This window comes from Bemisia tabaci, chromosome 6 (genome assembly GCF_918797505.1).
Source record: "Bemisia tabaci chromosome 6, PGI_BMITA_v3".
NCBI lineage: Eukaryota > Metazoa > Arthropoda > Insecta > Hemiptera > Aleyrodidae > Bemisia > Bemisia tabaci.
Window position 1 is genome coordinate 11,431,859 of NC_092798.1, and position 206,387 is coordinate 11,638,245.

At 38.2% G+C, this 206,387-nt stretch overlaps 12 protein-coding genes and 1 long non-coding RNA gene across 17 annotated transcripts; 7 read left to right on the forward strand and 6 right to left on the reverse strand.

Annotated features, from left to right (window-relative positions):
• Positions 1–3,242: 3,242 nt before the first annotated feature.
• On the reverse strand, positions 3,243–24,478 carry LOC109038662 (extracellular matrix protein f-spondin). The gene is made up of 13 exons (XM_019053805.2): positions 24,154–24,478; positions 22,920–23,163; positions 14,044–14,182; positions 12,474–12,680; positions 11,502–11,625; positions 10,890–11,020; positions 9,816–10,044; positions 8,577–8,748; positions 7,477–7,681; positions 6,637–6,838; positions 5,308–5,478; positions 3,982–4,130; positions 3,243–3,645 (listed from the first exon to the last, which is right to left on the reverse strand). Exons 1-13 carry the CDS (start codon positions 24,335–24,337, stop codon positions 3,565–3,567), a joined length of 2,238 nt encoding a protein of 745 aa, XP_018909350.2. The 5' UTR covers positions 24,338–24,478; the 3' UTR covers positions 3,243–3,564.
• Positions 24,479–26,142: 1,664 nt separating this feature from the next.
• On the reverse strand, positions 26,143–42,350 carry LOC109038664 (uncharacterized protein KIAA0930 homolog). 2 transcript variants are annotated; one of them, XM_019053807.2, is made up of 11 exons: positions 41,947–42,349; positions 40,626–40,786; positions 39,154–39,333; positions 36,612–36,713; positions 35,842–35,982; positions 34,321–34,456; positions 32,856–32,962; positions 31,983–32,142; positions 29,885–30,508; positions 27,834–27,983; positions 26,143–26,920 (listed from the first exon to the last, which is right to left on the reverse strand). In XM_019053807.2, the coding sequence occupies exons 1-11, from the start codon at positions 42,053–42,055 to the stop codon at positions 26,880–26,882; spliced, it is 1,911 nt and encodes a 636-aa protein (XP_018909352.2). In that variant the 5' UTR covers positions 42,056–42,349; the 3' UTR covers positions 26,143–26,879. The 2 variants fall into 2 exon arrangements, with proteins under 2 accessions (XP_018909352.2, XP_018909353.1); XM_019053808.2 differs by lacking the exon at positions 29,885–30,508 and having other exon boundaries at positions 41,947–42,350.
• A 1,700-nt stretch (positions 42,351–44,050) lies between these two features.
• On the reverse strand, positions 44,051–49,257 carry LOC109038640 (uncharacterized). The gene is made up of 3 exons (XM_019053764.2): positions 48,641–49,257; positions 47,283–47,397; positions 44,051–45,211 (listed from the first exon to the last, which is right to left on the reverse strand). Exons 1-3 carry the CDS (start codon positions 49,117–49,119, stop codon positions 44,945–44,947), a joined length of 861 nt encoding a protein of 286 aa, XP_018909309.2. The 5' UTR covers positions 49,120–49,257; the 3' UTR covers positions 44,051–44,944.
• Positions 49,258–49,379: 122 nt separating this feature from the next.
• On the forward strand, positions 49,380–61,776 carry Smyd5 (SET and MYND domain containing, class 5). Its single transcript, XM_019053763.2, has 9 exons — positions 49,380–49,698; positions 50,672–50,799; positions 51,503–51,623; positions 52,034–52,140; positions 53,024–53,132; positions 54,930–55,058; positions 56,954–57,131; positions 57,733–57,955; positions 58,566–61,776. Exons 1-9 carry the CDS (start codon positions 49,660–49,662, stop codon positions 58,696–58,698), a joined length of 1,167 nt encoding a protein of 388 aa, XP_018909308.2. The 5' UTR covers positions 49,380–49,659; the 3' UTR covers positions 58,699–61,776.
• Positions 61,777–62,957: 1,181 nt separating this feature from the next.
• Positions 62,958–124,145, reverse strand: spn-E (spindle E). 3 transcript variants are annotated; one of them, XM_019053706.2, is made up of 20 exons: positions 123,989–124,145; positions 119,728–119,911; positions 119,042–119,254; positions 118,431–118,652; positions 117,839–118,042; positions 116,102–116,278; positions 113,629–113,834; positions 103,682–103,836; positions 102,140–102,306; positions 101,049–101,379; positions 99,531–99,658; positions 98,109–98,336; positions 96,524–96,753; positions 95,813–95,974; positions 94,006–94,156; positions 92,288–92,524; positions 90,776–91,021; positions 89,917–90,060; positions 88,293–88,436; positions 62,958–69,059 (listed from the first exon to the last, which is right to left on the reverse strand). In XM_019053706.2, exons 2-20 carry the CDS (start codon positions 119,905–119,907, stop codon positions 68,451–68,453), a joined length of 4,134 nt encoding a protein of 1,377 aa, XP_018909251.2. In that variant the 5' UTR covers positions 119,908–119,911; positions 123,989–124,145; the 3' UTR covers positions 62,958–68,450. The 3 variants fall into 3 exon arrangements, with proteins under 3 accessions (XP_018909251.2, XP_072157818.1, XP_072157819.1); XM_072301717.1 differs by lacking the exon at positions 62,958–69,059 and adding an exon at positions 73,008–76,186; XM_072301718.1 differs by lacking the exons at positions 62,958–69,059; positions 123,989–124,145 and adding exons at positions 73,008–76,186; positions 120,020–120,384.
• Positions 79,684–84,493, forward strand: LOC109038643 (uncharacterized). The gene is made up of 2 exons (XR_002009614.2): positions 79,684–81,335; positions 84,318–84,493. It is a non-coding gene; the product is annotated as an uncharacterized lncRNA (long non-coding RNA).
• A 136-nt stretch (positions 124,146–124,281) lies between the features above and the next one.
• LOC109038641 (metalloendopeptidase OMA1, mitochondrial) lies at positions 124,282–133,950 on the forward strand. The gene is made up of 9 exons (XM_019053765.2): positions 124,282–124,514; positions 125,174–125,300; positions 126,022–126,568; positions 127,669–127,811; positions 129,105–129,278; positions 129,896–130,003; positions 130,846–131,046; positions 132,329–132,508; positions 133,726–133,950. The coding sequence occupies exons 3-9, from the start codon at positions 126,082–126,084 to the stop codon at positions 133,798–133,800; spliced, it is 1,368 nt and encodes a 455-aa protein (XP_018909310.2). The 5' UTR covers positions 124,282–124,514; positions 125,174–125,300; positions 126,022–126,081; the 3' UTR covers positions 133,801–133,950.
• A 673-nt stretch (positions 133,951–134,623) lies between these two features.
• RpL26 (ribosomal protein L26) lies at positions 134,624–139,509 on the forward strand. Of its 2 annotated transcripts, none has more exons than XM_019053876.2 (4): positions 134,624–134,761; positions 136,087–136,266; positions 138,523–138,663; positions 139,328–139,509. In XM_019053876.2, the coding sequence occupies exons 2-4, from the start codon at positions 136,099–136,101 to the stop codon at positions 139,469–139,471; spliced, it is 453 nt and encodes a 150-aa protein (XP_018909421.1). In that variant the 5' UTR covers positions 134,624–134,761; positions 136,087–136,098; the 3' UTR covers positions 139,472–139,509. The 2 variants fall into 2 exon arrangements, with proteins under 2 accessions (XP_018909421.1, XP_018909422.1); XM_019053877.2 differs by lacking the exon at positions 134,624–134,761 and adding an exon at positions 134,771–134,921.
• Positions 139,510–141,619: 2,110 nt separating this feature from the next.
• On the reverse strand, positions 141,620–148,821 carry LOC109038696 (ribonuclease H2 subunit A). The gene is made up of 6 exons (XM_019053863.2): positions 148,463–148,821; positions 146,777–146,975; positions 145,659–145,785; positions 144,041–144,224; positions 142,884–143,007; positions 141,620–142,245 (listed from the first exon to the last, which is right to left on the reverse strand). The coding sequence occupies exons 1-6, from the start codon at positions 148,623–148,625 to the stop codon at positions 142,092–142,094; spliced, it is 951 nt and encodes a 316-aa protein (XP_018909408.2). The 5' UTR covers positions 148,626–148,821; the 3' UTR covers positions 141,620–142,091.
• A 103-nt stretch (positions 148,822–148,924) lies between these two features.
• Positions 148,925–152,965, forward strand: kin17 (kin17 DNA and RNA binding protein). The gene is made up of 2 exons (XM_019053861.2): positions 148,925–149,080; positions 150,482–152,965. Exon 2 carries the CDS (start codon positions 150,498–150,500, stop codon positions 151,656–151,658), a length of 1,161 nt encoding a protein of 386 aa, XP_018909406.2. The 5' UTR covers positions 148,925–149,080; positions 150,482–150,497; the 3' UTR covers positions 151,659–152,965.
• Positions 152,966–154,512: 1,547 nt separating this feature from the next.
• Nasp (Nuclear autoantigenic sperm protein) lies at positions 154,513–205,361 on the reverse strand. Its single transcript, XM_019053838.2, has 3 exons — positions 205,160–205,361; positions 189,643–189,691; positions 154,513–157,586 (listed from the first exon to the last, which is right to left on the reverse strand). The coding sequence occupies exon 3, from the start codon at positions 157,578–157,580 to the stop codon at positions 156,063–156,065; it is 1,518 nt and encodes a 505-aa protein (XP_018909383.1). The 5' UTR covers positions 157,581–157,586; positions 189,643–189,691; positions 205,160–205,361; the 3' UTR covers positions 154,513–156,062.
• LOC109038688 (uncharacterized) lies at positions 158,681–200,029 on the forward strand. Its single transcript, XM_019053840.2, has 5 exons — positions 158,681–158,937; positions 166,116–167,702; positions 180,860–180,970; positions 197,298–197,435; positions 198,421–200,029. The coding sequence occupies exons 2-5, from the start codon at positions 167,342–167,344 to the stop codon at positions 198,753–198,755; spliced, it is 945 nt and encodes a 314-aa protein (XP_018909385.2). The 5' UTR covers positions 158,681–158,937; positions 166,116–167,341; the 3' UTR covers positions 198,756–200,029.
• LOC109038687 (enhancer of mRNA-decapping protein 3) lies at positions 201,612–203,078 on the forward strand. Its single transcript, XM_019053839.2, has one exon. It carries the CDS (start codon positions 201,612–201,614, stop codon positions 203,076–203,078), a length of 1,467 nt encoding a protein of 488 aa, XP_018909384.2.
• Positions 205,362–206,387: the final 1,026 nt, after the last annotated feature.

Here is a 206,387-nt window from a genome sequence, read left to right on the forward strand (position 1 = left end):
GAGTCACCCGCACCCCGCACACACGAGATTGAGGCATGCTCGATGGTCAGCAGCGCGCGAGTGGGTTCGGACCCCGACTAAAAACCTCCACACCCCCCCAGTCACTGGGACTGGTGGTTCTCCCAGCGAGATATCCCGACCAGGCGAGGCAGGCCCGATCGTTCCTCTCGCGGGTGTGGAAAGGCGTCTGTGAACATACTGCCCGAAAAACCCCTGGCTGCCAGGAAATTGAGCATCAAGGGCGCTTCGAGTTTGGACGCAAATCTAAATTTTCATACAAATCATATTTATTCTGTTTTTATTCTTCAAAAATTTCGGTATCAGTTCATTTTGGTTTTAAAAGTACATTATCTACTGTAAATCTCAAGTAGCTTTTCTCAACGTAAAAATCGCTATAAATTGCGATTTTATCGGCGATAAAATCGCCTGGATCATCAACATCTCAGCGATTATCCTCAATCTTATCGCAATAAAAGCGCGCTTTTATCGCGATATTTTCGAAATAAAAATTGCGATAGGTGGCGATTTAATCTCGATTTTATCAACGAAAACTGATTACGATTTTATCAAAACAAAAATTGCGATATGTAGCAATTTAATCGCCATTTATCACAATTTTTAATGTGATAATATCTCGATATATTGCCACCAATATAATCGCGATAACCAACCGATAAAATAGCTATTTATCGCAATCACTGCTCCTGCTAATCCGATCACTGCTAATGGTGTACAGAAACTTGCCTATTAGACAAATTATGTAAATTTCAGCTGAACTACAAAACTCAACCTTTAGAACTTATCATGCAACTGGGCCATTCTGTACATTATCTCACCCTCTTTTTGTGTTTAGATCATGGGCAAGATTTTCTTGCATTTTCAAAGGTAAAACAGATGTGACGTTGTGAGATAATGCGAGTCAAGAGTTGGTTAAGACTCTGCCACCGTCATTTCTTGAGTCCAGTTGAATTAAAGTTTACGATTGGTGATGTTATAGGTTAGATTCAAAGCCTCACCAATATGGCAAAAAAGGATTGATACATACTCATGAGCAAAGATTAGAGAGCGCTGTTTTTGAAAAAGGTAAAAAATGAGGTAGGTGAAAACGTATCTTACATAGAAAACCGAGGGGCCACACATCCTCCCTGCTTGGTGAGACTTACTGAGAAGAATGGGCAAGAGCAGAAACACTTGGCGAAAATCTCTCATCTCCATCCATCAATCGCTGCTACTCGAAAAATCATGGGAAACACAGTTTCAAGGGAAGGCATGTGAATGCTGTTTATGTTTGTTGACAGCATGCTGATTATTTCCATGGCAACGCGAAAGTGATAACAGGCTCGTGGTAACCGAAGGTGATTGGCTGGCTGGGTCTGGGCGGGAGCGCGCCAACCGGAAGCGGTGATTGGTTGATTAAGTCTGCGAGCGCGCGCGCGCCAACCTTGCTCACAACATGAAAAACCCCGCGAAAGTTTGAATTGACGCGTGGTACACTCCTTTGCCGCTTCAGACTCGCTGGTTACTTGGTGCATATACACAGTGATTTACACCATCCGTACCGCGGGAGGATTAATGGAGAATCGACCCCAAGGTATCTGAATTTCTTGAGCACCCGGTCATTCTTACGGGAGATGGGGAGAGGGGGGAGGGGGGGGGGGGGTGGGGGGTGTCCCATCTCGAAAACCGAGAGATTGCCAAAGAATTTGTAAGCACATCAAAATAGGAAAATTAAAAAATGCCACCCAAAATTGACATCCATGAGCCAAAAGTTCTCTGCCAAACAATGTTCCCTTAAAATTAAAAGAAGATGTGTGCCACCTCCACAACATACAGCTTAATATGAAAATTGACGTTTAGTCTCAGGAAAAAGGTTCTCCACCTAATCTACCCCAAAGGCTCGGAAATGTATCGTTTCGAGCTTTTCGAGGCTCCGTTGACCTCCCTTTAAGAGGTGAGGTGGGGTGTGGCGTGTGGGGAAGATTTAAAAGGGTAAGAGGGTTGTAATCTCCAAAACTCAGATTTTCTGCAAAAAATTTGCAATGGTCTGATCAAAATAAAAATAGAAAAAATCGCCAAATTTTACAAATAATTTAACCTGACACCAAACAGACCAAATCACTTCATTCTATGCATCATGAGACCTTAGGAAGAAAAGGGGATGGTGCACACGCCTCTATGATTGGTATTATTTCATCATTTGCTTACAATGTCAATGCAATAAAATTTCCTAGTTAAGTTAGTATGGGCATTGAGCTAAGAAAATTAAGGGTCACAGGGTCAATTGACATTGAGTGCTGTTTCTTTTCTGAAAATTCTTCGGCACTTTGTTGAAACTTTTGTGTGGAGGAAAGGTCATATCTTTGCTTTGAGAGGGAAACTTAGAAGAGAGGCATAAGCTAAATTTCAAGTTTCATTTTTTAAATTTTATTTTGATAAAAGTACATCATGTGAAAAGATCCATTATTATCACTAATTCTACCTCTATGACATACTTTTAAAAAGTTTCAAAACTAATTTTTAGGATGCATGAAAATCTCTAAAGAAATTTACAAGACGTAATTTATGCGTAAAAATAAGATTTCATTTTTCTTTAACATTTTCTCTCGGAGAGCCTCTTTGCTGAACTAGTGTCTTCCAAAATTACATCGATGCACGGCATCGCACAACATGTAAACAACCTGCACTTTGAAAGGAGTTGCAGCACCAGCAAAGGCACTGTACGCTACCGCATGAGTAGGTGCTTCTATGTCTTGTCCCGCCATGTATCATGTCAGCCCCAAGTTGATAGACTCTTGTTAGACCAAGCTACAATAATTTATGGGATCTTCTTATACCGATAGTGTTTGTCTTGAGCAGCCATAGTATGGTCACTTCCAAGACAATTATGCAAAGTCCCAGTCTGCTTGGTGAATTTGAAGACGTACCTAACTAATTAAAATACTTTAAAAACTGACTTATAAAGTTCATTGAAGTTTGACCAGCAGTGCGGATGCAATAGTTTCTTTTCTTCTTATTTTTTTTTTAATCTTCCGGAGTTGGGAGGTTGAAAAATTACGCGGCAAATTTGTGAGAATGAGGATCAATAAAGAGTTAAGAATTAAAAACTATTCAGCATAGGCAAAAATGATGAGGGCATAAATAATGCAGAACTTATTCCAATTTTTCCATAAAAATGTTGCCTTTAGCAAAAAGTTTCTTTTTGAAGTAGGTAAAAAGCAGTGGTGAAATAATAATTGGAGAAATTAGAAGAGGAAAAAAACCACCAAAAATTTATTGACACAACTCAAGATGATACGGTGATGCCAATTAAAAATCCTTCCTCATAACATATTTAGTTTCATTGGACAAGTCTAAGGAAACTAAATACACCCATATTCGGTGTTTAGAAAAAATACGAAAGAAGTTTCTGCTACACGAATATCCATTAACTTTGATCTGGATGCTCAGATTATGAATAGGTGAATCATCATTTGCTTTCAAATGAACAGCAGCTTAGTGACTCAAAACTTAAGGCTAAATTCAGCAATCAACTCGGATTTTATAAGTACAATAAATTTTCACTGATTAACAGCTCGGTGGCACCTTACATCTTTTTTGTTGCACCAGACGTTTCGGGCATTTCTTCCCTTTGCCTTGGGCATGGATCTGAAAAAGGAAAAGATTGCACAGAAAATTAGAATTTAACATTTTTAAAAAAAATTCTGAAGAGATCTGATTCTATTAATAGAAACTATGCAAGAACAATGCTAACTCTTCTGATCGGCCAATTTTAGAACACTTTTTCAAGTAAGAAATCCAACTCTATTGCACTTTGTCTTATTTTAATACCTAGGATCAACAAAATTTGAGCAATTTCATGCGACTATATTGTAGCAATATACAGATCATATCAGGTCAAAATACCTTAGATTTTCATGATTTTTCACTGATAATGTTCCCAAAAATTGTTATTGGTAATGAGTGACAATGCTATCCAATTACCGTAATTGATCGAGTTCTTTTCTGAATTCCAACGGTGTTACAGGCGCCATCTGTTTCACAGGGAGACCATTCGGACCACTTACTCACTTCACAGTTGACATTTTGAACACTAGTTTCAGGCTGTGCGTTATTGACTGCTGGTCCAGCTCCTATGAATGAGATAGCCAGAGATATACATGTTATCATGATAAAAAATGATGGGATAGATACTTCAAAAAATAAAACAAAAGTGGAATAATAACGCTGAAGAAAACAAAGAAGTCAAAGGATAAAAGATACAAGGAGAAAATTGCAAAAATTAAAAACTGAGTTTTTTTTCTATAATTTTTAAATGATGTTGATGCAGTCTTGCAAGTTGAACATCGTAAGCCAGCAGTTCTCAGCCTGTTTTGGCAGCGGACAACTTTCTCACCAAAAGGCGAGGCTACAAACCACGAACAAAAACTATATTTGCGCTTCGTGGAGCCTTTTTCTTCTTCTTCTTAATTTTTGGTTTTATATGCAATTTTATTTGACTTTTACTCTTTGTTTCATTAAAAGAGGAGTAAACTCTTAACTGCTATTCCCTAATAAGAGCGTTGAGGCTGGCTTTCTTGCACCAGATTGTCGATAGCCAGATCAATGTTGAAATATACTTTCTTCTGGTGGTGCCTCTTTTCGGACGAAAATTCGTAAATGGCAAGCCTTTGTGGACAACCACTTATCAGCCACTCAAGGCTACTTAAGGGCCGCCGTTGTAAGCAAAATTATCATCTCTGAAGAAACAACTGATCGAAAAAATCGTTGAAAAAAATTTGTCTTTAGTTGAGAACCCAGTAATTTTGAAAACTCAGTTCACTTGCATGATTGAAACGCAAAAAAATTGTTAATCGAGCCCAATTCAACAATTCATAAAATTAGCCCAAATATTTTAATAAGCACACTCCTAGGATATGTGTTTTAGACAAAATCATATGAAATTACATTATTAATTTTCAAATAAAACCAACCTTAAAATTTTTACCTAAAGTCTTCATTTCAGCTTGAAATCTAGTCTTAAAGTTGATGATAAAATGAGCTACTCGGATAAAAGGAGTAAAATTAAATTTCAAAATTTAAAACATCTAAACAAGGCGAAAAACCTCTGTGATAGAATTTATAAAAATTCAACTACAATTTTATCTTGTTATCATATCTCTTTCAAATAACAGATTACTGTTTATTTGTCTTTACTTTGAAAATTAAATTTTCAGAGCGAATATTCCACAGAAAATATTTTATTGCTCTAATTCCTGCATTTTTATGCATGGCAAGTTCAAACGCAATATAGCGTTCATTTCCTTTTACCTGCTAGTACGGAACACATGCTATTGCATTCTTCGAGGGTTTTAAAATTATTCTTGTTGCCTGCACAGCCGCCGTACATAAATGGAATACACATCCCTTTCATCGACTCAAAACGCCAGCGCTGAAGGAAAGCCCTGCAAGGCCCTGTGTCTTCTCCCATCATACAGATCGCTAACAAAACAAAAAAAGAAAAACGCTGATGAAGCTGGAGAATTGAAGGGTTTTGAAACATGTTTACAAATCAAAACTTCTTGCTGCGTCCTTTTACCTTTTTCAGAATTTCAGAAGTGTATACAAAATAAGTAAGCCCTAATATTCACCTTTAAATCCCAGAATTTTGAGTTCTGTTTGCAGGGGAAAAAATCAACTTAAGCGATAATGATAATGGTCCTGTATACAACTGAAGTTGGATTTTTCACTTTCAGTTCCTCTCAGTATGTTGCCAAACTTTGTAGTATACATGCTAGACAGCAGTGTCGAGCGTGGATACTACTCTCAAAGCCCAATTCTCTACAGAAAAACTAATGAACAGAGTCACTTCTAAATTTGGCCTACTATTTCTTTTGTCATACAGATTAATCCCTGAAATTTTCATGAAATTATGAGCAAAAGTTTTACAGAAAAAAGGAAAACAGTTTTGAGATGGCCGGCATATCATCTCAGAGTAAATGGTGCTTGTGATACTTTGGCCAGATGGTGACGATTCCAAGGTAAGGCACAAAAGAATTAGTTCAGTGCCTGGTTTGATTCAAGCAGACTTTGATTTTTGGCAAGTGGGAGGTTTGAATTTTCAAAGACGTCAATTTTTCATTGATATACTGAAATTGGAAATTTTCAATGTATTCAACGTATTAAACTTCAAATTTCAAGAAGAAAATACGAATCAACAGGTTTAGTTTTTTGACCTTGTCCATTAGTCCAACTTTAAACATACTTATTATTACTGAGAAAGATAGTTTATTGATGGAGGAAAAATGGGAGTAATTTTTGATGATGGTATAATCTAAAAGGTGAGCCAGCCTTGAATAATTACATAATTCTAACTAAATCTTTCAGAGAGTACCCAAACTATGCATCATACCTATTATACTTGAATTTGAAAATATTCTATTTGATCTTTAAAAAATTATCCATGAGGTGGTAGCTTTCACATTTTCGAGTAACTGTTCCTGTTTAAATAAAGGGCTAAATGTTGATAGCCGAGAGTCACTACGTCTCTTTGTTCTATCTAATTCGTCCAAGTTTCATTTTTTTCTCATTAACTATTTGGAAATGCTTCAAATAAATAAAGTGTTTGATCATAAGAAGTCTACAAAATGTATGACATACATTTGGCTACTGCCATATCTGTCAAACAAAATTCCTTGGCTTTGCAAGTCTTCTCAATTTGTAGGTTCACTCTGGTTGAGCATTTCTCTGTAAGCTCTGGAGAAACGATCAGCGATCTTGTCCTCACACGTACACCTTGTCCGCAAGTCACACTACACGGGCTCCATTCGCTCCATTCTGTTGTGGGACACATTGGATCTACCTGGAATAAATTATTGTTTCTCAGGTAACATTTCAACAAGTTGTTTGTGAGAGAATTAGAGTTTGTTTCCTCTTATAAATAATAGCATTCCTCAGCTATGAAATACAATTTTATCAGAGGAATAGCTTTGAGACAATGAAAAGAAAAAAAATTGTGATCAAGCACAATAATTTTTATTCAATTTAATAAACACGGAGTGTTACAGCTTTTGTATGGAAAGGATTTTGATGCCATAAAAAGCCATTTTTTTTTTTTTTGTCTGAAGGAAACAAAAAGAGGTGAGTAATGAAACTTTTTACAAAAGAATTTAAATAAGATGAACAAGGCTAAACGGCTAAACTTGAAATCCAAGGTCAATGGGCTTTGATCTAGCTCATGCAAAAGTATCCAATACCCATGTACTTTTTGTCCCTGTACACCGTCATTATTACTTTCTAGATGAAGTCACCACATTGTTAGTAGAAAGAGGAAGGTTCCTATTTTTTTTTTTCTCTTCTATTTTGCAATTTTCTCGCAAATAACAAACTTAATACTGTATTAATACTGTAATTTCGTGGTTTAACTTTGTAGTGAATGTATGATTTACTACAAATCTCAGTATAAATGTATCAAATCTGTGCAGTGTTGCCTCATCCTACCTTGTCTGTCTGATTCTGACAAAGTTTCTCGACACATGGCTCTTTCTCAACGATGGGCACATGAGGGCACTTTTTAAAGCTTGACTTCTCCACAAAATGTCTTGTTCTCATCCTGAAGCCATCTCCGCAGTCTGTTGAACAGTCTGACCACTCTCCCCAGTCAACAGTTGCACATGTGTTGTCAGGCTCATCTTCTTCTTCCCGCCTGAAAAATAAAATATCATTTAGAGTGATGAACAGGGTATCTACTAAAACAGGCTGGCCAAAAATCAGCACATTTACAGTAATATTTCAGTACATTCCTAAGAAATTTAGTACCTCCTCAATAGAAAGATTCAGTACATTTCCAATACTTCCATTTGACGAAATTCGAACAATTTCGAGAATTTGAAATTCTATTTTAGCAATAGCGGGGAAGGGTTGGGGGTAACGACCCGGCCCTCTCCCTGTGCGAAGAGTCTTTTGACCCAAAGCCTGGGTGTTCTCTCCCCTTAGCATTATTATATTATAACTGTATCAGATTACTGTATCAGATTACTGTATCAGATTACTGTATCAGAGAACTTATCAGAGAATTGTATCAGTCGCCTGATTTTTCACTTGTGTTTTTACTTTATAAGGAATGGTTATAATTCTGTATTTTGAAGCTACCAATAAATAATAGTAATAATGAAAAAAATTGAAACCCTCGCTCGAATTGTGACAAAAATGACGTAGACACAAAATTTCATTGGTGCACACTGAAAAAAAACATTCCGGGATAAATAGACATACCGTTTGTTCTGGGCTCAGAGACCGCAAGTTCCGGGTGCTGTAGCCGTAGCTTCAACTGCTCCGGGTGCTACAGCCGGAACTTTTGACCTCTGAGGCTGGAACGCGGACGCCGGACGGTTTGTCAATATAGCCTGTAAGTACGGCTTCCACAGCCGGAGTTTTTTTTCAGTGATGGCTTGAAAATTAACTGACTGCACAATCAAGATTTTGTAGGCAAATACTACTCTGAAAACTAATGCTCAAGGGATTGCATACTTTGCAGGCTTTCTTAAAAAACACACGTGGTATAAAGGAAAAATTAAATTGCTAGTCCAGAAAACACTCACAGACAAGATGGATCTGATCCTAAGCACATTTCTTTTGAGACTAATTGCCGATTACAACCAGACATCTTTGCTTTCGTAGGTTGAACATACTGCCGAGTCCTCATTCGCAGACCTTTCCCACAAACTTCAGAACAGTTACTCCACTCAGAGTAAGGCGTAACAGCACACTCCGCTTTAATGGATCATGAAAAAAAGTGAATGGGTCACATCATTTTCCTGATTTAAAATTTGGTGCATTAAAAGAAAATCTTTTAAGGCCAATGGGAGTTAAAAGGTCAAACGTCTCACGAATTGTGAGCTAAAAAGATGCTTGAATTTGAACGCTTTCAACAAAAGGCTGTTGTTATGATAAAATAATATATAACTTAGCTCTCAAATCAAAAATAATCATGAGAGAATTTTGAAACTTTGCAGCTGAGGAAGAGCCTGGTAAATCAGTTGTGTTTCCGTTTTTCTTCTGACGAAAAAACCTCACAAAAATGTTCAAATTTATCTTTGTTTTTATTACCTGCAGATTTATTGGCAGTTTTTTTTTTCATGTTCTTATACTTAAACTTACCTTGAAATCTCAACAGAAAAGGATCTTAAATGTTTCATGCAAAAATACTGTATATCAGGGGGAATTATCACTCTTCAATCGAGGAATGATTCTCTTGCTTAGGATAGAAGTGCTGAGGGCTTTATCGAACAGTAAACAGTTCAGTTCCCTCGCATACGTACTTGTCACTGTTAAATTACCTTCTTATTTGATTCAGCTACCCACGGATCAACATCCTCTCTGGCTTAGGAAGTTTTCCCTCCTTATCTTTTCATATTAATACTTACAGTTGACTATTATTCTCTTGTTGAATTGCGTACGCAACACTAGCAAGGACATAATGAATTAAAAATCCTCCACATAACCCAGTTTTACTGACTTGATGGCTGAAGTACAAAACCATGTATTTCCGTTTGCAACATTGCAAACTTCCTGTTATCCTTTTTTTTCTAAGGGGAAAATAGTTGAAGCAATTTCTTAAAAACTTCCTTGATTTTTATTCTATGCCAGCAGAATATTCTGTATTTTCGAGCAATAAAGTTGGATTATTTCTCCTCAAAAAAGTAAAATAAGAGCAGACATTTTAAAACACATGATGTAGATACATGGTTTCGAACTCAGGCTGTGGAAATGTATCTACCGTTGAAGCTGAAAACTCCAACTGAGTGGATGATGAAGGAGAGGAAATTTGAAGGACTTACGTCTGGCTGAATCCTCAGTGTTGTCTGTCTCATGAACCTCTTCCAATAAATCATCCACCGATTTTTCCGAGCAAGACTTGGGGATAACTTCTATTCGGTTAAGATATAAGCGAGCTACTGGTTTCATTTCTTTGCCAGATGGATCATAGAATGGAGCACGAGGATCTTCTGGATACATGCTTGATATTCTGTGAATTTTTTCTTGAGGAATGGATGGAGCATTCGGCGACTAAACAAATTTTAGAGCAATATGAGATGAGGGATTCCACATCTGACATTTACAAAAAAAAAAGGAAAAAAAAAAAAAAAAAAAAAAAACTTTAATGCTTTTAAATTAAAAATATGGTTAAAGCTTCACAGCTAGGCCGAATGTTTTTTTAAGCATCTTGGCACAATTAACGCCTAAAAATGTCAAACCAAACAAGAGTTACAGCATTTTGAGGAGTGCTGATTAATAATGGCAGTTTGCAGGAAAAACATCCCTGGTAGCAGGAGCTGTAAAAAATCTCTTATGTAACTTGTACAATTTAATTAAAAAACTCTTAAACTTTATGAAGAAGGAAACCTTTTTTGAGATCTTCTTCGCGTAAAATTTATGAGAGGTCAAATTTAAGTACAATAATTGTTTTAAAAAAAACTCCTAAAAAACTCTTAAAAATAATACATTTATTTTTTTAAATTTTTCCCAAAAAATTTTACTTGACAAAAATATTTTAAAAAATCACGTTTTCTTGTGGAGTTGTTTAACACTTTTTTTACTTAAATTTTGCCTCTTGTAAATATTACGTAAAAAAATCCTGAAAAAGGTTTCCTTCTTCGTAAGTTTTAACAGTTTTTTTGAGAGTTTTTAAAAAATAAATTTTAAAAATTTAAATCTGTCATTCTGACTTGACAAAAATTGCTCTTCTAATAAATTCACCTTCAGACATTTTGTCGCTCCCCTGATGTAAGGGGGTAACTTTATTTTGAGATAAGCCCTATGGTCTATGTAACCCACAAATTTGAAAGTTGATAACAAAATTTCTGAATATAAGAGCTTTTGAAAAGAGAGGAAAGAAAGGATAAAGTCAAAACCATATAAGAGATCCCGTTGTCTGTACCGGCATCGTAAGGATACAGATTAATTATCATCTCTTCTTTCCAAGAGCAGTCTTTTGTACACAAGTTCAAACCGGATACGCCAACAATCCAATCGGGAGATGGGCCTAAAATATAAAAACTCTATCTATACAAAACTATAATATCATCAATAGCTTAACATAAAGAAGTCTAAGGTTGCCATGCCGCCCAACCCCAGACCAGCATTAAACAGAGAGCCGTTTTTGTGGCAATAAAAATGGTGGGCTTATAATCCAAAAACTGGAGACTAGGGGCTCATCTAGAATTATTAAGTGCCGATAATTTAAAACTCACGGAAATCAACTTGGTAGATCTCTGCAAATAAGCACAACACTTTTGGGAGACAGAGAGCTTGTAAATTTGACTAACAAATGCTCCCTCAGAGGTCAATAGAAACTCTAAACTTGAAGATTTCATATAAACCAGAAAATGCACCTTGAAATTTCTGTAAGTATAGTGACTAAAAGTTCTATATAGTGACTAAAAATGACAAAATGACGGCCTGAAAAAAGATATGCTTAAAATTTATAGTCCCATTTACCCGAAATTCATATTAAGACATCTTACCTAACATAGAAACAACGGACAGAAGATTTTTTCTCTTATCCACACGAAACGTGGAGGAAGTATTGGTGTTGACATTTGGATACCACAGTCCTACAGCTTTGATTAGAGAGCGCAGAAATTTTTTCTGTAAAAATTGGAAACAGGTAAAATGAAGAATCACCTCCAACAGAGAATATATAGAACAAGAGTGAGCAAAACTTGAATAAAATATGAAGCAGAAAATATAATAAATGATAAATATGATAGTATCGCCTATGTGGAAGTTATCTTCAGAATATGAAATTCTGAAGTAGGAGCGACCAATACAAATTTTTGGATGAGCAGATCAAAGCAGGAGGAATTTTGGATGCATTCAGTGACAGTAGAGACATGAAAAAAATAATTAGACAGAAAAGACTTCTGGACGAAGAATCACCTTCACAAAACAGGCATAAGAAGCTTGTACTGTAACAGACAAATGACCTGGCCCAAAAATATGCACAAGGCAGAAAACAAAAATTAAAAAATGGGTTAATTAAAAAATTAAACAATAGTAAGATATTAAAACACTAGAAAGGCAGGACGTTTAGAGCCATCACAGGCTCATTTTCAAATGGAAAACAATCAAAATTAAAAGGAAATTGAGTGCCAACCTGTTCCAGTTGTTACCTAGTAGTTGCATGATAGCAACTGGGATATGGTTGCCCCTGAAATTATTATTGTTTTTTCGACTGAAAATGAGCCTGTGACGACTATGAGTTAAATTTACTCTTAGTGTTTCAATATTTTAGCATTGGAATACCCATTTTTTTAATTTTTACTCTGTAGTGAAGCTTGAACATGAGGCCTCATCTATTTTGTTATTTTTTGAGCGACTAATTTTAATTTCCTAAAAATTGTCTGCCACTATCAACCATTTAATCGTTTTCTGGTCAACCAAAGTTTTTACTTTCCTTCCTAAAATTTATGGAGGAATTTTTCATCCAGTCTTACCTTTTCCTTCAGCTCTGCCTCCAAGATTCGGACAGATCCCCATTCTGCAACATGTTTCAGTCCACTAGAGGCAAGTTGACCCTCACCCCAAAAAGAAAAGTTTGGACCATGCGTGCCACCTATGACATCACTGAAGTGTGTCAGCCAAAGAGAAAATGGGAAATCTTTTGGATGCGTTGCATTCGACCACAGTCCCTCGAAAGTCAACTGGAAAATGAGACAAAGATGCTTCATAGCTTGAACGATTATCTGGCAGTGAGGATTTGAAAACAAACTTTCTGTTGAGTTGATTCATTCCTGGTTCTTGGTATGGTCAAACTGACGAGCAATATACTGAGTGAAACATCGTGGCTAGTTTAGACTTTTTAGCCAAAAAATGACTAAATACCCTGTGTATGAGCCTAATGAATCATTTTCAACCCAAAAAAATGGCAAAAGTCAGAGAAATGAAGGCAGGATTCTTCTTAGGAAAAATGTTGCAATTGATACAGAGGTTGATAACAGTACCATGTTTTGTTACCCTGTTGTACCATGGTTTTTTCCAAGAAGAATTCTGCTTTGGTTTCCCTAAAATTTACAAATTCTTGATTGTTGGCGCTTTAGTTCTTAGGTTGGCTAAGAAGTTAAAGTCAGCTGTGATTTTAGTCTAAATTGATAAGATACATCGCTCATCAATTGGATTACGCCAAGAACCCAGGACAAGTCACCTTAAAATTTCTTGATCTGTTATTAATTTGAGATTAAGAGCAGTCCTTTCCCATTAGAGCTGCTCCAAGAGACAATAAATACTTTGGAACTTGACTCTCTCGCAGCTGGTTGGAATAAAGTAAAAATTGCATAAACATGCTTTATTTGATCCCGTTATTAATTCCCCCTTTATTTAAAAGTAAAACTACATTGTCCTTCACATCTGACTCTTTTCCTTGCGGTTGTATGTGGGTCAACTTCTAAATTAGGGGTGCTTGTCTTTACTAGATGTCCTTGTCTTTAATAGATGGTAACTAACGAGTCTCTGTCACGGGTCACTCTCTCCAAATTTCTGAGTTTTTTCCTTAAATTTTATTTTATTTTGCAAGGAAGACGTTCCTCAGCTTACATTTATGTCTGATTGACATGGAATAAATATTGCAAAACTCGACCCTTTTGCAAAGAGCTGGAATAGAATAACAATTCTATGCACATATTTTTTTGACCATGCTAGTTGTTTCCATTGTTACAATAGATAAAAATCCAAAAGAATTCTATAAGTTTCTCTAAACAGGAATACATTTTGCTCATATTGATGGCAAAAGTGTGAAACCACAATCTCCATTGCAGTGTTTCAAAATTCTGCTACTGAATCATTTTTTCGAAGATGAACAAACCCACTTCATAGCTTGAAATGTTTGCAGAATATTCTCCAAATAGATGAAAAAAATCAAGGAAGTTCTCAAGACATTACGTTAACTAGTTTTCAAAAGAAAAAATAAAGTATAACAGGAAGTCTGCAACATCGCAGACGGAGATCTGAGGTTTCCCATTTTGGCTATTGGTATGGACTATATACAAATAGGATCCTTTTTCCTATTACCTGATACTTGGCCTCATCACAAGCGCAGCAAGTCTTGTTTTCTTTTTCTGTTAAATTCTCTTTCCCTTCGGGGCAGAATCTGTAGGTGAGACCATCAGCATATTTGTACCAATGACGTCCATCCTGCGACACCATAGCTCTGTAAAATGATCACAAAAACCAATAAGAAAATAAAATTTTATTGAGTTTCAAAAATGATTGAGAATGCGACAGGTCAATATAAACAACAAGTAGCAAAAGCTACCTGCTGAGGGGGCGCCGCCCCCCCAGACCCCCCCTTTCAAATTATATATGTGAGACTTTGAGTATCATAGAAGTCGTGCGGCGACATGCCGAATGAAATGCCACAATTAAAATTATTGGATCAGATGATGAGCTGATAAAAGCCTTACCTAGTAATTTGGGAACATTTCTGACACAGTTTGGTTGCTTTAACTATCACTTTGATTTGCGAAATTCAAATCGTTTTCACTTCGTATGTAGTTAAATTTGATTTTGACTGACTTAGTTTCTGATGGATTCAAACTCATAATATACATTTAGGTTCCAGGGAAAGAAAAATGCAGATGAGCTACACTTCACATGAATATAGATTGATTAAAAATAAATAATCCGAAGAAGTGATGGAATAAATGATAATTGTTTACTAAAGTAAATACTATACCTAGGATTCATAGGAATTTTAAATAAAATCCCACCCATCACTAAAATAACCCATATGTATATACTCGTGGTGCCTGCTCTCGGCTCGATTTCGCCGAATGGAATTCTTTATCATCGCGGTTGTCCTTGTTGCGTGCAGGAGGAAATGAAGGCGCGCTCGCAGTAGCAAGAAGCAGACGCGCCAGGTTGCTTGCGACGCGTGAATGTAGCTTAACCTCCACAGATTAACAAACCGTCGAGCAGCCACGCGAAAAGTCCTATACCTACATAGAGAAAAAAAGGAGGTATTTGCATCTTGAGGTTTGTTTACCCTGTGACGTAGGTCTGTACAACCTGGCCAGCGAAATCCGAAATTCGAACTATGAAAAATTGACCATAATTTCCGATTTTCCGAGGTGTAAAATACACAACTCAGCAGGAGAAAGAAAGAAAAATTGATTCGATATTTCTGGAGATAAATGTATGGATACGGACGATATATCAACGTTGAAATATCGATACAATATTTTGGTCTAAAATATCGATAGTCTGGTGGCGCGGAGCGTCTTTGGGAGGGGAGGGGGAGGGGGGGGGGGTTGGGCGCGTAGACGATAGAATATCGCACCCGAACTGAGCCTTAAGGTTCGAAACGCTGATCAATGTTCCCACAAAAATGACGCGGCGCAACGGCTGCAGCCACGCCGGAGCGTGACTGTAAGAGGAGGAAGGGGGGAGGGAGGGCCCCCTTCGGCCCTGAGCAGACCGACGAAAGTAATAAAAAGCGAGAGTAATAAAAACAAAAAACTCAAGTTTACACGTGCAGAGCTCGAGGCATTGGAGCCAAATTGGTCTGTTTGTTATTTAGGGATAGTGTCCTAGCCTAAGTTTATTTAAAAAACAATTAAATAAGAGGAAGGATTTCAACCCTGAAAAATGTCTCCGGGACCACGACAGCCTGTGACCCCAGGGTCACAGGCTGTCGTCGTCGTCGTGTCGTGAGATCGTCAGTTTTGGTGAGCACGGTTACAGAGATGGACCATTTTTTTTAGGGAGCAAACAAATCAAAATTTTGAGCCTTAAGTTGGTCGCAACCATATCCGGAAGTCGTTACAGTGACATTTTTGTGCAACATGCTTCTGTGGAAAGTGCAATACTTAATGAATACTTTTGACAAATCGTGTTTTTTCCGGTTTGCGCTTCAAACGTGATTTATTTGTGGAGTGTAATACGTTCCTTTTTGAATTGAAAAACTCGTCAGATGCATTAGATAATCGAGTACAGCATCTCTCTCTCATTTCTTAACGCAGGGGGCGGCAAATTTTGCATTTTTTTAAAATGTAGGTTTAAAAAAAATCGGATTCAGAAAAAAAAAATTACAAACGAGAAAGCGTCTTTCGGTGACACAAGAGACAGCACCTTTAATTAGTCGAGTTAAGAGAGAAACTAAACACGCAATTTGGCATGGAGCGGTGCAGCAGTGATGATGAGGACTTGAGATAGAAAGGAGAAGCCCTCAGCGCGGCGCACGGTGAATCGAGTCAATGAGAGAGGTCGGAAAAAATTTGGGAACTTAAAACGCTCATAACTCCGTTTATACAAGAATCTAATGTTCTGCAAGCTGTTCCACTGGTTTTCTCGTGATATTTTCTTCCAGTATCACCCCTTGAACTTTAAAATGTAACGAAATAAACATCAACATTTGCAGTTCTTGTCAAAAATTTCATGTCCGACCCCTCTAATTGACTCAATCCACTGTGCGGCGGTCGGCGTGAAACGCATAGCGCCTACAAGACTGTAGGAATACTTCACGCATTGCGCCAAACACAGTGCGGTCAGCGCGGCGCGGCGGCGGAAGTTAAAATTATTAAACCACATTTATGTTTGTTCTTGCATAATTTTTACCTTCATTTCTTACAAATGGAAGGCCTTGTTCACACATATGTAGATAGGTTTACGGAACTTAACTTTCACGCAAAGTTCCGTGCGAACTTTTGCTAGAAGTGAGGGGCATAGTGTCCTTTCTTTTAATTTTTCTTGTTTTGCCGGTTGAAAATGCGGGTGTGATCCCTGCGAAACGTCCCGGGTTTCTTATTATATTTTATGTGTTTCTTTTTATTATTTGCGTCCTTAGTCCCGTTTTAAGTTGTTTCTCTGTTACTGTTTCGGGCCGATTAAGTTGTTTTTTATTGATGTTTCGAAACGAATGAGAAGGGGGCGGCAAAATACAGGTGGCCCATAGGCAGCAAGTAGGTAAATCCGGCCCATGGGCGGCAAGTAGGTGAATCCGGCCCTGTTTTTTAAATGAATTTTGAGTCAAATTTACGTGAGAAATTGATTTACCAAGATTATTTTTCTTAATTAAAATTAACTTTCTTTTTAATACAGTTTTTACGTAAATACATTTGTTCGTAATTTCCAATACTTTTTACGAAATTTTTATGTTAATTTAATTGTTATGTAAATTTGACTTCCTTTTCCGACTTTTTTCTTTTTTCGCGTTTTTCTGTGATTTTTAACAATTTTAGACTTTCTTTCCTTACTCTAGTAAGGATCTAGTCGTCAGAATCTATCCTGAACGACAACTTACATTCATGGAAAATAAAGCTTTAAATGTTTCTGACCATTTTTTACCATCCAAACTCACTAGAACACAGTGTACAGGTATATGAAAAATTTGAAGAGCATCGCTGTCAAAAGCTAAGTTCTCCTTCAATTTAGCTCTTTTTGTATGGTCTACAGGTAAGGACAAATCTAACTGTTTTTGCTAAATGCGTACTGTTTTTTATTCATAAAATTTGAAAGTCTCAATGAAAGCAAAGCTATGTCCAATCACAGCTAGGTATTTTTATTTTGAGACTGCACATCCCAACTTCTCCCACTTTTTCAGCCGAACTATTTTTTTTTTTTGGGCTAGATTTTGGTTGGTGCAGTAATGCTGATGGTTATTTTTACGAGGGCTGTCCCAAAAGAAACCGGACTTCTGTCATAGAAGGCGAACCGAGCGTCGTAATGAAGTTTTCTTGGGCTTGTTTGAAAGCTGATAAGCTACTGAAGATGCTTGTTTTTACAGAATGCAAACATTGGTCTTGGTAAGGAAACTACACGCTTTGGAATAAAGGAAAGTCAAACTCGAGTTGCGATTTTTGTCTTTATTTCAAGAAAAATTTAGATACAACTTTAAAAAAACCCAGGTTTTAAGTTAAAAACTTCGTTGCAATCTTATTCAAATGCTTAAAAATAAGGAAATCAACATTTTAAGCAGCTTACCAAGTCATCACCTATCCCCTTCAAAATACTCGCCAGCTTTGTCGATGCATTTTTGCCACCGTTTCTTCAATTGGGAGAAACACTGTTGGAAATCCTCGGGTTTGAATGATCGCAATTCCTTCAAGGTGTTCTCTTGAATTTCCGGAATGGTTTGAAAACGTCGACCTTTCAAGGTAGATTTAAGTCGTGAAGAAAAAATCACACGGAGCCAGGTCAGGTGAATAGAGGGGATGAAGGAGGACACTCATGGCATTCTTTGCACAAAATTCGCGGATTTGGAGGGATGCTTGGGCAGGTGCGTTATCATGATGCAGAAACCAGGAATTCTCTCTCCAAAGCTCGGGCCTTTTTCTGCGGACATATTCGCGTAATCGTCTCAGAACACCATTGTAATATTCTCGGTTGACGGTTTCACCTTGAAGGAATTGCGATCATTCAAACCTGCGGATTTTCAACAGTGTTTCTCCCGATTGAAGAAACGGTGGCAAAAATGCATCGACAAAGCTGGCGAATATTTTGAAGGGGATAGGTGATGACTTGGTAAGCTGCTTAAAATGTTGATTTCCTTATTTTTAAGCACTTGAATAAGAGAGCAACGAAGTTTTTAACTTAAAACCTGGTTTTTTTTTTTTAAGTTGTATCTAAATTTTTCTTGAAATAAAGACAAAAATCCAAACTCGCGTTTGACTTTCCTTTATTCCAAAGCGTGTAGTTTCCTTACCAAGACCAATGTTTGCATTCTGTAAAAACAAGCATCTTCAGTAGCTTATCAGCTGTCAAACAAGCCCAAGAAAACTTCATTACGACGCTCTGTTCGCCTTCTATGACAAAAGTCCGGTTTCTTTTGGGACAGCCCTCGTAGAAGACTATGATGGTGAAACCTAAATTTTCCAATGATATTTTATCAGCATAGTAAACTCAACCACGACTTCAATCATAAATAATTCCATTTAGCGAAATCAAGCTGAAAGGCACAAGTAAGGATTCATGAAAGTTGAAGTCATAGCTCAACATTATAGGGTAGGTTCAAGTAACTTTTAACGTGTTTTAGACTTTTTTTCTTACCGTAGACCCTGAAAAACCACTTAAATTCAAGGAAAATAAAGCCTTAAATGTTCATACCCATTTTTAAATGTCAGAACTCACTAGACCACATTATATTCATGATAAATTTGAAGAATATCGCTGTGAAAAGTTGAGTTTTCCGTAGATTTAGCACTTTCCGTATGGTCTTTAGGGTGATTTCACGATAACAGGAATAGTTAAAATGTGAAATACCTTAAAAATAAAAGTGCACCAATTTTAACAGGATTTCATTACCTCATTTTAAAGGTATTAAACTTCCCTTTTCCAGCTTTTGCACGCTCTATTTTGATTCAGTGCAAAGTTAAAGTGATTGATAAACAAGCCATTGAATCAGGTATCAGCGCTTCCCGCGGGACTGCTGGAGGTCCACGCAAACATGGCGGCCCTGCCAAATTGTGTCGGTTACGTAACAGACACAGCGTAACCGACACTTGAAAATGTGAGATTAAAGATGATACAAAAGATGAAACTTGGCAATTCTTGAGTTATGAGGTAGAATTAATGCTGCCTTAAAAGTTTTCTAAACTTTAAAGACTTCCTTTTAGTTTAATAATATTAAATTGAGGTTTTTGCGTAGTGAGGAAATAGTGCTACACACCTAAAAATCACTGGTTTTCATAATAATTAAAGTTTTCATTGTAAAAAAAACTGACTTATCAGTAATGGTTTTGTTGAGAAGACTTCAGCGAACAATGTGATGGCAGTTTTGAAACTCCTGACTCCATCTGGCGAGAGAAACACTGCACTTAATACAACTTTAAAAATTTGTTGCCAAATGTGGCGACACCTCTTTCTAATGACTTTTCTCGCTCAATAATAAACATTTCAGTTCAAACTGGCAATTTTCTTGAACATTAGTCTCTTTTCAGCAAATATTGCCAAAGAATTCATGATCAGTACTCATTTGTCATCGCAAATTGCTCTTTTGCTTCAAAATCGGGGTTGGCGACGCGTAACCGACCGGACATTTTCGGCCTTTAAAGTCTCATATTATTAAATATAATAATAATTTATCATATTTTTTAGCATGGATAGGTTCAGGGACATCATTCCTATTGATTTATTCCTTTGGTTTTTAAGTGTTTTGCCCTATGTCGTTCATAACCCACGGCGACACGACTATTCCTCTTATCGTGAAATCACCCTTTAAGGTAATGACAAAAAGTGCTAAATTGAAGGAGAACTCAACTTTTGACAGCGATATTCTTTAAATTCATCATGAATATAATGTGGTCAAGTGAGTTCCGACAGTTAAAAAATGGTTTAAAAATTGAAAACTTTTAGTTCGATGAATTGAAGTTGTCCCTTAGGGTCCATTAGCGCTAAGGAAAAAAATTCTAAAACTTGTTTGAACCAACCCTATAATATTCTCCCACAGGATTCACTTTCAGACAGTAATAATTAATCAACATAAACATCAACCATTACTGATAAATCATCAAAGATCCTATTGGGCGAAATTCAGCCAAAAAGCACCAGTTTGGAGTCTTGACATTTTGGCCACCATTGGTTGCTTATTTACGCTATTAAACTGTGACTCGATGATAAAGAATGCCATAGGGCGACATTCAGCCGAAAGGCACCTGTGTGGGTTCTTTACATTATGGTCACAGTTGATTGCTAAAAGCTACCAAACCATGGCTAAATGATCAGAAATTCCATTTGGCGACACATGTTAACACTCTTTGAACATCTGAGGTATGAGTTCTGGAAATTTTGGCTATACTTGGTTGCTAAACGCTACTTAACAGTAAATGTTCAACAGTGACTTGATGATAAAGAATGCCATAGGGCGACATTCCGCCGAAAGGCACCTGTGTGGGTTCTTTACATTATGGTCACAGTTGATTGCTAAAAGCTACCAAACCATGGCTAAATGATCAGAAATTCCATTTGGCGACACAAGTTAACACTCTTTGAACATCTGAGGTATGAGTTCTGGAAATTTTGGCTATACTTGGTTGCTAAACGCTACTTAACAGTAAATGTTCAACAGTGACTTGATGATAAAGAATGCCATAGGGCGACATTCCGCCGAAAGGCACCTGTGTGGGTTCTTTACATTATAGTCACAGTTGATTGCTAAAAGCTACCAAACCATGGCTAAATGATCAGAAATTCCATTTGGCGACACATGTTAACACTCTTTGAACATCTGAGGTATGAGTTCTGGAAATTTTGGCTATACTTGGTTGCTAAACGCTACTTAACAGTAAATGTTCAACAGTGACTTGATGATAAAGAATGCCATAGGGCGACATTCCGCCGAAAGGCACCTGTGTGGGTTCTTTACATTATGGTCACAGTTGATTGCTAAACGCTACCAAACCATAGCTAAATGATCAGAAATTCCATTTGGCGACACAAGTTAACACTCTTTGAACATCTGAGGTATGAGTTCTGAAAATTTTGGCTATACTTGGTTGCTGAACGCTATTGAACAGCGAATGTTCAACGGTGACTTGATGATAAAGAATGCCATAGGGCGACATTCCGCCGAAAGGCACCTGTGTGGGTTCTTTACATTATGGTCACAGTTGATTGCTAAACGCTACCAAACCATGGCTAAATGATCAGAAATTCCATTTGGCATAATGGAGATGTTGCATGTGTGAGGAATTTGCGATTTGACTGTTGAATCTTGTGTAAAAAGTCACGAGAAACACGATGGTGCCACTGGTTTTCTCTGAAATCATCTCCCAAGCTCAAAAAAAAGCACTCAAGTCGAGGCCAAAATGGCGGGAATATCCCACCCTACCCTGAGAGTCAAAGCCTAGATCAAGACCTATTCTCCATGCAAATATAGGGAGCTAATACTTTGACAGGGCTACCAATTTATCTGGGGACTCCAAAACTGAATACACGGCAACCCTGCTAATGTATTTGCTCCCTATCTTTGCATGGAGAGTTTGTCTTCATGTAGACGTGGACTCTCAGGGTAGGGTGGGATATCCCCTCCATTTTGGCCTCAACTTGAGAGGTTTTTTTGAGCATGGAAGATGATTTCAGAGAAAACCAGTGGCACCATTGTGTTCCTCGCGAACTTTTATATAAGAATCAACAGTCAAATTGCAAATTCCTCGCACATGTAACATCTCCATTGGGCCAAAATGCACCGATATCAATACCTCATATGTTACTGGGTTCCTCGAAAATTCTCCTCTTGGACTTAGCCTAAAAGTGTGGACACTTTTTAGCCTCCGGCGAAACCTAGAGTCTATACGGCTTCGCCGCACGACTAAAAAATCAATCACTGATATTCTTTTTCATTCTTCCTGAAGGGTAAGATATCTTACAAGAATAAAGTTGTGTTGATTTTAGTTGGAGCTGCCATTAATACGTGATTTTAGTTTGAGCTATGATTAATATGAAATTTTAGTTTGAGCTACGATCAATATCGACGGTGAAACTACCAAACCACGTATCTCGTTTGCGGTGTTTAAAAATCTAAGCTCACATTTTATTATTTTGAAGTAGACCAAATCAATATCATTCCTTGAAATTTTCACAGAATTTTCTCCGCACGAAAAGGAAAAATCACAGAAATTTTTAAGACTGGATGTTAAGTAGTTTTTCATTTAAAAAATAAAGTATGACAGGAAGTCTGCGACGTCGCAAACCGAGATACGTGGTTTGGTAGTTTCACCATCGATATGTGATTTCATGTGCTTTGAGCCACAATTAATATGTGATCTCATGCGCTTTAAGGATTAAGCTAAAATAAACTTACTAATCTGTTCCGCGATAACGCAGAGCACATCAACTTTGATATGCAATTTGGATGCTCATTCAAATTACAAAAAAGTCTGCATGGCCAGCAACCATTGAGTTTATTTTTGCTTAATTCCATCCGCATGAAAAACATGACTACACTCTCATACCTGAATAAAACACATTGATTTCCAGGATTTGGTGCTTTCCATGATACAACCGCCTCAGTTTTTGGGCTACGATCAATTTCTGCAACGGTGTTCAAGCAATCTGGGTCAAAAATTGCTTTGGTATCTCGGTGAATCTGGAACCTTCCAACATCAAGGGGCGATCCTCCATCGGTATCATTTTCCTTCAATTGCACGCTCAAGACGAACTGATTGAAAGATACATTTCTTTCATGGCGAATTGAGACTGAAATCGAACAAAACAAAAAAAAAAATAAGTTCGAGATCAGTTGCAAACTTACTAAAATGTGTGGAATATTTATTATACTTGAAAAATATTTTATCATCTAAGTTTTTGGTATTCTATTATGTAGATCTTGCAGATTGAAGAGAACAAGGAAATTAAGTAACAATTTGCTGGAATACTCTCAACACAGCTCGAGTTTATCATAATGGAAACTTTTGAGAGGTGATTCTAGGACATGTTGAAAAAAAATATAGCAATGCATTTGGTTGAATTGCTGATGTCGAGTCTCATTGACCTCATTGGTACTAAGCATTTCAGAATATTATTTTAAAAATAAAATAGGCTAAGGACTTTTGATAAAAAATTGGTGATAAAACCAGGAAATATTTCCTTAACAAATTACATCTTTCATAGAAAACCAATGTTCTAACTGAAATAGTAAAACGGTCTGATTAGTCTTGAAATTTTAGATTGACTCATTTTAGCTCCTTCTACAAAGAACTGTGCCATTCTATGAAATCAGAAGGCACTGTTCATTTCGGTAGTATTTGGTTTATTGAGTTCCTGGATAAAAATTTGAATATTAAAAAGTCTCATTAAAAAGTCTCATTAAATGCGACTGTCAAAGAGCTTGTTAGGGCTCAGTACTAGTTTTTACAACTGAACTTTGCAATAGTGCATTTCATTTGGATTTGATACCTCGCCTTCAGTCATATTGTATGGTGCCATTTTAACTGCCTGATGCATTATTTTGTGGGTGGTTGAAAAAATGTCCATGCTATCAATTCCTGGATCCTGGAATTTAATCGATTCGACTGTTAAGCCTGGGTTGATTATTGAGAAGGCAGAGCGGGAGGAACCTTTGAAGAAGCTCTTAAGTCAAGAATAATTGACTCTAATTGAAATTAATGGATTTCAATGTAAACAGGACAAAAAATTAACTCGGCAAAGTTGATTTTAAGAAGAAATGTTGATTAAAAATTCAGTTACCGGAATAGATGGAACCTGGTACATACGCAGAAGGGTTGTCTTTTATTGAAATTTTAAAACCACTGCTGATGGTAGGTCTTCCCCTGAGTCTTTGTAACTTTGAAAAACAAGTTTCTCCTTTAACAATGAGGCAAAAGTTTAAACAAACAAGAAAAAACAAGAGACACACATTTTGGGGCTTCATCGTGCTGAATTTAGACAGTCTGAAGTGACGAGAGCCACAGTGGAGTTATTTGCAGATAATCAAGCTCAAAGTTCATTGAGGCAGCGTAAAATTAAAAAGTTATCAGAGAGTTACTGAACTTTCATTCTCGTACAGTGATGCAGTGATTTTTATCAGAGATGGAGGTTATCTTGAAAAATTTACAATAAAGTAGATTGGTAAACAATGCAACTGAGTTCAGTGAGAAAATTTTCTCACACTGAAGGTGCACATCTGCAGGTCGATTTTTTAATCGTTATCAAATGACCTTGATCGATGAGTCCCTATCTTAGGATCAAGGTCATTCGATAACGATACAACAATCTAGGTGCAGTTACCGTGCAAGTTGAGAGTATTTTGAGGGCCAGAGAGAGTAAAGTTTCCTTCTTCCCATTCATTCCCATCCAAATTAAATTGTTAAACTCAGTGTGTTTTTACCTAATTTTAGCTACATTTTTTATAGTTTTCCTAATCTTGCATAAAATCATGCCTCCAATAAGAACTTAACATGGTATTCCTTTATTTTATTTACAAATTTATCATTTCAAAAATGTATTCTAGCAGCCTCGTTAATGAGGGCTAAGGTCAACTTCAAATGTTATGAATGATATAGGAGGTAGGATAATTCATTGAGACGATAAGAGGCATGGATTCATTATTTTTTTTTTTCTTCACAGTTTCAAAGTTAATCAAGTTGAAAAATGAAAATGAAATCTCTTTACTAATAGTAATGGATTAAACTACAAAAGCTATCTAAAAAATAAGTTTTTTCATTGAAAATCTTCTGAACTGAATGAGATAAAGCAAATTGGTAAAAAGATACATACTAAGCGTATTCCTTAAAACATTTCCAAGATTTTGAAAATCTGTCGTGGTCTTTTAGAGAAAAATTCAAATTTCCTAGGAGTACATACCGCATCATGTAACCTACCTCCCAGTGCACTGACAGATCATATTAAGTTTCCTAATTTTGTCCTCAAAGGAAGGCGAAGAGTGCTAAAAACAAGAAAGTTGAATTTATTTTGATCCTTTTATTCTTAACTTCAATAAGGTGTAGGTACTGATTAAATATGTTTCATCAACTAATCAAGATTAGATCGGATAAAAATTTGTGCAATGACTCGTATTGCCAACACTGTTGACCTTTAACTATGATGTCAGATTACGTACACTGCAAAGGTTTCTTCCTCTGGCAGAAAAAGTATGTTTATAGTCTTTTAAAATTGAATAAGAAATTAGTGATGGGTAAAATTTAATATTTTCAAAAAAGTTAGATGCAAAGGCATTTAAATGCACTGCTGGTGCAGATAGCTGCAAAAATTGTATTCTTTCACAGATTGGTCAGTGAAAATTTTCAAATTTGAAAATAAAGGGATCAAAATAAATTCAACAATTTTTATCTTCCAGCATTCTATGCTTTTGAGATCAAAATTGGCAAGCTTTGATGTGATCCTTTGGGGCAACAGGAGGTGGGTACGCAGCAATTGTAGGTTATCTCAATAAATTTTAGTTTCCTCAAAAAATCCTTGATGAATTTTCACAATATTGCACTTCTTGTGAAGCTGAGAGGGACGCCTGATGTAAATATTTTCACCGATTAAATTTATCTTTTACTATTTGGAAGACATAGAATAGGGAAATTTACTTTTTGGGTGACCCTCATAATTTCATTTTTTAAGAAAACAACGAAAGTTGTTCCTAGAGACAATAAATCGAAACAACTTGAATAAATCTCAGAAAAAGTCAAGTAAGAATGTTGAAACAGGAAACAGATGACATCAAAATCATTAAGAGGAAGCAAATTTATTCAGAGAATTCAGTTTTTTAGAATAAAATAACAAATTTTACGAGCATCGTTATTAAAAAATCACTAATGGTTGAAAAATTATGGAAAGAATAAAAAATACAGCAAAGCTTAAAGCCTAGTTTTCGATTCAGTTCGATTTGATAATACAAAATATCGAAGAGGTCACCGGAATGTAATAATCTAACTCCTGACTAAATTCAAGAGCAGGAACTTAATTTGTCGTTTGAACAAAAAAGAACTGCTCAAGAGTATGAACTTCTCCAACTGAAGTCATGATTGTTATAATAAAATTTCAAGGTACAAAATACGCTCACACTGACTAATCAAAAACAGCTAACAACAGATAAACATTGTGAAACACTTACAACAGCTTAATTAGAACAATTCAGAACTTTCCTTGTCCTATAAACGGAGTTTTACAGAACTGAAAAGATTGAAAAGAAAATCACTCATGACAAAAATAACTGAAATGGCAAATTGAGGTTAGATTATACAAACTGTCTTACAGTTTATAAAACCAAAATCGGAATCATTTTGTTGGAATGAAAATAAAATAACAATTAAAAATAATAAATAAATAAAAAGATTATCACAGGTAACTGAAAATCATGACTTACATATGTCCAGGTAAAAATACACACACTCACGCGCACAATTAAATATCAGAGAGAGAGAGGGAGAAGAGTTGAGTTGAAATCATCGAAGCAGTGAAAGCGTTTAAAATGTTAAGATGGGCCCTTCTCGGTGATCTAATATATCTGAAATTGAAAGGAGAATTTGACTTTAGTAAACATACCAACATTTGGGTGAGAATAATTTTTTGAACAATTTCAGTGACACATAGTTTATAAAGCAAAACAGCATTGACAGTCTCCCGTTCCCATCCAATATCCCTCATCTGGATTTTTCAGCTTTGAGCATTTCAGCGGGCTGATCGATGAAATTGATAGACAAAGCTATAGGCAAAGATGACAAAAAGGATATGGAGGAATCTTATTGGTGGAAGCGGGTGGTTGCAATGGACAAAGGAGGTAGGCCATGGATAAATGACTGTTGTCGCTGATGATGGCCAGGCAGTAACGGCCAAAGCAAGACTGTGTACGAATACAAAGTTTTATTTTAAAGCATGAGAGTGAAAATTTTTTAGGACATTTTAATTTCTTCAAGACAGAAGTTTAGGGAGGGGGGCGATTTTGAAAACTTTCATTTTCTCAAAGCCTTTGCTACCGTTGAAAGGAAAACAACCCTATCAAATTGAAATGGAATCCAATAAAAAGTAATAATTCTGACTTATCTGTGAGACTTAGAGTAAGAAGGAAATGAAGGAAAATTACTATTCGAATCCTTAGCAAGAGACTTGTGACAACTTAATCGAATATCTTAAGATCTCGCAGAAAAAATTCAGAAGAATCATTGTGAAGTGTTAGTCCATTCTAAAAAACTGATCAATTAAATAATAATGCAACAATTCTGGACATATTCATTCAGCTTTTAAAACGTTATTGCTTGATGTAATTTTACGTTCTAAGTTGGTGCACCTACGAATACTTGGTTTAATCTACAAGGAATTTATATGTTCAAAATGTTTTCTTCGAAAAATTATCTCTAAAAATGAAGGTCCGACTTATCTTTTTTGAGTTAGAGAACCTAAAGAGAGATTAAAATAGTTACCATTCACAATGCTCCACCAAGGTAAGGTAACATATGTTAAGAACACATTGAGAGGAACAGATTGGGCCCGTTTATTTTCCTTCCAGAAATGAAACGACTGAGTAAATCCACGCATTGTCCATAGTGGATTGTAGGCACCATCATCTAATTCTATAACAGAAAAGAACAACAAAACACAATTCAAAAACTTTCATCAAAAAATACGAAAAGCCTCTGAAGAGTCAACTGCTTGTGCAACACATTAATTTTCTACAGCTACCCATTATCAATAGGACGTGCAAAAGACAAAAAAACTTTTCTTTTGTGAATTCTCCACGAGCAATTTAGATCGTACTTAGTAAATAAAGAACCAAAAAAACACTCTATTAGCTGGCATAGAGAGAATGATGGCGTGTGGGACACTTCTAACTCAACCTGACTAAAGAATTTTATCTAAAGGAACAAAGGAACACAGGATTAACAATCTTGATTCTTATTTTTACTTTCAATGCTAAACTAACGAAAGCTAATCCCATGTTGCACTCTAAAAGTGCAATCAGTTATTCAGCGTTGACTCAACCAATATGTACCAAGTAAAAGAGGACAGCTCCGAACCATTTTTCATAATTATCATTGGGGTGGGAAGTGTTTCAGAAAACATGTCTCCTTAATTCTGTCTCTGACAATTGATTTTTCTCACACATTACAGAATCAAGACACAAGTTTCAATGATTGCTGATTTGGAATAATGAGAAAAAATTAAAATCCGCTTAAGTTAAATGACACTGGAAATACGGTTAATGATTACCATGGTTATTCCCACTTTGGTTTTATTAAACAGGGATTAATGAGCTTTTCATTTGTTGCGCTATAAACGCCGTATTAAAAAGGACTCTTATCTGGGTCGATTAAATCAGATCAAGGAAGAAGCTCTTTCTGACTGATGCAATCTAAGTAGGAGAAACTATAATGTGCACTAACTCGAAGGATGTACCATCCATTGGTTTTTGAGGGATAAATCTGTGATGATATTGGACACAGAAACTGAGGGTTTGGACAGCTCTAATTATCTCTGAAATTTGTCACAAGAGTCTTGAATCCAAGGAACACAAAAATGTCTGTTTAATACTGAGCGAGAAAAAAGTTATGCTGAACACCTACTATAAAAACTTACATTGGTAAACAAATATCATGACCTCCAAAGCAGAGGGACACTAGAACACTCTCTGAAAATTTCCCCTTTGCCATAAGTTTAATCCAAAGATATAAGATATAGTATGTTTAAATACTGAATAAGTTGTTCTTTGTCAGTAAATGAATCAAATAATACTACAGAGAAAAGAAATAAATGTAAGCATAATTGTTCAAGACAACTAAAGAAATTTGCAAATGAAGGATCAAAATTAAGGCATTACACGAATGAAGAAAATATATCATAAAACGGTCCTAGATCAACGATGAATAAGGATAGATGACTAAAAAAAGCAAATTATACCAAAACACATGAAAGATGAAAAGTAAGCAGCGCACCCAGGGAAGTTTCGCAATTGAATACTTCTCTCAATTCACATTTTCTAGGGAATAGGAGTATCTTATCTGTTCCTGGTAAGCTATCAAAAAAACTTTGTGCAGAGGAATCATCTGTTGTAATTTAAATAATTTAATTTAGACTTATCTACAGATACGATGCACTATTAAGATTTGATTATTCACGTTTCTGAACATTCCTTTTTCTGCATGCTGAGAAAAAATGCGGTATAAGAATCCAAAGGTTACCAAATTTCTCCCTAAGAAACACTTATTTTTGAGGTGTATGAATACTTCTCCTAGAAATTTTCAGGTACTGTAGATTATATTGCGAAAGAAATTCTCTGAAAAACTAGGAGAAAAATGAACACAAGTTCCCTTAAAAATTTGTGCATTATCAGAAAAAATTTGACCTAAAGGCTCATATGACGTTTTTCCTTAGCATGGTAGAACTCTCCTATTAGTTGGAATAATAAAGATTCTGCTAAATGATGATTTAATCCTGGATGCGCCGACATAGAGCTTACATGCAAGGCAAAACATACCTAAACTTTTGGTGCGATTTACTCTGTCTTGGGGCGGCACATCACACCAGAAGGACACGACCGTCCCGTCAGACGAAATTTTCTTGGGAGGCTGTTTACTTGCAGAACGATTGACGGTTACGAACCCAGATTTTTTAGCATAAGAAAAATTTTGGCGAGTTGAAGAGTGTGGTTCCACATCACAAGAACTAGTTTTTCCAGACTTTTTATATATATCACAGTCGGACGAGCTTCTCACAGCATTGAGATCACAGCCATAACTTGTATTTTCTACCGGAGCAAGGTCGCATAAAATTTCAGCCAAATCTTGATCCCAAGTTTCACAGTCATAAAATTCTTCACTTTCAGAACTAGCATCTTCAGCAGCGCTGTTGGTGGGATTTCTATTTGAGTGGGAATCCTTAACACAGTCTCGTTGGTCCTCGGAGTTTTTGAGGGACAACTCTGTGCTGAGATTTGATCGGTTCAGTGCACAACTACGTCTACTAACATTGCTAATTGGACTAGGTTTTGGACTTATCAATTCGGCAGTAGACTCCAGCATGCTGTCGAGACTTTGAGAGTTCGGATAGTGACAGGAGGGGGCAGATTTAGAACGTTTCAGATTAAAATCCGCCGACAAATCTACAAAAGAAGAAATAAAAACGAAAAGAAAACCCAAAATAAAAGAAACTAAACAAAACTATACGGGAAATGGGAAAGAAGAAATAAGAAGCAAGGCAACATCAAACAGCTAGCACGCAAACAGTTGTACAAAACTTTTAAAAGAATTTTAGAAAACTAGCTTTGAAGGCATACTTTGAGAAAAATCAAACTCCCTCCCACTAAGTGAAAAAATTGTCTACTTGTGGTCCAAATGTTGAGGGGGGTGAAATACTGATTAACTGGGGAAAGAGGTTAAAATGGAAACTGGGTCCAAATTTTAATGGCAGGTTTACAGTAAGCTGCATGTTGAGTCAAGAATATTACCTTGCTTATTCAAGCACTCGTTAATAGTTTGCACCTTCAAGAAACTACAGCTGGCTCCAGCCAGACTGCTGTAAAATATTCTCAAATTGCGCACAAGTTGAGTTCAGGATAAAATTTTCTCAATTTTTAGTCGATTTTAGAGACTTGAACTTGTCATTATGGTTTGAGTCTCAGAATTACTTTGTTGATGAGAGAGCGTGTGTCTAAGAGCTGCTAGTTACCTCTGATTGTCTGCAGAGATAGACATAGTTTTGGGCGCAGACCACCTGCTTGGATAATTTACTATCTTCGGAGTATGTTATGGCATTCATCTAATGGTCACAACCAGTGAATCTCAATTTAATTATCTGGAAACAGTTGATGGTTTTTGGACTATCTCATACAGTATGATCAGCAACTAGGAGTTTACTGTGGGCTAGCGTGACACCTCAAACAAATACTGTCTGAAAATGCTTCCATAAAATTCTAGGATGAGAGTTTTTGAAGATAAAAAACATTTTTCCTTGCACTTTTTAGATAATTTTTTATCAGTTCCTGGTTCTCACACAATACTACTGAGGAAACTATGATGATTAAATAGATTGTCACTCTCAAAAGGAAAAAAATACACGTGAAAAGCTAGCAGAGATTCTATAATTGCGATTGTCAATGGGAAAAGGACCTTATTCCAAGAAGCATGAACTTAAAAAATTGATACCACTATGCGGGTGTGCTTAGTAAAAATTTTCGTAAATAAATCAAAAAAAATATCAGACAAAACTAAAGTCAAGATAATTTGAGACCAGCAGTTTAAAAAACATTGTTTTAAAAAATAGGCAACAATTTGTCAATAGAACAATTTGTCATGTTCCCGATACAAAAGTACCTGAGTATGCAACTTTAGGCCCTTTGTTGGCACAAAATGAACCGCATCGTGCGTACTATCTTTTTTAGGATAATAGCAGGCGTTAGCCATCATAAACTGAAACTCTACTTTTCTCATCGAACTTGGCAAGGATCACTTGTAAAAAGTTTGCCTTTGTATGCTTTGTTCTCTTTTTCCATGGACATTTACAAATATAGGTTAAAAACATCACTGATTGCAAAAATAAAAGATTGCAGGGTAGAAAGAATCAATAACCACCCTTACCATCACGAACATCTCCAGCTTCAATTTCGGCCAGTCCACTGGCTAACGAATCAAGGCCCTCATTTTCTGACCGTGCTCGCGCTCCTGCCGAGTTTTCTTTGGGTCGCCAACTGGCTCGCATGAATGTGTCTAAATTTGCACTAGGGTCACTCAAACGTCGCTGGAAGGAAATTATTGGACATATGTTATGATTATAATGTCATTATTTGATTTGCTTTACGATAAAAATAAAAAAGAAGACAAATCTCTTATGGGAAAAGAATTGTTGCAGCTGGGATTTTCGATGTATTTATCCATTCTTAAATAAAATTTCACCCAAAAAACTGGATGAAGCCATTGACTTTCTTTAAAAGTAATTTCCAAGCGCAAAAACAGCTCATAAATAGAGGCTGTAGCGAAAAAAATAGTCTACACTTTGGAAGTGAATCCACATTTACTTTCACTATGACTTTCAATGCAGAGGTATGACTGGATACACGAGCAAAGTTGCCCTATGTACACTAAAAACTACCAACTTGACTCTTCAAAATTGCCACACAGAGTGGCAACCATGTTAATACACATATTCAGGACTATTATAATACTGGCACAATACGATTTTTCATAGCTTTTTCTTCGAAGGATTTTAAAATTGCATAAACCAAAAACCTACAATTCTGGTACAGTTTGACATTTTCCAGTCATCAATCCTTTATGCAATAAAATCAATAACTTGATTTTGAATGTTTGTAGACTACGGTTTCTATACTTGTGGACCATCACATATCCTGTTCCTGAACAGTATTCAGAGAATAATTTTAGTTCTTTTTTTCCTCTATTAAATATAAGACATATTAGCAGAAATTAGAAGGTATGAGAGATGAGTTTGCTCACTTGATATCGATACGAATGGTAATTTTCAGCATCGTCCTCCCAATCTGAGTCCCAGCCGTCGGTGATAGAATAACCTGGTTCAGAGGTAGGCGTTTCTGCTGTACATCCTGCAAAGAGCCCAATAAAAGAATATTCAAAAATAATGCTCTCACATTCCCCGATGAAATTTTTGCTATTAACAGCGAAGCAGATTTCATGAGCGAAGAATAAACTTGAGGAAAAAGTCCCACCTATACTGTGGAAGGAGTGTGACTGAAAGTTTCTTCATATAAAACTATTCTACCCCTATTTTGCAAAATTCATGAAAGGATCTCAGAGTGTCAAAATATTTCTTTGAAAAATTGCAAAAGAAAGATGCTTGCTAAAGTAGCAAAATGATGTTCTTTTACCTCCCAAGCTTTGTTACTCAGTGGTCTAGAGCATCGTGAGTCAGCTCTGTTATCAGGCTATCCATTACCAAAATTTCTCCACAAATTCAATTAAACCTCTGTAATAGTTATTTTTATTTTTCCTTGATTTTCTTTGTATTAAATATGTACTCATCTTCCTTCCAATCGGGAGCACCAGTATTTGATCATTGTTGATCAAAGTAATGAAAAATTGTCATTTATTACATGAAAACTTGGGAGACAGATGATCGCATACACAAGTAGGAAAAAGTAAGAAAAAATGAAATAGATGAATCACAAAACTGTGGAATAAATTAAAATAGAAGTTTCAGTAATTGACCCCAGACATCTCGACAAATAAGCAGAGCTCTAGAACACTGCACTACTGCCGTTCGAGAAGGTCTAAGAACTTCCAGGGCTCCTTTGCAAAAGGGATTCAATTGAAGTCCAGTTATCTAAAGTATACAGTTATCTAAAGTATACAGTTATGTACAATATACAGTTATGTACAGTATACAGTTATGTACAGTATACAGCTATGTACAGTATCCAGTTTTGTACGAAGAAACTTTCAGCCCCACTCCGATCAAAATTTAGTTGGGACATTACATTATTAAAACAATTCAAAGTGCCTCAAAAACTCTTTAATTTGGAAAAATATGTGTAATATCATTTTAATCAGCAACAAAAGGCTCTAATAATGATAGCAAAGTATGCCTTGATACAATGCTAATATTCAGTTTTCACTGAATTTGTTAATGGAATATTAAATAGAAGTAAAAGATCTGCCATCATGTTTGTTCTATTTGGATTCAAAGAGAAAATAAAATGCACAGATTTTCTGTAGTCTTTAAAAGTCAGCCGACAAATTTTACCTCTTAAACATCAAAATCTGTGACAGAAATAGGGGTCACATATGGAACAGGGATGGAAGAAATATGAGAGAAAGCCTCTGCACCTATTCTGCACCTTCTTTCGTCACAATTGATAGACTATCCGAAAAGGTATTGAATTTTTAAAAGAGGAACAATTTAAGAAATATCAATAGAAGAAAGTTGATGGAACACATAAATTACCTTTAGGTTTTGTCACAGCCATTTCTGCATGGCCTTTCCCTTCAGGTCCTTTCATGCGGACAAATTCTACTCTTTGAGAGCTACCGGTGAAAAGACCAAAGGTCATTCGTTGAGCCATTTTACTACTAAGGCTCATCTGGAAATCAAAGAGAGTTTTACTGTAAGTAAATCAGACTGTTACAATGCTACTCTCAAGATGAAATATATAAGAAAATAAAGCACTAAATATAATCCAACAAGATGACCGAACATCGCCATGTATTCTAGTGGTAAAGAACTCTTTTCCAGTGGCTCAGGTGACACATTTTCAGAACCCCAGAAATGATTCTGGCTCAAGCAACGTTGTAACCGAGTGTGCCATCACATTAGATTTTGTTGAAAGTCATGCGGAGCCTCCAAACGGCTTCTTAGAACTCAGAGGTCTCATTGATAAGTGGCTCAAATTTGAACTTGAAAAGAGGAAAGCCTCCACTAGAAGTTTTAGCTTCAGTTCAAAGCTCTTCTTAGAGGTACAATCATGCCAAGTTACAATTTTATCATTTAAATGGGCATTTTTTGACGACTGGACAATATAATAGTTTAAAAAATTGTGGCACTGAAACCAGCTTTGAACTCAAGTTAAAACACTTAAGAGAGGATGAGCTTGTCCTAGGATTTCATTTTAGCCAGGGGTCGATTCAATTCAAAGGTTCTTAGAAAAGAAACCGAAAATGCTTTTTTTCAGGAGGATCTTTCAATAGGTTAAATGGAGCATCCATCCTGCAAATACTCCTTCCAAACTCACAAAGACGAGCCTTCTCAAAGAAAAGCCAATTTCTTTTTTTATTTCAAAGGTCAGGCTTTACACCATAGTGAAAATCAATGGCTAAGGAACAATACCACCTATCAGTAAAAATCAATGGCTAAGGAACAATACCACCTATCAGTAAAAATCAATGGCTACGGAACAATACCACCTATCAGTAAAAATCAATGGCTAAGGAACAATTCCACCCATCTTGCAACGGAGATTTTATAGGATAAGAAAAAATCTTTGCCAAACTTAAGTAATTTTGAGGTATAGTTATAAAGATTATAGGGCCATTACAGCGCTCTCATGCAAAATTGGAAAAAATTAAAAACACCAACTTGCATATTTTATACTGTAGAATGCAGCAAATATGTTGACTCATTTTCGCCAAAATGTTCAGTTCGGCATTGTTCCTCAGCCATCGAAATGCATTACCAGCCAGTAATAAAGACACGGGCAAAATATGATAGAGTTTCCAGCACAAGTTAGTAAAAAAACTATGAATATTTTTGAAACTTTAGATGGGATGATATTATTTTGAAAATATCAATATTTCCCAGTTGCCGAAAGAAAGATTACTGTGGTTGAGTTTGACTTGAAAGTCAAGGAATGAGAATAGCTCCTAATAGGTATGTCTTATTTTTCAAGAGTTGTTGTTTGGTCCCCTGCATCTATTCTTTGATTAGTGGAAATTCAGATAAAATCACTGCAAAGTTTGGATAAAAGCTTACCCTAGCATCATAGACTTTTTTCAGAGCATCATATCTGATAGAGCCAAGGAATATGACACTCTGCACAGAGCCCTCATGATCAGAGGCAACAAGTTCAACACACACCATTTCTCCATCTCGGACAAAAATATCGCAGAAAACCTGCAACAGAATTCATCATTAGTCAAGATTAAAGTACCGCGAAGAGAAGCCTATGGGAGCAACAAATTGTTTTCATATTCAGATAAGAATGTCTTAGAGATTATTGCACCCAACGTTTGACAGTTGTATTCAAAGTGTATCCAGCTAATCTGCCTCAATTTGTTTAAAAATTACTAATCCTTAAATTTTCTTATAACCTTCACATGAAACTCTGAGACCATCTGTGAATTCTTAATGCTGGAAAACATTATCTTTTTGCGACAAATTCTTCCAGAAAAATAACTTTTTATGAAACGTTGATGTAGTACAAAAGTGAGAGCCATTGTAAACAGACCTTCTGGTCTTTTATTTGCGCAATAAGTTTTTAATAGATGAGTCAACAGTATAATTTCGTTTTAAGAGAAGCGTTTAGCGGGTCTTTGGAGCCCAAAAAATAAATTGAAATACATTATATTAAGAAACGGCAAATAAATTGAGTTGTAGTTTGCACAGGCTTGTCAGGTATACACCACACTTCCTAAATATCTTCAGTTTTTGAAAATCCGACGATTTTTGTGGAGATGACAAGGTGGGTGAAAAAACTAATTGAATCCCCCTTGTACCTTTTTTTAAAGCAACTTCACACTTACTTCGTTAAAATTGTCCACCATGAAACAAACATATGGGTATGTCATTTCCTCATTTTCTCCTTTAGTGTCCATTTTTCGCCTACTTGGGGAGGCAAAGACTTTCTGCAATCAGCATAAGAAGAAGGAATCACACTTTATTTTTAGATTGATCAATAAGTGAACTGATTACTTCGCAAAGACATCAGCACCAAAACTTCAAAAATGAGGTTCAGATATTTTATGGCTACGTATGCAAGTAAGAGGAACTCCTCCTAGAGGCAAGTTGTTTTTCTCTGGTTGGTCCCAAGGTCAGGAAAAAGAGGAGGGTTGTGCATAGGGCTAGCAACTCTACCACGTAAAAACACCCAGGCTGTGAAAACCAAGATGAAGCCTCGGTACCCCGACAACTTACGGATAAATCAACCTAAAGAGAATGGATCACGGAAAAAGATCTTAGAGTTATGAAAGTGACAGGATGGAAAGAAAAGACCATGGATAGAGTAGGATGGAGATGCCTCGTCTTGGAGGCCAAAGCCCACCCCGGGCTGTAGCACCCTTAGTAAGTAAGTAAGTAATGCAAGTAAGAGGAATGTTATTGAATTTTATCGGTATGATCTAATTTAAATTCTTCCAGATAGTGACACTAGATCACCATGCATAGCTTTTGCTCTTACATTTGTGTTGTGCAGTTGTTAATGACATAATTCTTTTTAAATAAATAAGGGCACCGCTCTAAACAGACTTTTTTTTTTTTTTTTTTTTTTTTTTTTTTTTTGTACAGTGCCGACAAATAATCACTTTGAAGGTAATTGGAATGAGTGTTGTGAAACGTATCCTTAAATTTTGTTAACTTTGAGATTTTTACCATATTCAGGGGTTAAGGGTCATTCAGAAAAAGAGCACATACAGGGTGTACCAAAAGTCCGTCCCACCCCTGCTAACTTTTGAACGAATTGAGCTAGGGTAATGAAACTTTGGGAATGTTCCTATCTCAATGGGGACCATCTTTTGGGGGGGTCAAAATTTTGGTCCCCCCTCAGGGGGGGCGCGGGGGGCCCCCAACTTTTTTTTTTCAAATGGCAACCCCTATCTTGTGATACATCATTCAAAAGAGCATAAAAAATTAAGAATTTTGGCGCAAACCGCAGATCAATATCTTAATTTTTGACCGAGTTATGATAGGTCAAAGGTCAAATTTGACCTATTTTCAAAAAATCATAACTCCGGTTCAAATTATCGTAAAGAAAAAAATAAAACGGGAAAATCTATCAAATTGTGTCCGCTTTTAAGTAAAAATTGCAGAAATCACTTCGCTGTAATTTTAAGGGGGGGCTCGGACCCCCAAATACGTCAATTCAAAGGTCATTCAATTTTCCCGCGAAAAGAGGCAATTTCCCCTAGATTTGCCTCCACATTATCTCAGTTAGGTCAAAATTAGTTCAACATTACGTTGGCAAGTCCCCAAATTTCGGAAAAAGTTTAAAAAAAAACGAAATTTAAGGTGATTAAATTTGACCATTTAAATTTCGTTTTTTTTTTAACTTTTCCCGAAATTGGGGGACTTGCCAACGTAATATTGAACTACTTTTGACCTTACTGAGATAATGTGGAGGCAAATCTAGGGGAAATTGCCTTTTTTCGCGGGAAAATTGAATGACCTTTGAATTAACGTATTTGGGGGTCCAAGCCCCCCCTTAAAATTACAGCGAAGTGATTTCTGCAATTTTTACTTAAAAGCGGACACAATTTGGTAGATTTTCCCGTTTTATTTTTTTCTTTACGATAATTTGAACCGGAGTTATGATTTTTTGAAAATAGGTCAAATTTGACCTTTGACCTATCATAACTCGGTCAAAAATTAAGATATTGATCTGCAGTTTGCGCCAAAATTCTTAGTTTTTTATGCTCTTTTAAATGATGTATCACAAGATAGGGGTTGCCATTTGAAAAAAAAAAAAGTTGGGGGCCCCCCGCGCCCCCCCTGAGGGGGGACCAAAATTTTGACCCCCTCAAAAGATGGTCCCCATTGAGATAGGAACATTCCCAAAGTTTCATTACCCTAGCTCAATTCGTTCAAAAGTTAGCAGGGGTGGGACGGACTTTTGGTACACCCTGTATATATTTAGTATTGTCAAGATTTTGTAACTGCCGATTTTTTAATCCAAAAAAAGTTTGCTTCACTTTGCGCAAAATATTCTGGAAAATTATTCAATGAAATTAAAAAATTTTAGAGGGCAAACATGCAAAAATGAATATTTTTGGCTGATAAAGATTTACATTGAAAGCTAAAAAATTATTAATGGAAATTGTTGAAACTGTTACTGAATTTCCTTCATGATTTTACAATACTAATAAAACGGATGCTTCAGAAAATTTAATAAATAGTTTCCATTCTAGAATACTAATTAGCAGTGAAAATTAGGAGACGTCGCAACCAAGAAATGCCCTTTCTGCACCCAATGCTTTGCTTTTTTTGAAGGATCCTTCATTTGCTCTTTGATATTTTTCCTTGAATCACAAAAAATTTTGAGTAGTGAAAAAAATAGGTGACTGAGTTAATTACTTGAGAATGTCGTTTCAGAACTTGCAATTCTTTGGGGCTGGTGCGTGTACAAACAGCTAGAGTTAAAGTGTAATCAAATTGATGAATTATCAAATTTAAATACACTGTTTCTTCCCAATCTATGTCTGGGTCTCCGACAGGTAGCCTTCGACTATCTTTTCTGAACACATCAACTTCAGTCTGAAACAAAAAAAAATATGAGATAAATTCAAAAGAGTCCTTGATGAAAATGTTTTAAAATTTAAATCCAATTTTGTTGCTTAAAATCAACAAGAATTCAATATTTTCAATGCATATGAGGCTTTGACAGTAATTTTATGGATAGTAATGTTTTTCTTTTGGGGAGAAAAAAAGTCTCTTTTCCAGAGATTGACTTTTTGTTCATTCTTTATTTTTCCAAAGAATAAAATGGGTTTGTCAGAGGGAGAAATAAAGGCTTACGGAAAATATAATTTGAAGTCTCTTCACTGCTAGCCCAAAGAGGTATATTAAGCAAGGGTCCAGATACTCCAGGTGTCAAGATGTCCTCAGGGAAATTTCGATTCGACTCCTTAGGAAGCCACTAGGAGCCACTAGACCTTGTCTAGTGCTTTACACTTTCTATTTGATAATTCCAATTTTGTTGCTTAAAATCAACAAGAATTCAATATTTTCAATGCATATGAGGCTTTGACAGTAATTTTATGGATAGTAATGTTTTTCTTTTGGGGAGAAAAAAAGTCTCTTTTCCAGAGATTGACTTTTTGTTCATTCTTTATTTTTCCAAAGAATAAAATGGGTTTGTCAGAGGGAGAAATAAAGGCTTACGGAAAATATAATTTGAAGTCTCTTCACTGCTAGCCCAAAGAGGTATATTAAGCAAGGGTCCAGATACTCCAGGTGTCAAGATGTCCTCAGGGAAATTTCGATTCGACTCCTTAGGAAGCCACTAGGAGCCACTAGACCTTGTCTAGTGCTTTACACTTTCTATTTGATAATTCCAATTTTGTTGCTTAAAATCAACAAGAATTCAATATTTTCAATGCATATGAGGCTTTGACAGTAATTTTATGGATAGTAATGTTTTTCTTTTGGGGAGAAAAAAAGTCTCTTTTCCAGAGATTGACTTTTTGTTCATTCTTTATTTTTCCAAAGAATAAAATGGGTTTGTCAGAGGGAGAAATAAAGGCTTACGGAAAATATAATTTGAAGTCTCTTCACTGCTAGCCCAAAGAGGTATATTAAGCAAGGGTCCAGATACTCCAGGTGTCAAGATGTCCTCAGGGAAATTTCGATTCGACTCCTTAGGAAGCCACTAGGAGCCACTAGACCTTGTCTAGTGCTTTACACTTTCTATTTGATGAGGAGTGGACAGTACTGTCTTTCAAGGTTCGATCTTGATGAAAACGGTAAGATTTTAAGATAGAGGTAAACAAGATTCATCGGCAGGTCATGATGCAATAGTAAGAAGGACTTAAAAATTAGGTACACACATGAAATTTTGGCAGAAACCGGGATGATCCTTTCACATGTCTTTTGCGCACAAAAAATAATAGATCATCACAGTCGATTGAGTGTTCTGCTTGAAACAGGAAATGACGAACGAACAAGTCGGTCCAATAAGATGATCCTTGCAGCATTACAAATCCAGAATCTGTAAGAAAAAAGAAAACTTAGGTACTTAGATTCATTCTCAAGGAACTTTGTAGTTTAAACTATAAAGTTCTATACAAGTACCAATCTACTTACAAGTAACAACTGTTCAGTAATATAAACAAGAGTGATTTCACAATGACAGAAATAGTCATGTCGCAATGCATTATCAACAATACACCAAGGGCAAAAAGATTGAAAGTCTAAGAAATAAATCGAAAAGACTTATAGCCCTGAACTTGTTCTTGCAGAAAAAAATTGAAAATTACCATGACTTAAAAATATGAGATTTCAAAGACTGGAAATGTCTCTTCTGTTGCCAGTCACCAACTCTGATTTTGAAGTAAAGGAATAATTTTCAGCCATAAATTATGATCGTAGATTCACCTTCAATATTCTGCGAGAGGAATTAATAACGATCACAAAAATGGCAAAAAGAGACTGAAACTTCAATTTTTATCGGCGAAAAGACATTGACAAGGTGCATTGCCACAATTGGCAACTTATTTTTGCCATGACATTTGATGCACTGTTTATCTTGCAAAGAGTTGCAAGAGCGTTATTATATAAGTCTTGTTCTCCTCCTTGAACAGAAACAATATAAAATAATAAGAATAACAGAAACATAGGGCAGAAAAGTTATTTTTTCGGCGTTTAATCACATGGTGCTTTATGAAATTGTTGCAACATCAAAGTGATATCTGAGGAGAGCTACTTCTTCCTCGAAAGCCTGTAAGATCAGATAGACGAAAAGAATCGAGGTCTGATGAATTATGTCGGTATGCGGTGCAGTATCGACACAAATCACCGTGTCCAGTGTGCAAAATTATAAGATTGATGCAACTTTGCCCTCACCCTTGACGCACGAATAAAATAAAGCGTTAGCATCATAATTACTGGAAACTAGTGAGTCTTCTATCCATGCCTTAAGGTTCGATTCTTTGATCAAACTTGAAAAATTGCTGTCCGGAATATTCAGCCTCTGAGATTAGAGGTGAGCCAAGGTCCCTACTTAATTTCCCATGAATGGTCTTTTACTTGGGTTGAAAATACTTGTGTAAACATTGCAACCCGGCAGTTTTAGTGATGTCCTTAACTTATGACTTGAAACCAAGGACATAGAAGTGAAATATTGTGATGCCGCACCAGATATGAGCTTACCATCCTTGACGACTTGTCTCATTTCCTTGACCCTCTGAAAGTTGATTTCCTCGATCAGTTGTTCCAAGACACTCGGCGACTTTTGGGTATTTAGTTTGCAAAAGGACATGATGAAGAGATTTCAATGGAGTCTGGAAACTGAGGATCATGAAGAACTAAAACTGAATGTGATAGGGTTTTCTGTTATCATTGAGGACAGTGAGTTGACAATTCCCATGACAGGCGATTGTCGTGGGACCACTCCTTGCATGAATAAGAGAATACATACGTGACTGGTGGACTGAATAAATAACTTCTGAGAATTAGATAAGAAAATCGCGGTTAAATGACTGATGATTCACAATATGGCATTGAGCCGTGACAAATATTTTTGTTTACAATAATGGCCGTCAGCGTCAATAACCTTATTATTCCCCCACCCCTCCTCGCCAACAAAGTAACTCGGCCAAAATGATGCAATATTGATGAAAATTCACTTGCACTCAACTTTGAGTCACCGTTGGTCACCGTCGAAGAATCCACCGAGTTGAGAGAAGAATAACAAGCTTATTCATTATAGGAACTTTAAATCCTTAATTACAGACATTTTAAGGAGATCAAATGTTCAATTAAGGGCAAATCGAACTAATCGAGGATTCAGTGCACTCGTAGTTCGGAAAAGCTGTTGTTGGTACCGCTGCTAGAACCCATACATTTTCCTAGAGCGCCAATTTTTGAATTGACGCATCGACAGATTGAAAAGACAAGTGTCGACTTGTCGAGTACTGAGTCAACTGGTTTTTAACGATTCCAAACTGTAATAAAATCTGGAATAACAATAACCTGAAAGATTAAAATTGCTCGAGATTTAGAAACTATCTGAACATGCACTACCATCTGCTTGCCCATATAAATTTTGTTTCCATGCTTACATTTGACTGGGAAAAGGAAGTGGCCAGCTTTCAACAATTTTCACTTGATGATTGATTCAGAAAGTTGAAAAATACGAACCAATTGTGACATTGCAAATGTCTGCTCGCGTTTATTTTATTTTATTTTCTTTTTTTTTTTGGTAGAGAAAGAGAACTAACCCTTTTTCCGGAAATTTTCTGTAAATTTTCTTCCTACATCATTCAATAATATTCATGAAACATTTCAGAGAGCTATTTGGAATAACATTTCTTCTTTAAGTAATGGAATATAATCAGAGATCTTAAAATTTGCCTTCAGTTTCTGATTACCTTTGATATAATCGGACATAAAATTGTTACCAGGCACATTTTAGATTCGACTGGAGGCTGAACTTGAAAAATTGGTCTAACGAATTATCGTTCGAATTTTCTTCCACTTTTGTCATGAAAAGTTAGATTGTGTGATACTGAAACAAGAACACAACAAACAGATGAAAAGTTGAACTAAAAGTTGGAACGAAATCTTCCTACCGATATTGGCCAAAGCTGTATCTTCACGAACCGAAAGCTGACAGAAATACCCAAATGCCGATATTACACGGCAGCGATAGTAGCATCAAGTTTTTTTGCATTCAACTTTCCATGCGCTATTGCACATTGAGAAGTTTGACCGTTTGAATTGGGGTTAAATTCTGCAATTTGATGTTCTCTGAAGGAAATTATTTGGTAGTGGAAATCGAAAATATGTACCTACATATTAACAAAATACATTTTATGCATTAAAAACAGAAAAATCGACGGTGAAAGTCGGCAATCACATAACTCGTTTGCGGTGTCTAAAAATCTCCGCCTCTGCGTCATTTTTTTGAGGGAGAACACATTGACATTATTTCTTGAAATTTTTGCAGAATTTTCTTCGCATTGAGAAGAAAAATCATGACAGTTTTAAAGAGTTGCTGTTGAGTATTTTTCCATTTAAAAAATAAAGTATGACAAGAAGTCCGCGACGTCGCAAACCGAGTTGTGTAATTGCCGACTTAGGTACACCGTCGAAATGTTAAAAAGCAGTAGTAACTGTTCTTGTAAAAAGGATTCGTGTGATGCAGTAAATGTACAATATAAAATGTTCAAATAGTGTGGTTGTCTACTATAAATCCTGGTAAAGTAATGTTAAGGGACAGATTTCAATGAAAATAGAAGAAAAAATCATGGAATGAAGTGTTTTTTGATTTATTTAATTAAAGTTATCAACAACCTTTTAACAAAAAAAAACGCAATTGACAATCTTCACAAGACTGAGGAGACCAAACGCAGATGCAATCCAACTGCAAGAAACCAGTCGATGAGAAGAATACTTTTCAATATGGCTGCAAAATTTGATATTTTATGAAAAAGAATTGGAAAACTAAGTTTCAAATTTTCGACTCATTAGTGGTCAATTCTACTGACAATGAATCCTTGGAAAAATTATACGGCGTGCTTCACTTTTCAATGGTTGTGAAAAGTGGATGCATACATTTAAAAAAAATTAAAAATGCCAATGACACATTAAAAAGCTGTCTCAATGAACAGAATTAACATTAAAGCCTTTTAATGTATGAGTTTACCTCTTCGCAAATTAATTATTCAAATTAAAAATTTTTTAAATAAGCTTTTCAATTCTAATTGAGCTAAAATGAAAAATGAAAATAAAAAATTATCACAACGAAACTAACAACTTATCACAAACTTTCTTCATACGCCAGTAAATTTAGGTGCAAAGTATTTCAGAGTCTATTTACATGCTGATAAATTTTACTTTGACTTTGCCGACATTAATTTGAAGCGGATGAAATGTTCTCAAAAATTTCCATTCAAATCTGTTTGAAAAACGTTCACAGCTGTTCTCCAAAAATTACGGAGTGAGGGATTAAAAAAGTTTGATAGTGTGAATTGGGCTTAATTTTTCCACTTAAAAAATAAAAAATAAATTAATAAGACCACTTTCAATATGCAGACAACAACCCAAAAATAATTTCACTGTTCTCCACACTAGTTTGGTTCAAAATAGAATTTTAGAATGACAACTAATGGCGACGAGGAATTTTATATTCTCTCAGGCCGAATTACTAGCTGATTTTACTCTTCTTGTGTTTCTTTTCATATTTGAGCTTGGACCAAATTCCAAGGCACATCCGAACTAGTTTGAAGTCTTTTTCTGCATTTGCAATCGCTAGCTGATATTGTTCCTTGATGATATGTTTGGCTGGTCTGAATTTTCTCTGCTGGATAAGCGATAAGGAGAAATAGAGCTTGCAGCGTGCAACAGTAAGAGGATCACCTAACCTCATAGCGTTCCTCAACTGCTGCACAGATATTTTTCCAGCAATCACAGCCTGGAACAAAAAGTAAACATTTGAATTATCAGTAGTTAGAGTCCGAAAACCTGACTTTTAAAATCATTAGGTGGTGGTGATCTCCGCATCAAGCTCTGCCGTCAATGCAATAGGAGTTGATATCGGTGAGATGATCATATCCCAGTGTAAAGGGTTTCTCAGATAAACTTTAGTGGAATGAAGAGTTGTGATTCTGATTCTGGGTTTTGGTACTGGTGTTTTTGTTTTTATTTATTTATTTACTTCTGTGGCGGCCAATCACCGCTCACCTCTGGCGACGCAGCCCATGCTCGCTCCTGATTGGCCGCCGCAGCCTCAACCACGGCTATATATGTCGTGACCTCACCACCTCTTGACACTCCGCTCCCGTCAGCCACACGGGCCACATCATCCATCTCAGCGGACATCTCGCAGCCGGCCGGCTTGCCCTTTTCAACGGCTCTTCTTAGAGCCACCAACACTTAGAGCACCACATCTGGTCTTTGGCCATATTGGTGACTCCCGCCGTGAGTGAACACGCTCAGCCTTCTGATTCACTTCTTTCATGGATCCTCAACTCAAGAACACGCTCAACCTTCTCACAAGTCAACTGTACTCAAGCACTCAAACTCAAATCTCTCACTGGAACAGTCATATTTGATCATCTTAGCATGAACATTGAAAGCTTCCAGCATCATCACCGCATCGTATCCATCTCTCTCCGTCGCGCAAATCAACACGCTCCAGCAAGTTGCCGCAGAACACAGCACGTTCCCAACTTGTTGTCCCGAGCATCAACCTCTTTGCCCGGAAAGATGATGGTCACAATTCTTCAACCGTGTGTCACCCGGGTCGAATGGCGCTCCCCGGCACGCTGACATGCACCTCTTGATTCTCACTAATCGATCAACCCTCAACTCACTCAATCAATCCTCAACTCACTCAATCAACCATCTCTCAACCCACATCATCACTCAATCAAATCCTCAAACTTCCCATCATCTCTCACTCAATCTTCAACCTTCCAACCACTTTACACACATTTTCCAAACCTGTTTTCACTCCAACACCCAATTTCATCACTCACTTCTCCAACCACCCACAGAGACTCCGTCTCAACCGCAGGGAAGTACTGTGGCGGCCAATCACCGCTCACCTCTGGCGACGCAGCCCATGCTCGCTCCTGATTGGCCGCCGCAGCCTCAACCACGGCTATATATGTCGTGACCTCACCACCTCTTGACACTCCGCTCCCGTCAGCCACACGGGCCACATCATCCATCTCAGCGGACATCTCGCAGCCGGCCGGCTTGCCCTTTTCAACGGCTCTTCTTAGAGCCACCAACACTTAGAGCACCACATCTGGTCTTTGGCCATACTTCTAATAGATTTTGAGACAATTTGCGTTCAGTTTTTAGTTAAGAGATTTTATTTTGGATTCTACTTTGTTATTAACATATATCATCGTAAATTGCTTGTTCTTTTTTGTTTGGTTGCCAGATTCTATAAAACTCGTACTGTAAAAATGATAAGGGGCTAATGCTCACAGGAAAATGTAATAAATAAATAAATAAATAAATAAATAAGGTAGTGAAATGGTGCTGGGCCCACATTATTTTGCGAACACAGTTACATGCAGTTCGGGGCACATTTTTTAAGTATTTTTTTCTTGTAAATAAATAAAAAGTACCAGACATAATGACGATAAAGACAGACCATCTCTTGGTTTTTTGTGATCTTATCTTTAATGAGAAAAAGCTTATCATCCAAGAATTTAAAGACTGACCCTGAGCTTGCATCTTTCGTGACCCACGCACGGGCTGCCTCTTCCTGTGGTTCTTCAGGCACAGTGACAGAAACCATCTTAAAAACTCATTGCAAAGAGGATAAGCACCATAGAGAGATGATACAACAGTGAAAAGAGATCCAAATTGCAGATAACTTCAAGATCTTTGATATTGAAGGATGAAAATCTGAATGCTTGGTGAATGAAGAGTGGAAACTGAGACCAGGGAAGAAGTTGTGTTTTAAAACAAACATGCGTCCACCTAAAAATGAGCTCCAATAATGATATAGTTCACTGACTACTTACACATTGCTCTTGCTTGTCACCCAAAGCAGAAAATGCACCGCCTAAGGTGGAGAGCCAGGCCATGGCTGTCTCTAACTCTTGCCGCTCGTAGCACAATCTTTCCAGACGTTGGCACCTAAATTCAACAGATCAAAATAAAGAAAAATTCAATGGAGATACAAAATGTTGTGTTGGGGGCAAAAAAAAAAAAAAAAAAATAATTCCCGAGTTGATTGCCAATGAAAGTTGAAAATATCGACATATTATACCTGTTTGAAAACCGAAAGAATGAGAATTTTTCAGCATGTGAATGAGAATCTCTAATCAATTGTACAATGGATAGACTCATATGATTTCAAGTGGTGTGTTGAACTTCATTTTTAATTTGTGATTCCAAGAGTGAGGCCTCAGAGAACGTCACACCAGGACTCCATGGATTTCAAAAGCCCAATTCACACAATCAAATTTTTCACCTGACATGATTGAACGAAAAGCTGGATGGAAAGTTCGACGCAAAAGAATTTGATTCAATGACCATTGCTGTCTGATATCGTCATCAGCCTGCACTTTTCGAAGATACAGCTTCGGCTCATGTCCGTCGGAAGATTTCGTTCCAACTTTTCATTCAAGTTTCCATTCAATTTTTCATCAAATTGTGGTTCTCTCATCAGTATCAAACTATCCAACTTTTCATTTGACAAGTTCCATCCAAGAGTTGGATGAAAAGTTTGATAGTGTGAATTAGGCTTGATTTTTTCACTTTTCTTAGGATCTGTTTGTAGATGGCCCCTTCAGTCACCGTGCAGAAATATATTTCAGGTCACTTTTGGTATATGAAAATATTTCCTGTCAAAAGAGTGACAACCAGCAATCAGTGAGTAGAATTTGAAGTTGTCATGTCACTTTCGTGATTTCAAAAACTGATGGTAACATTACTTGAAGATTTTAGAGGCAGCCACTGATTGTACTCCTCATGTAGAGTCCACGCCAAATGAGACTATGCACTTTTTGACTACGAGAGAAGATCGTTTGACATCATTTTTTTGAGGAAAGAAAATGCAAGCATCAAGATGGCAGATTTTCTGTTGCAGTCTTAAAGTGTGTAAATTTAATTGGCACGGACTCTAGCAAGGCATGCATCAGAAAAGTGCCTTGAAATAGTACTTAAACATTGGAAACTGTAAATCTCCGAACAAAGCCATGTTTCAACCATATTTGGCATTTTAGGTCGCATAAGATGTATACATCAGGCAATTAAAGAGATTGAATTAAATAGATACTTGAGGATTATTGGATGACTCCAGTAAGAGGGACATTTTTGGATCTGAAATTCATGAGCAAAATAGCTTTATTGATACTAATTTTACGTCAATGCTTACCATAGATAATCCAAAACATGGTACGAAGGTGAGCTGATCAGCAATTTTATTTTAACTTTGAGTAGAGGAGCATGATTCCTCAGCTTGATGTCTTTTCCAAAATTTTCTATGGTACTATGACGGTAACAAAATGACTGACCTAATAAATAATGAAAATATGATAGCTGGTAAAGATCCATTGTAATCGTGTTTCTAATCTTGAAAACTTTGACAGTGGTGCTGATACATTCTGAAAATTTTCTGCTTGTTCCTTTTACATCATTAGTGCTCCTACAATCGCCGCATGATAAATTTGGTTCACACACGTCCTTATTGAGAGTGTTTTCTGTTTGACCGTTTGAAATGTTATGAGTTTTGGTATCAGATACATTAGATTTGTGGGATTCGTACAATAGAACCCTGGATACTTCATCGTTACTGACTTGGATAATTTCTCGAATATCATCATTATAGAAGAGATAAAAATATAGAACTTTCATTTAATTAGACCTGAGGAAACATTAGACCAACACAACTGAAAAGCACGGAAAATTATAACTAATTGATGTTTTAAAACTGATTATCACAGCAAATCCACAAAATCCAACAAAATCACGCTAGTTTGTTTACGTTCGTTCCATTTCATAATTCCAAAATCTGAAAATTCTTGGAAAAATCTCCCTGATCCCTGATCCCAAATTCCAAAAATGAAGCGCCAACCGACGAGGAATGAAAGGTTAGGAAATTTGTAAATTTGGAAATATTGGAAATTTCGTGCACGCACGAGGGAGAAGACAGGCAACCACTCCACGTGATAATAAGGTTCTTTCAATAATATTGTGAGTCTTCTTGATCTCTTCCAAGTAACTCTTACATATCATCCTGTTTGTCTGACAGATTCAATGTGAATTCCTCCGATTGGTTTGTCCCCAACTCCCCACGTCCTAGACGGTTTTGTCTGTTTCAAATCCGCATAGCTGCTTCAATCGCATCCTGCCTCAATCTGTTTGACTGATTCTGTCCAGCCGTCCTCTTCAGCCATGAATTCCGACTATGAAATAAGAATTACCCCGTCAAAGGTAATACAGCATTTCACTCTTCCGCCTCTTATCAATTTCTAGATATATCCTTGCCATGTGGGATTTCAGTTCCTTATATCCACTCATCCAAGGAAGATGAACGTTTACCAAGTTCAGCCACAAAAATGAATTTGTCGGAAGCATAGCAACGAATTTAAGGTGATTCGATGGACGCCATATTTTGTGTCAGAACGGCATGCGATATGTCGCATCCATTGGCTCCACTATTTCAGCTACTAGTCATTTTTCTCCAATTTTGAGATCGCAATTCTGTTGTCAGGAGACTAAAGCACTCCCTTACCAATTTTAACAAAGAAATTCAACGTAATAAAGGCGTGGCTTTTTCAGAGAGAAAACATCGCTTTCGATCCAATATCGAACCTGCACTGGAATGCGATATTTTCTCTCTGAAAAAACCACGCCTTTACTTTGTTGAATTTCTTTGTTAAAATTGGTAAGTGAGTGCTTTAGTCTCTTGACAACAGAATTGCGATCTCAAAATTGGAGAATAATGACGAGGAGCTGAAAAAATGGAACCAATTGATGTGATATATCGCATTCCGTTCTGACATAAAATATGGCGTCCATCGAATCACCTTAACATTGAAAGTAACAGAAATCACTCTTTATGGGCAGTAGGCTGATTTTCATAATCATGTGTTTGTCTTGTGGACAGGACTAAACTAAAACGGAATGGAGCCATATGCTGCTGTGTTAAGCGGTAAGCACAGTGGTAAGTACAGTCTGGAATGAGCATAGAGACACTTGAGAGCATGTGCTACCTGTAGCTCATACAGAAATGCTATTGTGACTCTCTTCTGTTACACGGCCATATGATTGGGTAAGTAGCTATGTTCAGACAACTGCTAACAGTTTTGCCATATTAAACTGGTTTCCTGCTGCCTTGCCTCAACATTGTCTGTGAATTTTTTTTACTGATTAAAAGCCATTAATCTCAACCTTTCTCTTGCAGGGAAAGGCACTGTTTGCTTTGAAAACTTTCAACGAAGGAGATATCATACTGGAAGAAGAACCAGTTGTTTCTTGTCAGTTTTTGTGGAATGCTGCTTACAAATACTTAGCTTGTGATCACTGTCTCCGGTAATGACTGTTGCCATTCTGATTAATAAGTTAAAGAATTCTCCTTTTTTTTAAATCTGAATTGACCCTTCGTATCCAGAAATGAAGAAACCACCGCAAGGATAAATTCGCAAGGATACAGCATTTTAGCAGCGGAATAGTCAAATTTTTCTGGTGATAAGGGGTTTTTTTTTTTTTTAATAAATACGCTTAATAAGTCCTATCAATAAAAAACCAAAGTGAACGTCTGCTGATAATTTAGAGTTTTCTGATGAAGTGATGACCCAGTAGTTTTACTTCAGAGAAGAGTCCATGCCAAATAAGTTTACTTAGGTATGTTTAGACTACAACAGAAGATGGTTAGACGTCAGTTCAGCATTGAAAGTAAAAGCAAGAATCAAAATGGCGGATCCTCTGTTGCAGTCTCCTTAAAATTTCAAAACTTATTTTGCGTGGACTCATGGATAATGAAGAGAGAAAAATATGCAATGTGCCTAATAGTCTAAAGCTGTCCTGTTTTTCACTAAAAATTATTACGGTTGCATGTTTGCAAAAATGTGCAGTGGTTTTGAATGTTCCTAAATTTCTAAGTTTTTGCCAAGCGTCGATAATTTTTTCAGTATTTTGAATGCTGTGCTTGATACAAATATTGTCAGAGGTAATGGATTAGCAACAGAATTAATCAATTTTAATCACAATCGTTATTTTATTGTTATTGTCACAGGCCTCTTGAAACTGCAGAAGAAAATGTGCGGAGACTCACTAATAACTTGAGCATATCTTTACCTCACATGAAATGCTGTGAAACGGATAAGTCATCGCAAACTGCCTGCCTCTTCTGTGGAGTGAGTTTTTTTTTTCTTTACTCCTCTTACAAACATTATTCTGTAACTTAGATAAATAATTTTTTACCGACAATGAAGTATCTTGCTGTCTATTAGGCAACTCACATTTTTTTTATGAAATATTTGTAGATAACAAGCTGATGATGAGAGGCGCAAATAGCTGAGAAGCATCTGCCAAACTTACATTAATTCATGCACATCAGTCTTGAATAAAGTTTTCACTAAATTTTTGGAGCTGCAAACCATTCTAATTATGTACTGTTTCTTATGGAGATTTTATGAATACTAGGATTTTGCCATTGATTTTTCCTTCACTTACAAAGCGACACTCTGAGTTCTTTTCCACCGAAACTTATTTTCCACTTCTTACCAAGAAATCACCGTACAATATTTTGATATTTGCCTTTCAGGTTCTTTATTGCAGCAATCAGTGTCAAGAAACTGCTTACAGTAGGTACCATCGAATGGTGTGCCATAGTGCTGATCATCCTCTGGCACGGCTTTGTGATCTGTGGAAGTAAGTCATAGTTTGTAATCTTTAGGTTATATTTAATTTTTCCGTCTTTGTTTTATACTTTCCCCAAGAACTTTATAAGGCGGCCTTTTTTATCACAGCTACCAAAATAATATTATGAAAGGTTATTCTAGGGCCGGTTAAACTGACCTGCAATGAATTCTCTGATGCTGAACCCAATCTCAAATAATTCAACCTTTAATTGAAGAATAGGCTCTCAGTTTCGGAGCACATAACTTTCGTATTGAGAGGATTGGTCAAAGACACAGAATTACAGAATAGGACACTACCTAGACAAGATATAAATTAAAACACCATGTAAGATGTTACTAATGCAAAATTTTACTAGGATAATGAATCTCACAACAGGGATTCTGGAAATCAATTCTTAAACAAGATGAGGGTTTACAATTAACATAACTCGATTAGCAAAAATACAAATGACATCATTTGTATATTTTAATTCCCTTTGATTTGTGTTAAGAATGCTTATTACTACTTATTTTAGGGTTAGATTTCCAAACTTCCATCTGTATGATTATTTTTCTATGTAATATTTTAAAGAGGAAACATATGACTTTTTCTTCCTGTGCAGATCTTGTCTTGTCGTCTGTTACAATTGAACATGTTTTGGCAACTTTTCGATGAGTTGGCTTTCCTCCTGAAAACTCCGACTTGAAGTAGGAACAGCATCACATAAAAGTTTTCTCAAGTGAGATAAAATTACCCGACCCTCGACAATCAATCAAGTAGAGACTCCATGGTACATACCATACCTGTGTGACTCAATATTTTTTCTGCCAAAAACTTTTGCCCTAATTTTATTGATCTGCTAAGTATCTATAATTTGTACTGTCTTATTATAACTTATTTTTTTTTGTACCAGGAGTATACACTATCCCCCTGAAACAGCTAACATAATGATGATTGCACGGATAATAGCACTGATAGAGCAAGCTGAGAACAAGCAAGCTGTAGTGGATGTATTTTCGCAGGTAGATCTTTGATCATTTTTGTTCAACATTATTCAAGAATTCCGGGTGTCTACTGTGCAGAAAAAAATGGATACGTTGTAAAAGCATCAATTTTCAAACTTCCGTATGGAAGTACAGAAAATCTACAAATTTTCCCTTAAAAGGTTACATGCAATTTTCAAGATGAACGTTAAAATGATTCTATGTGACGGAGGGACAAGATCCACCACCATGCTGCGCTGCCTCACGGTTTACATTTGTAATAAGCTATAATTATCGTAATGTACAAGATAATGCAAAAAACTGATCCATAAGGTGTAGCAGCATTAATACTGAGTAGAATGACATCAAATTTGTTAAGATTCATTGTAAATTTATACCTGAAACTACGATAATGGACGTAGCCTGTTGACTCAATGTGTAAGAGAAAGATGGTGCCATGAAGACTCTCTCTTACACATTGAGTCAATGTGTGACGTCCATTATCATAGTTTCAAATATGAATTTTCATTGTCAAATCTGATGTCACTCTACTCAGTATTAATGCTGCTACACGTTATGGATAAGTTTCTTGCATTAATTTGTACTTATTGGTAATTATTGCCTCTCGAAGACGTAAACCGCATAGCAGCGCAACGTGGTGGTGGATCTTGTCTCTAAATCACATAGAATCACCTCAAGAAGAGGTATGCTATTCTTCACTGTAGTCTACTGTTTCAAGTTTCTGCTGTTTGATTTATGGTCCAAGACCATGAGTAGTGCTCCGATGGCCCTAAGAAGGACCATTGGAAAGGGCAAGCTGGCCGGCTGCACGATGATTGCAAGCAGATAAGAGGTGTGTTCTGTGTGGCTGACAGGCGCGGAGTGAGCACGGGTGAGCTGGTGTGAGCTGTTGCCTGAGAGCTGCTCTGATTGGAGGAGTAGGTGGCTTGCTGCCAGAGATTTATTATGTTTCAGCTCATTCTTGTTTATCTCTTAACTATTCATACATTTCACTTTCTGACTTCAAAGTTCTTTTTCACTGCTCTACACCAAAATTAACCTCATTCTTCGTGAACGAGTACTAAAGCTCTCATTATGTATTCATCGCTGAATATTGAAGATCATCCAGAACACTAAGAAAATAATCGATTTTAAATGTTGAAAAAATTATTTATTCTCAAGTCAGAGAAAAAAATTCCGTCGCTGTCAGAGTAAAAAATGTGTGTGAGCACTTGCGTAAGAAGCAAGAAGAAGACAACAAAGGAGAAAATATTAATTTTAGAAAACCTCTGAAAATGAAATTTTTGGAGTAGTAAGGAAAAAGGTAGAAAAAGGTAGTGGAAAGCAAAAAATTAGAATGATGAAGCACCCTGGAATCATCTCTAGTTTATTGAAGTTCGTGCTCTGTGGGCTAAAATATGCACGTAATGTATATTCCCATTTTTTTTTAAAGAAATAACCAGTTTAATATCCATCATGATTTATCAGTCAACAAGTGAATCAAGTAGCTGAGAAGGAATTCTATTTTATCTTTGTGATCATCCCTTATAGAGCTTGCATCAAATTAGTTTCGAAATTTTAGATCAAGGGAATAATTTACCATTTTTATTTTCCATCGAAGTGAGGTATACTTAATTATAGAAGATAAATTCCTACTGCTTTCCATGGTAATCTCTATAATATTTTATGTAACAAATTCTTGGAGAAAGAAGATTTATACCTGTAATGCAGTCTTCATTTCCAATTTTCTTTCTAAGGAGTTTTTTGAAGGATGTCTACAATTTCTTATCACCTCTTGCAACATTTACTAATCTAGTTTTTCTGTTTTTCTACAAGTTTTGCCAAAGGAGTGTCAATGAAAATGAACAGTTGATCATTAAACTTCTTGGAGAGGAATACATGGCAGTTTTGGAGGAAATCCGTCAGCTATTAGTCGAAGCTTTTCCATCTGATCTTTCAAAGCAGGTAAGTTTTCGAAACTTGGGCATTGATTTATTTCTTTATCATTGACCTTAACACAACTTGAGTTTAACTTGTAAAGACTTACAATGAATTTGTTGCTTGCAAGAGATACAGCCAAATAAATATACTCTTTACAGGTTAAATCACACAAAAATCATGTTGGACACTTCAAAAAAGTCTGAAATTCATTCCTTAGTGCACAATCTGCACAGTTCCTAATACGCTGTTTCAAGTTTCCCGCGTCTGTGGGCAGTTCTTCTCAGTCACCACCGACCAGGTTTGCACAGACAGGAGTCAGAAAAACTAATCCAAGTAAACAAACGATTTCACTAACTTTTTCTTTTGTATGAATTTGATCGTTTTTAAAGGTTTGTTTCCTTTTTCTTTCTTTATTTTGCAAAAACAAAAGCTTTGAATGACTTGAAATCTTGCGCAAGGATAATTCATAACAGTTCGTGAGATTGTTTGTTTATTTTGGTTAGGTCTCTCTCCAGGCAAACCTGACTGCCGGCTAACATGATTTTTGAGCAAATTTACTTGTGGAAAGTGTATTCAGTTGAGTGTATCTGTTGCGGACAACAGACCAATTTATAGTAGTTTCTCACTTTCATTGACTCTTTTTCTATCCTGCCAGTACTGTCATGATATAAGGAACGTTGGAAATCGAGAAAGTTCTGCTTTGTAATTTTAAATTCAGTTGTTGGCAGTAGCCTGTATGAAGTTATCAACAGCTGGTTGAATCATACAGGGTGATCTAAAAGTTACACTCCACTGCTGTAACCCTCCAGGGCTCTTGCCTCTTTTCAAGGTGATCCCCTTTAGATTTTGGTGGATCCCAAGAATTGTTTTTATCTAGGAGCACTTACAAAATATCTAGTTTCTATCTCAATTCTCTCATAAGTTACAGTGGTGCTGGTGATGCAAGACTTTCAGATCACCCTGGAAGCTCTCAGAAATTTTCTTTAACTAAACTTATTTTTAGCTTGTATTTTGCCGTAAGAAGATAGTACAATGGAATAATTTAGCTCTCTTTAGACAGAGAAGCTAATGCTACAACAGACCGCTCAAGCAGTCCAAATTGAACTGAGTTTGACAAATGGCTTAAAAATTTCCTGGGTACTCCAAGTTTAGAAATTGTGCGTCTTATGCTGGTAGAGTTGGTAAACCCTTGATTGAAGGCAGGAAAGAAAGCTGAAGGAATAAGATCTAAAATAATTATAACAGGGTTACCTCGGTCGGGAAATACTGGGAAGTGTTAGGGAATTCTATAAAGTCTGGGAAAAATTGGTAAGTCATTATTTGCTTTCTGGAAAGGGTTTGTCCTCCAAACAGTAAATTTTGCCTGTGAAATGTTTCAAATACTGTCTTTTTGGTCATCTCGCATACCTTCAATTGCGAGGGGATTTTACCAAAATGTGTCAGGAAAATTTCAGGAACTTTCATCTCCAAATTCTGTGGCAACTCTGTTATAAATCACCTTAAAAAAGTTGGACATCGTAGGAATCTGCAAAGCTGAATGGGTCCTTGCAGGTTGTGTGCTAAAATGGGTAGGTTCTGGCAAAGGAGGTTTTTTTTTCATGCAAAACCGTAGTTATAATTACCCAGTTTTTTTTTTTTTTTTTTTTTTTTTTTTTATTCTTTGTGCAAATTTGTGGCAATTTATAAGTACAGAGTCATAAAAATGTCATATTTTTGAAATTTTTGAGGAAAAAGGAGTTTTATAAATGAGGAGGCTAATGAAAAATGTAATAAGAAAAATGTAAAAAGCTAAGAACTTTTTGCATCCCTGATGGTTCATAAAAATAGTTAGGCAGCTAGTTTATCAAAATTCAATTAGCTCGCCCGTCTGGTCTAAGCGTTCTATGTAGGGTCTGAACTCCAAGTATTTATTTTTTTAGTGGCTAAGTCCGGAAGGATTCTTATCTCTCCTGTCGTTAATTGCAACAAATGGTCAAGGAGTTGGCTCAACAGCTTTTGGTCAGTGGGTGAAGAACGTGTCCAATATTCAAGTGGCTCCTGAAGAGAAGGCCTCTATCGACAACCTGATTCAACTCTCCTACGCCCAAATGGATGAACGTATGATACATATTTTCTCTTTCAGTTAAAACAAAACAGAGGTTTTATCCATTGTGAAAGGAATCCTCAGCCATGGATACTCTCTTAAAAATAAGGAAAAAACTTTTGTAAAATGTAAAACATCCTCCAGAAATGATGGAAGAGCATTGCATTGCTGTTTAGATTGTGTAGTCTTTTTTCTCCCTGTAATTTTGGTTTTTGATTTATTAAAAAATCCTGCCAACAATAGCAATCATATCAAACACAAATGCCAATGAATGAATGAAAAAATATATCAATGTCGAAAATTTTTAAAGTGAGGATCCTGGTAAGATCCTCAAATTGTTCAACTGCAAGTTACGTAATAAAATTCACAATCTGAAAAGCATTGCTAAACTTAAACGTCATGTCAGAAGAGAATGGCTCAATTTAAAAAAAGTAAATCTGGATACAAAATAAAAATAGTAAGTATCCTCAGGGCTCATTTTTTGGTGGGAAAAATACTTAAATAACGATGGAAAAACGTATGTTTCTGAGCATCCTGAGCAGCATGGAAGGAATTATTCAATCTTCTGTGCTATAGGAAGAAGTAATCTTTTCCTTCATTTTGGGTATTTTGCAGATGTTGGTTGTTTTTTAAATAATGAAGGATCTGCGCTCTACAGCCTGGAAAGCAGCATCAATCACAGCTGTGTTCCCAACGCAGAACCCTGTTTTTTACACAATAATTTTATGATTACTGTAAAAGCAGTGAAGAATATTTCACCAGGCGAAGAAATATGCATAAGCTATTTGGATGAGTGTGTTACCAGTAGGAGGCGTTACTTTCGGCAAAAAATTTTAAAGTAAGTGATATTGCTGTTTTCTTCTTTTTTAGAACAACAACCACTAGGTTGAGCTTCTTTTTTTCGCAATGGGTCTACAAGGTTGCCACAGTCAGGTAGTACTGGGAAAACCTGGAAAAAATCGTCAAGTCAACCTTATTTATTTGCTTTCTAGAATGGGTTTGACGTTTTGAACCACAAATTTGACCTGAAAACTATTTCTAATTATGTCTTTTCAACCATCTGGCATATCTTCAGTTGTCCGGAAATGTCACTAAAATGCGTCAGAGAAATCAAGGAATATATCTTCTAAATTCTATGGCAACCCTAGTTTAATGCATGATTGTGGCTTGTTTTGTAAGCTACATTCCTGATTATTCAACTCACCTCATTAGAAGTCACTCTTTGTAAATTTGACTCCATGCACAAAGGCCTCTTTTCCTGTCATCAGTTACAAGTAACTACTAATTCTGGCTGATCTATAAAAGAACTTATCTGTTTAGGAAAACTAATGACATGTACGTTGTTTTTGAAGTAAAATCGTAATTCCTTTCACCAAAATGTAGTCCAGTTAACATTGTTCCTATACGCAACTATATCCTTGATTTACTAATCTATTTTTTTTTCACAGAGAGAATTACCTGTTCATATGTCGATGTGAAAAGTGCGAACTTGAAGTGAATGATCCCGATGAAAGCAGCGATGAGGACAGTGAAGATGAATCAGCGATGGAAGACAGTGATCAAGAAAGTGGTTTTTCGTAAGCAGTTATTGTATAATACAAACTTAAAAGAATTTTGTGGAATAAATTCTGGCAAAAGGAGTTCTTGCGGAAACAATGTCTGCTCATTATCCATTGTCATTTTCTTTGAATGCAACCTCAGCTTAAAAATCAGCTAGATGGAAACATCTCTTAACTCACAGCCTCCATGTATTTATCCTTAGTCGGATCTTTGATCTGTAGGTGGACAGAAGGGCTCCTGCCAGAACCTTTCCGTGTTAAGGTGACTCTGTCTGCCTTTTTGGACATTTCTTTCGCGTTAGAGGTCTTAGGCTTGGTTATTTTTCTACTCATTTCATTCGAGGGAGTTTCTTTCGTTATCTCAAAGAAACGTTTTTTGGTATTTGCATTGAAGAAATACTGGGCTCTACAGGACTCTAGGGTGGCATCGGCATCATTGAGCGGAATACTTTGTTTTAGCCATCAGGTAGTTAATCTTACTGTTAGTAAGCCAAGATGGGCAGTCTGGATCAGTTGACTGGTTTACCACTCCAGTTTGTGCACGTAAAGCCGGCTACGTCACATTCCGTCTCAGTGTGCACACCCTTTTTACATCTCTGGCAAACAGGTTTGCCTCTACAGCTAAATTTGGTGTGTCTGAATCTGAAACAATTGTAGCACTGCCTGTAGAATACACAAGAGGAAGAACCGTCGTTAGAGACTTGGAACAAGTGGCAAACATTTGCATGCAAAATTACGCCAGGAGTGAAAAGCAGTGTGCGATTTAATAGACTGATGATTGATCATGCAATGCAATCCAAAAGTGATGATTACAATTGCAGTCTCTTCATTTTATTCTTTGTGCAATGCTTCCTTAAGCAAAGAGGTGATGAATTCGGAATCAGGTTAAATGCTGATGAGTATCGCAGATATGTTTCGATGACACTGTTGTATTATTCGGAGGCTCTCTATCACGTTTGCGTTGCCTGTAACAGAAATTTTAGTAAGGAAAAGCAGAATGGATAAGTGCAGTGTGATTATTGTTCTAAATGGTTCCATTTGAATGAAAAATGTCTCTCCTTAGAAGTGATCGATTTCCAGTCCATCAAAAATAAAATCGACAAAGCAGATTTCGTATGTAGCCTGTGGAGGTTAAATGCGAATCAATATGGCGAGTCTGGAAGGAGAGAAAAAATTCTATCTGTACGCAACATATATGAAAAGTACCAAGCCTGGGAGGAAACTAAAGATGAGTCTCTTTGTGGAAACCCATCGTTGAGGGTGGTAAACGCCAAGGCTTGCAAGAATACAGAATCCAAGGGATCGCCAACAAATCTTCCAGTAGAACCTCTGCCCAGTGGTAAAACCATTGGAAGACCATTTGAAACTCCAACGAATCTAATTGCAAAACGAGGGGCTTGTAAAAGGCAAAATGTTGTCGGGAAGGATTTATCGAACAATTTAGCAGAGACGTCATCCGCCTTGCCCACTTTTGTGAATGACGATTTATCCCGCCACGCAAACTCAGATTTGCAATGCCTGCTGCGTTACGAGCCGTTCTGCTGCACCCTATCGCGTTCACCAGTTGAAACTGCTTTGAAGAGACTTGCTACAGAGTATGTTATTACAGCTAGTAGAGGAACGCAACCGACTTCCTTTGATGTGCAACAAGAAGTAGACGCACTATATTTGTGTGTCCCCTGAGTAAGAAGCATTCCGCACGCAAATCCTGAACAACAAGATGCCCAATTATTCTTGATTTCCTTGATTAATTGCCATCATATCTTGCAGTGCTCCCTCGTCTTCCTCCTCTCCTTTTGACCTTGATTCGCCGGACAATCCCCGCGATCCCAATAGGGGGAGGTCATGGTTGCTGGAGCTTGGCCCCCCTTGGGTCACGGACATGACATAGCCGTTTTGCCCGAATCTCGTTAAGTTTGGAGATCTCGCAAGGACGCTACACCCGATTGGCTCCCCGTTCCTCAGAGGGCTACGAAGTGGTCTAAGTTTTTGTCCTCCGACTCATGGAGGTGTCATAAGCGAGAAAATCCGACCTGGAGAACTTGCGATTATGGCCCATAAAATTAGAGTGACTGGTGGTGCTCCGTCCATGGCTCCGCGCGGGGATGAACCCTTCAGCTTGTTAGAGCAGGGTCTGGTCGGGGCTCCCGCCCGCTATAGTCTTCATTCGTTCTGGAACAAGAGTTCGAGAGGAGCAGCGGAGGTATGAATTTTTACCCTAGGTCCTCATGCCCTGCACCGTGCCTTTTGTTCTATGCAACGGTTTCCTGATTTTTTTGTGTTGCTGTAGTGAGAAGCGCCTCGCAAAAGGAGAGAAAATAAATCTAATGAGTATTGACATGGGGAATGGACTTGTGATGGTTGAAGTGTAATTATTGAAGGACACTGAGTTAAAATAGAAAAATATTTAAAAAAAGGAGGAAAAAAAAGAATTTTCTTGGGCTTCTGCGTTGTTTTTTTCAAGATTCAAGATTTGTTTATTTCAAAAATTTAAATTTACATAAGTACAATGAAACAGCTCCATATGCATCTGTATTTGGTGTTATCATTGATTCCCTATAGAGGGCAGCACTTGTCAGCCTAGTCAAGCACTGAAGTGCAACTCTGTATTTCCGCCATTAAAAATGGTTCTCTTGCTGCATTTACTCGCTCTTTCTTCCTTCTCTCTTTTCCACGTCTCTGAGTTATAGCAAATGGCGACGAAAATGTTTAAATAACCGGCATGCTGCTCCATAAAAAGGAGCATGCCGGTTATTTAAACATTTTCGTCGCCATTTGCTATAACTCAGAGACGTGGAAAAGAGAGAAGGAAGAAAGAGCGAGTGAATGCAGCAAGAGAACCATTTTTAATGGCAGAAATACAGAGTTGCACTTCAGTGCTTGACTAGGCTGACAAGTGCTGCCCTCTATAGGGAATCAATGATAACACCAAATACAGATGCAGCAGTTATATTATCTGGAAGTCCCTCCATGCTCATCTACCGTATGAAAATTAAATTATTGTAAAGGATTTCATTTGTTTGTTATACCTACATATTGTCGAATAAAATGAATATTTTGTTGTGATAACAAAAAGAAATAAATATTTTGTCATTAATTACATTTGGTTTGGATCCATTTGACACCTCCCTTCAAATTTCCTGGGGATTCATGATGTAAAATATTTTCTTTCTCCGCCTCCCCCTCTCCCCCACCCCTCTTTTAAAAAAAGCAGGTATCTTAATTTTCCTCCAGACTCAAGGCGTAACTGCCTTCAAAATTTTCAAGTCGACAGAATTAAAGAGAAAAATGAGAAATCCTCACTTGAGAAACAATTTTACTCGACCAGGAGGAGGCCCCTAATGTCCATCTCTGATTTTACTAAAAGTTATAGGATTGTGTTTCTCTTAGCTATCTATTTCATACCTCAACGTAAGTTACTGTTGCTAACTCAAATGGACCACCTCCTGGCCAAAGTATCGCAAGTGCTATTTGGATCGCGTGAAGCGGGAAGGAACCAAGCTACATCAGCTATTGTCAAATTTAATTGGGCTCTTAAATTTTTTACATCAAACAGTCGTGCAAATGTCAGTAAATTTTTTTCAGAATACGAAGTTAATTCCTTAACATTTTTTAAGGAATCTGCACAAATGCTCTCTTGTCAAAAATGAAATTGCCGTGTTAAATTTGGCAATAACTGATGTGGCTTGATTCCATTCTGCTAAATGCGGTCCATTTGTGCTCAGACACCATGTTGCCAAACCTCTTAAATTTGCCCAATTTTTTCAGAGAAACTGATGAACATAATCACTTAAAAATTTGATTTATCATTTCTTTTGTCATCAAAAATTCTCAATATGTTCATAAAAGTATGTGCAAAAATTTTAAACAAAAAATTAAAACCCTATTGAGATGTAGGGCAACAGAGTGTCCAAACATAAATGACCCTTGTGATACTTCCGCCAGAAGGTGACAATATCTCCTGGAACTGTCATCTGACCCAAGTTTAATAGAAAAAAATCAAGTCATATTGAAATCGAACTGAAAAATGAGATTTTAAGTTTATGTAAGGGTAAAGTTCAACATTAATTTTCACTTTTGAACTTTTTTTCTTTGCGTTGCATTTTTGACAGGAGAAAAAATACCGTTAAGTTCAGCTCTTAACTTCTCCCAACTCATGTTCCAAAATCCTGACTTGGTTCCTCTCCTTTTTATTCAATACAATCAGAGATGAAAGTGTTCTGTAAGGGAAATTTAGGTACATTTAGAGTTAGAGATGTCAAAAAAAGTGAAGAGCGAGCATTTACTGGAAAAATATGTATTAAAATAATCTCCATAATAATAACAATTGAAATTCGAGGCTTATGATGTAGATCAAGTATCAAGCCAAGTGAGAAAATCTTAAAACCACTTGATAAAATCTAAAATGAATTAAAAATTGAATCGGAGCACAACTGTTTCTTCCTTAAAAAAGTAAAGTACAAGGGCACATTTAATTTTCTTTGTAATTTTTTCTATTGTGTCATTTTATCATGATAATAATAACATATTGTGCTGGACTTTCGTAATTTCAAGTAATGAGGTTAACTAAAAATAATGACTGCCGTTCACATAGAAAATCACTGATCGCAAAATCAATAACTTCATGTATGAAACAATCGTACTTTCACACATTTTGTTTGAACTATTTACTTAATGAGTTACTGAACACATGAGGAACATCAAAGATATCTAAATGCTAGTAAAAAGGACAAGTTTGCTTAAAACATTTCTCGCATGTGATTAATTAGGATTACCATTGGTAAGGTGAACCTAACCAACAAGAAAATTAATTTCTCAGGGAAAAAGATGGAGCCGAAAGGAGGAGTTGCGTTTTGGGCCTTTTCCGGCCCCACCTGGATTTTGCTAAATATTTCATATTTTCAAAGTACTAGTTTTAGGTAGACTCTGTGCCAAATATTAGACCGAACGGAGCCCATGCAAGGGCGCAGCAGCGCCTCAAACACAAAATCCTGGAATCGAAAAACAATTATTTTCGTCGACTTTTTCGACTGTTATCACTCTTCCAACACATGATTCTTATGTATTTTTTTGCGTACTTTTCGTTTCTGGCCTTTTTAAAGGCCTCCGATAAATTTTAAGGGGCCTTATGGCCCATTGTTGCCATTTTTGGCCCATTTTTAGAGGTTTTTTCCATTTAACACATTCAAAACTCAACTTAATCCAAAAACTGTGTACATTTTTGAAAAGTACGTAAAAAAATGAATAAAAAATGTTCAGTAAAATTTTTTCCTATGTTGCCAAATTTCCGAGAAAATTGGTCCCAAAGTGTCGAAAACGGCAAAAAATCGATAAATCGCCGCGTCTAAGGTTCAAGAAAGTGGAGTACATTTTTCATACTGTACCAGATAACAGCTCTTATCCATCCATACAACATACTAAAATATCATAGTTGTACCTGGATTCCCACGATGTGAAAATTGACCGAGATGCCGATTTTAGCGGCCTTTTTATACTTGAAGGCAGCTCTTTTGAATGTTTTTCGACCTTAGTCACCCTCTTTGGGTGTGTACTATATGTATTTTTCTACGTACTTTTCATATCTGGCCATAAAAATGGCTTCCTGTGAGTTTTAAAAGGCCTAACGGTCCATTGTTGCCAATTTTCACCAATTTTTAGGGGTTTTTTTCAAGTTTACGTGTGTGAAACTTAATTTAATCTAGAAACCGTGTACAATTTCGGAAAGAACGTAAAAAAATACATAGAAATGTGATTTGTACCTTTTCCCTACGTTGCCAAATTTTCGAGAAAAATCGTCCTGAAGAGTCAAAAATGCCAAAAATTGGATTAATCATCACGTCGGAGGTTCCAGGAAGTGAATTATGACATTTATGTGGATCGTGGGACACTTTCTCCACGCATTTTCTGTTCTTCGGTATATTTGGCCTGTAGCAAGCATCTTGAGAACCAAGGATTATCTCGAGGTTACAGGAATAAAGAGGTGAACTGGAGTGAAGGATAAAGTAAAAGCACCTTGAGGGCCCGTTTTGTCACGTTCATCTGCGCCATTACATGTTCCTTGAGATGCATTGCAATTTTCCATTTTCGATACGTTATTTGTAGTGAAAAAAAACTCGAAATTCACTTCCTGGAACCTCCGACGTGATGATTAATCCAATTTTTGGCATTTTTGACTCTTCAGGACGATTTTTCTCGAAAATTTGGCAACGTAGGGAAAAGGTACAAATCACATTTCTATGTATTTTTTTACGTTCTTTCCGAAATTGTACACGGTTTCTAGATTAAATTAAGTTTCACACACGTAAACTTGAAAAAACCCCTAAAAATTGGTGAAAATTGGCAACAATGGACCGTTAGGCCTTTTAAAACTCACAGGAAGCCATTTTTATGGCCAGATATGAAAAGTACGTAGAAAAATACATATAGTACACACCCATAGAGGGTGACTAAGGTCGAAAAACATTCTAAAGAGCTGCCTTCAAGTATAAAAAGGCCGCTAAAATCGGCATCTCGGTCAATTTTCACATCGTGGGAATCCAGGTACAACTATGATATTTTAGTATGTTGTATGGATGGATAAGAGCTGTTATCTGGTACAGTATGAAAAATGTACTCCACTTTCTTGAACCTTAGACGCGGCGATTTATCGATTTTTTGCCGTTTTCGACACTTTGGGACCAATTTTCTCGGAAATTTGGCAACATAGGAAAAAATTTTACTGAACATTTTTTATTCATTTTTTTACGTACTTTTCAAAAATGTACACAGTTTTTGGATTAAGTTGAGTTTTGAATGTGTTAAATGGAAAAAACCCCTAAAAATGGGCCAAAAATGGCAACAATGGGCCATAAGGCCCCTTAAAATTTATCGGAGGCCTTTAAAAAGGCCAGAAACGAAAAGTACGCACAAAAATACATGAGAATCATGTGCTGGAAGAGTGATAACAGTCGAAAAAGTCGACGAAAATAATTGTTTTTCGATTCCAGGATTTTGGGTTTGAGGCGCTGCTGCGCCCTTGCATGGGCTCCGTTCGGTCTAATATTTGGCACAGAGTCTACCTAAAACTAGTATTTTGAAAATATGAAACATTTAGCAAAATCCAGGTGGGGCCGGAAAAGGCCCAAAACGCAACTCCTCCTTTATAGCCTCTGATCAAAATATCTGAAGCATGAAGCATAATGAGAATCAAGGAAGACGAGCTATTTTCATGCACTCCATCACTAAATAATACACAAAAGCTATTCTTCACGACTGGATTGAAACCTACCGTAACAGGTGCCCGCACTTCACAAATTTACCCACACTCACAAATTATCTTGGTTAAAATGGGTGACTAGATAAGGCCTGAACCAGAAGATAACATCACATGACTCCTCTTCAAAATCTTACATAGAAAACAATTCACACAATAGGAAGTTCAGAAACCAACTCCTGAACTAAAAAATAACAAGTATTTTTGGAAGTTAGGCCATACAAATGCCGTCTTTTTTATTTTTGCCATTAAATCAATGTTAATTTTAAACACCTTTTTCTTGTTTTGGAGTTGATTTTGAGACATCTTATTGTGCTATTCGTTTTTGAAGAGAAGGCATGTCATGAAGTGCTATAACTCATAACTTGTGTAGTGGCCGATTCTCCAATGTAGAGATAACTGTCTGGTTAAAATTCTGCTAGGTATGTAGAGATACTTAGAATTTTCAATGAGTTAATTAAAATATAAAATTGTTATTTCTAAAAAGAAAGTTCTTGACCTTCCATGGAATGGTGTTACTTATTCATAACAATGTTTTTTTGGTATTTTAAAAGTTAAATTATTCCTCTAAGGCATGATGTTGCTGACTTTTATCTATTATGTTTTTTTTTTTTAAAAAAAAAATGATGAGCAAATGTTCGAAATAACTAAAAAAAAAAAAATTTCGACTCTATGTTTTTACCAAACCTACAATATAGATCTGCCTCCCTCAGAAGCAGAAACTCAAAATTAATCCATATCACAGGAGGTTAAAATGGAATAAAGGATTTCAAACTTTATAAAAAAGTACTTCTCAATGGTATTTCTATAAATACAGGATGTATCAGAAAGTTGTGGTTATGAAATAACAGAGAAAAAAATTTGTTATAAAATTAGTGCAGATTTAGACGCACCTTTGTAGATTAGGGTAATTCTAAAGAATAAAGTTGTCTAGCAATCCACAAAAAATCGTCATAAGGTAAGCACCAAAGAGAGGACTTCAGTCTCAGTATTCAAGCTTTCGGACTCCTGACTGAAATATAGTCTGGGGCATAAAGTAACTTGATCAAGAGATTGTTCCACTTTTGAACATCACATTCAGCAATATTGCTGTCAATACTGATAAAACACAGATCATCAAAACAATTATGGAGACCTGCTGCGGAACTCTGGTGAGACTTAAAAAACAATTCACAAAAGCAATCATAACCACTAAGCTTAATATTAAAATTATTACACTCATGCAACAGGAAATATAATACGCTAACACCTTTTTTTCAGTTCAATATTCTTAGAGCCTCCAAACTAAAGTGGCTTTGTTTTGAAACTGTCAAGAGTGCAGAGTATTTGTCTTATTTGATCAAAACGACTCACTAAAAACATTTATGGATATCACAAAATAGAAATTGACTCAGCCCACACCTGAGTCTGATACGTGAATAGTCAAGGCGTAACAGAAAAACAGCAAATATAAATCTCTAATAAATTCCTCTCACAAGTAAGTAATTTATGCTGTTATGGTGAATCCAGGCGATTGCCTGATGTACATGCAATGCACGTATATCAGGCAAGTTGAAGGTACATATTACAAAATTACATCCTAAATCTAAAAATAAGACTAATTTGGAATTTTCCTCGGGATTTTTCCAGAAAATTGAACCCATGGATAGTAATTTACACTTGAGACAAACATTTCAAGAGTACATTGAAAATTTATGAAACAAAAGACTCAAATTAAGAATAAAAGGGCAAGGAAAAACTCGCTCATTGTTTGATGATATCGATGAATAAAAACTTTCCTAGTGCATTATTATTTACTTTTAGGCGATCAAACTTAGAGCTTTAATATACAATCTATTCATCCGATCTGTTTAGTTCACCAAATCTCAATGAGTGTCATAAAGCAATAAAATGATTACAAAAATTTATGGATTGACATCAATGTAAGGTAACAAGGCTTGGTAACAACATAATTTTACCCACAGAGAAGTCAAGTCACATGAACCTCATTTGCTGAGTACCCTCCTCCAATTTGTGTATCAAATATTGATGGTTTATGGAGTATTTTTTATGAAACAGGGCTTTGTTCTGTTAATTTCTACTGGGGCCAGGAATATTAGTGTCCCAGTGCCGACTTTTTTGTTTTCCTCTGCCACGACCACGGGGTGTGGGACAGTCAAATTTCATACCAACTTGACCGTACGACTCAGTTTGAGACCTGCCTTGCGTTAGAGCAGGTATCACATTCCTAACTTCCGGGAAATTCTCTAAATTCATTTTAAACATTTTTTTCTCCTTCTGCCTATGATGTGGTAACATGAGATGCATCTCAATTTTTTTGCGGTTTTTAAACTCTACATTATTGCACAATTTGCAAACACCATCAGAACGATCTTTAATGTCACCTTTTGATACTTTGTAGAGTTCTAAAAGATTTCTACGTATTTCATTTCTCACTTCCGGCGGTTCGTGTTCTTCCAGCAAAACTCCTGCATGATATTTAAAAACTTTGGTATCATCTGTATGTTCCTCATCGACTGGGATCAGCCTCTTGGATGGCATACGGCCCATGTGAAAGCTTTTGCACGGGGCATTAAATTTTGGAAATATCGTCTACGTGTCAACAAATCAAGCAAAAGCTCTTTCACACGAGTCCGTTTAGGCAGAAGTTCTCTGAATTCATCACCACCCATATTTTGGAACAACTTGTTCAAATAAAATCTAAGGCTATTAATTATCTTTATATCATTATTGTCTAACTCTGCATCAAAAACCACTTCAATATCATTAGTTGGGTTGTAGGGTCGTTTTGTGATTGGGTCGTAACCGAGACCACATACAGCACCAGTGATTTTAGTTTCATATTTGTTTAGTCGCAGTTCTGCAGAGGGTGCGAACAAAAGACACAAGATCCCGACCAGCCCTCCTATGTTGGGCATAAGCGTGGTTTCCCTGAGGGACAGATGTTCACCATTCTCACTGGTACTCACGAAACCTGCAACTATCAGACGATCGTTAGAGTTCTCAGGTTCTGCATCTAGGAGAATCGAATTCACAGAATTCCAGTCAATATTGGAGCTGGCATGCCTTGTTCCTTGGCTGATTGGGTGAACTCTCATCTCCAACGGTGACACAGGACCTCGCAAGAAAGCCTGGAATGAGAAATAAACTTTTTGTCAGTGGTGGAAAACTTTGGTAACGATAAATTTATTGTAGCCAAAGAAAGACGTTGTCCATCAAATAAAATGGGTGCAGTCATGAAAATGGATAAACAAGGGATAGCGATTGATTAAACCCAACAACTAAATTGATATTTACAACAGAGGGTGAAAGTTCAGAAATTTTCCCAACCATCAACATTATTTTAACTGTACAATGTTGACTGAAGCATTCAAAATACTTTAACTACATATACAAATTACCTAAATGAATGTTTTGATTAAAGGGTACAAAACTTACCTATACGGGTATTTCAAGAGCTATAGAGCTCAAATTTTGCCGACATTTTAAACGGTTTAACACTTTTCCATCAAGCTTTCTTGCAAAGCAAAATTCTGGACAGATTTTAATGAAAACCTTAAACCTTTCATGAAGTACTATGAATGGTTTCTTAAAACTTTCTTAAACTTAGATTCGAGAGATCTTTGAAAAAATCAATGCTTAGCTGCATTGGGAAATTTCTACCGAATACAATCCTCCATTGTTCGATAGTCATTCCCCAAAGTAGACTTTACCTGAGAATGATCTGAGATCATCCAGTCAAGCAACCACCAAAAGATTTTGATTTTTTTTGTGAACTTTAAACGCGCTATTAACATAAAATAATGAAAGAAGGTCTGGCTCATGAATGCCTGTTAACATCAAACTTCTTTGAGGGAGTAGGAAAGAAAATATTTCTTATAACTTTAATTCCTGTTTTATTTAGTAGTTAGCTTGAAGGCTTTAAAATTTTTTAAAAGCCTCAATTTTTTTCATCTGTGACTGTCCACAGGAGAAGGGATCTTAGTGCAGACAAACTTGAGATTGACTTAAGATGTGAGATTGATATTGGTTGGAATAAATACATACAAGAAAGTTTGACAAACATTTTAGCATTAGGAAGTTAGAAACTATGCTGGAGTTGCAATGATTCGAAGTTTGCATATCAAAGAACATACTTTTGAGTAAAAGCGATTTATAGTGTTTACCTACCATGATCAGGGCTCAAAACCGCGTGATTAAAATGCACCTTACTTTACATCCTCTACTGTTACTAAAATTAATTAAAACCGTGAATCATTCTCAGGAAAATCATTGAAGGAATTCTTGAAACAACAATTTTATAATTTTGAGGTGTGGACCTGGTCATCATAGATGCTCTACTCCCAAAATGAACTGACAAAAAGATGGTCGGCAAAAAAGTTTTTGCAACGATAAAGTCAATTCAAAATATTAAAATTCTGAAACATAATTGAAATAAATGTCTTCATAGTTCCACTGTCAACATACTGTTCATTGAAAAAGTGACTTTAAGGTAATTCGATGGGGGCCATTTTTTGTGTCAGAGCGACGTACAATATATCAAATCGATTTCTTCCATAATTTCAGCTACTTGTCATTTTTTTCGAATTTTGAGATCGCACTTCTGTTATCATGAGACCTAAGAACTCATGTACCAAACTTGACAAAGAAATTCAACGTAATAAAGGCGTGGTTATTTAAGAGGGAAAATATCGCATTCGAGTGCAGTTTCGATATCAGTATCGAATGCGATATTTTCCCTCTAAAAAAACTACGCCTTTATTAAGTTGAATTTCTTTGTCAAATTTGGTACATGAGTTCTTCAGTCTCATGACAACAGAAGTGCGATCTCAAAATTCGAAAAAAATGACAAGTAGCTGAAATTATGGAGCTATCAATGCGATATACACAAAAATGGCCTCCATCGAATCACCTTAATCCACAAAAACTCGTTTAGTTACAGATACTAAAGCATCAAAAAGCATACTAAGAACTTTTAGCAAGGAAACATAACCCTGTATTATAACGGTTCTGAATCGAAAATGGTCTCGAGAAATTTATTAAAAATTTGTATCAGCCTTGTTCAGGTTACAAATTCTCTCTGTCTGCGTAAAAGTAGATATAAATAAAGATGCTCGGAATTCATTCTTTAGGAAGAGAAAGAGACCAGAGAAATTTTTCTTTTAAGTTCTCAAAATCTGATTTTTTGATCCAACTCAGCAAAAATAACTTCACTGAGAATTTTAATTCCGTAAATGGTGGTCCCTTTTCCAGGGTTGTCAGGAAATTTAGAAAATGGAATTCCCTGACATTTCCCTGATACATCTGAATAAAGCTGCCTGACATTTGAAGATACGTCATGTGGCCAAAAATACTTAATTTCATTCAAATAGTTTTCAGTCAAAATTTGTTGTTCTAAACGTCAAATCTATTCTAGGAAGCTAATAAAGGTGAATTAACAATTTTCCCCTGACAATTTCGTGATTTTCTCTGACATTACCAGGTTTTCCTTGACTTTTTAAAATTCCCTGACTGTGGCAACCCTACTTTTCTAGTAGACGGCCAGAGTTAGTGAACTTCGAACATTTTGCGTAGGTTTGGGAAAATTCTTTAAATGCCTCCCATCAGTGATGATCTAGTATGCTGTAGATTTTATTGATTGGAGGATTGTTACAGAAAAACTGGAGAGTCAGGCTCATTCTACGCTGCATTCTTTGCAGGTGTGGTCTTTTTCTCTTACTTGCCTCCTAGAAACATAGCTCGAGTCCTATTTTATTACTCATGTCTGTCATGCTTTTACAAGCACTAGTAAAATTCAAAGCATTGAGAAGCATGTGATGCGAAAATAATGAAGATCATGCCGTAGCGATGGTGAAACTGCAAGAACTGTATCTCGTTTGCATGTTTCAAAATCTCCAATTATATTTTAGCAAAGAAGGAAAAACCAACGTTATAGCTTGAAATTTTCTTTGATTATTCTTCATAAAGGGAGGCAAAAATTGGGAAGTTTTCGAAAGATGACACTGAGTGTATTTCTATTTAAAAATTATATTCGACAGAAAGTTTGCAACGTTGAAAAACCGAGATACGCATTCCTGCAATTTCACTGTTGACATCTCTTCCAGCATAAACAGCTGCTCAAACTGATTTCCTAACACTTCCAAGATTTGTTGGGCAAAATTAGGCCTGACAATATTTTGCTGCATACACAAATTAGCAAAAGAAAATACGTCCATACACAAAATTCCGAATTTAATGCTTCCATAAAGTTCCAAAAATTCAGAGAAAAACAGAAAAATATTTTCTAATTTTTATAGTTTTCTCAGCAGCAAACAATGCAAACCCCAATTTATAAAGGCAGAGAAATAAAGTTCCAGGGTGCAAAAAATATTTGAGTGTGCATGGCATGTGGAAGTCCGTAAGTGCATGGGAGAAATGTTGTAAAAAAATTCTGCTTAGTTTTTAAGAACAAGAAATGAGGAAAAAAGAAGAATGAACTGATTTTTTTTAAAATTTTGCGACTCAACACATACTTTGGACCTTTTTACTGAAAGTGGAATTGGAGGTTGTGAGTTCGACAAAGTTTCGCTCCCAAGAATTTTCTGCACCCTTGCGGCCCAATTGTTGCAACTATATTGGCACAACAACGCTAGACATGGCCCTTTCTTCATCATGCAATATATTGAATTTCGATGTCTTATTGTGCTGTTTTCAACTTTCGATAATCAGCCCCTTGATGTGGTTACGTCAAATTTAATATATCCCCTTTAGACTCTTTTTCCCTTTCACCACGAATCCAAAGAAATTTCTATGTATAAAGCAGAACTATCGAGTCAATCAGAATTTCTATTACGGTTGTTTCTAATAAACATTTTTGATGAATCCTCGCAAAGATGTTTCACTACTCACTATTAATGCTGATGTGCATTATAAATCAGTTTCTTAGAAGAACTAAATACAACAGTTATTGTTCCTCAAAGACACAGACTGTGTAGCAGGGCAATGTAGCGGTGGATCTTGCACCATGATCTCTAAGAATCACTTTAAGGTTACAAAGACCTACCTTGAAATTAGCACATAAGTGGGAGTACCAAAGAACATTTAGAGCAAATATAAATTTATTAGATTTATCTAATAAAAAATAACAGAGATTAAACTTTTAGAAAAAAAAAAAAACTCCAAAGACGAAAATATTAACAGCTTGTGAAAAAAGTTTAGTTGTTTGATGGAAGAATAAAAGTCATTAAAGAAGCAAAAACCTTAAAAATAAAAGTTTGTTAGATTTATCTCATAAAAATAACAATCATTAAACTTAAAAAAATTAGAAATTGAAAATGAGCACAGCTTGCGACATAAGTTGTTGTTTGAGAGTAGAAACATGTCATTAAATATACAAAAATCTTCAAACCTAAAAATACCAAAATTACATAGGGTGTCCAAAGAGTTTTGCACACTTCCGGATTTTGAGCGAACGAAAGCAGCTATCGATTTGCTGTTTATGTGTGCTTAAATTAGACCTAATTACCAATAAAATGAGACGAAGAACAACTCTCTAGCTTAAAAAATGACTGAGATACAGGGTTTTGAAAATGACATGTAGTGTGACCGCCTCCCGGATTTTTAGCTACAAATATGTTTATCAAGGGAAAAAAAGTTAAATGAGAATTGAGTGTTTTTATTGAAAAAACTTACAAAATCTTACAGAAATTGACGAACTTCAAGTTTCTTCATCGGATGACACGGATGACTCAACATTTGGCTGTTTTCCGAAGTATTTTCCACCACTTTGAACACAAAGCTTCAGCCGCTCTGTCCAATTCACAAGGATCGTCTTTTTGAAGTCTTCTTGACGGAGGGTTTTGAAGCATTTTCGAACAGAGGTTTTGATCTAGGCTATGGAATCAAACCGTGTGCCTCTCAGAAATTTCTTTAACTCAGGAAAGAGCCATTCCAAAGCCTAGATCAAAACCGCTGTTCGAAAATGCTTCACAACCCTCCGTCAAGAAGACTTCAAAAAGACGATCCTTGTGAATTGGACAGAGCGGCTGAAGCTTTGTGTTCAAAGTGGTGGAAAATACTTCGGAAAACAGCCGAATGTTGAGTCATCCGTGTCATCCGATGAAGAAACTTGAAGTTCGTCAATTTCCGTAAGATTTTGTAAGTTTTTTCAATAAAAACACTCAATTCTCATTTAACTTTTTTTACCTTGATAAACATATTTGTAGCCAAAAATCCTGGAGGCGGTCACGCTACATGTCATTTTCAAAACCCTGTATCTCAGTCATTTTTTAAGCTAGAGAGTTGTTCTTTGTCTTGTTATATTGGTAATTAGGTCTAATTTAAGCACACATAAACAGCAAATCGATAGCTGCTTTCGTTCGCTCATAATCCAGAAGTTTGCAAAACTTTTTGAACACCCTATGTAATTTTAATACATATACTTTATTATGGCACTTTTTGTTTAGAATTTAATCAGATCTTCCGAGTATTTGGAATGTATAGCTAATACAAATATTTGCACAAAAAACTGGTCTCGGTTTAGATCAGAAATCGTTCTATTAAAAATATCTTCTTTAAGGTAGTTTCCACCATTAACATCCTAACTGTTTAGAAAAAAGAAAAAAGAAAATAAGAAATAAAAAGAAAAGATTAATGCACAAGTACGATTCGTTAGATTAGGTTCAAAAACTAGAGAAATATATGCTTGAAAAAAAGTGAAGGTAGAAATATATATATAGTTCATAAAAGGGTAATATGTAAGAGTGTACGAAGGTAAACATTGGAAAATGAAGATTTCCATTAATAATGTTTCCTTCCGGCAATTTTTGTGAGAGTCCAACACTTCAAAATTAAATACTTGAAGAGAGTTTCAATGACAGTTGTTCAAACCTGGCAGTGAAGTTCTGATTATTTGTTGAAACATGGGGCGATTAAAGAGCAAGAAGTTCCTTACTAATCAACCGCCTCATCAATACAAAATTGAATGGTCGTATTAACGTATTGTTAGTCTAATTCTTTTGGTGTGCAATTGCAGGGAGATCATTTCAAAGAATGTAGTTTCAGAAATACACAGAGCGATGAAAAAAAACTCCCTTGTAGGGGAGACTCTGGCTGGAATAAATTTACATTTCTCATATGCCTTGGCAGATGGCAATTTATGGATGAAAAATGTACACTTGTGTCAAATAGGGTCTAGCCACAGTCAACTAGTCAGCAGTTGACTCCAGCCTCAGTAGAGTAAGTGAGCTCTGTTTTCTCTCTTACCAGTTTTTCCTTTCCATAGACGTCTCTCAAATCTTTCCTCAGCATAGCCGTAGGACTCAGACCCAGACCTGCCTTGTGGCAGAGAGGGTTCAACAAACGCAACTTCTGGGAACTTTTCTAGATTCATGCCGAACATCTTGAATTCATTATATCTGTGATCTCGTAAGGAGAGATGCAGTTTCACGGCAATTCGGTTTTTCAACATTAAATTGTTGCACAGTTTGCATGCTCCAGAGGAATCCCTAGTAATTGTACTTTCATGAGTCACAGTTGCTATTTTCCAAAGTTCGATTAAACTTTTACGAATTTCCTTTATGGCTTCTTCCGGTTCAGTTTTCTCGAGATGGACTCCAGCGTGAAGTTTAAAAACGTCCGCTTCGCCAGAATAAGTGTCACCAGGCACCATTACATGTTCGCGCGGAAGAGCGTTCCATTTGAACACTTTAGTTGGGGTTTCCAAGCTTTGGAACTTGCGCCTCCTCGTTAGCAAGGTGATCAAGTACTCTTTCACTTTCGACTGACCTGATATGGCCTCAAGAAAATGTTCACCGCCTGCATTGCAAAAATACTTATTTAACCAAAACCTGATCTTGTTGATGATTTCGATATCCGTGAGCGTGAGTTCCGCATCAAAGTGTACTTCAACATCGTTCACGGGATTGTAAGACTCATTTGTGACCGGGTTGTAACCTAGCCCGCAAAGTGCTCCAGTGATTTTAGTACGTTGCTTGTTGACTCGCAGTTCTGCAAATGGTGTAAATAGCAGGCACATCAGTCCAACCATTCCGTGAATATTGGGCATTAGGGTTGTATCTCGGAGGCTTAGATGGTCACCCCCTTCATTCGTGCCAACAAAACCAGCAACTAGCAGGCGATCGGAGGGATTTTGAGGTTCTGAGTCCAAGAGAATTGAATTAATTGAATTCCATTCAATATTGGGAATTGCTCGGAGTAAGCTACGACTCATGGGATAGATTTTCATCTCTAGAGGAGAAGAGGGACCTCGCAAATATACCTGAAATGTAAAATTGGCTTGCATTAGACGAGTATTCAACAGCTACAGAACATTTTCTCAGACACGGGTTATCAGTGGTTTTTTTATTTAAAGCAGTTATATTATATATATAATTATATATAAGTTATATATATGTATAAGTATTATATATATAATTAGAAACAAGACCAAAGTAGCCTGTATTGTTATAAGCAGCTCATTCCCGTTATTTAGAGTGGGATACTAAAGAATTGGATCAAAGCATTCACAAACCCCCAAGATGGAGTTTGAGACCTGTCAAGAAATGGATGATAAAAAATACATTTTTCATAAAATTCCAACGTCATATTGCAAGAGTTGTCAAAGATTGTGTCCTTACATTAAGCAAATTTAAGAGAGCAGAGCAAAAATAAATCAATAATGAAAATTTCAGAGAAAAACTACACGATTCTTCAAAAAATCTGAGTTTCCATAATTTCTTCATCTTTCGATTCCCAGACTTCTTCTGATTTTTCCTGACTCTAATTCTTTTTCTCCCCTCCCCCCTCCTACGATTTTGTTGATTTCTGGCTAACTGCTGCGAGCGAAATTACCTCACAATTCCTGAGAATTCCTTTACTTTCCCAGGTTGCTTTAGAGGCCCACCGATAGATGTGACTCAAGTAGAGAAATCAACGCAACACCACAGTCCTTATTCCGAGAAGATACCTTTCGAAGCCAAAGAATTGTACGGGTTCCTCTTTTTCGGGTGAACGATCAACCAAGAAGCAGGGTTACTGACTTAACAAAACTCTTAAGAGTCATCACAAAACGGTGGAACGCAACAAAAGTTGCCGATTCAAAAAAGGAAAGCGAACTATTTGCCAAACGAAATTGAGAAAGAAAAATTTTGATTAGGTTCTAATTTTAGCGTCGTGTTCTCACGACCCTTGTTTTTTAAAAAAAAATAATAAACAAAAACAAGTCCACGTGAAGCTAAAATTGTTTATAAAAAAAAAAAAATCAAAAATTCGTTTAAAAAAATTATAAGTAAATTTTTAAAAAAATTGAATGAAAGCGAAGATTGAAAATCGGAAATCAAAAATGAGTTCTTCCTCGTATTGTGTTATCACAATCCTTATTCGAGAATAAGTCCACGTAGAACGAAGAATGACTCAAAAATTTCAGTCTTTTTCAAGGGAATAAGTTGAATTGTTGGTAGAGTCCTTCGAACATTTTGGAGTAGTTATTAAAAAAAAAAAATAAGTATGAAATTACGTAATGGTTGAAACATAGGGTAGCAATAACCGTTTCTGATTATGATAAGCTAAGTACTTTATTGCCTATGAGACCATAGTGTTATCATCCGTTAGAAAAATACGTAACTCCTTTATCTCAGGGTATTTCCTTCGCTGTAAGCCTAAAATCATTAAGTTAATGTTATTTAGAGCATTTGACCGTTTAAGAATCTCTTTATCAGAATTACTGATCAATTTTAAATTGAAAACAGCGAAGTTCCGAAAGATTTTCATCTTATTACTTACATAAGTCTTACATTTGATGGTCAAATCATATAGAACCAATTTATTTAAACGACTGTTCTAATTTTTGAAATCTCTAAATATTCCAAACTGAAATGATCAGACAAGAGAGTGAATTTATGATGATTGAATTTCGTAATGAGGCAAGAAATTGTCAAAATGTTCGACCGACTCTAAAATACCTCGTAATTCTAGACATGTTGCAGACCAAGGGGGGGGGGGGGGGGGGGGGGGGAATTTTTTACTAAAAAAAAAAAAAATCATGATTTAAAAAGTTTCCTGTAACAATTTATGACGTATCTTTCAAAAGATAGATATCTGAATCATCAAAGAAATTTATTAAAACAGGAAAGGTAAACGACTAATTGTCTCAAGTTTCAAAAGCTTCATCGGCTTCGTCTAAAAAAAGTTATATTTCTCATATTTCTTATTCGTAAGCTCTATCAGAGGCGCAGCAATATTAGAAAAAATAAATAAATAAAAAAAAAGAAATCTATGAATAAAGGACCGTTAAAAAAATTTACACTACCCAGAAAAGAACAAATGTCTTTTTAACATTTGGGAGTTTTATGCTTTCAAATAGCATCTACATATATTTGACTGTGAAGGAGCCAAGCCTTTTTCATTAATAAAATAACCAAGAAAATTGAGGTTTTTTAACATTACGGGACATTTTTCAGTCTTGAAACGGAGATTAAATTATTTCATCGTTCATTACAAAAATTTCAATAAATAATTAAATCATTGATGCAAATGAGGAATCTATGATACAACAAATCTGAAAATATTCTCTGTAAAGCTTTGCTGAAAGCACTGGGTGAATTTTTTAAAAGAAACCGAATAGACACGTTAAAAGCACATGAGCATCACAAGCGTTTGCTTAAATTTTGCTGATAAAACATTCGCTAAGAAAGTCGAAAGTAGGAAAAGTAAGTATTCTCTTATAATTCAGAAACAATATTACCGATCCTTGGTAAAGGGAATCGATCTGGGACAATTACTTTGTTAACTTTTCTGAAATGCACCACTACTCTCCTATCTTTAGCGGTCAACTGTTCTAACGGTTTTTCAATGTGCGTCTCCCTTTGTAACTAAGAAAGTTGAAAATGCATAGTCACTGAAAATATTATTGAGGCGTCCCTCAAATTATTCACTATGCTACGCAGATTATTCTATCGATATTTGGCAAATTATAGGGAAGACGACAGATAATATTTTTTGAATTTACTTAATAGCCAAAGGCTTTTGTTAACAATTTCAGCTTAGTAGAGGCAATGGACCCCTAGACGAGGTACGAATTTCAGCATTCTGATACATACTTCTTAACCAAAATTTTACGTAGAACACGATGCGCACAACGAAAATTGCCAAAATCAACTCCATACGAAGATATTTAATGATTCTTGATGCGTGAATTCAAACCACCCGCTCATGAAAACTCAATGCTCTACGTGATTCACATCGCGCGCTAAATAATTATCATGACAGTCTCTGCGATATAAAAATCTGGCAACCTCAATCTTGACGCTTCGACTCAGCTATAGCAAATTGCTTACTGTTTGAAAAACTCGTGGTGAGAAATGAACATTGCTCGATTGAGAAGCTTGCTGAAACTTTTGTAGTGCGCGATTTGACTCACGTAGAGCTTTGAGTTTCCTGTGAGCGGGCAGTTCAAATTCCTTGCAACCAATGTAAAATTAAAATGCTAATATCACCGTAAGGAGTTGGTTTCAGTAAGTTTAGTTGCGCGAATCGTGCTCTACGTGTAATTCTGGTTAAGAAACATGTATCAGAATGCTTAAATTCGTACCTTGTCTAGTGGTCCATTGGCAACTCAGTTTGGCGTTTTACAAGTTTATTGATAAGAAAAATTTTAAGAAAATTTTGAAAAAGTGAAATTAACGAATTTAAAAATGTTAAAGTCGTCTAAAATGACAAAATTCCAGAAGGGAAAAGAAAAGTTTTACAACGATTCACCCAAGTTGTCCGGGGTTCCATGTTCCAAAAAGCGTAAGTCCAGCAAAGTCCAGAGTCCAGAAAACAAGAGAGAGAGGTGTGGTCGAGCCGAGGCTCTCGACCAGAGTCCTCGTTCTCGCTGAGCTGAGGCTCCTTGCAAGCCCACAGATCAAGTCGATAAGTTTATCAAAAAAGTTAATGAGCGCAATTTAGATAGAGAGTTAAGCTCCTTATCTAAATATCTCAGGTGGACGCATTGATAATTTCAAAATTCCACCCATTTGAAAGGGATTGGTGTCCACTGTATTCGGAAGTCCAAATTTTGTTTAAAAACTCAAGTCAACCTAAGTCGAATCTGGCACTGGTCTATTTAACTAGTTTCAGTGTGCTTTACCATTAAACAAATCATGTTGGAGTATTGAATGAAACTTAATAACTCGAAAAATACCGAGTATCAGAGGAGAAAGGACACCTTTATCAAACTGCACACTACTGTATTCGGAACATGTCAGTTTGCTTTCGATGGCTAATTTGAACTACATTGTGTAGCAGTGAACCACAATTTCTGGCTCATTTTAGAAACATCTTGTTAGCCATAAGTTTTCCTATGCAAATAGAAGCTTTTCTGAATGAGCCAGAAACAGCAGTTCTGAATGGCAAAATGTAGCAGATTTCGATTTTTCAAGAGCTAAAAATTTAAATTAATTGATTCTCATGTAAACTTAAAAAACACTAGTTTTCACTTAAGTGAATTTTAGACACTTCAACACACGGCATGTTTTCTGAATTAAAGTGAGAAAAACATGTCTCGAGGTGCTTTAATTACGACCCTGTCTAGCAGTCCATTTATGACCTCATAATAGGAAACAGAAAAAAAACACAGCTAATTAATAAGCTCGGCTTGGGTTTCCACTATGGTGACAAAATGTTCAACCGCCACCCAAAAAACCATGAGATGTTTAAAAAAAAATTGAGTTCTTATTGCCACTGAAGTGCTGGTTGCGAGAAGGGCATTTCTCGGTTGCTGAGTTTTAGAACTTCTGTCTCTAATTCATGTCTTACAATTAGAAAAGCATCTGATGGGCGATATTTCCTAAATTTTTTTCAATAGAACTTAGTAGAATCATGCCAAATATTTCGTAAGAATTTCAATGAAATGCATGCATTCACTTTCTTTACAATGAATGAAATATTAGCGAAGATTCTGAAAGATTTCAATCGATTGCCCTTCTTGCACTCTGAGTCTCAATTAAACTAATGTTGAAAAATATTGTAAAATTAATATAGGTTAAACAAGCAGGATGAAATCAAACTATGATATTGGAAAAAAAAACAAAGCAGCTAAATTGAATGCATATTTAATAAGCATAGCATTTTAACTTGACAGAGGCAAGAGAGAAAAAAAATAAATCAAATTTCTAAAGTCAAAATCAAATGAAAGAGCTAGGAATGCCTATTCCAAAAAAACTTAAATTTGAACACATTTTTCTGAAAAGACAGAGCTAAACAATCAAAATTTGAGGTTAAAGCAGACTGATCAAATTCAGTGAGTACATAGTGAAACCAAAAGCAAGAGAGAGCAAGTGCGGGAATAAGACTGGACAGTTTTTTTTAGAAAACTATTTTTCTTATCAGTTAGAGGAGATTAATATTAAGAGAAGAGCCAAATGCTAAATTTCAAGGGGAAAAAAAAGGTAAGTCCATAAAAACTTCCATCAAGTTAAGCATATACTACGTGACTGAAAAGACCTGGTTACATATAGATACTAGCGGGCTGATTGTTGAAATTGGTAGACAAAGCATTAGACAAAGAAAAGATAATGATACAGCAGGATCCTGTTTATGTAAGCGGGTGGTTGCGATGGACAAAGGAGGTAGGTGATAGATTAACTAACGGCAACCTACAGGAAACCCTTTAGGTAGTCCATCATTTTCTCCCTTGGTCTATGCCAACTATACGTTCCAACCAATAGGATCGCTCCATACTCCTTATGTCTTCTTTGACTATGGATTCTAATAATCAGCTCGCTCAGCAAAGCTTGGGAAAACGTAGAAAACTATCGGTTATGCACACATAGGCCTTGTCTCCACAGGACGTTTTCATGGGATTTGTCCCAAGTTCGAATCGCAGGAATGAAACTTCTGGGATTTTTCCCAGTTACCGTCTCCATGGGACGAGGCTCATACAGTCCTGCGACTAGTTTGCACGGGAAGATAAATTAGTCAAAGTCGAGTATTTAACCGGGATTAAAATAATAATTAAACTCAATCGACAATTGGACACATTATTTTAACGAAACAAACATAAACAATGGAGTAATCAACAAAATATCGCACAATTCATTTTCACTTATTCTTCCTCTCTCAGTGTGTCCTAGGGGTACAAGGACCAAACTTGGAACTGGGAAAAATATTGGTTAACTCAATATTTTTCCCAACTTCGTAAATGGAATTTTTCCCAGGGACAAATCCTGTGAAACATCTTGTGGAGACAAGGCCATACCTACCTATCTGGATCTTCCTTCTTGAAAGTTTCTACTCTCAGCAAAGATAGGCTAATCAAGATAGTTCAATTAGAATAAAATTAAAGATTATCGAGCCGCCATGAATTCTCAGTCGAATTCTCAAAATGAACGCAGAATAATTGTTCTTGAGGGGCTTCTGGACATAACTTGTTTTGCCACATTTTTTTTTTAAATAGCGTGTGAAAACATAACTTTGAATCAACGTTTTTCCAGAAATAGCGTTCTGTTATTGGTTCCCCTTCAAAAGTATTTTAACAGGATACGACTGTAATTAGCCCATTTTAGTAGCTTTCAACAGCTTTTAGAGCCTTCCTCAAAGCATATGGATGGTGTAAGTCGGCAATAACATAACTCGTTTGCGGTGTCTGAAAAACTCCGCCTCTACGTTATTTTTTTTAGAAGAGAACAAATTGACATCATTCCTTGAAGTTTATGCAGAATTTTCTTTGAACAGAGAAGAAAAATCACGGCAGTTTCAAAGAATTGCCGTTCAGTAGTTTTCCGTTTAAAAAATAAAGTATGACAGGAAGTCTGCTACGTCACAAACCGAGTTATAAGATTGCTGATTTACACCGTCAATATCTGATTACTTTTGTGGTGATTTTTTAGCAATAACGAAGTCTCTTTCGTAGCCCAGTGATGTAAAGAGGATGAATTTGAAAATTACTTTTAGTTTAGAAACCGAATTAATTTGTTAACTATTTTAGAGACCTGTCGCATTGTCTAACTTTTAAGAACAAATGGGGGCAGAAACAAAAATCTCATCACATGAATAAATAAATAAAAAAGGAAGAAATTCCATGATGTCAACTTTTGAACAAGAACTTCTAAGATTAACTATGTAAATGAATCTCCAACCTTGGCCAAAAGTTTGATAAGAAAGCTTGGATTTGAAAAAATACAAAAGCTTAAGAGAGTAACATGGTGACTGTCCATGGACAAGGGACCGCAGTACATATCTACAGCACATACAGGATAATTGGACTACAATTTGCAATTGGGAACTACAATGTCTGGCTCATTCGTAAAACCACATACGTCTATACGGATATTGATGGTACATACTTTCTTTTTATGTTGAGCCAGAAATCATGGTTTCTAATTGCAAAATGTAGTCCAATTTATCAGAACCACAACTCTTGTTCCATCGAGTCAATGACTCAATTTTTAACAGAAATTCTCTCAGGAGGAATAGATCAGGTTCAATTCAATTTTTTACCAATAGAGAGAATATAGCTTTTGATAGTTTTCTTTTAAAGCCACAGCTTTTGAAATGTCAGCGTTCATCTTTCAAAACTTAAGTTCGATTTTACTTTTTTCTGCGTTATTCGTGGCAAAATGTTTTCATAACACTCATCTGAACAGTGGTTTCAATACATTGATTTTGAGTGTTTTGCTGCTGAGGTCTATCTTACAGATGGCAGTTGGAATTAGACTTAACTAAAATTGACGTAACTACATCAGCCGCTGCCCAATTTTCTCTGATGTTTTATTAATTAAACAGAAAACAGGGCGACATTAGATCTTGAAATTTTACGATGAAGCTATTCTTAATCTAGAGTAAATTCACAGAAAGTTCAAAGGCATGAAGAAGTTTAGTTCTCTATTAAAAATAAAACATGAGAGAAAATTAGAGAGCGGTAAATGCAGTTGGGCTAGTTCCCAATTAGAGAAGAGAAAAACCAAGATGGAAACATTAGAAAATTTGGTAGCATATGAAAAAAAAACCGGTCCAAAAATCATTAGAAGTTAAGATTGTTTACAGAGCAAAAACTAAGAACTTAAAACTGAAAGCATGCGCTGAATAATAAAGTATAGAACTTCACGACGTCATGCGTATGCAGAGCGTGGACATTCTGAGCAGTATCACCATTTTTCCATTCTTTGTGATACTTTCACCAAAATTAGCAAAAAAGCAAAACTTGATTATCCCGTAACTTGAATTAACTTCACTTCTTGAGTCATCCAATTAATACAGTTCCCAACTTAGATGGTTTGCACTTTCCTTCGCTGGATAATTCAGTTGAAAATTAAGTGATAATAAGCAAAGATTAAGTGATAATTAAGATATAATAAGCGGGTGCATTGTACAAGAACTTGACCATTGTGTTCTACAGTGAATTCTGTAAAAAGTTTTCTCTTTTCCGTCAGGGTTTTCTAAATGTAGAGATACTCTTGGAAAGCTGAAATTCATATAGTTCACAACTTTAATATTCTTGCTCTTCCTCATATGCTCATCGCCAAGGCTCGTGATCTCCTCTCTTGTCAACAAAAATACATAGATGTTATCTTGAAATTTCAGTTGGTTTGCCTGTTCTCCTTTCTCTGTAAGTTTGATACGACCTTCAATTATCCTGAGTTAATATACTTTTCTTTGCTGTTAATTCTTCATCTGTTTATTGTTCTTGGATTCTGTTCAAGGGTTTACCTGGCATAGATAAATCGGTAATCAAGTAAAAAAATCCAACAATTCTACTATGATACAAGATCTATAGGACCAAGCTCAGCAAACAAGCAAGGAAAAAGATGAATCGTAGCCCTCCTGACATGAGGGCATAACTACATTCCACAATGCACCCTGTAGTCCATTCGACTCAATACTTTCCCGGGCTCATCTCTAAGTGTAATTACGTCCTTTTGTTAGCCAAAGGATGAAATAAGACGAAATTCTTAAACCTCAAGAGTGGAGAATTAACTAGATTACTTGAAATGGTGGAAAGAATGTACATGCTGATCTGGAAAGTTTTACAGATATTGCATTGCAGCTTTCATTGGATTCAACCTTAACATTGCATTACTAAATTCGTTTTAGCAAAATAACTTTTGAATGAGCCCTGCTGTCTACAAAATTTTAGATCATTTACCAGGTTTTTTTATTTCCGCAAAGTGTTCTTGGAGGTTGCAGAGCGCCTGTTGACAGTTGCAACCTTGTTATGTCACATCCTTTTAAACGTGTTTTTGTCTTGTTTGTTTCTACTGAATTTGGTCCAATATAAAAAAAAGAATGAAACTTCTAGTAAAATTAAAATGATTAAAGCAACCAAAAAACCACAAGGCCTTAAAAAATGCTATTAGGTGGGTGAGATCCAAGCAATAAGCTATCAAGTATCTGCTTACCTCATGGGTTCACGCTGGTGCCACTATGATCCAAGTTCAAGCAGAATCGTTCACAATTTAAAAACACTCCGGAATATAATTTAATTCAAAAACACATTTGAAGCAAAACACAAATAAAAAGATCCGATTTAAGACACGAGCCTGCTCAGCTTCTTGATTTTTTTACTTGAACTTCGTGTTTCGAAAATTCCACTTCTCGAGATACAAATCATAGAAAAAGGCATTCCAGGATTGTTCACGCTCTCCTGGATGGCATTGGCTGAAAATGCTAAGTTGACACGTTACTCACGAAATTTCCTACGTCGACAAAAATTCCCAGACTTTCCAGGTTTCCCAGACCCTGGCGACCCTTATTAGATCTACTTGGGTAGCTAATGGAAGTCATGATCGGGAAGTTACTACATCTCTACATGGACATTCTTTGTTTCATCATTGCATATCTCATAGACATCCATGCATTTCAGGAAAAAATGTGGCTGAAATTTTATGTAAGTAACAAGATCATCGAAATATTGGAAATTTTCTGCGCCAGATTAAGGGAAAAAGTATCTTATTTGGACATATTGAACTCAAGTATTGCAGTTTGTTTTTATACTGTTTTTGTTGTAGTTGTTACTACTGCTGTTGTTGTTAGTGATGTTGTTGTTGTTGTTGTTCATGTTGACTTATGATTTTTAAGCGTGCCAGTAGGGTTCGCTTTTTGAAATCACTTGGTTCTACCATAGTACAGCACACCGATCAATCCATGCTATTTAACGGGCCGTCCAAAGATTTTTTTCCTTGCACCCGGTTTTTTGGCATCTTGCGCTTAAAGTGCAATCTGCGAAGAACCTTGTGACTCATTAGACCATGTGCTAACCGTGGCCCGTGCAGAAATCCACTTAAACCACTGCAGTTATCTCCCGGCATTGCTTTGGGTGCCCGGTTTCAACCACGAGAACAAAAGGCCGACCATCTATCTTCTTTCACTTTCTCCATCTTTCACGCCCGATTAACCATTCACCGTGACGCCAAATCCACCAAATTTTCACAAAAATAGTTTTCTATCTGTTTAGCAAGTGTTTCCTTACCCTCCGTTAAAATACAAATAAAAAGCGACCTCATTTGTAAAAATTTGCCAAATAGAGGAGAAGTCACAGTTTGAAATCCAAAGCGATTAACCTAACGCGATTAACTCAACGCAATTAACTCAACACAATTTCTCAACGCAAACAATGAGAGAAAGGAAAAAATAAGAAATGCTAATTATAATTAATATCATTCACCTCAGAATTTTACAATCCATTAAATTAGGTAACCGAGCAAAAATTGGGGCAAAATTACAAAAAATTGGTCTTTTGAATGGGGCTTCCTTCTAAGAATTTTGACCTAAAGGCAAGAGTCGGATAGCAGCCGCACCCCATAGAATACACAGTGTACCTGAACAAGTTTAAACTGTTTTATCTGCCACGATCGAAAACTCTGTAGATTCTTGAACTACAGTGTCTCTTGAGTCATTTAAGCCAAAAAAAATTGTGTCAAAATCCTGGATAAAAAAGGCGATTTACAAGTATTTTGGGGTTATAATAGCTAGATCACCGGTAGTAAATCCCACTATATTATTGATAAGATATTAACTCAATAGTTTAATGCCTCAGTTTCTTTAATACAATTATTTTAAGCACTTGAGCACCTATACTACCAATCTTAGCCATGTGGTGATTTCCTGAGAGTCGATAATTGAAGGAATTTCTTATCAAACCTTCCAAAAATGACCTGCTTTTTAGGCAGCTGATTCGGCCATCAAATCGATGAAAATTAGTTCCCGGACGAAATTATGATGAAAACACACTAAAATTCCGTCCAATTATCATATTTTTAAGCTGATACACGGCAGTTCGCCGCAAATTGCGGTCATGCGCAAATGCTGTATATCAGCCTAAAACAAGATAATTGGACGGAATCTTTAAAATCAATTTACATTTAACGTTCATGAATCAACATTTTCTCCCAAATTTAGCAAAAGGTACAAATTGATGCAAATAGCAATGACAGAAATGACATGAAAATAGTAGGTATGTGTCAAACATTTCAGTTATTCAGCACGCTTTTCCAACATATTCATCTTGGATTTTTCTTCTTGTTTAAACTTGGTGTACTATAATTTTCAAGGTTTGTGTCACAGTTTGCAAAACCAAACTATCAAAGAAACTGTGAATAAATGAATATCCGTCATGACCACGAACATACCCAAGTTCCAACTTTATTCAAAAAGGACCTGCCCCATCAAGGAGCATTTTCTTCCCCCTCAAGGGCCAAGGATGGTACCTTGTACCTCCAAGAAACTGTCTCTTCAGCACTCAAGTATCCAATCTCTGAGAATTCTATCAAAATTTGGATTCACAGAAAAGTTCCATTCTTGTTATTCAATTCAGTTGAATAGCGGTTTTACGGTTTTTTTGCAAAAAAATGACAGCTCTTCTGTGCTTGATAAAATTTTTAGGTACAAGCGCATCATTGAAGCACTTCAAATATTTGTTCTTGTATCACTGGTGGTATGCAGAAACACATGTCTAAAAGAGAAATTGCGTCAAGGATGCGTATAAATTTAAATAGATAGGTGCAAAAAAAACACCAAAAAACTGTCATGTCCCAAAAAAAATCATGAAAACAACGACTGACTATACTGAAAAACAAAAGTAAAACTTTTCCGGGCATCAAATTTTTGATGGAAACCCTATACATTGGACACATATGTGTTTAAACATGAAAATTCAAATAGCAAAGAAACAGTTTTAATGAAGATTTTATCAATTATTATTTGGGTGATATTTAGCGACAGGTGCCGTGAATTTTCAAATGCCAAAGCAAGTTTTTCAGATGTAAGTCAGTCGGTGAAATAGACACTGATCCACACTCAAATACTGGACTTATTACACTTCCAAGGATTTGGAGAGTTGCACGCACACATACACACCCTCTCTCACATCCAGAGCCCTACTTTCCATCTAAAGTGGTTTATTACATTACCTGTCTCACTCTGCGATTATGACTGAGGTCTAATTTGACTTCTGGAGGACCTTCCCACAGTTTATGGTAAGGTGCAGACATTGTATCATCCACTGCGTATGATGTTTCATTCTCGCCTAGACTAATGCGCCTGAAGTGGTCCATCTGAAAAACAATAATAATCAAATGAACGATTATAGTTGCAGTAGTTATCACTAATATTTCAGCTTTTAAAATTCTTCCTTAATGAGATAAAAACGGTACTACAAAAAAACATTTTTTTTTCATTACCTATCCTCAATGAAAACTTCCAAGTTTTGTTTTCAACCCAAGGTTCATCATATAAGCAGCGCATATAGATATACTACATACTGCAAATACCTTTGAAACCAAAAGAAATTAGTAAAAAAAAAAAAAAAGATTCAAATTTTTGGAAATTTACTAATCTTTTAAAGGGATTTGAATTTATTCATTATGGACGGATACACCACTAGTTTCTCTGACACTTCAAAACATATAAAATTAGAAGAATAAAACAAGTTCCCACCATCATGAACACATTTTTTGAGACAATTTATTTTACTACAGGAAAACCATTGGACAAATGAATTCGAAAATTTCACTTCAGTTCTTTCATGCTGTTGATAAATTTTGGAAATATTTCCCCAAAATCAATCCATGCAGGTCAGTCATTATGCATCTTTGTGGAATCCAATCCTCTGCCCAGCCCTCACTCAACTGCAAGCAGTGTATCATTTAAACTTTCCGCCAAAATGCGCGATAAGGTCTCAGACCTTGACTACGGGAATGACTGACCTGTGTGAATTGCTCTTGAACTTTCCTCCGAAAAAATAAAGAGCAAAAGTAATTTAGCCGTAAGTTCTACTATTTGTAGCTTTCTCTCTGGAAATGGTTGGAAGTTATCACAGCTAAGAACTGGGGTGAAAAGTGAAATTTCATGCGAACCTATGAGTTTTAACAAAATTATGATATGTCTCTCTCATTACCAAAACTTCATTGAATCACACTTATCATTTAAATTTTATCAATTAAACAATTTTTTCCAACAATTCTTACCACCTCTTTTTTCATTCTCAGAGTTCTTGACATCTTTTGATTGACCAAAATCAAGGATTTCTTAAATAGTTCTCGTCAGTGGGGTTCAAAGCTTTGAAGACTTTTCAAAAAATTTCAAGTACGCTCAAAGATGCACAAAAATATTTTGAAACCGTAAAAAATGCCTTGAAAATAGTAGTCTCCTCCGCTTATTATTTTATTGTTAGATACTTATGGATGAAGAGGCAGATATTTGAATCCCTTTGTAATAAAACGGCGTAACTTAGGGGTATCATTAGTATTGTTGCTGTTACAGTCTTTGCTCTTCCTCAATTAAAATACTGAGGATTGTTTGTTTCCTGAGATCTCGGCTTTGCAGCTCAACAGAGACGACCCCATATACAATAAAATGGATTCAAAATCAGAGAAGAAGTGGAGAAAAATACATTTGTTTCAGTAAGTTTAGTTGTATGAATCATATTCGACTCGAAATTTCGATGAAAAAATACATTTTATAATTTTAAATTCGCACCTTCTCTACTGAGAACTTCCATTGTTGAATGTAAAAGGAAGAGTAAAAAGGACTTACCATAGACTGAAAGCTTTCTTCGCATTTTTCTGCAAACCCTTCTTCAATTAAAATATTGTTGATTGTTTTGCCGATTGTTTGTTTTTCAAGGCTCACTGGCCTGTACAGCTCAACGGAGACAATCCCATAAACAATAGAATAGATCTAAAATCAGGGAAGGAATGAGAACAATAAATAGCTTGTAATAATGATGACTTAGATTTTGACATCGACTTTATATTCTAATGGGTGTTCAGGTTTTTCCTCCTGGATTGGAAGGTATCACGGATGATAGGGATGAGAGAGATTTTTGTCATTTAGAGAAATAAATGCTTTTGGTTATCAAATAATATGCAAGCTTAGGATGCACATAAACTTAAACTCTAATAAATATAAAGTAACACTGAGAGGAAAAAATACACTCTAGCATGAGATGAGAGGTGAGCTTTAGTACCCAATTTTCCTTCTAGGGACAACCTAAGACAGGTTATATCTAGAATGATGGACATCATATTTATTAAAATAGGTTTCTGTACTTTTTTATACATAATAGCTCTTGATCACTTTCTTGCGAGTAGGAATTGACCCAATTACTAAGTAGGATGTAATTTTGGGTTTCTTCAGTTTTTAGAAAAAGAAAAAGAAAAAGGAAAAAAAAAAAAAAAACCACACGTTAATTGAAGCAAACAGTGTGAACAAATGATCAGTGAGTCCTACAGATTGTTGGATGTCAACAGGGATAATTAGTAAATGATTAACCTGACATCAGATATTGACAGAGGTTTTAAAAAAAAACCCTGTATACTAATCTTGATGATTCTAGAACAATCTCTACCCTTTACACTATGAAACTATTAAGGTAAAAAGTTGCGAAAGTTACATGTGCCATGAAATGATCGTTGAGCGCCAGATCGATAAAACGCCTGGTAGCATCTTTAGTCCAATCACCTCCTCTTATCTGAGATGGTTTTATTTCAGATAAAGAACACTGGATGGCTAGTTCGGGAAGTTCCTCGATGGTTTGATCTATTTTCATCTCTGCTAGTTTTTGGTTTATTTTTGGAGTAAATTCCATCACATCATCTCGACTGACTTCCATTGTATTTCCAAAGTCAATAAAAAAGACCTGAAACATTAAAATTAGAGGATAAGGCGTGTTTTTCTGAAGAATATCATGCCAGTTTTCCCACTCCTATCGTTAAATCAGTCATGTTCATTATGACTGCGCTGAGCACTGAGCAGAATCCAAGATAAAGTCCTCTTCATCATGCAACCATGCATCGGAGTTTCCTTTTATTACAGTCATTACTAAACACATTGATAGACAAAGTGTGAAATCACGTACCTCCATTGCAGCATTTCAAAATTTCCACTCTTATTTTATTTTTTTGCCGAAAAATAAGACAACACAGCTACAGACTACATAGTTTGAAATTTTTAGGGAATATTCTGCTGATAAGTAGAGAAGAAAAATGAAGGAAGTTTTCAAGAAATTGCGTTGACTAGTTATCTAAAGAGAACATAAAGCATGACAGAAAGTCTGCACCATTGTAAACCAAGATACGTGGTTTGGGAGTATCACTGTCGATATAATAGGTGCGACCGACCTTACTCGTTTTTGTTCGGTAGTTTTCAGGTCATTCCACGTCAAATCAGACCAGTGATTTGACCTGACCCCTTTAGAATTTGATGAAATTTGGCACACTCCTTTTGTTCACTGAGCTAAGTCAAAAAATGTAGATTTTAATCTTTTAGGATGCCTCTGTCAACTTTTGTTGAGATTTAAGGTTCGGTCACATTGACAGACATTAGCACCTTTAGGAGTCTGTAACTTTGGAATGGTTGATCCGAGCCAAACTGTTCTGATACCAATGAAAAGCTCCTTTAATGCACTTTTTACTTATACGTAACACAGTTTGACATAACTTCAAATTTGTTTGTAAAAACATTGTCAAGTCAAAAACTGATATATCTCAAAAAAGGGTAAATTAAAACATACAAAATTTTGACTTGTGGTCAATCATACTGTGAGGTATCTGAATGCAAAAATTCAGAGTACAGACTTGATGGAGTCGAAAGTTAGGAGCTAAAATAGTTCATTTTTCTCAAGAGCGAAAGCGCGGCAGGTGATGCGAGCTGCTCCGAGCCACAACGTTTCAAGAAAATCTTACGCTGCTTTTGATAAAATTGGTTATTCCAGATCTTTGAATGCTATGGAATTTATTTTCAGAATAATTTCTGGAAATCTAATCGAATCTTAATGTGCTCATGGTGAATCGCACCCAAGATTTGGATCTTGATTAGAAATATTTTTTTGGATATTTATTTTGTATCTTGAATTTGCTTGGGCAAACACACTTAATTAAAATGAAAAAAGAAAGACAGAACTTACTTTGTACATGAAGTTAGCTTTGCCCTTGATAGATTTTGGCTTAGCTTCCATGACTCGAGCTCTATAGTAACACATGGAGTCATCATCATGGAATCTAACAGCGTACATGTTGCCTTTTATCACATTCTTAGGACTTCCTAAATTTCCAGGAGCGTTTAGAAGATCTGTGACGACTTTCAACATCTTTTTCATAACGGGAGTGTTGTAAACAACCCAGAAGTGAGATGGATCATCGATCTATCAAAAAGAAACAGTAAAAAAAACTTTAGAATCTATAAGCTTAAAACATTATGTTCAATACTTTTCATTCTTGTGGAACGATCCAACCATTCTACCACAGTAAGACTGACTTTTTATCTTGAAGATGGTCAGAGAGGAACTATGCACCTCTACATTTTCGTGAAAGCACAATTTGTCAATGGATGTTAATCAAATACCACTTTCAATAAATGAAATGCTTGTGGATGACTTTTTTAAAAGTTTCAACTGCAATTTTGATGCTTTTCACAGCATCTTGATTTTAACACAAAAGTTGATCTGATTTTATTCCGCTTATTAGCTACATCCGGCCAAAATGTTTGTGCGAGACCCATATTGTATTCCCCACATCCATTTTCATTTCATCTGAAGATATGCTGCAAAGTTAAGCATTCTGATACATGAGTTCTCTTCAAAATTTCATGTAGAATACTACTTATGCAACGAGAATTACTGTAATCAATTCCTAACCAAGATACTGATGGTTTTATTTAGCACTGGTTACAAGAAATTTGAATTTCCTGCTCACAAGAAAAACCAGAGTCTGCATGAATCAAATCACACGGTACAACTGTTTTGGTGCACTTTTTAATCCAGCAGCGTTCCCTCCCTGCCTTATGCAGTTCACAAAATAAACAACGAGCAACAGCTGAACCGGCTTGTCGAGATTGACGTTGCCATATTTTCATACAGCAGAGACTGTTCCGGTAGTGTTAAGTGTGCGATTTAAATCTACATTATCATTTTTTTGTTAAAGGGAAGTTTGAATTTAGGTATTGAAAAACTTTAATAACTTTCTTAGGAGTTACTTTTAATGATTTTCTTTGCGGAAATCATGTTATCCGTGATGAGAAAACACCAATAATAATGCTCAAATTCGAAGCTTGTCTGGGAGTCTATTGAATCTTGTAATTTGAAACAAGCCACCTAATTTTTAAGATAGCCTCTTTGACAACAACACATTTGTAGTCTCTGATGTCACCATAAAAAAGGCAAGTAGAGCCTGAAATTATGGTGGAAGGGAGGTGATTAAAATATTCAAGTGTGATAGAAAAAGATCGGGAGAAGAGTTTCAGAAAAACGAGGATGGCGCGTTTTCCAACTGCATGATTGAAATCACCTTCAACATGATTCGATCTTCATCTATAACGCAGCAAACAAATGACTAACTCTCCTCCCATTTCTGTAAGAGCAGTAAAATTGTTTTCAAAGAGGGTTTTCCCTGTTTTTCCTCCTGTTATCTAACAGGCTTCTAACAAAAGAGGTCAGTAAAACCAATTTTTGAAATTTTTGGAGTTGAGTCGATTTCAAACCACTTGATTGTATCTATCTTGTTACACAAGATCTAGAGAGAGGTTGATTTTTCTCTCTCTACGCAGAGATTGGCATGAATGATAGAGGTTTCTAAAAATCAGAAGTGGCGAATGAAGAATAGAGAGAATGAAATAGCATCTTATTACATGAGTGACGGAGACAGCAATCTTCTTCACTGAGGGCTCTGGAATAAAATTTTCAATTTTTGGTTTGACTTCTGTGAAATTGATTCCAAAACATTGTTTTTCCTCCTTTACAAGACCGAGTTCCTTGGCTTTTGCCATAGCTTCATCTACCCTAAAATCAAGCAAGACAGAGATACCAAGTCATTGGTTCATCAGTCATCATATTTATGGTGAAATTAAAAAAGAAGTACAGTAATACCTCAAAATCCCGACCTTCAAATAACAATGGTTAAAGAGAAACGATTTAAGAGGTCTCAAATCAACCTCTTGGTGGGCCTGTTCTGATAATTTTTAAACGCCCTGTAGCTGTCGCAAGCAAGTAGTACAATCAGGCTTTTTCAGGCAAACGGTCAAAAAATCAGATATTTGCACTTGGATTGAAATTCTGATTATTTGCCTAATTTTAGACAAAATTATTAATTTCTCACATAAAAGGATTCTCTGTAAAAAAGCGCATCATACAATAGTATTTTGAGCTCTTTTTAGCTTCTAAATGAGCATTTACCTTGAAATTTTCAGTACATCATAGAACACAAAATTCCTACAATTTTAACTTTTGAATGTATCATAAGAATTTGAAGATAAAGAAACAAGGAGAGTTCGCAGATTTGATGGGTTATTTTTACCAAAACATTCAAAACATGTGAGCTGTTTGCTGTAGATTTACGAAATTTCGTGAACTATCCAAATTTGACTATCTGCCTTGGCATTCGATAAAATGCCTAATTTGACTAATTGCCTGCGACATAGCTACATAATTAAGCTTTAATTCAGCCCCTCAAGCTTTTTGCCTTCGCAAGGAAAAAACGACAAACTCCTGGAATATTTTTATTAGCCAGGGCCAGTTTGCATGAGTCACAGCTTTGTCCAATGGTCTGCTTCCAGACACCCACCTTTCCACTCCTCTCTTTACTATCTTACCGCAGGCAGTTTTGTACCATTGTATTTGCATCTGTTTCCTTTTTTGTAATCCAATATACAAATCCAGGCTGAAGGGGTGAAGTATGAGAAAAACAAAATTCCTCGTTTAAAATCTTTGTTATCAAACAACCAAGACTCTTACCACATCCAATACTGATAACCAGCCCATGAAAACTCAATGAACCACTGGACAATGCACAAATTTTAACATTCGGATGTATGTTTCCTCTCAATGAAAATTTCAAGAACACGATTTGTACAATGAAAATGACTGACATTAATTTCTAACAGAGATATTAACATTTTAGCACTGGTTGAGAAAATTTGAATTTCCTGATGACAAGAAAAACTAGTCCATGTAAACTAAATCGCGCATTACAACGGTTTTGGCAGACTTCTGAGTCCTTCTCCACCTTGTGTTGTTCGAAAGGTAGAGACAACGTTCAACAGCTATGCTGAAGCGCAGAGATTGAGGTTGCCCTGAATTCATACTGTAGAGATTGTCACAGCTATATTTAGTGTGCGGTTTAAATTAGGTCAATTGCGGTTTTCAAATGAGTGGAAAGTTTAAATTTTTGCCTCCAAAAACAATAAAACTCCTATTTTGATTAGGACGTAATTTCGATATATTTCATTGCAAAAATCGTTTTCTAAGTAGAATTTTGATAAAAAAAAAAACATATCATAATGCATAAAGACACACCTTGTCTATTGATCTATTCAAATATCTGTGGAGAAAGTCAAGGGTTCATTGAGCTGAAACAAAATCAAATTAACACATCAAACTAACAAAACAGGTTGTTCATTATTTGGAAAATTATTCTAGATCATACTGAAATATACTTACGGTAGTAAATCGAGTTTTATAGGAATTTTAAGCTGTCGAAGTTTAAGAGCGCCATAAACAGAGGGATGAATTTTTCCAGGTATTTTAGAGGTTGTGAAGAACTTTCCAATTGGTTTTTCTGGATTTTTCCAAAACTCATTGTAGAATTGTACATAAACTTTGCTGAAAAACAAATAGAAAACAGTAAAACCTCATTCTGTGTGTACAAAATCTAAAATTCTATTGAAGGGGAGGCAAGAATTGGAATGGGCAAAAAGCCACGCAGTGCATACTTTCTCTCGGTATTTAAGTGAACTAGCAGTACCATTAAATGCCCAACAGAGGGTGCCATCGTCGCTTTCCTTGGAGAATTGATCATTGCGTCGCATTCAAATTTTTAAGGGGCACTTTCCTTGTGTTTTTGTAGCCTTGCAGGAATTAAATGCTAAAACACTGTGACAGACAATATGTTAAAGAAAAATAGAAGAATATTATTCTCAGAAATTTTTCCAGTTATTTGGGCAGCACTGGGCCAGACCTCACTGTTCTTTGCTAATCTGTAAACTCAACCTCTGGAACACACAAACTCCTGCGAAAATTGCCATTTTCATGCATTTGAAGCACTACAGAAATTAACGCCGTTTCACTATTCATATGATAGAAAATCTCCTACAGATTAATGTCACAAAATAAAACAATTCAATTTTATTGATTAAGTTTGATGATTCAGACCTGCTTTTGTCAAATGAAACGCGCATGTTTTCTTTATCACAACATTTTGACAACTGATCTTTGATTTGAGAAACATACAAAACACCAGGCTGCTCTGCTGGCAATCCTGTCAGTAAGACAGTAGAGAATGGGTCATTGTTGAAGAGAATTTTCAGCGCTTCCTGCTCATCGATTGAATTTCCACAGCCTCTAGTGAAATACTGGGGGTAGAAAGCACCAGCAATCGCCACCTTACAAACATAGGTCAAAAATTAAAGAAGGAGTGTTACAAACGCCACACTGAACCAAAAAGCTCTTTCATCAGTTGATGTAATTAATAAATCCCTTGAAAGAGCATTTTTACTTTTAATTAATGAGAACAATAAAAATTTTAGATATAAGACAATCACATTTTCAGACATTATGAGGCTTTCTCACACTTGCTCTAAAAATACATAAAGATTTTTCGAGACTGTTTCTTTGTTTTTGTTTTGGTCTTGCTTAACCTGATGGCTAAACTGTAGTTTAATTTTTGCTGATTTCAGAGAAGAGGTTTGTTAAGGGTGAAAATTAAAGAAAATCTGGGCATCAAGAAGTTGATAAACTTTGAAGCAACTCTGAGTAGCTATAAACCAGTAAAATCTTTCTAAGTCAGATCCCACTGAGGCTAGAAACCCCCTGTTTTGACACAAATGCCCTATTTTTTTTGCCTCTTGACAGGATACAGTGTAAATCCACATTAAATAAAAAGTAAGTAAAATTTTTCAGTCTGAAGTCTGAAAGTTCAAAAGTGCTTCTCAAAAAATCCTCATACTAAATGATATACTCAATAGTTTCTTTACTTCATTTTCCCAAACTTCTTAAATTCATTCCATCTCACTAAATTACAGAGGAAGTAACTGTGCCACAGGTCTGGTGGAGTAATAACTGCGGTATTAATCCACTTGCAGTTTCCTCTTCTTGATAGAAAACTTGCGAAAGTTTCTCAGATGATATCAAGAGAACTTGTTGGTGAGTTTATTAAAAAACAAAACACAATTGAAGACTAGCAACATTTTAATTGGAAAGTAGCATTTTTTGATGAGTAAAAATATACTTCTTATATCTTCTCTCTTATTTGGGTGGGTATGTCTGTTCAAGGAATTATGTAAATTAAAAAAGAAAATCTCGTTTCATGAGTTGTAAAATTTGAAAATTCATAGGGTTCAGTTTGGGATTATTTGGTGTTTTCATCTCAAAATGTTTGAAGAGCTCTCCTTTATGCTCCAGTATCAATTACTGAATGGACCACTGTACAAGGTAGGAATTGTAGCGATTTGATGTATGTTCCCACGGAAAAATTTGACATTGAACACGATTAACATGATGGAATTACTGGAATCAACTCCTAACCAAGATACTAATGTGTTCATTTAACACTGGTTGCAACAAAGTTAGATTTCCTGCTCACAGTGAAAAAACTAGAGTTTCTTTGAATCGAATCATACATTAGAATGGTTTTGATAGGCTTCTTAATCTTGCAGGGCTCATTCTTTGCCCTGTGTTGATCAAAGCATAAATATCATGCAACAGCTGAGCCAAAGCGCAGAGATATACTTGAACTAACCTTTAACACCAAAGCTTTCTCGTAATCGTTCAGGTTCAGTTTTGAGTTGACTGTATTGACAATATCAAGATGCAGTAAACGTTTTTGAACATCCATGATCAAGATCTTTGTGGCCCTGAGTGGATGACTCTGGAGAAAATAATCTCTAAGCCATCTCCTTTCATTTTCTTCTGGAGTTCCAAGGCCAGTGTGCATGAAATTCTTCTGATCAAGTGCCTTTTCCCAGGCCTAAAATTGAACAAAATCATTGGTAAAATTAAATATGAATGGACCACAAGACGAAATAAGGGATTATACACTACAGTTACAATGCTTATTTTCTCATCAAAATTTGGATTAAAAGATTTCAAATTCTATTTATGATGCGTCACTAAATTTTGAATGAATATTGACTTGCAAATACATTTTTCCAAAGGTAAATGAAGCATAGAATACGATGCGCACATTCAAAACGCGAAAAAGTAACTCAGAAACTGAGAAATATGTAGTTCAAAAAGCGCAACTTTTTCGTAAATTTAGAACGCCCCTAATTTGCTAATTGGTCCTTAATGCTTCTACTGTTAAAATCCTTGTTGCACTTTATTCCGGCACTTCATGCTGTTTTCCCAATATCAATCTTCTAAACAGTCTTTGGCATTCTCAAAACTGCTCATTCCACTGGCCCATTTCACAGGCACCAACTCAAGCACCTACAACTTTTCTTATTACATACTGTTTTCTTTCGCATTTTGGTTCCATAAATCCTTCTTGATCCCGAAGGATCCAGAATTTGTGAACTCCAATCATGGTACCGTTACTGTAGTAAAGCAACGATTTTAACTCAATTATTGGTGACAGAATGGTAAAATAGTGGCAGATCTGCACTACTCTGCAGGGAAATCAAAGCCCGAAAATACTAATAATTAGAAGTAGAGTTACAAAATGAACTCTGATGAATTTCTGTGCAAGACTGAGGGAGGAGAGTGTTCAGCTCAGACAAATACGTTGCAACACTTGGCTGGGTCACACTAAGTGATCTGTATTAGTTTGGGGCTTTTTAGACCTCATCAGCTGGTTAAAGCCGTCTAGGATTTTGCAGGACACAAAGCTTGGCTCACTGACTGAGTGTGATCTGCTGATGGTGTTTAAAAAGACCCAAATCAGTATAGATCTCTCAGTGTAACCCTAGCTTAGTACTTCAATCTGTCTGAACTGAGCACTCTCGCCTCTCAGTCTTGTACTAAAACCTATTAGAGTTCATTTTTTTTATTCAAATTCTAATTTTTGGTTTTCTCTAGTTTGATATTTCAGCGGAATGGTATCAAGCCAGTGCCATTCCACCCTCCTGTTAGTTCCAGTATTCAGACTACTTTTTTAGAGGTTTTTTCCTCCTTATTCTCTTCAATATTAGGAACTGTGATAGAAATAATAGAAAAAACTTACTGTATAGGCATTCAAAATTGCGATAAGGTCTGAAGTGGATGCGTTTGCCCATAGCAATCTAGCTTCATAGGACTCATATTTTCTATTGAAAGGATTACTAAATAAGCTCTTGTTTGACATAGCACATGCTGAAAAGAAAGGATAGTGTCTTGATAAAACAGCATACAAAACAATCAGGTTGACAAGAAAATGCACATGGAAAACTTCTTAAATATTATTTTTTCTTCAATTCTCCCACAGGAATAACCAACAACAAATACTCACAATTAAAAAAATAACACAGAAAACACAAACGCAAGTGCATTTATATTGCTGTGTTATGTATTCTTCTGTAATGTAAAAATGAAAGTGAGAATGAGGGGCGAAAGAAGGAATTATTCAAAACCAATTCAACAAGTAATGTAGCACACGTACTTTTCTTGTAACAAAAGACAGATAATTCAAAAATTCTTGATCTTCTAGATACATAATATTGTCACCTTCCAGGCAAAGTATCACAAGCGCCATGCGACGTTTAAAAATTTCCGCCGCCATTTTATTTTTTTACAGAGACATTGTTCAACGAAGCTGTCCGAAAATTTCACTGAATTTTCTTTGTGCTGCCGATAAAATTTAGTGAAATTTCCAAACAGATTCAACCAACAATTTCTCAGTAGAAAAATAAAATGACGGCGGAAATTTTTAAACGTCGCATGGCGCTTGTGATACTTTGCCTGGAAGGTGACGATATGTATAATCTGAGGTTACTTTGTCACTTAATACCTTTGTAAATATAATTCATGTAGATAGATACAAGACATACTAGTAGCGGTTACTGTAGTAGTTCCGATAATTTTAAATAAGATGTGTTTAAAACAATAAAAATAAAAAAACATATGCATTACATTGAATTCATTTTTAGGTTTGGCGATAAGAAACTCTAGAATACTTCGCTGATTTTAGTCACAATTTTCCTTCTGAAAAATCAGGGTAAAATCTTACTATTGTTTACAAGATAAGAAGAAAGTTTCTACTAAGGTCTGGAAACGATAGTTCCAGCAATGTTTTTGAGGTGCTAAAATGATTCTCTATGAAAATCACGTATAACGTAACTTGCATCTCTCTTCACTACAAAGTGCCAAGTAGCTTTAAAATGTTGTCCTTTGAGCCGATTGATCAAGGAGAGTATGCCTTTCAATAATGTTTTTAAATTTTAGGAATTCCTCAATTTTTGTCAAGACTGCACGCATTTGAATATTTTATTTGAATTTTTCTCACAACTATCATTTCTGTCATGCGTGGCTGTTCAAAAGGGCTCATCAAATATTACCTTAATTCCGTTTAAATACTCGATTTTTACTACTTTATCTTCCTGAGCAGACTTGTCTAGGAGCTTGAGAATCCTGCCTCATGGAGTTAGTCTCTTTTCTCAGATTCGATCCAACAACAAATCTCATGAAAATGTCCCATGTATACAAGGCCTAACTCACTGGGATGATTCACACGGAGGGCATGTTATTGTAACAACAGACTACTCACCGATTTTGATACAATCATCTGAACAGCCAAAAATGAACCCCAGCAAAATCAGTTTGGAAAGACGAGGGTCTAGGGGCAAGGTGGCCATCAGTCGCCCGGCAAAGGTCAGATCTCCATCATCCTCCTTATATTCGTCGCCTACCGTGCGAAGTAAAGCGCCTAGTTCCTTCAGCGTGGCGACAGTCATTTCTATGTTTGAAAGATCTGGTGGGTCCAATGCAGCGGCCAGAATGGCAATGGGTGGTCCCATGTCTAAAACTTTTGTTTTCAAAACCACACGGTCTAGGGGGTTAACACAAATTTCTGGCTGCAAACGAGGTAACATCTCCACCTATACAAAGAATACAGACTCTAAAATTAATACAGACCACGGGTTGGCAATGCAAATTGCAGAAGCAATTTTATTGTTAAATTATTGCAAAAATGCAAGAAATTTTGAAACTTGAATCTTACTGGGAGGGGTCTGTCTTCTGGCAGCTTTGAAGCCAATACTGGAGTCCCTTTATACCCTGAGTTAAGTAATCCGAGATCCTGGATGTGAGATTTTGATTCAGCAACATGAATCATAAATATTTGCACCTTGTCTGGTGGTCTGTTGTGGGCAAAGAGTTATATTATGGCCTGGCAATTTCGTGCTTTGAAAACAGCACATGAGAATTTTAGAAAACTTTTTCTCAAAACTGTGTTTTGAACTGCAAACTTTAAATTGATGTAACTCCAATTCGGTTTGATACGGTTAGAGCATACTTTGGCCCGAAATTTTTGTACAACACTCTTCTATGCGCCTATTAAGAGATACCCATGCTGCTGTGCTAAGGAGAACGCTGTATGAACATTCGAGAGTTGCCAAATTTCCCCAGATAAAACATGTTTTTTCGACAAAATGTATACATATTTTTCCTCAAAATTTTCAGATGTTATAGATTAAATTGCGAACAAAATAGTCTCAAAAATTGAAAGAAAAATATTTACAATTTCTTCAATAATTTCATATCTTATCAGATGAAATTGGGCAACGCCTGGAGGTTCATACAGCGTTTTTCTTTAGCATGGCAGCATGCTCCTTAGAGAATCACTAGGTGCTGACTTACCTCATAAAATTCCTTTGGAACAAGCCGATAAACTTTCCCTGAATCCGTTCGACCGACACGACCAGCTCTTTGGGTGCAGTTGCTGTGAGAGGCCCAGACTTTCTGCAAGTGAGTGAATGATGTTCCAGTCTCACACCTGAGTTGTTTTGTTAGGCAGAAGTCGATTACTATGGGGCAGAAACATTAAGATTTTAGATTTTCAATATTACAATTTATAAAATCTAATTATTTTTCCTACAGATAATTAAATCTTTAATTTTCTCAATTGATTTAAATCGAGAATGATCTGGAGAAAACACACTACTGATATCTGAAAAATTGATAAGAGAAACCTAGACTGCTGGACTATTGAAGAACGCATTATGAGCCTTACGACATTCTTTTGATAAAATAAATATTTTCACGGAGATCTGTGGATATGTTTCCTTTAATTTTTAGGGCAATTTAGGGACGATCAGATTAAAATTTTCTAAAAATTTATAAAAAAGATAATTGATATCTCTCCTCAAAAATAAAAATTTTATTGGGAAAATTTGAAAACTCTTGAATGCTCAACGTTGCACTGGTGTTTTTCCTTAGCACGACAGTAGCCTTGGAAAGAGCCTTAAAAAGGGTCCACTGTGTTAAACGAAAATTAACTCTGGGAACGAGGTTTTACGACAGCTATGACTGTAAACACTTCTTGAACGCTGAGTGATGCTGGCTAAACAGATGTTTCCGCAAACATTTTCTCCATACCTATGAACTTTTACAAATTCCACTAGTCATCACCTTCCAGCCAAAGTTTCATGAGCGCGATTTACCTTAGAAACTGTGTTTCCAGACACCTCATAATTGTTTGAATTTTTTTTCTTAACTTGTGGACATACTTTCATGTAAATTTCAGGTACATATTTATCTTCATGACAAAAGAAATATTAGGTAAAGCTTTCAAGTGATTATGTTCTTTGTAAAAAATTGGACAAATTTGTTTTCCATTTTCCTGGCCTTGATATTCCATTTAAATCAGGATGAATCAGCCCTTCCGTTGAAATAACTTGCGCAAACAACTCAACATCAAAATTTTCATGATTTTGTTGTAGCTATGCAAAAATTTCTAAATTTTTTTCATTTCACAATACCTCTCAATTTCACCGATAAGTTCCTGATTTTCCTCATTCCATTGCCATGCTTTGCTTGCAGCCGTCCATCAAGCGTGCATGGGCAACAAAGGTTTTGCCAAGCCTGCTTTTCCAAACAATTTCGTATTCAGTCTTCTTTGTTTCCGCATATTGCGGCCAGATGTATATGTATATGCGCAAGTTATTTTGATAGAAGGGCTGATTCAATCTGATTTAAATGGAATATCAAGGCCAGGAAGTTGGAGAACAAAAGCATGGCAACAGGTTAAATCGACAACAAATTCCAGTTTTCAAGATAGGTTCCACAGCTTGATATCCTGTAGATTGCTAATCCTGAGAAAAACACTGAGAACAATCTATGCAGGGAACTTGTGACAATCAGAGCTGTCATCGGATAAATCTTGAAGTGTAAAAAAATTACCGTATTTGACATCTTTCATGGTTAAAGAGCTTTCAGCGATGTTGGTTGAGAGAAAAATTTTGCGGTGACCAGGGGGTGCTGACAACTTGACCGCTATATCCTGCTCCTCAATGGTAATGCTGGAGTGAAGAACATGCACTGACCACTTGAGTTTTCTGAAATACAACATTAATTTCTTTTTTATTTTAAATGTTGAAAAACAGAGATTTGAGGATAGAGAGATGACTTTTTGTTACACAAAGCATGATCTCCTCAACATGATGTGTGAAAAATTGGAGGCATTCAAATAAGATTGGCCACCAGACATGATCTGGACTAGTGTTCGCGCCCAAGATCTGGGCCCGATCAGATTCAAGGTAGACTCGGCAACCGGCCCGTGCCCGATCGGATTTAGAGTAGATGTGGCAACCGCCCGCGCACGGCTCTGCCGCTGCGCCGTACCTGTCACGACCTGTCACCACCCGCGTGCGCAGGCCGCCGCGTGACGTCACTCACACACTGCAAATACACGCACTACCACACACGCACGGGCATTATAAATACGCGCTCCGCGCTCCTCGATCATTCATTCCGCATCCAGCAGCCGAACGGATCAGTTGTCATCTTTCGCTTGGAAAATTGGTAAGCCATTTTCACTCTTCCTCTCCGCTTTCTCCGCAGTGCTTCACAGCGGCCATCCCAACGGAGCTTCTCCGCGGGATTCTCTCTCCTCTTTCACTGCGGTGTATCACTGCGGGTAGCCCTTTGGAGTCATCTCCGTGGGACCTTCTCCAGCGCACTAGCGCAAAGCTTGTTAGATCGCCGCGGTGTTTTCACTGAGGCGTTTCTCGGCGGACTTCGCCGAGCTCTCTCTTGGCTCATCCCTCACCGGGCTTCACTCGGTAAGGACCTGGTAGGTCCCCACGGCTAGGGTCTTCGCGGCGCTTCGCCGCGTGTTAGGTATCCCTCTCGCTGCGCTGTACGCGGCGGCCCAGTATGCTTTTCGCGGTGCTGTCCACCGCGGTCTAGGATCTTCGCGGCGCTTCGCCGCGTGTTAGGTATCCCTCTCGCTGCGCTGTACGCGGCGGTCCGGTATGCTTTTCGCGGTGCTGTCCACCGCGGTCTAGGATCTTCGCGGCGCTTCGCCGCGTGTTAGGTATCCCCCTCGCTGCGCTGTACGCGGCGGTCCAGTATGCTTTTCGCGGTGCTGTCCACCGCGGTCTAGGCCCCTCGCGGCGCTTCGCTGCGTGCTAGGTACCTCCCTCGCTGCGCTGTACGCGGCGGTCCAGTGCGCTCCTTGCGGTGCTGTCCACCGCGGTCTAGGGCCTTCGCGGCGCTTCGCTGCGCGTTAGGCGTCCCTCGCGCTGCGCTGTACGCGGCGGCTCAGATTACCTCTCGCGGTGCTGTCCACCGCGGTTTAGGGTTCTCGCGGCGTATCGTTGCGTGTCAGGCATTCCCCTCGCCTTCTCATAGCGCATCGCGCTTTACGCGCCTCCACTCAACGGTGTACGTGCCGCTCACGTACTGGTCCCTCACCCAACATATTTTTGGTCCCTCGGGCCGGATACACCTCTTCTAGGTTTTTTTGAGCTAGTCCTGTGTTTGCATTACAAAAATGACTAGTACTTCTGGAGACCACACATCGGACGTCTCCGAACCGCCCGCTTTAGTGAACAAGCGAAGCGTCCTCGTGAAACGAGTCAGGTCCATCCGCGACACTTTTAGAGACTCTCTCACTACGGAAAACTGCGAATGCTTCAGACCCTCCTACAAGAAACTATCGACCTACCAGGATAGATTTGATGAGCTACAGGATAGGGCCATAGAGCTGAACATCTCCGAGCCGACTAGTAGAATCGATATCGACACCGTCCAAGCCGAATTCGATCGCCTCGTACGCGAGGCCGAAGTGCTCTTTCTCTCAAAGGCACGCACTCATGACTCAAGCCTGTCTCCGCACAGTTCGTTTTCGCACAATCCGGTCAGATTGCCCAAGATTCAGCTCCTCACCTACGACGGAAAGATTGAATCATGGCGCGCATGGTACAATCTGTTTAAAGTGACTGTCCACAACAGTCCATCACTAACCGCCACCGAGAAATTCCAGTACCTGCTTAGCAGCCTGAAAGGCGAGGCTCTCGCGTTGGTACGGAACTTGTCCATTGACGAAGCCAGCTACACCGTAGCATGGGATCTTCTCAAGAAACGCTATCATTCTGACCGACGATTGATCACGCACGACTTCAACCAGCTGTTAGATCTCCCTGAGATAAAGAACAGCACCCAAGCATCTCTGCTTCTCGACCAACTCCGTGAGAACTCTCAGGCCTTAGAGGCCCTCGATCACCCTCTGAGCTCCTACGACGGACTGATTACCGCCGTCATATTGCGTAAACTCGGCCCAGGACTCAAGAGGCGTTTAGACGACTTTCGCGCGGCTCCCTCCGAGTACCCGAAGGTCAACGAGATTGTGTCCTTCTTAGAGTCCGAAAGTCTGAGCAATGATGGCACCTCGGCTAGCAAGAACGACTCTAAGGCCCTGCTCGCCACCAGAGCGGCCTCTCCCCAGCAGTCCGCCGTTCACGCGGCATCCTCCGCTGGGAGAACAGCTCCGTCCTCCGATAGGACGCGAGACTCCGCATCGTGCCCCTGCTGCACAGGACAGCGGCATGAACTACATGCCTGTCCCGGGTTTCGTGCAAAAACCCTTCCTGAACGACGTGAGCTCGTCCGCGCTCACAAAAGATGCTTCAATTGCCTTCGTCCCCACCAAAAACGGGACTGCTCTACACAGAGCCGATGCCGCCAATGCCAGGCCAAGCATCACCCATTGCTTCATGATACCGCAAACGCTACCCACGGGACTTCCAAATCAGTCCCAGAGGAAAAGACGGTCTTGCTGGGCACTTGCAACCAAAAGACCACGGTTATGCTCCCTACCATGCAACTGCGAGTGAAGGGTCCGAACGGCTCAATCCGAGCACGAGGCCTACTCGATTCGGGAGCTATGACTACCATCCTCACCAATAAGTGTGCGGATGCGATAGGCGTGACACGCCGTCCTGGAACCAGTCACATTGAAGGAATCGATGGCATGCGCGGTAGCACTTGCGCTGAAGCAGTAGTCACTCTGACATCTCCGAGTCACCAGGTGATTAGCAAGAATCACACGGTGTTGTTGGTCGACTCTATCACCACTAACGTACCACCCGTACCCATCTCAACCGCCGTTAGGCGCCGACTGGCTGATCTCCCTCTTGCCGACCCCGACTTCGATCGCCCAGGTCCTATCGACATTTTGATTGGGGCAGATCTTTACGCCAGGATTGTTACCGGACCCGCGACCTCTCTAGGTCCTTCTATGCCATCAGCTTTTGAGACAAATGGCTATGGCTACATCATCTTAGGTGCCGCTCCTTCCCAGACGGCTACCCTTGCTGCGCTCACCACCGGGACTGATGAGCCAGTATCCGAAGTGCACAAGACCATCCAAAGGTTTTGGCAGCTTGAAGAAGTTCGACCCCCGAATATCGAGCCCACTCCTGAGGACCCGGCAGAACTTCTTTTTCAGCAGACTACACGACGCGACGCGTCCGGTCGCTTCTATGTACGGCTTCCTTTTGCCCGCTCCCCTGACGCCCTGGGCAATTCTCGCGATCAGGCTTTGCAGCGTTTCAGGGCTCTGGAACGAAGATTCCGGTCTGATCCAAATCACCGTGACCTCTACGTCAAGTTCATGGAGCAATACGAAGCTGACGGCTTCATGAGTCCAGCTCCTCCGGACGCTCTCATCAACCCGCACTACTTCTTGCCACATCATGGCGTGGTAAAGGAGACGAGCTCAACTACGAAGCTCAGACCTGTCTTTGACGGCAGCGCGAAAACCACAACGGGCATATCGCTGAACGATATACTCTACCCCGGGCCATCGTTGACCCAGGACATTAGAGACATTCTCATACACTTTCGAGTTCATCGTACGACATTTGGCTGCGACGTCCGCCAAATGTACTTGCAGGTCTTCCTCGAACCTCAAGACAGATGTTGGCAGCTCATCTACTGGCGCCCCAGTGAAGATGCCCCGTTAAAGATTTATCAGCTCAACACGGTCACCTTTGGCATTACTTGCTCCGCTTTCCTCTCAATGAGAGTGCTCAAACAGCTTGCGATAGAATACGCCGAGGAGTACCCACTAGCGGCTAGGGCCATCTTGGAGGCCAGTTATGTCGACAATATCGCCACTGGAGGACGCGACCTCGAAGAAGCTAGACTGATTAGAGACCAGCTCATCGCACTTCTTAAAAGAGGTAACTTCTTTCTGCGAAAATGGATGAGCAACGACCCAGGTCTTCTGAGCGACCTCCCGGCTGATCTTCTTGAGACCCCAGTGACCTGGGAGGGCCAAGCACCATCGTACTCAGTGATGGGCCTACAATGGCTTCCCAGTCCTGACGTATTCACCTATCGCATACAGCCCCACTCGAAGCCTACCACAAAGCGAGGAGTCCTGTCTGTCATCGCCTCAATCTTCGACCCACTCGGGTTTCTTAGCCCCGTGGTGTTCTTCTGCAAGTGTATTATGCAGCAACTGTGGCTCTTGCAGCTAGGGTGGGACGACCCTCTCCCGGAAGACATCTCCACGCGCTGGGCTGGATTTCTCGAACTCCTCAAATCTCTGAGTAATGTAAAGATTCAGCGTTACGTCTGCGACGTAGACATTCCCATCCAGCTCCACGGTTTTTGCGATGCATCGGAATTGGGCTATGCTGCCTGCATCTACATAAGACCAGATCGACCATCGGGCATGCCTCATCTTTATGTCGCGAAAACTAAAGTAGCACCCCTCAGTAAAATAACTCTGCCACGTTTGGAACTATCAGGTGCCCACCTGCTAACCAACCTCATGACTTATATCGTCGCCAGGTTGCAAAAATACTACCACATCTCCAGTCTCCATGCCTGGACCGATTCGACCACAGTTTTACAATGGATCCAGACTCCTCCGCACCGGTTAAAGACCTTCGTGGCCAACCGGGTTGCCTTCATCCAACAAGAGATTCCGACAATGACTTGGCACCACGTACCCAGCCGTGACAACCCTGCAGACCCCGCTTCGCGTGGGATCTCGCCAGCGCAACTCGTAAGTTACAGCCTGTGGTGGCACGGCCCGCCGTGGCTCCAGGAAAACTCAGACGAATGGCCGTCGCTGCCCCTACCACTCCCGCAAGAGCCGATACCAGAGACGGCAAAGCCAAGGACGGTAGTCCTCTTGGCGCGAAAAAACACTCCTTCTGTGAGTTCACCTTCTGATCTTCCGGTTTTCGAGCGTTTCTCTTCATGGCGCAAGCTCATCCGCGTGATCGCTCTAGTCTTTCGTTTCATACACAACCTCAAGCATCCTCAGGCCAAACGCACGGGTCCTTACCAGCCTGATGAGATCGACCATGCCGAGAAGACCGTTGTCAGCAAAATTCAAAGGGATGCCTTCGCCAAAGACATCGCCGATATCAGAAAGGGCTCCACCTGCTCACAACGCATTCGGCATCTAACCCCCTTTCTAGACAGCGCTGGGCTCCTAAGAGCGGGGGGACGCATTTCACAGTCTGATCTCGAAGAAAATCGGAAGCATCCAATGATCCTACCCGGTGACCATCATCTAGTAAAGAAACTCATCCACACCACCCATTTGGATACCCTGCATGCTGGACAACAGCTGTTACAATCTGTTCTAGCGCAAAAATTCTGGATCCTTGCCGGTCGCTCGGCGATCCGCCAGGTCACACGCGCTTGTGTAAAGTGCTTCCGTGCCAAACCTCGCAACGAGGCCCCCATGATGGGTGATCTTCCCCCAGCTCGGGTTCGACCAGCGCGACCCTTCTCGCAAACAGGAATGGATTATGCCGGACACTTTGAGGTTAAGGTTCACACCCTCCGCTCCGCTCGCATCGTCAAGGCCTATCTTTGCATTTTCGTTTGCATGGCCACAAAGGCGGTACATATAGAGGTCGCCGAGGATCTCACCACCGATGCCTTTCTTGCGGCTCTCACCTGCTTCTCGTCTCGCCGTTAGATTAAGAATTTAGACTAAGACACAGCTGTGATATCCTTTTAAGTTCCTTTTTCCTTTTTTTACAAGGGACATTTTTTTTGTTTTTCTCAAGAAGGTTGTGATCTCATTTGTCAATCAAAGACTGAATTTTCGTTGTTTTTACTTTAATAGAGCTTTATCATCACCTACCCACTTGTCTCCTGAGTATTTCTTGAACCCTTCCTCCGGAATGCTTCAACGGGGGGACTATGTTCGCGCCCAAGATCTGGGCCCGATCAGATTCAAGGTAGACTCGGCAACCGGCCCGTGCCCGATCGGATTTAGAGTAGATGTGGCAACCGCCCGCGCACGGCTCTGCCGCTGCGCCGTACCTGTCACGACCTGTCACCACCCGCGTGCGCAGGCCGCCGCGTGACGTCACTCACACACTGCAAATACACGCACTACCACACACGCACGGGCATTATAAATACGCGCTCCGCGCTCCTCGATCATTCATTCCGCATCCAGCAGCCGAACGGATCAGTTGTCATCTTTCGCTTGGAAAATTGGTAAGCCATTTTCACTCTTCCTCTCCGCTTTCTCCGCAGTGCTTCACAGCGGCCATCCCAACGGAGCTTCTCCGCGGGATTCTCTCTCCTCTTTCACTGCGGTGTATCACTGCGGGTAGCCCTTTGGAGTCATCTCCGTGGGACCTTCTCCAGCGCACTAGCGCAAAGCTTGTTAGATCGCCGCGGTGTTTTCACTGAGGCGTTTCTCGGCGGACTTCGCCGAGCTCTCTCTTGGCTCATCCCTCACCGGGCTTCACTCGGTAAGGACCTGGTAGGTCCCCACGGCTAGGGTCTTCGCGGCGCTTCGCCGCGTGTTAGGTATCCCTCTCGCTGCGCTGTACGCGGCGGCCCAGTATGCTTTTCGCGGTGCTGTCCACCGCGGTCTAGGATCTTCGCGGCGCTTCGCCGCGTGTTAGGTATCCCTCTCGCTGCGCTGTACGCGGCGGTCCGGTATGCTTTTCGCGGTGCTGTCCACCGCGGTCTAGGATCTTCGCGGCGCTTCGCCGCGTGTTAGGTATCCCCCTCGCTGCGCTGTACGCGGCGGTCCAGTATGCTTTTCGCGGTGCTGTCCACCGCGGTCTAGGCCCCTCGCGGCGCTTCGCTGCGTGCTAGGTACCTCCCTCGCTGCGCTGTACGCGGCGGTCCAGTGCGCTCCTTGCGGTGCTGTCCACCGCGGTCTAGGGCCTTCGCGGCGCTTCGCTGCGCGTTAGGCGTCCCTCGCGCTGCGCTGTACGCGGCGGCTCAGATTACCTCTCGCGGTGCTGTCCACCGCGGTTTAGGGTTCTCGCGGCGTATCGTTGCGTGTCAGGCATTCCCCTCGCCTTCTCATAGCGCATCGCGCTTTACGCGCCTCCACTCAACGGTGTACGTGCCGCTCACGTACTGGTCCCTCACCCAACAACTAGCAAAAATACTTTACCTGTATTTTTTTCAAAACCTTATGTAGAGAACAGTTCCCACAACAAGAAGTTCAAAAATCAACACCTGAACTAGATATTAACAAGTATTTTTAACACAGCTCAGATGGAAGTTGGATCATACAAATGAAGTCATTTGTGCTTTTGCCAATGATCAATGTTGAGTGTAAGCACTTATATCTTGTTAAGGCGTTCATTTCCTAACTTCCTGTTGTGAGACTTGTTTTCCTTGTGAAATTTTGAGGAAGAATATAGTAATGTAGAGCTGAAATTTGTAGCTTGTCTAGAGACCTATTGCAGTAGACAAAATCATCCCTGTAAGCTGGGTAAGGCTGACAGATAGAATGGGGCAGTAGCAAAGGATTTTTATGAGGGGTGCATCACCGAAATGACAGCCAAAATTGTGTTCATCATTTCGGCGACGCACCTTTCTGTTAAAATCTTAATGCCATATGTTTGACGGTTCTGAAATTATGAATGAATTATGAAATATTCAGGACTCAGCAAAGCCATTGAGGAAAAAATATTGCTTATGCATGAAATAAAGTAGAAAGTGAAATTTGTGGCTGAGATGAGGAAAAGTCGATATGTTTGCACCAAAATCCTTCTGAAACCAACTTAAATTTTGAAAGTAGCTCACTGGAATTATTATATCCAACTAAAATTTCAACAAGCTTTTTCTGTTTAGAAAATATTTGGGCCAGCCTAGCAAGTAGACATAGAGTAAAAAAAATAAATATGATAAAAAATAAAAAAGCAGCAGAAAAACATACGGCCTGTTAGCTGAAAACGACCCGAAGAATCGGCACTTTTCTTCGTTTAAACCCATGTAATGTATGAACGTTTAATAGCACGACCTTGCAACTTTGATATCAATGCAATTTTTAATGCAGACATGCTTCCCTTTTACAAATATTTAAAGAGCCACTGCTAGAAGGAACAAGTCCACACTACATAGGGTGTCCTAAAACAACTGACACCAAGTCTGTAATTTGGAAAGTATGATAGATATTGAAATGCGGTTTGTGAGAGGTTGCAGACTATACTATTAGCTATCAAACCTCAAAATTTGAGCTTATTCGGTTGAAAACTCACCGAGTTGTAACATTTTTTCAGGGACGAGTTGAACAGAACCCTCCACTATTTTCGAGTAATATTTTTCATTTTGCGAACTGTTCGTGAGTGGCGCTGCAGATCGCGACACTTTGGATCAGGTGGAGGGATGAAGTGGTCACTGTTCTAGATGCAGGTTTTATCCTGTTAATGCAACACTGTGTTTCATTGTGTTTTGATCGCAATCGTCCGCGGGAAAGGTAGTGCAGCCAAAACCGTCAAGCGTAACCGAGTGTTTTCTCGCAAAGGGCAATGAGTTCGCCTGCTGAGTTGAAACAAGCTGCTGACTCTCGACCCTCGGAAAAGCATTTATGCCAACAAAGAATGGTACTTTTCCCAAGTCGATTTAGTCCATAAGCAACTGTCATCTCATTTAAAGTATCGAAGGCAGAAAGGCCACGGCGAACGCAATAGCAAATGGCATAACGTTGTTCTTGTTTCAACTCAGCAGGCACACTCATTGCGCTTTGCGAGAAAACACTCAGTTACGCTTGATGGTTTCGGCTGCACTGAGCTTTCCCGCAGACAATTGCGATGAAAACACATGTTAACAGGATAAAACTTGCATCCAGAACAGTGACCACTTCATCCCTCCACTTCATCCCTCCACCTGATCCACAGCGTCGCGATCTGCAGCGCCATTCACAAACAGTTCACGAAATGAAAAATATTTCTCGAAAATAGTGGAGGGTTCTGTTCAACTCGTCCCCGCAAAAATGATATAACTCGGTGAGTTTTCAACCGAGTAAGCTCAAATTTTGAGGTTTGATAGCTAATAGTATGGACTACAACCTCTCACAAACCGCATTTTGATATCTATCATACTTTCCAAATTACAGACTTGGTCTCTGTTGTTTTGGGACACGCTATGTATTTCCCTTTCAGCAGAAACTAGATGCTTTAACGATCTAAATTAGAGCTATTTTTTTCCTCATTTTGACTCTAATCTTTTTCTAAGTGAAGTATCACTATTTCTGGATAGAGAAACTGTTATAAAATAAGACAGATTCAACAGAAATCATCCTGACTAAGTACATCAAATGGTGCCTAATTTTCTGTAATATTCTCTCTTTTAGACATAATGCGAAAAATACTGAGACTTGAAATTTAAATTGAAATATTTTTCATAATCTAAGGTAAATCGATAGAGAAAATAGACAAGTTATGTCCTTCAGCTCTCTATTAAAAATATAAAACATGAGAGAAAATTTGGCAACATAAAATGTAGTTAGGCTAATACTAGTTGAATCTATTCAAGTTAAGGTGAGTTTATCGACTTTAAAATGTAAGCATATGTGAAACGCAAAACAAAAGAAAAAGAAAAAAGGAGAGACTAACCGGTCAGTTTCATCGTTAGTTATCATCTGGTGCATCTGTTCAATTTCCAAGAGACCAGGAAGGAACACCAGAACATATCCTCGTGGATTGATTAAGCCATTTGGCAAGTCATTCTTTTCTATGTGGTCAAAATTCTTCAACAAGTAGATTGCAAGCTCATACATTCCTCGGCCGATATCAGGTTTATGAAATTCAATCGGGTTATCCTGAAAGTAAAATTGTTACCATTATTTTTCAGGGTAGAAATCTCATGTAAAACATCCAATTAAATCAGTCATTCTCAAGGAGACTTGAACACCAAAAAATCGAGAATTGAGTTGATGGTGATTCGGTATTGTTTGGGTAAAGATGCATCTGGTTGCTAAGTCGAATGCAGAAAAATTGATTTTAAAGGCCTAAAAAACAACTGAAAAGTCAAGTCATTCTCAAAAAGACAAAAAGTCAAAGCACTATATGGAACTTGTTTTTCATGATTTGATCTGATTTGTACCTTTCAAAGTTACCTCGGATTTTCGAGAAGTAGGAGATAAAAACTTGTGCCTTCAGGCGTGAGAGGTCTCTTTTATGAGATTTTACTAAGGACTTGCACTTTTGAGCGATTATCAGTAGTGTAATCAGCAGTCAGTAAGATATCATCGTATTTTATGTAGAGAAAGTGTAATTAAGTTTTCGTGCACATTATGGCTTGATATACAAAACATTTGACTTTGAATGGGGGAAAACAAGTTGAAACAAGCCTGTTTATTCTCAAAGAGACTTAATTGACAATTCGTCTTTTTGTTCTTTTTCTGTTCAAATTTTCGGCAAATTTTTGGGACAACCGCAATTCAAATTCAAATTGCAATCTTCTCACATATTCATTTGTTTGATCTCCAAGATTTAGAACAGGTTGGTTTAAATAGTTCTCACCGTTTTTCTCAAACTTTCATTTCTGACGCTTGAGTCTTCATAAGAAATACCAATTCAATTTACATTTGACCTAAGCTGACCAAATCTGCTTGAGCTTAATTAAGTTGTTAATCTGTTTAGCTGTTGAGACACTTGGATTGCATTTTGCAAAAAGGAACCACTAGCATTGCAATGATGCTAAGATTGTGCAACTTCATCTTTTGCAATAAAATTGCGGAAATCGTGAAAAACTATGAAATTTAGATGGTAATTCTTGTCTTAAATTTACAGTTTTTAGGGAGTAAAATAGAGACTATTAATGGATAATCGGAGTTTTCCTCCAAGACAAAAAAAGTTGCACAATCTTAGCAACATTGCAATGCTAGTGGTTCCTTTTTGCAAAATGCAATCCACTTATTCCTTAATCTACAAATTATCAAAGCAAACAAGCATTTGTCCGAAAAGCATTTGTTCCGAATTGCTCAAGGTCAAATTCCAAATAATGTTTGTTAAACTTGTGATCGACTTCATTGTTCAATGACCGTTCAAAATGCAAAACTGACCCATTCCAGGAAAGATAAGGTGACAACTATGTCCATCTGCCTGAGAGAATCTGAGGTAGACGTTTGACTCTAAAACTTATAAAATATTGCCTGCTACTCCTATTTCAATGGTAACTTTTAAGTGTCTCCTGGTGACAGATCTGTTTGGAGACTTTTCACCACATTACCGAGAGACAAGGATAATACCTGCAGGTAGAACTAATCATTAAGTATATTTTGCTGCGCAAGAAATAAACAATGACATTTGCATTTTGTAAATTGTTGTACCGGCATACTCATCAAGAGGTAGCGCTAGCAATGCAGCAGCCTCTGCATGTTTTTAGGCCTGTTATGACACATACTCAAGAACATGTGGACAGGGAATACGTTGATAGACTAGGGTGACTACTGGTGTCTCATCATTTAAATTCTTTGTTTTCTCATTGACTTTTTCTTATTTTTCCTAACTTCCCCACAAATTCCTTTTATGGGGTTTCCAAAACTTCTTGCTTTTTCATTACTTTCTATCTACTATTCCCTCACCTTACAGGAATTTGTCACTCTGCAAAAGAACAGCATTTTTTCCAGACACACAGATTGACAGATCACATAAATAATTTTTTGACATTTCACAAAAATAGTTTTCTTGGGGATCAACAATCTTCAATATTCAGCAATAAAAAAAACTATGATGAGAGCTATGGTATTCATTCAACAAAAATGAGATTAGCTTAGCTTTGAGCGACAAAAAAGAAAACTGGGAAATTTACATTCGAAAAGTGGAATGTACAAATGATAAAGATATGAACTAGGACGAACAGCAACGCAAGGATTCGAATTTTAAAAACTTGATAAAGTCAACTATGTTGAGAAATTACAAACCCCCATGGTTATTTTTTAAGTTCATCATGAGAGTTCCTTATATATGTTTCTTTTCTCTTCTGTATCAACCAAATGCATACATTTTCAGTGTATCTGTACTTATTCTCTACTGTAGACACAGTATGGATATTTAGGATATACTTTACACGAGCCACACTTACATTTTGAAGAAATAACGTCTGGCAAGGTTTTAAATCATCCAAATAAAATATTTTGACATCGTAATTCATCTTTTCACCGACATCAATTACTGGACAGTCTCTATTTTCATTATAGATCTTTATTGGGAAGTAGTGTGCTAGCTTCTGTGCCTCCAGAGTTGCGGACATTAAAATGATCTGTGGGAGGAAAGAAAGACAGTACTGATTATTTAACTTTGTCTTGAAATGGATAAGCAAAATTAAGATGGTAGAGGACTCATGGTGAGCATTCTATGCAAAGGAACAACTTTAGATTTTTGGGATTGAGTTCTAGTATGACACAGGTTAATATCCAGACAAGAAAAACACTAAAAATGTGGCCCAGACTGCATGTGACAAGGTGAAACTTTTTGGCTTGGTTTTTCCCCTTAAAATAGTGTGGTCCCAGAACTACTATACCACCTTGTTAATACGAGTATTCAAACCGGGCATTTTGCCAAATGCCTGGGCGGATTATCAATTATTCTAATGTAGATTGGTATACTGAGATACTTCCTAGTTTTAGAACGGAAAGTTATCCAAATGAGTAGGAAAGAATCTTCCGTGAAACATTTGATTAAATATACAACATTCTATTTTCACAGAATTTTGAACTCTGAGTAAATATGCCTAAGATTTACTCGTTTTTTCATGAAGTGCCAATAATGTGAAAGTTGCTCAGGAAAAAATGATGTGAAGAATTTTGAATGATTGAAGAAGACGATATTGATATATGTTCAAAATCTAACTATTTGCCTTCTTGACTATTACCAATTGACAAAATGCCTAATTTGACTAATCAGTCTGCTACATCAAGCAACTGACCACTGTGAATGAAGAAAAGGATTTAAGTTCCACTACCCTCTTTAAAAGGAAAAGTATTCAAAAGCACTAAAAGTATGCTAGCATGAAATCATGGAGACTGACGCACCTTGGGATCAATAAACTTTTCTGTCTATGATTGCCACTTGAACGCCGATGTTGTGGCAAATTTAGTGTGTCTTTTTTTTCGTTTTTAAGTGTGATGTCTCAGAAATATGGTGCTGTGTCTCGAAAGGTTAAAAGAGAGCATACAGTCATTTCGATTGAGCATTTACGGCAATCAAAAGAATGGGAAAAAGTAAATCAGTGCAGGTTCTATGTATTTTTCTTGTCCTTGTGTGGAATTTCCCTGATCCTCACTTCAACCAAGATTTTTGTTCATGCAGGTTGAGCCCGGTCCCATTTTACTCATATAACTAGAGTCCTGTCATTATCAGTAGCAGGGAGGCTTAAAATTTGAGTTTCACTAGTTTTTGAGTAAGTGATGCAATCTCATGCTAAAAAAATTATGATTAATCCTCTATTGATATTTAAAAAGGAGCATACAGAGAGCTTAAAACTGAAGAAAGAAAAAAATGGTTTGACAATTAGATTGGCGCCCTTATTGAAAGTACTGATTCATATGTGAGGACTTATCTGTAACAATAGCGGATGTGAAAAATTACCTTTTTGAAACACATTCAAAAAACTGTTGTGGCATCGAGAAAAGTTTGAGAAAATACTTGAGATGTGATCTTCGAGATCTGTACATAATGCCAGAGCCAGACATATTAAATTTTTGTGTGAGCAAAACAGTTTTTTGACCGTGTTTCGAAAAGGTAATTTTTCACATCCGCTATTGTTACAGATAAGTCCTCATACCTTGATATGGCATAAGTTAATTAGAAGCTTACTTACTCTTGTTCGAGGAGATCTTGTCATAAGCTTTTTGATTACAACAAGAAGGAGGTCTGTTTCTTGATCTCTTTCGTGAACTTCATCAAGTATAATGTGAGTGTAGTCGTCCAAGTTTTTGGCATTGATTAACTTCTCCAGCAAAACTCCTGTGGTGCAGTAGAGCAGCCTAGTTTCTTCGCTTTTTCCTTTAGTTTCTTGTCCAACCTGGAGGAAGCATGCACAAAATAAATTAGCCCATTCCTTTGAAGAAGTAAATGGATTTTCTTCAAGACATAACCAGATAAAAAGTAGAATCTAAAAAAAAGTAAATGCACAATCTAAAAGATGTTTTGTAGGAGTGTGATAGGATAAATTATAAGGAAAAACTGTACATATTCAGGGCTTATTTCTCAAATTCGTGGCAAAATCTCATATTCCCAAGCCTCCATAGAAAACAATCTTTTCTTGACAATACATACTTCTGTATAAAATTGTCACAAGATGTCTTCTTAAGTGTTTCTACCTACTTTTCCTGTGTTGACTCTTTTTAATTAACAGCTATCAACAAAAGAAACATGATATATTTTGTTTGTAGAAATAAAACAATTCTGACCTGATAGCCGACTAAGGTACCAACATCACAGCTTCGTTCCGAGGCAACTCTGTGGGCAACGCTCAAGGCGGCAATACGTCTTGGCTGAGTAACAACAATGTTACAGTATTCACGATACGCTGCAAAATGATTAAGGATGAACTGCGGCACTTGAGTTGTTTTACCACAGCCTGTAGCACCTTGGATGACTGTCACTCTGTAGCTGTTTACGTGATCCAGTATCTAAAAATTAGGCAAGCTCTTAGATAAGACTGCTCGATGAGCCAGATGAAGACTCAACAATTTCTTAAATTATTATGTTAATTTCATAACTTTTTGGGTAATATAAGATGATTAAGCAAAGGCAAACTACCAACTTTATAAAGTAAATCGTATCAAGGTAAGGGGAAAGAAATTCCCAGTTTTCGACACCGATTCCCTGAAGGATTCCTTGTTTTTCCGGGAGATATTCCATTCCTTGGTGAGTCCAGGTATTTCTAGATCCTGGACACCACAGTAGAAGTCCTGAACTGGACAATTGTCTGAAAATGAGACTGAATTAGGTAAATCTATTTACTCAGCTATTCAGCGACTTGAAAATGAAAAATATATAGTGAGGAGAGAAAGAATACCGTTTCTTTATGCCGAGAGACTAGAAGGTTCGATGGTGGCTTTTGATCAAATTTGTATCTGGTGTAGACATCGTTCAAAGTTCTCGCTGCTACAAAGTCCCCGAGATTTGCGACTGAGCCGGTGGATGTTAAATCGTCCACTTGCGAAAGTGAACTTGGGCCGGTGCGTTTTGGAATGTACTTTCCTGTCAAGGGATCAAATGGTTGTTCAACCTGAAAAAAAGGGAATGATTGGAGTGATCCACAGTGAGAAGATATAAATCATGTTCCATTAAGAATTATGTTTACTTGAGATACAAAAAGCTCACAGAGGGATCCGCAGAACAATTGCAGACACATAGCTAAACAAACTAATCCCATACACTGGACTAATAATCAGTGCTAGATTCAGCAAAATTTTTATCTGTCTCTGATTTGCAGAACTTGTTCGAAAGATTAGAAAAAAAATTTTCGCAGAGAAACTTAATAAGATTAATTCAGTGCTTGAATCGACTTAAGGAGACTTTGTTTTTTTTGTGAGCGGAACACAATAAAAAAATGGCACTTCCTCATTTATGAGTAGAAAATGGAAATTTTTAAACAGTCCTTGCAAAACTCTGCATGAATTTAAAGATGATGCATTGGTTGTGGCAGTTAATTTGTACCCTGTAAATTGGTCTATTAGTTAATAAACGAAAAATACTCACTTCAACGGGGATTGACTTCTCTTTTTCTAAATATTCTTTGACGTAGTCTTTTCCTTTCTTTCGTGAGACAACAAGATCATCAGTGTAGACAGATTCCTTTGAGGGTGCTGTATATCCACCTGTCTGACTGCCTCTGATTTTTTCCCGGAGTAGCGGCTTTGAGAAATCGAACAAATCCATGATCCTAAAAAACAAGCATCCTCATGTGAAGCCCATTGACTTTTCAAGAAAAGTCTCTGTTTCAAGAAACAGACTCACAATTAAATTTAAAACAGAGATAAAAAATACTCACTTTAAGTTGTTCTATTATTTCGCAGTTAGGTAATGGCATTCTTAAACGCAACTTAGGATTCCTCAGTAGAGCAGCAATTAAATTTTTCGGTGCTTGATATACTTCCTCAAACCAAATTTAAGAACATATCAGAAATATGGCCCCAAGACTCATGGTCAGTATCTGTTATTCATGATTATTGGACAATGTACTTCTTAACACCAGAGCGACACAAAATAAGAGTGCATATGATAAAATTTGATCAGACAAGAATACATTTAGCTATATGAAGCTACGGCTTCAAGAGAGAGCTTTCAACACTTCCGGATGCCCTTGGTGCGTGTTTTCAAAAGAAAGACGGAAATGGAAACGCTGGTGGATTAAGTAAGTACCTAGGCTGATGCTGCCAACTAAATGCTCAGACAGAGGATAAAGCTTGACTAATGAAGTGAAAACACAGCTCCAACTGTGATAACAACAGATCGATATCAGTTTTAAGTGAGTCACAGATCTGGAGGCGGTTCCAGTGATGTTACAAAGATGTTTTCATAAAAAAGAGTTTTCAAAACTAGAAATGCAACAATATTAAATTCCAACTGAGTAAAGCTGATTAATTTTAATCCATTCCCATCAGTCTCTAGTTTTGAAAACTCTGCTAAACAGGTAGGTATCAAACTGAAATAATTGCGCTCTTTGATGCACCAAAAAGCTGGAATCATACCTCCAGTCCACTAACTCATGATGGAATAGGTGGAGGGGAGGACAAAAGCACAATTTCAGCCAACTCCTGAGGGGAACGGGGGAAAAATTACTGAGAGAATGAGCTATTAGCGTTGGAGGCGGGGGGGGGTTGACTTCATACAACTTCGAAAATGATCAAATATTTCACCTAATTTGCTTCAAAACAAGTATCATATACCTGAATGGAGGGCAATTGACATTCCTTCACCCCTCCCATGAATTGGCACATCCAGCAGAAGTTTTTTAATTTTTTTTTTTACAAGAGACTTGTTGGAGCAAGCATAGTATAAACGCACAGCAGAGTAAGAACATACATACATGTTGTTGTTCAAACCATATCCCATTAAGTTCTTATTTCGCTGCGCATTTATAATATGCTCACTCCAACAAGAGTAGTGCTCAAACCTGCTCTGTAAGCTTCTAAATATACCTACCTTCAAAAATATGACACAATCAGCGCAAGTAAAAAATATAGATGTTATCTGATTTAGAGAATCAACAAGCGCGTCTAAAAAAGCCCGCTGAATTTTGATGTTCTTATATCCAAGTGGAAGTTATTGGAATCGCAGCATTTAAGTATCGTGACCTTAAGAGTGATTTAAACAATACGTCAGTGCCTGCAAAATGGTGTAGAGTTTCCTTGCTTCTTATAAAATTTTGGTTTTCATGCTTGTAACTTGTGCCAAATTTGAAGTGCAGTAGCAAATGTCACTTGAGGCAGGATCAATCACCACGAACGCAGCACAGTAATGAAACGCCAAATTTAAGCTGCAAATCAGCAAGAGCGTTCTTTTCCTAATAGAAGCTTTTCTGTGAAAATGTAAGACCAAGCTTGACAACGCACTGGATACAGAAGAGTGTTTTCAGATGTGTACAGAAATGAAGTTGAGCGAGAGAAAATAATAGATGAGAGATTAAATGCCTCTTTCGCTCATAAAGTTCATGACTACTACTGAACATATTCCCATATTAAACATAATTTAGTAGAATACGCATTTGTGAGCATGTAGACATGCATACATGCTGCATTCACATACAGGAATCTGAAAATGCGGAGTCAAACTGGCATACTAAGTATCGCGTTGATAGGGTCAAAAATCTCTGCAGATTTTGGATATTTTCAGCCAAATAAAGGACAATGGCCCCTGAGCATGAACCAAAAGAATCATTCTAAACCAGAAAATATGCTTAATATAGGGCAATAAAAGTAGAATCCTGCTCCTAAAAACACCTTCCATTCGATACAGAAATTGATAACTTTATCGAATGCAAGGTTTTTTACCAAACAGGATTCTGCTTTCATTTTTCTAATTTTTGGGTTTAAAATGATTCTCCAGGCTCATGCACAGGGGCTATTGACCATTTTAAGACTAAAAATTCAAAACCTGCCGAGATTTCTTACTTACTCGATGCTATGTATCACGGCGTTTGAGTTTAGCAGAGATTCCTTCTTGGCTCGGAAGGATTGGGTTGACAAAAATCCTGCCGCAGATCATCAGTAAGCAAGAGCGTGTCACCGAAGCGTCTCTACTCTCAGCTCTAGTGGAGAAAGAAAGAACTTTATCTGCCTTATGTACTGGCAAATACGCCTGACTTTCTACCTACCCGGCGTAGCGTAGCAGTTAGATACCTGAACCGCAAATGGGACATCGCGGGTTCGCGCCCGCTAAAGAGATTATTTTTACTGCCCAGATTTTATTTTTAGGTGCCGCGTAGGGCATCGAAGGGTTATTTTTTCCAAAAAATAAAAGTGAGGGTTGCATTTTGATTGAAACGTAATTAAAAAGGGCTCCTCTTGCTTCAGAGAAAATTCTGGATCCAAGGTCCAGGTCCAGGGTCCCTGTATAAGGGTATACAGGGGCCGTACAATAAACTTGTTTTTTCTTGGAGGAGAAAGCAGACTCCAGACAGAAATTAATGTAACATAGTGTTCAGTTAACATCCTTTAGAATAAATTACGTAAGACCTTTTCCCCATTTTTAGGCCCCCCATACTTCTCCTTGTGCAGCACCGTAAGGCATCCCTAAATTCCCCCCTCTAAAAATTACGTAAGGCTCGAATAAACCCCCCCCCCCTTTTTTTTCTCAGTTACCTATCGTAGATCGAAGCATTACGTTTCCCGTTAGAAAACAATGAAATTTTTAAGCCACAATTTTTATAAGTGAAACTAAATTTCTGGAGTAAGTTCACAGGAAAGATTCATGATATAATTAGTTTATTAAACAAAAATACGGAGCAAAATTGAAGATTTTTTTGGCCTTGGGAGTAAATAGTTAAAAGGACAAAGTTGACGTAAGGATGAAGTCACCACTCATCATCGTGAGAATGAGTGGAGAAGTGGGAATCAAAAGAAATGATATTGGGCATGGTTCGATCGGTCAGCAATCGGTGGTTTCCTGATTTCCTCTATTTCATCTTGAATTTTATTATCAACCTGAAGAAAAATGGATTTTTGCATTTTCTTGAAATATAGGCTAAAAAGTTGACGTAAGGCTCGGCCGAGGCCTCCCCTCTCGTAAGGCACCGAAAGGCTGTTATAGACCCCCCCCCCCTCCCCCTAAGAGCCTTACGTAATTTATGGACGGCCCCTTATTTGTATTTTTTGTATTCCTTATGGTCTTTATTACTTACAATTCCTAATCATATAGATAATAGAATAGAAATCATGCAGATTTTCCCTTTAAAAAAAGGGCGTTTAAGTTGGTTTGAGTTTAAAAGATTCCTGCTTGGCCCGAAAGCCGAGGGTTGACAAAAATCCTGCGGCCCGAAAGGCGAGGGTTGACAAAAATCCTGCGGCGCGTGGGGAGTGCAGTGAGTCTGCAGAAAGGAACATCGATGCTCCCGATTGCGCACCAGACAGTTGGCGATGGAAATTCGGCAGGATTTTTGTCAACCCTACATTCCGAGCTCAAGGAAGGAATCTCTGCTGAACAGTCGACTCATGTATCACAAGCCACTTTGACCATGTCACTTGAGCTTGGTGAATCACCGTAATGCCCATACGCTTCCTGCGTAGGTATGGGTGCTTCCTGCGTAGGTATGGGTACTTCCTGCGGGGTATCCCGTGCGGGATTTCCCGTTTGCCTGGAAACTTCGAAACAGACTGGTAGTGTGAACAGTGCTCACTAAAAAGCTTCCTCCGAGATGTTTTAGAGGCTCACAGCTAAAACTCATGGCTGAACAATTGTCAGATACTTAGAGAGATGGCATGGGATGAAAAATCAGAAAAGCACAAAAATGCACGCTTACCCAGCCGCTTCGTTTTCATGGACGGAATAATCGTGCAGACTTCTTAGATAGCCGGCAAATTCCGCAAATTCCTCATCTGCTTCGCTTTGCACTTCGAAGATACGGAAGATACCTGTGGTTGTGGTTGTTGTGGTAGTGGTAGTTGATCTTCCGTAGGCATGTAGGTTTCACTAGGGTTTCACCGTTTCAACCAGTTTCAACAGAGACAAATAATATGCTCACTGTTCCTCCCGCACCTCCCGCTGCTGATCTTCTGCTGATTTTCGAGGTTAGGTTTTTGTTATCATTCGTGAGTGTCTTGTCTGCCTTATGACATGATGAAAGTGACAAATCGTCCTCTCCAAATTTTCTTCGTCTCGTTTTCTTTTAAAATCGGTTTTCCCTCAGATATTTTTTTGGATGTCTAGAAAAAGATAGTGATGTCATTGCTCAGAAACTTGATGAGCAACTGTTTTATTCTTGTCTCGGGTGAATGATTTTCTGGTCTGGCTGTATAACTGCTTTTGTCGCAAGCAATTCTTATCAGGTATTACACTCAGCAACTTTTGTCGTCCCTCTGCTTCCATCTTTAGCTAAGTCAAAGCTGAAGCTACCTCAATTACTTTCAAATTTTGATAATAGCTTCTTTGTAGTCCTGTAATTCATCTTGCATTCTGTATGTATACCTGACAGCTTGTCAACTAACTGAACAAGATCCATGGCGTCGGGAGTCTTTGGTATTTTTCTGATGGATAATACCAAGTCTACTCTTACTTCTCACCCAAATCGATGCGAATGCAACCTCCGTGTTTCAAATGTAGGACCTGCCGTTTTCAGCTGCTTTACCATGATTTAATGATGAAATTGAGGTGTCGATGCTGATCAAGCGGAACTATTAAAAATTCTGGAATCCTTTGTTTTTGGAGGCTAAAATCTGACCAAATCAAAGTTCAATTTTTTCATACCTATTTAAATCTCATGAGCCCAACTTTAATGAATCCAATTTCTACCGTGGGTGGAACGATGACTCGATCAAGAAGCACTGTCCAATATGAAGAGAAGTCGTACCTACCTCGCCGTTCGGGTGGGGCTTATCTCTGTCTTGTCAGACTCTCTAGTATTCCATGTCAATACATATACTTTATTTCATTTCCATTGTAATTCAGTCTTGAAAACATTGTGATCTTTACATTTTATTACTTTCAGACAAGCTCGTAAGTCAAAAGATCAGGAGAGACTCACCAAAAGTATGCTGTTTTTCTGCACGAGATCTTTCATGGGCTCTCTATTCATCCATAAAAATACTGCTCAAGCTCTATCCAGCAGTCTGCAGGTAATCTCTCAGAGAAGTAAAATCAGGAAGCTGCCTCTCCCAAGCATGTGTGAAAGGCCTTGGAATTGAGAACGTAGTCATTTCTAGCAGGATTTAGAGTGTCAGCATTAATTTTTACCAAGTCTCTTTTGACTTGGTTTAACTATAGCAAATGCAGATGTAAAATGCAGCACATTAAAACCCTCACAAAAAGAAGAGTACATAAAGAAAGGAGGAAAAGTCCTGTGTAGATCTACGGAGCGCTGCTAACATGCACAGGGATTAAAAGCATCATGAAAGTAATTCACTTTTTACACTATTTTGTAGGTTTGAATCTTCTCTCGGTTCCATAACAAAATTTTGTCAAAAAAATTTTTCTCCTTATAATTTAGGCATTACCTATGATACCATTTGAGTCAAGTTTAACCGAAATTCGGAAAGTTGTACAAGCTTAAACAAGAAAAAGAGGTTTGAAGGTATATGTCTCCATAAGACTCTATGTTCAGGAGAAAGTTGAACAACTGTTTTAATTTTAACCATCAACAAGGCAAATTATTTCAGCATGGTTGGCCTCTATAGCAAAAATATGAACATGCTACAGCAAAAGGAGGTCAACTTGTCTGTGGCTTTGTAAGACAAGCCAACTTACTCTTCACATTGAAAAAATTAATTACCCTCAAATTTTCTTTTGTGATAGAAGGAAATCTATAACAAGTGTTCATTACCTTGATTTTTGTTGCAGATTTGGTCAGCTGAACTCTCAACGTAAGAAAATTTAGAAATAAACAAATATCCTTCAAAGATGAATCTCAATTCAATCACGATGCTCCTGAAATCCCATCTGCAAAAGGCTCACTCCAACATCTTGTGCAAGCAGAAATGGGTCGCAACCTTTAAGAACCGCCCTCTAGAAAAAAACTACTGGAATAGTTTGAACACAAATACCTCCATGAAATTGTATGCTACTGAAAAACCTTTTTTGCATCTTTACACAACCATTTCAAGGGGCCACAGATTGTATAGTTTTCAATGGGCAAGTCTAGTCAATGTCAACAACAGTCGGGGATCATTGATTGCAAGGTTCTCCCAACTCCGGAACCAAGCTAACTTTCACACAAGTAACCCAAGAAAAGCTGTCCCGCCGGTAATCATAGTCATACTGCGTCCTATCCTAAAGCTTTTTGCCATGCTCCTAGGCCGATCCCTGAAAAAATGGTGGGCAAAATTGACGCCTGCTGAAAAGAAAGCTGTCATCATGAATTTTAGCAAAAAGTATGCTAAGTATGCAGGTAATACTTATTTTTTTTTTAATATCTTTTACTCGGGTCATTTTGTTTAGAAATTTAGGTTTAAAAAACGATCTCAAAGAATTCCAATGAAAAAGTTTGTTCAGATTAGTAAGGTAAGAAATATCAGGTGCTTTATTGACCATTGAACAGTGAAGAAAAATTCATGCCTGAAAAAGCTCCTCAAAAGTTTGGAATTCTCTGGGTAGCTTTATCAGCCCATTTCTTTAATGACCATGCAAAAGTCAGCCTGGTGTAGATGTGAGAGCCTTCTCATACCCTTCAATATTCAATAAGGATAAATTCGCCTTGATGTAGCACCAGCCTATTGTTGTAAAATTTTCCCTATATAGACAACACAAAAATGTCACTATTTAGTTTTAATTTTTTCCACAACATTTTCCATTTATTCAATGGGCCCATAGAGAAGCTACAAATTTAAGCATACCCATGTATGTTACTCTGCCGAAATTTCACACAGAGCTTACTTTCCACAGCAAAAATTACTGATTTTAACTCTTTAAGCATGATATTAACATTTTTATACGGCACTGGTTACAAAAAATTTGAATTCCTACTCGCACTAAAGACCAGAGTCTACAAGAATCACAGCAGTTTTGGCTGGCTTCTTAATCGAGCCTTATTCATTCCGTGTGTTGTTCGAAGTGTAAACAAAGTGCAACAGCTAAGTCGAAGCTCTGAGATTAAGGTCACCATATTTTCGTTCTGTAGAAATTGTTGCAGTAACATCATTGTGCAATTTAACTCCAGTATAGTTTTTTGATGAGTGGAAAATTTGAATTTATGCATAAAAAAAGTTAATATTTTGGAAAGTAGTTACTTTTAATAATTTTTGTTGCACAAATCTTATTGTGAGTGAAATTTTGGTCAGAAAATATACATCAAAATCCTTTAACAGGCACCTCCAGGGGTCCATTCCTCCGTTCTTACAAGTGATTGTAAGCAGCCAAATATCTGTGAACTTTATGTATGTACCTAGAAGAGACAGAATTTACCATCTAAGTAAGGAACTACTCATACTTTGATGCATGTTGGCCTCTTGTATGAGATGATCTTTCAATGTGTATACTTATCCATTGCAGGTTTCAGCGCTGTTGTAAGTTGCGGTCTTGGCTCTACCTACTATGTGACCCATCTGAAAGAGGATCCCCTCACTGGAAGAAAGCGCTTTATAATGTTCTCAGAAAATCAAATTGAGCAGTTAGCCAACCTAGAAAGGGATCAGGTATGTGCTTGAAAGATAAAGGACTTCATACTTCTTCTCAGATGTATAGAATCTGCCAAGCTTCCACACGGCTTTTCTTAATATTTTCTCACTATCTCAAAAGTGAGGGGTTGCACTCATAGTTGTTCCTGAAACAGCTCCTTCCATCAAGAGGCCCCACTTGGTATACATCGTGAAAAAGGGAGTTTTAAGGAGACCCTCAAAATAGTGTCAAAGAAAAGATAATTTTTACCAATCTTGAGTGAAATTTAGCAGTATAAATTTGAAAATGGGTCCTAGAAAGCAATTAGAGTGATTTACAATTGCAAAAAATACAAAACAAAATTTATTTAAAAAAAGATCATAGAATTTTCTCTACGATATTTTCATCCTTTAGTGTAGCCTATTCCGTATTTAATACTCTAATAGAGAATAGAAGGCTTTTTTTGGCGTATGTATGAAGTTGCATAGTCTTTGATATGTTGCAAGTAAGTTTTGCTTGTTCATCTTGCATTCTTCAATTTGAGCACTTATAACCTGTACATCATCGTCTATCGTACGCTTATCTATTGCCTAGTATTTGGTGGATTTTTTTCTAATTTTTTCATCTGTGTTAAATGCTCTATTTATGAGTTATTAGCCTCATACCAAGTCATTATTACATTTAATTTAATGTTAATAGTTCGAATTCAATTGACTACTAGACAAGGTGCGATCTTAAGCAATGTGATATATGTTTTCTTCTCAGAATTTCACTTAGAATCTGATTTTTGCAACAGAAATTATTGAAAGAAGGTAAACCAAGATATCAAACTTTTTTGATGCATGAACTCAAACCTCCCGCTCTTGAAAGAAAACCTCTACTTGAGTTAAATTGCACACTTGAAGTTACTTTTATAGCTTCTGTGGTATGAAAATACGGTGATTGCAATCTCAGCGATTCAGCTCAGCTGCTGTATGTTCTTTACACTTTGAACAATACAGAGCAGGGAAGGAACACTGTTAGAGTAAGAAGCCTGCGAAAACTATTGTCGTGCTTGATTTGATTCACATAGTCTCTAATTTATTTAGTGAACAGGAAATTTAAACTTTTCATAACCAATGCCAAAAAACATCGTTAATATCTTGCTCAAGAGTTAGTTTTGATAATTTTCGCTGGGCGAATCGTATTCTACATGAAAATTTGAAGCAGAAACATACATCAGAATGTTTGTCTTGGTACCTTTTAGATAGTGGTCCATTCGTCATACGAGCAGTTAGTTATGATTTTCAAGATCCTCATTGAAGGAATTTATCTCTGACGTTCTTTTTCAGCTTGTTAATGCCTACGGAAATGAAATCGTACCGATAACTCATCCATATTACAAAAGGGTAGTGAGAGTAGCGCATCGGTTGATCCTAGCCAACAAGGATATAATTGAAGTTCGCAAGCATGAATGGGAAGTTACTGTTGTGAAAAGTGACGAAGTTAATGCATTTGTTTTGCCTGTAAGTTTCCTCAAGAAATTTAATTATTTTTCCGGCTTCTTATGATTTATGATTGTGTTTTTTCTCTCAGTTTTTAATAAACGCATTTTAAGCAATGTCCACAATTTAAATCATTTCAAAGCATTCTTTTTTTTCCAGCTTATGGTAAATGCTAGTTTGTCAAGTAAAAAGTTGTTTTAAACTTAAAAAAATAGTAGCTTGTTAAAATTTGAAAATATCACATTTCTGGAAGTAAGAGGCAAGTTCACTCATTGAATTCATGCCCTTTTTAACATTCATAAAATTTTAGCAATTTTAACTATCCTATTCTCAAATCCTTCAAGGATTCATTGAGTCCAAAAATTAAAACATAATTAAGAATAATGTTTAAAATGCGACTGCTGAGAGCCTCATGTTCACCTGCTGGATCTACATGTGATCTCAAGTAATCATAGTGGTGCGTGTCCTAAACAAGGATATAAATGCGAGTCGAGTAGAAACAAAATAGAAGGCTTACTAAGCAAGTAAAGCCCAAACACTGAATATCTATTTAAAATTAAAGTTTTTTATTTGTGCTTTGCCACGAACACAATTCATTGACTTTTTAAAAATCAGATTTGTTGTGCTGCTGTTTACAGAATGGTTCCATTTTCATTTTCTCAGGGATGCTTGATTTATGCCTCAATGATGATCAACTTGGAATCGTTCTTGGCCACGAAATGTCTCACTGTTTATTGAAACATGTCGTAAGTTTCCTCGTAATGCTTTACAAAATCAATGATTTTTTTTTCTAAAAAAAGTAGTGAAAATTCAGGTAGAAACTTATTAATTAGGCAGAGCAGAGTCTTAAATTCTAATCTTTTCAGTTTTATCCGTGCCTCTCCTAAAGAGGAAGATTCATTCCAAATGAAAAGCCTATGTATGGTCCATGCATTTTTCAAGGATTGCCCACCAAGTTAAGACATTTGAATAGGGTAAAAGTTATGATCTAGTTGGAAGTGATGAAGGTGAGTTTTCTCACTTTTTTTTATCTCACATAAATCTACAGATTGCGTGAATTTCTCCTCAGTAAATGATCTGATAAAATCTATATCTCAGCACAAAAAAAAGTTGAAAAATGCTCAAGTTATTCAATGGCTGAACGCGAAAAGGGCATGTATCCATTGCATTGTAAAAGAGTCTCAGGTGATGGTTTGTTTTCTTCAAGGAAAACTGATCAAAATATTTCCCTGCAATTTTGGGTTTGGTTTTTTTTTGTTTTTTTTTTTTAACAAGAGTGCAGAAAATTTACCGAAAATTTCATCAAGAACTGTTGGTCAGTTTCCCTTAAAAACAATTACAATATGACTGTAATATTTGTTTTACAAGCAGGCTATTATTTATAAAATCTCTAATAATTAAGGTAGGAATTTTTCCTTTTCATTTCAGATCAATTCTCATTTTTTGAAAACTTGGATGATCTTTTTTTTGTATTTTATCCAGATTTTTATAGCGGGTCTTATTAATTAAATCTCATTATGTTTTTTTTTTTCAATTGGGACTATAAATAATTACAGAGTAATGTTCATTTTGTTTCCTATTTTTCTAGACCGAACTTCTTAGTCAAATGCACGTTTTGGACTTGCTTCTCTTAATACCGATCGTTTTCATCTGGGCACTCCTGCCCTCCACACTCGCTGCGTTAGCGCATGGCATCGCAGAGTATTGGCAAAGTCTCCGTTTCCAGTTGCCTTTCAATCGCAAACTAGAGATTGAAGCTGACACTGTTGGTTTGATGCTGGCAGCAAAGGTTTGTCCTAAACTGGATCCTTGCAAACTTTTGTCTGAAAATCTAGTTGTAATAGAAATGGACCTAAAAAATCAATGCATTTTTGAGCTTCTTACTTCAAAAAATATACCACAGCAAAGACACAATTTGAAGCAGTTGTGCCACCTCAGTTTCTCATCTCCCATGCAAGACTCAAAGTGACCGCTATCATATGCCTAAGTTCTTCAAATAAAAAATAACAACCAAAGTACTTCCAAAATCTTGAACTTGACTTAAAAAGCAAGAAAGTAAATTGGATAAATGGAGTTTTTTGCTTTTAATTGAAAAACTGTGTCCCATGACTGCAGCCATCTTGAGTTTCCTATGAAGTTGTGAAACTGGGGCGACTTGTCTGTATGAAACTAAGTCCTTGCTGTAGTAGTATACCTTGAGGTGAAACCACTGGAAGGTGAATTTCAGTTTGCAGCGTTGTGAATTTCTCCTCGTACTTTATTTTTTATATAAAAAACTACTGAATGGCATTTCTTGAAACCTTTAATCATTTTTCCTCTCTACAAGAAAAATATTCTGTGAAAATTTCAAGCTATGATGTTGGTTTGGTCTTCTTGTAAAAACAAAATAGGAGTAAAGATTTTAAAACACCTGTTTAAATGTTTTAAAATCTTTGCTCCTATTTTGTTTTTTACATGAAGACCAAACCAACACTGAAATCGAGATATGTATTTTTACAGTTTCACTGCCAATATTTGACTGTTCACCTAATTGAACCCTTATTTTTTCTCTCAAGTTTCGAAAGACTTGTATCTTAGATATTAATACTGCAGGAATGCTACAAAAATGAGGAAATGAAATTCCTGGCAAATTATTGTAAAATTCCCTAAAATTTTACAGTATGCAGAGTGGTTGAAAATCATGCAATCTTTTGCGTAGGTATGCAACCCTCTTCAAATTTGAGAGAATGAGTATTTTTCAAGATGCAATGATAAGGATTGAACTCTCTTGCAAAAAAAGTAGTTCCTCTGCCCAGTAGGAGTGAGTTGGTCTAACATTAGACTGTTTAGACTGACTTTGTCTCACACAGCAATTCCTATCAGTATGATGTTAAGTCAGCACTCTGCCTTCACATTGGTAACAATGACAACTTTCTCTTATCAGATTAACATCATACTAATATTGGACAGACATTAGGGTGATTAATTTCCAACTGGGAAGCAGTCTAATACTTTCTGATCCTGTGTTGCCAGGTCAATCGACCAAGGTACCATTATCCTTTTATAATTTAGAGCTTCTTACCTTTTCACAGGCTTGTTTTGACGTGCGAGAAGCCAGTGCGTTCTGGGCACAAATGCAAATGCATGACAAAAGTCTACCAGGAGCGCCAAAAATTGAAGAGTGGATGTCGACTCACCCAAGTCATGAAAACCGACGAGCTATTCTGGATTCAAAAATGGATGAAGCTATTCGTGTTCGGGATCAGCACCAGGTGAGTTACATTTTTCCATGTTTTCTCACATTGAAACAAGAGCATGATCGATGTCAGGGTGTCCATCAGGTTGAGAAACTTAGAAAAATCTGGAGAGAAAAGTCATGACTAGAAAAATTTGTAAAAATTAGGTGCCCGTCGAAGATGAGCAGATGCCTCTCTAAATGCACTGGCACATTTAATTACTACAAGTGAGTCGGAGGCTCTTTACGGGTCATTTTGAATACATGTGCTATGATGATTAAAATATGTGTACTGCAGAGAAAAAGGGCACCCAAAAATTGCAGGGAAAGTAGGTAATTTTATGAGGAAGACCTTAAGTTTCTTCTTTTGTTTCTCTATTTTACTCGTTTTCACGTTAAGAGAAATGAAGAGTGTATCAAAACGGTCTGTGCCAACTCCTCTGCAGTATAACTAGGGTTGTCACAGTCAGATATAACGAGGAAATGTCAGGGAATTTTAAAAATTCAATGAAAACTGGGAAGTGTCAGGGAATTAACGAAAGTATCCGAAAAAATTGTTTAAACCGTCTTTTTTTGCTTTCTAGAATATGTTTTACCCTGTAAACATGAAATGTTAAGCGTTTGGGTTTGGAAATGGCGCTCTCTGACGACTTAGTGTATTGTCAAATTTCAGGGAATTTTACAAAAATTTGTCAGGCAATATTATTTGCTCATTTTTGGGGGCAACCCTGTGGTATTCATGTATAAGGTACGAGTTTTTCCAAACTTGAGACAGAAAATAAGGTCCCTTTTTTTTGTGAGCAGCGACATATTGACAGTGAAACTGGAAAAATGCATACCTCCATTGCAGTGTTTCAAAATCTTCGCTCCTATTTTATTTTACAAAAGGAAACCAGAGCCACATCACGGCTCAAAATTTGTGCAGAATATTTTTTACATTGTGAAGAAAAATCACTGAAGTTTAAAAAAAATGACATTTTGTACTTTTCCATGTAGAAAATAAAGTATGCCGGAAAATCTGCGCTGCTGCATATTGAGATACTCATTACTGCAGTTTTAGCATCGATAAGAAGAATCATTCAAAGAAATAGCTACACTCATTAAAAGCAAATGCTCCTGATGTTCTATTGGCCTTATATTCCAACTAAAGTACTAGCTGTTGTTTACAAATTGACCATAATTCTCGTTTGATCTGTAGTTCTCATTTTTGCTTTGTCCTTAACAGAACTGTAATTCGTGTTTCATTTTTTCCAGTGTCCTGCACTACCTCGCTATGATCCAAGGTTAAGATTAGGGCGTGCCAAGCCCATTATTGCTTTTCCATGGTAATCAATTGGGGATTAAAAATATTTTGCCTCTCGAAATGATGTAAATGGAGACTTTCGTCGTTAAAACATCAATTTAAGAAATTATAATCGTTTAAGTATTGTTGCTGCTTTCTTGTTGTTGTTAAGTTAATAAAATGTTTATTTTGAATAAGCTTTTACTTCCTCACCCTGTGTGTCTCCAAGACCACTTATCCAACTGTTTTTTAATCCATGACTTGATGCAAATTGAAATTTTTTCCAAAACCGATTATAAATGACTTACTTTTATTTTTTACACGATGGCCATCTCAGGCCGCCCATCTTCAGGAGAAGAAGAAGAGAGAAGAAGAGATGTAAGAATATATATAATAATCATGAGTAAGAGAGAAGAATATAAGTAATAATATTTAAGTGCTCTACTAATAAAACAGCACTTAAATGTATTAAACTGTTAAAGAAGTTTCAGTCACTTGAAGATTCGGCCCGCCCGAAATGGCCATCATGTAAAAAGTAAAAGTCATTTATAATCGGTTTTGGAAAAAAATTCAATTTGCATCAAGTCATGTGTTCATAGTGCCATAGTGCCTTTCGTTAGTTTTCTTTTGGTAAAATAAAACTTGTTCGTAGACTCTTAAATGTTGCAAAAAAGGTACCTTCGCATTTTGCGACTCGCAAGTCACAATCTGTGCATAGCCCGTTTCAGGTAATTTGTCCTTTGTCCGTGCCAAAAATTAATCCAATCGATTTCCGGAATTTTGGCCCTCTTAGACCGCATGAAATTTTATGGAAATAAATTTCATGAAACACATCTTTGGTCCAGGTTTGTGTAAATACTTCTCAATAGCTAGCTCGATAGATTATCCGCACTTTGCCCGACAATTTGAAAAGGGCGCCACAACGCTGCGAACGATGTGCCTATCCACTCCGTGCTCCGTGTGTTTGCGTTATCCGATCCGCCATTGTCATATTGAGTGTACTGACGGGTATGTGAAACTTTCTTTATCCATTTGAATCCTTCTTCCTCAAAGCTTTAAAACCCTATTTACTCTGTTATTTTCAATCAATTAGTCTTTATTTTCCGTCGTCTACCAAGTCTCCCGATTTTCTTGTCATAATAGCCGTAATTTCAGCCCCAAGTGACAGGTATTGCCGTGTGGGCCCTGATGCCGCCGTGTGAATATTTTCTATCCATGAAGTGCTCATGAGAGGTTCAAAATCATTTTTCGCAATTCTATCAGAAAACGCATGTTCCACTCTGCAAATTATGATATCAATTGCAGTGTTTTAATACGTGATTGTCTTCGTACAGTGTGTGTTATTGTTGCTTCTGGTTTGAGGTTAGCCATTCTGCCTCACTGAAGACAGCCGTAATTCGAATAACTATTTAAGTCTTTCCCGGTAAGCCAAGCCGATCCATCTCCTCATTGATTCAGGACACGCAACTGCCAGGTTTTCTCGTTTTCTGCTCATTTTGATTTAAGTTTAACTTGCTCTTTTGATACCGTGAGAAGCAAGCCCGGAAAGATGAGTTGTCAGGATCAATGTAGGAAATTCCAATTCCGTCGAAGAGATACTTGTTCTGACTCTTACTCTAGACTGGACCATGGGATTCAGAATGACTAGTTTGTTGAACTTCTCATGAGCATTGGATAATTGTTTAAGTAGGCCATGTAATTCTTCGCCGCAGGTAGACTTCAGCTCATATGCCATGTTGCGATAAATACACTAATCTCGAACAGCTCCAGAACAACACCAATTAGCAGGGAAGAACTTACTATTAGCTAACCAATAAGTGACACTGAAAATTCTTGACCTCCCTCTCAACTACAGACGAGCGAGCTCCATCTGTCATCGAAGAGGTTTTGTCCCTATTCGAATGGCTTTTGTGTCGGGTGAATAGAGATGCCATCTTGATTTTTCCCTGCGCTTACTATGCCAAGATGAACGGGAAATGTGTTGTCAGCAATTACATTAAGTGAATCCACTATTTTCAAATGGGCGGAAGTCGAAAAACCGACTTTTTCAGGATTATTAAAAAATTGCTCATAAGTTCCAGAAGAGAAAGTCAGTCAAGTTAGGCTTGTCTATCCATTGGACTACCGCCATTTCTACACAATAGATGTGCATACATAAATTCAGTCCAAAAGTGCATGATCAGTAATATCATGATGATTTGACTACCGCCCCTCTAAAAATAGTGGATTCAGCGACCTCCAGTTACCCCACAAATTGAGCATGATCCAACCTTCATTGAAATCTGCATAGTCCTGGTGTTTTTGCTTATTCATTGGGTTTCTTTAATTTTCAGGTACGATACAAGATGAAGATCAATCCATACAAGACATCCTCCCGGAGGAAAAACAGGAAGGACCACTTCACAGCTCCCTCCCACATCAGGAGGAAGCTTATGTCCGCACCCCTCTCTAAAGAACTTAGGCAGAAGTACAATGTTAGGCGAATGCCCGTCAGGAAGGATGATGAAGTTCAGGTAAGTTATCTTGTCAAGCTCTACTTGTATGCATAGGGTTCCTACCTAGTGTTCTGAAAAATGCCAGGGACTTATTTTGAATGGTAGAACAGAGATTCCAAGGGAAATCTCCTGGAAATACTGGACTTTCGGCACCCTCTAGTCATGAAAGTCCGAATTTATTTATTTAGTTAGGGTGCAGGGTAATTTTGCTTTCTTTGAAGGTAGTCTTATGTTTCTGAGCTTACAGTTTCTCGATAATTTATCAGTTCGATACTAAAAACTTACACAAACAGAAATAACTGCCTCACACATCGAAAGAATAAATTGATTAGTGTGTGTTGCCAAGTAATAACCAAAGGAACTGTAATGTAAGCACAAAAAGAAGAGATTCAAAGAACCCCCGTTGTTTATGGTATGACTTTACAAATGATGTTAACAGATTCCATTCTCAGATGATACTCTTGGTTGCTTGTGTTTTTGATCCTGGTGAGGTTCTCTCGCTAAGATTAAGAGCACTTGCCCACAAGATTATCTTTGACGATGATTTCTTGCTGATGTCAGTCAGATCTTCTCAAAATTTTAAAGAGAACTTTTTTATCCGAACCGCAGAGCATCTTGATAAACTGCGTGACTTTTTTATCCTGGTTCACTGCTACGGTGCAGCCTATTCTATGCGTTCTAATGAAACGTTTGGACCGCTTTCTGGAGGAGGTCAGCAAGCAATCACATGCAATCCTAATCTCTAGCCGTACTGCAGATAACTCGAACCTTTGCATTCCATGCATAATAAGAGACTTTAGCTCAATCACTTTAACCCTTCAAAATACTGTCCATCTGTTTTTGGTTCTGTGTTTGGTCTGCTTCGATCGTCATTTTTCCTTGTGAAATGAATGATGATACCAGATTCCATTCTCTGATGATGGTCTTGTTGCAGGTGTTCTTTGCTCTCGGCAAGGTTCTCTTGTCGTGGGTTAATACACTTGTTAGGCAGATCATCGTAAGACGAAAGTTTGGTGCTGACATTTCTGAATTAAATCCTTCGGCCTCAATAATAGGGAAACAGAGCGTTTCACTTCCAGCATGGGTTGCCTTTGATTCTGCATAATGAGAAAGTCATTGAAAAGCCAGACACTGAGTACATTTAGAAAATGATGACACCTTACTGTACAACTGTAGATGCAGTGTTCTGTGCAAACATTCCAGGGTGTCGGATTAAAACAGAGCCCCTCTTAATGGGAAACTAGGTCCCAGTGTAACTGGTTCCTAAAGCCCAGCAGGGTCCAAGCAGCGGGTGAAAATTCTGCGATTTTCCTTCACCTCAGTCTGTTTTCATTATAAACTCTGTTGAGCATAGCTCTTTGTTATTTCTAGAATCATGAAAAACGAAAGTCTAAGTCATTTGAATCTCTTTTCTAAGCCAGTTGTAAGTGCGTTTTAACCATCATCAATAGATTCATTTGGCATTTCCATTTCTATCTGAAAGAAGTTTCATATGATGATAACAGATTCCATTCTCTGATGGGTGCTTGCATCGTGAGATCAGCAAGAAGCTCGACGGTTCTCTGAAAGTTGAAGGCTGGGCTCCGATCTTGCATCCTCAGACGATTCTCTCTTTTCTGAGATGATTCTTTCATCCGTTTTAGTTTCTGATTATGTTTCTAATAGCCTTCCTTTTGGATTTTCTCAATTTTTCTATGATCGTAGATCATGTGTTAAATATTCTGCCTCCTAATGGGAGAAGGGTACGCTACCTTTCTCCTGAGATGAGATCATTGCTTTCAAACCTTTATTTTGAGGTTGAATGGGCGTTCATTGTACAGAAAGTTGAATGCAGCATTGTAGGCTACGTCTGAAGTCCTATTTGATAATCTAGCATTCCATTTTCTTCTATGTATATTTATCAACTGCTCTTATCTAAATCGTTAGAAAACACTTTTAAAAATTGTCCTGAAGCGGAATTGCAAAATTTCCAAGGAATAGCCTACTTGTAACATTTAATATGAAGAACTGGTATGCTGAAACTAAAAGACCAAGTAGGAAACTCCCTTTCCCCAGGAAATTTGGTTTTCTTAGTCTTAATTAAGTGGGCAAAATTGTATGAATAGAGATTTTCCTGTTCATTTTGGAACCTTCGTGTCATCTCAGCTTCAAAATTAGGTGGTCTCAGATTAAAATACAGTTCTTCACATCATTCTCAGAGGCTTTGAACTTTTCTCTGTAACATCAAATGAAACTCGAAAAAATGCCAATATCCAAATTACTAATTTTTTTCAGGTTGTAAGAGGGCACTACCGTGGACAACAAGTTGGCAAGGTCACACAAGTCTACAGGAAAAAGTTCATTATCAACATTGAACGAGTTCAAAGAGAAAAAGCCAACGGCGCAACAGTTTATGTTGGAATCCATCCTTCTAATGTAAGAATTGATCATTTTAAACTTCTTCACCCATTTCTTTGCCTTTTACCCAATGGGCACGTGCCCAAAAGATCAACACAATGCACTCTCTGAAATGTTATTTCATTCTTTAAAAGTGTGTGTTTCTACGAAAATGTAAGACAGGCATCAGGTTGTGATATTTCAATTTAAGAGTGGATGTTTGCTAAAATTATACGCTATCGCCACCCTCAATTTATTCTTTGGGTTACAGGGATGTAAGAAGTCTTCTTTAGGACCTCTTTTTTTTTCAACATGTTTAGCTCCAAAAGTTTTAACTTGTTTCATTCTTTTTTTTCTTTTCCAAAGATCCTGAAAAATTTTCTCAGTGGCTTTGTAGAGAACACTAGATTTTAATGTTGCTAGCTGTTCTTTTCATTTTGGGCCTTTTAACTTCCTCCATCATAAGTTGCTAGTAACACTGGTGGCGAAGTTTTTGCACCACTATGGGATGAAGAAAAGCGTTGTTTTTTTATGACTCAAATTCTAATTTTCTAATCATACTTTCCTTAACCTCAAGAAACGAAGGTGTCATACCTGCCCCTTTTTTTCTTTCAGTTAAACATGAGACTTAACTTCTTACTTTTTGCATGCTCTCATCATTCCTAGTTCTTTTCAGTGTGTAAGACATTTTCTCTCTGTTTAGGTCGTTATTGTAAAATTAAAAATGGACAAGGACAGGAAGAAAATTTTGGAGAGGCGCGCAAAGGGCCGAGCAGCTGCCAAGGCCGCTCTCCAAAAGGACAAAGGAAAGTACACAGAAGAGTCCACTGTCATGGAAACCTCATAGTTTTGTTTACGTTTTTAAAATAAAACCCAAAAAACCAATCTTCTTTTGTCTTATTTTTAATACTGTCCTCTGATTCATAATAGAAGAAAACAGGTATAGGCATAGTAGCCGCAGCAAAGCAATTCGGGATGATAAGTCCATGAGCTGTGATGTACCAATCTGACCTCCTCTCACCACTGACCGAGCTTATGCACACCAACTATGAAATGGATCCTCAATTTCAAACGCACACATTAACAGAGCTGTGCACAAGCCTTTCGTACAGATCTGTGATGAATATGGCAGACAAACCAATCAGAAGCGAGCCTGTTCTATGCTCGTAGCTGTTTTCCCTCTACCATGCTCAAATTCCTCTTTCACCAAGTATGATTATTTTTATCGGCATGTGAAGTGTGAACAGCAAGAGAACTTAACTTATTTTCATGCCTAAGCATAACACCCGTCCAGCACACAGAGCCTCTCACCAAGTTACCCTGGTACCCTAGGTACCTCAGTTGTGCTCTCTATATGGACAGCATTTTGCAAAAAGGAACCAGCGCAATTACAGTGTTTTCTATATTCTTCTTTTATTTTAAAAATACCTACTTTATGCTCAAAATTTACACAGTTATTTCCCTTCAAAGTTAACAATTTTTGCTACCGGAAGAAGAATTGTTTGCTATTCTAAGAGATTCCAAATAATTATGAAGAAGCAACATTTTTACAACACTGCAATCATGCTGGTTCCTTTTTGTTGTCAAATGTTATCCATTTCTGCCAAATTAATGGATGCAAAACAACTGCTGATGTGGCCAACTTATAACGAATTTACAAGTTGTGGGTTGATTCTTTCGTATTTATTAAGCAGGCAAGCAACTTTTTTGCTAGTGCTCGCTAACCCACCTTGTGTAGCATTGCAATGGGTTAAGTTAGAGTAAACAGTATTAGGGAAATGGAAAAATTCCCTCGGTGCTTGGGAACGTTTTTAAGAAGTAATCTGTTTGTCATTATTGCCATTCTCATATTGTTAAGCCTCAAGGCTAATTGTAAGTCTTATCTGAAGCATTATTTGGCGAGCTGTTTCTCTTGAATTTTGGATGTGGAGCAATACTTTCAGTCAAAGTCTTAAAGATTAACATGGTTGTCGTAAGCCATTAATTGGAAGGGGCTAATATTGATGTCTTCCAGTGTCCTATGGAATTTTGATCCTGAAGTCTGGAAAATTGACTTCTAAGAGCTTGCTTTCGTCACTCCAAGTAGCTTTTTTCTCAGGCGAAAGGGGTGGAGGGTGTTCGGTTCTTAGGAATCTTTAGAATTCTAAAGAATTTTGGAATTCATCATAATCTTTTAAGTTACCAGTTAGATGAATCCTTCAGCCCTTCAGGTTATTGTTTTTTAGAGGAAATTAAAATCATATACTTCTAATGGAAGCCTTTAGTAAATGAAAGAGGTATGCTAAATTCGAGAAAGCTCCGTTGTTAGCTACCACCTAAAATCAGTCTAAATTATGAATAGCCCACACGGGACTGCGACGATGGCTGAAGTGCGAAACCGCATATTTCTGTCAACGACATAGCAGACTTCCTGACATACTTAATTCTCTCTTTGAAAAACTTGTCAACATAACTTCTTGAAAGACTTCCACGACTTTTTTTTCTTAGATAACAGAACATTCTGTGCTTTCAAGCTTTGAAGTTGGCATGCTCATAGATCTTGAGAAAAATAAAATAGCAGACATTTTTAAACACCAGAATAAAGTGTGGTTTTGCACTCTGAGCATTGATAGGTAATTTCAGTCTTTTAGCTCATTGTTGTTGCATCAATAGTACTTCTCTTTTTCACTTGTCAGAGGCTTGTATCATTTGAGATACATTGCCTCATCTAACTTCCAGATGCTTGACCTTAAAACATAAATAAAACTTAATCAAACCCCTTACAAATGAAACAACAGGAAAAATATTGAGCTCTCTTAGGTTGGTTCAGTGCAAAATATGACAATCGATCTGCTAATGAAATCATATGGGATATACTTCCTTGACCTAGTCGTCCAAAGAAAATGGAGGCGATGCATCATAATCTCACTGGAGAATTAAAAGATAAGCGAACTCATTAGCAACAAAATGAATAGTCACCCATCTTAAAACTGTGTAAAATAATTAGTGGGAAACATAAGATTTTAGAAAGATCTTTATTATCACAAAAAATAGATTGATTTTTAACGGATGAAAAAAAAATCACAGCATTGATACTAAAGTAAATCAGTGCGTACAATACTGACAAACAACTGCAGTTCTCGCCATCCTGATTTTCTCGGGATAGAGCTCAAACCCAATAAAATATTTATTAGCTCAGTGATCACAGCCAAGCTAAAGTTACAATTATCTAAACCCCACCGCTTGCCTCACTGTGTTAGACAATTTCTGACTGTAGACGGTTCAATTAAAAAATGAACTATGAATTCCTTAACCTATTTCAGTTTGGTTCCTAATTACCTGTCAAACATAAATATCATTGTTTATTAAAAAATATGTACAGTTTGATTTATTTTGTGATCAATAATATTCCATTGAGTCTTAGATGGTAAAATTTAAGAGTCACAAATAATGAATACCACAAAAATGTAAAGCTAAATAAAAAAGGCTCAGGAAATTTTGAAGCAATCGGTTACTGATAGTTTGCTCTGCTGGAAGAAGGCGTGTCTAGATCGTTTCGCCTTCTTGGCTCCTGGAGAGAAAAATGAGGTGATTGACTTGTTCTTCAGCGGTTTTCCACTCGCCTCGTCCTCTTCCTCTTCCCTGAAATTTTTTAGGAGATTAGTGAAAAAAGGGGATGAATCAAGAAAAAATTCTAAATTTGTTGATGATGCTAAAAGAAGAATTTTTAGTGTCGAAGTTAAAAGATAACTATCTTACAGTTGTTGAGAGAATCATCAAAGATAGCCATTAGCTTGGCCCGGGATGCGTCCAGAAAACAAAAAAATTAACCAGTAATTAGTGTTTTCAGCTGAATTTGTGATGTTACATCTTTCAAAAGTCTAACATCAACACAAATATACTTTGATCACTGTTTGGAAAGATAAGATTTGAGCAACCATGTCAAATGACATACTTCACCACATTTTCTAAAGCATGATACATTTTCTGCAATTGAATATAAAGATTTGATGACTTGATAGGTAGTTTTTGGTAATCGTTGAAATTTGACAATCAAAACACACCTCAGGAGTTCTTGAAACTGATGCACTTTACTTTGACAATGCCAACTATTTTAATTTAACGGTAATATTAGCCACCAAAGATGCAAATTCTATGTGAAACTTGGTTGTAATAGCCACTCAAATAGGATTCTAAGAAGCTAATAATGATTTTGATCCTATACAAATAAAAAAACAATGAAATAATTTAATAATGTGATATCAAAAACAATGTTTTACCATTGAACTGGGACTGCACTGGAAACTAGAATTTTTTCTGCTGTGGACCAGCTGAACCGAACTAGTTTAGGAAAGCCAAAAACTGGGTCAATATTTGTCTGTAGAAATTTTTTTGTTTCAGGATCTGCGAAGAAACAAGACAAGAAAGGTGAGAGAAATGTTTTACATTGGGGAAAAGAGGAAAAAAAAGTTAAAGAGTAGCAAGAAGATAAAGTTAACTCTCTGTAGCATGGTGTCATTTCTTCGCAACAACCCATTTTTGGGTTTTTAAAAAATTAAATCTTTCTTCTGCGGTGTGATTTTGTAAATTTACATCAGTGATTTTCTTTTGAGAAAAATGATTGCTACCAAAAATTAGAAATTTTAAGACAAAAATTTAGGACTTTACATTTTTACAAAAAATAAAAAATTGTGTTATCCCCCAGGATCCAAGATCCTAAATTAATTAAAGCCTTCGAGGGTTAAGGATGGAACGAAAGAGGTTGGGTGTCAGCAAAAATTTTACTCCCGATCAGTCAAATAGGCTCTAACACAAGTCAATTCTTTCCATTTTCATCCCATTTTAGTTAAACTACATTGAATCAAGTTAATTGTTATAATTGGACACAAATTTCATTTAGTTTATTATCAACTTTACTCTGTCATAAATAAAAGTTCACGCAACAATAAAAATCCATTTGGAAACAGCATACGGAGAAGATATGCAAATTTGTTTCATGTTCTTGAAAACACATTTCACACCTTTATTCAGCAAGACAATTTCAAGAGACTTCTTCTATGGGCAGTGTAATAACTTGAAGGCGCATGCCAAAAAGGCAAATTATTGGTACATGACAGAAAAGTGCCTAACTTGCGGTGTATACAATTCCTCTCATTGACACTTTCTCACTTTTTTTGGTTTTAATTTCCTTCAGTTTTTGAATAGACACACTCTGCTTTCATTAATTTAGGTCTTTCTTGTCCAGACAAAGTTTTAACGATCAGGCTGTTGATGGATGTAAAACTGCTTGGTAAGATGATGTATGAATACTATTACACCACTTTCATGGTTGGCTCACGGAAGGAAACAGGTGTTACATTTCAATAGGCTTTTAAGAATCTTGATGTCAAAAAAAAAAAGGAACTGAGCATAATTGATTAAAATTTAAAATAATTACCATTTGGATATCCACTGCCGTACTTTTTTTCTGATGATAGTTCTTCTGTGAAATTCCAAACTTCAATGGCAAAATCTCTAGTGACCTTAGCAGCTATACTGGCTGCACTGACAATTGGATAGAGCGAATCAGCTTTTTTCGATACCGTTATTTTTAGCTCTGGAAATAACCAGGATAATTTTTCCTGCAACCGGAAAGGGTACATATAAGAATAAAATATGTGCTTGACTTCCTAGGCAATGAATTAATTTTTGAACATGAAAAAAAATTGATAGAACTATTGCTTGATTATGCATCGAGAAAAGAAACTATCGTTTCTGGCTTATTTGAAAAAAAAACCGGCGCTCCGCTTCGCTCCGCGCCGGTTTTTTGGGGGGGCTTCGCCCCCCCAAGCCCCCCCAGGACGCGCGCTTCGCGCGCGTATTGTAGACGCGCGCTTCGCGCGCGCTTCTTAGTTTGGGTGTCCATTCCAGTTGTTCTGTCTTCTTAAGCGACCCGCGCGTCCACCGCGGGAAGAGTGTATTTTCCGAAGGGGGGGGGGGGGGGGGGAGGGATCAATCTGTAAGGGAATGAATTAATTTCTTGAGGCATAAGAGCAGCACAGTACGTTGCCAGCGAACGTGCTGCGAAAGGTTGTGACGGTTAAATGGTGAGATTTTGTTCAAGAACAGATCATTTAACCTGACCCACTGTGCGACGAACAATTTGTCCAGAATCTTCCTTCCCCTGACCCACTGTGCGACGAAAAGTTTGTCCAAAAACTTCTCTCCCCTGACCCACTGTGCGACGATCAGCTTGTCCAAAAACTTTCTCCCCCGACCCACTGTGCGGCCCTGCTCCGGTCGGCTCCCCTCATGCCGCGCACCCCTCGCCTAAAACTTTCAAAGCTCGCCATTCTTAAACGGCTCGGCCGATTTAGCTCAAATTCAATACCAAACCAGTCCTAGGGGAGAACTACCACCTATAAAAATTTCAGCTCAAAATATTCATTTTCGCTCGAGTTATCGAGTGGACAAGATTTCACCTCCCCCCACTTTCGAGCCCCACCCCTCAAAATCTATTGCCTCAAATTTCAATTTTTTTTCGCAGAATAGTAGTCCTAATGAGTCTCTACAAAATGCAAAAAAATTGGTCAAAATATCTTTCAACGTAAGAAAGATATAACCACTCAAAAATCGAAAAATCTTGAAAAGGCGGAAATACATACATACATACATACATACATATATACATACATATATACATACATATATATATACACATGAATTTGAATGGCATATATTTTCGTGATCTACGACCCGTGATCGATGCTCTTCACAAGGTCTCGGGTCTGGGTCCGACATCATGGGAGAATGCAATAGTGTATTTCCTTCGGAAAATACACTAACAACGCATGTGCTGATCTTTTTTCACTTGAGAAGTGCATACACTTACTTGGCATGTGCTCTAAAATTGATAATTACCTCAAGTGTTACATGAAACATTTTACCATTCCTTCTCAAGATTTATAGGCTTTCATTATTCTATTTTTCAAAGCAGCTTCGTTCTGATGATTTACTATGAGTGCAGACTGTGTTTACAACATCGGTCACATCTTTGCATAGAAAAATCAACTTACCTGATACTTTTCCGGTGGACCAACAGTGTCGACAAAGACTTCACACACATTTACACCATGTGCTTGTGCTTTTTTGATCAAACCAATAGCAGAGTCGTGAGACACTTGATTTAAGGAATACTTTTGTCTGCAAAAAAGTAAGAAACTTGTGTAAAAAAAAGAACTTTGCTAATGGACAATTCGATAAAAAATATTCTGAGTTTTTGAAAATTAATTTATTGTTTACTAAATTTTCCCAACAATTCTCAGTTGAGAATGTATTTGAAGGGGTGCAGAAAATTCCCGACCATGCCAACAGTCCAGTCTTGTGCCAGTCCTGTGAAATGGGCAAACCCCTGCAAGGATAGGAAAAAACAGGAAAATCTCCACAAAAATTGGACAAAATAGGAATATTTTGTGCAAAATATGACATACTAGCGGTGAATAAGTGCGATTTTTTGGGCAAAGGTTTTCTTTTCTATTTACTTCCTCAGAAAGAAGCAACTGTAAATTTTGGTTGAAAATGGAGGAGGGTTTGGAAGATTCTGCGCCCCTGCTTATTTGAGTTGAAGCTGTCTTGTGAAATTAAAATTCAGAGTACTATTTACTACCTCAGATACCATCTTTAAGACTATCGAAATCTCAATAAGAAGTGAAATTAAAGTTATGCTTAATCTCTATGGATAGTGCCCATTAGGAGAGCCGTGCATCATCCTGATCGCCCTGAGAATCAAGGAGCCTAATTGCACCGCCAAAAGCAAAAAAGCAAGAGACTAAGAGGAAGACATTAAACGTCATGCCCATGATGCCAGGTGAATATCCCAAATTGGTCCACATAATTTGAGCAGGAAACATTAGGGCACATAAACTTGTAAAAAGATACTTTGTCTTGTCATAAAATTGCCTGTGTCCAAGATGTGTGACAAATCATTTTTTACTGGGCAAGAATTTCCTTCCTCAACTGTAGTCCACCCATTAATTATTTATTGATGATATTTTTTCAACAGACTTGCTCAACAATTTTGGCACCTTAGGAGGATGTCAATTTAAAATCCAAGGTAAAAGAAACATGGCAAAATTTGAGAACATAGTTCTATTAATGCACTGATCAAGTTGAAAAAAGAAGAGACCATACAAACCTTCGGAACATGTTTCGACAGATATTATTAGGGGAAATGGCTTCCACCATCCAACCGAGAGTTTCTGTTTCTTCACACATTTTTCCAAGGATAACCTGCCGCTTTTCATCTGTGAGACTTTTAGAATCAGCACAACCAAGTGTTTTCAAGACTTCCTCTTTGCTTTTAGGGCAGAAACAGATTCCATAATTCATGGGACCTGAGAACAGATAAGTAAAACTTTGAGAGAAGAGGGTTTGATTTAGATAGGTGATCATTTTTGTGAGAACTCCTGTGAGAAGTGGTTGAGCTTAACAAAGTGAAATTTTAGGACTGTTTTAATCCATGGAACTTGATGAATCGGATTATCTGCCATTCAAAGCGGATCACCCTCGAGGTTAAAGTTGCACTTAACCACCACCAAGGTGGACAACCACCTTAAAGGAGCGATCCAAGCTTTCTAATGGAATGGTTTGAGTGGGCTGGTCCAGGGCCGGATTTAGCTTTTTGCCGCCCCTGGGCAAGCTACATTTTGCCGCCCCTAGGCAAGCTACATTTTGCCGCCCCTGGGTCTACAATATTTCGCCACTACATTGTCAACAGTATTCCCCCCTCCCCGCACTCCCAACTTCCCACGCCATCAGTCTCATCTTGCCCCCCCCCTCTGGCGCCGCATGGGCGCGTGCGCGTAGCTGTTTCAAAATGCGCCACGAATATATGAAATGGAATGGATGGATGAGGCAAAAATACAATGTGGAGACAAAGTTGAAGCTAGTGTAGCTCAATGTATTACTTACAATGTATTTTCGGAAGATTAGGTTAAAAAGTTTTTCTCCGGGTTTTCAGTCTAGCAAAGCTGTCAACCAGAGCATCGACGTCTAAATTGATTGTCAAGTCTGCCTCGATGTTAAAAATTGCCTACTGTTTAGTTTCCCTTGGGATCACTCCAACGAACGATCATCGTAGCGCTCGAGGCCGGACCTAGAGGGCGACAACTTTGCCGCTCCCTTCCTTCATACATTTTGCCGCTCATCTTTTCACTTTGCTCCGTCTCTGTCTCCATTTTTTTCTTTTTTCTCGCTTTAACTTTCAATTAACCCAGTGCCAAAATTTGCCCATCGCCAAAATTTGCCGCCCCTCAAAATTTGCCGCTATGGGCATGTGCCCCAACGCCCTATAGGTAAATCCGGTCCAGGATGAGAAAGTAACGCAGTTCACCCCAGTCCATATGGTTCACGTAAAAAATCTCTTAAAATTTACCGGTTACAGCAGTAAGTAACTTAACAGATAAGTATGCATTTCCTACTCCTGGCACCATAATTGAGGGGCTTGGAGGACAAGGCGCATAAGTGCAGTTTTTGAAAAAATTGAGATATCAATGATTTCGAGCGAAACTAGTCTCCGTGCATATTCTGTGAAAAATTTGCTCCCAAACTCTATTTTTAAGCACTAGAAAGTCAGTTTGAACTATCTTTCTGCCATGAGGCTCCATGTGATTTCAAAACTTCAAACGTATATTTCTCGAAATAGCAAAAACCAGACTTATGCGCCTCGTCCTCCGAGCCCCTCAATTAATGATCATCTCAGCTGTAGTGAGGTCTTAATTTGGACAGCAGTAAATTACGGAGGATGTTGCTGACGTCCTCCTAGAAAGTAAGATGAATTATTGTGAGATCTTGGTATACTGTGACGATTTATCATGCTTACCCAGAACGGGCCCTCTTCCAGCTTCATCGATGCCTAAGATGCATGGTTCGGTTTTGCAACAAAACGGAATGCTAGACATCAGGAAGATATTCTTGGTGTTATCATTGTCTCGAAAAATGGGTTTGATTTCATCGACAGATTTGACGGTGAATGTTTTCTCCATCTTATCTCGATTCAAGGCTTCTTAAAGATTGGGAGATAAAAAGAGTGAGGATAGTATCGAAATTCAACACATTTCAAGTAGTTATTATTGGCTTTGATAAGAGGAATAAAGACTATAAATTTGTTTGAACTTTCAGCACACACGATTTTCGGTGGATAGAGAGGAAAACTAAGAAAGCTCATGAAGAACGAGACAAAAAGCTGCAAAAGCACAGGTGGTTTGTTTACACTTTTCCCGCAAAAATTTTTTGTCATCGATGATTTTTCGGGGGCGCATCGATGAGCTTTAAAGGTTATGTTACATTATTTACAAACATCGTTATCAGTCGTTTTCTAATTTTCTGAAGTTTCTTTTCGTGGTTTTTAAACTTATTATGAGTTGATTCCAATTGCAAACATTTTCTGACACTTTTTCTTGATTTTGCAGCATTAGGATACAAAAGGTTGAATAGTTTGGTAAGCCATCCATTCCTGTTAGTCCTCTTAATCTATCAATGCTCAAGTTCTCCTGACGCTGGTCTTCTCCGAGATCATTGTAATTAATCATTGATATGTATTAATTATGTATTTAATACTCATCATATAATTTTCGATAAATAAAGACTCTCACTTTAGGATCATGTTTTGTATGTCTCCTAACAGTAAATCAGCCCTTCTGCATCTTATTGTTTTATCGAGTGTAATACATGATACCATTTTATCTGGTGCAAGTTAAAGGACAGGGAAATCTGGCCGGATATGGGAGAAAGTGAGGAAGTAATGGACTTACTCTTTTGTGGGACTTTTCACAAAATACATTCCGCTGAAAATCCGATTGTTTGACCCCACTACCTTGTCGTACATGCCCATAATTGGGGTCTGCATTCCTCTATAAAAGTTACGTAAAGATCAAGTTTACCAAGGCGGATAAAGAATGGTGATGGCATTTCGTACCCTCTGGACGTCCTTGGTATCGGGTACATAGGGGTCATGGGCTGGCCGAGGCCGGCTCAACCTCAGATTGCACGGCAAAACCTGTACCCTCCTGACGTCACAATGCTTCAAGATGGCAGCCAAAATCGAAATGCGACCACCATTCTTCTTCCGCCTTGCAAGTCCACCTCTGCTAATCTTACGTATAGAGATGAATTATAATATCTAACGATAGATATATCTACGTAGATGTAATGCTCCATGAATTACGATTCATGAACAGCTTCTGAGCACCTATACAAGGTGATTTGAAGTCCTGCACCACCAGCATTAAGTATTACCTGGATAACTTTTGAACAAATTCAGGTAGACTTGAAATTTTGTGAGCACTCCTACCGAGGTCAAAGGAAACGTCTTTTGGCATCCCCCAAAATTTTGATTGGATCACCCTGAAAAGGGGCAAGAACCTTAAGGATTAAGGGAGTGGTGCAAGGCTTTTGGATCACCCTGTATAGTGATCCAAAATGGATCCATCATCTCTGAAGTAGCAAAAGGAGTTGATTCCTTTCTTTCAAAATAAGCCTCATTTTGAGACTACATTTTCCGTTATGATTCACCACACTTGCTACACGAGTGTGGGTTCATGTCAGTATTATTGAGGTTGAGTTTTCCTATGATGTGATATTTTCGTATGTAGCAAAATAATCTACCTACCAATTATCTAATTGGATATTATTACTGCTTGCCTAATAATGTGCCTGTCCTTACGAAATTAGTTTTTTATGCATCATCGAAGATCCTCACGGATTCTTTTCAACCATATTTTCCATTTATTCAACCATTTTTGTACCTTCATTATATGATTAATTAATATCCCAAGTAAATCATTTCTTGCCACAGATGCTCATAGCAAATTCATTGACTGCTGCAATTTTCTGTTTTCAGAAGCTGACTTGGAAGAATGGGAAAGCACGAGGTCGGAACCCCAAAATACATTGCCAATAAAATCAAAGCCAAAGGATTACAAAAGCTCAGATGGTACTGTCAAATGTGTCAGAAGCAGTGTCGAGACGAGAATGGCTTCAAATGCCATACCAGCTCCGAGTCCCATCAGCGGCAGCTACTCATATTTGCAGATAACGCAGACAAGTATATCGATGAGTTTTCCAAGGAGTTCTCTGATGGCTACCTGGAGCTCTTGCATCGACAGTTTGGTACGAAACGAGTGCATGCAAACAAGGTATATCAAGATTACATCGCTGACCGCGATCATCTGCACATGAATGCAACTCAGTGGGAATCCTTGACTGAATTTGTTAAGTGGCTGGGTCGTGAGGGTAAATGTGTCGTTGATGAAACAGAAAAAGGATGGTTTGTTTCATACATCGAGCGAGATCCAGAGACAATTGAGCTCCAGAATCAACTGGCAAAGAAAACTAAAATGGAAAAAGATGATGAAGAAAAGATGCAAGAATTCTTCGAGCGCCAAGTCAAACTAGGACAGCAGTCCAGCTCGTCCAGGAGGGTCAGTGCGCCTTCAGAATTAGTCAGGGAGAACGCAGATGAGAAGTTAACGCTTAAGTTGGTCACAAAAAAAACAATGGAGCCTCCTGCTCCAAAAAGAACCCTGTCAGCGCTAGAAAAACTAGAACTTGAGGAAAAAGAGAGACGAAAGAAGGCCAGAATAGAAGAAAAGAAAGCAGAAGAGAGGAAGCGAGAAAAAGAAGAAGAGGTGAAACCAATCAGGAAGGCACAAGATAATGAAGATGGATGGCTGAGTGAGGACATTGTTGTCAAAGTTGTACTTAAATCTTTAGGTGAAAAGTATTACGGGAAGAAAGGTTATGTTACTAAAGTCTTGGATAAGTATGGTGCTTTAGTGAAGATGATTGATACAGAAGTTAAATTAAAGCTAGATCAAGATCATTTGGAAACAGTAATTCCAAATATAGGTAGACAAGTTAAAATTTTGAAAGGACCTCATAAAGGGTCAGTAGCTGAGTTGGTAGACATTAACACTAATAAGTTTTGTGTTCGGCTTAAGGTTATTTCAGGGAAATCTAAGGGTGAAATTTTGGATAGGATACCATATGAGAACATGAGTAAATTGTACACAAGATGAAATCTTGTAGAATGTTTTATTGATTTTGTTACATAAGTATTTGACTGTCCATATTCTCCGGTGTTTAGTTGAGCAATGTATGTATGTTGACACAATGTATGGCTGTATTGGTGTCAGACTGACGAGGATATAGCAGTGTTGAGCTTACCTACAACAGTCATTTCATCTCTTCATGAAATACAATTGCAATGAGGTTGATAAAACCTGCCTAAGGAGAAAATCCGTCACTTAGTGTAAGTGATTTGGAGGAACAACAAAATTTTTTGCTTTTCAATGAGCATATTTTACAGCCTGACGATAATTCCTACCTTAAATCATACTTGAATATTTAAACTTTAAAAACTGGATTGCTGTTCATTTGAATGTTGTTGACATGGTGTAATTTCTTCCATAAAACTAATCACACGTTTTTAAGGACAAATAACGCTTCCAACACCAATTCTCTTCAACAGCCAGTTTCCTTTTTTGAAATCACGATTGATTCGATCTATCAATTTTGTACAAACAAATTGCATGGCAGCACAAAAATTGTAACTTTTAAAAAAAAATTTTCATTGTTAAAAATTTAGATCTTTAAGTGTCCTCTTCATAGCACAAACCCTCTTTTGATTCTTGTACATTCAGTCCAATCTACAGAGCTGTCTCTAAAGGCATTTCACACATATAATCTCAAATGTATTAAAAATTACAGCCTTCTCCTGTAATCATGATTTTCAAGGGCTTTAACCACTGTCATTAAAGCCTGTTCCTATCAAATTTTTCAAGAAAGACATGCTCTCTTTTGATGATTGGTTGGATCATCTTTGGAAATCATGCCTATCATGACACTTAAAGAATTCAGCAAGAGAAAACAGGCACCTATGGTCACTTTTCTTTCAGTTTAAAATTGAGTTTTCTTATAATCCGTTTTAAATGTGCCAGTGGTGTCTGTATCATGACTTTAAAAATTGCCATGAAAGAATGAATCACTGGGACCCTCGAATTAATCTATCCCCCTTTCTCGATTAATGGCTGATCATATTAATTATTTTCTCTCGACCAACTTGTTGCTCTCTTTAAAACGAATGGATCTTAGAACTGTACTTTAGTTGCTCCAGTGCTCAATATTTCAGCATTTAAAAACTGATTGATATACTGTATCGACCACCTAACTATCCAAATCAGCAACCCATGCCTGAAGTAGCCGTCACCTCATTATCGGAGATATTGTAGTACCACATTCGCTGCTTACCCAAAATTTAATTTGTAACTGAAAAATTAATTTGCATTGATATTTCTGAGCAATACAGTACCCATGACTGAAATAACTGCTTATTGTTTTTTAATCCAGCAAACTCCCATTCCTACCCCTATACCCTTCATACCTTGTTTTTATAAAATAACTAGGGAGCTGTACCCCTTGACCGCTTCGAGCCCCATATGTCAAACGCCACTCTCATGATTTTATATTATAGAGTAAAATATGCCATCATCCATGGGTAAAGGGTGGGTTAGTAAAGCTGAAAAGCTCTAATTTGTGATAACTGTTCCTTTGTTGAGAAAATAATTTTATAACATTTTTGCTACCTACAAGAAACTTCCTAAAATGTCAAACCTAACTGAAGCTACAATTTAAGTTTGCAGCTATCCATTAAAAGAATCTGCCATGCTCCGAGTTCTACCTGGTCTGATTTAAAAAGCCTCCTACTACCAGAAAATTAACTCTACTGCTTGCAATTTGTTCTTCGGAATAGAAGAACTTACTTCATTAAAAACTTAAACTCGAATCCCTTAATCTAACTTGCTGAACATTCCTCTTCTGAAAAATGTTCCTCCAGCAGGGCTGCCACAGAAATGAGAAAATGCCATGATTCATTGCCAAAATTCCCTGATCTTGGAGAATATGCCTGATGGCTAAATATACATAATTTAAGATAGTTTTCACACAAAATTTGTTGTTTGAAAGACAAACCTTTTCCAGAAATAAAAAAAATGACTTAGCAATTTTTCCCTGACACTTCCGTAATGATCCCTAACATTTCCAGATTTTCCCTGACAGTGGCAACCTTATCCAAACACTTGAGGTCCCCTTTCTGAAGGATGTTAATGGAGAAAATTCCAAATAACAAAGCTCAGCCTACAATGTTGCAAAGTTCCTACCATATGGACGTATTTCTATCAAACGGAACTATGTGCATTATGAAGTGAGCCCTGTTATGCATGTATTCTTATGGGTCTCAGGGCTCATGTCTTTATGCACATAGTTCCGTTTGACAGAAATACGTCCATATTGTACTGTTTGCAAAATTAACTGAACTGCTTGCAACTACATAATGATTCTTTGCAATACTTGGTTTTTCATTGAAAACTCAAATTCTGAATTGATTAATCAACACTCCGTTCGACTTTTCTTCTCTCTTTCAACAATATTTTTTAAAATTTTCCATGAAAAAAACAAACAGTAATCTCCAAGAAAAAAATGGAGTTCAAGCAAAAATAATCAAACACCATAATCAAAATCCGCCGTCTTGTCAGTTTTACCACTCACATTGTGTACTGATTAATTGTGTGTGGCAGATGAATGGTTTGACATTTAAGAATATTGTTTTCCAGCCTCATACATTTACCAACAATCACAACTCGCGACTAAGAGATTTTAATGTTTCTGATCTAACTGCAACATAGATCATTCCGACTCTTCCTCTTAAATACCCTATCTACCAAAAATAGAAGAGTCAAGATTTGAACTCCTGAACATTGTTTCAAGCACTGTAATAATTGGCGACTAGAAAGTTAAATTATCTGGTTTCAGATGTAAATGAACTTAAATAAGAAAACATTATCAAAAAGAAAGGAAAAGAAATAAGAACATTCATGAAAAAGTGAAGACATTTATTGATCAGAAAAGGAACAAATTATTTTCATGATAAAAAAATACAGCTGCAGGAAAAATCAGCAATGGTATAAAACTACACGCTACAGAGACCTCATGAGGAATGGGGGAAATAATACGTTTACTTCTTTCACAGTTTTGAGTCTTATACAGAGTTGATACTTGATTTTCAAAATTTCTGGGTCAAGAATAGGGTTGTTAAATTAATAAAGTGCAAGTATTATTGCTTCTTAGTAGTAAGCACTAATTTTAAATGACTTTTGAACAATAGCAACGTACTTTAGAGAAATATCCGTCCAGTCTTGGGAATTTATCAGAAATAATAATGAACAATTTACACTTCTTCACGTGCTAATATAATATCCGGTGTAACCAATTTTTTCAAATGTTAAAAAGACCCATTGTGTGTTTCATCATCTGTGCAAAACTTACAATCAGCATAGAGAGTAAAAGTACAAAAATCCTATTCAGCATTACAGGGATGGTTTAAAAATAAATTGAAAATGATGGTTTTGCCGTACGACTCAACTGATAAAGAATGTGTGCAAGGGATCATTTCAAATCCTCAAACATGGAACACCATTAAAATAAACCTTGTCACATGCAAAGGCGAATATTGTGATGAAAATGAGTCCTGTCCTTTTGAAAGGAAAAGGATTATACGTACATTGAATTGGATCAGAGAATAAAAGCTTATAAAGACAATACCCCCAACAGGAAAGTGAAAAAATTACAGATAATTGACAAAATACTGATCTATTTGTTAGATTTCTGTTGTGAAACCTTGTCAGCAAAAATTCTTGTTTACTTTTTGAAAAATTAAATTTACATTCATTCATTAAAAATATGCATCTAGCACAAGTTAAATGCAAAAAAAGCCACCATTATGCAATGCAGCTTTGATTAAAAACTATTCAATTAGAGAAGGCTTTTTGAACCCTTGACCAACATAATATGTGCTTTTAATGTCAGAAGAAATTTTACAGGTAAGAAACAGGGACATGGATCTAAAAGATGACAGTGTGAAAAAAATGTATTTTACAAGGTACACATTAAAGTTTATAATAAAATGAATTGGAAGCTTGCTACTGTTTCGTACACCTAAAACAGCTGAAAGTGAATGAAGAGTACGGATATTATTTTTTAGCTGATTCACACATTTAAGGGAGATGGGATAAAAGACAACCTAACAAAACCATATTTTTGCAGTTTTTAAAAACATTAATTGAATTTACCTTAAATATCAATCATAATTTATTTGAAAATACTGCAGTCAGAGAGCTTAAATTAAAATAAAAAATTTGACTGTATCGACCCTTCCTATCTAAAAAGACATGGGTGCATGTTTTTCATTTCCTAATTTCACTTACACCTATATTTACAGAGAAACAGTTACAATTTGATAATCTAGTTAAATAATTTAATGAATGCATGATTAACATCGATTCTGAAAGACAATAATTAGAACTAGTGTATGAGGAATTATTTAAAGAAAGTGGAGAATCTCAGAGCTTGTCCACTGGGTGATATAATTAAGCTGAATTGGATCCAACTTCTTTCATTTCTGCATCGGTGGAAACGGGTTCACTCTTTGACTCACCTTCTTTTTTCTCGGTTTCAGTGACCTCAGGGGCTGCTTTTTTAATTTTACACTCAGACCCTTCAGCCTCTTCCTCAGGTTTCCGCTTCTTTCGGATGAGATGCGAGATATCCATTGCGGGTTTGCAGGATGAGGAAGAGGAACTTTCACCTTCTTTTGCTTTACTGGGAATTATAGAAGCACTAATGGCTCTCAAGGTTTCTGCTTTGAAATCTTCCATGTCAGCTATTTTCTCATCTATCTCCGGGATGATGCTCTCAATTTCCTTGATCTCCCCATCCAGGCTGTAAAATGCGTTCACTTTATCCTTCTCGTCTGGTTCCGTCTTGCCCTTCAAGTTCTTGATCCTTAATTGAAGCACTTCTTTGGCTTTCTTGAAGTACGAAATAGATCTATCATGGAAATTAGCTAGAGAACACGCAACTCCCAATTGAAAGTATGTTTCAGCCACTCCTCTGTCGTCTGCGCTCAAGATTTTTTGCTGCAGATCCAAGCTCTTGGACATATCTTCAATTGCTTGTTCATAATTTTCTGTCTCTAAACTAACCTCACCCAATTTTAAAAGTGTATCTGCTAGTTTTTCATCTGATTTCTGCCTTTCATAAATAGTTTTGGCTAGCTCGAGCATTTCCCAAGCAATCTGGAGGTTTGTAGCGTCTTCTTCTACTTCTTTCTCTACATCTTCACCTTCAGCTCCGCCTTCCTTGGCACTCTCACCATTCTCAACAGTTTCCTTGCTGGTTCCTTCTTTTCCTTCTTCTGGCTTTTCTTCAGCATCCTTTTTGGCATCAGCACTGGTGTCCATTTCAGCATCATTTTTGGTGTCTTTGCTGGCATCTTTTCCGTCCTTTTCAGCATCCTTCTCGCTGTCCTCTTCATCTCCTTCAGCCCCATCTTCTTCCTCTTCTTCTTCATCCTCCCCACTTTCCTCCTTGTCTTTCTCAATGGCTGGCCCTAGTACACCGCTCTCTTCTCTGGCAAGTTCCAGCAATGCCTTCCCGTAGCTGAAATAAACATCACCGCATTCGTCCGCAAGTTCACCAAATATTTCTGAGAACTTGGCACAGCAGTCACCCAATGTTGCTACAGCAGATGCATAGTCCTTTACTAAATAGTGACGCTTACCTTGAGCTAGAAGGATATAAGCCTCATTTTTTGTAGGCGATTCATGATACTTTTCTTCGACTTTCTTCTCAGATTCTTCAGTGCCATTTACTTCCTTAGCATCACCGTTAGCCTCTTTACCATTTGTAGACTCGGAGCTGATCTTCTCGCCATTTGTAGACTCAGACTTTTCATCAGCCACTGATTCAGCACCATTGCTTTTAATTTCTGCAGCTGGAGTTTCAATTTTACTTTTGAGTTCACATTTCAAGTCCTTGTCAGTCTCCGTGGGGGGTACTGTGGCTGTTTCTTGAACTTTGGTTGGGGAAGCTTCCTCTTTCGCCATGGCAATCTGAAGCAGACAAAACAAGATTACGATTAATATGCTTCCGGGCGTATAACATGAAAAAAATCAGTTTTGGCGAGGCGGATAAAGTTGTCAGCCTGTACCGTGAAAAACGTATTTTCGAAGGAAATTTATGCGACAAAATCCTAAAAAACTATACATAGGGTAGGAGATCGCAGGATTTTAATACCAATTCACGCCCTCTATTGGCACACAAAAAAGAATCTAAAATGCTTGCAACTTTTTTCTAAGCACTCAATTGCAAGTTTATCATTGAGATTTCAGGATCTGTTTTCCGGCCCAACATTAAAAAATTCCCGCTGCTTAAAATTTCACCTCCCTGGACTAGGGCGGTCCTTTATTCTCTTGTGGACGATCACATACAAGGATCATAAAACCAAGGATGCAAACTTTCGTTCCGCTGGAAAGTGAGATTTCATTTTCAATGTAATTTCAACGATTTTTCAGGGGCTGCGTATCCAACCCGCGATAATTTCCGAGATTTCAGTCGGAAACATCTAACTTTTAAAGACTCACATACCCCCCCCCCCCCCCTCCGTTTTTCCGAAAATAAGACTAAACTATTTCTATGCACTTCATGGAAGACCGAGTCCATTGCGAAAATTTCATTCCTGAAGGAATATTTATGAGATTTTCCATGTCTGCATTAGAGTTCAGAGCGGAGAGAAAAGAAACTCCCGGCTATTCACATCAATTCCCTGATTATCCTTGATATTACCCGTTCCCTGATAAATCCGGGTGATTCCCGGGTTTTCAAGATCCCGGACACCATCTTTACGTAAATCTCGCAAAACCGCCAATACCTAAAAATCTGGCCTCTACTCGGAGATGGTGTGATCAACTCGATCTTGGCAACGCGCGGCAAACCAGAACCACAGACACCTCACTAATGCACCGGGCTCGGCCTCTGATTGGAGGGTGGGGAGATGGTGGTAGGGAAACTCCATGAACAACTTCGAAGCGCGCGAGCACAAAACAAAAGCTTCGTTCCAGAAAACCCGTCGGGGGGACGAGGAGGGGGGAGCCCATAAGTTGGGTTTCAGCGTGCGCCGGCCGGGAACGGTGCGGCTTGGCGCCAGTCTGCCGGGGGCCCGATACACGGGTTGCATAAGGATCGCGGCGCAACGCTCCAGTCACACGCTCGCACCGCGACCGAGAGGACTCGGCCCGCGCCTCGTAGTTCCGCCGCCGAACCGCTAGAGTGCGCAAAGAGGATACGCGAGACGCACGGATCGCGGTCGCTCCAGAAAGACGGATTCGCCGAGACAGATTTCGCTTTCAGATCGTCGGAGAAACCTGCGGACTTGGATTTTCGAGGGTTATCGAGAGTTAACAGGTTAATATTGAGATCACACTTCATCCAATGTCAGGGTGGATCGCCGAATTTAAACGGGGAAAATTTAGACTGCACTTAATTTTAAAAACATTCCGCACTCCATTTGTAAGGAAGTCCGCGGACAAGAACTGAGTCAAAGAGAATGCTGAATGTATCGGTGAAAAATCAACATTTTGGCAACATACTTAGGGTGGATGATTGATTATTAAATCTGTTGAAAAAGAGATCGGGGTGGATACCTAAATATTAACGGCGACTGCACCTTTGAGTTAATGACCTGGCGAGCATTTGCACGACATAATGACTCATGTATCATAGAAAAACTGCTATGGGAAGAAGCTCAATTGCTAAAATTTACGTACATTCGATTTGCATACAGTATCCAACCATTTTAAATCTCACTCTGAGGAGCCAAAAAGGAGACATGACAATATAAAAATTGACAGGGTATGGTAACGTACTTCACGTGGATAACTGTGCAAAGTCGAGAAAAAATGTAGATAAAAAAAATCAGTGCTCAAAATATTCCAGGCTGAGTACACACGATATTTTATTTTATACGGATTTGGGTATTTATGTTTCATACTGTGTACACACGTCTTTCATGTAGTCGAATTCTTCGCATGTGGCATTTCGACGGTGAAACTACCAAACCACGTATCTCGGTTTGCGACGTCGCAGACTTCCTGTCATACTTTATTTTTTAAATGAAAAACTACTCAACATCCAGTCTTGAAAATTTCTGTGATTTTTCCTCTTCGTGCGGAGAAAATTCCGTGAAAATTTCAAAGAATGATATTGATTTGGTCTACTTCAAAAAAATAAAATGTGAGCGTAGATTTTTAAACACCGCAAACGAGATACGTGGTTTGGTAGTTTCACCGTCGATTTAGGCATCATTAGAGGGAGCGAAAAAAGCAAAAGCCGTCTCGTCCTAAAAATATCGGAAGATCGAGAAAACTGATTTGGCGTTCAGTAGAGAGGAATTAGGTTTTTTGGAAAACAGCCCCATGGTCAAACTTGTTGTTCCGCGAAGAACCAAGTTTTTAAGGATCTTTTGAATTATCTCGGAATTAAATTTGGAATAAAGATAGTTTTTTTAGAGTTACAATAACTGTTTTTCACTTTTTATTGCCGGAATAGAACCAATTGTTAATAATTCTTCTGCTTTCAATTGAGTAACTTTTCGTGACCCCGACAAGAATTCTCAGAAAAACGCCAAAACCTATCTGGCTTATCACCGTGAACGATGGAGAAATGAGGTTTAATTCAAATCCACGCTCGATATGTACAGTTCTTTAGGTAACGTAGAAAAACTATCCTTACGCATTTTTGTCGAACATTGCTGAAGTACATTATGTAGGTGGACTGGCGTTTATCATTGAACTTCAACAGAGTTCACGGGGGTCTTTCGTCGAAAGAAATTCACGCAACCTACGATCAATAATCACAGCGAATTAAAATTCACGCAACCTACGATCAATAATCACAGCGAATTAGAAAAACTTGAAAAAGTCTACTGGTCTTTAAGCGATAGAAGTGTAGAAAATCCTCCACTAATTTCAATCAACTACGATGGGAAGCATTCCGTCACTCGAAGTCGCATTATCTGATGGAAAGACAACAATTCCAAATTGACAATTAAAATTTGATAAAATTGCTAGAATAATCAACATTTAAGCGATTTCACTTTATTTTTACGCGATAAAATTTTAATCTATCGTCATGTTTTCGCCGATGATACTGTAAAAATCGGCATCGACTAAGGAGCGATGTCATCGTAGTACATCCCAATAAGGAGAGTAAAGTTTGAAAAACTGGCAAGCACCATTGTTAGGATTGTGCATTCTGTTTCTCGCATCGAATAATATTGATTTCCTTCGCTGGACAAACTTAACATTGAGAAATTTTTCCTACATTTTTAACATATTTTCATGATCAAGAATTATTATTCTCGAGCCTCTGGAGACCTTTCAAATAAAGAAAGCAGTTGCACGAATAAAGCGCATTTAATGACGCTTAACATGTTTTGTAGGGACCACAACGCAGGGGAAGAATTTTAACACTACAGGACATGCTCTTCACCAGTATGTTTTTTTTTTTTTTTTTTTTTTTTTTTAATCGGATATTTATAAACGTGTTAGAAGATATACGCATTCTTCGACTTCTATTGATACATAATACATTTTGCTTTCTCGGAAAAATATCGATAGATTTAAGAGGGCTCGCATTGATATACGTAATAAAATGGGCAGTGAAAAACTTGCAACGTCGCAGAATGAGTTATGAATGTTTTTTACCTTACCGTCGGTGATGGGAAAATGTGTCCCTGCGCACGCACCACAGTGTAACTTTAGCGGAAATCGTGATCTCCTACCATCAAGTCGAAGCTAAACTCTTGAAGGCGCTCTACGCAACTATTCCGCCACAGAAGTATTGCACGGTATCAGACGAAAATGAAGGCGCACTAACGTACGCTAATTGACTGGTACCGTTGCTCAAAGTGTAGAACCTACTGATCCTACGATATGCGGCTCTTGTACGATCGATTTATGTAAAACTTGGTACCAGTCGGCATTTTTTGGCGGGGAATCTGAATTTCAACTCAAATTTTCGAAATCCGAAAATCCAAAATAGCGGAAATGGCCTAAAATACTATTTCGACGCCTTCGAAATTATCGAACCTAGCGATTGAGATATCTATTCTTTCTCCGTTCCAAATCAATGTACTCTTAGATAATTTAAACCTAACCTAAACCTAACCCAATTTTGTACTTTTAGGTAATTTTTATCGATGTTCTCTTCAAATTAGTTTACTCATTTCTTTTTTATTTGTTTATTCGATCATTCAGAGGGATACAATCAAAGTTCATATTAGAGTTTCCTAAAAGTGAAGTTCGTGGTGAGATACGGGGATGGGTCCTAATTTGCTGCCCTCACGGTGTCTAGAACTTTAAAAAAAAGCATTCCCTGAAAACAACGGCCGAAAAACCGGAACAAAATTCAGAATTCCCTGATAGACGGAAAAAACATTTCCCTGACATTTCTTTGACAAAAGGGAAAAAATTCCTAATTTTTCGACACGTTAGAACTGATTAGACGTGCGTAAGAATTTTTTTTTTTCATGTTACAGGAATATAAAATAATAAATAGAGCAAAATACATGACGTCTAAACTTGTCTGAGATGTCTCTGTCTCATTTTCAAACTTTAAAGACATCTGCAGATATCTGGTAGAAATTTCAGCAAGAGAAAAATTCGCCGAACATTTGCCGGAAAATCTGTGTTTTTCGCTTTCCCTGACACGGAAATCGTTTGCAAAATAAAATTCCCTGACCTGCCGAATTTTTGCAGAGTCCGCGGCGTTTTCCCTGATTTCTCTGACACTAAAAAAAAAGTCCCATTTCTCCGTTCTCCCAGTCGCTAGACACCCCGCACTTCTAAATCATCAGCACGTAACAAATCGCAACTTCTGCAATCTGTTTTTATCCTAAGAACTCCGAAAAACTTCAGATTATTGTACTGATGAGATAAGATCCTCCAGAGGTCATACTCTCCCTATGAAGGTATGTACTGTGCCTAATCCTGCCACACCACACCAAACACCAGGATATATTAAAAGGAGCATGAGTGCCCCATTCGCGTTCGGTTCCGAATGGAAGCGACTCAGCCACTCATTTGGACGTATCTCTGCCAAATGGAACTATGAGTATTATAACGTGAGCCCTGTTATGCTTATATGCTTTTGGGTATCAGGGCTCACGTCATAATGCACATAGTTCCGTTTGGCAGAGGTACGTACATTCATGCATTCCTCGATTCAAATGTCCGATTTTCCGCGGTCTCCAAGCAGTAGAGCAACAATGCTGGCTTAAAAGGGACTGGGTCATGATTTACGGAATTTTAGCAGCAGTTACAGCGTCCGGTGATGCCGGCTCGTAACATAATATCGGGGATTCCCGGCTAGATTCCGACAGGAAATCTGCCGATTCGGCAACGGTGTCGGGGGGCCGTTAACACTATTTCAGGCTTCAAACGACCATATTTTACGGCTGGAAACAGAGAGCTCCGGCTCCTGCTCGTCATTTTTCAGCCGTTACGATTTTGCCGTTCTTCGCGTTGGATTCACCTGCTTTCCGCTGCTTTTCCGGGGGGAATCGAGGGCCCTGCGAAAAATGGCGACGCTGCAACTATTGGCGATTCCTCCTCAGCTGTGCAGTTTTTCATTCGTCCTTTGCCCCTTCGCTGATGCGGGGCTGAAGAAAAACCGGCTCGGATGCCGGCGGAGACTAAATGTATTTGACAAATGGCTTGAGGATATTAAGTAAATACATCTATAAGTAGCCTCCTATGGGAGAAAAAATATGATGAAATCCAAGAGCAAAATTGTGGGGCGATTATTTTTGGATGTCTAAGAGCGTTACGAAATTTATTATTTATTTTCAATTAAATTAAAAACTGCCTTATCTCAATATTCCCCGATTTATCGAGAACACATCTTCCCGGTTAAAATTGTCAGGAGGACAAAAGGAGGTTAAAATTGTCTGAAATTTTTAAAATTCCCTGTTTAAAATGAAACTGTTAAAAAAAAAACTGAGCACGAAGATATCCTTGGTTTCTAAATTGAACAGTTATTGGAGGAAATATGACGGAATAACCTACTTGGCCAAACTACATGAATTTAAATGGATGACGTCACAAGGCGGCACATTTTCTCACTTATAAATCTGTTTTTCTTCAATTTCCCATTTCAGAAAAAAATTATGAAAAATACTACGAACTCAGCTTGTTAAGCACTTTCAGATGAAGCAATAAAATTTTTGTGTGCAAATTCTCCATTATTGAAACTACCATGTGTACTATCCGCTACTTCATAATAATAAAAAAAAGGTTATCATGACGTTGTGTAGAGGATTTTTTTGTTTCTAAATCGATTAAATCGCATCGTTTAAATTGGGTTCGATTAGTCGTGTAAATCAACTTTTTCCCTTAAAATCCAAAATTCCAATCTTGGCTACCCGAATGTATATGTAATCTGAGCGTGAGCCGATTTTGGGACCAAATATTGCGGCGAACCTCCCGGAAAGTATTCATTCGAATTTTTTTTTTTTTTTTTTAAGAGAATGCGAATTTTGAGACTTCGTAATTTCCAATTTTTCGAGAAATCGATTGTTATGTTACGACTTAAATCGCAGGAAACGGAGTCTCAAGGAAAATCGAGTCGATTTTTTCGTAAAACCTCCGGACCCGAACCGAAACTATGATACATCAAGGACCGCAACTAACAAAATTACAAATTTAGTGAGCGATAATTTACATCCCATCGGATGAATTTAGGTAAGGGGGGAGCCATTAATAAATATATGAGGGGTTGTTAGAGATGGGAGAGCTCAGGTGCAAGGACAGCCCACAAGTGGGAAGTTGTACCATTAAATCAATCGAAACGTCATGCTCGGATATTCATCATCGCTCAGTGAAGTTAGATTACCCATACTAACAACATTCGAAGAAGACCGCGCGCCAGGGTCTTGAGCGCGGCAAAATACGCTAGAGAAGTACGGAACTCATGCGTAGAGTTCGCAGCGCGCTCTGCTGCTGAAAATCGCAACTAGTGCGGTCGTGGTGCTCTCCGCACAGTACGCAATATGTGCGGTTCAGTCCACTCACACGTACAGGGTCATGCATCCTGAAATTCCTCTATGGAGAATTGCCCCAGTTATTAACAGATTTACCACCATTGGATAAATTATTCGCAACACATTTTATTTCCTAATGGCTAGGCAGGCAAATTTTTTAGCGAATTTTGATATTGCCTTTATTTATTAATAAAACGTTAATTTTAAAGTAAATACTTCAATTAAAACTTTTCGCATTGATCAATTTTCAATAGAGTTTTTTTCATTATTTAGTTTTTTCTCGTTATTGATTTCTGTTTATTTTATTTTTTTTTTTGTTTTTCTTTTCCTAAATTAATTGATTTAGGGCGAGAACCGAGTATTCCTGAATTCCTAAATTCCAAAATTCCCCGACTTTTTTTTTGACTTTTTGATGTACTTCGAGCATGATTTCTCATAAAAGTGCTTTTCACAGAACAAGATGTAAGCATGGACGTGCAGCATACACCTGTAGCGATTACTCATACTTGAGCGCTTCTATTCCCACATTTTCAGACCCCCAAAAAATTTTGGGGGGTGCTGAGGGGGGGGGGTGTCAAAACCTGTGAACTTGATATCTTTCGAACAAAGAAAGATATTAAGGTCCGGTTTGGACGAAAAATCGTCAAAAATTGCATACCTTAAGATTCTAGCGCTGCCGGCGCCCGCTCAGTGGGCCTTTCAGCTAGCGCTACGGAAAAAGAGAGGATATTTGGTAGTATCTGTAATTTTTGAACTCAGCGACCCGCAAGAATCCCTGAAAATGTATTTTGCACGGTTTGAATATTTAATCTGATTTATTAACACCAAAATCCGGCTTTGGAACCATATTTTGGCGCGCAAAAATCGGTCGGTGGAAACTTCAATCGCTCATAACTCCGGAACCGTTTATTTCCCCAGCCTAATGGACCAGTCGATGGATGCGGAAAAAGACGAAGAATTTAAAAAACTGGTTTTGGTTCAAATAAAAAATTGAGTACTTGGTAAATTCTTTGTCTAAAGGAGATTTTCTCAATTCAAAAACTGAAAAAAGCAGATATGTTAACTTGAAAATGTGAATTCGGGATTTTGACCTTTAGAATCTTAAAGTACCTATGCAATTTTATACGATTTTTCGTACGAACCGGACCTCGATATCTTTCTTCGTTCGAAAGATATTGAGGTTCACAGGTTTTGACTTCCACCCTCCCCCCTAGCGCCCCCTAAAATTTTTGGGGGGGTCTGAAAATTTGGGAAAAGAAGCGCTCAAGTATGAGTAATCAATAGACAAAGATTGAAGAAATTCCAAGGGGAGGGGGGCGAAAAAAACCGTAATAATGCAACTTGCTCCATTATTATTCAGTAATACGTTCGACGTTGGGGGAAAATAGAGGCTGGTATACGGTAGGTTAGGTATTCGTACCCCCCCTCCCCCTTCAACCCGCGGGTGCATCCGAGGAACGGAAACTTCCGGAAGCACTCGTTCCCTTGCAAAATTAATGATGCATCAGTCCTGCTTCGCTAACTTCTGGCTTTCTTTGGGCAGGATACCGAAAGTTCGCAGCCGAGAGGTGAACACAGCCTACAGCCCTTGGAATCAAGTCGAGACAGCGGGCGATTAACGATGTTGGCCTCTTCCCGCCGAGGAGGCTTCAAAGTGCAGCGATGAAGCTTAAGTGCGACCGACCCGAAGCGCGCAACAACTTTCGATATCCAGCAGCTGTACATGAACAAAAGACTTTCAGACTGTCAGTAAAGTGCGCGGCGACGGAGGACCTTCCCAAAAACGAGCGCCGTAAAATAGCGTTGAGCTGTCAGTTCACCTCACTTAACAGTTAAAGGTATTTCCCTGAATTCAGTGAGAGACTCGTCAAAAAGACAGCGACTGGTATTCGTGTGAAAGTAAGGCAAACGTTGCGACAGTTGTTTGAAAGTCAGTGTGATGGACAGTGACAGCCACTCGCTCGAAGGCAGGTGAGAACTTGCACTGGTAAACATACGCGTCAGTCTGTTCGGGAGTTGGTAAAGTGTGCAAAAGACAGATATCCACATGGAAGTAGAGGGATGCCGTGGCAAGTAGCAAGGTGTGCGGTTGTGGAAATGAGAGAAACCGATAAAAAGACAGACTATTGGGCTGCCTATACGACTTGTTTCTTTCACTCGATCAAATAAGCGAGATGAAGCGTCCGGTTGATACGGGGATGCGTTATGAAGGAGGTCCCGTTAACCAAGCACTCTGAGCCCGGAGGGTCAACTTCAGCTTACGATCGTTAACCTCCAGTTGCCAAGATTCCCGTCCGTCATTCGCGGTCGACTCCCGACGGTCAAGACTTCGGTCGATCGGTCATCGTCAACTTCCTCTTCCGCTCTTCCATTTCCGGGCATCGAGCAACAAATTTCACGATCAATCGCTGCTTTTGATCGTCTTCTTCGGGTCATCGTGACAGAACCTTCACGGGTCAACTTCGTGTCCCGGTCGATTGTGGTGTCCGGCATTCCCTGCTTCTGATCGTCTTCTTCGGGTCATCGTGACAGAACCTTCACGAGTCAACTTCGTGTCCCGGTCGATTGTGGTGTCCGCCGTTCACTGCTTCTGATCGTCTTCTCCGGGTCATCGTGACAGAAACTTCACGGGTCAACATCGTGTCCCGGTCGATTGTGGCGCCTGGCGTTCACTGCTTCTGATCGTCTTCTTCGGGTCATCGTGACAGAACCTTTGCGAGTCAACTTCGTGCCCCGGTCGATTGTGGCGTCCGGCGAGGTCGCTCCCGGATGGACAGCAACTGCGAGCTGAGCCCGTGCAGCGTGCACCCGTCGGTGCTCTTCCTGCTCCTGACGCTGGTGCTGACGAGCTGCTCGACGTCGATGCTGAGCCTGGCGATCATGACGCACCACTGGGAGCACGTCCGCTGGGACGCCGGGCTCGTGGACCTCGTGGCGGAGAACCGCTCCGCCTCCGGGCTACAGGTCTCCGTGGAGCGCTACATCGACGGCCTCGTCACCAAGGTCTCCGCCCGCGGCCTCCACCACCGGAGGCCTCTTCTCCACCTCCGCCACGCCGGCGACACGACCGCCTCCGTCTTCCTCGTCCCCATGAACGGCGGCATCTGGACGCTCTGCATTTCCCTCACAGGTGAGCACCACTAAGATATCTTTTAAGGCAGAATTCTGGACAGTTCGGTTGTTGGCTTGCCTACTATACTTTGTCCAGCGAGTTATGGCACTTCGTAAAGAACAAAAGGCACGACGTGGTGGTGGTGGTGGCGAGCCGCTATACCACCTTCGTCATCTTCTGTCGATACGCCGAATCAGTCTCCCGTCGCACAATGGACCGCGGTGCGGCAGCTGTATTTTGGGAACAAATGAGTTGAAGGTTGACTTATTGACTTGATCTCCTTTAAGCGCTTTCGGCTTTCATCAGAGGCAATTAATTTTAACATAAGTTTTTATACTGCCGATGATCAAAGAATCTTAGGACAGAGATTTTTGATCGCTGATCAATACTATCCACTGTGCGAAGGGGAAAAACTGGCCGCGTTTACAGGTGACGAGGATGAGAGCGGCAACGCCGTTACTACGTTGTGCAGTGGCGTGGCGTGAATTGCGATATATCGATCGTTATGCCATATAAACCTATGGGAAAGGATCGATAAACAGAGTGTTCGCAGCGGACACCTTAATAATCGATTCTTTACCATATGTTTAAATGGCATAACAATCGATACATCGCAATTCACGCCACGCCACTGACGTTGTGCCTTTTACTCGGATATACCAAGTGCCATAACTCGCTGAACAGAGTATACGTAGATGTTTTTTGTAAAATTAATATTATGAGCTTGGAGCACAGTCTAGTTTGGGTTAACTTTGACCTTCGTCGCTTGACCAACAGTTACCGCGCTTGGTTAGTGCACATCCATGATCCAGACTTCCAAATTTTTTGGGATTGAGACAGTGTGGAGTCTGTTTCTGCAATATCACACGTCCGTTTGTTGAGAATTCGACGCAACCATCGGGATTCGAACCCGAGTCCCACAGGCGCTAAATCAGAAGCGCTGACCGCTAGGCCGACCTGGCCGGCTTGGGTGGATGATGAACAACGTGTTGGGTGCTCAATTTCGCAAACATACCAAAGTTTGGTCAACTTTTTCGGCTCATGACGTTACCCAAAGCTCATCATCTGCCTCACAGATAGGAGGTCAACAGCCGAAAAAAGGGCGAAGACTGTTGCTCCCTTATAATAACACTCATATCGACGGTGAAACTACCAAACCACGTATCTCGTTTGCGGTGTTTAAAAATCTACGCTCGCATTTTATTTTTTTGAAGTAGACCAAATCAATATCATTTCTGGAAATTTTCACAGAATTTTCTCCGCACGAAGAGGAAAAATCACAGAAATTTTCAAGACTGGACGTTAAGTAGTTTTTTATTTAAAAAATAAAGTATGACAGGAAGTCTGCGACGTCGCAAACCGAGATACGTGGTTTGGTAGTTTCACCGTCGATATAATAAGGAAGTGTTGAATCCCCAAAAAAAACTTCCACCTGTCCCCAAGAGGTCAGTGGAGGGGGGGGGGGGTGTGTGTGTCTCTAAATCTCTATTTTGCACTAACAATCTACAGAGGATACAAAGTAAAATTCGGCGCTCAACGCTAGTATTTGGTAAATGATGATCGATGAGCAACTTGTTCAGGAAAAATTAAATAAAATTCGCCTGACAATGACTAATGAATTTCGTGGTACTCAAGGGTGAGTTTTAGAGTATTTCATGGGGGCATCACGGAGAGATATCGGGACAGGAGAGGGGTTTATGATCATCAGCGATTGCTTCGGTAAAGTCGATCACATTTGGTCGAATTTAATCCCGCTGGCGCCGAGAACTTTTATTTCCCCTTATTACTTCCTGAGGAATAAATTAAGTCTTGAAAAAGACGCCAACACGAACTGACCGCACAGAATCAACCGAAAAACACGGGGATTCAGTGGCGCATGACCTACATCAAAACTCTTCGCAGCGTTGCGTGCTGACGGAAAATCACCCGGAGTTTCCACCATCCGCGAATTTACTGACTCGGGATGAAAAATTCCAAAAATTCGACAACACCGAGACCCTACTTCCGTCGCTCCCCGCCGCCTGCGCCGCTTAAAAAAGCACACCTTTCACACGCTGCAGGCTAAACAAATACACTCGAGTAAAATCCTCCGACGAAGTTGCCACGTCGAGGGAAGTTTTCGAAAGCAACCTCGAGAAAAGGGGGTAAAAAGTGTGAAATGAGAACTCACCGTTCAAGATGAAAACAACACTTGGGTTACGAAAAAATTGCCTTTTTCGGGATGTTCGGTTTTTCGGAACCTAGTAGATGTAGGAAAAACTGACGTTAGTTTTGGTTAAATGAGCAAAAAATAGCTGGGATTAGCCCTATAGTACACCTGAAGGGGGAGGGGGGGGGGGGGGTCCAGTCATTTTGGATTGACAACGATCAAAAAAGCTCTTAAAACTTTCATATGGTGCTATGTATGTATGAGTGGGATGAGCCTAATTATGAGCCATTCAATTTGACCGGATAAACTTCTTTATTCCCCACAGCAGGGAGAATTCTAAGGTATGCGAAGAATAAATTCCTCTGTACTTTTGACTCGTAGGCGCTGACAGAATCTTCCTTGGAAAACACTGATTTTTTTATAAATTTCTACTTTTCCGGGCAATCTCGGACTGACCGCGAATATACGACTAGATCATGTTCAGAATCGGTGCTAAGAACACTCCGAAGATCAGTTTTTAAAGTACCCGACGACGCATTTTTTTTTTTTTTTTTTTTAACAGAGTCAGTAAAATGCACTTAAGTGGTGTTTCTCTTCTAGGGTTTACCGGAAAGGTACATTAATGTCTAGAGTTCCCGAGAAAAATCTTCCGCACTGCTCTTTACTGCATTTCTAATTTTCGGATTCTTCTGCTTTGCTTTGGTTTTTCATGGATTTCTATTTCCTTAGACGTGGCAACTTCAAAGGTACTAAGTTCCTTTGTTTATCCACGAGCTTTGGAGGGGTAATTACTCGAACGTCCAAAAGGCAACGAATCGCCCGTAAGTCGAAGTCCAAACGAATGAAACTGGAACTCACGATCGGTTCTCCTTCAATTTGGCTGTGAGGCACTTTGAGCTACTCAGAAGTCGATAGTATTTTATCACGCCCGTTCAAGTCGAATCGGGTCGACACACTGCGCGCCTTCTTCAAGATTCAAGATTTAACAATGGTATATTTAAACACCCCGCGACAGTTAATAATCAGATCAAAATAATTACTGTCTACACGTGCCAAACATTTCCTGGCGTCACTTAGAAAAAAGAAATGCAGATTCCATACAAGAAAAACTCCAGGATTACATTAAAAGAATCCTCGATTAAGCATGTTTTTGCCGACTTTTCAACGTTATTTTATAGGAGAGAATTTTTCAGTGAGAGAGGAAGAAAACAGGGCGCGGGATAGGAATCACATGCGCTCCTGCACAGTGATTGAGTAATAGGAGACGAGACGCACCTCCTCTTCATGAATCTCTCTGGCATGCTGTCTAAAATTATTAAATTTTCTCCTCGTTTCCTAATATTTCCCTGATTTGGAGATAGATCCCTATTGAAAACTCGGGAGTTTAGTTTGATTTCTACCGAATTCTACGTGAAACAAAAAAGTTGGACGAATTTTGAATTTTCAAAGCACTGATTTTTTCCACTTAGGAGTACTGTCACAGCGTCGAATCTCCAGTCTCAAGTTGGCGCAGATTTTCAGAGAGAAAACCTGGATGAAAACCAGAGTTAGCCTTTGTTTTCCTTTAGTTTCTATTTGGGGGAAAAAACTAGCTTTTTCACTAGGGGTTCAAAGAAAAAAGTCTCGGATTTATACCAACTCCGTGGCAAAATTGCAAGTGTCTGGGATTTGATTATAAGAGTCATTTAGATGTGAAAACTACTGCGTGCACGGAGCACAAGAGTATACTCGGTTTGTAAATTAAACACTGTTTTGGGAGTTGTCACAAAATGACCCAATCGAATAAAATACATGAATTTAAATGGGAAATGTCGCCTTAGGACGTCACAGCTTTTACATTTTTCTTTATTCTTCTTCGATGTCGCAAATCAGAAAAAATTATAACAAAATTCTGTAGAATATGCTTATTAAACACTTACGTAAGGGGAAATAAAATTTTCTGGTGCGAATTTTCCATTCCCCGATATGTATCATACCCTCGCGGCTGAGTTCCAGCATTTGCCGGTTTCCCCGGTCCTGGAAACCGTATTTTCCGAGCGTCGCGACGCGGCAACTCGCGGGAACGGACGCCGCACACTGGCGGGTAGTCACACTTTTGCGGCAATAATTCCAAAATGTTGAAATGCTTAAAAGACGGCAAGTAGAAGTTTGGTATGATCACTTGATTCTCGGAAATTATTTTTAAAGTTGTTAACACCAACTCCCTCCCCCCCCCCCCCTTTCACAATTTTTGAGCAACTTGCACATGAAATGCACTGCAATAAGTAGGTAAATGATGTCGAAAATGTCCTGACTAATACTATTAAAAATGTGTATAAGAAGGAGAACAAGTAACTCATTGCCCTATTACAATTTTTTGAAACCATAAATTGCATAGCCATTGGAAATGAGCCACTCTTTAAATTTTAACTCGAAGTCTCTTTCCTTATTAGATGCATTTGCTTCCACTTGCTTTTAAAGTGAGGAGCAAATCATTATCTCATTTCTGCAATAACAAACTTTTTATGTCTGTCACTTAAATTCTTGTGTTTGCTTTCAATATACTTCACTTCGTTATATTCTGCAAACAAAGCATTGCACTTGCACAGATGCCCGTGATTAATCGTAAACATCGAGCTTCTCTCGAAGGTAAATCACCGACTAAATGCCCGGTCTCTTGACCCATGACATGCCCATCACTTGGAGAAGTCATTGTTTTAAAAGGTTTTTTGATTCCGTTTCGTATCCATGTTCTTTAGATTAGGCCAAAAATGAGATAAAATGTCATCGCTGAAAGAGTCGTATCAGAGCGACGCGGTACGTGCCGTCGCGTCGCGTCGTGCCGTGGTGCGACGCGCCGAATTTCTCATCTCCCACCTCGCACCTACGCTCACTAAAAACCTCTCTAGCTTTCAAACCTGCAGCTATCTGCAAAATCTTTTTTCACCATTCACTCTTCAGACTATTACCTATACGCCTATATAAGTCTCAAAGTGGAGCTCAGTGGAGCTTTTTTTTAAAATGAAACCTAAAACAAAAAAATCGCATTTTTCTCCACTTAGGTTCAAGTTTCAATATTGGCACGAATGAGAGATGTTTATGAGCATGTTAATATATGATTTTGTAGCTCAGACGACGCACTTACAGAGCATAATGTCGGTTTTTGAAAAAAAAAAAATTGTTATTGACTTATAGGCGATGATTACTTTAGCACCAAAAGTAGCTATTTTCTTCTATGCCCAACAAGGGTCTGTTTAAAAATCATTGAGGGAGGAATAAATAAAATTGATGCTACAACTTGATAGTCTGTAGCATAAGCTACAAAATCATCCAGATACTTTTACTTTCTGCGTTGGAAAAAATGTGTCCACCTCCTGAATTTTTTCCGCCCACCCGCCAGTGTGCGCCGTCGCGCCGCCAGGAGACGAGGAGATGCCGCACAGTAGAAAGCGCTGAAGGAGGAGGTCGGAATATGAAATTTCCGACTAAAAGTTTAAATTTTGACGTTTATTTCGTCACAAATTCAATTCATAGGGTTGATTCCAGAGGAAAATTTCACAAAAAAACCAATGGAGCCACTCATAGGCTTTTCGCAGGATTGCCACAGCATTTGGAAGATGAAATTCCCTGACATCCCTGACACGTTTGAGTAAAATTCCTGGACAGTTGAAGATATGTCGGATGGTTAAAAAGACATAATTTGAAATAGTTTTAAGGCAAAATTTGTGGTTTGAAACGTCAAACCCATTCTCAAAGACAGATAAAGGTGAATTGACAATTTTTCCCTGACACTTTCATAATTTTCCCTGACATTTCCCGGTTTTCCCGATATTTCCTAACTGTGGCAACCCTGAGAAATTTCGCACTAAGGAAGATTCAAAGTTTCCAGATTTTGTCTAATTTCTATTGACTTGATCCAGTGTGCGGCGGGCCTCTGCCGGTCGAGGAGACGGGCCCGACTGAAAAGTTAGAAACAAATCCATAAATTGCCGAGTAAATGAACCCTCCGCGTTTACCCGACACGAATGAATAGTCGGCAGACGGGGATTACACCCCAGCAAACCGGGGTTGGAAAAACAGTGGGGGGGGGGAGGGGCGAACAGTTCGGCATGGGCCAGGATCGATGGGTAGGGCGGGGGTGGGGGAAGGGATGATTACGGTCCGAAAAAGGAAACAAACATGGGACCGTTTGGACGGATGCCCGAATCCCGGTGAAACATGTGCTGTTGTGCATTATGCTGTTTCCTGGATTCGCGAGCTGTTCGGCCGAAATGAGGCCGATGCTGACGAACCTTCATAAAAAATACTGTCGTTTTATTACCCGAGCAAGCAGTAGGCCCAAAAATGAAGTTTTGAGAGAAAATGGATCCGTATCGTGCCGAGTCATTTTTACAGAACAAACCTGGTGAAACACTGAAACACAATATGTTTCAAAAATAACAAAAAAATATGTTCGACAGTTATTTTGAAAATATTATGAAGTTGCTGTTATGCTAGGTTTTAACAGTAAGATATGGCACCATCGCCCCTCTTTTTGTTATTTCATTCATTTAGTCCAGATGAAGATTGTTTGAAAAAGTTTAAAATAGCTGAATCGTTTATTAAGTTTTGGAGTACCGTACTTATTGGAAAAATATTTAAGAAAGAGCATTTTTAGTAGTAGTAGTAGTAGTAGTAGTAGTAGTAGTAGTAGTAGTAGTAGTAGTAGTAGTAGTAGTAGTAGTAGTAGTAGTAGTAGTAGTAGTAGTAGTAGTAGTAGTAGTAGTAGTAGTAGTAGTAGTAGTAGTAGTAGTAGTAGTAGTAGTAGTAGTAGTGGTAGTAGTAGTAGTAGTAGTAGTAGTAGTAGTAGTAGTAGTAGTAGTAGTAGTAGTAGTAGTAATAAATAGGATTAATTCGGCTCCAAAGCAACTGTTGGCTATAAGGCAAACAGAAAATGTCAGGGAAAGAATGATTAAGAAATTATGGGAATAGCAGGATTAGAAGAATTAATAAGAAAACCAACTGTAGGGGTAGTTCGTAGAGCGACGTCACCTGGATTTTTGGTAGGTACCTGGTACATACCATCCCTCGGCCCAGTATTTAGAAAATGGAGCTGAAATATTTTTGATTCATAGTCACAGAGAGCCTTCTGTTTTCAGTAAAATGTCAATAATCATCCAAAATAGAAATTGCTTGGGTGTTCAATCGACGAATTTACTTTCAACTTTTAAACAGGGACACATTCAAGTCATGTTGAGCCAATCAGCCGTATGTGCTCTTCTCTGCATGTTTGCGTGGTAATAATAATGAACTATTTTGTAACTTCAATGTTGGCAGAAAAGGGTGTCAATCTGCACAAGGCAGCAGTAGATATTGCTATTCTTCGGGAGATAATGTTGATTATTACCGTTTCGTCGGACGCGACGAAATAACGCCACTTCGTACATTATTACCTATATATTATGGACGTATTGCTGTCAAACGGAACTGTGTGCATTATGACGCGTGCCCTGTTATGCATATATTCTTATGGGTCTCAGGGCTCATGTCTTAATGCACATAGTTCCGTTTGACAGAAATACGTCCGTATGCACTCACAAATCACTCGTAACTCTCGTTTTTTTGCAAATAGGAGGAATTTTGAGTGTTATGGAAGAATCGTTCAGTTCGTTTCGATTAAACTGACCAAATTAAAGAAAATTCGATATCGGATTTTTCGGTCATAACTGCTCTTTTCGGTTGGAACAGGGCAGAGTACGATGGCAAAAATTTCCACGACTTTTCCAGATACTCCCGACCAAACTGCAATACTTGGACGTATTTCTATCAAACGGAACCATGTGTATTAAGACATTGGCCCAGAGACCCATAAGAATATGCATAACAGGGCTCACGCCATAATGCACATAGTTCCGTTTCGCAGAAATATTTCCATTTGTTCCACGACTTCTTCCGCGGAAAAATGGCAAATCGATTGCCGAAGTTCGAAACCACCGCCGTTTGCGGCGGTGCAAACTCTCAACGACATTTTTCGGCTTTTTATGAAAATTCCGAAACTTTTCGGGGTTTTCAGTTCGCTGGGAGCCCAGCGTAACTATCACTCCTGAATTTCCCGCACCCTGAGGAGTCCCGCAGGAAGCTCGCATTAAAATTCCCGGAATTTCATCAAGTCGGATGACAAACCGCACCCGCGTGGCGTCGTGCTTACGTCACTCCCCATGTCACACAGTGGATCGAGTCAACGGGAGAGGTCGGACAAACTTTGGAAATTTTAAAAGCTGACAACTCCGTTCATACAAAATTTTGAGGTTTTACAAGTGGTTCCATTGCTTTCCTCTTGACATTTTTTTCTGGAAGCTTCCCTCAAAATTTCAAAGTTGACGTAACAAACATGAAAATTCGCAGTTTTAGTCAAAAACTTCATGTCCGACCTCTCTGCAGGGTTGCCACCAAATCAAGCAAATGAAATTCCCTGACATTTCCCTGATTTTCCTGACACATTTTGGTGAAATTCCCTGACAACTGAGGATATGCTAGATGGTCAAAAAGACATGATTAAAAATACTTTTTGAGCAAAATTTGTTTTTCGAAACGTCAAACCCATTCCAGAAAACAAATAAAGGGGATTACTTGAAATTTTTCTCACTTTCCCTGACAATTCCCGCTTTTCCCTGACTGTGGAAACCCTGTCTCTGATTGACTTGATCCACTGTGCGCCACTGGCTGCGGAGGAAACGATGAGGAATAGCCCGGGTGCGAAAAAATTAGCGGCGATCCCTTGATCCCCGTTTTGCATTTTCTCATCGGAGGCGGGCTTTCCTGCCAGTGCAACCTGGAACGATGGAAAAGCGAGCGAAGTTTCTACTGCTCCCTTCCCCCCCCCCCCCCTCCCTCCACGGTCATCCATCCCGCATGACGAGAGATTTCACACCGTCGAGTGCGGTGCTCGGGGTGGCGGGTTATTAAGGAACGCGCTCCCTTCGATACCAACGCCGCACAAAGGATCGAGTCGATAGGAGAGGTCGGACAAAATTTGGAAACTTTAAACGCTTATAACTCCGTTCATACAAAACTTTGAGATTCTAAAAGTGCTTCCATTGGTTTTCTCGTAAAATTTTCTATGAAAAACACCCCTTGAAGATTAAAAAGTGACGAAATAAACATCAAAATTTGCAGTTTTAATCAAAAATTTCATGTCCGTCCTCCCTCATGGACTCGATCTGCCGGTTTTCGTCCTGAATCTCAATCGACGAGTTTGAGGTGGATTTTCACCTTTCTGTGCGATGCATTCTGGTTACGAAGGATGTTTCGAATTTTAACCATTTTTATGGGTTATTCCCGGAAAATCAGACCTTCAGTCTGGAGATCGATCATTGAGAAATGTTCGGGCCGAAGATCGGATTCCAAAGTTTTGAGTCCAAGTCCGAAGTGCTGTTTCTACTTGGACTACATTTTGCAATATAGAACGACGATTTTTAGCGCACACATAAAAGCACCTACTTTTTTTTTTGGTGTGCGCGTTGAAAATTCGCGATTTCTCGGTGTCAGACCTACCGCGCGAGATGTTCATCATGTCCAACGGGTGTACACTGTGAGCCTGCAACCCTAAGATCGAGCCGATAGTCTTGAATGAGCATTTTCCGGAACGGAAAAATGGTGTTTTTCCGTTCATATAAATGCGTCTAAAACTCAAATCCGCCTTTCGCGAGAACTCCACTTCGTACATCGCAACCAATATCCATCCCCGATCCCTAGGATCGAGCCGATAGTCTTAAATGAGAATTTTCCGGAACGGAAAAATGGTGTTTTCCCGTTACAATACAAATACAAATACGTCTAAAACCCAAACCCGCCTTTCGCGAGAACTCCACTTCGTACATCGCAACCAATAACCGTCCCCGATCGTAGCCGACGAAGATCGATTTCCTAATATCGGCGCCCCGAATCGAAGCCAGCAAATTAGAGAGAAGCAAGAATCTCGGTGGTGCGGTGAGGGTTATTACCACACGATTCCGAAATGCCGCTACGTACAGCGTGTAGCGTGACTGCCGAGCGTGCCCTCCCCCCCCCCCCCTTCCCGCCCACCGATCCCTATCCCTGATCCCTGTTTGCGGAGTCGAAGGGGGGGGGGGGGTGTCGACGGAGCAACGTTTCTGACGGGGGCGAAGGGGTTCCCACTCGCCGCGAGCGTGCTTGGGCACGTCATGATCGTACCCACGTTCTACGAATTTTTTCGCTCGCGGAAATTTTATCTTAGCACAGTTCTGCGGTGTTGAAAGCCAGTGTTGTTAATATGATGGAGTATTTCAAGTTTGAAATGTATGAAATTCCGTGAAATATTCCATGCAATTTCATCAGGGCGCGAAATACTTCAAAAATATGAAATGTATTTGAGGGACTTGGAGGACGGGGCGAATTATAGTGCACACTGGAAAAAAAACACATTGGATCTAGAGTCCAGACTCTTTAAAACATCGACAAGAAAAAATACTCTAGATTCAATCAAATTTAAGCTTAAATCAAGAACCAAGCTTCTTAATTTGAGCGGATTTTCTTTTGATTTAAGCTTAAATCTGATTGAATCAGGAGTCCATTTTCTTGTCGATGTTTTCAAGAGTCTGGACTCTAGATCCAATGTGTGTTTTTTTTTTTTTTCCAGTGCAGTGTTTGCTATTTCAAGAAATGCGCGTTTAAAGTTTTAAAATGACATGCAGAAAGGGAGTTTAAACTCTATTTTTGATGCTTTGAAGTTGGATTTCAGTTGCCAATTTTTCACAAAATATACTTTCAAACTACTTCTAGTTGACACAAACTGATTGCGGTGGACGCACGGGTCATAAGACGGTATGTTGGAGTTTTTTTTAGTCAACGTGCATTAAAATTGCAGCAAAAAGCTGAAAATCTCAATGCGGAGGGCAAAAGCTTGTGGGAGCACAATTTTCCCTCCATATATACATTTTCCCTGTATTGAGATTTTCAGCTTTATGCTGAAATTTTAACGCACGTTGGCTTAAAAACTCCAACATACAGTTTTAGTTGAGTTCATGAATATCTCAATTTTTTCAAAAACTGCACTTATGCGCCTTGTCCTCCAAGCCTCTCACTTTCAGGGGCTGAAAGTGCAACCTGCGCTCTATTACATCAATTACTTCAGACATTAACATTATTATTTCCTCCCTTAAAATGAAAAAAATCGCGAATGGATACGGGTGCGATCACTGTTCTGCCGTGCCAAGCAAGAACGCCGCAAATCCATCAAGTTTTTCCCGCGTTTTTTGGAACTACACACTTCATAAAATAGAAACTGTTCTGCCCATACACCTCAAATTTTCAGGTTAAGTTCTTGATAGTATTTACGAGAGAATTCTGTAAAAACATTGTCCCAATTTACAAAAGTTTTTCTGCTGTGAGAAATTGTTTTCAAAAAATTTAAAATGACGTTTACGGCGTTTTTGAGTTGCAGGGCAGTGTTTTTCTCGAGAATATGTCTCTATCAATTGCACTTTTGAATTAATTGCTGCGTTCGTTTTTTGGAAAGCAACTCGGTTTGTTAGTGCCCGTTTGTTACAAACCTGTGCCTGGGCGACAGGTGCGTCCAATTAGTGCCCGAGTAAGACACTGAGTACGTTAACTGCACCCGTACTCTTTCGCGAAAGCCGTGAGCGGATCTCAGATTTCGCCCGCAAACTAGAGCGTATGCAACCCGGCCCACCGCGGAGTTCAAATAGTTGCATGTTAGGTTTGAACCTAACTTCGAATATTTCTTCTCTCGTTTCACGCTTCGCCCACTATTGAAATACCAAGTTTATCACTTAAAAAAGCATCTTAGTTGGTCTACATCGCGTTATTTTGTTTATAATATTTATTTCTATTAAAAGAGGAAGTTGTAAGGGATATTCTCCACTGACTCCGACTTCAAACGGGGTAATGGAAAATGACTCAATCAATTTTTTGAAGGAGAAAAAGACTAGAATAATAATTAAACTGCTTCACTTGGATAAAACGAGAGCCTAAAATATTAGTTTCCTATTGGAAAATGTAGTGATTATCCAATCCTCTGCTCATGATGCTTTCAGTTTTTTTTTTTTTTTTTTTTTGCTGAAATGTGGTGTTTAATCATGGCTTGCAGTGACACAGATCTCCGGAAGTTGGGGGCGCGGAGCCCTTTTTAGTAATTTTAAACAATGTAATTTAATGAGCGTAATTTTTTTAATGTAAACTTGGTGATGCCATGACACCACAACCTCGCCTGAGCGCCGAGTAAAAACTTTTTCTACAGGCTCGTCTCATCAATTTTCATTTTATCCACAGGTCGATGAAATCTCCATGTTCTCGCAAAAACAGACAAATAAGCCTACGCCTAGGAGGCTATTTTCAATTTCGCGAAATTTGCTTTATTTCCAAAACACGAAAGTTATAGGAGAACCTTCGGTGCGCAGAAAGTGTCATTTTTCCCGATAAAATAGCGGTAAATCCCTATTATCCCGTGAGAGAGCGGTAACTCCTACTATTTAGTGCAAATCGGCACCAGTTTCTGTTGATTTCAACAGCAGCCGTGATGTTTTAAGAAAGCTGTATTTTTCCGTTGATGTAAGATGTCTAATACATTATTAAAGTTCGGAGGGGCCTTAAAACTTCACTGATCTGTATGATTCCATGATTAAAATGCGACTCGATGCCTCTCGGAGCCAACTCATTATAACTAGGTTGTGAGTGATACTACACTGCCGTGCTAAGGAGGAACGCCGTATGAACATTCGAGAGTTGCCAAATTTCCTTTGATAAAATGTTTATATATGAGGAAAGTTATGAATATTTTTCCTTGAAATTTTCAGGAACTTTAGATCAAAATACAAAAAATATTCCCCGAAAAATTGGAATAAAAATATTCATGAGTTTACCAGGAAATTCGTATTTTATCGAAGAAAATTTGGCAACGCCTTATGGCACATTCGGCGGTTTTCCTTAGCATGGCAGTACAGGACTCGGTTCAAAATTAATTATATTTCCAGCGCGTAGGTTTCGATTGTCATCATTTCATCAAGCGCAATTTCATTTTTTGTTTCAGAGGAGCAGCTTCGCTTGTTGGAGACAGTCGGGTTCAGCCACGATGGATGCACCAACTACCTGTCGCAGGAACTCATCAAGGGTGATGAGATCAAAGCGGACTGGCAGCATCGTAATAATCTCATTCATTTGCCCGCTTTTAATCTAGTTCCTATTGTTCACCTCAGCAAAAGCCAAGCTGCCGTAACCATGAATTAAAACGGCTTGATAGTAATTAATTAAATACTTGACGTTCGTCCGGGCATTTTTAACTGGTTGAATCGTGAGGTTGGATAAAACTTTTAGATGCACTACACTGAAAAAACATTCTCGGTGTTTTTACCAAGGTCCGTCGGTACCTTTACCATCTCACTTCTTTACCAATTATTGGTAATTTTACCAAGACAGACTGGTAAGCTTACCTAAAAACCGGTATTTTTACTGTTTTTTTCAGGTAAGAATACCACTTTTATTGGTAATCAATTCCCGGTAACTTTGCCATTTTATCTCAGTAATTCTACCACAGTTGATAAAAAATATTGGCGTTTTTACCAAGGTCCAGTAAAATTACCGGGAAAGTTCAATAATTTTACCGAGATTTCTCGGTAAAATTACCAATTCCATAAATGGTAATTTTACCAAGAAAAAACTGGGATCAAATAAAACCCTGGGTTCTTGATAATTTTACCCTTATCTTAGTTAATACACCGAGATTTTTTTTTCAGTGTACATTTTGCCGATAGGAACTACACATTGAGGCTCAGTTTAGAATTAATTTGAGCTCCATTAGCTCCCCTACGGACAGTAGTGTTCTTACGGCTGAGCCAGATGTTGTATGTCCTGATTGCAAAATTTAGTCCGAATTGCGTCCCCTGCAATCCCTAGACACAGCGTAAAATTCGCACATCAATGGACAAATGCAGAGATGTACAGTGGAATTTCTGAAATGCCCGAGAAATTTCACAATTTGGGTATCAAAAAAAGTTCTGGGAAACTATTTTTTTCCAAAAAAAAACCCCTCAAATCGTTCGCCAAGTTTCACAATTGCCTACAAACTGCTATCCTTGGCCAAATGAATTTAAAAAAAAAAAAAAAAAAACCCCTCAGAACCGTACGAAAATTAACACGACCAGGATGACAAGTCTCCTTAGATTTCCCTGCACTGAAAAAAAAAGAGTCTTAAATTTGCCGCCGAGAAGTATTTCTTCTTAAATCAAGAATTTTGCTGGTTAGTATAAGCTACTTTTTTTTGCTTAACCCAAGCATTATTTTTCTTGAATCAAAAAAAGTCAGCTTAAAGCAAGATAAAGAAAATTCTTGACGGCAAATTCAAGAATTATCATGCTTGATCCAAGCTACTTTTTTTTTCAGTGTGACTTTTTCTGAATAATTTCCAGACTTTACAGTGTTTCACTTCCGCGTGATTTCTCTTAAAAAGTATTTTCGCTGATTATTTTATACATTGTCACTTTCGATGAAAAGGATTGCGATGATTTGACAACAGCAGAGAAAATTTCAAGGTTTCGCACCACAATGCTCTGAATTTTCCAAGGCTTTTCGGGGTTGGAAAAGCTTCTCTTACTTTTCAGGAGCTAACTCCCCTACCAGAACCGTCCATAAATGATCGAACTTCCCGACCTTGAACGCTATATTACATGCCTCCCAAGCTTCCTGCCGCTCAGTGGATCGAGTCATGAGGAAAGGCCGGGCAAAATTTGGAAACTTTAAACGCTCATAACTCCGATTATACAAAGTTTTGAGGTTCTAAAAGTGGTCCCGGTGGTTTTCTCGTGAAATTTTCAACTAGAACGACCCCGTGAAATTCAAAATAAGACGAAATTAACCTCAAAATTTGCAGTTTTAGTGAAAAAGTTCATGTCCGACCGCTCTAATTGACTCGATCCACTATGCGCCGGTAGATAGATATACCTTCCTTGCTCCTTCCGTTCTTCAATCATCAAAAGCCTGTTTGAATCATTGATGAAACCTCGCCTTATTGTTCCATTTCATCCTCCGTGAATGAGACATCGCCACAAAATAAAATGAAACTACTCCAAGACACCGCGCTCCCTCAAAATACTTTTCGCTCGAAGTGTGCTTTATTGACCCCTGTCACGGAATTATATTTTCTTTCCCGAGTTTTTTACGACTTCTAGGACGCGATCGGCCGTTTCCTATCGCTCATCGACCAGAAATAAAAGCGCGTCCTCATAAAAAGAAAGGGCATTAAATTACAAATTTCATTTATTTCGTCATTTTCATAACTATCGGACCGCCCGATTGATCGGGAGCCGCCGCGACATGCACAGATCAGTGTTAAGGTGATTCGTCAAGCTCAAGTGACGTGGTCGAACTGGCATGCGATATATCGCATCTTTTAGGTCAAAAATCTCGGCGGATTTTGAATTTTCAGCAAAAATAGGACGATAGCCCCTGCGCATGAGCCTGAAGAATCATTCTAAACCCAAAAATCGGCAAAATTTAGAGAAATGAAAGCAGGATAGTGTTTGGAAAAAAACCTCGCATTCGATTCAACTATCGATTTCGGTATCGAATGCGAGGTTTTTTTCCAAACACTATCCTGCTTTCATTTCTCTGAATTTTGCCGATTTTAAGGTTTAGAATGATTCTTTAGGCTCATGCGCAGGGGCTATCGTCCTTTTCTTTACTGAAAATTCAAAATCTGCCGAGATTTTTGACCTAAAAGATGCGCTATATCGCATGCCAGTTCGACCACTTCTTTTGAGCTTGACGAATCACCTTAAGGCAGTTCGCTAAAAGTCTACGTCCGCTGAAACTGTTCTCTTCAAAGTGTTAAGGTTAAAGATTTCAATCCTTCGAGGATTTTGCAACCTTGAAGTGGGCGATGTTCAGCGGAAGAAAACAGAGTTCCGGAGCGTTCTGGATTTTTTCTTAACCGTCAAAAACCTAATTTTCTGCAAAAAAATATGTAGAATGCGAAACGCGGTCTTTAAGTTAGCTTCGGATGAACCATTCAACCAATGAGCCTGTTGCGAACTTCATCTAGAGCAATAAGAAGAGTTGTTTCTTATAGCTCTTATAGGTCCTGTTCTCCTAATTTCAGCAGTGCAATCGAATGACTTGGAAGTTAATTTCGGAGCTAGACCCTGTTTTTAGCGCGATGACAATTAGCAAATTATGTTTTGGACATGAAATTTGTCAAACGATAACGAGTTTCCGGCGTGCAATAGGCCTGTTAGAAACTTCAGCTAGAGCAAAATGATGAGCAGTTTCTTGTAGAAATGGCTCAAAAATCATGATGAGCGCATCGGGCAAGTCTGAAATACACTCTTAAATTCACAGACTGCGTAAAAAATATTCGCTTTTTACAGCTGCCCGCTTCAAAATCGATATTACGGTACATTTAAACATTTCGAAGGAGGAGTCGTTCCATCCAACCCTTGCGCACCAAGATGCTACACAATATTCAACATAGCTGATGCTTCCACACGCTAATCGTCAGGAAGCACTATGGTCTTTATCAAAGCAAGGAAAATGTTTTTGGTGAACATAAACACGCCGGTTGATGAAATCCAGTCTCAACACTTAAGTTTTGGTGGAATGGCGACGGCCATGTTGAATAATGCGTAGCATCCTAATGCAGAAGGGTTGGATGGAACGACTCCTCTTACGAGATATTTACCTGCGTCATGGTATCGTTTTAGAAGCGAGAGGCTTAAAAAACGCATTCGACGGTGAAACTACCAAACCACGTATCTCGTTTGCAGTGTTTAAAAATCTACGCTCGCATTTTATTTTTTTGAAGTAGACCAAATCAATATCATTCCTTGAAATTTTCACAGAATTTTTTCCGCACGAAGAGGAAAAGTCACAGAAATTTTCAAGACTGGACATTAAGTAGTTTTTCATTTAAAAAATAAAGTATGACAGGAAGTCTGCGACGTCGCAAACCGAGATACGTGGTTTGGTAGTTTCACCGTCGATATATCTTACGCAGGCTGTGAAGTTGGGAGTGTATTCCACAGACTTTTTTATGCGTTCATCGTAATTTTGGAGCTATTTCCTATGACACTAGAAAAAAAACCACATTGGATCTGGAGTCCAGACTCTTGAAAACATTGACAAGAGAAAATACTCTTGATTCAATCAGATTTTTGCTTAAATCAAAAGGAAATCCGCTCAAATTAAGAGGCTTGGTTCTTGATTTAAGCAAAAATCTGATTGAATTAAGATTATTTGGACTGCATTTTGCAATTTGGAGCTATAAATTCTGGCGCATCTGAAAAAACACTTATGTGCATGGGGGAACTAATGGCACAAACGTTGTTTTTAAACCGGGCCGGAATTTATAGTTCCTAATTGCAAAATATAGTCCATTTGTTCTTGTCGATGTTTTTAAGAGTCTAGACTCTAGATCCAATGTGGTTTTTTTTTTTCAGTGAAGGTAAATCTCTCTTTTTGCTCTAGCTGATGTTTGAGACGGGCACGCAGAACTGGTGCGCCGAAAGCCAAAACGCTAACACAGTTCACGATGAAGATCGTGTCCGGTTCCGAGAGAAACCCGACATCGCGCCAGGAAACTGCGAAACTGCTCGTGCCATTCCGCAGGGAAATGAATACGGGATGGACCGCAACGCGTGAATTTTCATCCGCCCTTCCGCGATCTACCCTCTGGCTGTTTTCATTGCGAAATTCTTCCGCGTACCCCGGTCAGATCAAAAACGTGCTCAGGTTGAGTACGAGTGGCATAAGCGTCCAACAAAAAGGAACTAAGTTGTATCTAGAGGATAGTTACAGAAACTGAGAGACGCAGTGTCTGTCAAAGTGTCAGCAGAAACTGACTTTTCCGGGTTTCTACATTCGTGAAAATACATAGACTATATATTGAGAAAATACGGGATGAAAAGTAATGACTTCAGGGTTTTTCGATCCGCTTCAGCTTTGCGACACGGAAAAAAATGTGAGTGGGGTGCTACCAGAATTAGCCGGGTTGCAACCACAGTTAATTGGAAATGTCCATATCATCCAACTACTCCGTACATCTTTTTCCTCCGTCGGCGCAACACGTAAGAATCCGCCACTTCCGTGAACGTTTCCTTGGCTTAAAGACCATTTTATTCTTCCCCTCATAATCTCCCAATTTTCCCAGATGCTCTATGGCCTCCCGATTTTACAGAATCTTTCAAGCTTCCACATTTCCACGCGCCTGCCGCCTTTCCACATATTTCTCATCGGCTTATTTATAAAATGTCCGACAAATTTCAAAAAGGATGACCTTTTTCTTCCGTTCCCCTTAAACCTTCGGCCGTTAATAATTTGCTCTCCTTTCAAATTTTCGAGGGCATAATCAGGTAGTTTCTGCAACTCTGTGGACACTGGACACTCCAATCCACAAACTTCGAGGGGTCAACAAATTCCCCGCTTTTCATCGACAGGCAAAATGACCTTAGTCGATAGAACTAAAAATAGAGTCATCGCCCTGGTAAAAATTAGCAGTAGAATCTGTGTTCCGAAATACCATAGACCTACAGCCGGCTGTAAGATTTCCAATAGCTTCTATAGCCGGCTACACAATTTCTTATAGTCTTTTATAGCTAATGGCGATTAAGCAACAGCCAGGCGATAAAGTGTATGCTGAACGTTACTAATTACGAATGCTAGGACTTACAATTAGTGAGTTTTTGGACCACTGCTCTCTTTTTGAGCCGTAGTATCTAGATTATTTTGCGAGGAAAGCTCCGTACTTTTGATGGATGCCTGCCATTCCTGATATATTAGAGCGCCTTCAGTCTCGTATGATACTGTGCAATTCTGGCTGGTGTGAAATAGTTGCTTCAAGCGCCGGGGCACACTGCGGCGCGGCAGGCGGGCAGCCAGCGCGAAACGCGCATTGGCGCCTACAAACCTAACAGGGATACTTCACGCGTTGCGCAATGCGTGAAGTATCTCTGTTAGGTTTGCAGGCGCCAGTGCGTCGCCGCTCCGCTTTGTGTTAGGCTCTAATATTTAATCTCGTGGAGTCAGCGTTGTTCAACTCATGACTTTGAAATGTTTGCACATCCTGTATAGATTATTCTCATTTTAATTGATGAGAAAAAATGTATTAAAGGAAAATATGATGTGTGTTTTGTAAATATTAAGGTGGTTCCGTATCTAACTTAATGATTTCCGAAGCACACACATTTCTACACCACTTCTTATAGCCTTTTATAATCGATGGCGAAAAAGCAACAGCCAGGCGATAAAGTGTAAAGCCCGGCGATAGGAACTATAGCCCGGCTGCATAATTTTTTATCGCTTCGTATAGCCCGGCCGTATGATTTTCTCCGCATTCTACAGCCAGCTATATGATTTTCTGTAGCTTTCTTTAGCCGGCTATAAAAATTCCTATGGGTTTTTGAAACGCAGCTCTTATCGCCAATTTTTACCAGGGCGGCGATGGAGAGCAGAAAATTGTATTACCCATCCACATTTTGGGGGCGAACGACACTAAAAAATCGTCGTTTCCCAAACGAAGAACCCGGAGTTGCCACAGACTTAAGAAAATGAAATTCCCTGATTTCCCTGACACATTTTGGTGAAATCCCCTGAGAATTGAAGATGTGACGGGTGGTTAAGAAGGCACAATTGAAAATAGTTTTCAGGCATTTGTTGATCGAAACCTCAAACCCATTCTAGATAGCAGATGAAGGTGATTCAACTTTTCCCTGAAATTTTCATCACTTTCCCTGACATTTCCCAGCTTTCCCTGACTTTTTGAATTCCCTGACATTTTCCGGTTTTCCCTGACTGTGGCAACCTTCAGGAACACTGGAAGAAAAAAAACACATTGGATCTAGAGTCCAGACTCTTGAAAACATTGACAAGAAAAAATACTCGGAAAAAAATCGGATTTTTGCTTGAATCAAAACGAAATCCGCTTCAATTAAGAAGCTGGGTTATTGATTTAATCTAGATTCTGATTGAATCAAGAGTACTTTTTCTTGTCGATGTTTTTAAGAGTCTGGACTCTAATGTATTTTTTTCCAGTGAACGTAATCCCATTCCAAGGTTGCCAAACTTATACAAAAAATTAGGGGATAACCCCTATCACTTTCTTCCGTGTTTTCACAGATCCGCGGTCACAAACTGACCTTCCTTCCTAATTTGCGTCCCGAGTCGCGTAAAAAAACGAGCTCGTTCGAAGACCGTGACGATACGTACGCAGCTTTCGGCGAGCGACCCCGAACGGAGTCTGGCGTGACTCTCGACATTTTTACGTGCCATAAAAGCTCTATTAAAGTTCCGCGGTAGTTGTGTGTGCGATGATGGTCCCCCCTACCCCTTTCTTGGGGGGTGGATTATGATAAGGGGTAAGGAAAAAAGCTCACGACGGAAGTTCGAACCCCACTCCCCACCCCATCTACCCCCATCGTCGCACACTGGATCTAGTCAATCAGAGAGGTCGAACATGAAATGTTTAACAAAAACTGCAAATGCAGTTAAATTCGTCACAGTTGGAATTTCAAGAGGTGCTTGAAGAATAAAATTTCACGATAAAACAGGGTTGCCACAAAAATTTGGAAATGATTTTCCCTGACTTTTTCAGGTTTTCCCTGACGAAAAATGGAGAAATTCCCTGACCTTTGAGAACGCGCGCCATGATCGCACAGCCAAATTTACACCTTGCTAGCTACCACCGCACTAATATAGCGTCTCATTTGAAACACGCTTAAGCTAAGGAGTCAGAAATTAATTGTAGAACATTTGGCAATGCTTAACTCTTGAATGCATTGCGACATATGCCACTTCATCGCAATTTATATTGCGTTCAAAACGAAAAAAAGAAAGATTTTAAGCAATTCGTGAAAATTGTCAATTTTTCCCTGACTTTTGGCTGTTTATGGTCAATCCCTGACTTTTCCAGGTTTTCCAGAGCACTTTTTTCCCTTTGACTTTTCCAGATTTTCCCTGAATTCCCTGACCGTGGCAACCCTGATAAAACCAATGAAACCACAATTAGAACTTCGAAGTTTTATTTAAAAGGAGTTATAAGCGTTTAAAGTTTCCACATTTTGTCCGACCTCTCCTATTGACTCGATCCGCTGTGCGTCGTGCCGCCGTTCTTCAGGTCAGGCGTGGCAGATATCGCTGCTCTCCCGCTTCCTCGGTTCTCTCTGTCTCTCTCACACACTTCTCGCTTTCGGAAGAAAAACAGCGACAAATTTTCTTAAATTTCTAAAGTTCTGGTACATTCAAGGTTGTCGTTCATTCTATCTCTCTTCCGCGCTAACCCTCATTCCTCTGACACCCTGCTTTCGCAAAACGGAAAAGAAACAAGGCGACAAGTTTTTGTAATTTCCAAAAATTCCTGACCTTCTAAGGTTGTCCTCGTCTTTCTACTGTGTTTTCTCGAGCACGCTCGGACTTTTCTAAAGTTCTCAGCCTTATTGATACCCCTGTTATTATTTTTATGAACGAGTGGCTAATCTGTAGAATGATCCATACATCGACAGTGAAACTGCGCCAGACCATGTACCTCGTTTGCGGTGTTTAAAAATCTCCGCTCCCAAAATATTTTTCTGAAGGACGACAAATCAATATTATTTCTTGAAGGTTTCGCAGAATTTTCTTCGCACCGTGAAGAAAAATGACAGAAGTTCCCAAGAATTGACGTTAGACAGTTTTCCGAGTAAAAAAAAAGAAGTATGAAACAGGAAGTCTGCAAAGTTGCAAACAGAGATACGTAGTCTAGTAGTGTCACCGTCGCAACATTCAGTTCATCTTCTTTTCAGAAAATTTACCAGGGAAGTGCTAAATTGCAGGAAGGTAGAGAAAACTTACGTGTTTAAAGGCAGATGTTAGCGCGACTTCAGCGGATGAAACACGAGCCCTGCAACAGAAAGTCAATCGTTAAAATCTAGAACTCGAGTACAACGAAACGTAGCGTTTGTCTCCAATTCAATGGCTAGGCACAACACGTCCCACGCGACGACACTGATGTCGCCTCGCAGGGCCGGATTAAGGGGGTGGCCACATGGGCCGCGGCCCATGGCGGCAAATCTAGGGGGCGGCAAATTTTGCAATTTTTTCAAATGTAGGTATAAAAAAAATCGGATTAAGAAAAAAAAATTACAAACGAGAAAAGGCTACAAAATCTCGCATTTCCTGAGAGTATAGTAATTTCAAATTTTGTCGTCTTTCGGTGATACAAGAGACAGCAGTTTTAATTAGTCGAGTTAAGAGAGAAACCAAACACACATTTTGGCCGGCGCGACTGAAAGAGAAATGATGACGAGGACTTGAGATGAAAAGGAGAAGCCCTCGACGCGGCGGTCGGCATGTAACACATATTAGCGCCTACAAGACTGCACGAATACTTCTCGCATTGCATCAAACACAGTGCGGTCAGCGTGAAACGGATAGCGCCTACAAGATTGCATGAATACTTCACGCATTGCGTCAAACACAGTGCGATCAGCGTGAAACGCATAGCGCCTACAAGACTGCGTGAATACTTCACGCATTGCGCCAAACACGGTGCGGTCGACGCGGCGTGGCGGCAGAAGTTAAAATCATTAAACCAAATTTTGTGTTTGTTCTTTCATAATTTTTTCGTTCATTTCTTATGGATGGAAGGCCTTGTCCATTAGAGATAGGTTTACGAAACTTGACTTTTGCGCATAGTTCCATGACCGTTTGCTAGTAGTGTTGACAGGGCTTTCCCAAAAAATCAAGAGTGGCGGTAGCCACCCCGGTCGAGGAAAATGACGTCCTACTAAAGTCCCGATTACAAACGGGTGGCCGACACTCTTAGTCACAGGCAACTCCCTTAATCTGAAAATTGATTCGATTTAGAATGGAATTCAGAGCAAACGGCGGCACGGATTCCAACGATCTTGGTGTCTATGGACGCAGCTAAGTTAGCCGGATGGCGTTTAAGGGTTTCATTAAGATCCATTGAGTTTTCAAAAACTTATAAGCACTTAATGACCCAAAACAAGGAAAATTTTACTTTTTACTTTGCCGGGAAATTTGAATTTCAAGAATCCAGGGTCCTGAGAAAGTCACTCAAACTCCGCGATAACGGTAAACCTTAGACCCATAAAAGTGGGTACCTAAAGAATCGTCATGTTACCGCGTCCATGGGTTTTTACAGTTTTGTAACATTCCTAGTGATCTTAAAGAGAAATTACGGAAAATACGACTAAACTGCCCGTCATGACCATCTTTAACAACAGATTTCTCGCTTACCCGGCCGCAGATCGTAATGGAGCCTATATAAAGGGCACTCCGTGAAGATGTGAGGATTTCATTTTGCCACATAAAAAAGCGCTTTATCTCACGGATAATCCAGCATCCGCTTACATCCTTCAAAATTTTAGCTATAATTTTTGAATTTAGAAAAAAACCAGTAATATAATGGTTCAACGCCATTGGTTCATTCTGTTCGTTCAGGTTCGTCCGAGTTTCGGGAACGAAATTCCTGTCGTCGTTATCAACCTCCATCTACTGCATTTATTTGTGAATAATGAACAGATTTAATTTAAAAGTTCAATTCATTTTAGATCCTAACTAATATTACACACTTATATTATTACGCCCACTTTTATCCCGATACACTACTTCATTGGTTTCTTAAAAATCTCAAGTGATTTCTGGTCGGTCGTTACCAACCTCTTTAACTAGTTGTGGATAGATTTTTGGATAAGAGTTTAATTCTTAGTAGATGCTAACTACTATATGTACGTACTCTTATTATTACGTCTCTCGTGTTCTACTGGAGCCCGATATACCTTAATTTCTCTTAAAATGTTCAAGTGATATCTTTATTTTATTGAACGATATGTGACAAAATTTTAAGTGAGGTTATGTCGTCATGTTTATGTCAGTACCTGACCGAAGCGATAGATGTAATTCCGGTAAATTACGTCAAAGAAATTACACCGAAATTGTGCCAAACTCTCCAAAGGAAGCAGCATTTACATCACAGAATGTATTCTCACTACTAAAGTCTAAAAATTGCTGGAATATGAGCCTCGGTCTTCACATGCGACTGTCACTGAACTTCGACCAAAATTTATTCGCTCTATATCTTGCCATCAACCTATGTGCTCTGGAGTGATTATGTTTCTCTGAAGTGTATGTTATTTACATTAAGAACATGTTTCCTTCATGATTTATCTTGGAATCCTCCTATCTCCTCTACCGTTCTTGTTACGCGCGGCTTGCGTACCTGAGTATGTGAGGCACAATTCCATCCCTTTACGGAACAGTTCAATCATAGGTCAACTGAATGTCACATAATCAAAGGTCTTTGACTGTGAGCATTTGCTCAAATTGGTTTCTTCTGAGTCTCTTTGATTTTGCGTCAGGAGTTGTTAGAAACATCATTTTGCCCAACTTTAGTAACAAGGTCTTTAATGAAAGGTATGTACTCGTATTATTCTCATAATTTCATAAGTTGATGATGAAAACACAACGAAGGCTTCATTTTCTTGCATCGATTACCGTGTGAAATGGGTGCGTCCATTCTTCCTCCGTACAAAAGCGTAACAGAATAAATTGCTTATCTGTTAAGAGGACTACAGTAGTAACATACGTAGGTGCCAGTTCCTACCTAGTTCCATTGGAATAAGTGCGATTGTGTCAATCAAGGCTGAATACAATTATATTAACAATTATCTTTTTATCCAGCCAGAAGTATGTCTTCATGATCCTTACTTTGTCTATGAGCCTTGCCTGATCGCATCAGCCCCAGTAAGTGAGAGGATATACCCACCTAAATCGGAATGGAAAGCTTTGTTTAAATCGCCGCCCCTCATTCTTGCTGCTTATGTGAGGGGATAATCTCCACCCTGTTAATGGATATTTAATCTCAGTTCTCTGTTTTAAATGAGGACCAGTTTGCTAGAGGGAGCCTCTGTGTCATTCACGTATTGAGTGTTTGTTTACATCAAGTCATAAGGTTATGTTTGCACCCACTTATTGCTATTTATACTTATTGCAAGATGTATGTTACTGAAGTATTATTCCATTTTGACCTAGCGAGTGCTTTCTAAGCTCAGCTCCCAGCATGTAATTACTCCAGTGAAACAGTGCACGTAAAATATCATGTGTTCGGAGTTCAGTATTGACCTACCTAGTTTCTACACCGTTAATCGTCCAAGGCTGAATGTGATTAGATCAATTGGTATCATTTATGAGAAGAAATGGAAAGCTCGCATATCACCTTCCATATATTAACTAAATGCTCTTATCAAGAGATTGCCGTTTCGGTTGATGTCTGTCAGTGAACCTTAAAAACTCAAGGAATTTAAGAGGTAAATTTTGCAATATTTTATCCTTAAAATGCCTGTATTACGACCAAATACTTTCTTCGTGGCTATTGCATTTTTTAAAATAACTTAAGGCACTACCTAGGTGGGCAAGTATATGATTTGACAAATTTTATGGTGAAGCGATATTATTCGAAATTAATCCAAGAGAAAGACAAGCTATTTCATTGCATGCGCAGGTATTTTTTCGCAATGGCCGATACTTAATAAGGTCAGTGAGAAATTCTCTTAATAGGTATTCATTGTCAGAACCGCAGCCTGATTGTCAAAATTGTGTGTTTCTCGGGTAGACATAGATGACATAGGTCAAAAGGCGGTACGTGATTGGTCGGCGCTATGTCTTGTCGCCTCTGATGGGTGGAACCCTAGACAAGCTAAAGGCATCTCTTAAGTTTCTGACAGTATGTTGTCCATTCCACCAGACAAAGGCACGATAAAGCAGCGATAAGACATATTTGATTAATAACGCTCCACCTTTTAACCAATGTCATCTGTGTCTACCTTTCAAACACAAACTTTCAACAATCAGGCTGCTGGCACCCTCAAGTTAGGAAGATCATCTTATGCGATAAGTATGCCTGTTGCCAAATTTTCAATGAGAAATTAAGTATTCAGGGGAAATGAAAATATTTCTCATTTCATTGCAATCATCGACAATTTTTCTTTTACAATGCTCCTTAGAGTATGGTGTACCTAGAGTCTGTAGGAACAAAGTTTGGATGTTTGGATGCTCTAAAGAATAATAATCCCAAAAGTCATGAAAATACCTAGCTGGTTTAAAGTCATGCCACACCAAATAGACTCATTTTGGTAAAATTTGTGCTCTACTACTTCATTCACTGGTTGTTTCATGAATAATTCATCATTCCATACAGAGTACCTATGATTTATAAGGCAACGCTCTCATGAATTTCCATTATCATCTGATAGGTTGCTGAGTGATGAAATTCAGTATCGAAAAACTTGCTGCTAGCATTAATACAAACATAGGTGCGCTTAAGAGGGATGATGTGCGTAGTTGAAACAAATGAGCAAAATTATTTTATCACTTGGAATAAGCTTACAGTGTAATGCCTATGACAATAAGTTATACTCTTTTTCCATTAATTTTCTCACGCAGGTAAATGACAACTCGATAGCTATTTAACCCCTCCCCCTCCCCTGTCACCCTTTTCCTGTGAGCCTTTCCAATAGGTATACTGATACATTTGACTACCTTAGGTAACCCCACTACTTTCAACTACCTATTTCCAGACTGTTCACAAAGTCAGTGGGTGCTATTAAAATTTCCGCTGAATGTGTTAGTGCTTTAGCAGATGTTGTTTACTTTCCATTCATTCAGGATTTTCAAATAGCCAATAGTACCTACTTAATATTTTATGGCCACACCTTTCTCCATCCAAAAACGAGCTGATATAAACTACAAAAACCCTCAAAAACATTTTCGGGCAAAAAATCCGGTCGAGGAAATTGTCGTGTTACATCTTATTAACCAAAAAAATTCCCTTTCACCCCTCCAAGAAGGTTGATAAAACTAAGTAAGTAACTATGAGATGGCAAAAAGCTCTCTTAAATTCTCAGGGTCCATCAAGGCCACATATGTCCAAAAACTCTATGCAAAAACTTACTCTATATGGTTTAAAAAAAAAGAAACAAAAAATAATCCCTTAACAATAAGAAAATTTAAAAAAAAAACAAAAACAAAAACCGATTATGTGGTTCACAGATATGTACATAAATCCTTCGAATGAACTTGAAATCACAAAATCGGTCGAGAAAATTTAAATGAATTTTCTCCTTCAATTATGAGTTCCGCAACAAGCACGACTCGCTTGAAGCTTTCCATACACGAGCCGCAAGAAACTAATTTCTTCTTTCTTACCTACTGATTGTGAGGAGAGCGGGAGCATTTACTTTTTCCTTCATTTATACAGGATGCAACAAGCATGACTCTTGCGTTTGCAGAAACCCTTTCATTAAGGAGATCGCGAGAGCCTTTACCGCGTTCATTTCCAAAAGGGATTACTCCAGAATTTCATGCATTTTAATAATTTAAACGATTCATCTGTTCTTCTCTTCTCTCCTTCTGTCCATTGACAGAGATACACAATTTTTCCGACTCACTGACGCGACCGGCTCGATGCGTAAACAAGTGTGGATTACCTCTAAGGTATAAAAAAAAAAAAAAAAAAAAAAAAAAAAAAAAAAAAAAAAAAAAAAAAAAAAAAAAAATCAGAATAACACTTACATCACAGCATGGGTGTGAGTTTTCTTATATCGAAACTTAATTCAATTTCTTTAAGTAACTCCTCTTGTCAAATGGGACCCATTTCGTGAAAATGAAAAAAAAGGAAAAGTAAACGAAAACTTTTAGCCTTCTCACCATCCAAATCATATGGTAAGCTTACAGTAAAAGCAACCATGATTTAGATGCAGCGAAGTTAATCGAAAGAGTCTGAAATGTACCTATGTGGTAAAATGGGTCCACTGGTAAAACTGAAGCTGGCGTCAGGGATAAGAAGGCATCGTTTCACTGAGAGCATCGAGCCGGTCGCGTCAGTGAGTCGGAAAAATTGTGTATCTCTGTCAATGGACAGAAGGAGAGAAGAGAAGAACAGATGAATCGTTTAAATTATTAAAATGCATGAAATTCTGGAGTAATCCCTTTTGGAAATGAACGCGGTAAAGGCTCTCGCGATCTCCTTAATGAAAGGGTTTCTGCAAACGCAAGAGTCATGCTTGTTGCATCCTGTATAAATGAAGGAAAAAGTAAATGCTCCCGCTCTCCTCACAATCAGTAGGTAAGAAAGAAGAAATTAGTTTCTTGCGGCTCGTGTATGGAAAGCTTCAAGCGAGTCGTGCTTGTTGCGGAACTCATAATTGAAGGAGAAAATTCATTTAAATTTTCTCGACCGATTTTGTGATTTCAAGTTCATTCGAAGGATTTATGTACATATCTGTGAACCACATAATCGGTTTTTGTTTTTGTTTTTTTTTTTAAATTTTCTTATTGTTAAGGGATTATTTTTTGTTTCTTTTTTTTTAAACCATATAGAGTAAGTTTTTGCATAGAGTTTTTGGACATATGTGGCCTTGATGGACCCTGAGAATTTAAGAGAGCTTTTTGCCATCTCATAGTTACTTACTTAGTTTTATCAACCTTCTTGGAGGGGTGAAAGGGAATTTTTTTGGTTAATAAGATGTAACACGACAATTTCCTCGACCGGATTTTTTGCCCGAAAATGTTTTTGAGGGTTTTTGTAGTTTTATGTTCAACACGAGTAAACGCGTCTTATGCACCCCACCCCCGCTGAAACGTTCACTTGATGGTTTTTATTGATGTTTCAAAACGAATGAGAAGGGGGCGGCAAAATACAGGCGGCTCATGGCGGCAAGTAGGAAAATCCGGCCCTGCTCCAAAATCGACCGACGATTTTGAAGTTGTTTTTCTATGACACTCCTAACGGCTAACTTGAGAAGTTCTGAGATCTTCACTAATCTTGGACTGCATGTAGTGATACAATTTTTTTACTTCTTTTGAAGAAGGAGTCTACTACTTAGGGAAGGAATATAGGAACCTTTCGTGCCGAGAAACTCGGCATTTAGTTATGGGCGCCACGCAGCTCAGAGAAGAGATTCACTGACATTTTGGCATGAAAACGCCCGGAAATTTTAAACTAAACAGTGATTTCGAGTGTTTGAAGTCTAAAATTCAATTCCAAGCAACGTGATTTAGAGAAAAATCTGTTTAATTTTTGGTCTGCCGTGTTTAGGGTACATAACTGTGGCGTTAAAGTGCAACTTCACGCTGCAATACACACATTAAGAAAAAAACAACTCGTTATTATTTCTTGAAATTTTCACTTGGTTATTCTTATAACACTGTCATGATTCTGTCGTGAAATTTTCAAGCTTCACTATTCGTCGGTGGTTTTTTTTTTTTTCATTCACTTACTTTTAACTTACCTACTTTACTTTTTTACTTTTACCTTAAACGGATGTGTTAAACCGCTTTAATTAATTTCTGTGTTCTTGGATTTCAGCCATCGGGCTCTCTATATTTTCTACAAAAATTTGCTTAAATCAGCATGATTTTTCGGTTGGTTAATGTTCAAAAGGCAAAAACGTTTATTTACATTCCTTCGCTTTCAATCTTTGCAGGGATGCAAAATCTATCCATCTCTTGCGCACTGGTCTGCCTGATCATTTTGGGATGCTCAGCCCTTGTGGGAGCCTTCGGCATCCTCAAACACCAAATTAGTGCGGTTCTAGTCACAGGAGTCATGTACTTGCTGGCAGGTAAGTTGTTCACATTTTCAAAGATAAATGCTCATTTAGTGAGCAAAAAAGTACCAAAATGGATGAGAAAATAACAAGACCATTTCAAAAAGTATTTCCAACAAATTAGCCCTTTCGCTAACTCGTTTCAAAAAATAAAAACTTGTTTTTTCGCACACGAGTGAACATGAAGAAGTAAACAAGAGACGAAATAAAACGCCGAGAGAAAAATCGATTCGTTGTTTGAGGGGCCTGGAAGACACGGCGCATACGTGCAGCTTTGAAAAATTATATTTACGATTGATGATACGAATGATATTAACGATTTCAAGTAAAAAAACTAGTCCTAATACATATTCTGTGAAAAACTGGCTCCCAAATTCCAATTTTAAAGCATCAAACAGTCAGTTCGAACTTTCTTTCTGCCATAAAGATCCGTATAGTTTCGGAACTTCTGGCACTTCTGGCAGGCACTTGGCTCTGTCGCATCTCTGGACTACCGGGCTGTGGGAAAACGCCGTATGAACATTCGAGAGTTGCCAAACCTCCGATAAAATGTTTACTTCGGAGGGAAGTTACGCACACAGAAAAAAATAGATGGTGCTGACGACAAAACCTTCTGTTCACAGGGCTCCTGCAGTTTCTTTGTTACACTTACAGAATTTTTCTGTTGTGAGAACAGAACTTCAGTCGTAGGAAGAGAACAGAAAAATTCTGTAAGTGTAACAAAGAAACTGCAGGAGCCCTGCGAACAGAAGGTTTAGTCGTCAGCACCATCTATTTTTTTCTGAGCATATTTTTCCTCGAAATTTTTAGATACTTTATAATGGACTGTGAACAATGCAGTCTGAAAAGTTGGAAGAAAGATACTCATAACTTTCCCAAAAAATTCGCAATTTATCAAAAGAAACTTGGCAACGCCTGAAGGCTTATACGGCGTTTTTCCTAGTCACGGTAGTAGAGGAACCCTAGCGATACTAATGCACATTTCGTATTTCTGTTGCAGCAACGTTCGCGCTGTTCACGCTGACGATCATCCACTTCAAGCGAGAGCAGGTGAAGACGCGCTCCGAGTGTCTCTCGGGGGGCGGCGCGGGGGTGGGGCCGCCGGGGAGCACGGGGGCGGCGGCCCTCCTGGGGGACGGCGTGGTGGCCGGCGCGGGGCCCGTCCTGGAGCCGGGCTACGCTCGCGTCTGGGCCGACCTCCACCGGGCCCGGCTCCTGAGCCACGGCTGGAGCCTGGACCTCGGCTGGGCCGGTCTCGCCCTCTGCGTCCTCACCTCGGTCCTCTGGATCCTCCTCTCCAAGATCATGCGATACAACCCCATCAACGCCACGTGAACCCTAAGTCCCTGACAAATAAACTCGTGAATAATACGTGAAATTGTAAACGCTAATTATAGGGTTGAGATGTGCCATAGGCGGATCCAGGGGAGGGCCGTAGGGGGTACACTGGATATAAAAACACACACATTGGATCTAGAGTCCGGACTCTTAAAAACATCGCCAAGGAAAAATACTCTTGATTCAATCGGATTTTAGCTTAAATCAAAAACCAAGCCTCTTAATTTGAGCGGATTTCCTTTTGATTTAAGCAAAAATCACACACTTCCAGAAGGGGAGTTCCTCGGTCTTGGGAGGGGTGGGGGACCTCTCTTAGAAAACTTTAAAGATTTTCTTGTTTTAATAGTAATTTTGAGCTATTATTGTAATAATATTTATCAAACTAGAATTCCAGAGATGTCAGAAATGTCACTACACTGGGGAAAAAAAACACATTGGATCTAGAGCCCAGACTCTTGAAAACATCGCCAAGAAAAAATACTCTTGATTCAATCGGATTTTAGCTTAAATCAAGAACCAAGCCTCTTAATTTGAGTGGATTTCCTTTTGATTTAAGCAAAAATCTGATTGAATCAAGAGTATTTTTTCTTGTCAATGTTTTCAAGAGTCTGGACTCTAGATCCGATGTGGTTTTTTTTTCCAGTGTAGTTACATTTCTGACATCCCTGGAATTTTAGTTTGATAAATATTCATACAATAATAGCTCAAAATTACTCATATAACAAGAAAATCTTTAAAGTTTTCTAATAAGGTCCCCCAACCCCTCCCAAGACCGAGGAACTCCTCTTCTGGAAGTGTGTACATCTGTGGCCCCCCCCCCTTTCAAAAAAAAAAAAAAAATTTCCCAGTTCCGCTGATGGCTTCTTCTAGAAGTTGGCAGCCCTGTTTTTTCTTCGCTTGGATTCAATTTAAATAATCGATTCTCGCGAGAAAGCCTACTTCGATAAATGTATACATTCATTGATTCACAAAAGATAAACGAAAATACGCGTGTGTTTCCAAACGGGGAGAGACACCAGATCCTGCAAATGCCGCTTTAAGTATGTACAATTCGAGGTTTTTGCGTTGGATTTTAAAGTTAAGCTACTTTTAAGCTTATTTTAGCTATTTTTAAGCTATTTATTTTGCTACTTCTCCTTTTGTAAATTATAATATAAGCTGTTAAACACACTTAGGGTTACGAAAGTGGAAAACTGAACAAATGTTATGCTGGGCTTAGCTGCGAATTTCAAGTGCTTGGCAATCATATTAATAAAGATGTTCGAGTTTCATTATGACTTTTTTTATTTTTCTACAATTGTCTGGAGACGGTGTACAGCGCCCGTCCTACCCACAAACGGGGGGTTTCACAGAGGCTCATGAGATTGTTAACGAATTGTATACAAAAATGGTTGAAAAATTAAATAATTAGTGCCCGATTCAGAGCCCCAGTTTGAGCGTAAGACAGGCGCTTACACCTGGACCTTAAACCACCGGCAAGGGACCGGATTGAAGTCGGAGGAAGAATGCGAAAAATTCATCGGGGCAAAAAGTGGTCGCAATGGCAGCCTCACAATTCTCCCAGTCTTAGAAATATACTCACTTCGCAGATAGGTCAAAAAGATGCCCTGAGCCGATAAATTTAAAAAATTAGCGCCTATTCTATTTATTTCATCTATATACTTGAGGAAAGAAGTTATTTCTTGTACAAGTGGTACCTGGAGAATGGAGATCTTCTCAGCCGATTCTCACTATTTATTTGGGGGAGGGGGGGGGGGGATATCCCAAGATTTCGGCCGCAGAGAGTGATGGAGAATAATGACCCTCATTCGGTGCATGTATCGACGGTGAAACTGCAAAAATGCGTACCTCAATTGTTGAGTTTCAAAATCCTCGCTCCTTTTTTATTTTTTAAAAGGAGACATCTTGGCTTAAAATTTTTGCAAAATATTTTTCACGTGGAGAGGGAAAATCGCCAAAGTTCTCAAAGAATGAGGTATAGTAGTTCTTGATGTAGAAAATGCAATATAGTGGGTAGTCTGTAACGCCACGAACTGAGATGCGTTTCTGCCATTTCACCATTCTACCGGGCTGAGGAAGCTGCGCCACTTGAGGCCTCAGACGTTGCCATATTCCCTTCAATAAAAAACGGATTTAAGGGGAAACTTGCGAATATATTTCTTCACATTTTCAGAAAATTTAGTTCGCAATTTAATCCACAAAATCTAAAAATTTTAAAGGAAAACATGTATAACTTTTCTCAAAAGAACATGTTTTATCCGCAGAAATTTGGCAACACTCGAATGTTCAAACGGCGTTCTTCCTTCGCGAGGTAGCATTGATTTGAGGTCTATTCTAAACTCTGAAGGAGGAAGATAGATGTTTCTTCTCCTCACCTCTCCAGCACTGTTTCTTTAAAAAAAAAAAAAAAAAAAAAAAAAAAGGTGACAAGAGAATGAATCAGCTGACAAACGAAAATGCACAGGCATGGGAAGGGGGGAGGGAAAGCAGATGCTTCAAAAAGATTGAAAATAAAAAAGAAACGAAACTCGATAGAAAGTTTACGGTTATTTTTAGCAACTTTCCACTTTGTGTGATAAATTCGAATATTTTTTAAAGTTTTCTCAGTGAACAATTTTCCTAGTTCCTCACCAGAAGCTGCCCTTCTTTCAAGGTATAGACTCAAAAAATTGTTAAGTAGCCAACTTTGGTTGGGCGGGCTAAAATATTTGTGGGATAATTATTTGTGTGTCCTCAGATCCGCAATAAAAATTACTTAATGAAACAACTAAATTATAATTACCAGACATAGTTATTTATTCCCTGACAGGGAGATGAGAGAAATGAAGAGGAATAAATAAGGAACCCTCTATTATGGCAGAAAGATGGGTTGGATTTACAGTGGCAGTCAAATGTAAAGAAGCGATAGGTGCCTATGAAGGTGTTATAGATGAGGTCAACTGTGGGAGACAAACATTGACCCTTTCTGATGTGATCAAGGATGGTAAGCCGTACAAGTCGTACAAATTGATCATCAAAGCTCACGATATTGAAAATGTCATCATCATCAAAGAAGCAAAACAAATGATCCACTATGATGCAAGAAAAATTTTAAGCAAGCGCACGCAAAACTGTCCTGTAGACCAGTTCCCGATGAACAAATCGAAGCAGTCTTTCCCTGCTCCAAAGTATAACAAAATCAATTGCTTTGCTTTAAACAGAAATGACAGAACTTACAAAAAACCATTTGTTGATCAAGATTTAGTGTGCTCCAACTCGCACACTGTTCCTGAGTTATCAAGCCAAGATTTTGATTTCCAAAAGAGTTTGGTATTGTTTGACAAGGAATCAAGTGAAAAGGATTTCATCAACAACCATTGTCCAGACATTATACGACAAGCAGAGAGATCTCAGATATACCACCCTAGAGGGAATTCAGACAAACGAGAAATTATTTTGAGTTCTACCAAAGCTGAGAAGTTCATAAGTCGTGACAACTTGATGGTTTCTAAAATGGCACCTTTACCCAGTCCTATCAGATACTCAAAGACCTCTTTGAATACTTTAAAAAGTGAAGATAACCAAAGTTCAAACCTTCGCCAAATACTGGTTAGCTCGCCTGGAGCAAAGGAGTACGTCACCAATGATGGTCTTATCATCCCCAGTATAACTTCAGACCTACGCCGACGGCTAATCGACATGGCTGAAGACCAAGGCCTGTCATTTGAACGGCAAAACGAGATGATAGGTCACGCTGCATGCGAGCTAGTGTTGCAACTTCTTGACAAATCACTCAAGTTCAATCTGTCCAACAGCCAATGGCAGCGAGTTGTCGTAATGTGTGGCTCTCACAGACAAGGAGCCATTGGAATAAACTGTGCCCGACAGTTAACTGCCCATGGTTTGAATGTGTTTGTCTACCTCATGGAACCATCAAAGTTTATTTCACAAGTTGCACATGAGCTGGCTCTGTATCGATTAACCAACAACAACACTATCCTCGATATTTCTGAGTTACCAACCACTGGTGTGGGGCTGATCGTTATTGCTTTGGCAGACGAACACACCGTTCAGCTTCCACCGCCCATCTCATTATGGATCCAGCAAAATCAGGCGATTCTACTGGCTCTGGATCCCCCGCCTGACGGAACACCTGGCTTAGTGGTTCACTACTCCATCCTACCGGCACTTCCCTTGACACACTCACCAAATAATGGACATCTGTTTCTAGCTAATATTAACATTCCCCAGCAGATCTTCACCAATGTCGGAATTTACTACAAATCTCCATTTGGAATGAAGTCAACGATTGCACTACATGATTACAGCCATAAATGCTGAACACAATGATCTTTTGCGAGTGATTGAAAAAAATCAGTCGTTAGGATCTTAAAGCATTACTTTACTACCTATAATTTTTGCAGTTTGTTTTTACCAAGAACACGTCTATTCTAAAAAGTAGTTTGTAAGTTTTAGCAGCTTCATGTTAAATTTTAAGTCTGAGATAGATGATGTAAAGTAGAGGATATTTTAGTGATAAGGAAAATGTGAGTTCAAGAAAGCACAAATGTGATGATTTTTTGATACAATTAATTAAAATATAAAAGGGAACAAGAGAAAAACTTATTTTTAAACTTAGTTTACATTTTTTTTTTCAAGCTCAATTAAAAGTGAAAGCATATTGCAGTTGACATGCATGTAATAAGTGCAACAGTCCAGATTGAGAAGACAGACTAAACCTTGAAATTTAAATGAATTTAACAGATAGGTATACTGATCATACCCGATTACTCACAATGCATCAAGGGTTTTGTGATGTGTTCGATAACAGTCAAATGGAATTTTAAAGAAATAGAATACCTGATTCAATCAGATAAGAAATAAATTCAAAATCTGAGTTTATATCATCAAAATCTGAAATCAATTGAAAAACAACTTAGATGCACAATTGCACACATTAGGGAACTAGTAAAAAAATTTTATCATTACACATGATATGATCATGTTATTAATAAGTGGATAAAATCACTAACGATTTCACACTGAAATTTTCTTAATGATTTCTTAGCCAGTTTAAATTTTGAACCAACCAAGAGTCCATTCTTTTTCTATCTGAACCTAAAGTATGCAGGATACAGCTATGTCAAGATGACACAATTGGGAGATTCATTAGTAAATCTGAAACACAAGAAATCAAGAGTTCGAAGATTCTTGGTAACTTTCTGTGATCGGACAACGTTACATTTCCATCACAAAAAATTGAAGGGAAGCAATTCAACAATTTTGGCCCTAGAAAAATTCAACTGAGAGGATGATTGGATTGGATAGGTAATTTATGAAAGATACTCAATTATATATGGTTCCTAAGAATAAAAGTTTCAAGGTTTAATTCCTAAGACTTCAACCTGAATTGAATCACTTAGTTCCAGCCCCCTTTCACAAGGAATTGATATTATACTTATAGCATAAGTATGGACTATTTCTCTGACTTGTAAGCGTGAGAGATGCGCCCTCAGAATGTTTGGTCAGTTAGAATCTGTTGCAATTAGAACAGAAATAGTTCTAGGACTGGGAACTGCTAGGATAAATGAGAAATATAAGTCATCTATGACATAAGATGAACAAGTCAAGCCTCAGTCCTGCTAAATGGCTATCGCTATAATATTAAGCAGATGGAACTGTGCATCAGTCAGATGCAAGACCTTCCAAGCTTTACCTTAACAGCTCATAAACAAAGCTCCTTGAGCGGGTAAGTAAAAGGGCCGCTCTTCTCCATTAAAGTTGTGTTCAATCTGGGATTGTCAGCAGCAACGGCTCAAATTCTAGACTACATCAGAGAACTCAAACTTGACTCCTACTAGAAGCTCAAGTAGATTATGACAGCTTATCCACCTAACCAATACCACAGTGAGTAGACAGAGGCTCGGAAGGCTTGGAGAAGAGTTCAAGTATTGTATGAGTGATAAGCACAGGACTTGGAGCTACCATCAGTACCTCATCGCTAGCACGGAGAGCCACTACAAGACGGAGGAAACCATTACTAAATCAACCTCTCCTCAGAGAGAATAATTCCATCGTTCACTGTGAGTACTCTCCAAGCTGTGACAGAATGACTTACTAAGGCACAAAGTTAAACTTGGAACTCCTTAGAAAGAGACAAGACGGTGAAAGAGCGATGGATGAGACCATAAGATGGGGCTCAGTGAACAACCAAAGAGGACATGTCAAATAAGTTCATGAAGTTTAGATGAAAGAAGAGCATTGCAGGGAGGTAAAAGGGTTCCCTGGTAATCATCATACGAGTCGAGGAGATGAAATAAGGTGATAAAAAAGTGGTAATGGAGCGATTTCAGACGAACAATGCAAGTTGAGGTTAGACAGACAGATGTGTACCCACACCAAACAAAGGAAGAAAATCTTACCGGGTGGAACAGAAGATCCTTCAAGTTTTAGAAATCAACCGGCTGCTACAAGTCGGAGGAGGTCACTGAGTAACTTTCAAACGATGTTATGTCTTTTAAGAAATTTTTCGACGTAAAGTTCAGACTTTCAGACACCGGGTTTCAGAGAAAAAGAGCGAATGAAATGACAATGATTCACCGACGCACGCACACTCGCACACAACACGTTTTTCTTACGGACGAATCTGCGCTCTGCGCATGTCACGCGCCAAAATGAGAAATCACGCGCGAAATACAAAATGACGGGCTTGAAAACAGCGAGCGCTTCAGGGCCGAGCGGGCGGGAGGGGTCATACGGTCATATGAGGTGACGTATTTCTGTTACCAAATGAGCTGAAATTAAGCAAAGTATGATTTGTGTGCACAATTTTTTGCTATTAGAAATTTGAAAATAGTCATTTTTAGTATGATGAGTCTAACTGAACTGGAAGGAATGATTGTAGGAAAACAAAAAGGAGTTAGTTACCTACTTAACTATTTGATAGACTTCCCTGTTGTTTTTTAGTATGCGCAATGATGCTTGATGTAAATAAAGTTTTTCTCTTATTTTCTCCAAATTTTCGATGAGAACTCGTCATTAAATGACATTGACCGAAACAATCTTGTTCCCTGCCTGATATCCTAATTTTTTTCACGAGGAGGGGGGGGGGGGGATGGGCAGAATCTCTGATGACAACAACTAGATTCTGCTAATTTTCTTCGCAATTCAGGGGGAAAACTACATTTTCACATCGAGCAAAAGCAATTTATTGATTGTTTTTATCTTTTAGCAATGCCATGGCAATGAGACATCGAGCAATCAAATTTTTTTAACTGGATAGTCTTCGAGAAAAGAAAGCGGAAACTCCCCCTTTTAGAGATCAATTTTTAAATGGATTATCTGATTTTTTTCGGGGATTTTTCGTATAAGCCCCACGATTCATTTTGTATTTTTGGGGGTAATTATTTGTTGAAATGTTCAGATATTAAGATAAAATTGCGAACTAAAATATTTGAAAAATTGGAAGGATAATATTCAAAAGTTTACCTAAAAAATTCGTACCTAGTATGCCAAAGTATATTTGGTGGCAACGTCAAATTATACTGTAACAATTTTATCATTTAACGTTGGTTGACTTCTTTGTATAAAAAGTAAAAGAGGTAGGGAGTCTCGCTAAGGGTGCAAAGATTTTGACCTTTGCAAAGAAGT

What these genes read in the sequence shown, in the direction of transcription:
- kin17 (XM_019053861.2), top strand. Translation starts at nt 150,498, where the DNA reads ATGGGAAAGCACGAGGTCGGAACCCCAAAATACATTGCCAATAAAATC.
- spn-E (XM_072301717.1), bottom strand. Translation starts at nt 119,907, where the DNA reads ATGGATTTGTTCGATTTCTCAAAGCCGCTACTCCGGGAAAAAATCAGA. An exon ending in AGAAGTCAATCCCCGTTGAA is followed by an intron (nt 119,255 to 119,727) that starts GTGAGTATTTTT and finishes CCTTTTTTTCAG; the next exon opens with GTTGAACAACCATTTGATCC. An exon ending in ACTAACGATGAAACTGACCG is followed by an intron (nt 103,837 to 113,628) that starts GTTAGTCTCTCC and finishes GTTGTATTTCAG; the next exon opens with AAAACTCAAGTGGTCAGTGC.
- Nasp (XM_019053838.2), bottom strand. Translation starts at nt 157,580, where the DNA reads ATGGCGAAAGAGGAAGCTTCCCCAACCAAAGTTCAAGAAACAGCCACA.
- LOC109038688 (XM_019053840.2), top strand. Translation starts at nt 167,342, where the DNA reads ATGGACAGCAACTGCGAGCTGAGCCCGTGCAGCGTGCACCCGTCGGTG. An exon ending in GCTCTGCATTTCCCTCACAG is followed by an intron (nt 167,703 to 180,859) that starts GTGAGCACCACT and finishes TTTTTGTTTCAG; the next exon opens with AGGAGCAGCTTCGCTTGTTG. An exon ending in CAAAGCGGACTGGCAGCATC is followed by an intron (nt 180,971 to 197,297) that starts GTAATAATCTCA and finishes CAATCTTTGCAG; the next exon opens with GGATGCAAAATCTATCCATC.
- LOC109038696 (XM_019053863.2), bottom strand. Translation starts at nt 148,625, where the DNA reads ATGGAGAAAACATTCACCGTCAAATCTGTCGATGAAATCAAACCCATT. An exon ending in TGGAAGAGGGCCCGTTCTGG is followed by an intron (nt 146,976 to 148,462) that starts GTAAGCATGATA and finishes ATCTGTTCTCAG; the next exon opens with GTCCCATGAATTATGGAATC. An exon ending in AGTGCAGTCCCAGTTCAATG is followed by an intron (nt 142,246 to 142,883) that starts GTAAAACATTGT and finishes AAAAAATTTCAG; the next exon opens with GGAAGAGGAAGAGGACGAGG.
- Smyd5 (XM_019053763.2), top strand. Translation starts at nt 49,660, where the DNA reads ATGAATTCCGACTATGAAATAAGAATTACCCCGTCAAAG. An exon ending in GCTTGTGATCACTGTCTCCG is followed by an intron (nt 50,800 to 51,502) that starts GTAATGACTGTT and finishes TTATTGTCACAG; the next exon opens with GCCTCTTGAAACTGCAGAAG. An exon ending in CGGCTTTGTGATCTGTGGAA is followed by an intron (nt 52,141 to 53,023) that starts GTAAGTCATAGT and finishes TTTTTGTACCAG; the next exon opens with GAGTATACACTATCCCCCTG.
- LOC109038662 (XM_019053805.2), bottom strand. Translation starts at nt 24,337, where the DNA reads ATGAAGCCCCAAAATGTGTGTCTCTTGTTTTTTCTTGTTTGTTTAAAC. An exon ending in AGGCAGAGCTGAAGGAAAAG is followed by an intron (nt 11,626 to 12,473) that starts GTAAGACTGGAT and finishes CAATTTTTACAG; the next exon opens with AAAAAATTTCTGCGCTCTCT. An exon ending in CATGTGTTCCGTACTAGCAG is followed by an intron (nt 4,131 to 5,307) that starts GTAAAAGGAAAT and finishes TCTCATTCATAG; the next exon opens with GAGCTGGACCAGCAGTCAAT.
- LOC109038641 (XM_019053765.2), top strand. Translation starts at nt 126,082, where the DNA reads ATGAATCTCAATTCAATCACGATGCTCCTGAAATCCCATCTGCAAAAG. An exon ending in AAAGTATGCTAAGTATGCAG is followed by an intron (nt 126,569 to 127,668) that starts GTAATACTTATT and finishes TATCCATTGCAG; the next exon opens with GTTTCAGCGCTGTTGTAAGT. An exon ending in GTGTTCGGGATCAGCACCAG is followed by an intron (nt 132,509 to 133,725) that starts GTGAGTTACATT and finishes CATTTTTTCCAG; the next exon opens with TGTCCTGCACTACCTCGCTA.
- LOC109038687 (XM_019053839.2), top strand. Translation starts at nt 201,612, where the DNA reads ATGGCAGAAAGATGGGTTGGATTTACAGTGGCAGTCAAATGTAAAGAA.
- RpL26 (XM_019053876.2), top strand. Translation starts at nt 136,099, where the DNA reads ATGAAGATCAATCCATACAAGACATCCTCCCGGAGGAAAAACAGGAAG. An exon ending in GGAAGGATGATGAAGTTCAG is followed by an intron (nt 136,267 to 138,522) that starts GTAAGTTATCTT and finishes AATTTTTTTCAG; the next exon opens with GTTGTAAGAGGGCACTACCG. An exon ending in TTGGAATCCATCCTTCTAAT is followed by an intron (nt 138,664 to 139,327) that starts GTAAGAATTGAT and finishes CTCTCTGTTTAG; the next exon opens with GTCGTTATTGTAAAATTAAA.
- LOC109038664 (XM_019053807.2), bottom strand. Translation starts at nt 42,055, where the DNA reads ATGTCCTTTTGCAAACTAAATACCCAAAAGTCGCCGAGTGTCTTGGAA. An exon ending in GGCTGTGACAAAACCTAAAG is followed by an intron (nt 32,963 to 34,320) that starts GTAATTTATGTG and finishes GGCTCTTTGCAG; the next exon opens with GATGTACAGCAGAAACGCCT. An exon ending in TTGGTGGAGCATTGTGAATG is followed by an intron (nt 26,921 to 27,833) that starts GTAACTATTTTA and finishes TTTCAATTTCAG; the next exon opens with ATATATTAGATCACCGAGAA.
- LOC109038640 (XM_019053764.2), bottom strand. Translation starts at nt 49,119, where the DNA reads ATGAAAGTTCTATATTTTTATCTCTTCTATAATGATGATATTCGAGAA. An exon ending in CATGTTTTGGATTATCTATG is followed by an intron (nt 47,398 to 48,640) that starts GTAAGCATTGAC and finishes TGTTGAATTTAG; the next exon opens with GTGCCAACGTCTGGAAAGAT. An exon ending in GTGACAAGCAAGAGCAATGT is followed by an intron (nt 45,212 to 47,282) that starts GTAAGTAGTCAG and finishes TTTTTGTTCCAG; the next exon opens with GCTGTGATTGCTGGAAAAAT.